Source organism: Erinaceus europaeus, chromosome 4 (genome assembly GCF_950295315.1).
Source record: "Erinaceus europaeus chromosome 4, mEriEur2.1, whole genome shotgun sequence".
Classification (NCBI taxonomy): Eukaryota; Metazoa; Chordata; class Mammalia; order Eulipotyphla; family Erinaceidae; genus Erinaceus; species Erinaceus europaeus.
In genome coordinates this window covers 47,265,554-47,553,911 of record NC_080165.1, presented here as the reverse complement: position 1 = coordinate 47,553,911, position 288,358 = coordinate 47,265,554, and positions in this window count along the sequence as shown.

Genomic DNA, 288,358 nt, shown 5'->3' with positions numbered 1-288,358 from the left:
ATCACATTATTTGTTAATTGGGTTAACTTTGAAAAGTCCCTTTGTTATGGTTTGCTGGACAGTACCCAGTATCTTGTATATAGCTGTGCTATTGGAAGCTTCTAGTCTACTTGGTCTAGGCTTTTGAGAGAGTCCGCATATCAAATACATAGCCTATATATTAGAAAGATTCAGTTTGTCTTTTGAGAAACTTTGAGACATACAATTTATTTCCCCCTCTCATATTAATTAGCTACTGATTTATATGTCTACATTTTGCTAGGAGTGTACATAAACACCATTCCCACCACCAAAGGACTGTGACCCATCCCTCCCGCCCACTCCCACCCCCCACTGGCCCAGGAAGCTACATGCCTACCCCTCACCACTGGGTTTTTACTTTGGTGCCCTACTTACAATTTGATCAGGTCCTGCTTTTAGTTTCCCTTTCAGATCTTCTTAGTCAGCTTCTGTTGATGAGTGGGATCATCCCATACTCATCTTTGTCTGAAACCTTAGGAGAACTGCTATGGTTTGCAATGGAGGGAGTGGGGACTCAGAACTCTGGTGATGAGAATGGTATGGAATTATACCCCACTTAGATATAATTTTGTAAATTAATATTAAATCACTAATAAATTTTATTTAAAGTTAAAGAGAGAAAAGGAAAGAGGAGAGAAAAAAAATGAACCTGTCTCCTGGCTAAACCATTTCCAGAGGTTGGAGACAATTCATTGAATCCATCCCCTCACAAGGCAAGAAAGGCCTAGACTACTGACAAGTAAGAAAGGAGAATGAAGACAGAATAGATGGAAAAAAAAAAAAACAAATAAAAGCCAAAGCCATAATGCAGAAGTAGATAAGAATATGGAAAAGTGAAAAAGAAAATTCACCTCTATGGAGGATGGAAATGTACCAGCACTAGAATGCACCTCATGGAACATGTGCTAGAAAGGAAAGGTGTGATAAAATTCCCCGCATAGTTTTACTAAATCCATCTTCTAAGGTAAGAGCAAATGAAAGAGGAAAGTCCTACAAAAATGGAAAAAATGGACTAGGTACTGAAGTGGGCTGTGAGGTAGAGGCTGAGGAAAGGGAGGAGTTAAAGGTGAAAGAAGTTTGAGTAAATATCCCATAACTTCTTTATCCAGCCATATGTCAATGGGCATTTAGGCTGCTTCCACTCTTTGGCTATTGAAAATAATGCAGCTGTGAACATGGAGGAAGGGGGATATGTTCTTCAAATTAGTATTTGCATGTCCTTTGGATAAAAAAAGGATGATAATGTATCTGTCCTCTATGGTACTGTGCTTACAAAAATAAGTAAAGAGATGAAAGACAGCTACTGGAATTTTCCACTTGTAAGTGGAATTTAGCTAATTGATACAAATGAACTTACAAAAAAGAAAAAAAGGGAGCAAAGTGTCTCTAAGACTTTGTGAGAACTATGATGGTTATCTTTGGGAGAGTAGGAGCACAGAAATTTGGTAACTATACTCTGCTATGACACAATATTGCAAACCACTGTTAGTCATAAATAAAAAATGACTTAGTTAAAAAGTAAAAGAATGTGGAAAGGAATTGTGCAGTGAAGGGTAAAGTTGAGGCAGAAAGACTTAAAAAAAAAAAAGCTTCATGGGGTCGGGCGGTGGCGCGCAGTGGGTTAAGCGCATGTGGTGCAAAGCCGCAGGGACCGTCATAAGGCCCGGTTCCAGCCCCTGGCTCCCCACCTGCAGGGGAGTTGCTTCACAGGCGGTGAAGCAGGTCTGCAGGTGTCTATCTGTCTCTCCCCCTTTCTGTCTTCGCCTCCTCTCTCCATTTCTCTCTGTCCTATCCAACAACGAACAACATCAACAATGGCAATAATAATGACCACAACTAGGCTACAACAAGGGCAGCAAAAAGGGGGAAAAATGGTCTCCAGGAGCGGTGGATTCATGGTGCAGGCACCGAGCCCAGCAATAACCCTGGAAGAAAAAAAAAAAAACCTTCATTTTCTATTCCTTGGCCTGGTTGGACACCTGACAAATTGGTCCCAAGGAGGACAGCATGTGGCAGTGAAAGCCATTCTGGGGAATATTATGAATTCAAGTTGTACTAAGTTCATAGTATATTCCACATTACCAATTAAGATTATGAAACAAGAATCTTGTTCAGGTAATTCAAATGAAAAGATGTTAAAGGAAGTGTGGGCTGGCTTAAACTGTTCAAGGAGCTCTAAAAATATATCTGTGTATATAGTTTTTTAAGTATCTAAGTTAACTACAACTTTAGACCAGATAGATCAAAACCCTTTGGACATGTCTATATCTAAACTACAAAGATTTCCAGACACCACTAAAGAGCACAAAGCACAGTGAGGTCAAGTATATTATTTTGGATAAAAAAGATTATTTTGTGTACTATATGGAACTGGAGATGATTGTGCTTATAAAAATAAATAAAGAGATGAAAGACAGCTATTGGATAGTTTCACTTATGAGTGGGCTTTAGAGAACTGATACAAATAAACTTACAAAAAAGAAAAAAGAAGCAGAGGGTAGATAGTATAGTGGTTATGCAAACAGACTCTCATGCCTGAGGCTCCAAAGTCCCAGGTTCAATTCCCCACACCACCATAAACCAGAGCTGAACAGTGTTCTGGTAAAAGAAAGAAAGGAAGGAAGGAAGGAAGGAAGGAAGGAAGGAAGGAAAGAAGGGAGGAAGGAAAGAAGGAAAGAAGGAAGGAAGGGAACTGTCTCTAAGGCTTTGTGAGAACTATGGTGGTTATTGTTGGAAGAGTAGGAGCACAGAAATTTGTGTTTATCTACTTCTGCATGCTAACCATGAGGTTCTCATAGAAAACAACCCCCCAAATAAACTGGTTATAATAATAATAAACTATTATAAATTTAAACTCTAAGAATACAAGAAACTCTTTGTCTTCTTCTTCTTCTTCTTCTTCTTCTTCTTCTTCTTCTTCTTCTTCTTCTTCTTCTTCTTCTTTTTTTTTTTTACCAGAGCACTGCTCAGTTCTAGTTTATGGTGGTGTGGGGATTAAGCCTAGGACTTTGAAGCTTCAAGCATAAGAGACTCTTTGCATAACCATTATGCTATGTAACCCCGCTAAGAAACCCTTTGCATTTACTTTAAGATCCTCATTTCTCCTAGTCCTGGAACCTCTAGGACTATTCCCATATTTCTTGATATTTTTTCTCTCTGATTCCTTACCACCATACTACTTCTGTTGACCTCAACCAAATCAACACTACTAGTACAGACATCTCATGTTATGCTACTACTGAATTCTTACTGCTGACTGTAGCCAAATATATTGAGCCTGAGATGTCAACTTTCCAGCTCCTCATACCTGGTGAGATCTCTTCGAACACGTAGGACTACCTCATTCCATATTAGATGGCACACTACATGACAAAGCTACAGATAGTAGATACAAACTAGGGTTTAGGGAATTGGGTACAGATGTATATGTATCCATAAATAATGTGCAATTATATAACTCAAAGTAAAAGTTTAATAATCCTCTGTGATAAGACTTAGTCCTAATAAAGCTGGAATCCTAGTAGAAGTGCCTAAAGAATGCATCATAAATTCTCTAATTGATCAAACTTAGACCAACTCAGTTTAGTAATCTAGCAGACAGACCTAAAGAAGATAGATCTCAAAAACCTAATTCTCATTGGGCACAGCAAATGACTCTCAGCACTTAAACAACTAGGAGAAAGTCTAAGGTCATCAGATAAAGAGAGGACTACAAAAGTTGGACAAGGGCAAGAGACTGGCTCACTTAATAATGTTTTATTACTATTATTTTTTGTCAATATCAAGCCACCTTATCATCTGGGGCCCTAGTCAGGGAATCCTTAGATTCCTATACACGTATGATGGGCCTAGACCTCTAATAGATTCCTCTCTCCACCATCTATGGTCATTTACAACAGGAACATCATTATAACCTCTCTTGTAGGCCTTCGCAGGACCTTGCCTTCATTATAGAACAGCAGTGGTAGGGACTGCCTCAGTCTCCAAAGAGAGGCTGGGTCATCCTGCCCTGCCACTCAAGGAAGATTGGCCTTGAAATGAGTACAGCATGCAATGTTCCCAACTGTGGAAATGAACTGCAAGCTCAAACAAATAGGGACTCAGAGGTTACACAAACTCTTGTGCTAAATATAGATATAGATATAAATATATGGGGTTCTGGGTCAGGTAAACAGTTCATTTTATTCATAGATTTTTTTTTTCAAGAATGGGAACTACTCTTTATTATTAGCTACCCTAATCCCACTTTCTAGCCCTTTTCTCTACTCTGACACCATCTTCTCAGACAATATTTTTATCCAACTCCATTTTAGCTATCAAACTCAAGCAAAAAACTACAACAGGAGTGGGCCCCTAGGAACATGCCTAAAACGGACTTCCTAGCTTCTTTCCACTCTAAGATCCCTGTTCTCATCTGCACTATTCCTTAAAAAAATAAGAAAAGGGAAGTGTGGGCAGAATTCAAGAAATCCAAGATTAGAAATTAGCAACAGCAGGAAACCCCAGCTCCTCAAGACCTTAGCAGAGGGCAATGAAAGAAGGATTATGACCTATTAGGATTGGCCCTATCATTAATACAGTGCCAGGAAGGAGAGGAAGCCTTCTGACCACATTTCTCCCACTGCAGGTATTTCTCACAGGCTGACCACAATAGGGAGTAGAAAAACAAGACAGCCCAGGTGGGATCATTCTTAGGAATCAGCCTTTCCTGGGTTCAAGAGAAAGTCAGGAAGAAAGAGAATAGGTTTGAGGATAGGACAAAGAAAACTCGCATAGCCAACAAACAAAAGACTTTGACCCTGAGACCCCAGGAGCTTAGGAGTAGGTAAAGACTGTTCTTTTAACTGTGTTAGCAAGTAACTCACTGAATTTCCTAAGGAAAGCAGCTTTGAGGCTGCAATTCACAGGCTTTATTTTCTCAAGTGGCTTATTACAAATATCTTTGAGGTCTTTCTGTGTATGTGTATGTGTGTGTGGAGGACTTTGTTCTGTGAAACCTACAACTTGAACCTTTTCATGTGATAGTAAAATGTCACCTTCTTCCACTTGTATTTTTCCCAAACTAGCAGGGGTTAGGTAATGTTACACTATTTTTTATCCTAAATCTGAGAGGAAGTGTGGAAGATGTAATTTGGCAGGTGAATTGTTGGAATTTCTGGATATTTGACTTTTGAAGATGAGAGGAAAAATGAATGCATCTTACAGCTCTGCTACAGACCTGCTTCACCAGGTAATAGACATCACTCCTAAAGCCTTCTGCCACACTAAATGTTAGAACATTTGGAGCAAGAGGAGGGATAATGGATTGAAATATAAGGTCATAGAAGATCAGAAAATATATTTACACAAGACCTGCAAATGCTGGGGGAAAGTGGGCTACTTTCACTGTAACAGAGGTGTCACCTCAGCCTGTTTTTGCCCCCAGGATATCAATAGTCTCTGACCCTTAGCAGTAACAGCCTCTGACCCTTAGCAGTTCTGATAATAACACCCCTTTCATCTGCTGGTCCTTTATCCTCGTTTGACAGGGTGCTAATATTCTAATTCACAATTGCATCATCAATTTAAAAGTGTTTTTTTTTAAATGAAATAGACACTACTGTATCAATGCCCACATCAATTTTCAAAAACATGAAAACTGGACAAACTCCTCCATCAAACTTTAAATCTTCCAACTTCCAGGGGGCTAAGCAAAAGTTGTTTTCTTGATTATAGTAATTTTCATGAAAGCTCAGGCAGGACTTTTCTCTTCAAAAGAGTAGCTGATAACCTAAACATCTCTAGAATAACTATTTTTAGCTTTTGGGCACCCTAGATTCAAATCTTAGTGCCTTCATCTCAAGAACTCAAAGACTGCCAAATCACCTATTGTTTTTCAAAAAAATATATCACTTGGAAGATAGTAAAAAAAGTGAGCACCAATCTCAATTTTCCAGTTCAGCATCAGCAAGGCCTCACTGAAGTCACCTATTTATAGGGACTACCTATGTTTTTTTGCCAAGTAGCAGTATATGCAGCTCTTTAAAAGTAAAATAAATGGGGGCTGGGCACAAAGCACAAGGACCTGTTCAAGCCTCTGGCTCCTCACCTGCAGGGGGGTCACTTCACAAGTGGTGAAACAGGTCTTGCAGGTGTCTGTCTTCCCTTTCTCTCTCAATTTCTCTCTGTCTTATCCAACAATAACAATAGCTATAACAACAATAACAACTACAACAAGGACAACAAAGGCAACAAAATGGGAAAAGTGGCCTCCATGAGTAGTGGATTAGTAGTGCAGGCACCAAGCCTCAGCAATAACCCTGGAGGTAAACAAACAAACAAACAATCAAACATGCCAAACCAGCTACCTCAAATACAGAACTAGGGGCTGGGCAGTAGCCAGGACAACATTAATAACAACAACAATAACAACTACAACAACAATGAAAAACAACAAGGGCAACAAAAGGGAAAATAAATAAATAAATATAAAAATAATTTTAAAGAATTTGAAAAAAATGCATAACAAATTTTAGGTATTTGTTATGGGCCAAGGGGCCCATAACTTTACTAATTTTTACTTGAGCCCCACAGCTAACATGCAAGTAGACTAAAAGGATTGTCTGGGAAGATGGTGTTGGAGTTGGGAATAGGATTATAAAGCTGGATAAGGGCAGAGAGTAGCTCCCAAATGTGGAAAAAGTATATAAATACCATTAACTGTAAATCTGACCTAGGGCCCATGCCTATTTATATTTAGCACAGGAGCCTCTATAACCTTTTCATCCCTGTCAGTCTGAGCTCGCATTCCATGGTCATAGTTAGGAACATTCTATGCTTCATTCATTTCAGGGTCAGACCTTCTAGAGCGGCAGAGTATATTGACCCAGCCTCCCTTTGGAGAGTGGGGTTACCATTGTTCTCCATGGAAAGCAAGGTCCTGTAGAAGCCCACAAGAGGGTTTATAATGTTGCTCCTCATGGAGATGACCAGTGATAATGGATAGGGGGATCTATTAGAGGTCCAGGCCCATCATATCTATGTGGAAATCCCAGGATTCCCTGAGTAGGGTCCAGAATGATGGGTTTGCTTGGTAGTGACCGAAAGAGCCATCATTAAAGTATGCCAGTCTCTTTCCCTAATCCAGCCATTGTAGTCTTTACTTTATCTGACAAGGCTAGGCTTAAAGTGACTGAGGGAAGTGAGATAGGAAGTAGATGAAGAGTGTATCTATGTGTAAGTATAAAATATTTGATTAAATACTCTATGGTGTCCTTTTTAAAGTCTTTCTACTTGCTTGCTGCACTTACTGAGTCACTGTAGACTACCGCACATTTTACTTTAAGGTACTTTTTCCCCCTAACTTATGGATACATGTGCACATGTGCCCTATCCCATAGGGAAGTGATAAATTTATGTGACAGTAAGTGCTGTTAAGATGACTGTGGGTTGGGGAGGATGTCCACTGGCTGATTTTGCCCTGAATACAGGAAAATGATGCATTTCACAAGGGCCAGGCAATAGTGCACTGGGTTAAGCGCACGTAGCATTGGATCGACCTTCTCGTGGTGCATCCCGTGAGTACCCATTCATTGGGGAAACTGACGATCCTTCCTAGCCGACTGAATCCACATGGATCCCAGTCACTTTCAAAGCCAGCAACAAGCAGCTCCTGACAGCTTTCAACCTGACGCTGTTGACTGGCTGCTGAAGAAGGGCAAATGCTAGAAGAAGCGCACATAGTGTGAAGCACAAGGTCACATACAAGGATCCCTGTTCAAGCCCCCAGCTCCCCACCTACGGGGGGGGGTGTCACTTCACAAGCAGTAAAGCAGGTCTTTAGGTGTTTTTCTCACCCCCTCTCTATCTTCCCTTCCTCCCTCAATTAATCTCTGTCCTATCCAACAACATCAGCAGCAACAACAACAATATTAACAGTAATAACAACAATGGAAAAAAAAAAACATGGCCACCAGGAGCAGTGGATTCATAGTGCAGGCACTGAGCTCCAGCGATAACACTGGAGGAAAAACATATTTTTTTTCACATAAATAATTAAGGAAGTTTTTAAAGTTCTTGTTTTATTACTGATTTAATATTGATTTGCTAAATTATGAGATAACAGGGGTGTAATTCCACACCATTCCCATCACCGGAGTTCTGTGGCCCTCATACCACACTGGAAACTGCAGTAGTTCTCCCAAGGTCACAGATATGGGTTGACTATCATTTCTGTAACTATATTCATATATATATATTTGCTTAAGGAGGTTTTTTCTGTGCTTCATGATTCCAGAGCTATATCTTCTTTTCAAGATGACCAAGAACTTCATTTAGCTACTATAGAAAAGTGTTGTTTCATTAATAATGACTGGGGTACATCTCATACCAAGAACTCATAAGTATTCGATGCATTTCATTTTTTTTTCACAAGATTTCAAAAAGATATTTTCATTGTGCATTTGAGAAAATTAAAGCAGAAAGAAGACATGTAACAACTGTGCCACATTTTGGCCACCCATGATCCTACTCACAAATGACACAGAATTACCTTTCAAATACAATATTTATACATTAATTGTTCATATGTACCCCCCATATTCATAGATGCATTATTCAGAATAGCCAACGAGTAGAAGCAGCCTAAATGCCCATTGGCAGATGCAGACAGCTAGATAAAGAAGTTATGACATATATACTCCATGGAATACTACTTTGCAACCACAAAAGATGATATTGTGTGTCCTCTGAGACAAAAGGGATGAAATTAGAGGTGATTATATCTAGTGAGATAGGTAAAGAGATGAAAGACAACTACCAGATGGTTTCACTTATGTGTGTACCCTAGAGAACTGATATACATGAAATTGCAAAAAACAAGCAAGCAAGCAAATAAACAAACAAGAAATAAACTGTCCCTAAAACTTTGTGAGAACTCTGGTGGTTATATCTTGTGGAGAGTGGCAACACAGAACTTTTAGTGGTGGGTGTGATGCAGAACTATACACTGTAATCTTATAACTTATAATTCACTATTAGTCACAAATTAAAAAATATCTAAAGAAATCACCTGGAGGAAATTTGAAAACTCTTCTTTCTTTTCCAGGTAACACCTCAGATCAATGTAACCAGAGTATCTTGGGAGGTAACTAGGTTTCAGTATTCTTATTTAATGAGAAAGAGATCAGAGCGCTCAGGTCATAGTTGGAATTGAACCTGGGATGTCAGACTTGCCAAGTATTTATTTTCTGTGCTGAGCTATCTGTTTAGCCCTGGTTTCAGTATTTTTCAAAGATACCCAGCTGATTTCAGTGCGCAGCAAAACTTGCAAATTACTTATTAGGTAGTATGACCTCTTGATAGTAGGTGTACAAGGCCAAGTGCTCAGCTCTTGTAAGGTAGGAGCCTCACACATCCTGGTCTCACAGGTACAGGACAAAACGTCCTAGATGGGAACTCTCCTAAGCTGAGAGTATTATACCCTTTAGGCTAATGTGGCATGTTTTTCTTTCAGTTAAAAGTTATCATATCTACTCAACAGAGTCGGGGAAGGGTAAGCTGAAACAATATAGAAGAGAAGATTAAATGGACAGGTGATATATTGCTGTCGCTATTTTTGTTCTCATTCTACAATTTCTACCAGCCAGAATAGTTGTGTTCATCTGAATGAGCTAATGAGTACTATGTGAATCTTATCCCCCAAGATTCATAGTAGGTGCTGCCTTTAATGTTAATTGCCAAAACCAGAAAGTTAAAAAAAAAAAGGACAGTATCTACACTTTTCCTGTCATCATCCCCATAGGGAAATTCCTCAACCTCAAATTGGATATTTTTTGAAAAAACAGCCAACAAACTGAGCCTTATAATTTACAGAGTCCAGGAGCAGGAGAAACCATAAATGAAGCCCCCCCCCCCTTTTAAAATCAGAACTCATAGGAAGGAATTTGAAAAATAAGACCTGTCTCAATTTTGTGGTATAACAAGGCCAGACTAAATATTACAGCCAATAAAGCAAGGCAGAAAACTCAGGGGTCCTGGGAGTCACGAGGCCGTTGGCACCATCTGTTAAGTTTTAAGGCACTGAGTGCAGAATGGCTTTGGAGTGAGCAGTGAGAGATTATGTGCTAGAGATTTGAGGCTTAAAAATAATGAATTGTGGGGGCCAGGTGGTGGCTCATCTGCTTAAGTGCATACATTACAGTGCGCAAGGACCCAGGTTCAAACCCCTGGTCCCCACCTGCAGGGGGAAAGCTTCACAAGTGGTGAAGCAGGGCTGCAGGTGTTTCTCTGTTTCTCTCCTTCTCTACTTCCTCCTCCCCTCTCAATTTCTCTCTGTCTCTATCCAATAGTAAATAAATAAAGTAAAATAAAATAAACAATGAACTGTGAACTGTAAACCCCATTGGTTTGATCTGGAGCCCATACTCAGTACAGGAGCCTATGTAACCTCTGCATCCCTGTAGGTCCGAACTCACATTCAGTGGTCATGAATAAGAACGTTCCAGGTTGCACTACTTTCAGGACCCATCTTCCTCAGGTGGTAGGTAGAGTATGTTATCCAACCTCCCTTCAACTGAAGTCTCTACCATTGTTGACCCACACTGATGGCAAGGTCATATGGGGGCCCACAAAGGGGTCCATTATGTTGTTCCTGATGGAGATGACCAGTGATAGTGGAGAGAGGGATCTGCTAGTGGTCTAGACCCATCATGTCTGTGTGGGAATCCCAGGACTCCCCAACTAGTGTCCCAGGTGATAGGGTGGCCTGGTAGCGACTAATGAGTCTTCATTAAAGTATGCCAGTCTCTTGCCCTTATTCAGCTTTTGTAGTCCTTACTTTGTCTGACAAAGTTAGCTTTGGAGTGATTGAGGGACATGCAATAGAAGGTAGGTTAGGAGTGTATCTAGGTCTAAGTAGAAACTATTTCTGAAAAGCATATAACATCCACACTCTGGGGCAAAAATATAGGGGTGACACTGCTAGAGAGCAGTCTAGCCTCTTTCTATCTTCATACCTTGTGTTTCTAACTCCTATTTTTTATTTATGTTTTTTTAAAAATATTTTTTCACTTCATTGGGTGGATACAGATAGAAATAGAGAAGGAAGGGGGAGATGGAGAGGGAGAGAACAAGGGATACATCTCATCTGTAGCATTATTTCACTGCTCATGAAGCTTTCTCTCTGCAGGTAGGAACCAGGGACTTGAACCCATATCCTTGAGCATGACAACATGTGTATTCAACCTGGCTGTCTCTATTCTATTTTAATAGTGTAGTTGTTAGATTTCTGAAAAATTTCTCTGGCAAAATATATATGGAAGTATGGTGAGTGGTAGGTGTGGAGCATACAGGGCATCTATGTGGAAGGACAGACTTACCTTTTTTTTTTTTTTGCCTGCAGGGTTGCTTTTGGGGCTTGGTGCCTTTACTACAAATCCACTGCTCCTGAAGGCTATTTTTTCTCTTTTGTTGCCCTTGTTGTTTTGTCATTGTTGTAGTTATTATTATTGTTGTTATTGATGTCATTGTTGTTGGATAGGACAGAGAGAAATGGAGAGAGGAGGGGAGGACAGAGAGGAGGAGAGAAAGGTCAAAAGTTTAGATATAGGGCAGGGAAAATAACATAACAGTTATGTGTAAAGACTGTCATGCCTAAAGCTCCAAAGTCAATCCCCCATGCTACCACAACACCACAGGCCAGAGCTGAGTAGTGCTCTGGTTAAGAAAAAAAAGTTTAGATATAACTAGTCTTAGTCTTGGTTCTTTTTTTCACGCTGAAATCTAGGTGTCATCTAGACTGTAGTCTTATCTGGAGATTTGACTAAATTTGCTTCCGACGTTTATTTCTCTTGTTTCAATTTACCTGCTCATAGTTGTTAGGTTGAGGTCCTGGTTCCTTGGTAGCTCTCAGCTGCTGGTCACTTGTACTGTTTTTGTTGAGGTCTTCTCTATCTTTAAAGCCAGGAGTGAAGGATGTCCCACACAATTTAAATCACTGTTGCCAAGCATAGTCCTGTCAAATTTTAAGTTACCATAAGTTAATTTTCCTTTCCAGAGTCAACTCATTTGATACTTTAATCTGCAAAATTCCTTCACAGCAGTGCTAAAAAGTGTGTGTGTATGTGTGTGTGTGTGTGTGTGTGAAGGGGACGGGGCATAAAAATTTTGCTTACAACAGCACCATAGGCAAAGTTCCTGAAAGCTTGTGGTGGGGGTGATCAGTGCATGCCCCAAATATGTAGAAGCTTCTATGCACACTTGAATCCCATTTCTGTGAAATGTGGATACTATAATGCTTAGTCTATCAGGATAGTCTCAGAATTGGCAATGAGCTCTCCACATAGGATATGTTTGTGTATGGCTTGTGGAAATGATAATGTCATGTCACTAAGGAGACTTTAAATTGATCTTTCCACTAATGTACTGTGGGACAACTAATGAGGAAGAGGAACTGTTGCTTTTGAGAGAGAAGAAAATACAGAAACATTTGAGTAAAAAAAAAGTTTAATTATACTTCCCATTTAGAAACTGTATCAGACATTAAACTAACAATCTAGAAAAGATATATATTGAGGAGGGCAGACTTTATGTAAATCTTTGAAAGAAGAAAGGGCTAGTCAGTTAATTCCAAGATAAATCAAAAGCAGAGTTTATTAAGAACTGGAGGAAGTGGATTTTACTGAGGGATAAAATGAAGATTAAAGGCTGCCTTGCAGAGTTTGGTGGGAAAGATACATAAAAAACAAATAACGGGTAATGGGATGAGTAAGGAGAACTGATGTTGTTTTAAGACATAACCCAGTCATTGCTTGTGGAATTTCTGAGCACAGAATGAAAAATAAAGATAAAAGTGTATTTATTCATCCTTGACCCACTCATCTATTTAATACCAGACATTTGCTGAGATGTTTGCATATGAACATGCTCTCTTGCCTCAAAGAGTTCACATTAGTGGAAGAAATCAGAATAAATATGATGATAGTGATGTTGGCCAGCAGGAGCACACACCAGACTGACTAGAAGGCTGTGTCAAGGAAGTATAAGGGAACTAGAGAGATGTCATTTATTTGTCTGCTTTCACAATTGTATGTGTTTCAGGGGAATTAAAGTGCCTATCAAAATGCAGGCTGATAGGATACACTCAGTCTCTATCAACAGTTTTTTGTTTTGGTTTGTTTTATTTTTTGTCATCATCACTGCAAAATGACGCTGTTGACTGGCTACGGAAGAAGGGCAAACGCTAGAAGAAGAACTGCAAAATGTGGTGCTCTTCCAGAATTTCAGACGTGGAAGAGATGGAGAGATGACCAAATTAAATCTTGTTTTCAGGTGCCAAGTAAAATGATCCAACCAAAGGCAGTTTTCTGACTATCAGAATGATTGTTATTCTTGTTTTCCATCCAAAGTACTTAGGCAACTGCTGTAAATCCAGGGTGTTTATCAGAAAGAGAGCACCAGAAGCACAGGAAGAGCTTGACAAAACAGATTGCTGATTCCCTTCCCCTCCCTTTCCCTATTTGTACCTTAGAGGTCCTGACAACTGAGAATTTTCATCATATTTTTCATCCTCACTGGCTTCATTGCTCCAGATTAAGTTTTCAAATACAGACACCGCACACCAAAAATTTCCCCAATCTGGTGGGGACCATATTTGAACCTGGGTCAGGTACAAGGCAAAGCAAGTATCTTCCTAGGTGATCTATCTTACCAGCCAGAGAGATTTTATTTTATTTCATTTCATACCTTTAAAAAATTTTTTCTTAAATTTATTATGGGATGGAGACAGAAATTGAGAGGGGAGAGGGAGATAGAGAGGGAAAGAGACAGAAAGACACGTGCAGTCCTACTTCACTACTCATGAAGCTTTCTCCCTGCAGGTGGGGACCAGGGACTTGAACACTGTGTACTTAACCAGGTGTGCCACCATCTGGCTGGCCCCTGAGAAATTTCACTTCTAGATTAGGCAATGCTAATACTAACTCCAACTCTGCAGAGTGCTGCCATTTACCTCTGTGGACAACGTTTGCCAAGGTTTATATCACATCCAATTGTGTGTGATTTCACAGTGCACACTGACGAATTTTGGTTTTGGAGGCAATTCACTACAGTGAAGTATGTCATCCAGAGAAAAGAGCCAGAAGTTTTTCACTAGGGTGGTGAGCAGTAAGGATTTTAGGAAGGCTGTAGTGAGGATCCTAGAGAGGCTGTAGTGGAGGAAAGAGGAAGGCATTTTCCTGGCTGTAAGCCCCAATACCCCTTCATTTCTGATAGAGCAAAAAATAAAGTACCCAGCATTACCCAAAGTGACTCAGAAGTGATTAATACTTAGAGCACTTCGAGCAGAAAAGGTGGGCATGCAAGATGCAATTAAAGTATCCCGAGAAGCAAGCTAGGGCTGCTGAGCTGACTAGGAAGAGAATTAACAAAGACCACTCATGAGGTGGTGAGATTGGGTTCGCAAGTCTGCCAAGCTTATGAGACAGATAATTGGGAAGGTTATTTTCAAGATGAGAGTGCCTTTTTGTCTCCCTTCTTGGAAGAATGGACGCTCCAGTGGCCATGGATAACAATGTTGATGAGGATTTCAGTGGGTGGTGAGTGGCAAAAGCGTTTGTGATTTGGTTTAAATTCAGACTGTCTGCCTTGGAGAGTTATTGATAAGTGAAAGTAAATGACCTGAAGGAGGTGTTCAGTGTGAACCATAAGTCTTGTGTGAAATTAAAAGGCAGCACAGGTTATGGACACAGGGCTGTCCCTGTTGAGAGGAAGTAAGATCTCTGCTAGAGTGTTTTACCTCCTTTCTGGACTCTATCTATTGTTCTGAACACTGCTTTCCAGGGTCTTGGAGAAGCTTGTATGCATCTTAAAAATTCTGAGTCCTTCAGCAATCTGTTGCATATTAAATTAACTAGATTCATGTTAAATAACCAAATGATACTCCCCCCCAAGATAGATTTTTTTATTGGAGGTATTAATGATTTACAGTACCTAGTAAAATATACTAGTTGGTACATATGTAACATTTCTCAGTTTTCCACATAACACACTGGCTCTCATACCTAGGTCCTCCTCTGCCATAATCTTCTGGGACTTGAACACCACCCCACTCCACCCCAGAGTTCTTTACTCTGGAGCAATATACTGCATCTATTTTTTTATTAAACATTTTTTATTATTTTTATTTATTTATTGGAAAGAGACAGCCAGAAATTGGGAGGAAAGGCAGTGATAGAAAGGAAGAGAGAGAGAGAGAGAGAGACAGAGAGACACCTGTAGCACTGCTTCATCACCACTCACAAAACTTTCTTCCTGCAACTGGGGAGCAGGGGCTTGAACCTGGGTCTTTGAGCGATGTAATGTGTGTGCTTAACCAGGTGCACCACCAAATGCTGACCCCTCACTGCATTTATTTTGCATTTTATTTATTTATTATTGGATAGAGACAGAGAAAAATTAAGAGGGAAGGGGAAGATAGGAAGAGACAAAGAAATACACCTGCAGCACTGCTTCACTGGTCATGAAGCAGGTAGGGACTGGGGATTTGAACACAAGTCCTTGGGCGTTGTAATGTGTATGGCTCACCTGGCTCACCACTGCCCAGCCCCTTGTGCTTGTATTTAGATGATCATCTTGATTGCAACAAATGACTCTATAGCTTCGGAAAGGAAGCAGAGAGGTGGAGAAAGTAGCATCTGACTAATAATTCAAAACCACCGATTGAATATCTACTATGTATCTCATTTTATCTGGTTAAATTTGAACTTTACTTTTGTCCATTACCCTTCTACCATATGCTTTTCTTCTAATTATCACCTTTGTGATCCTGGGGAAAACATTTTTGAGTTGGACTGCCTTTCATGGGGTTGGGCAGTGATTCACTTGGTTGTTGATATGTTATGATGTCCAACAACCCAGTTGAAGGCTTCAGCTTCTACTTGCAGGAAAGAAGTGGCACTAGTGTTCTTTCTAATTAATTTTAGAGTCTGCAAAGCAGAGAGCATTAATGAGGGCCAGAGGAGCAGGCACAAAACTGGAACAAATGGAGGAAAGTGCTATGAATTCACATAGATGAAGCACGAACACATTTGTGTATATATGCAAATGCTCATGAGTGGTGTTTGTACATACGTGAGTGTTGTCTTTCAAGAAGAAGTCAGGAAACAGAATCCACATGAGCTACTTTCATAGGGACAATTTACTGGAAGGCTTTGATTAAACAGCTGAAGGACAAAAAAAAAAAGGCAAAAAGGGTACACCAGTGTGATGGAATTAGCATGGCAGGCAGGAATGGTCAGCCACTGCAAGAAGCAGCTAGAACCTCTAGCACCGGGAGAGCAAAGCAGGAGGGTGGAGTTTCCAGAATCTAGGAACTTGGATGACTGACAGATCTCTGGTGAAAGCACTCTGTCTGACTGCTGCTGGAACCCCTGGTCCTTGCAGGATGAGTCCCTTGAACCAGAAGTCAGGTCCCTGGAGGAGGATGTGAGGTCCAGTAGGCACAGGTATCTCTATGTTTGGGATAAGAGTGGTTTTGGGAGTCAAGTTCTAGGCAAGTGAAGATAAGCTGGCAACTGGAGCCATCTGTGATCAGAACTGTGTTGCTGCAGCTTAGATGAAGGGCTGTATGAAGATGATGCAGACAGGACAAGCGGCAGCACCCTGTGCCCCCTGAGCAGCAACACTTTCCCTTTGGGAACCCACCCCCTCCCTTAGTATCCCCTGTACTACCACTGTTGTAGTCTAATAGGCAGGCAGTTAATGACAAAGAGTTTAAGTTCTGGATCCAACATTAGTGAGTTATAGGATTTTTAGCACTAAGGAAACTCTGAAAGGGGACAGGAGGTGGCACAGCTGTTTAAACACTCACATTCCAGAGCATGGCAAACACTAGAAGAAGAAGATTCCAGAGCATGAGGACCCAGGTTCAAGCTCCTAGTCCCCACCTAAACAGGGGTAACGCTTCAAGAGTTGCGAAGCAGAGCTGTGGGTGTCTGTCTTTCTCCCTTTCCATCTTCTGTCCTCTCTCAGTTTAACTTTGTCTCTACCCAATAATAAAATAAATAACTTTAACAATTGTTTAGAAAAGAAAAGAAACTTAAAAAAAAAGAATACATTGAATAAAAGATACAAGTCCCTTATTCTGAAAGTTAGCAGTTTTCTGAATTGAGTTAATATGAGTCTCACTCAGACATTTTGTGTAAGAGAATACCTTTCCCTACTTTAGGCCTCATGAAGATGTGTCTGTCCTTGATTCTCAATACTATCATAACTTATTGTTATTTAAAATTGTCCTGTTATTTTCTAGTATAAAAGTAGGGAATCCTTTGTACTTTGGCTGTGGTATCTAAGAAGATGCTGCTCAAATTGATTGGAATTTATAGTCAACAAAATTTATACACCTTTCCCATATTTGGGAGCTACTCTCTTCCCAGATCCAGCTTTCTGGTTCTTTTTCCAGCCATGATATCATCTCCCCAGACAATAACTTGGATCCACCTGCATATCAGATTTTAGGCTCAGAAAAAACAAACAAAAAAACTAGTATAGCCGCAGGCCCTTTGGAATATAACTAAAATATGCCTACTAGCTATCTACAAAACGGAGACCACCCCAACTCTTCATCTGCACTATTCCAGCCTTTAGATTCATGATTAGTCAACAACTTGTTTGCCTTTATATGTTAATTCTCTTTTCAGCCACCAGGTTCCAGATGGTACCATGATGCCAACCAGACTTCCCTGGACAGACAACCCCACCAATGTGTCTTGAGCTCCACTTCCCTAGAACCCTGCCCCACTATGGAAAGAGAGAGGCAGGCTGGGAGTATGGATTGACCAATCAACGCCCATGTTCAGGGAGGCAGCAATTACAGAAGCCAGACCTTCCACCTTCTGCATCCCACAATGACCTTGGGTCTATACTCCCAGAGGGTTAAAGAATAGGAAAGCTATCAGGGGAGGATGTGATATGGAGTTCTGATGGTGGGAATTGTGTGAAGTTGCACCCCTCTTATCCTATGGTTTTGTCAATGTTTTATTTTTATAAATAAATTAAAAAAATAAGAAAATGATGTTTGGTGTTTACTCTTTTGTTTTCGTTGGTTGTCTGCTCCTAAGTAAATTTCTAGTCAAGTTATGGGCCATTGGACAGCTTCACCCTTATAGGTTGCAGTGAGCTTGGAAGAGGTGCTAGCTAAAGTCACTCTAGAAGTAAGAATGTTTGCCTATTATTGTCCTAAGACATACTGTGATTATCTTATAGGGTCTTTTTAAGCTATTGGACTGTTGGAAAGGTCATGATGCATTTTTGCATAGAAAAAACAGAAAAATATTTCATGACTTTTCCAACAACCCAGTATTATCCTTACCTTAAAAAGCATTGAAGATTGTGCCAGGGATAAAAAGATATTGTATTCCCACAGTTATATTTTTGAGCCCTCTGATATGCCATGACCAACTTCAGGTTAAAAACAACAATCTTCCATTGAAGGATCAAGACTATAGAGAGATGTAGAAAGGAGAGGGGAAATGTGTGAAGCCATTGAAAAGAAGAGGGTTAAACCAAATATAATTGAAGTAAAAAGTGATCAGAATATGTAGCACCTGTTATTTTAAGGGAAATAAATTCATGAGATTCAGATTTCAGCATGACAGAAGAAAAAGGGAAGTTTTTTTTTTTAATATTCTCCTCAAGATGTTCAGCAAGACAAATCTGTCAAGAAATGAGGGGAAAGGTCACAAGGAAGTGAACAAAAAGTCGTGGATGCAATTCATCCTGTCACATGACAGCATCTCAATGAAAATACTACTGAGGGACTGTCATTTAGACTCTTGTCTGTTCAGAATCTTTTATATGGGACATTGACAGGACTTGTTTATTTGATAGGAGACTCTCTGAAATATCCTCATTAGTTTTCAGTCTGAGATAATTCATGTGTGAAATGCTCTATTGACTTTATTTTGACAGGAGCTGTCTCAAGTATATAGGAACTCCCTGGAGATGTCCAGGGATTGTGTTATCCTCTTGGATTATGCACATCTTGGGTTCTGCCTATGCCACATTGAGATCAGAAGGACCAGAAATCACACACACACTCTCCTGGGTACAGTTATAGATAATAGTTGCTGGGAGGACTGTGGATTATGGGGAGTGTGGCACAGACAGGTCATGCACAGAGTGAGTGGTGGGTACAAGTGCTCATAAACCAACTCTTAGTGTGTGTATTTGTGGGAGGGAGGCAATTCAGATTTATTAGTAATATTTATCATTTTTCACAATGCAAACATTCCTGCCATAGCCAATCACATGGGCAGGTAAAAGTCCTGACAAAATTATGAGTGTCTCTTCTTAGCCAGTACAAACCAGCTCCAGAAGATTATTGGCTAGGTATGTATTTCAAAAGGCAAGCATCAGGGGGAATATATAATGGGCAAGAACCACATTAGGAAATAATTGGGATAGGTATTGGGAGGTGGCTCACCTGGTAGAGCACATACACTAGCATTTGTGAGAAGTTGGGTTCAAATCTTTGGTCCCCATCTGTAGGGGGGAAGCTTCATGAGTGGTGCAGGCATATCTCCTTCCTGCTCTTTCTCTAACTCTCTCTCCCCTTTTATCTCTTTCTGTCTCTCACCCTTTATGAAAAAGTAGCAGTTAAGAAAGATGGAGTTATGTAGGTACTGCACAATAACCCTGGTGGCAAATGAACTAAAAACCCCAGAAATATGAGAATAGACTGAAGACAGACCTTATTCAGGAGACCCATAGTAGTAGATTTGCAATGCCTTACATAATATACTGTGGTTGTTAGCAGTTTTCATTCTTTCTATTTTACTACATCAGTCAAGTAAGTGGTCATATAGTTAAGAGTCTTCAGAACTAGAGACAACCAGGAAAGGATATATGAAGAGTGGATAGTAATTGTGATCATTGTGTTTTGCTTTTAGATGGGCTGCTATGTGTCAAACACTGTACTTGTAAATATGTGTTGTTTAATGTATTTGTGACAGACCATATCTACTGGTGGTCCCAGGAGGCTCTATCAAATATAGCCAAGGTGTGGGTAGGCCAAATGCCATCTAGATTTGTGTAATTATACTCTATGATGTTCTCATAAGGATGAAGTTGCCAAAATATGAATTTCTCAAAATGTATCCTTATCACGAACTGACACATGACTCTATATGACTTTTCATCCTCTTGATAACTTGAAAAATTAGTGTTGTTACTTACATTTCTTAGATAAGGCAGGGCAAGTAGTGAAGGGTTTTATACTTATCTTACATAGTACTGCTAGTAAATAGAAATTCTTTTTTTAAAAAATTTTTTAAAAATATTTTATTTTATTTATTTATTTATTCCCTTTTGTTGCCCTTGTTGTTTTATTGTTGTAGTTATTATTGTTGTCGTTGTTGGATAGGACAGAGAGAAACGGAGAGAGGACAGTGAGGGGGAGAGAAAGATAGACACCTGCAGACCTGCTTCACCGCCTGTGAAGTGACTCCCCTGCAGGTGGGGAGCCAGGTTCGAACCGGGATCCTTATGCCGGTCCTTGTGCTTTGTGCCACCTGCGCTTAACCCGCTGCGCTACAGCCTGACTCCCCAGTAAATAGAAATTCTAAGACTGGAATCTGGGTGGTCTGGGAACAAAGGTGTGTGTGTGTGTGTGTGTGTGTGTGTGTGTGTGTGTGTGTGTGTGTGTGTGTGTGTGTGTTTTGGACATAGGGCAAGGGAAAGACAGGCAAGAAGAGGTTGGAAAAATGAACTTTGGGAAAGTGTCTCAAGCTTGCTTTGAAATCCAGAGGCTGTCATAATACTGGACTTTTAGGTCACTGGGTTTGGCCTTGGGGGCAGCACCTTAGGTTGTGGGTGACACTACAAAGTTAGGTAGTACTCAGCTAAGGTTCCAGGCACTGAGCCTACTTATAGGAAAGTCAAGAGCTCCACAAGTTAATGAGGCAGAGGATTAGAAGCACTTGAAAAGAGTAGGATTCAAGACAGAGTTCCAGGCCAGGAAGGAATTGTGCTACAGAAGGGAGTCTCAGGCAAGTGAAAGCAGCATGCTTCAGATACATTAAGGTATCTTTTTCTCTAAGTGGAAAGTATTGAGTGGCTACTTGGTGGATTTTGATCACTCACTTTCTTTCCCAATTTATGAAGGAAATTATTATGGAATAAAGATGATAATCAGAGCAATAGAGATAAATACTTGCTCCAGGGTCCTCGAGAGCCCTGGAATTATAATTTAATAATGCAATTAGTTTTGGGCATTCTCTGTAATGGATCATATCACCACTACATAATAGTTACTGTGTACATGGAGTTTCCTGTGTTCTACTTGAGTCTATGCAGAGCTGAGACAGAACATTGTCTTAATAAACAGTACAAGTCTTAACCCACATGCCTTGGTGGTGTGGGGACTTGGAGATACGAAGAGATTGTCTTGATTCTGCGAAGAGGGAGGAGAGAGAGAGAGAGAGAGAGAGAATAAGGGAAGACAATCAGGACTTGGCCATGAGGCTATGCAGAAGGCCAGACAGGAGAAAGATAAGGTTGGTAAGCCATTAGGGGAAAGACCATATAGAAAGACAACAAATATGGGCTGAGGCAAGAAATGAAACAGTGAGAATTGTGTGTAAATATAATAATTTTTACTTAATACTCTAAAACTGAATTTTAAGAAACTATTAAAAACATAAATTTAGAAATTTGTTCCAGAGGCAAGGCTATGGAGCAATAGCAGCTGTGTTTCTCTCCTGTCCTCTCCCAGGTCAATTAAGAATACCAAAGGAGACCACCTGGGACTGTAACAAGATGTAGAACGACTTTAGGAACCCACCAAATCATTGGTCAATTCAAACACGTGTGGCTCGAGGACAGAGAGGAGCCTAGGGAGAGATTAAGTGGCTGGTAAGAGTCTGGCAGTTTACCAGTTGAGACACCAACTCCAGTCTGCTTCACCAACAAGAAGATGGCTGAAGGGAGGAGAGGACTCCCCTAAAACTCACCAAAGGCAACTGTGAGTCTCGATTGCTACTGCCCTCAGAATCTGCACTCTTCTTCTTCTAGCGTTTGCCCTTCTTCCGTAGCCAGTTAACAGCGTCAGGTTGAGCCTGATGTAAAGTTTCGAGACCTCCTTTGAATCTGGAGAGGTGGCAGTCATTGACTATGTGGGTCATAGTCTGTGTGTAGCCGCAGGGGCAGTTCGGGTCGTCTCTGGCTCCCCAGCGGTGGAACGTAATACTGAGAATTCTTATAGTGTTTAGAATATTTCTGGCTTTAAAATTGTCCAGTTTTGAGACTATTTCATCAATACCTCTCCAGGTCCTGAAGGATTGTGTCTCTGACTCTTTGCTGAAGACACAAAATTTAGAATCAGATAAAAGAACAGAAGGATCTCTTCTTCCAGGCTTTCTAAGTCTCTGCTTCTAAGCATCTATATTTCTACCCAGTCACTCATTTTAGAATCTCCATACTGCTGTGGTACTATTTAGGGTTTGTATTGCATGTATTCATTCCTCTTTCAGATGGCCTCCTTGTAAGACTATATCCCTTTTGGAGGGTAGCATTGCTTATTCCCACTAGCTTTTTCCTCCACTACTTTACATGAGTTTGTAGCAACCACATGCTAGAATGGAGTTAGCCTGGCTCTAGGCTCTGCCACGTTTCTATAGTAGCTAACCTTTGAACAGGTAAAAAGTGAAATTCTTCCCTTTTCCTATTTGTTATACAATGGACCAGACATTCTTATGATTTTACAATCTAGACAAATCATGATGAGAAAATAAAATACTCATACAGAGAGATCAGAAGGAAATGGAAACTGATGGTGTTTATGTAGTTTGCCTTCCACACACAGGCTCAGCGCTTAGTCTCTATAGATCACTGGAGATTTGGGAAACACTAATGACCCAAAATGACAGAAAAAAAAAAAAGCTCAATGGACTTTGGCCTTATAGTTCAGTCTGAAAATTCTGAAACTTTTGAGTGATCTATAATTAGCCAACTATAGATTCCTTTGAGACTGAAAGTGTTACAAGAAATCTTATCTGCTTAAGGCCATGTCTGAAACATCACTTCTCAGTATCAAAATGAAAGGAAAAAAGACATATATGAATCACGCTGATTTAATTTTCTATTTTCTTTAAAGCCTTGTGTGGAATCCATGGAGCATAATCTATTTGTAGTTTCTATAGCCCAGGGATGGATGTGTGTGTGTGTGTGTGTGTGTGTGTGTGTGTGTGGCGGGGGGTGACATTAAATAATCATTCAATGACTTCTGAAGGTGCTGTGTATGATTAAAGATTTTTTTGGTAAGTATTTTTGCTTCATAAAATAAACAACTCCTGGTTTCTATGAAACCCCAGGCCTATAGACCACCTTTCCAGCTAAACACCTAAGTGGGCTCTGGTGGTTCCTTCAGACAGAAAAACTGAGGGACTGGAAGTCCCTGGTAGAGAGCACACGTTACAATGTTTAAGGATCCACGTTTAAGCACCTGACCCTCACTTGCTGGGGGAAAGATTCAAAAGTGGTGAAGCAATGTTGTAGGTGTTCTTCTCTCCCTCTGTATCATTCTCTCACAGTTACTTTTTTGCCTCCAGGGTTATCTCTGGGGCTACGAATCCACTGCTCCTGGAGGCGATTTTTCCCATTTTTATTGCCCTTGTTGTGCTTGTTATTGTTGTTATAACTTCTCTGTTCCAGTCTCTTGGAAACAGAGTTGGCAGTCAGCTGAGGTAAAAAACAAACACCTCATCACAGACATCTGCAAGCGTCAACCCGGCTTTGACCTAGCACGTTATGATTGGGCTCTCCTCAACCGTTATCGAACAGGCCATGGCCGGTGCGCTGCTATGTTCCATCACTGGGGAGCCAGAGACAACCCGAATTGCCCCTGCGGCTACAGACAGACTATGACCCACATAGTCAATGACTGCCACCTCTCCAGATTCAAAGGAGGTCTCGAAACTTTATATCAGGCTCAACCTGATGCTGTTGACTGGCTACGGAAGAAGGGCAAACGCTAGAAGAAGAAGAAAAGTTGTTATAGCTGTTGTTATTAGATAGAATAGAGAGAAATGGAGAGAGGAGGGGAAGACAGAGTGGAGGAGAGAAAGATAGACACCTGCAGATCTGCTTTACCACTTGTGAAGCAACCCCCCTGCAGGTTTTAAGCTGTGGGCTCGAACCGAGATCCTTACACCAGTCCTTGCACTTTGCTTCATGTGTGCTCAACCCGCTGAGCTACTGCCCAGCCCCCTCTCTCAGTTTCTTTATCTCTATCCATATATATATACTGAACAAGGATTTGCAAGGAGAGGGACAGGCTAGATCTGGGCTTTTGCATTTTCTTCTTGTGTCTCTCCTTGTCACACACAGGCATAATGATATGGCTTCATACTGTCAGAGCTGTTACAGGCATTATTTCCTTTTCATTTATGCTCTTCTCTTCTCATCCTGTCATTTCTTAGAACTCTATAATTACCCAGTAGTGTGCATCCGAGCTGTCAACAGGATATTCTGAATAAAATATAGCTAAATAAATTTCTGTAATGAGCAAGAACCATAATCAAAGGTGAGTATAGACCAATCTCTTTTACCTCTTTGGTTTGCCTCACTTTCACCAGACTGCTTGAATATTCACTGCAGTCCTAAAAAGGCTTTGTTCCAAGGAGATGAGAGTCTCGTCCTACATTTTAAATTAAGCCCACACTCCCAGGAACCCCAAGTGTATATAAGGTGTATAAGTCCATTGAGAATATGGAAAAGACTCTTCCCCCAAAAATATTTTTATTGATTGATGAGAGGGAGAGAGCTGGAGCATGACTCTGGCATATGTGATGTTAGGTATCAAACTTGTGCTTGAAAGTCCTGTGGTAGCTCTTGACCTGATTTGGCTCTTCTAGTAAGTCTTTTCTCTTCCACACTTCACATTTTTCCTTGTCTTCTGCAAATTTTATTTTTGATTGTAGGTATCTGGATATACATATATATATATATATATATATATATATATATATATATATATATTTGTATAATTTCTTTTTTAGTTCTTTCCTCCTTATACCTCTGTTCTTCACCAGAACATTTCTACAACTCCAGGTTTCTGTTATCTGCTCCATTCTTTTAGCTTATTTCTTCTCCTGAGTAAACCTGTCGATCCACTGGACTGGGTCATGTAATAGGTTATTGATTAGCTAGTAAGTAGACTGCCCTTAGAGCACATGTCACCTCAATACTAAGCTATAGCCTGGGGCTAGTGACAGGTAAGAAAAGTGACTGCCTAGAGTTTAGTGTTTATTGGGATGTGGCTTTCTGTACAAGATAACAGTTAGTAGCAGGCCTTCTAATTATTTAAGTCAGTTTAGGGCATGAAAATTACCTAGGAAGTTGATGCCTTTTCTGACTTAAATGTAGAGACAGTGTCACATAGAATCTGCTGCAGATAAATTGTAAGAAGCCTTGGAAGGTTTCTGATTTGGCCACCCCACACTATCCTTCTCTCTTTTGGAGTCTCCAAGAAGGAATAGATAACCATTTTCCGGGCATGGGCAGTTTTCCAAGACAGATATACTGTAAGGTCATGCTAGTTACAGAGTTTGGCCAGTGGCAAAAAGGTCAGAGCATGAAGGATCAGAGTTAAGGAACAAAACAAAACTAGTAACTGTTATCTGTTAATCACCTACTATGTACTAGGAACTATTTTACACACTGAGTTTACATCAGTGAACAAAACAACTTTCCCAGGGAACTGACATTCTAGGAAGAAGAGGAAGACATAACAGAAACAATGAAATTCCCCTGGGTGAGACTGGCCATTTGTTCAATTCCCATTCACCAGCACCAGGTGGAAGTCTGGATGAGCACATGGAGTATCAGGGATACTAGGAATCATTGAGTCTCTAGGGATCCAGGCCAGTAGAGAGGCTAAGAGATGTCAAGGAGGGCTGGCATTTTCAGCTGGGGGCAATGGCACCAGAAGTGTTGATGTACCATCCTAATGCCATCAGGTCCCGGACTTTATGAAAAGGACCAAGATGGTTGAAAGACTATGGATAATGAGATCTGATAATGAGGATTAAGATTCAGAAATAAAATAGGTTCTTTCAAAGAATTGTGTATAGTACTGTAGTTCATATAGTTTGGCTGTATGGAAACAATGCAGAATTGAGGTTATACTTTGGAGTTTGATTTCCAAGGAATCAGACAAGAGTTGAACTTGGATGCCTCAGTTACACAGCAGATGTCATCGGCGTAGATGATCTTCCTTGAAGAAGTTTCTGGGAGGTCATTGATGTAAATATTAAATAGCGTAGGAGCCAGAACAGAGCCCTGGGGGAGGCCACTTGAGACAAGTCTCCATCTGCTAGACTTGTCACCCAGATGCACCCGGAATCTTCTGTTTTGGAGAAGAAACGATATAGTGTTGGCCACCCATGGAGGCAGGCATCTTGAGATCTTGACTAGGAGACCACGATGCCAAACCATGTCATAGGCTGCTGTGAGATCTGATTACTGTAAAAAATGGTGACTAATCCCTAGCACTGCAAAAACGGTATCTTTCCATCTACACCATGCCTCGGCCTCGCATGAGCTTAATGTGCAACTTGATGATACGAGAATCCGGCATGAAGCCCAGCCAGTCTATCTTGGCATTACTCTCGATCGCACTCTGTCATTTCACGAATATCTCATAAAAACTGCAGCAAAGGTGGGCCCGAGGAATAAAATCATTGCAAGACTGGCCAGCTCCTCATGGGGCACGAGTGCTTCCACACTACGATCATCATCTCTGGCATTATGCTATTCCACTGCAGAATACTGTGCCCCAGTATGGTTCCGTAGCCCCCATGTCCACTTGGTCAATTCCAAATTATATTCCTCCGTGAGGATAATTTCTGGAACCATCCATTCCACCCCGGTTCCATGGCTGCCAGTTCTTAGCAACATCGCCCCGCCAGATATTCGTCGGGATGCGGCATCATTAAGTTCATTTCCCACGTCTACGCTCCACCGGACCTGCCAATATACGCGGATATCTTCGCCCACCCTGTCCAACGCTTGATGTCTCGTCATCCAATCTGGTCCCCTACGCCTACACTGAACTTCTCTGTTCCAGACTCTTGGAAACAGAGTTGGCAGTCAGCTGAGGTAAAGAACAAACACCTCATCACAGACCCCTGCAAGCGTCAACCCGGCTTTGACCTAGCACCTTATGATTGGGCCCTCCTCAATCGCTATCAAACAGGCCATGGCCGGTGCGCTGCTATGTTCCATCGCTGGGGAGCCAGAGACGACCCGAACTGCCCCTGCGACTACAGACAGACTATGACTCACATAGTCAACGACTGCCACCTCTCCAGATTCAAAGGAGGTCTCAAAAGTTTACATCAGGCTCAACCTGACGCTGTTAACTGGCTACGGAAGAAGGGCAAATGCTAGAAGAAGAAGAAGACAAGAGTCCAACATAGGGCCAGATTGGCAGCAATAGGACTACTTAGCAACAAGTGCCTGAACTGCAGACTTCAGACCCTCTCAATCCCTCCTCTGGGTCTAGAGTGGGGTAGAGCTTGGAAATGAACTCTCTGGTCCTGTGGGACTAATCGCCCAACTGTGCCAATGTGATTATCTAGGTAGGAATTCAGGCAAGTACTAAACAATCAGGTCCAATCCTAGGTTGTCAACTTCTTTGTGTGATCTGAGATATGCCTGCCTGTATTTATAGCTCTAATTGCTAAAGCTGCAACAGCAATTCTAAAACTTTTTATTTACAATAATCATTCAATTTTTATGTAAAGACATTCTCCTCATAGTATCCCGGGTAATTTTCAAATGTACTAGTTGGAAGCATTTCCCCTACCCACCCCCCACACACTATTTCTTGATATGAATCTTAATCTAGTGCTTGGTATGAACCACAGATGAAAACAAAACTCCTTTTGAAGTGGGATTAAGGTCTGTTGTTCTAGTTACTCCCCCCCTTTTAAAATTATATTTTTATTAGTGATTTATAAGATCATAACATAATAATGGGATAATTCTACATCACTCTCACAATCAAAGTTCTGTTCTCAATCTCCCTCCAACAATAACCACCATAGTTCTCCTAAGGTCATAGATATCAGTTGAATATACATATTCAATTCTCTATATTCCACATAGGTGTAAAATCATTCTGTAGTAGTCCTTTACATCCTTACTTCACTAAGCATAATTACTGCCAGTTCCATCTATTTTGTCCCAAAAGACACAACATAGTCATTTTTAATTGCTTTTTTTTGTATTTATAAGACTCAAATGAATGATTTTTATTCCATTGCTAAAGGCTTCCCCATCCCCAATTCTATCTAAGTATTCCTCATAGGATCCTCCCTCCCCAATATTTTAACCTTTTAATCAGAAAAATGAAAAGACATGCACCAGAAATGCATGGGTGATCCCATGTGGAGGTTGAGGCTGGGACTTGGCGACTGAAAAAAAAGTATGGTATAAAGCAAACAAAATGGAGCAAGTTGAGCTGGAATTATTTTCAGGGTCACTTCATATTCCCTTCCAGTTTCTAATATGTTATTAAAAAACTTTATTAGTGATTTAATACTGATTTGCAAAATTATAAGATAATAAGGGTGTAAATCCACAGTTACCACCACCAGAGTTCTATGTTCCAATCCTCCTCCAGTGGAAACTGCAATAGCTTTCCCAAGATCACAGATATGAGTTAACCATTATCTATATCATCTATCTGACATATATATGGTGTGGAATCCATGCAGCACAAGCATGTAATCTGTGGATCAGAATTCATTAGGTGTACAGAAGGTGGAAGGTCTGACTTCTATAATTAATGCTCCACTGAACATGGACCTTGGCAGGTCTATCCATACCCGGAGCCTGTTTCTATCTTTCCCTAGTTGAGGATAGGGCTCTGGAAAAGGGAGTTTTGGGAACACCTAACATGTTATTCCACAGGTGAAAGGAAAGGTCTTTGGATCAAATATGTATTTTTCCCCAGAATTCAGCAAAATAAAATCCTCTAAATCAGTATTCATAGCTTCAGATGACCTTTGCTTTGCTGCTACTTCAGAATTGGGTTACTTGTATCTGGCTACTCATTCTGGCAATAATCCTTCTTTTATGTCTTGGAATAATTGCAGGCATTTGCTTCCAATCTGACCTAAATATCTATGCCACTCTAAAGTCTAGTTTTTTTCCCCCAAACCTTGACCAGTACATAAATTTTTGATGCAGTAGAACCTAAGAAACTATGTCATCCTAGAGTTTGTACACAATGGATTTAGAACGTGGCCCCTTTAGAAGTTGAGAACTTTCTGTAACTTTTCCATATTCTAGTTATAATATATTTCCATTTGTGCCAGATTACTAAGGTCGACTTCATGTGACAGTATTTTTAAGACTTAAAATATATATATATATATATATATATATATATATATATATATTGATGTTTTTTAAAGGAGAATTTGTTGCCTCTTTCTGTTCACCTAACCTACAGTTCATTTCTTCTTCTTGATTAAGGTTCTCTTTTTTTTTAACACTATAAATCTAAATTTTCCATCAGTTAAACATTGATAGTATTCTTTATTTTGAACATGTACTTTAAATGTTCTTCACTATTGTTAATGTCTTATGACCCTGATTTCCCTTGCCTATTGTGTTTGATGTGACTTCTATCCCTCTGGGATGCTGAAAAAGGTTCTTGAAACTTCAATTCTAGGAACCATCTTTCTGATCCAAAATTGGGGTGTGTAGGCTTTTTTTTTTCCTTTTCACATTTTACAATTTACATTCCCACCAGCAATGCAAAAGGGTTCCTCTGTCCCCACAGCCTCTCCAGCATCTGTTGCTGCTGTCCTTTTTGGTGTATGCCATTCTTACAGGAGTGAGGTGGTATCTCAATGTTGTTTTAATTGGCATTTCTCTGACAATCAGTGACCTAGAGCAGCCTTTTGGATCTCTTCTGAGGTGAATGTTTTGTTCATATCCTCTGCCCATTTTTGAATGGGGTCATTTGCTTTTTTGGTGCTAAGTTTGCTGAGCTTTTTATATATTTTGGTGATTAGTTTCTTGTCTGATGTATGGCATGTGAAGATCTTCTCCCATTCTGTGAGGGGTCTCTTGGTTTGTTTAATAGTTTCTTTGGCTGTGCAGAAGCTTTTCAATTTGATGTAGTCCCATTGGTTTATTTCTGCTTTAGTCTTTCTTGCAATTAGGTTTATTTCATCAAAGATGTCCTTGAGGTGTAGGTACGAAAGTGTTTTACCAATGTTTTCCTCTAAGTATTTGATTGTTTCTGGTCTAACATCCAGGTCTTTGATCCATTTGGAGTTGATTTTTGTTTCTGGTGAGATAAAGTGGTTCAATTTCATTCTTCTGCATGTTACAGCCCAGTTTTCCCAGCACCATTTATTGAAGAGAGCCTCCTTCTTCCATTTAATGCTTTGGGCCCCATTATCAAAGATTAGATTTCCATAGGTGTGGGGGTGTGGCATTTATTATCTACACTGAATACTTTTACGGGGGAAGGAATTCAAACTGCGTGAAGTGTTTTGTGTGCTTGACTGAGACTGAGTCTGGAGCATCTGATACATTAACTGCACAAAGGTATAGTGTTCACATTTCTGCTATCATAAAAGGGAGGGTGGTGGGTGAAGAAAGCTTGATATAAAGGAAGTTTTAGCGATGGACACTGGTACACCCAGCTGAGTGCACTTGTTATCATGCTCAAGGACATAAGTTTGAGTCTCCTAACCCTACCTGAAGGCTGAGAGCTCCCCATCTCCTCTCCATTTTTTTCTAATGAAAATATAAAAGTAAATAAGAAAAAGTAATACAGGGAGACTCCTCTCCACAGGATGTAATTTCAGATCTTAAGCAGAAAACAAGTGAATAGTCAAAACCAGAATTTTTCACTTAGAAGCCAGAGATTTATAAAACCTATGATTTGACTATATAGTCTTATTCTATAGTATTGGTACTTTCTTTTTTAAAAAGATTATATATATATATATTTTTTTTTTCCTTTTGTTGCCCTTGTTTTTCATTGTTGTTGTAGTTGTTATTGTTGTTGTTGATGATGATGTCGTCATTATTAGATAGGACAGAGAGAAATGGAGAGAGGAGGGGAAGACAGAGAGGAAGAGAGAAAGACAGACACCTGCAAACATGCTTCACCACCTGTGAAGAGACTTCCCTGCACATATTGCTACTTTCTTTGAATAAAATTAACATTGCAATATTTACTCTCCACCTTTCCTTGAGACAAACTTTCTTGCTTAGACATTCCGTGATCAAGTAAGATCTAATTTTAACCTTTTTATTTTAAGGGTCTTGGTTCATGGAAGGTTGTTTTTATCTTTCACCACAAAAGCAGCCTTTCTATCATGGCTGTATGCTTGATTCTAAACAAGCATGTGTGTATCCCTGGTTACTTATGGCCACCCCTAATACACACACACACAAACATCACAGTTTGCCTTCAGGTCATTTTAAATGCTAATTGCACTTTGTTTTCCCGCTAAACTGTAACCTCCTTGCAGGCAGATACTTCTTCTCATTGTTTTATCCTTAACACCTAGTGTAAGATCTGGCACATATACTCTTATTAATGGATATGAGCTCAATGAATCAATGCATATTCATTCTTTAGTTACATATTTTAAAGCAAAAATATTCCCTTTACTTACTGGACCAATTAGTACTGAAAATTTCTTCTTATCTGTAAAAATACTCATTAACTGTCTAGCTAGATGTAATGCCTTTTTGTGCTATTGTAAAACTTTCTTTGTACAATCCTCTTTAATCACAGTCAGTGCTTTGTAAAGCCACATTTCAATTCTGGTTCAGAAAAAGGTAATTCCTGTAATTACTATCAGAGCTATCATACACTTCTTGAATTGTCACTAAAAAGGCAGGTAAGTTTCTTCTCATGAAGACAAAAAGTAGACTCTCAAATAAAACTTTTTAAAAGACTTTTGGCATGTGACTCTTGGCTACTTTGCTATATTCAAACACAAATGTGAGGGATTAGAGATTTCAGTTTGTACTGAGACCAAGTACACAGTTGGGGTCAGGATTCTCTACTGGATGCCAAGTGATACCTTGATGGCAGCTCCTTTACACGGATGTCATTTAGTTCCTGTCCAAAAACTTAGCTGTAAAAACCATGCTGTGTACTTCATCCTAAGAAAAGTGCACTGTGACCCATCTCCTCAGGCCATAAAGAAAACATTATCAGATCATTTTTCTTTAATAAAATTTCATAACAATTTTATTTACTATTATAAAGTGAAAATATTGAGATATATATTTATTTTCTCTCTGTGTGTGTGTGTAACTGTATGAGAGAGAAAGGGAGAGGGAGAGGGAGAGGGAGAGGGAGAGGGAGAGGGAGAGGGAGAGGGAGAGGGAGAGGGAGAGGGAGAGGGAGAGGGAGAGAAGCGAGAAGCCAGAGCTCTGCCCTGTCATATGAAGTATAGGGATCGAATCTGAGGCCTCATGCATACAAGGACTGTACTCATCCTGCTGAACTTCCCCAAGCATCTACATATTTTTAAATGCAAAATAGAAATAAGACAGAAGGAGAAAGACAAACACCAGATGATATCACTCACGGGCAGAGAGGTATCCTATGAAACAAAACAAAGGAAATAAAAACCTAGAGAAAATGAATCATGGGAAGCCAATAAACCTGTGGTCTATTTCAGCAGATCTTAGGGTACTAGAGAGGAACGAGAGAGAGAGAGAGAGAAAGAGAGAGAGAGAGAGAGAGTTAAGTGGTTAAGTGTGAGCTGGAGGTCCAGTGTTCTGTGGTAAAGAGAGAAAGGAATTTGGTGGCGAGTGAAATGTATTGATAGTTATTTTGGGGAGATGTGAAATTGTACTCTTGTGAGAAATCTTATAAAACAACATTTCAATAATATGAAGTAATTGCTAATCTTAAAAAAATAAGAAACTTGAATATTTAAACTAGAATATAAAGAATACGAAAGGAAGTTAAATTACAACATGATGTATATTTCAAAAGAAAGTATTAGCTGCTCAGCACTGTCACTCTGGGAGACAAGAAAAAGCCATCAGATGAACCTGTCAGTGTAAACCTGTGACAGCTATCAGAATCAGTGTGCAGGCTGTATAGATGAATCATTCTTGGCTGAATTCCAAATATAACTGCAAAAGGGTTTCTCATAATTAACATAGTAGGTATATGCCTCAGCAACACACTGATTAAGAACTATTCTAAAAGCTATTATTAGAAAGTTGAGAAACAGTAAGAGTTAGCAAGGTGAAGAAAGAGGAGCCCTTGTGCATTGTTGTTAGGCATGGAATTGGTACAGCCACTATGGATAATAGTATGGAGGTCCCTCCAATTATTAAAAATAGAAATAACATATGGTTCAGTGAGTCTACTTCTGAGTATTTATCTCAATAATATGAAAACATTAATTTCAAAGATATATTGACTCAGTGTTTATTATAGCACTATTTATAATAGCCACGATATGAAACAATGTGAGTGCCTGCTAAAAGATTATGGACTAAAGAAGATGTGGGAGGTGTGTGTGTGTGTGTGTGTGTGTTTGTGCATGTGTATATGTGTGTGGGCATATGGTTATGTGTGTGTGTGTGTTTGTGCATGTGTATATGTGTGTGGGCATATGGTTATGTGTGTGTGTGTGTGTGTGCATGTGTATATGTGTGTGGGCATATGGTTATGTGTGTGTGTGTGTGTGTGTGCATGTGTATATGTGTGTGGGCATATGGTTATGTGTGTGTGTGTTTGTGCATGTGTATATGTGTGTGGGCATATGGTTATGTGTGTGTGTGTGTGTGCATGTGTATATGTGTGTGGGCATATGGTTATGTGTGTGTGTGTGTGTGTGTGTGTGTGCATGTGTATATGTGTGTGGGCATATGGTTATGTGTGTGTACCTTGCCTTGTTTCATTGTCTTTGTGCTCTAATTTATAAGTTCATTTACTTCAATTTGTACTCAGTTTTCATTCTTTTATTTTCCCTAGGGCATTAGGAACTCAAACATTCCAAATTTCTCCATCCCAAGTTTACTGTTTTTTATTCTTTAAAAATTTCAAATAGAGACAGACAGACACACAGAAGGAGATAGGTGGTTAGAGAGACTGGAAAAGGGAGAGACACCCTAGCACTGTTTCAATTTCCTTTTCCCAACACTGCCAATTCCACACTTTTTTTTCTTAATTTATAAAAAGGAAACATTGACAAAACCATAGGATAAGAGGGGCACAACTTCACACAATTCCCACCAAAAAAAAGTCCGTATCCTATCCCCTCCCCTGATAGCTTTCCTAATCTTTTAACCTTCTGGGAGTATGGACCCAAGGTCATTGTAGGATGCAGAAGGTGGAAGGTCTGGCTTCTGTAACTGCTTTCCCGCTGAACAGGGGTGTTGACTGGTCGATCCATACTCCCAGCCTGTCTCTCTCTTTCCCTAGTGGGGTGGGACTCTGGGGAAGCAGTGCTCCAGGACATATTGGTGGAGTTGTCTGTCTACCATGATGCCGACCAGACTTTCCTGGAAAATTCCACAGTCTTATGGTCACCTACCTTCAGTCTATCTGGCTGGTGTCCTTTTCTGATAAGTTGATTTGAGTTGCATGAAATATTTACTTGGTTTCTGAATGTGCTTTAAGGGATTTTTTTTTTTTGACATACCATATTCCTCTATGTCTTTTGGTATGTCCTTGAAAAATCCAGAGCTATGTTTGACTAAATATTTAGATACCCCATGGTTCAATAAAACTGGTATCATCATAATTAGAATCATGTCAGTCCAGAGTTCAGAAAAGATTTAGGAAGCGGTTTATTATACTTGCCCTCTTCCAAGTTTCTTTACATGAGTGTTTTTCTTTATCACTTTTCCTAGTCAGTATTTTTTCTTTCTTTTTTCTGTCTAAATGTCTTGGACCATTATGAACCCTGTTTTTTTAAAAAAAATTGGTCAATTGTATTATAACTGATATTTTCTGGGAGAGCATTCATGCACTTTCACTCTTCAGCCTGATAATTTTACCATAGAAGCAACATGACAGTATTCTGTTTTTTTATCCCCAAAATTTATGTCCAAATATAGCATTTATTATCTTGTTTCTAAGATACATTATATACTATTCAACCTCAGAAATCTGAAATTCTGGAAAATTTCTTGCAGAGAGCCCCCAGAGACATTGCTGATGTTGTCATGGAATTTTCTTCCTGATAGAAAACACTCAAAGAAATAAAATAAAATATTTCCTTTTTTAAAGGAATATAAGACTTAATTGTGGGCATTCAATAAAAGAGAACAGAGAGGAGATAGGTGGCTAGAGAGACTGGAAAAGGGAAAGATACCCCAACACTGCTTCAATCTCCTTTTCTCAACACTGCCAATTCCACAGTCTTATGGTCGCTTACCTTCAATCTCTCTGGCTGGTGTCCTTTTCTGATAAATTGATTTGCATTGCATGACATATTTACTTGGTTTCTGGATGAGATTTAAGGGATTTTTTTTCCTGACTTGGTATATTTCTCCATATCTTTTGGTATGTATGAACTGACAATGAGAGAGAGAGAGAGAGAGAGCCATATAAAGAGAGTGAGAACTCACCATAGCTCCAAAGTTTCCCTAGTGCTATAGTACTCCATTGTAATATGTTGGGGGCTTAGACCTTGGCCTCATACACGGCAAGGTAGGTACCCTACCAGGTAAGCTATATAATTTGTCCTAATTTTGAATAAGAAAACCAAAGACAAAATGGATTGAGATCTTGTATTTTCTGCTAAATATCTCTCTTCCCATATTTCTTGTAGACTTGATTTGCTTTGACAATATTGAAGGGACAGATTGACAGTAATTTTTACATATATTCAATTTCAAAAGTAGGGTTTTGGTATATTAAAAATAAATCATCATATTTTGAATTGTAAGTGTTGTATAAAGTTAGATGAATATATATATATATATATATATATATATATATATATATATATATATATGCCAATGACATACCTTGCAGCTAGAGGAATTCCTTTGAACTTTTTATTTTTATTTTTTATATTTATTTATTTTCCCTTTTGTTGCCCTTTTTTTTCATTGTTGTAGTTATTACTACTGTTATTGATGTCATCGTTGTTAGATATGACAGAGAAATGGAGAGAGGAGGGGAAAACAGAAGGGGCAGGGAAAGATATACACCTGCAGACCTGCTTCACCACTTGTGAAGCGACCCCTCTGCAGGTGGGGAGCCTGGGGCTTGAACTGGGATCCTTATGCTGGTCCTTGTGCTTTACGACACCTGCCCTTAAGCCGCTGAACTACTGCCCAACTCCCTTCCTCTGCACTTTTTCTGAAACCTAGGAAGAGGTTGAATAAATCTAAAACCATGCAATAGACTCTAGTTTTGTAAACATTTTTTTAATTGAGTAGTTTATTTCAGGGTTTGTTGTATGTTAAGTTTTAAAGTAATAGAAAAGCAAAAGACAAACATTACACAAACTATACACTAGGAAATGGGTGGTTTTTTTTTTATATAGTTGTTGCTTTAACTTGGCCCAGTAAACATTTTTTGTTTTGATAGTATTAAAAGATTATCATCAGATTGATCTTTTAAGTCTCTCCTCTTCCTTGGGCCACAGGGAATGCATAAAGAGAGGATTTGGCTTCTTATTTTATGAGAGGCAGAATTTGTAGAACACAGCACAAGTTCACAGAGTCTAGAGAGCTGAGTTTTAAAAACTGGTTTTGATTGATTAGCTTTCATGTAAGGCTGTATCCACACTTACCTGAAGACTCTGGGGTAGATATATCCCAACGATTCTTCTGTTTTTTTAATTCACTACTCCTGGTGGTCATTTTCCCTCTTTCTCACCTGTTGAAACTTTAACTTAAAGGAAGCTTGGCTGCAGCGCATGAAGTATTGACTGTGGGGCACTGTGAATGGGTTTAAACAATACAAGGTTTATTAGAGCAGTACAAAAGTATGGGACATATATTTTAGATATGCAAAATAAGCAATTATCATTAGGGGTTAAGAATATGCTAGGTCCAGGGACCAGGTGGTGGTGCACCTGGTTGAGTGCATGTGTTACAGTGCACAAGGACCCAGGTTCAAGCCTCTGGTCCTTACCTGCAAGGGGAAAGCTTGTGGTGAAGCAGTGCTGCAGGTGTGTGTGTCTCTCTCTCCCACTCTGTTACCTCCTTTCCTCTAGATTTATGGCTGTCTATTAAACACATAAAGATTACAAAAAAATTTTAAAAAGAATACGTTAGGTCTGTAAAGTCTTATGAATAGTTATTAGACGTTCAGTCCCATGAGATAAACAATTATTAGTTGAGGAATAGGTTGCTCATTGTGATAGGGGAGTCTTAAGAGTTTACCAGATAGCCGAGTCACATGTGTTCTGTTCCTAGGAGAAGTAGCCATGTCAAAGACCTGGAACAGCCTCTGCCAAGATTCGTGGCCAAAGAGACTGGATTTTTGGCTAGCTGTACTTTTAAGTCTTTTCAGTCCACCCACAATGCTTTGTACACTAGCATAGATTGGATCCACCCATAGTCCACCATGCCTGCGCAGGTCACTGCATGTTCTGTTGCCAAGGATGACGTCAGCACTGTGCGGGGACCTCCATCCGTGGTTGCTGGTATACTGCATCAACACACCCACCCCTTTATTTGATAGGACAGAGAAAATTTTGAGAGGGGTGGGGAAGATAGAGAGGGAGAGAGACATCTGCAGTACTTGATCACCACTTGGGGAGCTTTCACCTACAGGATGGGGAGCAGGGGCTTGAACCCAGGTCTTTCTGCATGGTAGCATGTGCTCTTAACCAGGCGCGACAATGTCTGGTCCCCTTCCAGAAGTTGTTTATGCCTCTCCAACTTCTTTTTTAGGTGTACTGTGGTCATTCTAGATATTGTATATACATATATGACAAAGGATAGACTTCTTTACTTTTTATTTAAGTATTTTACTTAAATAGCCAACAGGGTCATCACTGGGGCTCAGTGCCTGCATGGCAAATCTGCCACCACTCCTGGTGGTCATATATCTTTAAAAATTTTTTTCTTACATCTTGATAGCTACATAGAAAAATTTAGAGGGAAGGGGAAGACATAGAGGGAGAAAGTGAGACACCTGCAACACTGTTTCACTCCCTGCAATGAGAAAAGAAAAACAGAATGCCATATTGCATAAATTTAGTTCACTTGCAGGAACCTCTATTTCTTTTCTTTTTTTTTGCAGCTAGGATTCCATAATCATTGTATGTTTTTCCCCCACATGCTTCAAAGTAATTTATTTTCCAAGAACATGCAATTCATTTATTTTTCAAAATAATGGGAGGAACTTGCCATGCAAGCAATAAAAATGTTTTCTGAAAATGAATACTTCTGGTGCTGTTTCTAGGACAACCAGGAGAATAAAATAAAATGATAAAATGGCAGCCAGGAAAATGGAGTTTGTGTACCTCTAGAAAAATCCAGTATCTTCAAAAATTATAAGAAACTGATAGTTAGAGCCTGAGTTCTTAATAAGTCAGGCTACATTTAAATAAGTGCCATGGGCAATTTATTGTTGCCCATTCCATGTTAATAGGGTGTCATGTTAGTATAAAATAGAATGCCGTAGAAATAGAATGTAATGCCCTTTTCCAAGCTTAATTCATTGTCTCCTGATTTAATAGGTTATGTCAGAGCTTGTGTATGAGCTACTCTTTCTTTGGAAGTGTGCTGGAGAATTACCATATGGATAATATTAAAGTATTTATACTGAGGCATTTATGAAAGCAACATTATTAATGTTATTTTGCTAGTAGGACACACACACACACACACACACACACACACACACACACACTACTTAAATGAGAACAACAGAGGTTCATGGAACTAAATTTAAAAAAACCAGTTAGTTGTCTATTTATCACAACAGGTAAAAACTGAATAGTATCAAATCATCACATTGTTCATCTTTAACTCACACAACGATATAGTCAATTATATTTCAATAAATCTGGGGGTAGTGCACAGTAGTTCACTAAAAATAAGTACAATCATTATTCACATTTAGAGTGTTCATATAAAATTCTATCAACTGATCAGAATCCTTTAGCCATCCTTTTAATAAGCCCTGAAAAAGGTTGTTTTTTTTTACCCAGATTGTGAATCTATAAAACCCCATTTGACATGGTCTCCCTACATTGTCCACATACTTTATCCTTTCATCTCCTTTTACATCCCACATTCTCACTCAGTGTCCCATTTTTACAACCTTCTCTCCTATCTCCCACTTGCTTGATGTGCTACTCTTTGCACTGTCACTAGAAAATGTTAATCACACACCTCTCACGTCCTCAAGTGCCTCGGATATAATTTTCCCTTTTTTTCTTTCTTGGCATTCATTCATTCTTTGCTTGAAGACTACTTTTTTAGACAAGTTCCCTCCCTCCCCCAGGACCTCATATGCAGGAGACCTTGTTGCTCTTTGACACATTGCCTTTTCCCACCTCATCATGGCAGTTAAATTATTTATTGATTTATTTGTTACCTCGATTTACTAGATACAGTCTCATTTATTTAGTATGCATTTATACAGTACTATGAGCCTGGCACTGTTCTAAATATTTTAACAATATTAACTTATTCATCCTATACAATGACCCATCTCCCCTTTTACAAGATGAGGCACAGAATCAAGTTCATTTAACTGAAGTGACAAGACCAATATTTGAGTCCAAGAGGTTTGGTTTGAGAGTCCCTGCCCTTGAATAGGAGAGCTTCTCTAGTACTGTGTTAAACCCTGAATTTCCATCAGTTAGAACAGTATAGGCATTCAGTAAGTTTGTTGGATGAGTGAGTGAGATCATGGTGTTATGGGATTTTGGATAGTGGATCTCCATGAACTTGTCCACTGATCTCTCTGATCCTTAGACCCTTAAAATTATTTAGGAAGTGGACTGGTTAACATTTTGTGTGATAAACATAACCTCATTTTTTTTCTTTTTTTAAATTTTATTTATAAAAGGAAACACAAAAACCATAGGATAAAAGGGGTACAACTCTACACATTTCCCACCACCAGAACTCTGTATTCCATCCTCTCCCCTGATATCTTTCCTATTCTTTATCCTTCTGGGAGCATGGACCAAGGGACATTATGGGGTGCAGAAGCTAGAAGGTGTGACTTCCGTAATTGCTTCCCCACTGAACATGGGCATTGACAGGTCGATCCATACTCCCAGCCAGTCTCTCTCTTTCCCTGGTGGAGCAGCTCCTTCCCTGGGGAAGTGGGGCTCCAGGACACATTTGTGGGGTCATCTGCCCAGGGAAGTTTGGTTGGCGTCATGGTAGCATCTGGAACCTGGTGGCTGAAAACAAGTTAACATATAGACCCAAACAAATTGTTGACTAATCATGAACCCAAAGGCTGTAATAGTGCAGATGAAGAGTTGGGGGTCTCCATTTTGTAGATAGTTAGTATGCCTATTTTAGTTAGATTCCAAAGGCCCATGACTGCTGGGAAATTGTGCAGATGCATTCACATCTGCCATGTTTTCCCCTCAGGCTACTAGTTCCCATGAGAGTTGGGACATTCTGGGAGTTCCCCCATGTTATGCCCTCAGGACATTGTCTATATCCCTGCGATATTTGGAGTGCTTTGGTTACTCCTCCCCCCTCCCATTCTCACTAGAGTTATCATCCTATCCTGGAGTGCTATGGTTACTCCTCCCCCTTCCCATTCTCGTGAAAGCTACTCCTATAAAAACCCTTCGTTTTCCACACCTTGTTCTCTTCACTCCGGTGTTCAGACGCAGGAAAGGTTACTGCGTGAGGCAGCCATTTTCGCTACCTCCACGTGGCCCAACCTGCTTCTCTAGCACCCAACTCTGAGGTGCCAGAGCAAATAAAGATTTGTGTTTCCTCTTCGCTCCGGACGCCTACTCTCTCTCTTCTCCATGGCCTGTGCACAACAACACATGACTGTATTCGTTTTTTTTTTTTTCCTCTCAGCCTGACATCTGATTTGCAGGTGGACCCAAGTTGTTGTCTGGGTAGATGATGTCATGGCTGGAAAAAGGACCAGAAAGCTTTATCAAGGAAAAGAGTAGCTCTCAAATATGGGAAAAGTGTATAAATATTTGACTGTAAACCCCATCGATTTTATCTGATCTGGGGCCCATATTCATAATCTTAGGAGCCTATGTGACCTCTGCATCCCTGTAGATCTGAGCTCACATTCTGTGGTCATGAGTAGGAACATTCCAAGCTGCCCCAGTTTCAAAACTCATCTTCCTCATGTGGAGCATAAAGTATGTTGTCCTTCCTCCCTTCGGAGGATGGAACATTCTCTACCATTGTTGATCCATGTTGAGGGCAAGGTCCTATGGGGGATAACCTCATTTTTCAACTGGAGTAACACTTGAAGCTAAAGCAATTATCTGCCTGAAATTTACACAGTGACATGTAATTTCAATTGTATGTTTTTACATCCATCTTTTCATTTAACGATGGTCAAAGGAAAAATGTCATTTTAAACCCATTAAAGTTATCAGATGAGTTGGAAGCAGTAGTTCACATTAATTCAATGGGATACTGTAATAGCTTTCCACCTGCAGTTAAATCCAGATGAGTGTCAACATGTGCTATGAATTTGCAGGTGTCAGTAAGATCCCCCTGGAGAACTTACTGGAATTAGTAAGAATACTTTTGAGAGACTGGAGAACTAGTTCACCATATAGGACACTTACATGGTTAAGGCTTGGCAGCACATTGACTACTACAGGCTGGGGAACAGGTCTTTCCCTTTTCTCTATCTGAATAAAATAGAGACATAGCTATGGTAAAATTATGTACACATGAGGTCCTAACAAAGAAAAAAAAAGAATAATTTGTATTGGCAGAGTGAGATCTTACTAAGAATGTCCAATTATGAATTAAAATTTTAAAATGTAGGAAAAATAAAGTTTATAACAGGATCAGGTTGAACCAAAGTTGTCAAATAATGGTATGTTATAAATATTACCTTCTGTCAGTATATAAGCTGTAGTTATTTGTAAATAGCATTAAATGACACAAATCATGGTGAAGTCTTATATAGTACTGTAAATCTTAACTGGGATTTTCAAAGTAAATCAGGTTCCCAAATAACTTGGTTGTAATAATAATTATCCTGGAGTCCAGCTTCCCCAAAGCTCTGCCTCGTTGGGAGTATGGATCGACCTGTAAATGCCCATGTTCATCAGGGAAGCAGTTACAGAAACCAGACTTTCCACCTTCTGCATTCCATAATGACCCTGGGTCCATTTGCCCAGAGGGATAAAGAATAAGGAAGCTATCAGAGGAGGGAATAAGATACGGAGTTCTGGTGGCAGGAATTGTTTGGAATTGTACCCCTCTTATCCTATGGTCTTGTCAGTGTTTCCATTTTATTTATTTACTTATTTATACTTTTTCTTTCTTCCTTTTCTTTAACCTTTATTTATTTATTGGATAGAGACAGCCGGAAATTGAGATGGAAGGGGATGATAGGAAGGGAGAGAGACAGAAAGAAATCTGCAGCACTGCTTCACCACTTGCAAAGCTTTCCCCTTGCAGGTGGAGACCAGGGGTTCAAACCTGGGTCCTTGCGCACTATAACATGTACACTCAACCTGGTGTGCTACCAACCGACCCCTCAGTGTTTCCATTTTATAAATAAAAACTTAAAAAATATTACTTTTCCTGTGTTACCTGACTAGTAACCAGGCTGGATAAAATAGTCTTGGGTAGAGATTTTTTTTTCCATTCAAAGGTTTGGATATATTCTGCCAGTCCTTTTATATTTAAAGCTTCTGTTGAGAAATTGGTTGATAGTTTTATGCGAGTTCCCTTATATTAACAAAGCTCTGCCTCTCTCCTACTGAATTTAATGTTCTGTCCTTGTCTTTGATCTTTGCCATTTTAATTACTGTATGCCTTGACGATCTTGGGATTTGAATTTATTTTTCTTGTAATTCTTAAAGTTTTAGAGCTTTCAGGACTGAACAGTAAAACTGTTTTTCATCTTATACTATTAAAAAAAAAAAAAGAAACTTTGAGTTTGAAAAATTTAGTAAGGCTCAGACTCCAGGGAAGGACCACTCAAACTTTTAATATAAAGGATTAAAAAGATTCCCAATAGAATTTTTTTATAATGGAAAAAAGTACCCAATGGACTCATAGAAGCCTGATGTATCAAAATAACACATATCATAAGTATATTGGATGTCTTGAAAAATTGTAGTATGACTTTGTCACATGCCAAAGTCTACAATGAAATATTAAAACCTAATAAATTTTTTAGTGAGTTATTTTACCCAAAGCACCCTAAATTGATTTATAAGAGACTGTGACTTTTCAAAACATAAAAATATCTTTTGACCTCCACTTCCATCAGGAACGTCGTCATAAACCCTCTGCATGACTTCCCAGGACCTTACCTTCACTATAAAGCAGTAATGGTAGGGACTGCCCCAGTCTCCAAAAGGAGGTTGGGTTATTCTGCCCTGACACTTGAAGATGACTGGCTGGATGAAATGCGTGTAGCTTGTAATGTTCCCAGCTGTGACCATGAACTGCAAGCTCAGACTATCAGGGACTCAGAGGTTACACAGGCTCCTGTGCTAAATACAAATATATATGGGCTTTGGGCCAGGTAGATGGGGTGAACAGTTAACTTTTTTATTAGTGATTTAATAATGATCAACAAGATTGTGGGATAAGAGGGATACAATTCCATACACTTCCCATCTATGGAGTTCCACATCCCATCCCCTCCATGGTGACAGACACTTGAGATCCTAATGGAATTGGGGATCAGAGCCCTCTGGTTATCTTTCCCTATCATTTACTCCTCTGGGAGTATGGTTCAAAATTATTTTTTGGATGCAGAAGTTGGGAGTTCTGCCTCCTGAAATTGATTCTCCACTGGACATGTATGTTGACAGGTCAATCCATACCCCCAACCTTTTCCTATCTTTCTCTTGTGGGGTAGGGCTCTGGAGAGGGGAGGTTCCAGGACACATTGGTGGATCTCTAACTTGAGTGAGAAATCAGGCTGAGAAAACTGTCCAACTGCTCAGAAAAGGTAGAGTGGCCAACCCATTCCTGCTTTCCTGGGACCTCTGATATTTTGATATTGAAATTCCTGTAGTCTTTAGATTTCTATTATAGATAGAGCTATGAAACATAATACTATGGGTTAAACATCTTAGCTTCCGGAAGAATTATCTTACAGGTCCAGCTTCCTTTGGCAAAGGGGATCCTAGAAGCCATCGAGAGCAGTACATTTTAGTCATGTCCCTCCTCAGTTGAGAGATCTTGGAATAAGGAAGTGAGCATTATAGCTCCTGGCCTTTCCTGGAGCTTTTGTCATAGAACTTGGAATGATGAATTGACCGTTATAACCATTATAGCTCCAAACAAGGCAAAATGTAACAAAGTTAAACCAGCATAACCCCATTCTTGCTGAGTTAAACAACCCAACACCCACCTTCCTGTTATGTAGTCCCCTCAACTTTTCCTTCACTGGGTATAAAACCTGATGGTTTGTGGGATACAATATTATCTTGGACTCTCTTGATCACAGTCCTGGTTGGTCTGGATCTCCTTGCCCACAGGCCCTTAACAGGTTCCTCCCAATAAACTTGTCTTGAATATCAGAGATGTGTGTCTCTCTGTTTCTGTGCATTTATTCTCTGACCTTCTATCACCCACCATCTGGGGGATTAAAAATAGATGAGAGAAATACTTGTCTTGAATGAGTGAAGCCTAGGATGTTCCCAGCTATGACCATGGACTGTGAACTCAAAACTGACAAGAATTGAGAAGTTGGGAGTCGGGCTGTAGAGCAGAGGGTTAAGCGCAGGTGGTGCAAAGCACAAGGACCGGCATAAGGATCCCGGTTCGAGCCCCGGCTCCCCACCTGCAGGGGAGTTGCTTCACAGGTGGTGAAGCAGGTCTGCAGGTGTCTGTCTTTCTCTCCTTCCTCCTCTCTGTCTTCCCCTCCTCTCTCCATTTCTCTGTCCTATCCAACAATGACAACAACAATAATAACTACAACAATAAAACAACAAGGGTAACAAAGGGAATAAATAAATAAAATAAATATTAAAAAAATTAAAAAAAAAGAATTGAGAAGTTACAGGCTCCTTTGCTAAATGTGAATATATATCAGCCCTGGCTCAGATCAATTGAGTAAACAGTTAATTGTATTTATATGTTTTCTTCAAATTTGGGAGTTATTACCTGCTCTAATCCAATTTTCTGGCCCCATTCTCAACTCTGATACCATCTTCCCAGATAGTATTTTTAATCCACCTCCATGTTAGCTATCAAGCTCAAGCAAAACTATTAAAATCATGGGCCCCTTAGGGACAGACCTAAAATAGACTTCCTCGATTATTTCCACCCTAAGAACCCTATTCTTATCTGCTCTATTCCTAATTTTTGGTTCCTATTTATTAAACATTTGTCCTGCTTTATATCTTACTACCTTTCAGCCACCAAGTTGCAGATGCTACTATGATTCCATCTTGACTTCTCTGGGCAGTCGACCTCACCAGTGTGTCCCACAACCTCACCTCTCCAGAGCCCTACCCCAGTGGAGAAAGATAGAAACAAGCTGGGGGTATGGACCAATATGCTAATGTCCATGTGCCATGGAAAAGCAATTACTGAAACCAGAACTCCTACCATCTGTACCACATAAAAATTTTTGGTTCCTATTTCCAGAGGGGGAGAAATGTTAGGGGCAGATGACCAGAGGGCTTTGAATTCCAATTCCATCAAGACCCAGAAAGAGAAGAGGAAAAATGGAGGGATATTTTGAAATAGCAATAGGTGGAGGTATGACTTAAGGGGAAGAGAAACAGAACCTTAGAAAAAAAGGGCAAATATATATAAATATAGATAGTTATCCAAATAACCAAACCAAAGTCAAGCCATCTCTCTGATTTTGGAAGAAGTACTGCAGTTTCCAGTGAAGGGAGTGGATACATAGAACTCTGGTGGTGGAAAAGGTGTCAAATTATACCCCTGTTGCCAGGCTAGCGTGGGGGTCCTTCTTCCTAGGCGAGTACTCTCTGGGTTGAAGAGAACTCTACAGGAGCCAGCCTGGGTTGCTGCTTACTCAGCAACGTGGGAGAGATACCAGGAACTCGTGGCAGAGTGGAAATACAATGTGTCTTTATTGATCAGAGACAACGCTTTTATAGGATAGAACCAGAAGTGGCAAGTCGGAAAAGGAAATGGCTAGGAAAGGGGGTGGAAAAAGAGGGTTAAGGTAGAAACTTCCTTAGCAACTGTTGCGAAGGTTTTAATTGGTAGGATTAATGTTACCCTGCAGGCAGGGCGGGTCTCAAGGTAGAAAGAAGATAGATCAAAGGTATGGAATTGGGTGGGGATCTTTCAGGCAAAACAATGATTATGTAAATAGGCCATAGTATCAGGAATTCAGGGGAGCTGGTTTAATGCCCAACACCGTTACCTCATAATTTTATAAATCAATGTTAAATCATTAATTAAAAATAGATGAGATGTAAAGGGAGCAGAAAATTCTTTGAGGGGCAACCCTCATCCTTAATATTATATACTTCTACTAAATAAAAATTTTCATTTCATATGATGTTCTTTGTGGCAAACAGGTTCACAGACTTTCCTGTTCTATTTCACTAGAACTTTTGGTCACCCAGGATTTAATTGAGGACCATTTTTCATTGTTGTAGTTATTATTATTATTATTGATGTTGTCATTGTTAGATAGGACAGAGAGAATTGGAGAAAGGAGGGGAAGACAGAGAGGGAGAGAGAAAGACACCTGCAGACCTGCTTCACTACCTGTGATGTTACTTCCCTGCAAGTAGGGAGCCAGAGGACTGGAACTGGGATCCTTACACTGGTCCTTGCGCTTTGCTCCACATGTGCTTAACCTACTGCACTACTGCCCAGCCCCCCAAAGTTAATTTTTAAGGTTACATATATCAAAGTAGTTAATGTCCAACTACCTAGGGCACTGTTCTAAATTTACTCATCGCATACAGTTTGGCACTATGTAAGGTATTGCGTCTAACCTTAGGTCACCTTTTTATTTTCCATACTCTGTACGAAAGTATGCAAGATCAAGACTGTTATCTATGAGGTCTGTTGACCAGTTACTAGTTAACTCATGACCTCCACCAGACACCTGACACCCTTCATCAGAGAGTAACAACTGTAACAAAGGGGACCATGAACTGCTGCACACAGCTAGGCATAATGACTCGTAATGATTAACAAAGGAAATAGCACAGTAGAGCACATCTGTGCAGGCATAGATCAGTAAGTTACAGACATAAATCAGGAATATATAACAAGAATGGTTTCATGTCAGCTAGAAAAAATTCAAGCCTCGTATGGAGTTTTTATGGATATTTCCTATGAGCTAAAAGATAGGTCCAAATGAACTATAAAATGGGGCTTATTTTAGTGGCATACAGTTACCAAGGACCTTATTTTTTCCTTTATGACAATAGGGAAATTTGTCAAGTTTGTCTTATAAGTCAAAGCTGAGGACTTGCTTTTTTTTTTTTTTTTTTTTTTTTTGTTCTTTTTCATAGTTATGATTCACAAAAGAGAACATTAGATTAGGCTGATTTGGGACAATTTGGTTTGGTACTATGTGTCCTTTATGGAGTGTGCTACCACTTGGCCCCATGGTACCATTTAGTATGAATCATCTCTATTTGACTTGTTTTCACCAACCAGCTCTGAGGTTTCCATTTTGCCTTTTGCTAAACCTGTGTAAAGTTTCTCTTGTTTAAGCACAGCCACAGATCTCATCTGCTGTGCTAATGTGGTAAGTAATCTACTCTGTCTCTGCAACACGCTGGAACAACTGAGACATGAAAAAGTGCTGGAGTATGTTCTTCAGAAGATAACTTTCTTCATAATATGCATTTTCAGGGCCTTCCAGCCTATTATTTAACATTTTACAGAAAAGAGTAGAATACAGAAATGTTACAAAAATTTAATGTATCCAACAAAACTGCAAAGTATAGAAAGAGAAATTTTTAGGCTAACGTTAACTCTTGGCTGATCGTATTACTCATATTAAGAAACCCAGCTGAGACGTGTATTGATCATTGTATGTGGCTGCCAAATCTCATTTTACTTTCTTCCTGGGCACATGGAAATGTTTATTGATTGATTTAATTTATTTTTGCCATCAGTGCAACTGATGGGGCTAGTGCCTACACAACAAATTCACTGCTCCCAGTGGCCATTCCCCCACCCCCTTCAGTTATTTTGTGATGATAGATACACAGAAAAATAGGGTGGAGGGGGTACATGGAGAGAAAGAGAGACACCAACTGCCTATTCCACCATTCATGAAGATTCTATCCCACCCCACAAATGGAGACCAGGGAACCCAAGTCTTTGTGCATGATAATTTGTGTGCTCTATAAGTTGTGCCAGTGCCTGGCTCCCTCTTTTTTATTCTTATTTATTCATCCATTTTTTATTGATTTAATAATGATCAACAAGACTGTAGGATAAGAAGGGTACAATTCCACACAATTCCCACCACCAGAGTTCCACATTCCTTCCCCTCCATTGGAAGCTTTCCTATTCTTTATCCCTCTGGGAGCATGGACCCAGGATCACTATAGGGTGCAGAAATGGAAGGTCTGGCTTCTGTAATTGCTTCTCTGGACATGGGTGTTGGCAGGTTGATCCATACTCCCAGCCTGTTTCTAGCTTTCCGTAGTGGGGCGGGCCTCTGAAGAGTACTGTTCTAGGACGAGGTCAAAAATATTAAAAAGTATTTATCTGTGAGAATCTGAAGATAGTGACAACAACATAGGTTCTTTTACTCTTCCAGGTTTTAGAGCATTCATTCACATTCATTTTCCATTCCTGTTTCTATTCTTTGTTGGTTTCCAGAGAACCTGTTCTCAAAGAATGATTGATTTATTTATCTCTTGTTAGAAATATACATTAAACATGAAAAAGTTACTATTACCCTAATGGCGTGCTGGCAGTTTAAACAAGCACAGAAGTCTTGCTGAGGGAAATGGCTTTGAATTTGTCTTAAAGTCCTAATAAGGTCCTTAACAAGCAATGCAAATGAACCCACTCACCAAAGCAATGACCTGGAAGGTATCTTCGTTGCTTAAATTATGATTACAACTTTCCTAGTTGCATTTATCGATAAGTTCTAGATGGAAGTGTTTATCTCAGGAGGAAGTACCATTTATTCCTCTAGTCCCTGGTGACACACCAAACATACTAATTGATATGATGCTGATTTTTAGGAGATAGGGGAGCCCTGAGGTCAGGTGTGTGACTAGAGTCATTACAGGGTCTGTCAAATCGGGACTGAAAACAGCTACTCCCATTTCATGCTGTCCCTGTAGTGTTTGGTTCTGTCGTGCTTTGATGGGTCACATTTTCATGAGCCAGAGTTTTCCTCTTCTGCTCAGCCTTATTACCCACATAGAGATCTTGTGAACCTCTTGAGAAAACCCTTCTCTTTCACATTTTATGAAAAAAGAAATTCATGTCTCTTTATTACACTACCTCCTATTTCATCAATTGGACATTTGGTTAATGAGCAGCAGGTTATTTCCTCTTCAAAAAAATGGGACACATTGCAAATATAGGTGGAAGAGAAAGGGTCTGTCTTCAATGAATGCAGAGAAGCTACAAATCAAAGGGAAACAAATCCAAGTGAAGACAAACAAGGCAGGGAAATAGAAATATGAAATACTAATGGACAATAAGTATCTTTTATTAGTCAGTAAGCAAGGGAAATAAATTAAATATACTATGTGCCACAGAAGGAAATAACCTTTTACCTTTAATAAAATTGGAAAATATTTTAGATTATGCAGTATTGGAGGATTATTTGAAAATGTTTATCTATGTCTTCAAGATATGACTATGCTATTTCACTCCTGGGAATTTAGCCTAAGGGAGTAAATACGAATGCATGTGAGGATTTACCTAAGGGATATTTATTGCAGTTACTTAAAAAAATGCCATTGGAAATGTCAAAAAAAAAAGTTCAATAGTGGGGACTTAGTAAAATAAATTTTGGTGCATCCTTATGGTAGACTATAAAGGAGCCATTAAAATTATATTATAAGGTACTGAATGTTCTGAAAAAAATACTTCTGACATATGGTTAAGTGAAAATGGTAAGTCGCAAAATAATGGTACCCCAGTTAGAAAGCAATAAGGAAAATTATACTTATTTAAATAGAAAGCAGAATACACATATATTTTTTATAGTTAATTTACTATAATGGTGTTTCTTGCTCTCTTGCTTCTGTATATGTGTACCTACATGTTGGTGCATATAAGTGTTTGTGAAATTTTCTGAAGTTTTTGGTGTATCTATCAGAAAATATTAACTTCTTTAAGAATGAGATATAAAGATGAAAAAATGTTTTTATTATCACTGAGACCTCATTACTGTGGTCCAACTTCTTCAGATATAGAGTGAAAGGAGGAGGGCATAGGGAGAGGGAGAGAAAGAGAAAGAGAGACAGGAGGCTAGAGCATAGTATGGTGAAGGCCAGGCTTGAACCTGAGTTGTACACATGGTCAAGAGAAAACACTATTCAGGTGAGCTATTTTGCTATTTCAAGATAAAATTTTGGCATGAAAACCTTCCTGTGAAAGTTCATGTGGGATGTTACTTGCATAGTTGATGTACTAATTTGGATAACTTGCTTTGTGTAAACTGCTAATTGAGAACTGTTTAACAGGAAATTGATGGAAATAAGTCATTTTAAATTTTATTTTTCCAGTTTAGAGCCTTTGGAAAGGTGGCACCTGGAAGTTGCCATGGAGCCATGTGGATAAGTGACAAAAGGGTGAAAGTCTTATGGGTGGGAGAGAAACAGACAAGAATTTTAGAAAGACCAAAGAAAGCTTTGCATTCAATGCATACCAATGCACTAATTCCTAGGTCAATCTTCAAAATCTCAGTTATGTTCCCAATGTCAAACTATAAAGTGCAGGCACTATTTTAGCTGTCTTATTAAAAGGTGTTCATAAAGAATAGGGACTACTTTGGTCTACTATTGAATAGGGGAATGTGCCTTTTTATTTGTAGCAAATCTTGATTTTTGTAAGTTTTATCAGGAATCCACAGGGGGTGCAGTAAAGAACTGCATCATTAAATAATTCTAGTTGAATAAAAAATGCAAATAGTAGAAAAGGCTAATCTTTATCTGCATTATAGCAGATTGAGTTGCCAGTAAAGCAGAGTGGATGAATTGAGCTGACAATCTTTTTCAGCCCTGGGGCAATTTGATATGACTTGTTATATACTCTGACTTGTTTGGACCTAGAATTCTGACATTGTACATGGTATCTATTGAAAAACCAAAGCCTAGGGATACTTCTCACCCAGTAGGCACAAGTGTTGTGTGCCTGATGTTTCTGGTTTGAGACCTGGTGCTGCAAACATCAGGAAGGTATTATGGCCTCTTTCTGTCTCTCTTTTTCTTTTTATCTCTCTCATGTGAAACTATCTCATATTAAGTAAGTAAAGTAAATAATTTTGGAGAAAGTAAAGAAAATAAACTGTGGGGATATGGCAGGTCAAGCAGGGCTGATACTCCATCATCTCTCTGAGACCGGTAGGAGTTCACCCTAAAAAGCCTGCCTGCCCCTCCTCCCTCCCCTCAGATGGCCCTGTTACCAGTGTTCTGCACCTGGCCCGAGGGCAGGATCTCTTAACCGAAATAGCTACACAGATTATAGTTAAATTTCCATTTCCCTCAGGCAAAAGGGTGTGGAGATTCCACAAATAGATTAACCATTGAGATTACCTCAGCCTTTGCACCAGCCCATTCCTGATAAGACAGCAACTTCCCTGTCCCCAGCTTATTCCCGCTTCACAATATTGACCTTTAAAATGATTGGTCCTACAGTACTTCCTCTTTTCTACCTGTTTGCTCAAGTATAAGAATACCTCCATGTAACCCAATAAATGCACTATCACAAGCCATAGTGTCCAGAGATGTCACTCTCTGTGCTCACCCCCACCATGGCCTGTTCTTCTCCTCCTCTACCACACCTCTCTGGTGGCCAGCAGAGTGATGGACATGGGGTACATAGGGCAGGCCTTCTAGAGCTTGCCCCACAAAAAAACGTATATTTTGGGGAACACATGTAAACCTGAGTTATGTAAAACCAATATATTTTGGAAATGGTAAGTAGATATAAGTAAAAAGTGAGAGAATGATCTATAACATGGTGCTTATCTGAATGAGGGGAAGAAAGGGATAGGAAGAATGAAGAGCAAATAGGTAATACACATCAAGCTAATGTCAGTAATCTCATATTTGTTGACTAGAGATATCGTACTAGCCATACGGATAGCACAATGGACTTTCATGTCTGAGGGTTAGAAGTCTCAGGCTCAAACTCTGACAACATAAACTAGAACTGATATGTCTACTGATAAAAACATTTCTGACTAGTATTATATAGTAGATAGATGAGCATGTATATTATTATTATTATTTTAAATGACTACATAAATTATTGAATAAGTAAAAATCTAAGAGAGTCATATTTGCACCTATGATGAAGCATGTTATAAGCCAAGGACTAGGACTAATTTATTTTATTTATTATTTTTTAATTTTTTAAATTTATAAAATGGAAACACTGACAAAACCATAGGATAAGAGGGGTACAACTCTGCACAGTTCCCACCATCAGAACTCCATATCCTACCCCCTCCCCTGATAGCTTTCCTATTCTTTATTTCTCTGGGGGTATGGACCCAAGGTCATTATGGGATACAGAAGGTGGAAAGTCTGGCTTCTGTAATTGCTTCCCCTCCCCACTGAACATGGGCATTGACAGGTCGATCCATACTCCCAGCCTGTTTCTCTCTTTCCCTAGAAGAGTGGGGCTCTGGGGAACTGGGGCTCCAGGACACATTGGTGGGATTGTCTGTTAAGTGAAGTCTGGTTGGCATCATGTTAGCATCTGAAACCTGGTGGCTGAAAAGAGAGTTAACATATAAAGCCAAATTGTTGAGCAATTGTGGACCTAAGGGCTGGAATAGTGCAAATGAAGATTTGAGGTTCTTCATTTGGTAGACAGTTAGTAGGTCTATTTTAATGATATTCCAAAGGGCCCATGACTATACTAGTTCTCCCCTCCCCAAGCCTGAAACTTGATATGTAGTTGGATCCAAGTTATTGTCTGGGAAGATGATGTCATGGCTGCATAAAGGACCAGAAAGCTTGATCAGGGAAAAGAGTAGCTCCCAAATTTGGGAAATGTGTATAAATAATGTTGACTGTAAACCTCATTGATTTGATCTGGGGCTGAGATTTAGCTTAGGAGCTTATATGACCTCTGCATCCCTCTAGATCTGAGATCACATTCTGTGGTCATGAATAGGAATGTTGTAAGCTGTCCCAATTTCAGGACCTATCTTCCTCAGGTGGAGTATAAAGTATCTTGTCCATCTTCCCTTTGGAGGATGGAACATTCTCTACTGTTGTTGATACACATTGAGGGCAAGGTCCTATGGGGCCCACAAAGGGGTCTATTGTGTTGTTCCTGATAGGGGTGACTGGTAACATTGGGGAGAAGGATTTATTTGAGGTCTAGGCCCATCATGTGTGTTTGGGAATCTCAGGACTTCCCGACTAGGGCCCCAGCTGATGGGGTGGGACGAGGACTAATTTAAATTATACAACCAAGGTAAAAAAAAAATTAAAAAGGAGCAAGAAGAAGAGGAGAGTATAAAAAGCTCTAAATGACTGTCAGAGTGGTTCAATGAGAAGCATAACTTTTGTTTGTAAGGGATTTCGTGGTAGTAATTTCCTTTTAGAATCATACAAAAATGTAAGGGGCCACTTACTGAACTTTATAATTATTCCTCTGCCCTAACGAAACCGCAGGACCCCAAGGCAACTCACGGTACACATCTATTCATTCTTTAAATTAGCCCATCATCTAACAAAAATGATTGCCTGATTTTAGTCATCTTTAGATGGGGACATTTGATTATATTTAATTATTTCCAGTTATTTCACAATAGTTATGCAAAGGTTCTTTGGAGTTTTTCATTATGGCGATGTGTGCTCTGCTGCCAAGTGTTCAATTCTAGGTAATAGACCCACTAGTGGTGTGACTAAAAGTCTCAGACAGTTAGAATGTATTGAAAATGGAATAGATGCTTTGGGGGACAGGACATTTTCCTGGATATACTCATATAGAATCAAGAGAAACATAACATTCAGAGGCTGTTACTGAGATTTGTATTAGATCTTTTAGGAGACTTCTGAGAGTATAAGTCCAAGTTCAACCCTCTCCTAGAAGGCAAACTTCATTTCACTGAGTAGCCTTTTATATCCTACCTACCCTTTAGCTAGCATTTTTGCCATAAATTAATAAATTAAATATGTGACACTTAATAGATATGTGACAAATGGGTATTCATAAGCCGTGAAATCAGAAGAACAAAGTCATCTTTCTGAGCACCTCCTTTTCTTGACAAAAAACACTATATTCATAGATGAAGATAAATACAAAATATAGTTGGTATCCTTCATATATGTGTGTATATGTTTAAGTACCTTTAACAGTTCTTAAGAGAAAACTATTTTTTCAGTTATTTTTTTTTCTCATAGATTTTATTTGTCCTCTTGTTTAGATACCAGACTTCTCTACATGTGTTCGTGATTTGATTGTCTGATTGAGGAACATTGCTCATTAAAAATAGATGTACAAAAAGCTTTGTAGATTGAAGTTTCATGTTCTATTTGTTGAAAAGAAAAAGGTCATGTCAACTAATCAACTTCAGCATACATAAATGCAATTCCTAGTTCTCTGAATGCAGGGTGTTAAGAAAAGATTTACAAACTAGCTTGCTAACAAGTGCTGAGGGAATCAAATTTATTGTTCAGTTACAGTTACGTTAAAGTGAAAATAGACTCATTAGGATCATATATATATATATATATATATATATGTATTCTGGTTTTCTTATACATTCATAATTATAATAAAGTTTAGTTTATTTGGACTGGGTAGTAGCACAACTACTTGAGCATACATGTTATAATGCTCAAGGACCAGGGTTCAAGCTCCTGGTCCCCACTTGCAGAAGGAATGTTTTATGAGTGGTGAAGTAGTGATGAAGCTATCTCTCTCCCTCTCTATTTCCCCCTTCCCTCTAAATTTCTGTGTCTATCTAACAATAATAAAATAAAAAGATAAAACTAAAAAATTATTATAACAAAGTTTGGTTTGTGAAAAAAGCACAGGGAGAAATTTACAATAACTAATTATAAATATAGGAATTATAACTATGTACAGTAATAGGCTATGTAACTATGCTCTCTCTCAAAATATTGCATATGATATTTTTGGATTATGGTTGACTTGAGGTTACTGAAACAACAGATAAGGGGGGTGGATACTGTCTAGCAAAGTAAAATAAAACATGTAGAAGTTGCTTAGCATGTGTTCCTAGGTTATCTTACACAATGATAAAGTCGCTTGCACATCTGGCAGAATGAATGAGCGATGTATGCTTCTAGAAAGTCTTCCTGAACTAAACAAAATAATATAAGTCACTGAGCCTATAAATTATAGCATTTTGGGGCCCAGTGGTGACTCACTCATTGAGTACACATAGTACTATTCACAAGGACCCTAGTTCTAGCCCCTGCTCTCCACCTGTGATGAGGCAGGTCTGCAGGTGTCTAACTTTCTCTCTATTCTCCCTCCTCTCTAAATTTCTCTCTGTCCTATCCAATAAAATAGAAGGAAAAAATTAAAAAGAAAGTAAGAGAGAGAGAAAGGAAGGAAGAAAGGCCACCAGAAGCAGTGGATTCACCAGAATTGAGTCCCATCAATAACCCTGGTGATAAAACAAACAAAGAAATATTCTGGAACATGTATTGTCATCCATCTTATATTTCCAAACTCATCTGATATCTACTCCATAGTTTGTGGCTCTGATATGCTTACAATGTAACTGCATAGTTGTATCTCTGATAAAGTTAGTTCATAAAAATATTTAAATAAACAACTCTCAAAAATCCCAAGCCCCTAAAGGCCAAAAGAATGATTCTCTAATGGCAATATTTTTGCAATGACAGGAAAAGTATGAGAAAAAAAAATTTTTTTTTCCTTTGCTTTGTCATCTACATAAGCAGTCATTAATGCCACTGTGTATATACCTTCCATAAGAGTAAATTCAACAGAAAGTCTATTAAACTGAAAATTTTTTTTGGAAAATCATTTATTTTTGCAATGTGAAAAGTTTTCATTAACTTCAATTTCTGAAGTAATTGTTATTAATAGACTGGTGTTACAAACATGTGCTTAATAATACCATGGCAATTTTACCCGAAATGAATTTTACTTTGTTCCCAAGATAATTATACTTTTCAGGTTTCCTACTTTCCCTTGATTCAGTCTTGAGAGGGTGTATGATTCTAAGAGATTATCCATTTTTTCTAGGCTCACCAATTTAATGGTATAAAGCTGTTTACTGTAGTCACTTATGATACTTTGTAATTATGGGGAGTGGGTGGAGCCAACATGGCAGCTTGTAGACAACACCTGATGTGAGCTCCGAAAAGAAGCAGCTTTCAACCTGGGATTCTCAGGGAAGGGTAGGATTTCTGGGCCAAGAGTGAACAGGGAGAGCAAGGGATGGTCAGGGTGACACTAAAGAAGAGTTCGATAACCCACTCTTAGGCTGGGAAATAGAGCCATAAAGGACAAAGGAAAGGAGGAACTTTGGCTTTGCTATTTCTGAATTTACCCTACCGCCCACCCCAAAACCAGCCCCCATGGGCTGGCCAGCCACTCCTAGCAGTCTTCCTGTGGAGATAGTTTCTTTACCAAGAACCCTGGCTCAGCAGGGGTGTCAATTCTAAGACTTTTTTTTTTTTTTTTTCCTTTGTGAAGTGGGCTGGAGCTCTTGGAGCTCTATTTTAGTGACAGAATACCTGACCAATCAGGGCCTCAGCCCTGCCTGGGAAGGACTAGCTATTTACTTCTAGAGTTTTTTGTTTTTTGATATTTACTTCTTGTAACTGTTTGTCTTTGCTTGATTTAGGAAGGGGACCAAGCTGTGTGCAGCAAATAGGGAGTGGTCCAATTTGCAGAATATTAGGGTTTTTTACTTATTATTATTATTATTATATTCATGTCCCTTTTCCGTCCTATTTAGGTTGACCAAAATTAACTGTTGTTTCTTTTTCCATTAATATGTGACTGGGTGTGCTATCCATTGTGGGAGGAACTTGCTTCTCTCTCTCTCTTCCCTCCACCCTCCTTTTTCTCTCCTCCTAATTCAAAAAAATCTCTTTCCTTTCATTGCTCTTTCTTTTTTTTTTTTTCTTCTGTCTTATTTTTCTTTCTGAATTCATTATTACTCGTTGGTGAATTATCTTGTGGAAGAAGTCTGACTCAGAGTGAACTCTTTCTCTCCTCACTCTCTGTGTGTCTCTCACTTTTCTCCTTTCTTTTCCCCTCTTGCTATCTCTAGAATTTATAGTGGATAGTTGATTTGTTTAATTGTCTATTCTTGCTTTGTCTTTTCTCTTCTTTTTCTTTTGGTTTTGTCTGTTTTTGTTATTGGACTGGAGGTGTTGTTTGGCTAACTGGTTTTGGTTGAGCTGCATCAATCTTTGCTTCACTTTCTATTGATGTACTTTCTGAGGTTTTTGACTGCATTTGTGAAAAGACTTTAGCGTGGCTTGTACTCAAAACACAACTGAAGAGGGACAGAACAGAAAAATACAAGTCACATCAATTAAAAATGGTTAAATCAAAACTAAATAAAACTGCTATCACAATGAATCAGGATAGGAGCCCAGAGGAAACTCAAAATCAGTGAGAAATAACCATAGATAAGAAAAGTATGGGGAGCCATGTGGTGGTGCAGTGGGTTAAACACACATGGTAAGAAGTGCAAGGACCAGTGTAAGAATCCCAGTTTGAGCCCCTGGCTCCCCACTTGCAGGGGGTTTGCTTCACAGGTGGTGAAGCAGGTCTGCAAGTGTCTATCTTTCTCTCACCCTCTTTGTCTCCCCTCCCCATTTCTCTCTATCCTATCCAACAACAATGACAGCAATAACAACAATAATAACAATGATAAACAACAAGGGCAACAAAAGGTAAAATAAAATTTAAAAAAAGAGAAAAGTATACAAACAATAATAGACCTAGTAATCAAAGAAATGAGGACAACTCTTGAGGAAAGGGGTATCAGAAATAGGGAAACAACAGATGAGACCCTCAAGGAAAATACTACCCACCTCAAGGTAAATAGAGAACTGAAAGCTGAACTAGCTGAGCTAAAAGGCCAAGTAGCAGAACAAGCTAATACTATAACTGAACTGAAGAAGGAAGCTGAGAGAAGGGAAAGCAGGTCACGGAAGCAGAAAACATAATTAGCCAGACAGAGAATGATCTAGAGAAAACTAAGAAGGAGGTAAAAGAGCTCAAAAAAGAGATTGAGAGACACTGAAAACAACAACAGAGACATATGGGATCATCTCAAAAGAAGTAACATTAGTATAATTGGCCTACCAGAAGAAGTAAGAGAGGAAGGGGAAGTAAACATCCTAGAGGAAATAATAGAAAAAAAATCCCTAAAAAACAGAAAGGACATTAAGATTTAAGAGGCCCAGAGAGTCCCAAACAGAATCAACCTAGACCTGAAGATACCAAGACACATCAAAGTTACAATGAAAAGAAGTGAGGATAAAGAAAGGATCCAAAGGCTTCAAGAGAAAAACAAAAAGTCACATACAGGGGAAAACCCTTAAGACCATCAGCAAACTTCTTCACTCAAACTCTAAAAGCCAGAAGATAATGGGAAGATATCTACTGAGCCCTCAATAAAACAAGGTTTCAACCAAGGATAATATATTATAGACTTTCATTCAGACTTATATAGACTTTCATTCAAACTAGATAGGGAGATCAAAACCTTCTTAGACAGGCAACAGTGAAAAGAGACAACCATCACTAAGCCTTCCCTAAAAGAGGTTCTGAAGATCTCTTATAAACAAGAACATCACCATAATACAAGCCATATGTCAGAGCAAATAAAAAATTGTTGAATAATGGCACTGCAATATCTTAAATCCATTATATCAATAAATGTCAATGGCTTAAACTCACCCATTAAAAATCACAGAGTTAGAGGATAGATCAGTAAACACAACACAACCATATGCTGCTTGTAAGAATACCACCTGATCAAGGAAAACATAGACTTAAAATGAAAGGATGGAAAAGTATCATAAAGGGTAATGGATCAAAATAAGTAAATAATAAATAAATAAATAAGTAAATGGCAGGAACAGCCATTTTCATCTCTGACACAATAGACTTTAATTAAATAAAGTAATAAAGGATAGGCAAGGCCATTACATAATGATCAAAGGGTCAATCAACCAAGAAGATTCAACAATTATTAACATCTATGCACCCAATGAGCCCCCATCTAAATACATCACTTACTGAAAGGACTACAAAAACACATCAATAGTAATACAGTAGTAGTGGGAGACTTCAACACCCCACTCTCATACTTAGACAGTTCAACTAAGCAGAGAATCAACAAAGAAAGAGAATTAATCAAAGAGATGGACAGACTAGACCTCCTGGACATTTTCAGAGTTCTTTGCCCCAAGTAACTGGAATGAAAATCCACACAGCACATCCTCAAGGATAGACCACATATTAGGCCACAAAGACAGTGTCAACAAATTCAAGAGCATTGAAATTATCCCAAGCATATTCTCAGACCACAGTGGAGTAAAGCTAACACTCAACAACAAACAGAAAATTACTAAAAGTCACAAAATTTGGAAACTCAACATGTTGCTTAATAACCACTGGGTTAAAAAGACACTCAAGCAATAAATTCAAATGTTCCTAGAAACAAATGAAAATGAAGACACAAGCTATCAAAATATTTGGGACACAGCTAAAGCAGTACTGAGAGGGAAACTCATAGCCATACAAGCACACATTAGAGAACAAGAAAAAGCACTTTGTAATTATGTGGTATGTCTTATCATCTCTCCCTTTTAACTTATTTTTTCTTTTTTAGTTTCCCAAATTAATTTTATTAAAACAATTCACACTGACTTTAACCTGCAAATTATTAGCAGATCTTCTCACCACTACTAATGCATAATTTTATTAGTAATTTAATAATAATCAACAATATTGTAGGATAACAGGGGTATAATTCTATACAACTCCCACCACCAGAGTGCTGTGTCCCATTCCCTCCATTGGAAACTTCCCTGTACTTTATCCCTCTGGGATTATGAACCAAAATTACTTCTGGGGTGCAGAAAGTGGAAGGTAGGCTTCTGTAATGCTTCTCAACTGGACATGAACATTAGCAGGTTGATCCATACCCCCAGTCTGTTTCCATCTTTCTCTAGTGGGGTAGGGCTCTGGAGAGGTGAGATGTCAAGACATATTGGTGAGGTCCTTTTAATTTCTTATTAGAGAAAATTTTTCTCTTAGTGAGTATGGTTAAGGGTTTACCAATTTTGCTTACCCTTTCATAGGAGCAGTTCTTAGGCTTTTGTTTTCTTAAAAAATAAAACATTGATTATGCAAATTAATAATGGGAAAGTGGAGAAACCAGAGTACTACTCAGCTCTGACATATGGTGGTATCTGGCAACTAGAAGACTACTGTTTATTATTCATCTTGGAAGAGTCATGGAAAGGTGGTTACTAGGCCCAGGAAAGACTGCAACATCATGGAGGACTATTTAGGCTGTTTGTTTACAACTGAGGTTGAATACCAACAAACATCTATGTCTACATGCCCTACCAACAGATCATGTTCTAGAAACAACAAAAGCAAAATGCAAAAATAAGAAAAAGGAAAGAGATTGCTCTCCTGTTGCAGCCTCTACTGCACAAAGTTATATCATGTTCATTATAAAGGAGAACTACTTACAAGGTTCTAATTTATGGTAGAACAGGAAAAAATTGAATTTGGAGCTGAGAGATAATGAATTGGGTAATGACTCATTTATGGTGATAGAAATATCTTCCAAAAACAGTAAGAAGGAATGGAGGAGCAACGAGCATTTCCACCTGCCTCATATATCAAAGGAACAGAGCTTTATGCTCATGTTCAAATGATGAACTTTGTATAAGTTCGACTATATGTATGAGATGAAAAATAATGATGCTCCACTGGGATAAAGTTATGCAGCTATGGCTGGAAAAAGGACCAGAAAGCTGGATCAGGGAAGAGAGTAGCTCCCAAATATGGGAAAGGTGTATAAATAATGTTGACTGCAAACCTTATCGATTTGATCTCATCTGGGGCCCATATTCAGCTTAGAAGCCTATATAACCTCTGCATCCCTGTAGATCTGAGCTCACATTCTGTAGTTATGAGTAGGAACATTCCAAGATGCCCCAATTTCAGGACCCATCTTCCTCAGGCGGAGCATAGAGTATGTTGTTCAGCCTTCCTTTGGAAGATGGAACATTTTCTACCATTGTTGATTCACGTTGAGGGCAAGGTCCTATAGGGGCCCACAAAGAGGTCTCTTGTGTTTTTCCTGATAGATATGACTCGTAACAATGGAGAGAGGGATTTATTCAAGATCTAGGCCCATCATGTCTGTTTGGGTATCTCAGGAATCTCCATTCTTTGGAATATAACTATAGGCCTACTAACTATCTACAAAACAGAGACCCCAAATCTTCATCTGCACTATTCTAGCCTTTAGGTTCACGATTAGTCAACAATTTATTTGGCTTTATATGTTAACTCTTCTTTCAACCACTAGGTTCCAGATGCTACCATGATGCCGACGACCCCAACAATGTGTCCTGGAACCCTGCTTCCCCAGTCCCCTGCCCCACTAGGGAAAGAGAGAGACAGGCTGGGAGTATGGGTCAATCTGTCAATGCCCAGGTTCAATGGAGAAGAAATTACAGAAGCCAGACCTTCCACCTTCTGTACTCCATAATGCCCTCGGGTCCATGCTCCCAGAGGGTTAAAGAATAGGAAAGCTCTCAGGGCAGGGATGGGATACAGCGGTCTGGTAGTGGGAATTGTATGGAGTTTTACTCCTCTTATCCTGTGGTTTTTGTCAGTTTCCTTTTTATAAATAAAAAAAATTGTTCAGCCAATCGATACATTTAACTGATTACATACCAAACAGTTTTGTTCCTGATAAAATACCTGGGCAGGTTCTACTCTGTACACTGCCAATGCTAAAAAAAATAATAAAATAAAATAAAATAAAATCATCTCCGTCAGGTTGGTTGCTAGAAGTCAGGCAGAAGGAATAATGGGCTGTCATTTGTTTTTTTTAGACAGCTAATTAGGAATCATCTTGGCAACATGTAGTAACAGTTAAATAGATCTCTGCACACTGAGAAAGCTGTAAGAGAAGTAGAGAGGATATAAAGATGGTGTTGCCAGTTGCTTTACTTAAAAGTCTGAGAGTAAAAAAATGGTAATTTGTATCACCCTATCCTTGCCTTCTTATTACCATGACAACTGAGACCACTCCATATGTAGTTCTGTTGTAGACTTTTTGTAACCCAATTTCATCTGGACTGCAGTTTTTAAGGGGAAGGCGAAGGTAGGTTCAGCCTCAGGCTCTGGATCCTCACTTTTCTTAGGAAACGAGGAACCCTCATACTTTTATGTTTGGATTCAGAATCTTGGTCTCCAGAGGTTGGCTTGTCTTCCTCAGGGACACTTGGAAATACATTACTACTGAGCCATCACTTTGTAGGACTGGTAGAGCACAGGCTTGATCCTTGGTATCACACATGCGAAAACGGAGTTGTACTCTGATCTCTAACTATTTTTGAAGATTAAAATAAAAAAAAAGAAAACAAGAACACCAACTCTTTTTTAAAAATTAAAAAGAAAATGATATGATCTAAATTGAAACATAATAAAATTTAAATTAAAATAATTAGAAAAAACACAGTGGGAGGCAAGTAATGAGAAGACTGTAGATTAATGTAGTTGCTTAGATAGCAGTTTAACTGCCTTTGGTTGTGAGCAGTCAAATAGTAACATCACTATACAAGGTTATAGCAGATTTGTTGGAGATTAGCATATATCATGAATGTGGGCATGTTTATTCTCACAGACAGGAAAATTCACACTTAATTTTAGAAAGGTAACATAGGCCACAGTGATTTAAATTAGTTCTGTGGGTCACAAAGCTATGGAAACTGTGGTAATCATTCCTTCACCATAAACAACATAAATAAATCATTTTAAATTCCCAAGTTGTTTGTGTACACATACATCCCCACCCCATCTATCATTATTCAAATTATTGAAGTAATTTGATTCTTCAGGAAGTTTTGCAATGCAAAGAACACATGATCTGAAAGTGTAGAATGTTATGAAAAAATGGTTTTACTTCAGGTTATTGACAAATAGTTATGAATTTTTTTTTAATTTATTTTTATTTTTATTTTTATTTTTTTTATTTAAGAAAGGATTAGTGAACAAAAGCATAAGGTAGGAGGGGTACAACTCCACACAATTCCCACCACCCAATCCCCATAACCCACCCCCTCCCATGATAGCCTTCCCATTCTCTAGCCCTCTGGGAGCATGGACCCAGGGTCGTTGAGGGTTGCAGAAGGTAGAGGGTCTGGCTTCTGTAATTGCTTCCCCGCTGAACATGGGCATTGACTGGTCGGTCCATACTCCCAGTCTGCCTCTCTCTTTCCCTAGTAAGGTGTGTCTCTGGGGAAGCTGAGCTCCAGGACACATTGGTGGGGTCTTCAATCCAGGGAAGCCTATCCAGCATCCTGGTGGCATCTGGAACCTGGTGATTGAAAAGAGAGTTAACATACGAAGCCAAACAATTTGTTGAGCAATCATGGATCCCAAGCTTGGAATAGTGGAGAGGAAGTGTTAGGGAGGTACTCACTGCAAACTCTAGTGTAATCCTGCTTTCAGGTATATATTTTGCAGTAGTTTATGGATACGTGTGCACATACGCTCTCTCTCACAGAAACTGGTGTATGTCTAGGTTATGGGACTTTGTTAGAAAGTGAACTACCTGAGATGAAATTAGAGTGTACTATAAAAGGAAAGGTCTCACCCGAGTAATGAAGCTGAAGGGTTGTCATTCCACACGTGAAGTCTCTGGATACACTCTGAGGTGAAGCATGTTGAGATGGCAATCGTTGCTTTGGTTAGGTTGTGATCGGCGGATGCAATATTATTTGGTTTGGATTGGGAGATGCATACGGGAAAGTGAGCCCTATCCAAGGGTGCCAGGACTGGGGGAAGTAGGGGCTCTATAGTGGAGATGTGAGGTTCCTGCTGTCTTAGGGTTCAAAAAGACAATCAATAGTTAATATTATCATCACATTATTTGTTAATTGGGTTAACTTTGAAAAGTCCCTTTGTTATGGTTTGCTGTACAGTACCCAGTATCTTGTATATAGCTGTGCTATTGGAAGCTTCTAATCTACTTGGTGGTCTAGGCTTTTGAGAGAGTCCGCATATCAAATACGTAGCCTATCTATTAAAAAGATTCAGTTTGTCTTTTGAGAACCTTTGAGACATACAATTGATTTCCCCCTCTCATATTAATTAGCTACTGATTTATATGTCTACATTTTGCTAGGAGTGTACATAAACACCATTCCCATCACCAAAGGACCGTGACCCATCCCTCCTGCCCACTCCCACCCCCCACTGGCCCAGGAAGCTACATGTCTACCCCTCACCACTGGGTTTTTACTTTGGTGCCCTACTTACAATTTGATCAGGTCCTGCTTTTAGTTTCCCTTTCAGATCTTCTAAGTCAGCTTCTGTTGATGAGTGGGATCATCCCATACTCATCTTTAACTTTCTGACTTAGTTCACTTAACATAATTCCTTCTAGCTCTGTCCAAGATGGGTCAGAGAAGGTGGGTTCATTGTTCTTGATAGCTGCATAGTATTCCATTGTGTATATATACCACAGCTTTCTCAGCCATTCATCTGTTGTTGGGCACCTGGGTTGCTTCCAGGTTTTAGCTATTATGAATTGTGCTGCTATGAACATAGGAGTACACACCTCTTTTTGGTTGGGTGTTATGGAGTCCTTGGGGTATAACCCCAGGAGAGGAATTATTGGGTCATATGGAAGGTCTATGTCTAGCCTTCTGAGAGTTTTCCAGACTGCTCTCCACAGAGGCTGTACCAATTTACATTCCCACCAGCAATGTAAAAGGGTTCCTCTTTCCCCACATCCTCTCCAGCATTTGTTGCTGCTGTCCTTTTTGATGTATGCCATTCTTACAGGAGTGAGGTGGTATCTTAGTGTTGTCTTAATTTGCATTTCTCTGACAATCAGTGACCTGGAGCAGTTTTTCATATGTTTGTTAGCCTTTTGGATCTCCTCTGTAGTGAATGTTTTGTTCATATCCTCTGCCCATTTTTGGATGGGGTCATTTGCTTTTTTGCGGCTAAGTTTGCTGAGCTCTTTATATATTTTGGTGATTAGTTTCTTGTCTTATGTCTGGCTTTTAATGGTTTTACTTCAGGTTATTGACAAATAGTTACGAATTTTTAAAAATTATTTTATTTATTTTCCCTTTTGTTGCCCTTTTTATTGTTGTTGTAGTTATTGATGTCTTTGTTGTTAGATAGGACAGAGAGAAATGGAGAGAGGAAGGGAAGATAGAGAGGGGGAGAGAAAGATAGACACCTGCAGACCTGCTTCACAGCCTGTGAAGAGACGCCCTTGCAGGTGGGGTGGCTGGGGCTTGAACTGGGATCCTTCCGCCGGTCCTTGCGCTTTATGCCACGGTGCGCTTAACCCTCTGCGCTACCACCCAACTCTCCAAGAATTTTTAAAGAAGCTCATTATTCACCCATTATCAGCTATCAACAGGATGATGGAAGTTGTGTGAATGTGTTTGTGACTGACTGTATGTGTGATCCTATGACTTCTGCAGTGACTTTCTGTTGAATGACAAGAGTAACCTGATTGATACTGGGACTAAGTGGGGCTGTAGGGGTCCTTTATAAGTGATTTACATTTAGAAGGTAATTGTGCTTGGAAGCTTTATCTGTTTTCAGATTTTATTAAGCCCTGTGGATTCTCTCAGAATTACTTGTCTGAAATCATCATTGAGTAAAATAAACTATAATTCCATAAAAGTTCTGGGCATCTGTCTCCTCAGACAGCTGTCACCTCAGTTAGGCTGTACTGTTGAACTTCTGAGTGTGCTGGGAGACAGTGAAGACCCAGAAGACTCTGAAAGAATTGAGACAGGCCTGTTAGGCAAGTCTGATTGCCAAACTATTTCTACATACCACATCATGTTTCAGCCTCACAATGACCTTGTGAGGGAGTGAAAAAGAAGGAATTGTTGTTTCCACTTAATGGAGTAAGAAAAACCACAGAAAGGCCAAAGGATTTATATTCCCAAATTCATGCAGCTGGCATATAACATAATTGGGACTGGAGACCAAGTCATCTAACTACAAATGCTATATTCTCTCTAATTTTCACACTGACTTTATCTGCCAACTTCATTCTCAAGTTTCCACTTTTATTTAGGGTTATAAGCATGGGAATAAATAATGAATGGAGAATGTACTTCATTTTATAAATGTCTTCATTGCTAAATAGGTTGTAGACATTTCCATTAAAAGTATTTAATAAAAAGGCCTAAAGAATTCTTTATGAGTCAGACTTAAATGAAATAGCGGAAGTAACAATAAGCAGAGCATTTTACCAGGCCTCATAGTCAACGAAGGCTTGGCAATATTTCTAAGGAAACATTAAGTATATAAAAGAGAGTGTTGCTCTAGTAAATTAACATGCAATCTCAAAGCCTAACCAAAATTGTTTCTGGAAAATAGCTTCAATGCAGCACTACTTGTGAAGCTTTCCCTCTGCAGGTGGGGCTTCCTTGTGTATTGTAGCAGGTGCACTCTACTAGGTGTGCCACTACCTGGTCCCGGTCCATTCATATCATGTATTTTTTTTTTCTCCAGGGTTATTGCTGGGGCTCGGTGCCAGCACTATGAATCCACTGCTCCTGGAGGCCAATTCCCCCCACCCCATTTTGTTGCCCTTGTTGTGGTTGTTATTGTTATTGTTGTTATAGCTGTTGTTGTTGTTGGGTAGAACAGAGAAATAGAGAAAGGATGGAAAACAGAGAGGAGGAGAGAAAGATAGACTCCTGCAGACCTACTTCACCTCTTGTGAAGCAACCCCCCTGCAGGTGGGGAACTGGGGGCTCACACTGGAATCTTATTCCCGTCCATGTGCTTTGCATCACGTGTGCTTAACCTGCTGTGCTACCGCCCAGCCCTCCATATTATGTATTTGTAATTTATTTTGCCTGTGCTCTCATGGGATGGAAAGTGAAGAAATAAATAGAAAAAACAAGCAAGCAAGCAAACAAACAAACACTTTACTATTCTCATTAATTTATTTCTTTGTAGAAGAACCACTGGCTTTAGAAATGGTGAGATAAGGGATCATATGAAATCATCACATCTTATTCATGTGAAAGCTCCTCTTTTCTTGAAATCCCAGGTCTCTTAGCATAGGATAGCATAGGTATCTTGTTTGTCTCATTTGCCTTAGAATTTATAGCCATGAAAATTCCCTAAATTATATCTTGAAATTTAGTTTTTTGTCCATTAACCCAAATGTTAATTTCTTTGTTTAGCCTAAGAAGAACTGAGAGGGGTGGGGAAATTTTCTCCTGTTCCTCAACTCCTCTTAAAATAGCAGAACTTCATGATTTAAAAAATATATATATGTTGAAATGATTACGTGTTTTTTTTTTTGGGGGGGACATGTGTGTCAGAGAATTTCAATGGACCTTATTAAATATCAATGGGGTTTACAGTCAACAGTATTTATACCCCTTTCCCATATTAAGGAGCTACTCTCTTCCCTGATCCAGCTTTTTGGTCCTTTTTCCCAGCCATGTCATCATCTCCCCAGACAATAACTCGGATCCACCTGAATATCAGATTTCAGCCTCAGGGGGGAAAAAAACTAGTATAGCCACAGGCCCTTTGGAATATAATTAAAATATGCCTACTAGCTATCTACAAAATGGAGGGCCCCCAACTCTTCATCTGCTCTATTCCAGCCTTTAGGTTCATGATTGGTCAACAATTTGTTTGGCTTTATATGTTAACTCTCCTTTCAGCCACCAGGTTCCAGGTGTTAGCATGATGCCAAACAGACTTCCCTAGACAGACAACCTCACCAATATGTCGTGGAGCTTCGATTCCCCAGAGCCCCACCCTACTAGGGAAAGAGAGAGGCAGGCTGGGAGTATGGATCGACCTGTCAACGCCCATGTTCGGCAGGGAAGCAATTACAGAAGCCCGACCTTCTACCTTCTGCATCCCACAATGACCTTGGGTCCATACTCCCAGAGGATTAAAGAATAGGAAACCTATCAGGGGAGGGGTTGGGATATGGAGTTCTAGTGGTGGGAATTTTGTGAAGCTGTACCCCTCTTATCCTATGGTTTAGTCAATGTTTCCTTTTTATAAATAAAAAAATAAATAAAATAAACAAAGTACTTTTCAAGGAAAAAAAGAAACTATAAGTAACACTGAAGTGATAGTTTTTGGATAATGTTTTGCTCTTGATAAATATTAACCAAAATTTATGAATGATATCAACATCTGAAAGACTTTCACTGCTTTGTATGATGTGAGTTGAAGTGCTGAATATATGTAGTATGTATTCCTTTACCCCCATACTTTGCTGATGCCCATGGAATACTTACTACCTAGGGACCCTAAGAACTTTGGGGAGAAAAATTTGAAGATAATTTCTTCCTTCCTTCCTTCCTTCCTTCCTTCCTTCCTTCCTTCCTTCCTTCCTTCCTTCCTTCCCTCCCTCCCTCCCTCCCTCCCTCCCTCCCTCCTTCCTTCCTTGCTTCCTTCCTTCCCCTCTTTCTTCTTTTTCTTCCTCCTTCTCCTCCTCATCCTGTTCTTTTTCTTCTTCTTCTTCTTCTTCTTCATTTTTACCCCCTTTTTATTGGGTAGGACAGAGAAAAATTGAGAGAGGAATGGAAGATGGAAGGGAGGCAAGAAAGACATCTGCAGACCTGTTTCACTGCTTGTGAAGCAAGCCCACTGCAGGTGGGGAGCGGCAACTCAAACCGAGATCCTTCAGGGGGTCCCTATGCTTCATACTATGTGTGCTTAAGCCTGGCCTCCTGAAGATAATTTCTTTGAAGGAAGAAGATAAATTTGTTGTCAGCTACTGATAAAAAATATTTGAAAAGTTGTCTGTTACCCTGCCTCTAGAAGTTGTAGAAAACTGTCTCATATTTCAGATGCCCAAAGGTAAAGTTCATACATATTTGTGGATGAACTATCATTGCACAAAATTTAAACTCTTAAGCAGTTAATGAATAATGACTAGATTAGTGAATACGCTCAGTCTCTTCTGGAAATTCAAGCCCATCAGCCTCTCCTCAACTCAGTTTATCTAAAGAACATTGATGAAGGCTTAACGGAGAGGACTGTTAGAAGGAAGTATCTCTGGTGTCAGTGATCCTATTGTAAGTTGAGATGTGTGACATTAACTGGCTGATTTAAAATGAAAAAAAGTAGGAGTTAAATATTTATGTTTATATCAGGACATAAAAAGGAGAACATCTAAGAAATGGCTTATCTTATACCTATGTTCATAGCAGCACAATTTGTAATAGCCAAAACCTGGAAGCAACCCAGGTATCCAACAACAGATGAGTGGCTGAGTAAGTTGTGGTACATATACATAATGGAATACTACTCAGCTATTAAAAATGGTGATTTCACCGTTTTCAGCCTATCTTGGATGGAACTTGAAGAAATAAAGTTAAGTGAAATAAGTCAGAAACAGAAGAATGACTATGGGATGATCTCATTCTCAGGCAGAAGTTGAAAAACAACAACTGCACTGTGAACCATTAATCCCCCCAAAAATGATAAAAAAAACCCTGATCTGAATTTGACTAGGCATGCTTGGTATACAACTTTGATATGTGTAAATAATCCTATCTATGTAGCCTGTGTGTGAACAGTGTGTGTTAGAATTCAGACTACTTAATTCAGTAGTCCATTGACAAAAAGTTAAAATGCTTCAAAATGTCTATGCATATTTGAAATCATCTGCAGATTGACCACAGATGCAAATGCCAACATACTTTCTTGTATCAAAGTCAAATTATAGTCATATTTAAGCATAACTAGAAACACTAGCTCTTTTACTTAGTGATTGGTGTTTCACTCTGGAATTTTCTCTTTAAGATCTTGTTATTCCAGCAACATCACAGCTTGGCCATACTTACAAAGTTTATCTATATGGATACATCAGAAGTGATTTTTTTTCTTATTTTGAATTCCTGCTTTCTTTTCCTTATTATAAGCAATTTAATGATATAGTTAAATGGTTATTAATCATCCATCAGTGGTCTATTATTTTATTCAGCAGCATTTAAAGTCTCTAATCATATCATCACCGCAATCACAAAATAAGTTTTTAAAATTATATCTAGAAAGACTGGTCAGAGGTTGATTTTGCTGTGAATATCTTATTAACTCTCTGAGCTGCAGTCTCTTCAAATCTATAAACTTATGGTTAATAATATATACCATATTTATGATGAAGATTAAATAAAATAAAATACATAAAATGCCATAAATGCAAAGTACTATAAAAATGAATGGTGGGACTATAAAAGCATAAGCACAAGAGATAGATAGATTACAGCTACATGAAAATCTCCTTTAAGTTTTACTGCAAAAATCCTTTTTATGTTGTACTGCCCTTTCACAATTCAAAATTAGATACCTTACTGGAAAGTATGAAAGAGCTATGACTTTCACATTTTTAATGCAACTTTTATGTCTTCTGTAGGTCTTATGAGCTGTTTAGAGAAGTGCTACAAATACCTGGAAACTAAAATGAAAGTCTAAACAAAATGTCAAAAGGTTTACAAGTTTTATAGAATAACTGTGTTCTGTTTTGACACAAATAGAACAAGCATGATCCAATTTCACCTGAGTCTTCCCAGGGAAACACAGTAAGTCATCTCATGAGATTTATATAAGTTGTCTGTCAACTTTATTGTCTCTTCTTCCATTGCCTGGAAGTAACAATATATTAGTTCATGGAACAAAAGCCTATTATTGAATTAATACTGCAGATTCTATCTTTTAATGTTTAAGGTGCTTTTGATAGTAAGTTCTTCCTAGAATACAAAATGGTAGAAACAAAATGAATTCAGTGGAATATTATAGATGAACTCAGTATAAGAAATTAAAAAGAAAAATCTAGGTTTTCATCTGGGATGACCATGGTGACTTTCAAAAGGAATATATGGCTAATTTGATGTTACTGTCATCAACAAAAAGCCTATCTCTAAGAACTTTCTCCTGCCCTCTCTACCTGACTAAATCCTTCTCATAATGCAAAACTCAATTTTAGTTTCATTTACTAGGGTCTCATGAATCTAACATGACCTATTCCTTAGAATGTTTATCACAACTAATCTAAATCACCCACATGACTAACCCTTAGTTGTAATTATAAAGGCTGGAGCGATAGCTAAGTAAGGCTCATTTCTTGCCATGAACTTGGTTTATGCTCTTACACTACCTACTGGTGCCATAGCATCTAGGAAAGCTTTGGTGCTGTCCTTTCTCTCTCTCTCTCCCCCTCTCCCTCACCCCCACCCCCTCCCTCACCCCCTCCCCCTCCCCTCCCCTTCCCCCTCCCCCTCCCCCTCCCTCTCCCTCTCCCTCTCCTATTGTTAAAATTCAGAGCTTCAGCAGGCTGGGCGAGCTTCACGGGTGGGTAACAGAGATGACCAGAGACATAAGGCTGGGCAGGGAAGCTGTATTTCTTTATTCAAGAACAATGATTCATAAACTAACCCAAACTAATCACCAAACAGAACTCTGTTGCCTCTTTCCCCCGTGGCAGCGCCAAGCACTCTCGAACTCTGAAACTCTGGAACTCTCTTGGGGTTCCTTGGGGCGGGGACAAGCGGGTTGGTGAAACTAGCAGGACTAAACCAATTTTCTTGGCAGGGGGAGAGCTAGAACAACCCAATGTAAAGCATACAACAATTCCTCCTTTTCTTTTTTTTTTTTTTCCTTGCGCTTCCCTTTTTTTTTTTTTTTTTCCCTCCAGGGTTATTGCTGGGCTCAGTGCCTGCACCATGAATCCACCACTCCTGGAGGCCATTTCCCCCCGTTTTTATTTATTTAAGAAAGGATTAATTAACAAAACCATAGGGTAGGAGGGGTACAACTCCACACAATTCCCACCACCCAATCTCAATATCCCACCCCTCCCCTGATAGCTTTCCCATTCTCTATCCCTCTGGGAGCATGGACCCAGGGTCATTGTGGGTTGCAGAAGGTAGAAGGTCTGGCTTCTGTAATTGCTTCCCCGCTGAACATGGGCGTTGACTGGTCGGTCCATACTCCCAGTCTGCCCCTCTCTTTCCCTAGTAGGGTGGGTCTCTGGGGAAGCTGAGCTCCAGGACATATTGGTGGGGTCTTCAATCCAGGGAAATCTGGCCGGCATCCTGATGACACCTGGAACCTGGTGACTGAAAAGAGAGTTAACATACAAAGCCAAACAAATTGTTGAGCAATCATGGACCCAAAGCTTGGAAAACTGGAGAGGAAGTATTAGGGAGGTACTCACTGCAAACTCTAGTGTACTTCTGCTTTCTTACTTTGGTGCCATACTCCAAACTCAGTCAATTTCTGCTTTGCGTTTCTACTTCTTCTTTTTTTTTTACATGCATAACATTCCCCAGATTCCCATTTAACAATACAACCCCCACTATTTCATTCATCATTTTTCATGGACCTGTATTCTCCCCACCCACCCACCCACCCCAGAGTCTTTTACTTTGGTGTAATCCTCCTTTTCTTTTTAACTAAATGACCACAGTATCAGGGGTGTGGGGTGAACAGAAACCTCTATCATACAGGCATTTTTTAAAAAGAAACTGGCACAAACATGGAGAAACATGTAAGCAAGTAACAAGAACCAGTGTGCTGCCAAGGGAAGGCCTGAGGGGGCCATCTTTTTGCCTCTGTGGGAAAAACTTTATCAGCTTAAAAAAAAACATTTCTTGCCTCTGGGGGGTGTACTTGCCTCGACAGGCATTTGCATGGGGGTGGGGAATGGCCTAGAGTCCCAAAGGCAGCTGACTGCAATTTACTTACTATGAAACAAAACTTGTTATTAGCATAACCACAGCACAATCTAAAATTTCTAATAGAGAAGGAATTTGAGACTTTTACATATCAACAACGTCTTTTTAACCTTTTGTTACACCCATTCAAGATGACACACCCTAGGTATGCGCAGGAAAGGAAACCTCAGGCATGAGAATAATTAGCATAGCCATTGTGTAATCTACCATTTCTAATAGAGAAGGTAACCGAGAGTTTTACATATCAACAAGTCTATTTAACCTTTTGTTACACCCACTTAAGATGGAGACACACCTTAGGTGTGCACAGGTCTTTAGACCAACTTAGTTAAAATATATTGATTGTTAACTAATTTTTACCTCAGACTTTAAATGTAAGTTAATTTTATCTTTATGAGAATTACGTTGAAAACCTTTTTCATTTAACTTTGCCTAGTAAGAATTTAGCCTTAGTTACTGTTTACCAAACTTTAAACACACACATAAACATGGTCATTAATACACAAGGAGAGAAACCTTTGTTACGAAGACATGTCATTTTAAACACGAATTTAGATGTGTACTGTCTTAGTTGTTGGGGGGGGGGTTCACCATCGGGAGGTGGCCTCCCGCACAGCTCCACTTCAAGGAATTGCAGGTTGCGATCTCTGCATGAATCTCTGCATACTCCAGCTTGTCTGCCTTCAGACCGGAGCTGAGGATCTCGGCCAGTGTGCCCAGTTTCAGCAGGGAGCCCGGGGGTCTGGGAGGTCAGGGATCGTTCCAGAATTCATAGCACGAGGACGGGCGGGCCAGCCTTGTAGAAGGCGCAGGCCGAGGTGCCCAGGGGTGGCGGCCATGATAGGCTGCCGCGGCCCCACCCCATGGCCCTGTCATGTCTGCTTCCCTGCTCGCAGTGGCCGAGCAGCATGGAGGGATCAAGCGTCCAGTGCCCTGCGCCATGCGGTGGAGAGCCGGCTCTTGTGGGCTGGCCTCGGGCTCTTGCATGTTGGCATTGGGCTCCTGTGTGGTGGCATTGGGCTCCTGCGTGCTGGTGTCGGCCTCCTGCGGGCTGCGGGGCTGCGGGGCTGCGGGAGCGGTGCGTGGGGTTGTCTGGGCGCAGCCGGCTGGCTGGCTGTTTAACCAGGTGGAAACAGCAGCTCCGCACCTTGCCTCCCGCCCGCTGGCTCCTCCCAACTCCGCTGGCTGTTCTGAGTTCGCCCGAGCGAGTGGAAACCACAGAGTGGTCCAGAGATAAATATTCCAGAAACAGTGAAACAGTCTCGTGAAGAAAGGGCAGAGGCCTTTGGAGATCTCTTCACGAGCAGAAGAGAAGGCCATAGTGCATAGGTAGCCAAATTGTCTTCACTTATCTGAGAGATGCACAGGTCAGGTCCACGTGGGTGCCATTTGTTGTTAAAATTCAGAGCTTCAGCAGGCTGGGCTAGCTTCACTGGCGGGTAACAGACGACCAGAGACATACGGCTGGGCAGGGAAGCTGTATTTCTTTATTCAAGAACAACAATTCATAAACTAACCCAAACTAATCACCAAACAGAACTCTGTTGCCTCTTTCCCCTGCGGCGGTGCCAAGCACTCTCGAACTTTGAAACTCTGGAACTCTTTCGGGGTTCCTTGGGGCGGGGACAAGTGGGCCCGCCAAACTAGCAGGACTGAACCAATTTTCTTGGCGGGGGAGAGCTAGAACAACCCAATGTAAAGCATACAACACTCTCCCTCTCCCTCTCCCTTTCCCTCTCCCTCTCTCTCTCTCTCTCTCTCTCCTCCCTCTCCCTCTCTCCTTCTCCCTCTCCTCCCACTCCCCTCTCTCTTTCCCTCTCCCTCTCTCTCCCTCTCTCTCCTTCTCTCTCCCTCTCTCTACCTCTCTCTTTTTCTGTATCTCTATCTGAACAAATGAAAAAATGTCATTCTGGGAGAGACAAAAGCATGAATGTGTGAGACCCCTGCTCTGCAGAAAGAAAAAAATTACATTTATATATTTTTGTGTAAGCTTCTAGCTCCTCAATTAGGTCACAATTGTATTGGAGAATGGAATAGAGTGCCTTCTCCAAAGCTTCACAGGATACTAAATAGCTTTTATTTGAATTTCATAGTATATAAAGTATACAGTGCTATAGAAATATAGTAATTAGTAAAAGTACAGTAAGTAAAAATTTTTAAAAAGGATTGATTTGACAGAAATTTCAAAAGTGGTTAAATGTGGCCAGGCGGTGGCGCACCTCGTTAAGTGCACGCATTACAGTGCACAAGGACCTGGGTTCAAGCCCCTTGTCCCCACCTACAGGGGGGGAGGCTTCACAAGTGGTGAAGCAGGGCTGCAGGTGTCTCCCTCTCTATCTCCTCTTCCCCTCTCAATTTCTGGCTGTCTCTATCCAATTATAAAATCAATAAAAAATATATATAGTGGTTAGATAACATTTCTTACCAATTAAACATAAAATCTAATGATAATTTTGGTATTTTAAATGTCAGGATATGATCTAAATGCTTGCTGCTAAATGAATGCTAGTACTATAAAAGCAGAAGCACCAGAGAGAGTTTGACTGTAATAGAGTTACCCTTTCATGATTCAAAATTAGATACTTTATAGAAAAGTGTGAGAGTATTACAGCTTGTATGGTCATTTGAATACAAGTCTCCCAAAGAGGATAGAGCTTATATTAAGGTATTAGAAGGCCTAAGATGAACTTGGTTTCAAAAACAAGAATTGCAAAACCAGCCTGTTTTGGTCAATGTTGGGAGAGACTGCATTTCTACTCCATGTGAGTAACGATTTTCACCCTGGAATTGGACATAATTTAGATTTGGAAGTCTAAAAGGCAGGGCCTGGAAGAACTCAGCAGGTGAAACACATGTGTTATCCTATATTGGGCCCTGAATTATTTTTTTTCCTCTCTCAAAATACACAAAGAAAATTGAGATGGGGAGGCAGCTAAGAGGTATGACACACATATATTTCACACATATATTTACTCAGGTTCATTTCTTGGCACTACATTGGAAAATAAGAATTTATAAGCCACATATTTTATTATCTGCAGTCTGGTTCACAGGTAAGAAGGATTAGGGGTTTAGACATTAAGCCTTAAATTTATTTTTTTCAAAAAGAAGTTTAACAAACATTGATTTTATGGAAGAGTTTTGAAAGAATTTCTTTTTTTTTCAGTATTTTTCTTTAAATTTATTTTTATATTACAGAATTGCATGTTGACAGGGGTTTGAATCCACACCATTCCCACCACCAGAGTTCTGAATCTTCACTCTCCTCACTGCAATCCACCACAGTTCCCCTAAATTTGTAGACATGGGCCAACCATCTTCTCTACAACTATCTGTCCACATTTATACATAGTTGCCACTTGAAATAACTTCTAAATATCCATTAGAATGTAGAAAGATTTGCAGGTGGAGGAGAGAGTGGTTTAATTGGGAGATCCAAGTAGTATGTATGTTTCAGTGCTATTACTCTTCCTACTACCATCTACATTTTCTCTTTTTGTCCCCAGACACTTTTTATCTCCTGTTTCAATCTTTTTTATTTCATTTTTGGTTAACCATGGGGATTTAGTCAATTTTTAAGAGTGAAGCTTGAGTTTAAATTGAGGTATAACATTAATTACAGGTTAAAATATAATGATTCATTATTTGCATATTATTACAACATGCTTACCACCATAAGTCTACTTAAATTGATTTCTAAATTTGTATCTATAGAGGTGTGATCATAAAGTTTATCCTTTAATATGTTTTCCTCATTTAGTCTATAATCTAATTAGTGGAGGGGCTTGTAACCAACCCTGTATTGACTGAAACAACCCTATGTCTGTCAGGGATACTGTGAGCCTTAAGCTTGGGAGATGGGGGGAACAGTAATTGTATTTAGAATTACAAATCTTGCCAAGCCCAGAAAAGTGTCTAGCAGACAGATAATATGCCATGTAGAACAAGAGTTGTGGAAGGAATAGAAGTTCTTCAAGTATTATTATTATTATTTTTGTAAATATTTTCTCCTAAGTCACTCCTAAAATTTGATGCTCAGCTTTATTCTTAAAACTTTCCAGGGAAGAAAAATGTATGATGCACTATGGCTTGGTTTTAACGCTTGACAGCCCTTGGAATCAGAAAATTATGTGAAGCTAAAACTCTTGTGGTATGTGCCTGACCTCACTTGTTTTAGTTTAACTGGCACCTGGAATATCAATTACTTATGCAGTAGAGAAAGCCCATTTGGAGAGTGTTCAGTGGTTTAGAAACAGAGTGGGCCATTTCATTTGACACTTCTCTGGGACTGAAGACGACTTTCTATTCTTTCTCCTGAGCTGCTCTATAAGGCCTACTTGCTCTACTCTGCTTTGTTCTTTCCTGTTCCTTGAACACTTGCTTCTTGTTGGTTTTGGTGCTTTGTGTAGTGAACCCTCCCCCCTTTCCAATGCTTTGTTTCTTTATTTCAACTCCAGGACTGTAATTACCAAAGTTCATAGTCATGACACTCTCATTTGCTCACATTAGTACTATCAAATGTGTCTTACTCATGTCACTCACCCTTTATGGTGAGATAAATAGTTTAAAGTTAATAACTATTATCTTTAAACTTTTTTTCCTTCCCTTCCCTTCCCTTAGTTTAAAGATAATAGTTTAAAGCACTGTATACACATTGACTGAATGACTTTTAATAATTAATATTCAAATTCTATCTCAAAAAAGTCAAACAGCATAACTTTTCACTTATTTTTGTCTTGATTTTTAAAAAAAATTTATTTATAAAAAGGATTGACAAAAAACATAGGATAAGAGGGGTACAACTCCACACAATTCCTACCACCAGAACACCATATCCCATCCCGTCCTCTCTGATAGCTTTCCTATTCTTTATCCCTGTCTTTATTTTTACATAGTTTAATTAATTAATTAATTAATTTTTAACACAGTCCTGCTTAGCTGTGGTTCATAGTGGTGCCAGTTACTTAACAGTGTGTCAGGCACTATGACTTTATTAATTTAACTTACTCAATTCTCTTAAGGGTTGTGTGAGGGAAATACAATCATCAACTATACTAGGTTCCCACTTTCTGTTCCTGGGGTGGGGGCCATCTTTCATGCTCTGGAGTGCAAAGTTTTTATACCAAAATACTTCTGTTAACATTCAAAAACTCAGAGTTGGCTCTTTCCACTCCTTACCCATATCTGACTTGCATTCTTCACTTCTTTATGTTAATTAAAAACACACATGCCTTCTCAGTTAGACTGGAAACAACTGTGAGGGTACCAAATATTGGCTACTCATCACCTTTCCCTTCTCTCTATGATCCAGAACACAGTACAGTGAACATAACCAGCATCTCATAAATATTTACTAAATAAGTGAACAGACATAGTTGTTTTCATTTTATTTATGTATTTATTTTGGTAAGAGATGGAGAGAAACTGAAAGAGATGGGGAGACAAAGAGGGAGGGGCAGAGATACTCACAGCACTGCGTCACCACTTGTGAATTCCCCCTACACACACACACACACACACACACACACACACACTTCTCTGCTGGTGGAGCCCAGGAACTTGATTCTGGGTCCTTGTGCATGGTAACTTATGCATCCAACTTAGAGTGTCACTGCCTGGCCCCTATTCTTTTTATTTAAAGCCAAACTGCTCATAAGCATTAAATATTCTAAAGCTTGGGGTCTGGGTGGTAGCACACTCAATTGAGCGCACATGTTACACTGCACAGGGACCTTGGTTCAAGCACCTGGTCCCCACCTGCAGGAGGAAAACTTCATGAGCAGTGAAACAGTGCTGAAGATGTCCCTATTTCTGCCCCCCCCCCACAATTTGTCATTATCCTATCACATATAAGAGCAATAAAAGAAAAATAAGTATTTTTTAAATGCTGCAGCTCATTTGTCATCTTTGAATGATTATAGGAGAAGCAAATAAGCATTCTACTTCAGCTGTGGAAACATGAACCTTTATGAGCACACAAAGAACCCTTGAACTTGAAGACTGAGCCGTTTTTAACATATGAAACCATTTTTCAGTGATACAGTAGCCAATATTTGAAAAGTTGCATTTATGAAGAAGGATAAAATGTAGCGTTGAAAAGTAGTCTCTAACATAGTAAGCAGTATCTATGGCCTTTTATGATAGTTTTTATCTGAAAATGTCTATGGTAGACTATAGATGGCCACAAGTGTTTCATTACTCTCTCATTCAGTAGTGAAATCTATTTCCTTCTTCTTGAATCTAGGTGGGACTCAGTGACTTCTCTGACTAGCAGAATTCATCAGAAGTGATTTCACATAACTCCTATGCCTAGGTCAGAAGGAATCTTTTTAGTTTCCACTTTAATCTTTGGGAACATTCATTCTTGGAATCCAGCCACCATACTGTGAGGAAGACTAACTTGCCTTGGGCAAAGGCCAACATGGACAGGAGCCAAGGCCTCTGGCTGAGAGTTGCAGCTGAGGTCAGCCTGCAGCCAGCACTGATTGCCAGTTATGTGATTAAGTCATCTTGAAATGGACCCTTCCCTCTACTGAGCCCCTGCCTGCTCCCACTCTTTCTCAGATAAACGTAGAGCACAGATTCAAAAATATTGCGAGCAAACTCAAATTGCTGTTTTAAAACACAGCAATAGAAATCAGCAACAATATCCTAACTGGTACAGTAAGACACAGCTACAAATATAGATCATCAAGGGGCTCTTCATGTCATATGTAATTTTCTGCAAAACATACCCACTAGCACTACATATTTGACCTACCCCCAGTCTTTGAGTCATGTGATGCTCTGAGAAGAAATTATTCACTTCATAGGTCATAATATCAAAATCTGCCAAAGGAAAAAAAAAAACATTTGGGGCTCAGTTATTCTGGGCTCAAATTGTCAAGAATTAAAATGTGAGAGTCTGCACTTGAAAGTTTTAACACATAATCCCACGGTTGCTTCTCTCCCAAATCTGTCAAATGAAGAAAAAAATGTAGGCTTTTCAACTAGATAAAAATATTTACTAGAACAATTATTTCAGAGGTATGTTACATGTTACATAACTGATGTAGGACCATTCCCTGACATAATAGACAGGATAGAAGTATCTTCCTAACTGACTTTCAAAGCCCACTATTATTTTCCAATTTTCATTTTTTTCAGAATAATTTTTTTACCAATGTACTGCTATGGTGGTACTGAGGATTAAACCTGGGACCTGTGGTGCCTTAGGCATGAAAGGCCATTTTACATAATCATTATGCTATCTCCTCAACCCCAAAACACCTTTCAACTAGTTTACATTGGTTTATAATATCATAAAATTGTAGGAGTCTGGTTTAACACACACAGACAACTCCCACACTCACCACCAAAATTCCAGTGCCATTAAACCACAGAGAATGCTCTTTTTGAACCTATTTTACTTAACAAAATCACCTTTAGGTCGATCCACTTTGTCATGAAGGACGCAATGTTATTTCTACTAATGACTGAGTAGTATTCTATTGAGCATATATTATATACCTTTAAAAAAAATTTTTTTTGGCTCCAGGGTCATTGTTAGGACTTGGTGCTTGCATTATGAATCCACTGCTCTTGATGAAAATTTTTCTTCTTTTTGTTGTATAGGACAGAGATAAATTGAGAGAGGAAAGGAAGATGGAGGGGGGAGAGGAAAATAGATACCTGCAGACCTGATTCACCACTTGTGAAGCGACCCTCCCCTGTAGGTAGGGAGCCAGAGAGTTCGAACTCGGATCCTTGTGCAGGTTCTTACACTTTGTACTATGTGAGCTCAACCTGGTGCACCACTGCCCACCCCACCCTCCCTTTTAAATTTTTTTATTTGTTATTAATAGTATGTTATAAGATGGTAAGATTAGGGATTGGGCAGTAGCCAATTAAGTGCACATATCACCAAGCACAAGGGCCAAGGACCTGGGTTCAAGCTTCCACTCCCCACCTGTAGGGGGACACTTCAGTCTTAAAATTGGTCTGCAGGTGTCAGGGGTCTTCCTCTTTCCCTATCTATCTCCCTCCCCTTTCAATTTCTCTCTGTCCTATCAAGTATAATAGAAAGGGGGAAATGGCTGCTGGGAATGATGAATTCATAGTGCAGGCACTGAGCCCCAGCTATAGCCCTAGAGGCAAAAAAAAAAAAAAAAAGAATAGAAAAAGAAAACAATGATAAGATTCTAGTCTATAGTTCCATACCACACCCACAGAGTTCTGTGTCACCACTTTCCCACCTCACAAAGATAATCACCATAGATCTCACAAGTCTTAGAAATAGTTTGCTTGCTTTTTTATTTTGCAGGGTATATTCTCTTTTTTATTATTTTATTTGTGATTATTACTAGGTTATAAGATTTACCATTACTGTATACAGTTCTACACCACCTAGGTTCTGTATTCCCACACTCCCACCTCCCAAAAATAACCACTCTAATTTGCACAAGTCATAGAAATAGTTTGTTTGCTATATTTTTTCACAAGTTCATGTGTATCAGATTTCTAGATTCCACATATGAGTAAAACCAACTGTTAGTTGTCTTTCATCTCCTTGTTCCACTAAGCATAATCACTTCCAGTTCCATCCATTTTTTTCACAAAAGACAAAATATTATTTTTTATTGCAGAGTAATATTCCATGGGATATATATTCAGTAACTTCTTTAGCCAGTCATCTGTTGATAAGCATTTAGGCTGCTTCCACTCTTTGGCTACTGTGAATAACTCAGCTATGAACATTGGGGTGCATATGTTCCTTCAGATTAGTGAGTGTTTTTTAGATAAATGCCTAAAAGTAATATCAGTGGATCATAAGGTAATTCCATTTTTATTCATTTAATGACTCTCCATATAGTCTCCCAAAGATGCTGCACCAGTTTGCATTCTTAACATCAGTGTAGCAGAGTTCTTGATTCTCCACAACCTTGCTGACACCTGTCATTTCCTGGTCTGTTGATGTAAGCCATTGTCTCAGATATGAGGTAGTATCTCAATGTAGTTTTAATTAGTATTTCTCTAATGATAAGTGAAGTGTATCATTTTTTCACATGTCTGTGGGCCATGTGTATTCTTTAGAAAACTGTCTCTTTAGTCCTTTGACCCACTTCTTGAGGTTATTTTTACTTGTTTTGTAAATCTGTACCAATTCTGTATGGATGTTTGATATCAGTCACTTGTCAAATGTGTGATGTACAAATATCTCCAATTTATGGGGTTGCCTAGTTATTCTTGTGTAGTTTGCTTGCTGGGAAATTGTGCAGATGCATTCACATCTGCCATGTTTTCCCCTCAGGCTACTGCTAGTTCCCGCGAGAGTTGGGACATTCTCAGAGTGCCTGTTCCGCCATGTTATGCCCTCAGGACATTGTCTACATCCCCGCGATATTTAGAATGCTTTGGTTACTCCTCCCCCCTCCCATTCTCACGAGAGTTATCATCCTATCCTGGAGTGTTATGGTTACTCCTCCCCCTTCCCATTCTCGTGAAAGCTACTCCTATAAAAACCCTTCGTTTTCCGCACCTCGCTCTCTTGCCAGCGCTTCACTCCAGTGTTCAGACACAGGAAAGGTTACTGCGTGAGGCAGCCATTTTCGCTACCTCCATGTGGCCCAACCTGCTTCTCTAGCACCCAACTCTGAGGTGCCAGCGCAAATAAAGATTTGTGTTTCCTCTTTGCTCCGGACCCCTCCTCTCTCTCTTCTCTGCAGCCCGGCTCAACAACATTTGCTCTTGATGTATGGAGGCTCTTTGCTTTCATGTAATCCCATTTATTTACTCTTTTTTTTTTCATTTTCCATGCTCAGTGGGTTAAGTCTCCAAATATGTAACTCCAAGTATATAATGTGTAGGTCCTGCAAAGTTTCACCAATATTTTTTTCTATGAGTTTTAGAGTTTCTGGTCTAATATTTAGATCTTAATTCATTTTGATGTGACCTTGGTGTATGGTGTTAGGTGGTTGTCTAGTTTCTCTTTTCTACATGTGGTTGTCCAATTTTCCCAGAACCATTTGTTGAAGAAATCTTTGAATGATTTTGGCCCCTTTGTCATGCATTAAGTGATTCTATTATGTGTGGGCTCATTTATGGACTTTTGATTCTGCTCCATTGATCCAAGTGACTGTTTTTATTCTAGTACCATATTGTCTTATCATTCTTTTGCTGTGTTAACCAAAGTTAGGCAGTATGATACCACCTTATCACCCCCCCCCCTTATTTTGTTCTCAGAAGTGCTTTAACATTTGTGATTCTTAGGGGAAACAAAGGTGATGGAGGTGGAGTGCCTGGGTTAAGCATACGTATCACCAAACACAAGATCTAGGGTTTGAGCCCCTAATCCCCACCTGCAGAAGGTTCTGCTTTATGAGTGGTGAAGCAGGTCTGCAGGTGTTTATATTTATATTTTTCTCCCTCTCTCTATCTTCTTGTCCTCTCTCAATTTCTTTCTGTCCTATTTGATAAAAATTAGAAAAGGAAGAAAGGAAGCATAGAAGGAAGAAAGGAAAGAAGGAAGAGAGATAAAAGAAAGAAAGAATAGCATCTGGGAGGGATGCATTTGTAGTGCAGGTACCAAGCCCCAGCTATAACTCTGGTGGCAATAAAACAACAACAAACTGATGGTATCTCTTGTCTGATTGTGGTGGTGACTTGCACTATTTATTCCCTAGACGTGCTTTATCCTTCCCTTGTTATTCCATCACTCTTGTATCTGCATCTCCATGGTGCAGTGTAAGTCATTATTCATTTGTCTTCTCAATTGACAGTCAAAGTTCTTGGGGTGGGGGGAGAAATATTTCCTTACATCTCGCATCTCCCTAGTTAATGGGACACTGTCAGGAAGATGTTATCTTCAATATATGTTTGCTCAATAGCTGTGTGAAGGGAATGGATGGATACATTAATTGCAATTTGTTCCAGAGTTATAATTTCTTTGTAGTATATTTTCTCACCCCTGGTACTTAGAACTGTTTCTTCAACAAACTTCAGACTCAGTAGATGTTCTCACAGCATGATGATTGCTGGAACTGATGCTTAGGGATTATCTGTTCTTTCTCTATTTCCTTATTTGTTGTGCCCAAGTTACCACTCTCCTCCAAGGAAAGTAAAGTTAGTAAATATTAGAACTAGAATTTTTCCTTAACTATCTTACAGGTTGCAGAATAATTCTCAGTTCTTTTTTAAAAGTAATTTTATTTATCTATTTAATAGAGACAGAAACTGAGAGGGAGAAGGGGAGATAAAAAGAAAGAGAGATAACTGCAGCACTACTTTCACTGCTAGTGAAGCTTTCCCTTGCAGGTGGGGACCAGGGGCTTGAACCTAGGTCCTTGCACATTGTAATATATGTGTACAAGCAGTTGTACCACCGCCCAGCCCAGCCCTCAAGTTCTCTTGAATCCTTATATTTGGTAGAGCCAGAAACCATTGACCCTTGAGTTAAGCAGAATCTTGAGTGTGGCATTTTTATGTTGAGCTTATGTCTCTTCTCCATCATTAGTGGGACAACCACTTACAGGCAGGAGGAATCAAATGGTGTTTTTTTTTTTTAACATTCTGTCAAAACTATATATTTAATTGGATCCTAAGTCACTCATCAGCTTTGGGTGCATTCCTGGCAGTACTTTGAACTTTCTTTCAAACATCACACATCCCTTGAAAGCAGAATTTATGCTTTTAAGCTATGTGTGCAATGAATATCTGTAATCACTTTTAAGTTTATGGGATTACAGGACCAGGTTTTCCTTTACTCTAAATGTTAGAGACCAGTTTAAATCAAAATGACTTAAATCTGAAGAACTCTGACTGCCAAGCTCATAAGTTCTTCTCTTTACACTCACTGAAATGCTTTTTACTTTAATCTTACCCTTCACTCACCCTCCTCTTTATTCTCACCTCAACAAAATCACCAAATTGACAAATAACTGCTGTGGAAACATCATTAGAACTGCTGTATTTTATTTTAGATATTACCTAGCAAGCATATCTGCTGAGAACCAGCAGATGTGTTTTTGCTGGCTGATGTCCAGACTACCAAGCCATTGCTCCTAAGAGGACATTTCCATCTCTATGAGTTTATCATATGAAGAAGAGCTCTTTCCAGAGAATTTCTTAAATGACTGAAAAAAAAAAAAACTACCTAGCTTTGTGATTTAAATTGTCTCTCCCATATGCTGGAGTCACATCTGCACGGTAGTATAAAGGTAGCAATGGGGCTATTTAGAGTTTGATGCAGTGTAGAAAGTAATGTTTTTTTTTTTAAGTCCAACAGAATGGATACAGGCACCTCAGCAACACAATAAAGCAGATTCTGATTAGATTGGACAGTCTTAGGGCTATCCCTTCTCCTTTTTCACTCAGGGTTCTTCTTATCCACTCTTGTTATAAATTGTATCCTCAAATAAATAAATATTGAGGTCCTAACAGCTGGTGCATCAGCTCGCTATCTTATTTGAACACAATTTACACAGAAGCTATCAAATCAAAATGGAATGTTTATCTGGGTCTTATTTCAGTAGTGGAGGTGTTTTTATGAAAAGGGGAAATTTGGTCACCTAGGCTGACTCAAACAGAGAGAAGGTGATGTGCAAACTTGAAATGGCAGCCAAGTCCAACAATGCCAAGGATACCTTTACACTAGAAGCTAGAAGAGGTAAGAAAGGATCTTTCTTGGAGATATTAGAGAGAGCAGATCCTGCTGAAACCTTGATTGTCAAATTTCTAACCTCCAGAGCTGTGAGACAACATATTTTTTGCTTTAAAAAGTGATTTATTAATGAGCAAATAAGGGGTAAATAAGGAGGGTGAGAGACACCTGCAGCACTGCTTCATGAAGTGTCCTTTTTATAGGTGGGGACCTGGGGCTTGAACGCTGGTTCTTAAGCACAGTAACATGTGCATCACTTCTGGGCCTTTATATTTTATTTATGTATGAGAAAGACTGAGGGAGGCACATATAATGCTAAAGATTGAACTCAGGACCCCATGCTTTAGAGTTCAATATTTATCCACTGTACCATCTCCTAGCCCATTATCTTATGTCTTTATCTATCAGACAGTAGAAAACTTGTTTTATTTTGCTGGGCTATTGTGGGGGTGGCTCTTCCCGGGCACGTACTATGGGTTGGAGAGAACTCGACCGGAGCCAGCCTGGGCTGCTACTCACTCAGTGACACGGAATATGATTCAGGAACCAAACACGTGGTGTGAGGTAATGCAGTGTCTTTATTGACCAGAGAAACAACGCTTTTATAGGATAGAACTGGAAGTGGCAAGTTGGAAATGGAAATGGCTAGGAAAGGGGGTGGAGAAAGGCAAAAGTGGGCTGGGAAGGTATAAAGTTCCTTAGCAACTGTTTCGATGGTTTTAACTGGTGGGATTAATGTTACCCTGCAGGCAGGGTGGGTCTCAAAGAAGATAGATCAAAGGAATGGAATGGGTGGGGATCTTTCAGGCAAAAAAAATGATTATGCAAATAGGCCATAGTATCAGCAATGCAGGGTGGAGCAGGGGGAGCTGGCTTAATGCCCAACATTATTTATTTTTACTGGTTTTGATACACACACACAGAGAAAGAGAGAGAGATGAAAGAGACAACAGCACCAAAATTTCTTTCAATGTGGTGAGGGTCAGACTTGAACCTGAGTTTCATGAATGCCAAAAATAAAAACAAACAAAAAGCTAACATAGTTTTAAATCCTAAAATCAAGACTCCCACTTACTTTCCTATAGTTATTATAATTACCTGCCAATTTTATAGGAGATTTAAAAAATTTATTTGTTTTTTTCGCTGGGCTGGCTTCACGGGCGGGTAACAGATGACCCGGGACTCATGGCTGGGTTGTAGGCAGTATCTCTTTATTCATGCAGGACGCAGCACAATCTAAGACGAGCTAAGCTAAACTAAAGGTACCGTAAAACTCACAATGCTATCTTTATATATACTTGCCAAGTAGGGTGGAAACAGGATGTGACATAGAGAGGGTGGAAAGAAAAGTGACTGGTGAAAATCAGAGTGTGACAAGGAGGGGGCGGAGCAGGCGAGAATCCTATCACTGAACCACCAATGCCCTGGAGGGAGGCTGGTGCTTGTTAACAGTGGTTATGTAAATAGAATGAAGTGGTTATGTAAATAGAATAGTGTTAAGCAGGGGGGATTTAAACCAAATGAAACAGAAGGGGTCTCATGCATACCAACAATTCCCCCTTTCTTTTTAACTAATGGCCATAGTATTAGGAGTGTGGGGTGAACAGAAACCTATATCGTACAGGTGTTTTAAAATAAAATAGGCGAGCAGCAATAACCAGTGTGATGCCAAGGGGAATGTTTCTTGCCTCAAAGGGCAAGGTCTAGCAGGCGAAAGGGCATTTCTTGCCTCTGGGAGTACTTCATGCCTCTGTGGGCATCTCTTGCCTCTTGGGGCGCTTCATGTCTCTGTGGGCATAACCTAATAAGGAGGGGGAGTTTTCTGCCTCTGGGGAAGAGCCTGAATGTGAGCTCAGTGGAAAGAGAGACTAACAGGATTGACACACCCCTCAAGCTCAAGCCCTTCCAAGCTCAACCACATCCTCACAATTCCCCAACATCTCTCTCTTACTTTATGGCCATATATAACTGGGTCAATGTCTGTAAAAGGCTTCATCTCTGTCAGGGGAATAGCAGTGTAGGGGTTTTTAAAAGCAGAATTAGAAGATACCAACAATTCCCCCTTTCTTTTTAACTAATGGCCATAGTATCGGGATTGCGGGGCACTTTGTGAGGCAGGGAGACTGATAAGAGGCACACCTTTTTGGGGTTCTACTGTCCCTCCTTGCTCAACCTCTCCTCTTATCCAATGGACTTGTTGATCATAATTCAATTCACAGACTTTACACACTGTTGCCCTGGGCATTAGATAAAAGGAAAGGGGGAGATGCTGGGAAATAATGCCCTGGGCATTAGATAAAAGGAAAGGGGGAGATGCTGGGAAATCACATCTGCCATGTTGTCTCCTCAGGTTACTGCTAGTTCCCAAGAGAGTTGGGACATTCTCAGAGTGCCTGTTCCACCATGTTATGCCCTCAGGACATTGTCTACATCCCCGCGATATCTGGAGAGCTTTGGTCACTCCTCCTCCCTCCCATTCTCACGAGAGTTATCATCCTATCCTGGAGTGTTATGGTTACTCCTCCCCCTTCCCATTCTCGCGAAAGCTACTCCTATAAAAGCCCTTCGTTTTCCGCACCTCGCTCTCTTGCCAGCGCTTCACTCCAGTGTTCAGACACAGGAAAGGTTACTGCGTGAGGCAGCCATTTTTGCTACCTCCATGTGGCCCAACCTGCTTCTCTAGCACCCAACTCTGAGGTGCCAGCGCAAATAAAGATTTGTATTTCCTCTTCGCTCCGGACCCCCTCTCTCTTCTCCGAGGCCCGCGTGCACAACAACATCTGGCTCAACAACATTTATTTGTCCAGCTGTCCTGAGGCATAACTGATAGAAGCTTGCATATATTTAAGGTGTACATGTGATATTTTCACAGAGCTCAGTGTTGTGAAATAATTGCTACCCTTGACCTAACTGATGCATCCATTACTTTACAAATTTAACTCCCCCCCCAGACATATTAAATCAAATTTTCTCAAGTTAATGTTTGCAAGGAACTTGCTGTTATTTTTTGAAAAAGGACTATTTCTCAAAATTAAGAAGCACTATTGGAAGAAGCAGCTGCATTGGGACATCTTAATGCTCCATTCAATCTCACCATTTGCCTTTTCACAGTGGGCTGCATCTCTCATTTAATACTGACCCAAATTTTCTAGTTCATCATTAGTCATTACATGAACAAATATTTATGTAAGGATTTTAGAACTTAAAAAAAGATTGTTCACCTATCTTTCTGTTTGCTTAAACTGCCCATTTTTTTTTACTGAATTATGATCGACAAGTCCATTGGATAAGAGGGGTATAATTCCACACAATTCCCACCACCAGAGTTCTGCATTCAATCCCCTCCATTGGAAGCTTTCCTATTCTTTATCCCTCTGGGAGTATGGACCTAAGATTATTATGGGGTGCAGAAGGTGAAACTGCCCTTCTAAATGCCATTCTTTTCCTAACCTCCTCTCATAGGGCAAATATGCCTGTTATGAGCGACTTTCAAAATAAATTATTAAGAGTCCTAGAGGCTGGAATACGGAACAAAAGTCCCCTGGAGTATTTTGGTGTAACCATCAAATTATAAATGAGAAACTTATAAATAAGCTGAAGGGGTAGAAACAGGGGCTGAAGTGAATGAGCTGGATCCCAGCCTCTACCCAACCTTCAGGAAATTGACTTTCCTTTTTTAAGAAATTTTTTATTTATAAAAAGGAAACATTGACTAAACCATAGGATAAGAGGGGGTACAACTCCACACAATTCCCACCACCAGAACTATGTATCCCATCCCATCCCCTGATAGCTTTCCTATTCTTTAACCCTCTGGTAGTATGGACCCAAGGTCATTGTGGGATGTAGAAGGTTGAAAGTCTGGCTTCTGTAATTGCTTCCCTGCTGAACATGGGCATTGACAGGTTGATCCATACTCCCAGCCTGCCTCTCTTTTTCCCTAGTGGGGAAGTGCTCTGGGGAAGTGGAGCTCCAGGACATACTGGTGGGGTTGTCTGTCCAGGGAAGTCTGGTCGGCATCATGCTAGCATCTGGAAACTGGAGGTTGAAGGTTGAAAAGAGAGTTAACATACAAAGCCAAACAAATTGTTGACCATGGAAACTGATTTCCTTAGCACCAGTCTCAGTTTACCTGGTGGGAAAGCTCTTGGGAACCCCTGAGAATAATGCCCTTGTCTCTGAATCTGGTGAAAAGTTTCTCTAATGTGCAGTTTCTCTGTATGCACATGTTGTATGTGTTGGGAAAAAAATCCCAGTCTCTGTGGCTGGTTTCCACTCCCTGAGCATCATCATGCACTAATGAGAGATTTTTCAGCCCCTGCTGAGGTTACAAGAAGGGCAGTATAGCTGAGAGCAAGAGAGCAAAGGTTTGTGGAGTGGCTTTTGGCTCACAGGATGCCTTGTCCAAGCTGCCTCCTAGAGCCTGATTTCCAGCTCTTCTCTGGCTGCTCCAGGGCAGAGAGGCCTCAGCAGATGGCTGGAGCAAAGTTTAATGAGCAGGAGGCAGTAAAACAGTGTGTAGAAACTTGACCTGAGATGTGTGTGTGTCTGTGTGTGTGTGTGTGTGTGTGGAGGATGGAACAATGAACACTACAAGATGTATAATTATATATTTTTATTGTTCTAAATGTTCAAAGTAGAACAGGCACTTCCTCTAAATTAGGTCTCCAGAAGGACTTTCTATGAAGCATAGAGCATTTTTGCTTTCTTTTCTCTTCACCATAGAAAGTACTGAAGTGGGGTTGGCTGGTGGCACATCTAGTAGAACACACATGTTATAACGCATAAGGGCCCAGATTAGGTCTCTGGTCCCCATCTACAGGTTGTGGGGGGTGGAGGAGGGAAGCTTTAAGAGTAGTAAAGCAGAGATGCAGGTGTCTCTCTCTTTTTCCCTATGTCCCCCTTCTCTCTCAATTTCTCTGTTTCTGTTCAAAATAATTAAGTAAAAATAAGAAAAAATAAGAACAAAAGAAAGTACTAAATTATACAGGCCACCTTGGAGACCCCTTAATAGTGGACCTTCATATGAAATTATATCTTAAAATGTTTTTTTTTTCTAGAGACAGAGAGGAAGAGAGAGAGAGAGACCAGAGGACTGAAACATATTTCAATGTGGTGGATGCCAGACTTGAACTTGGTTGCACACATAGGTAGATTTTTACAATATTCTAAACCAATGTTAAATCGATAAAAATCAAAGTATACTACACATACATATTTTCATACATTTTATGTCATTTTCTCTTTAGACACAAATAAATTATTTTTAATTACACACTAATCAGTGGGCATGACATTTCAGGTAAGCAAGATGAATGCATTTTAGAGATTTACTGTACAAAGAAACACCTCTAGTCAACAAGAACATATAACACTCAAGAATCTGCTAAGAAAGTAGACCTCAAGTCAGTGTTCTTAAAACAAAATACTCATAGTGAAAATTCAACTTTTTCTTCTCCCAGATCTTCAAGCCTATTCTTTAGAAGAAACCAGTCTTTCCTCCCAAATATATTTGTGTGCATCAAAAATGTATCAGTGAACATATACCTGTCTTTATACACCATGGTGACTATCATATCCAGTATTTGGGCTTTCCTTTGATCACTCAACTTTTGTAAGAGTTATTTTCATGCATACACAGGGTGATCTAACTCACTTAAAATTTTTATGCTGTGGTTAATGCAGTGAGTATTTTATGGATTCATTTCTTCTGGGTATGCAGGTTCATTTGCTAGATGTATTTGTGCCAGTAGAACTGCCATATCAAAGATATATGAAATTTTTATTTTGAGATATATTGACAAATTGCCTTCTAAAAAGGACGTCAATGCACACTCCCTGCCTCTCTGCATTCTTACCAATGCTGTGCATTTTAAAACTTTCTGATCTTTTCAAAATGCATAGGCTAACAAAGGTGTTTCAAGTGGTTTTCTTGCTTTTAGTCTTGCCCCCTTCAATTCACTATTTACCCTGCAGCTAGGGTGATCTTTCTCAAAAATCAGTTCAATCCCATAATTCAGCTATGTGAAACTCTTATGGCTACTCGTTGTCATTGAAATAAAGTTCCATTTCCTTAATTGACTTATCAAGGTTCCTAGTTTTCAGGAAAGATCTGGAGGTCTTTCTTAGGTCTGCTTCACCATCCATCACCTTTCCCCATATTGAACTCCACATTTGCACATGTTAGAGTTTCTATTTTCATCATATAAGGCTTGCTACCCTTCATCGTCCTCTAGGTCTCTCTTCAGTGTTCCCTCTTACCTGAGTGCATGTCCTCTGCCTGTTTGATCCTACTCTGGAACACACCTACACATCATTCTGGCCTCTGCTTAGATGTGGCACCCTACTAGGTTATTATAACATGGAGCCCACTGGCTAACTTCACAGTCTCCTGTATGTCACTTTTAAAATTATGTAGTGTAAAATATACAGAGAATAATGTATGAGAGATATATGTAAGTTATGAAGCATACTCATAAAAGTAAATAGATATGTACCTACCAACCCACTAAGAGTCATGTTTTTAATTTATTTTTATTGGGGTAATTAATGGCTTTCACTATATCCATTACTTTCTTATTCATAACTGTGCTTATAGTACTGTTGCCCACTAGGGAAAAAGAGAGACAGACTGGGTATGGATCAACCTGTCAATGCCCATGTTCAGCGGGGAAGCAATTACAGAAGCCAGATCGTCCACCTTCTTCCCCCCATAATGACCCTGGGTCCATATTCCCAGAGGAATAAAGAACAGGAAAGCTATCAGGGGAGAGGATGGGAAATGGAGTTCTGGTGGTGGGAATTGTTTGGAGTTGTGCTCCTCTTATCCTATGTTTTTTGTAAGTTTTATTTTCTTTTATTTTTTTATTTATTTAAGAAAGGATAAATTAACAAAACCATAGGGTAGGAGGGGTACAACTCCACACAATTCCCACCACCCAATCTCCATATCCCACCCCCTCCCCTGATAGTTTTCCCATTTTCTATCCCTCTGGGAGCATGGACCCAGGGTCATTATGGGTTGCAGAAGGTGGAAGGTCTGGCTTCTGTAATTGCTTCCCCGCTGAACATGGGCGTTGACTGGTCGGTCCATACTCCCAGTCTGCCTCTCTCTTTCCCTAGTAGGGTGTGTCTCTGGGGAAGCGGAGCTCCAGGACACATTGGTGGGGTCTTCAGTTTTATTTTTATAAATAAATTTTTTTTTAAGTGGCAGACTTCCTTATGGGTCCAGGTAAATTGTATACCCATCTCGTTCCCATCTGTGAAGAATGGTTTCTGTGCTTGTCTTTATTTTCTACCGTAGTTTTGACCCGAGGAGCAGACATCTGGGCTTGATTTGTGCACATAGATTCCTGAAGGTCAGGCACAGGTCTAACAAGTTACAATCATTTCATAGTATTTTTTTAATTGAGCCAATAGTATCTGCAAATGGAGGTATTTAAAAAAATGTAGTCAAATCCCAGAGAATGGATCAATTATTAAAAACCTACTATTAGTCAGTCTCCTCTGGATTTTGAGTCACATTTCAAAGGGTACACATTCAGATATTGTTCAAACCAGATAAACAGATTCAGTTACTGTTTAAAGCTAGAAATCTTCTTGAGGGGGCTGAGCACTGGCATATCCAGTTAAGCGTACGTAATACTAAGTGCAAGAACTCAAACTCAGGAATTGGGGTTTGAGACTCTGTTTCCCCATCAGTAGGGGGTCACTTCACAAGCAGTGAAGCTGGTCTGCAGGCGGCTATCTTTCTCCCTCTTTCCCTCCCCCTCCTCTCTTAATTTCTCTCTGTCCTATCTAGTAAAATGGAAAAAATTGCTGCCAGGAGCCGTAGATTTGTAGTGCTGGCAATAAACCCCAGCAACAATCCTAGAGCAAAAAAAGAAATCTTCTTGATTCTAATTGTACACATTAAATGCTATCAGCTACCTGAATTAAATATGAAAACACATCACTCATGGAATTTATATCATGGTAATAGTAGTAACTCTGATTTAATGAGGACTGACCAAGTGTCAGACCCACTGCAGATTTTACTTATGGTCTTCAATATCTTGCAAAGGGAGGAATGGTTATTTCAATTTGCAGATAAGTCCATGGAGATTCCTGGGCTTGTATATAACAAAGGCAGAATTTAGATCTAAGTCTATGTCTCCATCAAACCCAACTTAACCCATCCCAACCCAGCCCAACTCTTTCTTTTATATCTCACTTTGTCTCACATGACAGCATAACCAAAGAAATAGCACACAGATGTTTTAATGTATTTTCTTTATGTCACTTTTAAACTTGCCCTGATAAGTTATTATAAAATAACTTTTGGGAATCAGGCAGTAGTGCAGCGGGTTAAGTGCATATGGTGCCAAGTGCAAAGACCAACATAAGGACCCTGGTTCCACCCCCTGGATCCCCACCTGCAGAGGAGTCGCTTCACAGACAGTGAAGCAGCTCTGCAGGTGTCTTTCTCTCTGTCTTCCCCTCCTCTCTCCAATTCTCTCTGTCCTATCTAGCAACGATGACATCAACAGCAACAATAACTACAACAATGAAAAAATAACAACAAAAAAAACAACTAAAGGGAAAATAAATAAATTAATTAAAAAATAATTTCTATTGTTTTCAAAATTGTAATGTAGACATAAAAATCTTTGTCCTTGTAAAACTCACATTATAAATAAAGGACATTGGTTAAAAAAGGACAAGTAGTGTGGTGGTGAGAGTGGTGTATAGGCCTATCACAAAGGTATAAAAAAATCTGTACTCGTGTATCAATAATTGTCCTGTAAATCACTATTTCCCAATGGAAGTGATTTGAAGAAAAAAAGGCATGCAGTAACAAATGCTTTTAAAGAGAAAAGTATGATAAGCAAATCAGAGGGAATAAGTCTAGATATTTCTTTTTAAGAGGCCTTCTGAAGAAGCCTGTCTGCTAAGATGGTATTTGAGCCAAGAGGTCAATGAGAAAAAGGGATAATGAGCTGATATGCTGGAACTGAAGAAGTGGCGTAGAGATTTCCCCTGGCAGCAAGTATCAGACTCTGTGTTTATTTGTAGATAATTCTAAGCTACAATGTTGTTGATTACATTTTATCATATATTCCTTATATTTTAATAGGGCTTATGGATTGAAAATATTATTTTAAGTACTCAAAGCAAGTAATTTCCCTTATTATTCCATGATTACTTCTTGAAAATGAAGCTTCACTTTTGCCTGCTTTATGCTGATTTTGGGTGAGAAGATTGTTTAGCCAATACTTCTTGCTTACCAAGGTATATGAGATGATACATATGAAGACTGAATTATGCATACTTGTATGGAAATTTATGTGCTTTGGTTAATATAAGCTTGGAAGTCATGAGTATTCAGCAAGATGCAATTCTCTTGTGTATTTGGAGTAAATTCATTCGAAGTACATGTATATTTCTAGCCCTCCAAGCAAGTTGGGGAAATTTAAATTAACTACTATATTGGATGGATAGACAGAAAAAAAAATTAAAGGAGTACCTCTATAGAAGTAACCCATCAAAACCAGAAGATTTTCCAGGGTGGCCTGCAAGTAGTATGGGAACATTTCCACACAGGCTTGATGGAGTGCAAAAGAAGGAAGATACTCTGCAAAATAAAAGAAAGTTGAGAAAGTTTAAAGTGTCAGTTAGAAAGAGTATGTCTAGTGTGTATACTGACAAACTGGCAAATAAGCCGAGAAGAATTTCTAATGGAAATACATCATGACTTAGTGTTCCTAGAGTATAGCTTTGTAGTAGCAAAGACTGCAGAAGTTTGCTTAAGGAGGGTGGGAACTAGCTCCCAGCTATGTTCAAAGTTATGTAAAAAAAGAGTTGGAATGATGAGAAAAACCTGAAGGCAAATAAGCTGCTGACCGTTTCTGTCAACTCATCTGTGCTGCTTTAATTTAAACAAGCACAGACCTGTAGACCTATGAGTAGTGTTTTGTACTTAGTTATTAACGTGCTCTCCCAAAGGATTCATATGTCAATAAGATACATTTAAAATGATGGCATAGGGACTTCCAGAGGCAGGACTAGATAGCGGCAGCAACTGTGTTTCTCTCCTCTCCTCTCCTCTCCTCTCCTCTCCTCTCCTCTCCTCTCCTCTCCTCTCCTCTCCTCTCCTCTCCTCTCCTCTCCTCTCCTCTCCTCTCCTCTCCTCTCCTCTCCTCTCCTCTCCCAGGTCAACTAGGAATACCAAAGAAGACCACCTGGGACCGCAACAAGACAGAACTAGAACTTCAGAAATCCACCAAATCACCGGTGAGTGCGAACATGTGTGGCTCATGGACAGAGAGGAGCCTAGGGAGAAATTAAGTGCCTGGAAATAATCCGGCAGTTTACCCATTGAGACACCACCTCCAGTCTGTTTTGCCAGCAATGAGATGGTTGAAGGGAGGAGATGACTCCCCTAGGACTCACCAAATGCAACTGTGAGTCTCCATTGCTGCTACCCTCAGAATCTGGAGCAGTGGCAGGGAGGCCCTGTGCTGACACCAGGGGACAGAAAACTAACTAGGAAACTCAGGAGAAGATCTATACCTTGGTGGCCTAGCAGTGGGGCTGTGAGAGTCTCTTTGCATAACTACTGTATTATCTCTGCCCCACACTGCTTTATCTCTTGTTCAGGAGTCAGTGATTAAGCTAAGAAGCCTACTTATAGTTTAGAAGCCTTCAGGCTCCCATAGCCTACAGGGAAGAAAAAGACAAAAGAGGCTTTTAAGCCACTGAGCTCCAACACAGGGATTAAAATAATATTGAAACAACTGTCATTTACCACAACTGTGAACCCTTTACTTACCTGATTTAGACACAAGTCAATCCAGGCAAGAGTGTGCAGTAATTTGAAAAGTATTGAGAGAGTGATCTCATAACATACTATATGGAATGATTAAGCCAACAAGAAGAAATATTGGAGAAATGAACCAGGGCAAGAATCCAGCTAAAAGCCCCCCAAAGGTTGAAGCACAAAATAATGGAGCCAACATCCAAACACTAGTTAAGGAAATAATCACAGGAGTGAGTAAGGAGTTTGAAAGAATTGTCATTAGAAATGCAGAAACAACAATGGAACCCTGGAAGAAAATACCAATTATCTCAAGGTTATTAGAGAGCTGAAAGCTGAAATAGCTGAGGTAAGAATACAACTAGCTGATATAGTAGGGGACTTCAACACCCCACTCTCTAAACTTGAAAGATCGATCAACCAGGCAGAAAATCAATAAAAACATGAGGGGGCTAAATGAGGAGATAGATTAACTAGAACTACTGGACATTTTCAAAGTCATTCACCCCAAGAAACTGGAATACACATTTTACTCAAGACTACATGGGACAGAATATTCACCACAGAAGAGATCCAAAAGGCCAAGAAACACATGAAAAAATGCTCCAAGTCTTTGATTGTCAGAGAAATGCAAATAAAGATAACAATAAGATACCACTTCACTCCTGTGAGAATGTCCTACATCAGAAAAGGTAACAGCAGCAAATGCTGGAGAGGTTGTGGGGTCAAAGGAACCCTCCTGCACTGCTAGTGGGAATGTCAATTGGTCCAACCTCTGTGAAGAGCAGTCTGGAGAACTCTCAGAGGCTAGAAATGGACCTACCTATAATCCTGCAACTCCTCTCCTGGGGATATATCCTAAGGAACTCAACACACCCAACCAAAAAGATCTGTGTACACATATGTTCTTAGCAGCACAATTTATAATAGCCAAAATCTTGAAGCAACCCAGGTGTCCAATAGCAGATAAGCGGCTGAGCAAGTTGTGGTATATATACACAATGGAATACTACTCAGCTATAAAAAATGGTGACTTACCGTTTTCAGCTAATCTTGGATGGACCTTGAAAAATTCATGCTAAGTGAAATAAATAAGAAACAGAAGGATGAATATGGGATGACCTCACTCTCCGGCAGAAGTTGAAAAACAAGATCAGAAGAGAAAACACAAATAGAACCTGAATTGGAATTGGCGTATTGCACCAAAGTAAAGCACTCCGGGATGGGGAGGTCGTCAATACAGGTCCAAAAAGGATGACAGAGGACCTAGTGGGGGTTGTATTGTTATATGGAAAACTGGGAAATGTTATGCATGTGCAAACTATTGTATTTACTGTTGAATGTAAAACATTAATTCCCCACTAAAGAAATTTAAAAAGGGGGGTTATATACACAAATATAGACAAATGGCTGTGGAAATAATAATCAACCCATGTCTGCAACCTTGGGAGAACTGCTGTAGTTTTCAGTGGATTGCAAATAGAGAACTCTGATGGTGAGGGTGGTGGGGAGCTCTGCTCCTCTTATATTCTAATTTTGTAAATCGACATTAACTCACTCTGAATTAAAAAAAGGAAAAAAAATAAAAATGATGGCATAAATAGTGGAATGATGTGAACTCTTAGCTTTTTTCAAGATCTCAAAGAACAATGAAGACAGAATGCTTCTCTTTTAAAAAAATTTAGAAAGTCCCATGGTGTTGAATCAATTTCTCTCTCCCCCCTCAGTTGTAATTAAAATAAACTTAAGTGAAAAATCTTGTTGATGGTAATTTTAGAGGAAACAAAGGTAGTGGTTATATTGGTCATTGTGGTTCATGCAACTCTGTTGCTCATGTATTCATATTTGATCTCCATAAAAGTATTTGGATATGGGCTGGGGAGATAGATCAGCATGTTAAACCATAGGAAATAATCTTGAAATTTTATACATACTTTAGTGTGTTTGACTTACCACAGTAAAGAATAATTTAATTTTATTTATTTATGTAGCTCTGAGTCTTGTTCCTATAGCTCCAGTTAAAATCTAGAAGAATATTTCTAGGGAGTCGGTGGTAGCGCAGTGGGTTAAGCGCAGATGGTGCAAAACGCAAGGACCTGCGTAAGGATCCTGGTTCGAGCCCCCGGCTCCCAACCTGTAGGGGAGTCACTTCACAGGTGGTGAAGCAGGTCTGCAGGTGTCTATCTTTCTCTCCCCCTCTCTGTCTTCCTCTCCTCTCTCCATTTCTCTCTGTCCTATCCAACAACGACAACATCAACAACTATAAAACTACTACAACAATAAAACAAGGGCAATAAAAGGAAATAAATAAATTAATTAATAGCTTTAAAAAATAAAAAATCTAGAAGAACATTTCTTTATTGCTGAGAAGTATAAAAATGCAAGAGCTTTAAAATATATCAGAGCATAGGATGTTCTAGATATTCTGAGCTTCATGTACATGATTTCCATATATAGTAGAGCCTACTTGTTGAAAATTTAAAGGTATTTTGCATAAATATAGGTAGAAAATCACTCTATCCTAAAGAATATAATTATGATTCACTAAACAAATGTGCTTATTTGAATATGATGTCTACAGATCAATGGTTCTCAAATTTAATTGCAATTAAAATCAGAAAGGAGACTTTAAGATGTTCAGACTGAACTCAGACCCCATTAAATCAGAAACTGGGTGGGTATGACTTAGGCATTAATAATTTGAAAGTTCTCCGGATGATTTAAGTGTGTAGCTAAAGTTAAGAACATAAAGGTTGCTAAAGTATTACACTAAGGTAAAGGTTCACTGTAAGATTGGGAAGATTTTCTGGGGACTCATTTGATACACTTGAAAGTTGCCTGTAGCTGGGAATATGAATTAACCTGCTAATGTCTGTGTTCGTCCAGGCCACCTTCCGCACCCCATAATGATCCTGGGTCCATACTTTCAGAGGGATAAAGGATAGGAAAGCTTTCAAGGGAGGGGATAGGATACAAGAGTTCTGGTGGTGGGAACTGTGTGGAGTTGTACCCCTCTTATCCTATGGTCTTGTCAAAATTTCCATTTTATAAATTTAAAAAAGTTGCCTGTAAATTTATGAAGTATCACTCCTACTTCCATGAACAAGACAAAATGCAAGGTCTGGCAAACACGTATTTCTAATATGCTCATGATTACCAAAATTATTAACAAATTGGTTTAGTTTATGTGTATTGCTGAAGAATGCAGATGTGAGGTTTTAATTATTTTATCATATGACAATCAGTTACCAACAGTTATATGACAATCAGTTAACAAACAGGTTATAATGGAAGACTAAAGAATTGACTTATGAAATGGGTTTTTGATGACCTACAACACAATTGACTGATGAAGCTACTACTGAATTCAGAATGCTCAATACACTGGAAAATATTCCTCTTCAAATTACATATATGGAGACAGAGATATCTTGGATACATATTAATAGTGGTAGAAAGATAAAACTCAGGTAATGGGGCTCAAAAACTAGTTCCCTTGAATAGTGTCTGCCCTGACTTTTATGCAACTGAGATTCAACTGTATTAAAGACAATCTTCGTATTTTGATATATTTCCTGATCTCTTCCTGTCTACTTCTGTCAGTCTATCTGAAAACCTCAGCTAGAAGTAGTAAAGCTCTGGTAATGACAAAAAAATAAAAATAATACAAAAAGCAGATTATTTTTGATAATCCAGGAGTACCATTAAGAGGAAATATATAAGATGTTAACAGGGTCAGACAATTTATGGTGCTTAAAACTCTCAAGGATTGATAGATCTTAGTGAGACTGTATCTGTACTAAATTCTTAGAGATAGATGTGCCAAATCAGATCACCCAAAGCACTTCAAAATTGGTTCCTTGGTGAGGTCTTCTATCAAGGGCGGTCAGGATGGAGTCATAATAGTAGCATCTGCAACTTGATGGCTGAAATGCAGGAAGATATGAAGCAGGGCAAAATGTGTAATAAACACGAACCAGAAAGTTGAAATAGAGCCTATGAGAATAGGGATCTTACGGTGGATAGAAGCTAGGAAGTCTATTTTAGGTATGTTTTGAGGGGCCCATGACTTTAGTAAATTTTGCTTGAGCTTGATATCTGACATGCAGGTGATCTAAAAATACTGTCTGAGAAGATGTTGTCAGAGTTGAGAATGGGACTAGAAAGCTGGACTAGGGCAGAGAGTAGCTAAAAAACTCAAATACAATGTTTGAATACAATTAACTGCTTACCCATCAGTCTGACCCAGGGTCCATATATATTCATATTTAGCACAAGAGCCTGTGTAACCTGAGTCTCTGTCAGTCTGAACTTGTAGTTCATGGTCATAGCTGGAAACATTCTAGGCTGCACTCATTTCGAGACCAGTCTTCATCCAATGACGGTAAAATGACGCAACCTTTAGTTGCGTCAGAGTGGGAGAGTGGGGCAGTCTCTACCATTGCTACTTTATAGTGAGGGTAAGGTCCTGGAGAGGCCCACAAGAGGGCTTGTGATGACTTCATTAATGCCCTGAGACCCCACCTCTTCAGAACCTTACTCCACTAGGGTAAGATAAAAACAGGGTGAGAGGAGTCGGGCAGTAGCGCAGCGAGTTAAGCGCACTTGGTGCAAAGCATAAGAATCCCAGTTCGAGCCCCCGGCTCCCCACCTGCGGGGAGTCACTTCACAGGTGGCGTAGCAGGTCTGCAGGTGTCTATCTTTCTCTCCCCCACCCCGTCTTCCTCTCCTCTCTCCATTTCTCTCTGTCCTAGCCAACAACGATGATGTCAATAACAACAACAATAATGACTACAACAATAAAAAGAAAACAAGGGCAACAAAAGGAAATAAATAAATATTAAAAACATGGTGGAGAGATGGGTTTGTTTCCAGGGTACATTGGAAAGATAAAAATAGGCTGGGAGTATGGATTGACCTGCCAATGCCCATGTTCAGCAGAGAAGCAATTACAGAAGCCAGACCTCCCACCTTCTGCATTCCATAGTGATCCTGGGTCCATGCTCCCAGAGGGATAACTAACATGACTATTTAAATTTCAATGGCCGGGCTAGTTGAGAACTTCTGCATACTGAAAACTGTTGGAATTTGTAACAGAGCTAATAATATTACAAATGCACATGTAATGAAAACATAAAATATGGTATAATATATGTATTAAAGTATTATGTAAAATAATTACAGTCTAAATTAAAAAAACTTTATGGTGGTGTTCCTGGTTCAATGGGAATGTTACAATGCCCCAAAACCTGGGTTCAAACCCTAGGTCTCCACTTGCAACAGGAAAGCTTTGCAAGTGGTGAAGCAGGGCTGCAGGTGTCTCCCTGTCTCTTCCTCTCTATCTTCCCTTTCCCTCTCAATTTCTTTGTCTCTGTCTAATAAATAAATAAAATGTTTTTTTAAAAACTTCATAACAACAGAAATGTTGATCCATTTGATTTTTATATTTTGTCAATGACTGTGATATAGAAACAAACTGATTTTCTTTTGAATGCTTTTAATTTGATGATGAAGAAAAAAGTCATTCAAGGTAAAATGAGGGAAAAGTCATTTTATTTGTTGCTCTAGGAAAAGGATGTACATAGTTGATAACAGATTTTGATAACATCTGTTTTTAAAAATGGTGTCATAGAGATTATACAGTCTAATCTTGGTCTTGTTTAAGATCCATTCTAAAAATTCAGACACTGCCATTAGGATTAGGTAAGGAATTAAAGTCACTTATATTAAGCTGCTATATATTTCTTTTTCTCTTTGATTCAAGATACTGACTCTGATGCAAACTTTGTGTAAAGAATAATGATATGTTTTAAACTTTTGAATCAACTATATGTTTCTTAAAGTACAAAAAGAAACTATTTAACCAAACTTTTTAATGAGAGGTAAAAATATGATCTGCAAACTTTTTCTGTAAAGGGTCAGAGAGAAAATAGTTTCAGTGTTGTGAGTCATGAGTTCTTTGTTGCCATTAGTCAACTCTGCTCTGTGAAGCAGTCACAGGCAATACATAATCAAATGGGTGTACCTATAGTCCAATAAACTATGTACAAACATAGCAGGGGACTAGCTTTGATCTATATAACATGGTTTGTTAAGCCCTGACTTCAAAAATAAGTACTAGAAATCCATTGTCTACAGTGGAACAGGTTGGGCATGGTTCATGACAATCCAGGGAGCACATATGATGTGCCCTGACTCTATTCTAGCTGAAGGGGAAACATGCAGAAAATGAGCCCAGTATATTCTCATCCTCCCACTTTTCAAAAAACAGCTGGAAATACAGGTCTTGGTGGATAGCTTCCAATTAAAAAGAATTGACAGTTAATTTAGACTACAACCGCTTTGGGTACCCACAGAACAATTTGGCAGACTGCATTTGGCCCTGTTGTGCAGCCTCTGCAGCAGAACAATCTTAAAAATTAACTAATATATGCAGGATAGAGATGTGAATTTTTTTACCATTACCCTTAATATGAGTAGATACTATGCAGATTATAAATAGCATATGATTCTGACTACCCTAAAAGTTAGCTACTAATAGGCTACAGTTAATCAGAAGTCTTACAGAAAGTAACAGTAATAAATGGTTTCATTAATTAGCACTTTTTTTTTTAGTGATTTAACATTGATTTACAAAATTTCAAGATAACAAGGGTACAACTCTGCACCATTCCCACCACTAGAGTTCTGAATCCCCAAGATAGAATCAGAGTCAGGGTCCCTCACTAGTTAATATGTATTTCCATCCTAATGGTGTAATTCTAATAATTACAAAAATATATTAGTAAGAGTACTATAATGGCCCAAGCCTTTGAAATGGTATTTTTTGGGAAAGCTTCATGATTGTTGAAGCAAGTCTGCAAGTGTCTATCTTTCTCTCCCTCTTTATCTTTCCACCCCTCTCAATTTCTCTTTGTCTTGTCAAAAAAGAAAAAAAAGAAGGAAGAGGAAGAGGAGGAGGAGGAGGAAGAAGAGGAGGAGGAGGAGGAGGAGAAGGAGAGGAAGCAGGAGAAGGAGGAGGAGAAGGAGGAGAAGGAGGAGGAGGAGGAGGAGGAGGAGGAGGAGGAGGAGGAGGAGGAGAAGAAGAAGAAGAAGAAGAAGAAGAAGAAGAAGAAGAAGAAGAAGAAGAAGAAGAAGAAGAAGAAGAAGAAGAAGAAGAAGGAGAAGAAATGACCGTGGAGACCCAGTGGAGTGATTCACCATACATGACCTAATATGTACTATTTTATTAGACAAGGTGTCCTTATTTTTGGATAGGACAGAGAGAAATTGAGAGGGTAGGGGAAGATAGAGAGAGACAGAGAGACATTTGCAGATCTGCTTCACTGTTTGTGAAGCAACCCCCCTGCAGGTGGGGAGCCAGGGGCTCAAACTGGTATTCTTGTGTGGGTCCTTGTGCTTCACATGTGTGCTTTATCCAGTGCACTACCTCTTGCCTCCCCAAGATGTTCCTTCTAAAACCCAGTGAAACTGGATTCAGCTTGGAAAGGAAAACAGATATCTTTGAGTTCTGAGGTCATGTCAGGCATATGGCAAGAATGGAGGTAGTTTCATAACAGAAATGGATTTTCCTGAAACTGATAGTTTCTAAAAACTAAAGGTTTTAAAGTTCTCAAACTAAGGTCTTGTGTCTAAAGAATAAATAGTCCCAGGAAAACTGGGAGATTTGGAGACCATAAAATTTGTGGACAATATTCCTGATTTCCTATTGAGCTTCTTATTCTCACAGTTCTGTTCTCTTCACAGTTAAGCATTCTTAAACTTATAGGTGTGGTCCCAGGTCTGAATCACCCACTAGGGCATTTCCAAAGTTTCTTCCATTGCCATGTAATTTGAGTCAGTATAAAGACATAAATTTCCAAGTTATATGCCTGGACATCTACAGAGGCCTTGTGTTGGTCCTGGAGACCTATAAATTTATCTAGAGTATAAGGGAAAAGTTTGAAATCACTGACAAGCCCACATTTAGGGACAATTATTCAAGGACTCAGAAGTGAAACTGAAGGTCATGCTTTGATCTTCACTGACTATAGGCACTGGGTTGCTGAATTCCTTGGCATTCACAGATGTCAGAAATTTAGAATCTTTGTCCAGATGCCGACCTTTCTTGTTTGCTAGGAGGCATTTCTATGCTTCCTGTCTTCCTGAATCTCTGAAGTAGTTTCCTCAAAGAGTTGTCATGTCTTGATTCTGTACTGTAACAACTGCCTGCTCAGAATGCCCCCTCTTGGCTACTTTTCTCTATTCAGTGAACCATCATCCCACCTCTCCCTGCAGATGAAAGACTCTCTGTAAGTCTCCACAGCTCTTTGTTCCTCAGTTTCTCAAATACTTTTACTTTTTAATTTATATTTTAATTGAAACATTATTGCATTATAACATTATAAAAGCTTTAGATATTAATCATTGACAATAAACAAGTATTCCTTTGTTTCCTGATTTACACCCCCCTCTTCAGCTCCCTAGTCTTCTTCTTTTCCTCCTCATAACCATTAATTAGCCTTACAATTCAGATGTTATTATTGTCTTATTTAGCTCATCTGCTTGTTTTCTCTATATACTCCATGAGTTTTCTCTATATGTGTTATATACTTTTATAAAGTATTTGTCTTTCTCCACCTGGCTTATTTCACTAAGTACCAAGCCTGTTCATATTGTTTCAAATGGCAAGATTTTATCATTCTTAAATCTGAATAGTATGCTATTGTGTATAGGTGTGCCATATATATATGTTTGCCTCTAGAGTTATCACTAGGGCTTGGAGCTGGCACTATGACTCCATTGCTCCTAGTGTTTTTTTTTTTTTTTTTTCTATTTTGTTAGGTAGGACAGAGACAAGTTGAGAAAGGAAAGGAAGATAGAGAGGGGGAGAGAAAGATAGATTCCTGCTGACCTGCTTCACCACCTGTGAAGTGACTCCCCTGCAGGTAGGGAGCAGGGGGCTTGAACTGGTATCTTTGCACAGGTTCTTGTGCTTAACCCAGTGCTCTACCACCCTGCCTCCCACCACATCTTCTTTATCCACTTATCAGTCAATGGGCTTTTAGGTTGTTTATAGTTCTTGACTATTATAAATAATACAGCTTTAAACATGAAACCACATGCATCTCTTTGAGTTATCATTTGTGCATTTTTAAGGTAAAGATCAACAATTTGAACCTTACTTCATAAGTGATTAAACTATTTCTGTAAAGATGTCTTGAGGAATTTAGTAGTCTGTATAGAATGTAAAAAGCCATAGTTATTGCAATGTATGAGACCTTAAATTGACTGCTAAGACTAAATACCAGCATGTGACCTTTCACTTTAGTTCTTAGCCCATAAAATGTGGGATATAACAGAACTAACACCATAACTTTGTTGGCAGAGTTAAGTGAAGAATTCTGGGAAGATTTAGTGTAATGCCTAACATGCATCAAATTCTGTGAATCTTAGTTATTATCCTTTTTATTATTTATTTTTTTTATTTAAAAAATGAGACGTTAACAAAACCGTAGGATAGGAGGGGTACAACTCCACACAATTCCCACCACCCAATCTCCATATCCCAACCCCTCCCCTGATAGCTTTCCCATTCTCTATCCCTCTGGGAGCATGGACCCAGGGTCTTTGTGGGTTGCCGAAGGTGGAAGGTCTGGCTTCTGTAATTGCTTCCCTGCTGAACATGGACGTTGACTGGTCGGTCCATACTCCCAGTCTGCCTCTCTCTTTCCCTAGTAGGGTGGGTCTCTGGGGAAGCAGAGCTCCAGGACATATTGGTGGGGTCGTCAGTCCAGGGAAGTCTGGTATTGTGCTGGCATCTGGAACCTGGTGGCTGAAAAGAGAGTTAACATACAAAGCCAAACAAATGTTGAACAATCATGGACCTAAAGGCTGGAATAGTGCAGTTGAAGTGTTGGGGGGGGGGGGGCTACTTACTGCAGACTTTTGTGTACTTCTACTTTCAGGTATATATTTTCCCCTGGTTTATGGACACGTGTGAACATATGCTCTACCTCAGGGGACCTGGTCTATATCTAGGTTTGGGGACTTTATTGGGGGAGTGAACCACCTGGAATGGAATTAGAGAATACTATGAAAGGAAAGGTCTCACCTTAGTGATGAAGCTGAAGGGTTGTCGTTCCACACCTGAAGTCTCTGGACACAGTCTTAAGTGAAGCAATCTGGGGTGGCACGCGTTGCATTGATTAGGTTGTGATCCGCAGATGCAATATTATTTGATATGGATTGAGAGAAGCATGCAGGAAAGTGGGACCCACCCTAAGGTTCCAGGACTGGGGGAAATATAGGCTCTATAGTGGAAATGTGAGGTTCCTGCTGTCTTAGGATTCAAGAAGACAATGTATAGTTATTGTTATCGTCACATTATTTGGTAATTGGGTTAACTTTGAAAAGTCCCTTTGTTAGGGTTTGCTGTATAATACCCAGCATCTTGTATATAGCTGTGCCACCAGTTGCTTCTGTTCTACATGGTCTAGACTTTTGAGAGAGTCAATATATCTAAGACTCAGCCTATGTATTAAAAAGCCTCAGTCTGTGTTTTAAAAAGTTCTAGACATATGATCAATTTTTCCCCTCTCATATTAATTAAATAGTGGTTTATATGACTACAATTTAATAGAAGTGTACATAAACACCATTCCCACCACCAAAAGACTGTGATTCATTCCACCCCCCACCCCCCCCGCTCCCCCCACGCCCCCCACCGCCACCCCAGGAAGCCAAATGTCCACCCTACCCCTCACCACAGGGGGATTTAATCAGATCCTGCTTTAGTTTCCCTTTCTGTTCTTCTTTCTCAACTTCTGTTGATGAATGGGATCATCCCATACTCATTTTTGTCTTTCTGACTTAGTTCACTTAACATAATTCCTTCTAGCTCCATCCAAGATGGGTCAGATAAGGTGAGTTCATTGTTCTTAATAACTGCATAATAGTCCATTGTGTATATATACCACAGCTTTCTCAGCCACTCATCTGTTGTTGGGCACCTGGGTTCCTTCCAGGTTTTAGCTATTATGAATTGTGCTGCTATGAACATAGGTGTACACATATCTTTTTGATTGGGCATTATGGAATTCTTGGGGTATATCCTTAGGAGAGGAATTACTGGGTCATATGGAAGGTCTATTTCTAGCCTTGTGAGAGTTCTCCAGACTGCTCTCCACAGAGGCTGGACCAATTTACATTCCCACCAACAGTGAAAAAGGGTTCCTTTATCCCCACAGCCTCTTCAACATTTGTTGTTGCTGTCCTTTATGATGTATGCTATTCTCAAAGGAGTGACGTACTATCTCAATATTGTCTTTATTTTCATTTCTCTGACAATCAGCGACCTGGAACAGTTTTTCATATGTTTGTTAGCCTTTTGGATCACCTCTGAAGTGAATGTCTTGTTCATATCCTCTGCCCATTTTTGGATGGGGTCATTTGCTTTTTTGGTGCTAAGTTTGGTGAGCTCTTTGTATATTTTGGTGATTAGTCTCTTGTCTGATGTATGGCATGTGAAGATCTTCTCCCATTCTGTGAGGAGTCTGTTTGTGTGATATTTCTTTGGCTGTGCAGAAGATTTTCAATTTGATGTAGTCCCATTGGTTTGTTTCTGCTTTAGTTTTCCTTGCAATTGGGTTTGTTTCATCAAAGATGCCCTTGAGACCCTAACCCTAAATCTTTTTATTATTTTTACAAGTGTTTTTATTTTCTTTAGCTTTGAAGTTACTACTACAAAAGAGAAGGGCACAGAAGGTAAGGTGTCCGTTATCTGTTTATTTATATATATTTTATTATTGCCACTAGGGTTTTATTTATTTATATTTTTATTGCCATTACAGTTATTGCTGGGGCTTGGTGCCAGAACTAGGAATTTGCTCCCAATGGCCATTCCCCCACCCCATTTTATTTTTATTTTCTAGGACAGAGGGAAATTGAGAGGGCAGGGGGAGATAAAGAGAGAAAGGGAAAGATATACACTGGCAGACTTGCTTTCCCACTCATAAAATATCCTCTCTGCAGATGAAGAGCAGTGTCTTAAACCCAGGTCCTGGTGCTTGGTAGTGTGTGCACTCAACTGAATATGCCACCATCCAGCCTCTTCTTAATTTGATTAAATAATTGTCAAGAACTTCTTCTGTACCTTGAAACTTTAAAGAAACATTCTCTTTAAAGAATGTTTTCTTGAATATTTCATTCAAGAAAAGAGGAAACTCTTTTCTTGTCATATCTAAACATAACAGCAGTCATTCTTTTTTTTTTTTAAATTTTTTATTTAAGAAAGGATTAATGAACAAAAACATAAGCTAGGAGGAGTACAACTCCACACAATTCCCACCACTCAATCTCCATGACCCACCCCCTCCCATGATAGCTTTCCCATTCTCTAGCCCTCTGGGAGCATGGACCCAGGGTCGTTGAGGGTTGCAGAAGGTAGAAGGTCTGGCTTCTGTAATTGCTTCCCCGCTGAACATGGGCGTTGACTGGTCGGTCCATACTCCCAGTCTGCCTCTCTCTTTCCCTAGTAAGGTGTGTCTCTGGGGAAGCTGAGCTCCAGGACACATTGGTGGGGTCTTCAATCCAGGGAAGCCTGGCCAGCATCCTGGTGGCATCTGAGCAGTCATTCTTTTATAATGAACTCAAGGGGCCAGGTGGTGGTGCATCCAGTTGAGGCCATGTGCTACAATGTGCAAAGACCTGGGTTCAAGCCCCTAGTTTCCATTTGCAGAGGGTAAGTTTCACAAATGGTGAAGCAGTGCTGCAGGTGGCTTTCTTTCTCTTTCATTTCCTCCTCCATCCTCTTTGTGTCTACAAAACAACAATAAACTCAAGATTCATTATATGTCCACTCAGTGGAAAGGTTAATATCTAAATACTTCTGTTAACTCAGGCTCTGTAATCATTGCATCATTGTAAATTCAACTTGTTTGGAGGTCCAGGAATTTGGGTTAAGATTATTAGGTACAGTAAACACATATGGATATATAAAAGGTTTGGTAGGCTTTTCTATGAACAGAGAATCACCTACTCTCCCCTTGCCCACACACCCTCCTCAGTCAATTCAGGTCTTAATTTCAGGATATATTCCACTATAAGACAGTGACTGACTGTATCATATTTTTCCCTAACACAGTGCATTGGAATAATCTTCAAAGGGAAAAACATTTCCAAGCTTCAATTTATCTTTCATTTAATATCAAAGAAATCCAATCAGATGATTTTGCCAGGAGAACCCATTACTAGAGGAGCAATTTTGCCTTTTAACCCTTCATCATTGATGAACAGAATTCATTTTGTTTATATTGCTGACATGAAAGGCATGGCTCTCTGCAGATGAAAGAAAGTCAATTGCCTCAGCAGAACACTTCAGAATTATACAAGCATGGGCTGGCATGTGTACAACCATATTGCTGGTTTTGCAAGTTCTATCTGATGTAAGGGCTGGAGCTAGGCAAATGCCAATTGCACTATTAATCCAAGAATCACGTGCATTCCTAAGTGTGATTTAGAAATATGTTTTCTTGACCTTGGTATCATGCACTGCTAAGATCAAACAGGAACATGCATGCTTCCAAGGATCTGAGCTCATAGATAGGTCTATTTATTGCAAGCTCGCTCCACTGGGAGCAGAAATGCCTGGACCAGTTAAATGGGTTTGAGTGTAGCATTACTTGAATTTATTGTGCTTAGGACACCTGTCTGCTCCAGATAAGACCCAGGAAAGTGGAAGAATCAGAATTTTGCCTGCCTGGTTAGACCAGATACTGGGATTGACTTTTTCTAATGAGACTGTGTGGCTTTACTTCCCCTGTGTAATGATAAAACTATTTGCTTAGTACTTACACATAGGAGTGGATATATGTAAAACCTCATTAAACCTTCTTGATCAGTTAGGAACTAGTTACCATTGCCATATTCACTTTAAAGATCAGTAAATTAGTTTAGAGATGTTTATTTAGCATCATAATGATTAATATTTAGACCCAGGTAGTCTGGAAGCAGAGTAGACCATGCTGCCTTACTAATTCAGTGGGTTTTACTCATAGAAATAGCAAGAGTCATTGTTTCCCCTAGAATAGTTTCCTAAGATTCTGTTGAGTACTGTGCCCAAGAAGGGTAGTGAGATGGTAAGGGATACAAGTGCCAAAGTATAGAGCCTCTGATCACTGGGAATCTACACTTTGCAGAAGACAAAGACAGTGATGGGGTGATATGGAGGGAGGGAGAGTAGGTGCTAATCTCAGTTAGCCTGAAGGAAGTGGTAGCAGGAGGCAATTTCTGAAGGAGATGGATTTCTATGGATGAAGGTATGTATTGGGCTAGGTGGATAAGGTGAGTGAGATGGGTTTGCATATGTAGTATATGAGGTGCTGATGTGGAATGAATGTGGCGGGAAGTGTATACTGACTTGCAAAGTGGCTATGTCTGTGTGAATAGATGCTAAACCTATATGTGTTTTGATGATCATGACTTTGAGACATATGTAAAGGAAAATCAGTTTATATCATCCAAAAATGTGTATTTTGGTACAGGATTATTTTAAACTTAATAAACAGGAGGAAGTTGCCACAAGAAAAATTCTCTTCCCTGCTCACCTCTACCTGAGAGCAGGGCATAAATTCTTCTGTGAAGGTGTTGCCCCTCCTCTCTCCATTACCAGGGAGAATGAATCTTATCACAGGAGACAGCACCGAGATGAGACTGCCTAAACTGAACCTTACTAGATAGCATTTATCTTCCATGTGTTTCTCAATTATTTACCTTTCTATAATCTACCACTCCTAAAAGCCTAGATCTTTTTCTTTGTCTTGCCATTTCTATATAAATGTATTGCTTTGGTAATATTACATACACATTATATTTATACACTATATATGTGTGTGTGTGTGTGTGTGTGTGTGTGTGTGTATGTGTGGCTTAACTATTGCTGTGGTTCTTTACTATTTTTCAGTGAGGGTTTCTCTATGCATATGTAATAAGCTGCTTCTCTTGTGAGCCTGTCTCTTGTCAGCTTAGTTCATAAATCTCATCTATAGAGCTTAAGAGAGTATAGAAATATTTTTTCTCTTATATATACATGTTAAACATGTGTTGTGTGTAGTACGTGAAGTGTGTATACATGTATTTACATGTGTATCAAGTTGTATACATGGAGGCAAATGTATAAAGTATAGATAAGCGTGTATGGAGGGTAGATAGCATAGTGGTTATGCAAAGACTCATGCCTGAGGCTCCAAAGTCCCAGGTTCAATCCCCCGCACCACCATAAGCCAGAGCTGAACAGTGCTCTGGTAAAAAGAAAAAAAAATAGATAAGCATGTGTGTGTGGTGTGAAGTGAGTATTATTTGTGTGAGGCTACGTGTGTGTAGCATATGTTAATGTACGTCACTTTGAGGTGTATATATGGTGCATGTGTATTAGCTGTAGGCAGTGTGTGCTGGTGTATGGTGAAAGATGAGATGTGTATGAGCTGTGTGTATGTGTGTATGGTTCTGGAACAAGTGAGGTACATGTGTGTCATAGAGGTGCAAATGCATGTGTACACATGCTGCAGTGACGGAAATCTACGCAGAGAGCCAGTGTGAAGCAGAAGTCAGGAGCCCATGTAGCAGCAGGCAGTGCTGGGATGCCAATTTTTGCCAAAGAATACACGGATGAGCTAAACAATGCTATTTTCCATCTCTGATAATTAGTTCTCTGCATATCTTGGGAAAGTAAGTTCACAAAGTGCTATAAAAACAAGTCAGAGGTTGGGTAATCTGGGTTCAAATCTTAGAACTACATGGGAGCAGCATGGATGGCACAGGGGAGCTCTAAGGACAGCAGAAGGGTGCTGAGGTGTCTCCTTTGCCTTTCTTCCTCTCTTCCTCCCTTCCTTTCTTTCTTCTTCCCTTTCTTTCTCCATCCCTTTCTTTGTTCATCCTTTTTTATTTTCTTTGTCTCTCTTTCTCTCTACCTTCCTTCCTTCCTTCCTTTCTCTTTCTTTCTTTCTTTCTTTCTTTCTTTCTTTCTTTCTTTCTTTCTTTCTTTCTTTCTTTCTTTCTTTCTTTCTTTCTGTCCCAATCATAGTTTCTCTCTCTTTCCAGGTACCTAAAATAAAAAAAAGGAATTGGGGGGCCAGGTAGTGGCGCACCTGATTGAGCACATGTTACAGTATGCAAGGACCCAGGTTCCAGCTTCTATTCCCCACCTGTAGGGGGAAAGCTTTGTGAGTGGTGAAGCAGGGCTGCAGATACCTCTCTGTCTCTCTTCCTCTCTATCACTCCCTTCCCTCTAGATTTCTGGCTATCTCTATCTAATAAGTAAAGTTGATAAAAAAATAAAGTAATTGGGTCTAAGAGCATGCTCAATTGTTTTACACATATATGAAGGCCTCTGTTCGCTGCCTGGTGCTGCATTAACATTCAAAAGAAAAAGAAGAAGAAGGAGGAGGAGGAGGAAGAAGAGGAGGAGGGGGAGGAGGAGGAAGAAGAGGAGGAGGGTGAGGAGGAGGAGGAGGAGGAGGAGGAGGAGGAGGAGAAAAGAGGACTGAATTGAGCTGAGAGTATGTTAGGCTTTTGTAGGCACCCTGTTCCAAAGGATACATCAGGACAACACACTGAGTTATATTTGGTCTAGGGGCCCTAGAAATGTAGGTGCAAGGTGACTCTTATTGTGGTAGAATTTAGTTTAAATTTTTTTTACTTCACTTACTCATTGTGCAATTTGGGTTGTGTATTTTAACATTTTTGAGTCTCACTTTCCTCACCTGTGAAATGAAGATAAAAACAGGGACAACTTTGGGAGGGTGACAAAGCTAACAAAGTGTGGGCCTAGTACCTCATGAGTACTCAGTGCTGTGAGCTTGCTTTCCTTCTCTTCTTCCTCTTCTTCTTCTTCTTCTTCTTCTTCTTCTTCTTCTTCTTCTTCTTCTTCTTCTTCTCCTTCTCCTTCTCCTTCTCCTTCTCCTTCTCCTTCTTCCTTCTCCTCCTCCTCCTCCTCCTCCTTCTTCTTCTTCTCTTTCTTCTACTTCTTCTTCTTCTCCTTCTCCTTCTTCCTTCTCCTTCTCCTCCTCCTCCTCCTCCTCCTCCTCCTTCTTCTTCTCCTTCTTCTACTTCTTCTTCTCCTTCTTCTTCTTCCTCTTCTTCTTCTTCTACTTCTTTTATTTTTTAGATTTTATTTATTAATGAGAAAGATAGGAGGAGAGAAAAAAAGGACCTGACCTCACTCTGGTACTTGTGCTTCTCAGGATTGAACTCAGAACATCATGCTTGAGAGTCCAGGGCTTTATCCATCCATTGTACCACCACCTAGACCACCTGTGAGCTTTCTTTAAGCATTTACATTAGGACCAAATTGTATCAGGGTAATTAATTTCCCCCTGATACAATTTGTTTTTAGAATATAATTTTGGAGAACAAACTCTCAATTCTAGAGATACCACAGGTGATTACTAGTAATCTCAGTTGGAGTTATGAAATACTCAGAAGCAGTGGATTTTAATTAATTGTAACTTAAATACTGGAGCAAGTTTTAAGGGACAGATATGAATACAGTGGCACATTCTACATTTTAATATATTTTAAATAGTAATCAAGACCAACCGTCTTCTCATTTCTGAAATTTCAAAAATGTTAGCTTCAGAATCAATATTCTGTAGTTTAAAAATAATCCAAAGCATTCTATGTAGAACATTAGTGATACTATTCATTTAGCTAAAAGACAGTACAAATTTCCCTAAGAGAAGTGGCATTTTTTTTCCCCCAGCCTCTTCTCTGGAGGCTTTGAAGAAAGCCAAGGATAGGGATTTGAAATTGAAAAATACTTTGGGGATTTTGACATGGTTTTAAAAGTCCAGTTTTAAAATGAAAGCTTTTTATTCCCAGAAAACGAATAGTTTGTAGCATCTAAGATGAGGAGTCGATAGGACTAGAATAGTTGCTGGTGCCATATTCACTGAAGATGAACTGCATTGCTGAAGGAGAGAATGTTCATGACTGTCACCTTAATCAGGAGTCAAACTAAGTAAATGATCGAAAACAGTTCAGCATTTCAATCTGGTCATCAAACTCCATGCCTCAGATGGAACTATGTATTTGGCTAACAAGATCAGGAGTCAGTATTTATCATCTGCTGCTTCGTAATAGACCATTCCCAAACATCAGCAGCTTATAATCACCAACACTTACTATTGCCTGTAATTTCTGATGTACATTAATTTGAGTGGCTCTTATTCAAGGTTTATTAAAAGACTTTTGTGGAGATATTGGCATAAGCCATGGCTACAATCATCTGAAAGCTTGCTGAGGGCTGAAGAGTCCCTTCAAGACCTGTTCAGGTAGCTACTGACCGGAGGATTCACTGCCTCAACACTTGATCCTATCCATTAGCCTGCTGGTGGCCTGACAGCCATATTCTCTACAGGAAGTGGTCTGAGAGGGACATCAAGACAGAAGCCACAATATCCTTTATAGTTTAATCTTGTAAATGACACACAAATCACTTCTGTGCACTTTATTGGTTTTACAGACCAACCCAAGTATAACATGGTCAGACACTGCACATAGCATGAATTTTAGGAAGTTGGGATCATCTATGACTTGGTAATATAATAATCACAGTTATTGTTATTAGATTCCTTTGAAGGCTAACTCAGCCACTACTTACTTGTGTGATCCTAGGTAAATCATTTAAACTCCTTCTGACTCTATTTTCTCTCTTATAGAAATACCCTCCTCAACTTTGTACATATAAGACTCCCAGAATAATTCCTGGATTACTGCAAATGTCATATATGTATGATTTCATTTATTTATTTTATTATTTATTTCTTTTTTGTTGCCCTTGTTTTTTATCATTGTTATAGTTATTATTATTGTTGTTGTTGATGATGTCATTGTTGCTGGATAGGACAGAGAGAAATGGAGAAAGGAGGGAAAGACAAAGAGGGAGAGAGAAAGATAGACACCTGCAGACCTGCTTCACTGCTTGTGAAGCTATTCCCCTGCAGGTAAGGAGTAGGTAGGTCTTTCAACCACAAATTATCAGTTATTATAATTAATTCTGCAAAAAAAATAAGTACAATAACATGCATAATGCTTTCAAAGAAGAAATTTCAGGGAAAAGTTTAACTAACTCTCTAAAGGGATTTTGTTTCATTGCAGTGACTATAATTACTTTGACATGCCTATTGAAGTGCAACTTCTTGAACAAGCCTTTCCAGGGAGGATAGTGGCTATTACTTCCATGGCTATTTCAGGAGGCTTACAGAGCAGACTGGGTTGTTGCTTTTATGACACTGTGTTTCCATTTACTAAATCCCAGACCTTGTTGTACTGGGCTTCCTCTAGGAAAAGTCAGATTACTAAAGTGTGGAACTTTCAGTTTTAAACAGGCAAACTGTCCCTACCACAACCTTTCTATCAAACACAAAACAGAGAAACTTCTGGTAATCACAAAGGGCCAATAATGACAACATTACCTTATATCCCATGCTGTGCTTGTCTATACAATATAACAGTCATATTATTTACAACATCATATACAATCTCATTTGATATCAATACAATGCAGCTTCCATAGGGTCAATGTGATTCCCTTTGTGTGTGTGTGTGGGGGGGGGTAGTGAGGGGTAAAGATTATAAAAAGAAGTAAAAAAAACACCTCAAAAAAGAGCCAGAAAATTTCAGTAATATCTCAAAGTCTGCTCATCAAGTGTGTTACAGAGTAGGGCTTGGAATTCTGCTCTCTTACTTTACTTCAAGCTAACCAGAAATAGGAGTCTAGAGAATTTTGTAGCATTTCCCTTCCCATCACTAAATGAGAGTGGCATTGGGAGACCACAAGTTTCCAAGAGGGCTACTAAAATGAAAAATTCATAGGCAAAACAATGAGAAAAAGACCCGATGCTGGTGGACTCTCATTTCTGTTGGGAACATGTGTAAGCCTGATAGAGCTTAGGGAGAACCATCCCTGTCCCTAGATGGAGGTCTGAGAAGATAACCTCTTGGTAAGTCTCTCTCAACCGAGGTGAGCATAAGGGGGGAAACTCAGACTTGGTTCTTTCCTTCTTGACTCTCTGGCCCACAGAAACCCCAATACTTCCCTCCATTAACTGCAGGCCACATGGCTGCAGATTCACTTATTCAAAGTCACCTTCTGATCACAGAAGAACACACCTTATCACACACTTCATCACACACCTCAGACCCCAGACAAGAGAAATTCCAAACTATATGGCCTTTTGATATCCATCTTCTTTCTGTCTCACCCTATGGGTTTAACCCCTATGCTTCTCTCAAATACCTTTGGATAATTAAGTTGCTTGTGTCATGGAGAATAACTGTCTTGTATCTCATCAATTCCTGTCATACCAGCCCCCTACCTTAGAGGCATGCTGACCATTAAGAAACCTGTAATTTCTGTCATATTTCAACAAAAGTTAACTTCATTGCTTTTCTATTTAACTCCTGTCCACTTTGCTAATAAACGGACTCTAGGATTCTGGGATTCTAGGACTCAGATTCTAGGCACGCTAAGAGTCCCCTGGTGTCTTTTACTTTGTGTCACCCCTGTCGTGGGCGAGAAAGAACCAGCCCATTACCTTTCCCCTGGAGACCACCCCACCGGAAAGGGAGAGAGATACCCCGAAACATTTCCATATTGTAGTATCCAAGTGGCAGGCTCTGATTGTAGCCAACTTGCTCTCACCTTTATTGTCAGCACCTTGATGAACTCTGTAATCAATCAGCTTGTGCTGCCTCCAACTTGAAACAGGTAAAAGGTGGGTATTGCAGCACAAGGTTGTTTAGGTCTGGTAGGCATTGACCTGTAACCTGTTAACATAAAATAAATGCAACTCCCTGCCCTCCATGTGATTCCTTTTGAGCTATAACACTGGATAACAATATTATGGAATTTTTAACAACACTACCATAACTGCTAGCAAGACTTAAGCAGGACTAGTTCTTCATTCTTGTCCTGTGTTACATTACTATTAATAAAACTTAAACAGAAGGACCCTTTGATAGAAAAGATTACATCTATTCATTCCCACATATGTCCTGCTCCCCTCTCAATTTCTGTTCTATCAAATAACATGGAGAAAGAGAGGGAGAGAGAGAGGGAGAGAGGGAGAGAGAGAAAGAGAGGGAGAGAGAGGAGGGTATTTCATATCATGAAAAGAACCACTTGTCATGAACTTCAGTCTCTTTCCCTTTTTCCCATCCTGATAGAACTCCATCTAGGAATTTTAGTTGCTACACCAAGTTTTAAGGGTTATATATTGTGCTGAGGAACCTATACGCAAGATCTGAATCGGATCTTCTATTATTATTATTATTTCACTTTATTTTTCCTCCAGGGTTATTGCTGGGGCTCGGTGCCTGCTCTATGAATCCACTGCTCCTGGAGGCCATTTTTCCCATTTTATTGCCCTTATTGCTACTTTTGTTGTTGCCATTATTATTGTTGTCATTGCTGTTGTTGGATAGGACAGAAAAATCAAGAGAGGAGGGAAGGCAAGAGAGGGGGAGAGAAAGAAAGAAACCTATAGACTTGCTTCACCACTTGTGAAGTGACTCCCCTGCAGGTGGGGAGCCGGGGACTTGAAGCTGGGTCTTCATGCCAGTCCCTGTGCTTTGTGCCAGGTGCACAACCCTCTGTGCTACCGCCTGACCCCCATGAACTGGATCTTCTTATTTTTGAGCAGATCCAGTGATTCCTGGGTGGTATATCTCCTTTTTCTCCTAATAGAGACAACTTAGTTTTATCCTAGTACTAGGGAAAATTTGACTGTCACATTTACCAGGTAGAAATACAAAATAGCCAGTTAAATATTTTTTTAAGAGTTAATTGTTTTGGTTTTTTGGTTGTTCTTTTTAATTTATTATATTTATTTATTAATTAAATAGATATAGCTAGAAATTGAGAGGGAAGGGGTTATAGAAAGGGAGACAGACAGAGAGAGACTTGCAACAATCCTTCAGCACTTTCAAAGCTTTCCCCCTGCAGGTGGGGACCAGGGGCTTGAACCTGGGTCCTTATGCATTATAGCATGTGCACTCAACCAGTTGTGCTACCACCCAGTCCTTCCAGTTAAATATTAATTTCAGATAAACTACAGATATTTTTTTAGTAGGAGTGTGTTCTTAGTATTGAATTTTATCTGACAATTATATTAAAAATAAATAAGATGTTTGATGTTATTTGACTGCATTTAAGAATTTTATGACAGACACATAACACCTTCTAATTTCTCTATCTAGAGAATGCTTCTTATTTGAAAGAAATTTTTATCTTAAATATTGATACCTTAACTCTAATAAGTTTCAGATAATTACATTGAAATTGAAATTCTGATCCTGTGCATTCTGTGCAAGTTCTAGCTTGTTAAAGCTGGTCTCTCCTACATCTGAATTAAATGAATATTGAATTAGGAAGAATCTAGCTGATTCACCAAGAGAAATTTAATTTTGTTGTTGACTTGAAACATCTGATTCCTTAAGCATGGCTCTCTAGCATAAAACATAAAACTTAATAGTAGAAAAAGGAAAAAATGAAATGGCTTCTTGGTGAGATTAAAATGGACAGAATTGTATACTGTTTACACAATTAAATGAGGTGTATGTGATCATCTCCATGGTAACAAGTCGTATGGAGACTTTCAGAGTAGGGGAGATCAAAGGTTTGATTTAATAGAAGATTTGCGTAGAGTGATTTAAGAAAATTGAACAAAATTGCCAAGTCTGTAATAGAAGTCATGAAGGCTAATACATATCTAGAGAGTACAGTATATGCTTAACATTGCTGATAATTGAAACCTACATTTTTCTTGAAATCTAGGGTCAAGAAAAGTACAAAATAATCCTGAAAGAACATAAGAAGTGCCTGGAAGATTGCAGGATGGTGTTAAAACCCAGTGTTTTATGTCAAATGTGATTGCCAACTCTGCTTTAGTTGTTTCCTCACTACACTGTGATTCATATGGACAACTATATTTTATTACTTTGTACCCAGTTCTAACCTTCTACAATACTAGAAATTCAAATTTGATTCCACTTCATTCCAAACGAGGAAATCTTGGTAGATATTTATTAATCTCACTAATCGAGTTCTGGGCTGTGAATCAATAAAGTACTGTTTCCATGGAGATGATGCTACAATTGAGCCATCTCCATGACCACAGGGATTCATTGATCACCGAGTCAACAATGATTCAGTGAGGGTCACCTAGGTGTCTAACACTATTCTAGACAGTGGTATTTGATAGTTAAAAAAGTTAAAAATCATCATTCTAATGGGAGGATTATAGTCTAGTGAAGTAAGAATAGTATCAAGATTGCTTATTTCATAAATAAATATGCATTGAGTCCCTGTATGCCAAACACTGTTATATATATGGAGAGAGAGAGAGAGAGAGAGAGAGAGATTTAGTAATAGATAAAACAAGCAATAATCTCTGCCTAATGGGATTTATAATATAGCATGTGGATCCAAACACAACAAGTTCATAAATTATGTATTAGGAGATAATAAGTATCATGGTAAAACAGAACAAGATAAGAAATGGGAACTGAGTGGGGATGAGGGGTACATTTTTATATGGGGTGGACTGACAAGGGTACATTTAATCTCAGGGTAAAGAAATTAGCTCCACAAGAAGCCTGCTAGGAGTGGTTGGTCAGCCAATAGGTGCTGGTTTTGGGGGTGGAGGGGAGGGTGAGTTCAGAAATAGCCAAGCCAAAGATTCTCATTTCCTTTGTCCTTTATGGCTTCTGTTTGCCAGCCCAAGAGTGGGTTATAGGACTCTTCTCTGGTGTCACCCTGACCACCACTTGCTCTCACCCTCCACCACTGCCCCCAAAATTCTACCCTCTTTGAGAATCCCAGGTTGAAGCAGTTTTCTTGTGGAGCTCACACTAGGTGTTGTCTTCAAACCACCCTCTTGGCTCTGCCCCCCCGCACCCTTTTTCTTCTCCTTATTCTTCTTCTTCATCATCTTCTTTCTCATAGATCTTTTTCTACAGAAGTATTTATTTATGTATTTGCTTTTTGTTTATTTATAAAAAAGTGGGAAGAAGAGCAATAGAGAGGGGTCCAGAAAGTTGCTCACTGTTCCACCTCCCAGGTCACACCATTCCATGTTCTGTATGAACTAATAGTGGTATTCAAAGAAGAGACCAGAAAAAAAAAATGGATAAATTGGTTCTATGTAGAGTAGGAGGAGAGGTGGACATCTTTGTTCATTTGTATCCAAGACACTGGGATTTTGGGAAATCACTTCACTGGCTAATGCCTCTGCAGGAAAGCTACTTGTATTCACAGTCATTGTAATATCTTCTAAGTGTATAATATTTAAGAGTTGTAAGTTTTCAGGGAAAAAAGTGACTATCAACTTTTTACTTGGTCCAATAAGGGCAAGAAAAAATAACAAACTGGTAATCATCCAGTTTTACCCATGTTACCTGCAAGATGTTAACATTTTCAACCCCCAAAAGGGTGGATGGAGGCCAGAAAAAGGATAATTTTATGAAATGAATAAAATAGTGTTACAATGGAACTAATTTTTTTCCTAGCTTCACAAAACACTGGGGGAAGCTCCTCAGAGATGAGTCTCAATCAACAGATCAATCTTCAGAGCCACTGCCTCAAGTACATGGTACTTAGACCTCTAAGGATGAAACCAAGGCAAAAAGACTAGGTTACTGTTTCTAAGCAGGTGACTTATTTCATTAAACCTGATGTGGGGAGCCATTTCTGTATAAAGGGCCACTTAAGTATTTATGACATCATTTACAGGTCATAGGATGTTATCAACTTGAAAACTAGTACTTAACTGTTGCTACGAAAGAAGCTTTTAGATTTATTTATTGAATTTCAAGTTCCACCTGTTATTGCCTTGGCACAGCCAGTCTAAATGATTTCATGGGCTATATACAGCCCACAGTCCATCGACTGAGAGCAGGATATACCCCCCCCACACACCTATGTATTAGATCCTAAATTCTGTGATTCAAAGGTCTGTGGCTGGCCAAGAATCACTTTGACCTAATAAAATGATACTGACCTTCTATTATTTGGGAGAGAAGGGAAATATAGTGTTTTATAGACCTAAGATCCTTGTTCCTAAAAGGATTATCTTTTGAGGGTTTGTATAGCTTGACTGAAGAAAGTACTCCAGTTTAATAAACTTTATATCCTTTCCTGTAGGTCACCTCAGATAAACTCTGAAAAATTATGCTATTTCATTGCAACTTTTCTTTTATCTGGGACTGTTTTTTTGTTTGTTTGTTTGTTTCTGAGCACTGCTTTGTACAACCTAAATGCTGGCAAAGTTTTCTGTAGAGTCTAATAGTTAATGTTTTGAGCTTCAGGGATAATGTAGTCTTCCCTGCAACTACTCAGTTCTGTTGATATTATTATTAAGGAAAAAAAAAAGCAGCCAAGGCTGTGTACCAATAAAACTTTATTTACATAATCAGATAGAAGACCAGATTTGTCCCACAGGCCATAGTTTGCCGAGTCTTAGACCCAATTTCAAAGCATGTAACTTAACCCGTCTCTTTTTGTTAAAGACACTGATCATTTTTATTTTACCTTGGTTCAGGGCTGAAGGGAATGACTAAATTATTTCATTTTTTGTTCATATTTTGAATCTAGAACTTGCCTTGACTCTTAATACTAGAACTTTTTGTCCTTTTTACTCTTTTATAAAACAGAATATCCCATCTTAATGTTATGGTTCATTTATTTAGTAAACTTTAAAAGGTATCTTAAACCAGGAAATAAATTTGATGTTCTTGTTATGTATTGAATTTTTGTCTCCCTTCCCCCCACACCTCAAATTTATATGTTGAAGTTGTAACTTCCAATACCTTAGAATGAGACCTTATTTGGAATGAAGCCTATTGGAGGTGCAATTAAGTTAAGATGAGGTGACCAGGAGTAGATTAGGCCCAATACAACATGGCAGGGGTCCATATAAAAAGGGAAAATTAAACACAGAAGAGTAGCATGTGAAGATTGAAATTATGCTGTCACAGACCAGGACTAGAAACTCAGAGAGAAGTCTGGAATTAATTCTTCCCTTACAGCTTTCAGAATGAGCATAGCCCTCTCATACCTTGATCTTGGACTTCTGGCTTCCAGAAATATAAGAGAATACATATCTATGGTTTAAGGTACTCAGTGTATAGCACTTCGTTATGATAACCCTGCACAATGAAAGTAATTCTGCTACAAAAAAGGCTGATATTATATTTTTCAATTGGTATACTTGTAACAGGATGGAAGACTGGGCATTCTCTATAGGGAGTATGTATGGGAGGGCATGTGGTGCTGATAAGATAGCTCACTAGACAGAACTTAGGTACAATATGGAAATAACCACCTATAGCACTGAGGCAGCTTCCTGACCAGTGGAATGATTCTGCAGTGTCTATATTCTGTGTCTGTCTTCTTTCTCAAAAGACTGAGGAACAGAAAATTGGGAGTTCTCTTAGCTATGTTGAACATGCCTGAGACTGTGTGTTCATTCTCTCTCACACAACATAAATAAAAGAGTATGATTTGGTTTTGTAGATTGAAAAGGATGTATTGATATGTTCCTGGCTTCTTTGAGTTTTATGAGATGGGCCTTATTAACAAGGTTTTAATTTCTGAGCATAAAGCTAGAGGTCACAGTATATGGAATGATTACACAGACACACCTACCATACAACTAAGTCTGCCTAACAGGTAAGCCTTACACAGTAGGTGAGCCTGGTTAAAGTCTCCTTGTAAAATCCTTTGTGGCAGCTGTGCTGGTGCCCCTTCTTCATGTCTTCTGATTCCTTTGTCAGGCTAAGTTAGGCTTTTTTCTTTAATCCTTAATGTATTCTTTTTGGTATCATTTACAAATTTCTATTTCTTGAAGACACCAAGATACACAGAAACATTACAAAATGTAGAGGAGTGAACTTAAATGTAAGCCAGAGTCAGCTCTACTTTTAAATTTTAATAGATTCATGGTCTCTCTCAGCTATAAACATGTGCTCATTGGATGAGACTTCTGCCAAGACTAGGGGATTGGGCAGGTAGGGGAGAGGGGCAAAGAAAGATCCTCTAGATTCATCCTTATCTTAAAATATGTAACCGTAGGGTTGGGCAGTGGTATACCCAGTTGAGTGCTGACCTTACTGTGCTCAAGAATTTGGGTTTGAGCCCCTACCCCCACCTCTAAGTGGGGGAGGCTTCACAAGTGGTGAAACAGAGCTACAAGTGCCTCTCTTTTTCTTCCTTCCCTCTCAATTTTCTTTGTACTATCAAGCAATAAATAAATGTAAATTTAAAATGTAGCTCTGAAGGGACGTATTCTTCAGGTTAAAATTTTGTCCTTTTTTTAAGGACAATTTCACAGTAGCCAACAAAATTTTAACCACCAACAACTATTCCTAAATAAGTATGTAAATGGCCCTAGAGATATATAGCTGGTAGAACTGGTATACCATGGTTATTCTTCCTTCCTTCCTCCCTTCCTGCCTTCCTTCCTTTTTTTTTTAACTAGAAAAAAGGAAATTTATTTATTTATTTTACTATTAGTGATTTAATAATGATCAGTAAGATCATGGGATAAGAAGGGTACAATTCAATACAATTCCCACCACCAGAGTTGCATATCCTACCCCCTCTATTGGAAGCTTCCCTATTCTTTATCACTCTGGGAGTATGGACCCAGGATCATTATGGGTGCAGAAGGTGGGAGATCTGGCTTCTGTAATTGCTTCTCTGATAAGACATGAGTGTTGGCAGATCCATCCATATCCCCAACCTGTTTCTGTGTTTTCCTAGTAAGGTAGGGCTCTGAGGAGCTGGGGTTCCTGGATACATTGGTGAGGCTGTCTGGCCAGGGATGTCCGGATGTCATGGTAGCACTTGTAACTTGGTGGCTGAAAAGCATTAAGATATAAAGCAGAAGAATTTGTTGAATAATCAGGAACTTAAAGGTAAAAGTGTGGCAGATGAAATTTGGGGTCTTCATGTTGGAAGAATCTAGGAAGTCTATTTTAAATATCTTCCAAGGGGCCCATGACTTTACTAATTTTTGCCTGATCCTGACAGCTAACATTCTGGTGGGTTAAAGGTGGGGAGATGGTGTCAAAGTTGGAAATAGGACCAGCAAGCTGAATCAGGGAACAGAGTAGCCCCGCAATATGGAAAAGCTTATAAATATTTGCTTCATTTCTTAGAGCCCACCTGTGAGTGAGATAATGAGGTATTTGTCTACTTCTTCCTAGCTTATCTTGTTCAATATGATTTGAAATAGCTAAGTTTTAAAGCTGGCTGCTATGGTTGATATTTATATATAGATAAATACATAGATTTTTAAATATAGATATTTATAGGATTGACTGCAAGCACCAAGGAAGTGAGTGTAGATAGAGAAGTCCAAACCCAAATCATAGAGGTTCAAATGTCTAAGGTTTAGAGAGAAGAGGAGAAATCAACTTATGTTTCTGAGGAGTGCTTACCGACGAATTAAAAAAAAAAATCAGCAGAGTATGGTATCCTAGGAGTCAGGTGTAGAATTTATTCCCAGGAATCTATAATTATGGTGCACAAAATAGTTTAAAGAAAGCATGTGGAGGGTTGAGACATAGAACTTGGATGGTAAATGCAATGTAGAACTGTAACATGTAATCTTAAAATACTATTTAACCCACTATTAATCTGTGGGGAAAAGGCCCACTGTCTAGGAAGTCCAAACCATTATTTCCATGAGAATCTGAGTGGGTTGCCCCCGAGTTCTCTCCCTCCTAAGAGGAAGAGATGGTAGGCTGGTCCCCCCTGACCTCATGAACTTATGATGGATGGTCTTTTTGGGAACTTTCCTGTACATGCTTCCCCATTCCCTTTGAACAAGGCCATAAATTACTGTGTATGGCCAACCTGAAACCCACTGTAAATATCCTGGCTTTGCTCAAACTGCCTCCTTCCCCCCTGCCTGGAGGTGCTCTGTTTAACTGCCCCTTCCCACCTCTTCCCAGAGGTGCTTGTAATCCACCCTTAGAAAAAAAGGCTTACCTATACATTGTAAGCTCATGACTGGATCCTATATGGTAACTTCCCAGCTAAGATCAAACACTGGACAGGTCAAGATTTAACTCTGCATTGAGTGTATGACTTAATTCTTACCTCTACCTTCTTTCTGAACTTTGGGTATATCTGCCTGCTTGTACCCCGCCCCCATAAATGAGTCATCCTAGAGGCTTATTCCAGAGCTGGTAGGTCCTGTGCTTCCTTCTTCTCCACACAAATTTAAAGAAAGTAGTTGGACATCATACATTCATGCACAAGAAGTCAGAATCTATTGTTGCCTGATGTTCCTGAATGTTTAGGTTGGGCCTAGTATTAGTCTTAGATACAAAGGAAAATCTAAGTAGAAATTGTTTATGGATTTATCCTTCAGCCTTTTTTTTAGAAAAAAATTTTATATTTTATTTATTTACTTTCCCTGTTGTTGCCCTTGTTGTTTTTGATTGTTGTTGTAGTTATAATTATTGTTGTTGTTGATGATGTCATCATTGTTAGATAGGACAGAGAGAAATGGAGAGAGGAGGGGAAACAGAGAGGGGAAGAGAAAGATAGACACCTGCAGACCAGCTTCACCGCTTATGAAGTGACCCCCCTGCAGGTGGGGCGCTGGGGGCTCCAACTGGGATCCTTACATTGGTCCTTGCAATTCACACCATGTGCGCTTACCCCACTGCGCTACCACCTGACTCCCCCTTCAGTCTTTTTTTTCACACATATTTTTCTTTATTATCTATTTATTATTGGATAGAGACAGCCAGAAATTGAGAATGGAGGGGGAAATAGAGAAGAAGAGACAGAGAGACACCTGGAGTCCTGCTTCACCGCTCATGAAGTTTTCCCCCTGCAGCTGGTGACCGGGGGCTTGAACCTGGGACTTTGCATATTGTAACATGTGTGCTCAACCAGGTGTGCCACAACACGGGCCCTCTTCAGCCTTTTCATGACAGGTATACCTGAGACTGACAGACTGTGGTCCTTCAAGAACGTATGAGCCAGAGATGAGAATAGAATTTGCTGATAGAAAAAAGAAAAAAAAAAAAAACATGCTGTATTAAAATTCATCTTAGCAACAAGCTACTATTTTTTTATTCCTGTGCATTTCTACACACACTATTAATCATTTCTTGATGAAAAACATGCTGCTGGATAATGCTAGAAGGGTTCCCCAATTTTTTTAAAACAGAGCCTCTAAGATTTGAAAGATATATTTCTAGAAGTGCATCTCAAGAAGAAAGTCAGCTTCTCCCCCTCTCAGCAATGAGGGATGTTGGCCTCTCTTACTAATCTCTCATTTTAAAGAAATGGAAACCCTTTCACAATATTTAATGGGTTCTTCACATGTTATTTCATGTACCATTAACATAAATGGATAATAAAATTGATGTTTAAAACACTCTACTTATTCCTTGTAAGATATGAATATGCAGTGACTGTGATTAACCCAAGACAGGTAAAAGGGCAGGAGCAAAATCATTTGGTGCAAAACATGAAGAGTTATGAACCAGAGGAAGTTGGTACTGTTTCTGCCTGCTTAAGAGTAAAGGGTATGATAATAACTTCCCTGTGGGTTAGGTCAGGGGGACAACTGGTTATATCAGAACACAGATTTGCATCCCTTTAAGTTTCTGATTATAAAACAGGAACTGTTTGTCCTGCTTTATATCTTAATGCTTTTCAGCCACCAAGTTGCAGATGCTACCATGATGCCAACATAACTTCCCTGGGCAGATGACTTCACCAATGTGTCCTAGAACCCCACCTCTCCAGAGTGCTACCCCGCTATGGAAAGATAGAAAGAGTCTGGGAGTATGAATTGACCTGTCAAAGCCCATATCCAGCAAAGAAACAATTACAGAAGCCAGACCTCCCACCTTCTGCATCCCATAAAGACTTTTGGTCCATACTTCCAGAGGGATAAAAAATAGGAAAGCTTCCAGTGGAGGGAATGGTATATGGAAGAATGGTGGTGGGAATTGTACCCCTCTTATCCCACAATCTTGTTGATAATCACTAATAAAATAACAAATAAATGGTAGAAACTTGGGCACAATTCCAGCCTTACTGGGTCATATTGACATTTTAACAAGATCTTAATTCTATTTATATAATATACACACCTTAAAGTTTAAGGAAGATATCCAGCAGAGTTTATTTATGAGCCCAATTTTAAAAAATGGGAGAGATTTGTAGAAGCTTAGTATTTCTTGACGTGAGTTCTATGTTTGTTTGTTTGTTTGCTTGTCTTGTGTTTCCATTTCAGACAAAACAGATAAAATCTTCTCTGTAGTCCTGACATCAAATGTCCTCTCATTACTCTAAGGAAGCTTGGATAAAGGGGAGAGAGGCTATTTATAAAGAAGGAACATGGAGTTACAAAGAGTAGGGCCTTATGGAGAAACTAGATAAATATGAAGGCTGAAATATAAAACTAAAATTCTACCTGTTCTTCACAATTTAGACCTTAGCAGGGAAACTTGTATCTGCAACCATCTTGTTCTGAATTTGGCAATAACAAAACTATTTTTGCAGTAATATGTAAAAGGAACTTTTTATTTTATTTTTATGAACATCAACACCATTCCCATCACCAAAGGACTGTGTCCCTATCTCCCCACCCCCCTCCAAGTGAAGCTGAACATATACTCTCACCCTCCATGCAGAGATTTTTACTTTGGTGCTGTACTCCAAACTCTCTTAAAAGCATCTAGACTTCTTCAGCTTCATCTTTCTCCTTTAAAGAATGTAGCAATTCTTCTCATAGACTTGTATGAGAAGTGCCTCTCACATAATTGACCTCTCTAACCCCAGGTGTCTTACTGGGTATGGCTTATTTTATATGGTAGAAAATTTTATCATGTTATTTGTCTTAACCAAAAGGAAATGAAAATATTGATGATTCTCATAGATACTTGAAGGTTTAAATAGGTTTTTCTCTTATTGTCAGGTTTGTATTCTGCTATCTCCCTGCACACACAGCTTGACTCAACCCATCACTTTCCTCCTCTTTCCTATTTTTCTTCTTCTCCTACTCTATCTCCACCTTCACTCACTTCTTATCATGAGTTTTTAAATCATCTACTGTATAGAATGTTATGCCACACACATGTGTGAAATAGTTTTCAATTCTGAAGTATTTCTTTCTACTAGATTGTAATTTCTTTTTCTTCTCTAAAGCTTAATTGTCATTCTGTCAGGAGGCCAGAAGAAAATGGCAAGATATATTTCAAGCACTCAACGAGAAAGATTTTCAACCAAGATTATTGTATCCTGCTAAACTGTCATTCAGACTAGGTGGAGGTGTAAAAACCTTCTCAGACAAACAATAGTTGAAGGAATCAACTTTCACCAAGCCTGCCCAAGAAATTCTGAGAGGTTTCCTATAAACAATCACAATATCACCAAAAACATGTCACATATTAGAACACTATAAAAATTTAGAATACTGGCATTAAAATATCTTAAATCTACAATATAATAAATATAAATGGCCTGAATATACCTATTAAAAGGCACAAAATAGTAAGATGGATCATAAAACAAAACTCAACCATATGTTGTCTGCAGAAAACCCACCTAACTCAATATGACAAACACAGACTCAAAGTGAAAGGATGGAAAACTACCATTCAAGCCAATGGACCACAAAAGGGGCAGGAACAACTATTTTTATATCTGATACAATAGACTTTAAAATAAACATCATTCTGTCAGAAATTGCCCCACATTTTATGCTCATGAAATTCTTCTGTGCATTTTAAATGCTTCACAGGACTTTCAAACTTGCAATATTTCTTCATGTGACTCTGTCTGGAATGTCTCAATAGGCTTCAAATTCCTTGAAGCAAGAATTTTATTGTTTTCATCTTTATATCCTCACAGTGTTTTCTCAGACAATGTACTTAGCAAAATACTAAACTGAGTAAACTGATAATGATAATTAAATACAAGGAATACATGACAGTGTAAATGAAAGTGAATATAAACATGAATGCTGAGGGGATAAAGAGAGGTGACTTGATAAGTATTTATTTCTTTTTCTTTTTTTCTTTCTTCCCTCCCCCCTTTTTACATGCATTTAGAACAAGAATCTAGGGGACTAGGTGGTGCACATTTTATCATGTGCATGGACCTAGGCTTGAGCCCTGACTCTCCACATTTAAAAGGTATGCTTCATGAACAGTGAAGCAGGCCTGTAAATATCTATTGCTCTCTCTCCCTCTTTATTTCCCCCCTGTCTTTTCAAATAAAATCTCTGTCTTATCAAATAAAATAGAAATAAATATAGAAAAAAAGAGAGGAAAAAATGACCACTGGTGAATGGTAGATTTGTAGTACTCCAGCAATAAACCAACTTCTCAGATAGTATTTCTCCCCAACTCCATGTTAGCTATCAAACTCAAGCAAAAACTGTAATAGTTGTGGACACCTAAAAAACATGCCTAGAATGGACTTTGTAAATTCTTTTCACCCTGAGATCCCTATTCTAATATTCTCTGTTCCTACTTTTTCATTCCTGTTCATTAACCATTTTGTCCTACTTTATATCTTGCCACTGTTCAGCCACCAAATTGATGACATTATCATGGTCCCATGACTTCCCTGGGCAAATGACCTCAACAATGTGTTCCAGAAATTCACCATTTCAGAGCCCTGCCCCACTAGGGAAAAATAGAAACAGGATAGGGGTATGAATCAACTTGCCAATGCTCATGTCCTTCAGAGAAGCAATTAAAGAACCCAGAACTTCCCCCACTTGCACCCCCAAAACAACCTTGATCCATACTCAGTGGGGGAGAAATGATAGTGAAAACATGACCAGAGGGCTCTGAACTCCAACTCCATCAGGAACTGGAGCGAGAGGAGGAAAACAGGAGAGACATTTGAATGTAATAATAAACTTATGTGTGACTTGGAAAGGAAGAGAGGATTGGGCCCCCTCCCCAAAGAAAAAGGCCAAGTATATACAAATATAGACAGATGGTTGTAGAAATAATAGTTGACTCATATCTGCAACCTTAAGAGAACTGCTGTGTCTTACAATGGAGGGACTGGGATCCAGATCTCTGGTGGAGAGAATGGTGCAGGGTTGTACCCCTGTTATCTTGTAATTTTGCATATCAGTATTAAACCACTAATAAAAAAAGAAACAACAGAGGTCCATTAATATTTTTGTTAAAGGTCAGGTAATAAATACTTCAAGCTTTGCAGAACATGCAGTCTGTCTCAACTATTTAGCTCTCTCATTGTGTTGTGAAAGCAGCCAGGGGGGACAATATGTAAATAAATGGTGTGACTGTATTATAGCAAATTTTCATTGATACTGATTTTTAAATTTTATGTTATTCCCACGTGTCATGAAATACTGTTCTTTATAAATATTTTCCAGCTCATTTAAAACTTTAACAACTACCATCATCCTTCAGGCAGTGGAAAAATGGGGTGGGTAGGTTTGGCTCTCAGATCACAATTTACTGATACTTGATTTAGGCGAACAATTAAAGTGTTGCAATTAAAGAAGATTAACATTAAAGTTTTCATGCTGGTCAAAAGGACATTGATTGAGTAAATTATAGTATAATCACTTATGAAATTCTTTGCAGCCAATTATGCCAATATAAAGACTATGTAGCAACACAGAAAATGCTATGACAAATTGCAAGTGAACAAAGCAGACTCAAAAATTATGTCTACACTGATTAAAACTGTGTTGAGTGAATCTTGAATAAACTGTGCAAATTATGTATGCAGAAGGATTGAAAGGGAAGATGAAAACTGTTTAATTTGAATGAAGTTGGGAACTATAAGTAATTTGTTTTTGCCTCTATGTGAGTATCAATTTTCCTCCCAATTCTCAGGTTTTGTGATGCGATTACCAAGATATTTAGCTCAAATTAGTTTGCCAGGAGAGTGTCCTCTGCAGAGAAATAAAGAAAGGGCTGTAATTTAGATTGGTCAGAGGACAGGAAAAATTTAAACAGTATTTCACTTAAGCATCACTACATACAAATTACCTTAAATTTAAGTAGTGTAAAACAACAACCACCTTTTTTAATGCTTGCAGATTCTATATGCCAGAAACTCAACCAAAGCACAATGGTAATAGTGTGTCTTTTCTTAATAATTCCCCTGGTACCCACCAAGAAATCAAAATATTTGCAGGTAACTCAGTAGCGAAGGACTAGCAGACCCACTTCTAAAATGACCTCTTTAGTTCCTACCTGGAGCTGAGGGGTAGGGTGAAGAAGACTTCAAGGAAACTATATTAGTTTCTTCAGGATTACATAACAACAAACCACAAATTGAGTGATGGAAACAAGATCACCTCACAGTCCTAGAAATAGAAATCTGAGACTGAAGTATCAGCAAGGCTAGTTGAGGAGTATGATGGAGAATGCTTCATGTTTCTCTCGCAGCTTTGGCTTACCTTAGCTTGGAGAATATCACAGCTATATCTTTGATATTCTGGTATTCTTTCTACTATGTGTCTTTCAATGTGTCTGAATCCCACCTTTTCATGAGAATGTCAGCCATATTGGATTAGGATTCACTGTATGAAGAGCTCATCTTAATAGAGTCATCAACAAAGACCCTATTTCTAAATCAAGTCATAGTCAGCATTATGGGATTGAAGACTTCATTATCTTTTTTGAACACATGGTTCCACCCTTTACAACTAATTAAGCTGAAACTGCCCATCAGAATTCTACATGTGCTTATCCTTATGACATGGGGCTAAGCTCTGAGAGCATCCAAGTAGAAAAGGTAGAAGCTGCATGACCTTTTATGAACTTGTTCTAGTCATACTTTATTGGTAGAAACAGTCATAAGCTTCCCCAGTCTCAAGAAGAGCATAGACCTTACCTTAAGTGGGATGAGGGTGCGGAGGGGGTGGCCACGAAAAAAAACCTTGCAGTCATTTTTAAAAGCAATTGCAGGTAAGGATTGTTATCCTAGACTTTATAGACCCAAGGGGAACCCACAAACAGTTTCTAAAGCATCTGAGAAACCACAGAAGTTCTGTAACATGCTGTCTGAGTGCCATTTCTTTTTCCCATGGCTTGGCTCCACAGTGTTCATTCTCTGTTCAAAGGGTCTGTGACCTACAAAATGATTAGAAAATACCAGAATATGGAACCCATCTGCTGTTTCTGAACAGAAAAGAACATTCCTTCCTTTCTCTAACTCACAGAAAGTGTTTTTCTTTCTCTGGCTTGGCATTAGAGTAAGCCTTTTTCCTTCCCTGAGGCAGCTTCTTCCATCTGTCAAATGGTCCTGTGCTGTGACCTTAGTGTTCTTGAAGCTGTTCAGAAGCTTTAGAGGAAGGTCTCAGAGTCTTCTGAGTATAGGGATTCATTGAGAAGAAGTCTGACCCCTGGTCTCTGGCCTGAGAGGATTTGTGAAACCTTTCACTGGAATACCAGACCACCTAGGTAGATCCCACCCATAACAATAGTTTCTTCCTCTTCTGCTTTCAGCTATGTTCATACTTTCTTACTCTTTTTGTACCTGGCTTCTTGAATTTGAAACCAAGTTATTTGGGAACCAGCACCTCTTTTATTTCTCATTATATTAAAGTTTAATATTATCTTTGCATATGATAATGTTCAAATGGTTAGCAACTTGAAAAAACATCAAAGCATAGCTGCAGAAAGTTAGAACGGGTCCCCAGGTTATTGAGTCTCAAGAAATATACCCTGCTTCGGGGGGAAGGGAGTTGATTTGAGGAAATATTTTAGTTATTAATATAAGCTCCAAAGGGCCAAGATGAGAAGGTGACTTTCTGGGTGGATGAAAGTTGGAACTAGCTAGAGTTCTAATCCTACTTCTGTTACCAGCATTATGTGGGGCACTGACCAAAATATATTCACTCAGCATAGTGGAACCTGGTGTGAATCTCAACCCCTATGTATAATTAGGAGAGAAGCATCTGGTGCACTTTAAAAATTGGATTGCCTGGGTTTGTTTCCTAGTGTAGCTTGGCCCTCCCAAAAAATATTCAGACAAGCTCTTCTAGGCTGTCCAGAGTAGGGTCTCTAATATGCACTACCTTGGTCTTTGACAGTAAGGTCAAGTGAGGTCTTGTTAGCCTTAGAAGAAACTGTCACCATACCTTAAGGAATAAAAATTACTTAGGTATTGAGCCATCTCCAGAAATAAGTGTTATATTGGAGAAATTTATTATAAAGCAAGATAGACATCTAGAGGCAAGGTTTTTTTATATGAAGTGATCCCTCTCTTACTATTCAAGAACCCCACCACTTTCATTGGGGCCCCAGGCCTTGTTACCATTCCTTATCTTAGGAAATAAATCTTCAGCATGTCTCATTTACTCTAGGATTTACTGTCATGTAAAATATCCATACATATGTTATTAAATTTGGTATTTTTCTCCTAATAATCTGCCTGGATTAACATGTCTGTTTTTATAGTCCAGAAAGAAGCCAGAGATGCAGGAGAATAGTCTCTGAACCTGGACACTAGCTTATTCTTGAACTTCTTGGGACTTTTTTTTTTCTTCTTTTGAAATTTTATTAGTGATTTAATATCAATTTACAAAATGATATGCAAACAGGGGTATAACTCCACACCATTCCCACCACCAGATTTCTGGAATCCTAGTCCCTACATTGCAAGCCACCACAGTTCTCTCAAGGTTGCAAACATAGCTTAACTACCATCTCTACAACTATCTGTCTACATTTGTATATAATTGCCCTTCTTGTTCTTCCAGGTCCAGTCCTCTCTTCTCCTCCAAGCCATATATAACCCTGTTATTACATCTAAATGTCCTTCCCTTTTTCCTACTCTCTCTCTGGAGTTCATAGTCTTTTTATCCTCTTCCTCTTATCACTTCTCCCCCACTGGAAGTATGTATCAAAATTGTTTTTGAGGTGCAGAAGGTAGGAGTTCTGTCTTCTGTGATTGCTTTTCTGCTGGACATGGGCATTGGTAGGTCAATCCATACCCCCAGCTTGTTTCTATCTTTCGCTAGTGGTGTAGAGCTCTGGAGAGGTGAGGTTCTAAGACACATTGGTGAGGTCCGTCTACCCGAGAAGTCAGGCTGTAATCATGATAGCATCTGTAACTTGGTGTCTGGAAGGTGGCAGGATATAAAGTAAGACAAAATGGTTAATGAACAGGAACCAAAACGTAGGAACAGAGAACATGAGATTAAGAATCATTGGGTGGAAGAAAGCTAGGAAGTCCATTGTAGGCATGTTTCTAGGGGCTCATGACTATAGTAGTTTGTGCTTGAGTTTGATAGCTAACATAAAGTTGAATAAAACTATTGTCTAGTAAACAATGTTAGAGTATAGAAAAGGGCTAAAAAGTTGGGTTAGAGTAGAAAGTAGGTCCCATTCTTAAAAAATTCTATGGATAAAATTAACTATTTACCTCCATCTACCTGACCTAGACCCATATACATATTTATATTTAGCATCAGAGCTGTGTACTCTGAATTCCTATTGATCTGAGCTTGTTGCTGATGGTCACAGCTGGAAAAAAAGCAGGCTGCATTCATTTCAAGACCAGTATTCCTCAAGTGGCAGGGCAGAATACCATAGCTTCCCTTCAGGGACTAGGACAACACCTATCATCAGCTTTATGGTGAGGGCAAGGTTCTGGGAAGGCTTATGATGACATTCCTGTTGGAAGTGACCATTGGTGGTGTAGAGAGAGAGATCCATTAGAGGTTTTGGCCCATCATATTTATGTGGGAATCCAAGAATTCCCTGATTAGGGCCCCAGATGATGAGGTGGTATGATATTGACCAAAAGGGAAATTACAAAAATACGTATCTGTTAATTTATTTATTCCCTTTTGTAGCCCTTGTTGTTTTATTGTTGTAGTTATTATTGTTGTCATCGTTGTTCAATAGGACAGAAAGAAATGGAGAGAGGAGGAGAAGACAGAGGGGGAGAGAAAGATAGACACCTGCAGACCTGCTTCACCACTTGTGAAGTAACTCCCCTGCAGGTGGGGAGCCAGGATGCTTGAGCTGGTCCTTGTGCTTTGTGCTACCTGTGCTTGACCCAGTGCGCTACCGCCCGACTCCCTCAAAAGGTCAATTATTAAGTAAACCTGACTCTTGCCCTTATGTAACTGTTGTAGTCCTCTCTTTATCTGACAACCTTAGACTTTCTCCCAGTTGTTTAAGTAGTGAGTGTCACTTGTTGAACCCAACCAGCATTAGGTGTTTGGTGATCTTTCTTCTTTGGGCCTGTTAGGTTGCCAAGCTAATTTGGTCTGAGTCTAATTGATTATGGAAATTATAATGCATTCTTTAGGCACTTCAACTATGTTTACTAAGTCTATGTCTAATCATCAAGGACTACTGAGCACTTTTGCCTTGAGTTATATAATTGCTTCTTGCCTATAGCTACATGCATGCCTGTACTCAGTACCCTAACCCTAGCCTATATCTAGTATTTGTAACTTTGTTAGACGATGTGCTATCTAATGTAGACATAGGTTATCCCATATGTTAGGAAAGATCTTACCAGTTTGAGAAGACGTGAGGTTGACATCTCGGGTTCGGTATCCCTGGTTGCAGTCCTTAGTAAGAATTCAGTAGCAGCATAACGGGGGATGGCAGCACTCGTAGTGATTTGTTTGAGGCCAACAGAGGTGGCATGGTGTTAATCAGGAGAAATGAGGATCTTAAAGAGAATGCAAAGGGTTTCTTGTAGTCTTAGAGTTTAAAACAGCAGTAACTAATTATTATTATAACCGGGTTAGGTAGGAATTTTTTTTTCTATGCTAATCCAATGGTTAGCATCTACAGTTATATACTTGGCCTCACTGTGCTTTGTGCCCTTTAGTGGTATCTGCAAATCTTTGTATTTTAGATACTGACAGGCCAAATAGTCTTGATCTGTCTGGCCTAAAGTTGTAGTTGACCTAGATGTTTAAAATGCTATATATGCAGGTATATTTTTCGTCTCCTAAATTTAAATTTAAATTTAAATCCAGTGTCAGAGTTTGATCATCTTACTAATCTGAAACATTAAATACTTAGGCTAAAGTGAATATTTATACTTAGAGTGTATGGTCTAGGCAGTTAGAGAATTTGCCCATTAAATCTATTTCTCCCTGACATGTTACATTAATAGTGATTTATGAGATTATAAATTAATAGGATAATAATTTTATACCTTTCCTGCCACTGAAGATCTCTACCTACCCTCCACCCCCTAGATAACCAATATAGTTTTCCACTATTTGAATATTTAAATAGGTTCTGCCTGTGACTTTGTACATGCATAAACCTTCTGAAATCTCAGTTGCCCTTTCCACGAAATATTTCAAGAGCTCAGTAGCCTCTACCAAGTGCCCTCAGTTGATGGACATTTGTCTAAGTGATTCCCATGTTTCACTTCTTTCATTCTCATACATCCCAACTAATCAGTTAGTGTTATCACTCCATTTATCAGCACAGCAAAGAGAGTAACTAACCATATACCCAATACTATTGTGGGGGCCTCACTGTTGCTTGAATGAAGGAATCTGACTTCCTGAGTTTTTGCCACACAATCCACTAACCTGATGTGCCTCATTGCATAGATCTAGTAAGAGGTCAGCTACTATTAATTGTTAATAATGATCATTCCAAATCTTAACAGTCTCATCTTTAAAGTAGGAATTCTTCTGCCTGATTCATGGGTAGAGATGACATTGAGAAAGGACCAGGATGCACACAGAGGGGACTGGCTGTTTTTGTTGCCACCAGGGATGTTCACATGACAGGTGTATAGGCCAGTGACCCTGATGACATAAACCTGTGAACCAAGGTCTCTCAGTAAGAGATAAACTCATATTTCTTGATGCTTTGTAGCTTCCATGGCTCTTTGTTCATAGCAGATGCTCAAAAATATGGTTTTTATTAATTTCTGCAAGAGCCAGAGAATCGCTGCCAAGTTGGTATAAATTATTCTGGAAGAAAGGACACTTGAGTTCTCAGGCAAATGTAATAATTGATTCCACTCCTGATTTTAGTCCTTATTTCGTGAAGAAAATTACTTCTTGTGTAATATATTAGCTCCTGAGAAACCCACTAATGTCAATTGCTATTTAATCTGTGCTTGGGTATTGCTGTACCACTCTCCCCTTGCTGCCACTCCCACATACTATCCCCAGCCTCCATGAAGGCATGGCAGCTATTTCCCTGCTCTTATACAGTGCCTGTGCAAATCAATAGATGTTTTGCTGTTACAGGCTGAGGAAGTAAATATTTACTTACTGTCAGTAGTATGATCCCAAATATCAGGCTCACCAACATTTCTTGGCTGATTCAGTAGTTGTCAATCTTGTTGGCTCAGAAGTCTAGACTGGGTTATTTACTCCTTTGATTTATGATTTTGTCACAAGACACTCATATATCATCATGTTTTGTGCCTTTTCAGCTGTACTTTTGCTGGTCAGAGCATATAAGCAGAAAAGGGATATGATTGATAGTATGGTGAAGAAAGTAATCTGGTTAGAGTAGATTCTATAGAAAGGGCTTATCAGGAAAAGGAGGGAACTACTACTAAATTAACACCCACCATGGTCAGTTAGCAGGTTAAGAGTTTTCCCAATGGAAAGTGTGAATGGACAGAGACCTGCTAGTGTGCCATTGATATATGGGAGGTGTTGGGGGAAGCATTCTTTTCTAGTTCCTCTTGTTTTCAGAGAACACCACTACTAGATCAGCAAGTAACAGCACTGGCCTCTCTCCTTATTTATTCCTTCCCTTTAGAAGACAAATGCATTATCTGATTTCCAGGTCAACCATAGGTCATGGTTGTGATTAGAAGTTGAATAATAGCAACCCAAAGATGTCAAGTCAGAATCTCTGGACCTTTTCAATGCTATCTTATTTGGGAAAGACAATTCCCAAATCACATTTTGCTGATGTAATCATTAGAAATTCTGAGACAAAAGATGGTGGCAGGGGTTGGGTGGGGGGAAGTGTATTAGTCTGCCTGAGCTGCCAAAACAAAATTCCATAGTGACTTAAACTATGGCAATTTATTATTTCATATTCAATGATATTCTATTCTGTATCAGTCTAAAATCCAGGTACTGATAGAACTGGTTTATCCTTAGGCTTTTCTCTTTGGTTTATAGACAGTTGTCTTTCTTAGTCCTGTGTCCTCATAGCCCCTTCCATCATTGTGCACATCATTCTTGGTATCTTTTCCTCTACCTGAAAGGACACAAATCCTGTTGGATGAGGAGCCCACTCTTATCATATCATTAAGCCTTAGTGTATCCTCTAAAGGTCTAATCTTCAAATAAAATCATACTGGGAACTAGGATTTCAACATGTGAATTCTGGGAGACACAGTTCAGTCTACAACAGGAAGCTATTCTGTATTTCCCAAGAGGATCCTATCACCACAAAGGTTCATTGTACATGAAAGACACACAGGTTGATTCCAGACAGACACAGAGACTAGCAGGCTTAACACAGTCATAGAGGCAGAGGTGAAACAATGAGACCACAAGTCAAGAAAGGTACAAAGTCATCAGAAGTTGGAAGAAGTAAAAAATAGATTCTCTCATAAACCTCCATGAATGTATATGACATCTTGATATTGGACTTCCAGATTCCATAACGGTGAGACAATAAATTTTTGTTGCTTTGTGTCACCTGGATTTATTTCAGAAGTCTGGAATAAGTAGCCTCATAGTAAGTCCTCAGGAGTATTTTTTTTTTTACTAAAAAAATACAGAAATATATTGCTATCAGACTTAAGTTATCTTTCTCTAAATTATGTTTAAATGAGTGGCATTTCCATACTCCCTGAGGGGTAAATGTTATCTGAACATAACCAGATGGTTCTGAACTCCAATTCCATCAGGTCCCAAGAGAGAAAAGGGGGGGGGGGAAGGAAGGACATTCAGAAGTAGTAGGTGTAACTTAGGACGAGAAAAGGGGTCAGGCGATAACACAGTGGGTTAAGCGCACATGGTGCAAAGAAACAAGGACCAGTTTAAGGATCCTGGTTTGAGTCCCCAGCTCCCCACCTGCAGGGGTGTCACTTCACAAGCTGTGAAGCAGGTCTGCTTCCCCTCCTCTCTAGATTTCTCTCTGTTTTATCTGGCAATAATAACAATAAAAAAATGACAAGGGCAATAAAATGGAAAAAAAAATGGCCTCCAGGAGCAGTGGATTCATAGTGCAGGCACCAAGCCCCAGCAATAACCCTGGAGGTAAAAAAAAAAAAAAATGAGAAAGCAAGACCCAAAAAAAAAAAAAAGAGGGATCGAGTTATAGAAATAACAGTCAGCTCATGTCTGTGATCTCGGGAGAACTAATGCAATTTAATAGGGAATGGGAACACAAAACTCTGGTTGTATGCAATTATACCCCAGAATTATCTTGTAATTCTGTAGATATATATTAAATAACTAATAAAAATGTTAAAAAATAAGTGATATTTAATATCTGGTCTGACATCCTAGTACTACCAGTTATTCTGCTACCACTGGGTGGTTTTGTTAAAAAACTGATGTCTGGTGCTTGGGTTTTTTGTTTGTTTGTTTGTTTGTTTGTTTTCCCTTTAGCTCTATCCAGAGCAAGGCAGTGATTCTGGATAAATGTGTCTTCCCTATAGACAAAAATGTTCTCTCATGCTGGCCATCCCAAAGTCTAGACTGGGGAGTGATATGATAGGGTGTTCACATGTTTGTTTGTTCACTTAATATCACCACATGCTCCAATCTGATTTCATCAGATAAAATTCACATTTTGATCTCCATCTTTTGATGCTCCTTATCTCAGTTGGTACTGAATTGGTATATTAACGTGATTGATGTTATATTTAATTTCTCTTATAGTTGCCAAAATAAGGCATCAGAAGGAGGCCGGGCGGTAGCAGCAGGTTAAGCACGCATAGCCTAAAGTTCACGGACCCAAGTAAAGATCCTGGTTCCAGACCCAGCTCCCCACCTGCAGGAGGGTCATTTCACAAGCACTGAAGCACGTCTGCAGGTGTCTTTCTCCCTCTCTGTCTTCCCCTCCTCTCTCGGTTTCTCTCTGTCCTATCCAACAACAACAGTGATGATGACAATAACAACAAAATACAACAATAAGGGTTAAAAAAAAAGGGGAAATAATGGACTCCAGGAGCAGTGGATTCATAGTGTAGGCACCAAGCCCCAACAATAACTCTGGAAGAAAATTTTTTAAAAAATTACACATGAAAGTTTGCTTCCTTGCAACCCAAGAAGCAGTACAGTGAATGAAGTGTTGGACTTGTAAATGTGGGGGTCCTGGGCTTGATCCCTGGCATCACACATGTCAGAGAGATGATCTTGTTCTCTTGTTCATTAATAAATAAATCTTAAAAAAATAAAGGCATCAGAAATGGGTCTGTGTATTGGCAGAGACAAAAAAATCTCCTTTGTAGATGGAATACAGTCTCACTGAGGATAAGGCAGAAATTGACACTGAAAAGGGTAACTGGGTTTGGGTCTGAGCTCTGGCCCATCTCAACTGCGCAACTGTGAACAAATTAGCTTCTCAGTGTAGAATTTTCCCATATGTAAAATAGGGAAAAATAAAAGCCCCCGTCCTCATAGATGTGAAAATAAACCAAATTTATTTCTGAACCCTAACCACTAGACCACCACGGGACTCTCAAATTTATTTCTGTAAGGTACTTTGGGCAGCTAAAGCACCATATCTTCTCTTGTCCACTTTAATATTTAGTCTCTTTTTATCTTTTCTTTCTTACTCTTTTCTCTCCATTCAGTTTTTCCTTTTTTTCCCTCCATCCAACCCAGTCACTTCTTATTTAATATCCACTGACTTACAAAACTAGCAGAAACCAAGAGGATCCTCTGATGAACACAGATCTCCTATTTCTGTGTCACGACTTGCTTTTTTTTTTTTTTTCTTTTCCCCTTGCTACCAAGGTTGGTATTGCTGGAGCTCATGCCTGCACTGTAAGCCCACTGCTCCTGGTGTGCATTTTTTTCTTTTCTCTCTATTCTTTTTATTTATTAAAATAAAAAAAGACCATAGGATAAGAGGGGTACAATTCCACAGAATTCCCACCACCTCAGTTCTGTATCCCATTCCTTCCCTTGAAATCTTTCCTATTCTTTATCCCTCTGGGAGTATAGGCCCAGGGCCATTATGGGGTACAGAAGGTGGAAAGTCTGGCTTCTGTAATTGCTTCTTCTCTGAACAAGGGCATTGGCAGGTCAATACATACTCCCAGCCTGTCCCTATCCTTCCCTAGTGGGATAGGGCTCTGGAGAGGTGGAGTCACAGGACACATTGGTGAGGTCATCTGCCTAGGGAAGTCAGGTTGGCATTATAGTTGCGTCTGCAACTTGGTGGCTGAAAAAGCATTAAGAGATAGAGCAGAAAAAATTGTTTAATAATCAGGAACTAAAGGCAAGAATATAGCAGATGAGATTTGGGGGTTCTCCATTTTGGAAAAAGCTAGTAGGTCTGTTTTAGGTATATTCCCAGAGGCCCATAACTTTACTAATTTTTGCCAAACATGCAGGTGGACTAGAAAGCTGGGTCATGGAAGAGAGTAGTCCCCAAATATGGGGAAAATATACAGATATCGTTAACTATAAACCCCATCAATTTAATCTGGGGCCCATATTAAGTGCAGGAACCTGTGTAACCTCTGCATCCCTGTAGGTCTGAGCTCACATTTTGTGGTCATAGCTAGGAACATTCTAGGCTGCACTCATTGCTGGACCCATCTTCCTTGAGGGGTAGTATATTTTGGCCCAACTTCCCTTCAGAGAATAGGGAAGTTCCTAGCATTGTTAATCCACATTGAGGACAAGGTCCTATAGGGGCCCACCAAGGGGTCTATTACATTGTTCCTGATGGAGATGACCAGTGACAGTGGAGAGAAAGATCTTTAGGGCTAGGCCCATCAAGTCTATGTCAGAATCCAGGACTCCCTGACTAGGGCCTGGAAAAGTATGGCAGGGGACCTAGTGGGGTTGTGTTGTTATGTGGAAAACTGAGAAATGTTATACATGTGTATTGTATTTACTGTGAATGTAAAACATTAATCCTCCAATAAAGGAAAAAAGAAAGAAGTACATTAACAACTTAAGCCCACTGTTAAGATTCAACCAAGTTACTAATTTGAAGCTTTGAGTGCTTAGATTAAAGGAATATATACTCAGAACTAGGGTATATGCATCAAAAAGTCTGAGACATTCAATCTATTATTCCCCCTTTCATATTGATTAAACAGTGGTTTATAAGACCATAGGTTAACAGAAGTGTATATTAACACCGTTCCTACTACCAAAGGTCTGTGTCTCTACCCTCAACCCCCTATAGTGAAGCTGAAAATCTACCATTACCCTCCACCAAGAGTTTTTTAGTTTGGTGCAGTACTTCCAACTCGGTCAAATTCTGTTTTGTGTTTCCCTTTCTGTTCTTCTTTCTTAACTTCTGTTTATCAGTGGGATCATCTTTGTCTTTGTGACTTATCTCACTTAACATAATTCCTTCTAGCTCCATCCAAGATGGGTCAGAGAAGGTGGTTTCATTATTTTTAATAGCTGAGTAGTATTCCATGGTGTATATATTCCACAACTTTCTCAGCCATTCATCAGGTTGTTGGGTACCTGTGTTGCTTCCAGGTTTGGGTTATTATAAATTGTGCTGCTATGAACATAGGTGTACATATATCTTTTTGGATGGGTGTGATTGAGTTCTTAGGATATATTTTTAGGAGAGGTATTACTGGGTCACATAGAAGGTCCATTTCTAGACTTCTGAGAGGTCTCCAGACTGCTCTCCAAAGGGGTTGAACCAATTTACATTCCCACCAGCAATGCAAGAGGGTTCCTTTGTCTCTACAACCTCTCCAGCATTTGTTACTGCTATCATTTTTAAATGTAAGACATTCTCACAGGGTAGAGGTGGTATCTCACTGTTATCTTTCTCTATTTTTTTTTTTTTCATTTAACAGGAAAGAGAGTAATTGAGACAGGCGGGGAGATAAGAGTGGGAGAGAGAAAGACACTTGCAGACCTACTTCACCACTTGTGAAGCTTTCTTCCTTGAACCCAAGTACTTGGTCTTGGTGATATGTGCTCTTAACCAGGTGTGCCACTGCCCAGTCAAAACTTGCATTTTGCAAGTGAGGACTTACTACTTCCTCTACAAAATGTTCTATACTGAGAAATTGTTTTCCTCTGGAAACTTTGCCCTGTGCCACAACGTGCACTTAGAGTTAAGCTCTTGCCAGCAACACACATTCGTGTGCTATTGTGGCAGTTCCTCTTCGCAGTCTTTGGAAAGTCTTAACAACTTCCAAGCATATTCCTGGAATCAGACTCAGAATATCCTCTGGGGGTGAGAGGTGGGAGTGGGGAGAGGGCAATAAGCAGGCTATAAGAGGAAACAACAACTTTATTCAAGACATTCTTTTAACTGCAACAATCCACAGCAGCAGCATGAAAGGAAGTGTAGCTATGTGTTCTATAGGCTACCTGAATGGGGAGGAGAGTGTGCTGAGACCCAATTGTGGTGCGCTCTTCTTGGCAAATCATATTCATCACTTTCTTAGATAGAATGTTTCCTGTTGATGGGAATATGGATCGACCTGTCAACACCCATGTTCAGTGGGGAAGCAATTACAGAAGCCAGACCTTCAACCTTCTGCATCCCACAATGATCTTGGGTCCATACTCCCAGAGGGTTAAAGGGTAGGAAAGCTATCAGGGGAGGGGTTGGTATAAGGAGGTCTGGTGGTGGGAACTGTGCGAAGCTGTACCCCTCTTATCCTATGGTTTTGTCAATGTTTCCTTTTTATAAATAAAACATCTTTAAAAAAGAATTTTTCCTGTTGTTTCTTCTTATTGTTTCTTGGGCTTTGTGTAGAATATTGTTTCAAGAGGAGGTGAGACTGAGAACCAACGCTAGACGATGGCAAAGATTCTTGAAGTTTCTGCTATCTGTATGATCTCTTTGGAAGGTGGATAGCCCTCATTGCTGAGAGAGATATATTCTGCTGCTTGAAACAGATGCCATATCCCTTAAGTACTCCCTCCATTTCCTTCAGCAGGAAACTGTGTGTCATGAACAGAGATATGTACACATTACTTGTAATGTCCTATGTCTCCTTTAAATGATAACCTGTTATGTGCGCTTTGGTTCTTTATGTATTTGGAACACATCTATTAATTCGTTGGAGTAGCTTTTTCATTTGCTCACAATTTAAATGACTCCTTTAGAGGCTGGGATGTGGTACACTAGGTAGAGCAAACACATGATGCTAGATGAGTCACTGAAGTTTTCAAGCAGAAAGTGTCGTATATATGTGCGTATGTACATGCTTTCATATTGTGTCATATATGTGACTTCATACATATATAGATTGTTATTATCTACAGTTGCTCTGGGTATGTTGTGGAATATGCATTAGAAAAGGGAAGGAATGGGTGTAGAGATGAGTTCAGGTGAGAAATAATAGATACAAGGGAGAGAGATTAGTCAAATGCATTATAACACTAAAATAAAAGAAATGAATTCTTTTCCCTTCTAATTAAAAAACAATAAAGGATAGAGCTGGTATTAATTGAGTAAGGTTTAAGAAGAGAACATTAAGGGGCATTAATTCCATTTGGGTAGTCAAAATGCAATTTATAAGCATATAAGACGTTAGGAGAGAAACTGTTGGAAGAACTGTTGAGTTCTTTAAGATATCAGGATACACTAATATAAGCCTTTAATTCCAAAAAGAAACAGTGAAGACTGAAAAATCCATTCTGTTAATGTAAATGTAGCAGGTATATGTGCTTCTGAATCCAGAGATTCTGGCCACAACTGTCTGACAGCTGCATAAGTGCTAACTCTGTATTTGTATTTGTGACAACAGGCTTCTAATTCCTCAGCTTCCAGCTGTAGTAAAGATAACATTTCTCTAAGAAGTTTAGTTCTGTGATGCTATTGTGAATATTATTCCGGGACACCTCACAAAGGGACTTCTCCAGTCCTTCAGTAATTTTTTTATTTTCATTTTTTACCAGAACACTATTCAGCTCCAGGTTATAGTCATACAGAGAACTGAGCCTGAAAACGCAGAGTTTTGGGTACAAAAAGTCTGTTATGTAGATAACTGTGATATCTCCCTCATCCTCAACATCATTTTAAGTATGGAATTCCAAGTAGAAGCTCTTTTGTCTTTAACATGGTAAGCATGACTAATTTATATAGAGAGCTGAAACTTACCAGATATAGAAGTAGCGAGTTTGTCAAATGTGAAAGACATTTGGATATAAGTATGTGGATGACAGGTAGATATGTGGGTCTGGAATTTAGGAGAGAGGACTATACCGACAATTGTTCAAGTGCTAGCATACAGAAGATAATGGATGAGATCATCCTGGGAGATATTTGAAGGGAAGAATTTAAAGGGTGAGTGTTGTTTTGCGCGGGCTATGTTGTTTTCGCCGGGCTGGCTTCACGGGCAGGTAACAGATGAGTAACATGGTTGAGCTGTAGGCAGTATCTCTTTATTCATGCAGGACGCAGCACAATCTAAGACGAGCTAAGCTAAACTCAAGGTACTGTAAAACTCACAATGCTGTCTTTATATATACTTGCCAAGTAGGGTGGAAACAGGATGTGATATAGAGAGGGTGGAGAGAAAAGTGACTGGTGAAAATCAGAGTGTGACAAGGAGGGGGCAGAGCAGGCGAGAATCCTATCACTGAACCACAAATGCCCTGGAGGGAGGGTGGTGCTTGTTAATAGCGGTTATGTAAATAGAATGAAGTGGTTATGTAAATAGAATAGTGTTAAGCAGGGGGGATTTAAACCAAATGAAACAGAAGGGGTCTCACGCATACCAACAGGTGAGAAGAAAGGAGGGTCCAAGACAGAAACTTTGAAAACACAGAAACTTTGAAAATTTTGAAAAATGTAAGAGATGCTTGGAAATATAAGTTTGTCACCAGAGGAAGCTGACCAAAAAGAGGAAAGCTGGGAGCAAGTGTGGGTGTTGTTGCAACCAGAAGTCCAAGTAGATCTACTAAAATGGATCAGTATTGCAGGTGCTGCCAGGTCTGAAGTCCAGAGCTGAGCATGACCACTGAAGCTAATCTTGGAACCTTGGCATGAATGGCTTTGATTGTAGTGTTCAAAATGAAAAGGACCCAGAAAAGAGACAGTCAAGGAAATAGATATCAAATAAGACAGGAAAGTCTTCTAAAAAGGGTTAGCTATACTTACGAAATGATGTATGTTCAAGATAGAAGAGTTTCTTTTTTAGTCCTAAATCAAGGTAAGTCATTCCACCTTGGAGAAGCATGGTATGGTGTTATGAAAAAGAAAGTATCTGCTTGACGGTGATGTAATGAGGATAGGAGACTTGAGGGTAAGAGAAAATAAATGACAGAGAATATTTATGAACTCCAGTTCATATATATATAAAGAAAGCAAAGTTCTTTTTTAAAAGATGGTAGAGGCTGAGGATCAGAGATTTCTGGAGAGTGAAGATCATAGTGATATTCCTATAATAAAAAAACTCATTATCGTGTAATCAACGTCAAGACCCTGCTTGGGATTAATGGCAAGAAAATGACAGCAGTTTCAATCGAAATATGAGACCTCTCTCTCTCTCTCTCTTGTTGTTAAAATTCGTAGGCTCTTGCCGGGCGGGTCTAGCTTCACGGCGGGTAACAGAGACGCGGAGACAACGACTGGGCAGGGAAGCTGTATTTCTTTATTCAGGAACAACGATTCATAAACTAAGACAAACTAATCACCAAACGGAACTCTGCTGTCTCTTTGCGGCGGCACCAGCACTCTTTCTTTTTCTCTCGAACTCAGGAACCCTCTCTTACTCTGGAACTCTGGAACTCTCGTATTGGGGAACCCTCTGAAACTCTCGAACTCTGGCGGGGTCCCTAGGGGCGGGGCCAAGCGGGCCCGCGAAATTAACAGGACTGATGCAATTCTCTTGGCGGGGGAGAACTACCTAATGTAAAGCATACAACACTCTCTCTCTCTCTCTCTCTCTTTCTCTCTCTCTCTCTTCCCCTGCCACCAGGGCTATTGCTAGAGCTCAGTGCCTCTGCAGGCGAGGCATGGGGGCTTGAACCTGGGCCACTGCACTTGGTCATATGTGTGCTTAACTGTGGATACCACTGCCCAGCTCCTTAGGACGTTTTTTTATTAGTGACTTAATGATGATTGACAAGATTGTGGCATAAGAGGGGTAAAATTTCACACAATTCCCACCACCAGGGTTCCATATACCATTCCCTCCACTGGAAGCTTCCTTATTCTTTATCCCTCTGGGATCATGAACCAAAGATTTTTATGGGGTGCAGAAGGTGAGAGATGTAGCTTCTGTAATTGCTTCTTTGTTGGACATGGGCTTTGACAGGTCAGTCCACACTCCCAGACTGTTTCTAACTTTCCCTGCTGGGTTAGAGCTCTGGGGATTCGGGGCTCCAGAAAGTCAGGTTGGCATCATGATAGCATCTGTAACTTGGTGGCTGAAAAGCATTAAGATACAAAGCAGGAAAAATTGTGTAATAATCAGAAACCTAAAAGCTTGGAACATTTTCAGGTAGGCAAGATAGAAGCACATAGCAAATGAAACTGACAAGAAAACAGGCTAGAAATTCTCAGTGGTAGAAGGGCAGTACTGCTGCTTTGATGTGGAGAAGAAAAGGAGGTATATTTGGTTGTCACAATAATAGGGAGTTTTATGGGAATCAAGTGGACAGATCCCCATAAATCAGAGATCCTAATGTGTGGTGGGAGGTATCTTACACAAAGTCTTCCCCCAATTACAGTGTACTTATTGATAAACTCAGAGGAACTATGGTCTTCTACCACACCAAACATATTGGGTGGTAAAGACAGAGAAAAAAGCAGCAGATTAATGAACAGGAAGACTTGAGCAAGTAAAAATCAAACCTAAGGAGGGAAAGACTGAACTGGCACACCTAAAGGATTAGAGGCTATGTTTAGAGAAAGTATTGTAAACTACTGATTTTATTTTTTATTTTAACTTTTATTAATGATTTAATATTGTTTTACAAAATTACATATCAACAGGGGTATAAATTCACTCAATTCCCACCACTAGGGTTCTGAATCTTCAGTCTCCCCACTACAAAACACCACCATTCCCCTAAGGTTGTAGACGGGTCAACCATCATCTCTACAACTATCTGTCTACACTTACACAAAATTGCCCCCTTTTTCTCCTTGATCCTATCCTTTCTTCCCCTCCAAACCACTCATGACAACATAACTCCCTCTCCTTTTTCTCCTTTCTCTCTGGGTGCTGATGGAGCTGGAGTTCAGAACCTTATTATTCTCTTCCTCCTATCACTTCTTCCCCTCTTAGAGTATGGATCAAGGTTATCTGGGGGCTCAGAAGGTAGGAGTTCTAGCTTCTGCAATTGCTTCTCTATTGGATGTGGGTGTTGGAAGATCAACCCATATCCCAGCCTGTTTCTATCTTTCCCTAGTGGGTCAGAGCTCTGGAGAGGCGAGTGAACCACTGATTATTTAGAGGTGAGACAGTTCCCAGCAATGCCATATAAAGATACATTAATCTGAGTCCTCTGAAAATTGTTTCTCCATTTGCTTGTAAGATAGGATTTGATGTGTAAGAGATTTATTGGTGAGGAGATCCTTTAAACTACAATGCAGATATGACATCTGGGGAAGGAGAAGGGTAGGATGGGAAGTGGATGTGAGAATATTTGAAGACAGCGTTCCTCTATAGAATACGTCAGCTATATAAGTGGGTGATGCTCAAAGGCTGCCCAAGATAGGAGCCCCCAAAAAGGCATGAATAAAGAAATGGTTTCCCGTACAACTATGATGTTGGTCATGACTTTGACATGTTATTGAGATAAAGATGCAGCAGATGGAGATCGTTTGACAACTACCCTTCACCAAGCAGTTTCAGCAGAGAACCTCTGGGACCATCATATAAGAGTAGCTGAGAGAACGTGCTAATGCACTCTTCAAGAGGCAAATGATGTAGATGCAGATGCAGATGCAGATGTAGGGGCCATGTGATGGCACACCCTGCTAAGTACATATGGTACTAAGAACAAGGACACACTCAAGGATCTGGGTTCTAGCCATCCCTCAACCCCCGTTCCCTACTTGCAGGGGAAAAGCTTCACAAGTGGTGAAGCAGGTCTGCTGGTGTCTATCTTTCTCCCTCTCTATCTCCCCCTCCTCTCACAATATCTCTCTGTTTTATACAATAAAGTGGAAAAAATAGCTACTTAGAGCTGCCACTGTGCCCCAGCAATAAGCCTGAAGGCAAAAAAAAAAAATTTAATAAAAGCTGTACGTGTAGCCGTGCGTGCTTGTATCTTATATACATCCTACAGGATATGCATTTTATGTGCATATTGCATATGCATGTATTTACTTTTTCTAGTATTTTATCTGTATATATGTACATTTTTATTGATGAAAATGGGTTTAAATAATATAAAAATTTAAGGTTATAGTTTTAGACCTATGTATGCATACAAGACTCATCACATCCACTACCAAAGTTCAAGTGCCATTATACCAAAGACACCCTTTTATCTATACCCTCATTTCCCATGCCAAATTCCTTTGGTAATCTCTTTAATAATAATTTTGTTTGTATTATTATTTGTATATATACATGTGTGTGTGTGTTGTTTACATCCCCCACATGAATGAAATGATCTGGTAATAGTCATTTCATTATTTATTCCACTTAGCGTGGTCATCTCAAGTTACATTAATTTGCAACAAAAGGTCTGATGTCATATTTTTGACATGGATAAGTAGTACTCCATGTAATAAATATCCCACGGGTTCTTTAGCCAGTCATTTGTTAATAGATATGTAAGTTGATTCCATATGTTGACTATTGTAGCTAATGCTGCTGAGAACATAGGAGTGCACATATCCTTTCCAATTCGTGCTTTTGTATCTCTCAGATATACATTTACAGTTTCTAACATCCTATCCTTAGTGCCTTGGCATAGTCAAATGCTCCATCAAGAGTTTTCCAAGTCAGCCAAATGAATTAATGTCAACTGCCATACTTCTTTTGGGGAGAACTCTGTTGGATACAGACTCTCTGGCATGGCCGCCTCTGTTGTGCACCAGAGGCAGCAGGAATGAGTCTTACAGGATCTTTCTCAGTGTCCATGGCTAGTGATGCGACAAGAGATCATCCGGGGACTGTGTTGGTGAACAAATCCTTTTATTGAACAGTAAAGCAGGGTTTTTAAAGGGTCGCAGGAGGAAGTGACATGTGTATACCATATATGGTAGGGAGGCAAAGGGCCTGAGGAGGGTTATGACTTTTCCAGTAATTGTTGAGCAAGAGGTTTAATTGGTTAAAGGAATGAGGAAGCAAGGTTATCAGTAACCAGTAGCCAGAGGGGGGGTCCTGAGGGTAGAGAAGATAGATCAGATATGATCAAAGGAATGGAATGGGTGGGGAAGTAGGGAGGGGACCTTCAGGCAAAACAATGATTATGTAGATAATAAGGGAGTGGGCTATTGTGTCAGGGGATGCAGGGTACTTGTGAGACAGGGAAGCTAATAGGTGGGGCAGATCTGGAGGTCGTGTCCTTCCTTGCTCAACCTCTTAGGAAAGAGAGGCTAACTGGATGACCATGCCCCTCAGGCACCTATGTTTCAATGGGGTGGGGGGTCTCACCTAGCTCTACCGTACACTCACAATTCCCTACAGTCAACAAAATGAAACAGTAGATCAGTGGGATTAAGTCTCACTGTGAGGGCTAGATTTCAATTCCATCATTTACCTAGTAATCTTACAAAATTTAATGATAAATAGTTCCTACCTTATAGGTCCCTGTAAGGGTCAGAAGGATCACTTCAGGAAAATGAACTAGAGAGTGTCTGACAAGGGATATCTAGTAAATTTTAATGATTTTATTTATTTATTTATTTATTTATTTACCACCAGCAATATTGCTGCGTCTCAGTGCCTGCATAATTATTCCACCCCTCCTGTTTGCCATTTTTAGTTTGTCTTTCTTCATTCATAAACACAGGGAGAAATTGAGAGAGAAGGGAAATTAGAAAGGGAGAGAAGAAGAGAGACACCTGTAGTACTGCTTTACAGATCACGACTTTCCCTCCTGCAAGTGGGAACTGGATATTTGAGCCAGGGTCCTTGTGCACTATGATATATGTACTCTATTGGGTGTACCACTGCCCAGTCCTCTTAAATATTAATTATTAGCAGTATGATCATCCCTTTTACCCTTTAGCATGAAAATATTGTGTTGTAGTAACAAACAAATAATTTTAGGATAGTTGGACTATAAAGACTTCTTTATCTTCCATAGTAGATTTATTGATTCCCACAAGTGATGAAAATGTTTTTCTCTTGCATTAAAAATCTTATTTCTTAGAATCATATTCTAAATATTCATACAGACAGAATAAAGTCAAAGCAAAGGAACAGTCTCTTAATAGACATGGTCAGAGACTCAGCTAAATAGGCTCTTGGGTATGAGAGCAAGACTGTATATATATCATGGCTGCAGCAGAGTGGATTTCAACTATCAGAGATAAATATCACCCTGAAGTCACATCTTCCTTGCCAGGAAGGGGAAACAGCTTGCTTTTCCTACTGAACAAAGACTGTACTTGAGTGAATGTCTCTAGAGAGAAATGTGTTTGTACATTAAGCTGGTAATTAAAGGATCCCAATAAACCAAGTCTCATTACTTAGCTTAAGGAGCTGCCTAGATAGTATCTGGCATGGTGTCAAGTGTCTGCTTGGCACAGAGCTAAGACTGGAGTCCTTAATTCCCTGGAGAAAGTCATGAGCCTAAGGCTGATGGAGACCTGCCTTCAAGGGCTTTTGCCTGCAAATCTAAAACAAGCAGGTCTTCACACTTCTCAGGCTTTGTTATTTTCTTTTCCAAATATTTATCAGGGCACTTTAATTGCTGAGATCTCATCAACTTCATGAACTCCACACCCACCAGTTAAAAATCTCTCAGCCTTGGAAATGTTGTTGCCTCTAGTCTGCAAGAGAGTCTGCTAGAAACAAAGTTCAGGCAAGGTCGCACCATCAGCTCCTTCTGTGCAAAATAGAGCTTGTGGTTTGCACCCCACAAATATTTATCTCACTAATCACTTTCACTGGGGCAGGGGGACAATATTTTAGTTATGTAAAATGCTTTCTAGTTTACTATCCACTTCCTCCCATTTATAAAATTAACACTTCATTGTCAGGTATTATTTCTTGTCCAGATTAGAATGGTATTGACATTAAAAACAACCACCACCACAATAATAGCTTTCGATTTTTGTTATCAGTTTTGTACATACAATGGCTTGTTTTAAGTGTATTACAAGTAGGGCTCTCAGTAGAAATAGGAAAACCAAAAGGATTAAAAAGAATTGTGGGTTCTTTGTACATTAAATGATGCATTATAAATAATAGTGAGTAAAGGGGTGTAGGGGGAGCCCCCCCAGTCTCTTACTAAGGAAAAATTTACTTCCTACAACCAATTTCACATTTTTTCATTGTTCTTTCTATGCTCTTCAAGACTGCCCATGATTTAGGTCTTTTTCTACATTATTGTGAAGAAGATAAATTAATTAATAGATAACATATACAAACATGTTTGTTTTCTGAGCTCAGTTTCTAAGCATTCTCTCATTTGATTATTATAACTACCTCATGAGGTATTTATTATAAGTCTCAGCCATATGCTCCTAAGTGGGAATCTAAACTCAGTGGTTTAGCTCTCAGTCACCAACTAGGGCAAATTGGCCGTTTCAGTCAATTTGGACCCAGTTTGGGAAACACAGTTTATGAGTCAGTCTGAAACCTTTTCTTTTTTTTTTTTTACTATTTTCTCATATTTTATTGTTATGTTTAGTCATGAAATACAGAGAGAGTGAAATGGGAGGGTTAGAGATCACAATGATGACGCAGAGAGAGTCTCATACCTGGAGCTCTGAGGTTCCCACTACCTCACCATGATGCAGTGCTAAGACTCTGGTAAAAATACATACATACATACATACATACATACATCATAAGTGAGAGGAGAGCACTGCTCAGCTCAGACTGATGCTGGAGAGCTGGGGATTCCACCTGAAGCCTTGGAACCTCTGGCATGAAAGCACTGGACAGAACCATTAAGTTTTCTCCCTGCCCCCAAGGGCTTCTTTCAACAGGAGCCCACATACTGTTGGTTCAGGCCCTGAATGGAACAGCCTGCCACACGGCTCAATGCAGAACAGTGATGCTGACACCTGAGAGCCCCAGTTCCATTCCCTGCCCTTCCCAGGTCTAACTGCTGTGACCCCCTGTCTTGACTTACTTGGCTAAATACACAAACCTGTTTCCCACTGTAGAAAAGAGCGACATCCTGTGCAGCACGGCAAATGCAAACTCTCCGCATGCCTGGCCAAAGAGGAGACTCTCCCTCCCCACCCCTTGCAGTGGGCAAAGCTCTGCTCCTGCACTTTGAAGCCTCCACTTTCCTAGCAATGAGCAAGCCAACACAATTTCCATATGTCTCTCTCTATTTCTCTCTCTCCCTCTCTGATAATTTTTTTATTATTATTATTTTTTATTTAAGAAAGGATTAATTAACAAAACCATAGGGTAGGAGGGGTACAACTCCACATAATTCCCACCACCCAATCTCCATATCCCACCCCCTCCCCCGAAACCTTTTCTTTAGGTCTGGTCATAAGATTTTCTGAGGAAAGCACTTCATATATTCTATATTCCACATCTGAGCAAAACATCTCATAATTGTCCTTCACCTAATATTACTATTGAGAACAATCACATACAGTTTTGTTCATTTAGTCCCCACAGATACAGTGTCAGAATATATGAAGTGTTTAACTTCATTGCTGTTTTCATTACAGCTTATAGTATCAAGGATGTAGGATTTTCAGTATGAAGCTGAGCAAAGTCCAGAAATACCAGAGTAGCTAGACACCCTGGGTGGAGCTGGGTTTTGATGTTGTTGTTTAGTTTGAATTTTTTTTTTAGCTTTTTACAAAATATTTCACAAAATTATAAGATTTTGGGGGCACAATTTCATACCTACGCATGGTGTATGCAAATCACTATAGTCTCCATCAAAGTTCTGTGCCTTCCTGCCTCCCTTCCAATGGGTCCACATACATGAGTGTCCCTAGTAATTTTCATGTTTTGTATTCTGTTAGTATTATATACCATTGAAAACTATGATCCTAATTTTGAAGACAGAAACTTAAAACAAGAAAATATTGTTCTTTTATAGTGGATTTTCTTGAATCATTACCAATAGAAGTTGTTTGTTGATATATGCACCTTTATGTTTATAGTTATTCTCTTCAAAATAGCTAAAATGTGAAATAAATGTAAGCGCCCATTAACAGATGACTAGATGAGAAAATTGTGGAATATATATTCGGTAGAACACTACTCTGCAATTAGAAAAAGTGACACTGTATCTGTGGGGACTAAATGAACAAAACTGTATGTGATTGTTCTCAATAGTAATATTAGGTGAAGGACAATTATGACATGTTTTGCTCAGATGTGGAATATAGATAACTAAAGCAAATGAATTCACACACACAGAGTAACTGGGGCAGTCTAGCTAGACATATGGTAGACATAAGAGGGTTGTGTTAGTCAACATACATTCAAGAATAAATTATTTTAAGGCAACAGTCAAGATCATATATTTGAAATCTCACTTTTTCACTCTCACTCCTTATTCAAAAGAGCTCCTTGACAGACAGTGATGGCTATAGCAGCAACAGGGAAACCTGATAGAATATACAAGAAGAAAATTCAAGCAGGCCCATCTCCTAAAACAGCAGGACAATTACGTTTTCAAAAAGCCTGTGAAGCTAAAACGATTAGGTGTCTTCTAGCTCAGAACTGACTTTTTTGCATCGGATGTAATATGCCTATGTTAACATGGGAACTGGGAAAGAAGGGTTGCTAGCTATTTTTCATTCCTTCCAATGAATACATTCCTTATATCTTACATTTGGAAATTTTTATTCCAGTTTCACAGGAACAACTCACAGCTAGGTAACTCAACTACATAGCCAAACTATCTTTGTGAGAACTATGGAGGCTATCAGAGGGAGGGGACCCATGACCTTGGGTAATAGGTACAGTGAGCTGCACATACACACGTATGAGTGCAAAACAATACCCCTGAGATCTTATAATTTTATAAATAACTGTTAGATCACCAGTAATATAAAAAGACGAGGTCCTTTGTACATGAGAAGTCTTGCTTAAATGAAGCCCTATCCCCATAAGGGCCCCTAGAGGGATGCCTGTCTGCCTTCTCCTTCCATTGGACTGAGATCTACACACAGAGCCCCTTTGTGGAAGTGGGAAGTGACCACTGAATTGAGGCTGCTGTTAAAGAAGACTCTGGGAGAGATGTTTCTGCTCTGGGGTCCAGCATTCTAAACTGGGTCACTGTAAGCTGGAGCCTTTATTAATTCTGGCCAGCAGGCAATACCAAGCCCATCAGATGTTCATCTTCCTTGAGTTTCCAGTTGGCTCTCAAATCACTTGTTTACATCCAACAAGGCTTGTAATGACTTGTTTATACCCATCCATCTCCCTCCAAACTGCTGGGCTGGAAGTAAGAAAAGAGTATAGATGAATTGAAAACTGCTCCAAGTGCAATGTTTCTCTGCATTGGTATTGTATATCCACCACTTGGGAAGTGGTTAAAAATCCAAATAAAATAAATAATATGGCTCTAATACAGTTCTAACTCCTTACTTGCTAGTTCAGTCCAGAAAAATATTAACTAGACTATAGGGCTGCGCAGCCAGTTAGCCATTCTCCATCCACTTATAATACCTAGAGATTAAACAGTAATGTCATTTCTACAGGGAGATATTATTGAGGGCAATTCTCTATGGTGTTCCTACACATCTGTGAAGTCAAAGGTGTTTATTTACAATGATAAAGTCTCTCCAGAGCAAGAACGTATTTGTTTCCTGACTGGAATAAAACAAACAAACAAAAAACAGGTAAAATCTGTCAAGGGCAAGTGTAGGACCAGTATGCTAGCATCTACTGTATAAGATTAGAAGATTCAGCTTAAGCTTTTCTGACTGCAATAGAGACCCACAGTGTACATCCACCTGGCATTTGTTTTGGGCATCAAGGAGAATCTGTCTGGCTATGGGTAATCAAGTCCTTTGTCTCTGGCCTAGGAATTCCTCATCTCTTCTCTCTTCATTTATATAAATTGTCTTTGACTAATTTGTTTGGTCAAATGAGGGTAAATCCTTAGATCCTGGATAGCACTTGACATTGACTCTTACACGATGTATATACTAGCACAGCATGCTCCTTCCATCCTCTTGGTGGTGTCTGTATTCAACCAACATTCTATTCTAACAGCTTACCTGTAAGACCTTTCCTACTACCACTTCCTACTACCCTTCTCACTATGATTACTGAGTATGAGCAGTGCCTAGCATTGACAGATGGGAATCAGGAAAACAGTGTTGGTGGTTATTAACTTCAAAGAACCTCAAGACTCATGTTATACCAAACTGAATCTCCATCATCACTGAATCACAGATTAAAAGTGACTTTGTTGCAACTATCAAGAACAATGAACCCACCTTCTCTGACCCATCTTGGACAGAGCTAGAAGGAATTATGTTAAGTGAGCTAAGTCAGAAAGATAAAGATGAGTATGGGATGATCCCACTCATCAACAGAAGTTGAGGAAGAAGATCTGAAAGGGAAACTAAAAGCAGGACCCGATCAAATTGTAAGTAGGGCACCAAAGTAAAAACCCAGTGGTGAGGGGTAAACATGCAGCTTCCTGGGCCAGTGGGGGGTGGGAGTGGGTGGGAGGGATGGGTCACAGTCTTTTGGTGGTGGGAATGGTGTTTATGTACACTCCTAGTAAAAAGTAGACATATAAATCAGTAGTTAATTAATACGAGAGGGGGAAAATTAATTGTATGTCTCGAAGTTTTTCAAAACACAAACTGAATCTTTTCAATATATAGGCTGTGTAATTGATATGCAGACTCTCTCAAAAGCCTAGACCAAGTAGATCAGAAGCAACCAATAGCACAGCTATATACAAGATACTGGGTACTGTACAGCAAACCCTAACAAAAGGACTTTTCAAAGTTAACCCAATTACCAAATAATGTGATGATAACATTAACTATCGATTGTCTTTTTGAACCCTAAGACAGCAGGAACCTCACATCTCCACTATAGAGCCTCTACTTCCCCCAGTCCGGGAACCATTGGATAGGGCCCACTTTCCCGTATGCCTCTCCCAATCCATATCAAATAATATTGCATCTGTTGATCACAACCTAAACAACACAACGATTGCCACCTCAACATGCTTCACCTCAGACTGTGTCCAGAGACTTCACGTGTGGAATGACAACCCTTCAGCTTCATTACTCGGGTGAGACCTTTCCTTTCATAGTATACTCTAATTTCATCTCAGGTGGTTCACTTTCTAACAAAGTCCCAAAACCTAGATATACACCAGTTTCTGTGAGAGAGAGCTTATGTTCACATGTATCCGTAAACTACTGCAAAATATATACCTGAAAGCAGAAGTACACTAGAGTTTGCAGTGAGTACCTCCCTAACACTTCCTCTCCACTGTTCCAAGCTTTGGGTCCATGATTGCTCAACAATTTGTTTGGCTTTATATGTTGACTCTCTTTTCAGTCACCAGGTTCCAGATGTCATCAGGATGCCGGCCAGGCTTCCCTAGACTGAAGACCCCACCAGTGTGTCCTGGAGCTCAGCTTCCCCAGAGACCCACCCTACTAGGGAAAGAGAGAGGCAGACTGGGAGTATGGACCGACCAGTCAACGCCCATGTTCAGCGGGGAAGCAATTACAGAAGCCAGACCTTCTACCTTCTGCAACCCTCAATGACCCTGGGTCCATGCTCCCTGAGGGATAGAGAATGGGAAAGCTATCAGGGGAGGGGGTGGGATATGGAGATTGGGTGGTGGGAATTGTGTGGAATTGTACCCCTCCTACCCTATGGTTTTGTTAATTAATACTTTCTTAAATAAAAATAAAAACAATATATAAATAAAACAAACAAACAAAAAGTGACTTTGTTTTCTTAGGTCACTTTTCATTCAACACGACAAACTATTTTGGAACCTCATACTAACAAGAAAAAATCTCTTAAGTAAAAGAAAACTAAAAGTGAGTGATATTATCCTACTTGTGATTTCTTCTCTTCAGTTCCAGTCTTGTCCACTAAAAATGCACAGACTGACACTACGCCTTCTCTCATAGGTATGTTCAGACTGACAAATGAGCACAGGGAGAACAAGCCAAAACATGCATTTGCAACTCTGCTCACTGCAGCAAGGTCTAGGGAGGGAAGTAATAAACACAAGTGTTCAAATTATTACTTAGAACCAATAATGACCTTTTGAAAGTGTAATATCCAGGGCTGTTAATGTAACATCAGTGTAGAGGAGCATGAAACTCTATACTAACAATTACTATCTTGAGATTTACAATTATCAGTCAGGTTCCCTCAATTTACATGTAAACTGATCATTTTTTAGCATAAAGCTAGTCTATGTTTATTTTCATTAAATTTCACTTTAAATTTTAACCATTGTGTTCTGTTCTTAATGTCATTTTTGATACTTTATTGTTACTCAGTATATACATTCTACCCTTCTAACATTCTTCATCTATAAAAATAATAGGAGCATTACAAATTGATTCGGTAATTGAATGAAATATTGACTAGATACAGAACCATAAAGCATCTTTTTCTGGATTAACATGTAGTCACTTAAAATAAATTGCACTCAGGGTGGGGCAGTAGTGCAGCAGGTTAAGCATACATGGCAGGAAGAGCAAGGTCTGGCATAGGATCCCAGTTCCAGGCCCAGGCTTCCCACCTGCAGAAGGGTTGCTTCACGGGTGGTGAAGCAGGTCTGCAGGTGTCTGCCTTTCTCTCTCCCTGCTGTCTCCCCTCCTCTCTCAGTTTCTCTCTGTCCCATCCACAACAACATTAGCAATGACAACAATAATAATGACAACAACAAGGGTAACAACAAGGGCAACAAAAGGGAAAATAAATAAATATAAAAAAAATTTTATAAAGGTATTAGAGGTATTTAAACCTTAAGCCACCTTTAATGGTTCAAATTCATTGTTGGAATTCCAGGCATTACACCCCGAATAGAACAAAGTGGTAAGGATAAAGGATAGAGTTAAAAGGGATCAGTTCTTCTTAAGGAATACACTAAGGGGTTGGGGGTGGTGAACCCTTTAGAACTTAGAGGTTACCATACATACGATCCAAGTTTAAGCCCCAACTCCCCACTTTTAGGGGGGAAAGTTTCATTTCACTTTTGGTGGGGGGGGTATGGATTGACCTGTCAACACCCATGTCCAGTGGAGAAGTATTTTCAGAAGCCAGACCTTCCACCTTCTGCACCTCATAAAGAATTTCTCTTTTAAGATCTTTAGTTTATACTTCCAGGGGGATAAAGATCAGGGAAACTTTCAATGGAGAGAATGAGATATGGAACTCTGCTGGTAGGATTTGTATTGACTTGTACCCTTCTTATGCCACAATCTTGTCAATCATCATTAAATCACTAATAAAAATTTAAAAATAAATAAGCTTCCAAATGAACAAAGGTCTACTTGAAAAAATAAAATAAAACTTCCTCTTTGTTAGGAAGGCTGGAAATAGTAAAGGGAGAATAAAATTAAAGGGAATGCAATAATAAATAAATAAGTAAATAAATAAGTAAATAAATTGAAAGGGAAAGCAAAAAAGTTTCCTGTGTTCTGGACCTGGCATATGACCACTCTAAGCCTACACCCGTTGGCCACTCTCTGGTACTTTACTATACTGGTATTATGCTTCATATCACTCTTCCATTCAGTCAGTGAAACTCAACGTTATCCAAATATTGGAATACTGTGAGAACTTCAAAAATACCTACACCTAGTCAGATAACCAAAGACAACAACTGATTATGAGTGTGGCTAGGGCATCAGGATTTTTAATTGTTCTCATTAAAAAAAAATTTTTTTTTTCCTCCACTAGGAAAGATAGAAACAGGCTGGGGGTATGGATCTACTTACCAACACCCATGTTCAGCAGAGAAGCAATTACAGAAGCCAGACCTTCCACCTTCTGCACCTCATAAAGAATTTTTGCCCATACTCTGAAAGGTGAAGATGCTATGGGAAGATAATCAGAGGACTCTGAATCCCAATCCATCAGGACTAGAGGGAGAAGAGGGAAAAAGAGAGAGAGAAAGGAAGGAAGGAAGGAAGGAAGGAAGAAAGGAAGACACTCAGAAGTAGTAGATGTGACTTAGAAAGGAAGAGAAGGCAGGACCATAGGAATAAATGAGCATATATAGAGATAGATAGATAGATAGATAGATAGATAGATAGATAGATAGATAGATAGACAGATAGGTATAGAAATAATAATCAACCCACATTTGTGATCTTGGGAGAAGTAATGCAGTTACCAATGGAGAAAATGGGGACAATGAATCGGCAGTGGGAAATGTGTGAAGTTACACCCCTGCTATCTTATAATTTTGCAAATCAATATTAAATCATTAATAGAAAAATTTGGGGAGTTAGGCGGTAGCGCAGCAGGTTAAACACACGTGGCGCAAAGCGCAAGAACTGGCATAAGGATCCGGGTTCGAGCCCCAGGCTCCCCACCTGCAGGGGAGTCACTTTACAGGCAGTGAAGCAGGACTGCTGGTGTCTCTCTTTCTCTCCCCCCTCTGTCTTCCCTTCCTCTCTCCATTTGTCTCTGTCCTATCCAACAATGACGACATCAATAACAACAGCAGTAATAAAAAAGGGCAACAACAGGGAATATAAACAAATATTAAAAAATTTAAATGTTAATATCTTCGACATGATATTAAATGATAGTTTTTGCAGTGTTTACCATCTGAGGAAACTCAATAAAGGGAAAGTAGAGTGTCTTTTATTATTTCTTAAAAATCATTTGCATCTATAATTATCTTAAAGTTTAGAAAAGAATTTTCCAACTGATTCTACAGGTGAGAAGTCCTGCTCTAAACATTTAGGGACAAAAAGAGGGGGGAACTATGATCAACCTCTACTTATGTTGTCAGGGAGAATACAGCCATCTCTCTGTGAGTGAAGTGCATGGAGAGGATGACGACAGAAGAGAAGTGTGTGGAAACAAAAATCTTCACTTCAGAGTCACAGAAGAAACAGGTGTCAGCTTCATTTCCTGTAAATATTCTGACCTGGTTTTAGGGCCCTGCCTCCCTTTGTGATTAAAAATTAGAGAATCTGCACAGCCAGTCTATGGGATGGACCTTGCTATTATAAGAGAAGGCAAATGACCCCATCCAAAAATGGGCAGAGGATATGAACAAAACATTCACCTCAGAGGAGATCCAAAAGGCTAACAAACATATGAAAAACTGCTCTAGGTCACTGATTGTCAGAGAAATGCAAATTAAGACAACACTAAGATACCACCTCACTCCTGGAAGAATGGCATACATCAAAAAGGACAGCAGCAACAAATGCTGGAGAGGATGTGGGGACAGAGGAACCCTTTTACATTGCTGGTGGGAATGTAAATTGGTACAGCCTCTGTGGAGAGCAGTCTGGAAAACTCTCAGAAGGCTAGACATGGAACTTCCATATGATCCAGTAATTCCTCTCCTGGGGTTATACCCCAAGGACTCCATAACACCCAACCAAAAAGAGGTGTGTACTCCTATGTTCATAGCAGCACAATTCATAATAGCTAAAACCTGGAAGCAACCCAGGTGCCCAACAACAGATGAGTGGCTGAGGAAGCTGTGGTATATATACACAATGGAATACTATGCAGCTATCAAAAACAATGAACCCACCTTCTCTGACCCATCTTGGACAGAGCTAGAAGGAATTATGTTAAGTGAACTAAGTCAGAAAGATAAAGATGAGTATGGGATGATCCCACTCATCAACAGAAGTTGATTAAGAAGATCTGAAAGGGAAACTAAAAGCAGGACCTGATCAAATTGTAAGTAGGGCACCAAAGTAAAAACCCAGTGGTGAGGGGTAGACATGTAGCTTCCTGGGCCAGTGGGGGGTGGGAGTGGGCGGGAGGGATGGGTCACAGTCCTTTGGTGGTGGGAATGGTGTTTATGTACACTCCTAGCAAAATGTAGACATATAAATCAGTAGTTAATTAATATGAGAGGGGGAAAATCAATTGTATGTCTCAAAGTTTCTCAAAACACAAACTGAATCCTTTTAATATATAGGCTGTGTATTTGATATGCGGACTCTCTCAAAAGCCTAGACCAAGTAGATTAGAAGCATCCAATAGCACAGCTATATACAAGATACTGGATACTGTACAGCAAACCATAACAAAAGGACTTTTCAAAGTTAACCCAATTACCAAATAATGTGATGATAACATTAACTATCGATTGTCTTTTTGAACCCTAAGACAGCAGGAACCTCACATCTCCACTATAGAGCCCCTATTTCCCCCAGTCCTGGCACCCTTGGATAGGGCCCACTTTCCCGTATGCCTCTCCCAATCCAAACCAAATAATATTGCATCCGCCAATCACAACCTAACCAATGCAACGATTGCCACCTCAACATGCTTCACCTCAGACTGTGTCCAGAGACTTCACGTGTGGAATGACAACCCTTCAGCTTCATTACTCAGGTGAGACCTTTCCTTTTATAGTACACTCTAATTTCATCTCAGGTAGTTCACTTTCTAACAAAGTCCCATAACCTAGATATACACCAGTTTCTGTGAGAGAGAGCTTATGTGCACACGTATCCATAAACTACTGCAAAATATATACCTGAAAGCAGAAGTACACTAGAGTTTGCAGTGAGTACCTCCCTAACACTTCCTCTCCACTATTCCAAGCTTGGGATCCATTATTGCTCAACAAATTGTTTGGCTTTGTATGTTAACTCTCTTTTCAATCACCAGGTTCCAGATGCCACCAGGATGCTGGCCAGGCTTCCCTGGATTGAAGACCCCACCAATGTGTCCTGGAGCTCAGCTTCCCCAGAGACACACCTTACTAGGGAAAGAGAGAGGCAGACTGGGAGTATGGACCAACCAGTCAACGCCCATGTTCAGCGGGGAAGCAATTACAGAAGCCAGACCTTCTACCTTCTGCAACCCTCAATGACCCTGGGTCCATGCTCCCAGAGGGATAGAGAGTGGGAAAGCTATCAGGGGAGGGGGTGGGTTATGGAGATTGGGTGGTGGGAATTGTGTGGAGTTGTACCCCTCCTACCTTATGTTTTTATTCATTAATCCTTTCTTTAATAAAGAATTAAAAAAAATAAGAGAAGGAAGACACTGTTGAGTAGTTCCATGCCTTCATAACTAAAGAAGAGTCCCTGAACTCTTGGTACCAGTTACTGAGCAATACCAACTGCTCTTCTGCTTAGTTCTGGAATAACCTCAGATGTCCCCTAAAAGTGCCTAGTTGCAGTTATTATGTTGGTAAGCAGTGCCTCATGAGGCATAAAGTTACTTATTCTATTTCTCCTTGGAGACCTCTGAGTTCCCTCTCCTACCCCAAGTCATCAGAATCAGATGAACTTCAAAGAAAAAGAAAAAAAAAAAGACAAATGAGTAGATATTGAGGGCAGAGTGTGATCTCCTCATCCTTCATTTATCAGTTTAATTTGTATTTTCACTTACCTATATTATTGTTCCTACCATGTTACATTAAAATTCATTGACTTCTAGAGTAGGGTTAAATGCTCCCTACTGGGGTACATGTAATCCATATTGCAACACCCACAGATAATTCAGACTCCATTGATTTAAAACTTAACTGATCCCACTCAGCTACACAGTGTCCGGACTTATTGTGATGGAAGTAGTAGTACATCTAGGTAATAGGTAAGTTGATGAGCTGGAAGAAAGGTCCAACAATGCAAGCATTTCTTTTTTTTAATTTTTTTATGCAAGCATTTCTAAGGTAGAAGTGCTTTATCATGCACATGGGGGGACTAGGAAATTGCATATTCTACACCTGGCATAGAACAAACATTTAACATTTTATACCTCATTTAATTCTTACAGTAATTCTAAAATAGTAAATATCATTATAATTTCTTTTTATGGGTGAGGGAACTGAGGTTCTGAGATGGTAAGCGATTTCTTTGCTCAAGGCTCTGGCAGCATTAGGACTATATTTATGGTCTGGCCTTTATAGTTCACTGTTCCGAAGAAAATTCAGATCATCTTTCTTTTATGGAAGAAGGAATTAGCCTATGAGTCTAGTTAATCTGAAGACAGTCTCTGAACAGAAGCAGTTTATAGCTTGCTTAGATAGATAGATCTTCACGAAGCCATTTATGGGATCTGAGAGAGCTTGTGGGCTGGTTCCTGAGCTTCACGATAATGTACTTTGTTTTTGCCTCAAAGATCTTTTAAGGAATTAAATACAGAATACTTTTTAAAAATCTCATGTTTTTCCTCTTCCCCAGAAACAAGATATAAATTTGAGTCCTCTTTCCTTTCATGAAATTTATAGTACTGTCTCATCAGCTTCTGCTGTCAGCTTCCCAGAGGTTCGTATTAACACATGGATGGCTGGAGTCTGTATAAGCTCATCATCATTTCTATTTAAGAACATAATGAAGATGCACAGTCTTAAAGTCATATAGCTCAGAATAGAATGAGATCCTTTATCAACATAGAGACCTCTGTTACTCAGTATCATAAGAATTTTTTGATATGTATTATTTAGAGGCTAGACAGGTTTTACACTGACATAACTAGAAGTATTAAATTTACAGTTTGGAGATAACAGTTCTGGAACTAGATAAAATCTAGTAATATAATAACTTTCCATTAATGGAAGTAATTAATGGAGTTTTCCCAAGAGCGGGTGAAGTTGGTATCTTCTATATTGTTTGAGAGATTAAGGCTCCAGAAGCCTCAAAAATATCTTTCATTTGATTTACTCTGACTCATTTTGTATCTCTTACTGGGGTTGAAATTATACTGGTAACCTCCTTATATAATAGGTTTCAACTATAAGATTTCAATTTTTTCCAAAATATGAATTGAGAGATATTATATTAAGAGATTCTAAAGGAACCAAGGTCTCCCCCATACATGTTAAATAATTAGAATAGGCATCACAGCCTTAGCTGGTGTTATGGTGTGAATTGTGTCCCCCACCCCCCACCCCCAAAACATTTTGAAGTCCTAATTCCTTAGACCTGTGAATATGACCTTATTTGAGAATGTATATATAATCAATTTAAGATGAAGTCATATATGAGCTTCTAGGACTTAATCTAATATGACAGGCATCCTTATAAAAGGAGACATATAGAACACTATGTGCCAACAGAAGTAGAGACTGGGATAATAGATCTACTTGCCAGAGAGATCTGGGAACACTGGAAGCTGAAAGAAAGGCCTGGAACAAATGCTCTCTGAGACTCTTCATGTCCCTGCTGGCACTTTTATTTCAGGTTTTCCCTGGAACTGAGAAAATAGATTTCTGTTTTGTGCAGCTACCAAGTTGTAATCTGTTAAGGAAGTGCTAGGAAATCCATAGAGACAGAAAAGCAAACTTAGCTTTACTGTTTTTCCATGGAACTAAAATGCAGAGCATTGTCTGTCTCCTCCAATGATTCTAGGTCCAATGAAGAACCAGTTCGTCTGTCCAAGTATGTCTTAAGGCCTGGTGGTCATGTCACATGGCAGAATCTGTTGCAAAGTCAATCACAGTTCTTCTAAGGCTCTAAAGCCTTGCTTTTTTGAATATATGAGATTACTGACTAGACTTACACAATTGAAAAAGTATTGGATGTTTGAACAGGCACCTAGAGATATAGGAAATGACTCAACTTTGCTGCACAAATGCAGCAGGCAATTTCCCTACCTGGAGACAGAAAAGGCTAACTCTTCTGGGAAAGAGAGAAAGAGAGAAAGGGGAAAGAAAAAAAAAAAAGGAGTTGACCTCCTGCCCCCTTTCTATTTGATCTGTACTACCTGCTTTATGGTTAACTTAAATTCTCCATTCTGTATTTTCCATTTCAAACATCAGCTAACTCTGTTTAAGACCTTCTAGGAAGCTAGCTCAATCAATTTAGTCACCTTTTACCTACTACTTCCACAGTTGCCCAATAAGTGTTGGCTAAGAGATTTTTATTTCTCTATCCAGAAGTGACTTTCCTTTGAAGTGAAAACTGGAGAGCAATGTCCAGAATTCCCTTAAGACTAAGACATTTAAGATATTTAACTTCAGCTGCTGAGAATGTTGACTGCTGAGAGCTCACTGGCAATTTGCCCCTCTGGGACTGCCTTTGCCTGAAGCAAGCTACCTTGCCTACATTTAATGAGGAAAACAAGTCTGTCCCTTAGCACCACATAGGATATCCCTGAAGTGTCATTTGACTTTCAGAATTCAGATCTTCCTTTGAAAGTCTAACTTGCAGCTGTATTGCCCTTTGAACTCAACCCTGCTTTCCTCACTTGTTTACAAATCTATTTCTGCAAATGAGGACCCCTACCTCCACCTCCAGCCACACATCTTACTTTACTAGCCCCCCAGCAAACTCCTTTATACAATCTACCCATGAGTTCAAGTTTGTTCTCTAGGGAATCTGATTTAATATATTCTTCAACTTGATAATCTGTGGAAGAGAAGAAAGTAATAATCACACTTAACAGCTGCAGATACTGAATCTCAGCTACATAGGCTATAGGCAGTTAAGAAAATCATCATACCTCTGCATTGATCTGTCCTCAAGCTCAGTCTTTGTGTCTTTAAAGTTCTTTATCCAAATTAAGAAGTACAAAGAAGAAAACTTCTGGATAGCATTTAACAAAATTATCTTGAGTCAACAGACACATTCAAGTAGTGAATGGGCTCCTCAAGGGGCCCATGAGCTCTGAGCATAGCTCAACAACTCAGTAAATATCATTCAAATATGATAGTAAAATAGTGTTGAAGGATTCATCTTGGTCCAGGAATGAGCCAAATGGGCATTTGTAAAGTTATTATTTTCCTCTTTGTAATGGAGAGAGGGTCTTTGTATTAGTTTCCTAGGGCTGCTATAATAAAGTTCTATGGGGGGGTGGGGAGGCAAATGGTGGCCCACCTGGTTCAGTGCATACATTATGGCTCACAAGGACTCAGGTTCATGCCCTGAGGCATGAACATACATTATGGCTCACAAAGACTCGGGTTTATGCCTGCAGGTCCCCACCTGCAGGAGGAAAGCTTCACAAGTGGTAAAGCAGGGATGTAGGTGTCGCTCTATCTCTTTCCTTCTCTATCTGCCCCTCCTCTCTCAATTTCTCTTTGTCTTTATCAAATAAATAAATTAATAAAATACTACAGGCAGGGCAGCTAAAATATAGAAATGTATCATTTTATAGTTCTGGAATTCATAAATAAAATTTTTAGTAGGGTCAAGCTCCCTGTGATACCTCTAAGATATGCGTCTCTTCTAATTTCTAATTGTTCAATAAAAAAAAATCCATATTCTTCAACTTGTAGACTCATGAACCTGAGTTTTTCCTTCATGTTCACATGGCATTCAGCTATGTGTGTCTATATGTCCAATTTCTCTCTTTTTTCAGGAACTTTAGATAATGGGTTAGGGGTTCATCCTATGCTAGTATGATCTCACCTTAATTATATCTTCAGTGACCCAATTTCCAAATAAGCTTATATTCTAATGTAGGAGGAAATTAACATATGAACTTGGAGGAGACACAATTCAACCTATAATACAATTTCTTTATAACCATTTTTATAGAGGTTATATTATTTGGTTCTGGAGTCCCAGATTTTCCTCTACGAAACATAATAGAAATGCTGGGTCTTGTGGTCTGGGAGGTGGCACAGTGGATAAAGTACTCTACTCTCAAGCATGAGCTCCTAAATTCAATCCCCAGCAGCACATGTACCAGAGTGATGTCTGGTTCCTTCTCTCTCTCCTCCTAGTAAATAAATAAATCTCTCTTCTCATTAGTAAATAAATAAAATCTTTAAAAAAAAAGAAAGAAAGAAATGCTGGGTCTGCAGAGGGTTCATGGCAGAGAAAGTACGACTTGTAGCAGGATTAGAATACATGAATGAAAATCTATCTGACTAGTGGGATAAATTCCAAACACATTGGCAATGCTAATTTAAACATATTGACAAAGGTAAGGGTACTTTTAAATATGAGATCAGAGATGTTCAGTTTGGTCTGACTACAGATGTGGATTCTTTTTCAACAGTTATACTCTAGTATGCTATAAAGAGTATGATCAAATGAGGCAGAAGAAACTCAGCAAGAGCAAAGTTAAGTCCTTTCAACAGAGGATTAAACTGTCAGTATTTAGAGAAAGTCATCAAAGGGTAGTATTTTTTTAAACTTAAAAATTTTTATTTTTGATTTTCAGCGACATAGAGATAGAATTTGTATAGATCCCATATTTACTATTGACATTTCTTAGTAATCAGTGTGACTATATTTGGGGTTGCTATAACCACTCTTCCAAATACCTCTGTAAAGTAGCTCTTGATTGCATATGAAGTCACTCAGGAAGGTTTTGCAAGATGTATTGCCCAACTCTCAAGGTGATTCAATGTAGCTCAGTTGAAGAACCACCACTGTGTACTATTCTTCCATTAACCCCATCTATACTATAGGTAATTCTACCTGTCACATTGACTTACACACAGCGATCAAAAATGATGAAGTAGTCACTTCTTTTGCATCATCTTTTTTTTTTATTTTTATTTTTTTTTTATTAAAGAAAGGATTAATTAACAAAACCATAGGGTAGGAGGGGTACAACTCCACATAATTCCCACCGCCCAATCTCCATATCCCACCCCCTCCCCCGATAGCTTTCCCATTCTCTATCCCTCTGGGAGCATGGACCCAGGGTCATTGAGGGTTGCAGAAGGTAGAAGGTCTGGCTTCTGTAATTGCTTCCTCGCTGAACATGGGCGTTGACTGGTCGGTCCATACTCCCAGTCTGCCTCTCTCTTTCCCTAGTAGGATGGGTCTCTGGGGAAGCTGAGCTCCAGGACACACTGGTGATGTCTTCAATCCAGGGAAGTCTGGCAGGCATCCTGATGACACCTGGAACCTGGTGACTGAAAAGAGAGTCAACATACAAAGCCAAACAAATTGTTGAGCAATCATGGACCCAAAGCTTGGAAAAGTGGAGAGGAAGTATTAGGGAGATACTCACTGCAAACTCTAGTATACTTCTGCTTTCTTACTTTGGTGCCATACTCCAAACTCAGTCAATTTCTGCTTTGCGTTTCTACTTCTTTTTTTTTTTTTTTACATGCATAACATTCCCCAGATTCCCATTTAGCAATACAACCCCCACTATTTCATTCATCATTTTTCATGGACCTGTATTCTCCCCACCCACCCACCCACCCCAGAGTCTTTTACTTTGGTGTAATACTCCAATTCCATTTCAGGTTCGACTTGTGTTTTCTTTTCTAATCTTGTTTTTCAACTTCGGCCTGAGAGTGAGATCATCCCATATTCATCCTTCTGTTTCTGACTTATTTCACTCAACATGATTTTTTCAAGGTCCATCCAAGATCGGCTGAAAACGGTGAAGTCACCATTTTTTACAGCTGAGTAGTATTCCATTGTGTATCATCTTGAAGGGAACTTGAAGATATCGTGTGAAGTAAGGCAAGCCAGAAAAAGAACAAACATCAAATGATCTCACTTATATGGAGCACTTAATAAATAGGGGCAGGGAGGGCAAACACAAAGTAAAACTTGGACTAGGTAAAGTGTATTGTATCAAAGAAAAGGATTCTAGGGAAGGAGGGAAGGGAGGGGTGAAGAAAACCTTCCAGTTCTGGTACATAATGATGCAAAAGGACCTAAGTTGTAGGTGAGAATATTCTCTAGAGAACTTTCACAGAGAGATGAGAATTTATACCCAAGTGCCAATGACTACATTGTAAACTATCCCCATAAAAATTATAAAAGAAGAAAAAAAAAAGCTAGGGATTACTTATATATTTTGCTAGCAAACAGTTGTATCTCATGGTTAATCAAGAACCCAAGGCAGAGGGGAGTGGCTTTTGTAAAAGGTGTTTATTTCTGGGAGGAAAAATATTTAAGAAGAGGCACTGGCTAAATCATGTGATTGATAGAGATAATAAGTCAGGGGCTCATTTATTGGTCAGTTATTAACCCCTTCTGCCCCTCCTCTATCTCTGTTTGCCAGAGAACCAAAAGGAGTGAACTATGAACAAAAGAAAGGAAAACTGAAATGTAAGGTGCTCATCATTCTTAATGGTCTTGGCTTGTTTAGAGTAATGGGAAGAGGGAAGAGGCCTCCAGGAGGTGAAACAAGAGGTCTGAGCAAGTGTTTTGTCCCCACAGCAGAAGGTGATAACAGGTGTCCTAGAATTATGAGAAGGAAGTAAGGTAGAAAATAATTATTGCTAAATTATTGCTCAAATTTCTCTCATGAGATCATGATTTGTAGCCCACTCAAGCTTTTGCGAGTTGTTGCCTCTGAAAAACATGTCCCTGATTGACCTTTACCCTGTAACAGAAACAAGGTTAAATCCAGGGAGGATCCACTCACTCAGTTCTCTTCTTCAGCGTGACATACAAACAAAGGGGCTTAAAGTCCAGGTCTTTTATTTTTTTAACCTGGACCCTAGGAGGCAAAGAACAAGCCAGCCCAGGATTATCCTCCTTCATTTCTGGTCAATTGCTTTGACCTCTTGACTCCACATCTGACCAAGAATTTCATTACTCTGCCAGCTGCATAGGATTGCACCACTGAACAAATGTTGATTTAACCTTTTGGGTCTCCTGATATTATTATAAAGTTCATTCCATCAAAGATTAAGTTGTTAAAAGAAAGAAAACTTTATTTTTTACTTATTGTTTGTTGTTCAAAGTATTTGCAGAAATGGCAATGTTAATAATTTTATATTGCCACTTTCAAAAGCTAGGAGAAAAAAATGTCCTTTATTTTGGAAAATAAATTCTATTAACTGAATCTTGCTTGCCAATTTTTGTGGTATTTTTTTATTTATAAAATGGAAACACTGATAAGACCATAGGATAAGAGGGGTATGTTTCCACACATTGTCCAGCCCCAGAGTTCCATATCCAATCCCCTCCCTTGAAAGCTTCCCTATTCTTTATTCCTCTGGGAGTATAAGAATTCTTGCTACCCATTCATTTTGCTGCCGATATTACTTACATTAAATAAATTTTAAAAAAATAAAATTTTGTCTCGATCATATATTTCCTCGTGTTTTCAAATGCTTTTAAAATAAATATACATACACAGACTTGTTTTGTTCACTTTTTTGCCTCCAAGTTTAAAAAAAACACATTTTTATGAAATAAATATTTCAATATGAAATAACCTAAACACTTTAAAGTCCAAAACAAAAATAACATAATATAAATAAAAATAATACTTGATCCAAATAAACATATCCTTCCTTATACCCATCTGAGTGGTTACTTTATTTTCCATTTCTACTACTTGAATGTGTCTGCTGACTCAAATTATTTTCTTAAATGTTATCCAAAAGTTTTTTCTTTATACTTTTTAATTTGGATAAAGAACATTCACTGTAGATAGAGTGGCAATAAAAGAGCATATTTTAGTAAAACTTGTAGACATGCCACTCTGTTTTATAATACATGCTTCAGTAAATTCCCAGATACTTGTAATTTTTTTCTATCACTTCTTAATGAGTTTATGCAAAATAGCAATACTTTGATACGTGATTCTTTATTCACTTGAAAATGTTTGATCCCTCTGAGTTTTTAGCATGGTGAATCATTTAAATGAGTGTCTTATTAAGGATAAATTCATGAAAATAGTCTTGCTTATTTTGAAGTATATATCAGTATGGCTATCATAGTGACATGATAAAGCGTTGCCTTTTTACATTAGGAAAGTAATATTTGTCTGTGGGTTTTTTTTGTGAATCATATAGCTCCCTAACCACTCCCTTTTAAAATGTTCTTGTAATAACCCATATATAAAACATACAGATTACAAGCCTACAACTCAATGAATTATGAGACAGTGAACATTCAAATGAAGAACTATAAAAATCAAGTAAAACCACTACAAGCACAGCAGACACTCTTTATGTGCCCCTTCTCTATCATTATTTTCTCCCCAACACAATCATATTCAAATTTTTTCTAACACTATAGATTAGTTTCATTTTGTTCTGTACTTGAAAATGGAATCCTATTGTGTTATTCACTAGTTCGTGGTATATAAACTTCTAATGCTCTTCAATCAGCACAATGTTTATAACATACATTTGTATTATTATATGCAGCTAATTTTATCTGCTGTCATTGCTTGAGTTTAGTGAATATATTAAAATTAAGCTATCTATTCTACTGTTGATAAATATTGTTTCCAAGTTTGGAAATGTGGCCTGGTTAATTTTATATCAACTTGACTAGCCTGTAGATCTTGGCAAGACATGCCAACCTCCATAACTGCATGAGTCATTTATTAATAATAAACTTCAATAGATAGATAGATAGATACTGGGGATCCCTATTACAGAAATTTCATTAATAATATAATTGTAAATTCCTTTGAATATGTCTTTTGGTGTACATGTGCATATCATTTTTATTAGCTAGATCTCTAAGAGGAGGATTGCTAAGTAAAAAGGCAAGTATATACCTAACTTCAGTAGATATTGGCCAACAATTTCCAAAGTAACTAATGTAAACTTTTCACCATCTCCATCTTCACCCTACCCATGAACAGGTTATGAGTTTTTCCTTTGCTCCACATCCAGGTTAACTTGGTGCTGATGTTGTCAGCCTTCCAAGTTTTACCATTTCTCTTAGATATGCAGTGGCATTTCATTTTCGTACAAGTACTCCCTTCATAATGAAGTCAGTGGCACTCCAGTTGAAAATAAATACTGTTCCATGGGCCAGGTAGTTACTTGGCTAGTAGAGCAAACATATTATCATGGGGGAGGACCTGGGTTTAAGCCCCTGGACCTTACCTGTTTGGAGGAATCAGTGCTGAAGATACTTCTCCTCTTCTCAACTTCTTTTTGCCCCTCACCTTTTATCAAGATGAAAGAAAAAGGAAAAAGTGGTCACCAGAAACTTACTGTTGTTTTTTTTTTATTTTGTTTTGTTTTGTTTTGTATTGTTTTGAGGTTGACTAACTTGATCACTACTTGCCCATGTTTGCTTTTTGTACTCACTGGGTTCAATCAAGTTTGAAGCTTCTCTAAGGCTTATGACTGAAGCTTCCTCATATGTATTGTCTTCTGTGTCACCTGATTTGGTACATGATATGGTCTTATCTGCTTTCTGATTTCCCAAAACATATGCAAGTAATAAAATTTCTGCTGATGAAATTCCATTATTTTGCTTTATTTAGTCAATAAAGCATTTCTACATTTCCCTGAGACATTAAAAGACCATACAACTATAGTGATTGCTTTAAAGCAGACACACACACACATACACACACACACACACACACACACACACACACACACACACACACACAACTATAGGTCTAAAATGTCTGAAGGATTATTTTGTCCATTATTACCTTCCTAATAATTACAGTAGCATAGTTATTAAATACTTGGTTTTAGAGTTAAGAATAAAGAATAGACTTTCCGTGGTGCAAAGCGCGAGAACCAGGATTAAGGATCCCGGTTCCAGCCCCCGGCCCCCCACCTGCAGGGAAGTCACTTCACAAGCGGTGAAGCAGGTCTGCAGCTGTCTATCTTTCTCTCCCCTTCTCTTTCTTACCCTCCTCTCTCCATTTCTGTCTGTCCTATCCAACAACAATGACATCAATAACAACGATAACAACTATAACAACAATGGCAACAAAAGGGAAAATAAATATTAATAATAAAGAATAGACTTTCATTTGCTCCAAGTACTAGACAAATGACAATGGGCAATTACTTTAACTTGCTGGACCTTTTTCTCCCCATCTACAAAATAGGGATGATGGTATATTTTACACAATCATTTGCAAAGATCATCAAATATTTGAACACTTTTCATAACACCTAGTAGCTGTGTTAATGTCACTGTTTTCCAAATCATGAGCTGTTTTCCTTGCTATTCTTCCTTATTCTCAACACTGATGACCTGGTTATGAAATCTTTATGGGTTTGTTTTGTTTGGATGAACTTCAATCCCTACCTTTCATTTAATCTGCAGGGAGCATGATAAAGATTTAAAAAAAGTAGAAATTAAATATAGATGATGGAGCAGTATGAGCATAATAATGATAATGTCCCATATCTTCATGGCAAAGATTTGCTGGGGCTTATCTCATTTGATCTTTCAAAATATTATGATGTAGTACAAGGGTGATGACATAATGATTATGCAAACAGACTTTGCCTGAGGCTTCTAGGTCCCAGGTTAAATCCCTTGCACCATCACAAACCAGAGCTCAGCAGTTCTCTGGTAAAAAAAATAATAATAATAATAGTAAATAAACAAAATAAGAATATTATGATGTATATAATATAGTGTAGGTATAAAATACAACAACAACAACAAAGAAAAAAGAAAGTTAATTGTTGTGTATACCAATGACTGGGAAACCTAGTGAAATAAAAAGTATTTCTCCTACTAATGGAGCCTATGTTCTAAATAACAGGAATATGTTGTTTTAATAGAAAGACATATGTACTTGTTAAACACAGAGTGAAAAGCACTGTCCTACATCAAGTATTTAAATGTGGAACGCCTGTCTCATTAAATGGGACAGCCCTACACAAAACTTCAATATATGCACCAAGTGCAAATGGGACCACCCTGGTTAAGGAAGAGTTAGAGATCTGGGACTTTGCCCAAAGCAGAATTTTTCAAATTTATTTATTTATTTTGCCACCAGAGTTATTGTTGGGGCTCAGTACCAGCATTATAAATGCACCAATCCCGGTGGCTATTTTTCCCATTTTTTTCTTCTTTCTATTTTGTTTAATAGGGCAGAGGGAAATTGAGAAAGGCAGGGGAGGGGAGATAAATAGGGAAAGAGAAAGAAATACCTGCAGGCCAGATCCACTGCTTGTGATGTGTCCCTCCCCCACCCCCGAAGGTGGGAAGTAAGGACTGAACCCAAGTCCTTGCACAGAATAATGTGTTTATTCAATCAGGAGCACTACTATCTGACCCCTCAACCAAATGTATAAGAAAAATTCAGATTAAAATTATGATATATTTCATACCTATCAGATTGCTAAAAACACCTCAAATTGTACAATAAGTTCTATTGACAAGACTTGGAGGATCTGGCATTTCACTTACTGAAAATGGGAATGTCTATATGAAGAAGAGTTTAACACCATCTGACAAAATTATATGTCCATTTATATTTGACCCAATTTCTTTTTTATTTTATTTATTTTTATTATTATTAGTGATTTAATATTGATTTACAAAAGTATAAGATAACAAGGTACAATTCCACATTGTTCCTGCCACCAAAATTCTGTGACCCTATTCCCCATTTTTTCTATGGTCTTACCTTCTCTACCTTTCTAAGTCAAACCTATACCTACTACTGGGTCTGGATGGAATTGGGATTCAGAGCCCTCTAGTAATCTTCCCCTAACATTTCTCCTCCTCTGGGAGTATGGACCAACATTTATGGGGTACAGAAGGTGAGGGATCTGGCCTCCGTAATTACTTTTCTGCTGGACATGGACATTGGCAGATTGATTAATACCCTATTTATCTTTTCCTAGGGGGAAAGGACTCTGGAAAGGTAAGGTTCAAGTACACATTGTTGTCTTCTGCCCCGGTAGTTCAGGATAAAATCATAGTAGCTCATGAACCTTGGTGGCAGAAAGGCAGTAATATATGAGGCAGGAGGGGAAAAAAATGCTTAATAAATAGGAACCAGAAAGTAGGAATAGAGCAGGTGAGAATAGGGATTATAGGGTGGAAAAAAGCTAGGAAATTTGTTTTTTGTATGTTTCTAGACAAGTGACTTTAGTAATATTTGCCTGAGCTTGATAGTTAACATGGAAGTGGACTAAAAATATTTTCTGGGAAGATGTAGTCAAAATTAAAAATTTGAATAAAATATATAAATGTATTAACTGTTTACCCCATCAATCTGACCCAGGGCCCATGTATATTCATATTTAGCACAGAAGCCTGTATGACCTCCGAGTCCTTGTTAGTCACAGCTCATAGTTTATGGTCACAGCTGGGAGCATTCTAGGCTGCACTCATTTCAGGACCAGTCTTCCTCAGGTGGAAGACTTGGATGACTCAGCCTCCTTTTGGAATGTGGGGCAGTCCCTACTATTTATTGCTACTTAATAGTGAAAGTAAGGTCCTGGAGCGGCCCTTAAAGGGCTTATGATGATGGAAATGACCACAGATGGTGGAGAGAGGTGTCTATAAGAGTTCTAGGCTCCTTGTATCTAGGGGGAATCCTGGGATACCCTGACTAGGGCCCCAGGTGATGGGATGGCTTGGTAATGGCCAAAAAACTCACCATTAAGTAAACCATTTGATCCAGCCCCAAACAAAAACACCACTAATACAAAACAAGGTGTTTTCAAATAAATTTTATTTATTTCATTTTGGATAGAGACAGAAAGAAGTTGAGAGTAAAGGGGGAAATAATAGAGAGAGAGAGACTTGCAACACTGCTTCATCACTTAGGAAGCTTCCCCCTGCAGGTAGTGACTGGGGGCTTGAATCTAGGTCCCTGAGCACTGTAATGTATGTGCTCAACAAGGTACATCACCACTCAGTTCCTATAAAACAAACTTGTATAAAGTCATAAATTAACAAACTATATATAAGAGCATAGAATTGGAAATACTGTCAATGAAAATTTGATTAATAAATTAATACAAATGGATTATTACTAAATAAAGCATTCTGAATCCCTGTAAAAAGAATGAATAGATTAGGTATGTACTCTAAATACATTGCCAAGTGAAGAAACTATAGTATCTGTGTTAAAATTGTATATAAATCTACTTCTGAGGAAGCAGAACTATAAATTAAACATCACAAAAATGTCACTTATACAGGTATATATGTTTGTATGTTTGGATATTTTTTTAGAGAAAGAAACACTAGAAGAATAAACTGAATAAACATTTACCATTAGCTGGTATGGTGACTGAGGTAGAAGGGAAAGCCAATAGTGTAAGACATCTCTGAGAAAACCTTTTTTATAGGGTTTTGATTTTGAAACATAAAAAACGTATTATACTGGGAGTCGGGCTGTAGAACAGCAGGTTAAGCACAGGTGGCGCAAAGCACAAGGACCAGCATAAGAATCCCGGTTCGAGCCCTGGCTCCCCACCTGCAGGGGAGTCACTTCACAAGTGGTGAAGCAGGTCTGCAGGTGTCTGTCTTTCTCTTCCCCTCTCTGTCTTCCCCCTCCTTTCCCCATTTATCTCTGTCCTTTCCAACAGCAACAACAACAATAATAACTACAACAATAAAACAACAAGGGCAACAAAATGGAATAAATAAATAAAATAAATATTTTAAAAAAACGTATTATACTGTAAAAAAAAAAAAAGAGGATCATGTTAACTATATCATTATGCTACTATCAGAAACCAGAGACTCTTAGGTTGTAATTTTCTTCCTAAAATGATAACAACTGCACAACACACCTGGAATGTTAATAAATATGAAGAGCAAGTGCTCAGCCCAGGTGCCCAGGGGCAGGTTCATAGACAGTTTTGAAAGTACCAGAAAAGGATAATAAAAACTACTAACTCCAAAGGCAGGCTGACTTGGGTTGCAAAGTACTCCTAGGATGTGTGTTCAAGAAAATAACTTTTACATGCTGGAGAGATGGCAATGATTATGCAAAAGACTTTCATACCTGAGGCCCAAGGTCCCAGGTTCAAACCCTAGCACCACCATAAGTCAGAACTGAGCAGTACTCAGTACCTGGTTTCTATCTCTCTCCCTCTCCACATCTTTCATTAAAAATAAATAAAATAAAATTTTAAAAAGAAATCCTGTTTATAAAGAAAGAAAATAACTTGAATAGATAAATGGATAAAGTCACTATGTATGTATATTTTTATCTTTCTCTCCCCACAGGTAATGGAATATTCTTCAGTCATTAATATGATGGAAGTCTTACAATTTGTAACAAGATGGATGGACTTTAAGGACACTATTCTAAGTGTGTAAATCAGACGGGGAAAGACAAATGCTGTATTTCACACTGTGTATGGGATCTAACAAAAACAGCCAAACTAGTATTTTTAAAAAAGAGTAGAATAGTGACTATCAGAGGTCAAGATATGTGTGTTTGTGTGAAAGAATTTAGGAAATGTTGTTTAAGACTACAAACTTACAAATAGTAGACAAATAAGTCCTGGAAATCTAAGACACAACGTAGTGATTATAGTCAATGCTACTGTATTATAAATTTCAAAGTTGCTTAGAGACTAGATCTTAATTGTTCCCACACGAAACAAGATAATTATGTGACATGATAGAGATAGCAGCTAACATTACCACTACATTAATCACCACAGTGTACTATGTAAATATATCATGTCAACACATACAAATAGTCTCCTGGAAGGCATTTGCAGGGGTGTATGCTATGTAGAGTGGGATCTTCTGAGACTGCAATGCCTGAGGACCTAGATTTTCCTACCTAGATTCTTTCATTTCTTGCCTGTGTTGTTTGCTTCTCTCTTTTTGTTGCAGTGTAGTTTCCCTTCCTTTCTGAATTCTCCTGAAAGAGCTCAAGAATTTCAGTTCCTCTGTTTTCTTTTGAACTTTGGTCAAGAAAAGCAGTTCAGGGTTCAGTAAATGAGGCAGGGCATGCAGTAATATTTGCAGTGTTTCTGGGAGATTTTAAGCCTTTGAACTCAATTTGGGTGCTATTAGGGTGCAGACCTGGGATTATTATTTCATTCATATAATTTATTATCAATAAGGTAGAAAGGGGGCCAGAAAGAGGTTCATCTGGTAGAGCATACACACAAATATGCATGAAGACCACATGAGAGTACCTACAGATGTAAGCTTCATGATCTGTGGACTAGTGCTGCAATGTCTCCCCTTATCTTTCATTCTCTCACTCTCTAGTTCTCTCTGCCTCTCACCACTGTCTAGAGGAGGAGAAAAATCCACCATGGGTGGCAGAGTCATGCATACATAGAGTCCCAATGACAACCTTGGTAGAAAAACAAAAGGACATAAGAGCACCTTCCAGCTCCTAGGACTATGAATGAGAACAAAAAGTGTCTGGGGATGCCAGCAGAAAGCAGAGGAGGCCTTGGTCTTGATCTCAGAACTGCTACTGGTAAATATTGATGTAACAATATATTTTTGAGCTTGCCTAATTAATAAAAAGGAGATTGTTACCGTTCTAAAGCCACGTTATTTAATTCACTCTGTTCATCAAATAAACTTGCATTGAGTTACACTATCCTGCATAGTGACTGGGGGAAACAGGAACTAAAAAAATTGATTAAGGAACTTGCTATGGCTGAAAGGAGAATTAAAAGCAGAAGAGATTTTTGATTTGGGGAGTTTTGAAGAAATTTTAGTGGTCAACTTTTTTTACTCTTCAATGTTTAGATGATGAAACTAAGATCCAGAATATTTCTACCCCAAGTGTTATAACTAATCAAGAGCAGAACAAAGAATAACTCCAAATTCAGTGCTAATTCCCGCACAACCTGCTGGTTCAATTAAAACGTACCACTGAGTGGCCTCTCTGGCACAAATATCTATTCTTTGTTAGAGAGAGAAAAAGAGAGAGGAGAGACATAGCAATATTGTTCCATCACCTATGGTGCTCCCATATAATATCAGGGCTTGAACACAGGGCCCTGAGCATGGGTAGTCATATGCTCTACTATAGGTGTTAGTTCCCTATCCCAGAGAGCAACATTTCAAGTGTATGGGAAAGAGGGAAATGAGTAGACGGCATAGTACAGCATCACTTAATAACAGGGAAATGTTCTGAGAAATGCACTGTTTGTTGACTTTCTCATAGTATGAATATCGAAGTGTACTTATACAAGCCTAGATGGTACAGCATACTATATACCAAGGCTATATATAAAGATCATCATTGTTATGTGCCATAAGTCATTGACCAGATGATGGGAACATTGTGACTGTATATATATATTTTTATTCCTGACAGCCCCATGTGCTTTTAAAAAGCAGGGATTTAAGATCAGCAAGATAGCTCACCTGGGCAAATGTGTGTGGTCCAGGTCCCCAGCGCAATAGGGAAAGAAGTTTCAGTGTTGTCTCCCTCACATTCCAGTATTACTGGAGAAATTACCTTCTAGTGGAAAAGCAGGGGGTATACTGGCATTATTGGGCAAAGGAGCCCAGGGTCCTTGATGTGGCACCAGCTGCTACTCATGGCCAGATGTGTCCCCAGATGGAGGTGGGCTCTTATTTACTCATTGTTTTAGTGAATATTTGGGTCAGACAAGGGAATAACTGGACTCAACATGAAACAAAGGGTTGCCATACTTCCAGCACTATAACACTGACTTGTGAAGCTAAAGTCTGAGCTTGGGAGTCAGCTGTTGAGGGGAGGCTGGAAAAGATGGGTATTCTAATACCTAGATCTCCAGAGGTTCAGGTGCATGAAGGTTGAGTTCAAGTACAGCATTTTCTGCTGGGTTATTTATGAGATAGTCCTGAGTATCCTACCCCAGGATTAGAGAAAATTATATTTTTAGGTGGCTCAGACTTAGAGCATCAAGGAAAAAGCTCTTATCAGAAAAACTTAGAATCAAAATATCATTTTCAGCTTTTGAGGTTCAAAATAGACTGTCAAAATCCCAGCAGATAGAATGGTTATCTGAATGGGATTTGTGTCTCTATGTCAAGCTCCTAGGTATTAAAAGCGAAAGTTTCTGCTATCAGCAACTGATTTTGGGAAAATGACCATAACAGAGTCAATAATTTCAGCCCTTAAGTTTTGATTCTGTTTGGGGACCGAAAGGAGAGTCAGGAAGGAGGAAGAGGAGAGAAGCCTGCAACCTTAGATTCAGTCTGGTAGACACGGTTTCATAGACCTTCCAATGGCTATGGAGATTTGGTGCTCTGAATTTCTCTTGAAGGGCTGAGCAGCAGGAAGTACCTACCTGCTTGGCTATGACATAAAAGGGAAGTGACAGCATGGGGCACAGAAGTGACAGCACAGGACACAGCATGAGACACCAGACGGTGTCACATATGCCCCCTGATGACCATGCATGGGGACACATGGATGACAGTGTTTTCTCAAGTGTCTTGAAGTAAAGGATGAAGTTGAATGGTCGAGGAATCCAGGGTAATACTGAAAGGAGGAGGGAAGACTGGCAGACTTATCTAGGTCAGCAGACAAGTTCATCTGACCCTCTCAGTATTTCCTTTTTAATCAACTCCCAGAATTTAGATGATAATACATCATCTAAAGAAAGGAGCAGAAAGAGGCAGATTCTGAACTCTGAGTGTTCAAGTCCAACATGACTAAGGGAACTCTGAATTACCAAGACAAAGTTATTTCTGTCACCAGGAAATATGAGGCTCAAGACAAACTCCAAGTTCAGTAATGATAAAATCCAAAAAACTCTATACTTAGCACTCCCAAGTTTATGGTATGAAAAAAAATGGAATTTGCTGCAAAATTATCAGCCAACTTATTTGAAACCCTACAAATATACTGAACTATATCTCCTATCTCCTGAATGGGACAGTAGGAGAAAGATGTTGTTTGGGAGAAGTGAATAAAATTACTGGAAATGTTCTTAGCAATCTTTATGGATGTGTGTGTGTGTGCGTGCACGCTGGTAGACATATTTAATCCAACACTATTTTTAATCAGCTTTATTCCTATTTATGAGAGAAAAAATTGGACAGCAACCTAATCAAACAAGAATATTCTCAGGTGGAAACAACCAATTTGCTAAGGATTCCCAGAGAAGACACCCCCACCTGGTCCTCCCCCCCCCCCAACACACACACATACCTTTATGATTTTCCTATTGTCCTTAACTCTGAATAGCTGATCTCAAAGACAGGCCCTGAAGTTCTGCCAGTGACTTCTGGTCTCACGCATTTTTATTCTACCCCCCCACACACACACTTTTCACCATTCTTATAAAATCTTAGCGAAGAGAGGATAATTATGGACATAGTGTGACAGAGTGCCACAGCAAGTTCTTGATTGCCACCAGGGTTATCACTGGGACTCAGTGGCTTCACCACTCTCAGTGGTCATTTCTTTTCTTTTCTTTTCTTTTCTTTTCTTTTCTTTTCTTCTGTTCTGTTCTCTTCTTTTCTCCTTTATTATGTGATAGCGGCAGAGAGAAATAGAGAAGGGGGTCAGTGAGAGAAAGAGTGACTTTCAGCACTGCTTCACCACTCATGAAGCTTTCCCTGCAGGTAGTGGGTCCTTGGATATAGTAATGTGAGTGCTTTATTGAGTGCATCACTGCCTGGCCCCACAGCGGTATTTTTTTTCTTTTTTAAATTATATTTTTATTCATTATTGGATACAGACAGAGAGAAATTGAGAAGGAAAGGGGAGATAGAGAGGGAAAGTGACAGAGAGACACCAGCAGCTCTACTTCACCATTCATGAAGCTTTCCTCCTGAAGGTGGAGACCAGGGGCTTGAACCCGAGTCCTTGTATACTGTAATGTGTGTGCTTAACCAGGTGTGCCACCACCTGACCCCCCACACACACACACCATGATTTTCTTATGCTATATCCCCTTCCTCTGTCAACTTTTCTCTGTCCTATCCAATAAAATAGAAAAAAAAAAAAAAAAGGCCATCAGGAGCAGTGGATTCACAGTGCCAGCACTAAGCCCCAGCGATAACCCTTGAGGTAAAAAAAGAAAAGAAGAGAAAAATATGTTTGGATTGTTCCTGAGTCTATAGACTCATGTCACTTAACTAGACATGATTCCCTTTACCTGCTATCTCTGATGCTGGCTTTGAACTATCATTAACCTCTGTTTTCTCATGTACAAAACTGGAATGTTCATCATTTCTATATGGAAATTTTTTGAAAATATAAATCTCAATACCTGACACACAGCCATTAGTGCTGGATTCTTTCTTGATGGTTCTTTTGGAGTGGAGAAGGATAAGTGAGTCTTCTTCAGTTCCAGATCTTTTTTTAATTCTTTTTTTTAAGTTTTATTTTTATTTATTTATTTATTTATTATTGGATAGAGAGAGAAATTGAGAGGAGTGGGGCAGATAGAGAGGGAGAGGAAGACAGAGAGACACCTGCAGCCCTACTTCACCACCTGTGAAGCTTTCCCTCTATAGGCGGGGGCCAGGGACTTGAACCTGGGACTCTATGTGCTGTAATGTGTGCACTTAACCAGGTGCACCACCACCTGGCCCCCAGTTCCAGCTCTTTTTAGAGCCTTCAAGTAGAATTTGCTGAAGGCCTATCCTGACCATTAAACTATTTTGAGGTCATCCACAAAATTATATATTCAGACATCATTACTTTGAAGAGATCTGAACATCTGGGCTCTCTTTAGTAGAGCTACTGAGGAGACTTTTCTATTTTGACTTTTCTCAAAGGGAAAAAATTGATTTATCAGTTGGTTAAGTGTGTCCAAATTATAAGAACTCTAATTGACATCCATTGTTACTATGGCAAGTATTGAATTATGTTAGACAAAGATCAGAGCACAGCTTCTAACTTCCCAAATGGATGCTAAAAATAACTGGGATACTGTAATTTCATTATCTAGAGCAGAGGTGAGAATATTTAAAAAATATTCAGCTAGAGGCCACTCAAAGTCAATCAAAGACTATAAAAATAACCAAATGTAATAGATTTTTCCACATAAAGAGAAAATTTATTTTAAAATTTGTATTAGCTACTAAAAGGACACAGAACATAGAACTCTATTAATTAATTAATTTTTGCTTCCAGTAGCTGGGGCTCAATGCTAGCACAATGATTCCACTACTCGTGCTGGCCAATTTTTTTCCTTCCCCACACCACCCTCCCATCATTTAATTCAATAGGACAGAGGTAAATTGAGAGGGAAAAAAAGTTAAGGAGAGACCTGTTTCACCACTTGTGAAGTGCCCCAGCTGCAGGTGGGGAGTAGGAACTCTATCTGGTCCTAGTGTATGGTGACATTTGCATCTAACTGGGTGCGCCATCACCTGGCCTCCAATCTAACTTTGTTAAAAGTATTGATAAATGAAAAGTAGTAGACTCTGAATAAATGTTTGAGGGTTTTAGAGGAAAATATACAAGTCTCTAGTGTCTGAAATTTATTTTTTAATATTTATTTATTTCCTTTTTGTTGCACTTATTTTTATTGTTGTTGTAGTTATTATTGTTATTCATATCATCATTGTTGGGTAGGACAGAAAGAAATGGAGAGATGAGGGGAAGACAGAAAGGGGGAAAGAAACATAGACACCTGCAGACTTCCTTCACTGCATGTGAAATGACTCCCCTGAAGGTGGGGAGCCGGGGGGCTTAAACCATGTCTGAAATTTCTAAGATATGTTTTATCTAAAATTTTTTTGCTTGTTTATTGTTTTTGCTCTGTTTGCAAAACTATAGTAAACCTTATTATCAGTTGATGTACAGTATGTTACAGCTTTTCCTAAATTATACAGTGATGTGAGTAGTACAGATATCTACAGGGAATTTAGTACAACATGTATTTAGGCTTCTGCCAGTCAGACATGGAAAGTCCTATTTGCTCCTGAACAAATCATACTTGTCCACATATGGACATATTATCATTATTATATTACTGGACAAATATAATCAGGTGACACTGTATGTGTAGGAAGAAATTGTACATGAATTATGGAATTATACTTATGAATCATAGTTAGCTGAAGATTATTTTCTGTAACAAGTACTGCATGACACCCTAACCACCAAATTGTCCCAAACACTATGTTCGTCAAGGCAGACTGAGAAGTGCTCCTGAGCAGAACTCTGCCATCTTCCTAAAGACCTGCTAATGGGACCTGGGGCACATGGAGATTTTAGGTCAGGCTCTTTTTTGCCTTAAGCAGTCTGAATGGGTTTTTCCAGTTTGCTGTACAAGTATTACCCATTCTGTGTTGTGTCTTGGTGTGAAAAAAAGTGCTGAGAAGTACTGGAGCTGGTAGCTATATAAGACCACAAAGAACCATGGTCAGGAGTATGCATGGCTTGTGGTTTCTCTAATTCACTCTCTCTTGGCATGCTTTTCTGAGAATACAGTCATAATTGATCCTGACATGTGAGTTTTTTTTAACAACACTCTTCTATTTTGTTTTACTGAGTGTAGATATTATGAGAAACTGTGGAAACCCAAAAATACATATCACAGAATACTGTACCAATACCACCCCAGTGAACATAAGAAGGAAGTGGATGAACACATGAATAATCCTAGTTCAGTTTCATGAAAGTAAGTAACCCAACTCTGACATTCATAAAGAGATAACTCAATGAAAAGAAGAACCCTAAAAGGGAACAAGAATCTTAATCTCACTAAATATCTCAATGCATATGTGGATTCCTGCGTCATAGCTCTATGTAACTTAAGAGTCTCTAGTGTAATTGAGGAGAAATTATAGGTTTATCAAGTTGCTAATCTTGACATCCTACTAGCAGTCTCCTACTCCAAATATCCTGAGGTCCTCGAAGTATCTGACACATTTTTTTAATTCTATAAAACATCTTAGTTGTTCTTTTTAAAAAATTTTTATTAGAGGATTAATGGCTTACAGTCAACAGTAAAATACAATAGTTTGTACATGCATAGCATTTCTACATAACAATACAACCCCTACTAGGTCCTCCTCTGCCATCATGTTTCAGGATCTGAACCTTCACTTCCTACCCCGGAGTCTTTTACTTTGGTGCAATTAAGCAACCAGTCCAAGTTCTGCTTAGAGTTTCCCCTTTGATCCTGTTTTTCAACTTTTGTCTATGAGAGAGATCATCCCATATTCATCCTTTCGTTTCTGATTTATCTCATTTAACTTGATATCTTTGAGCTCCATTCAAGATGGGGTAAAGAAAATGAGTTGACCATGAACCTGAGACTTTCCAGCCTCATGAATAAGAGTCTCTTTGCATAACCATTATGCCGTCACATTTCTCAGTTTTCCACATAACAATTCAATGCTCCTATAGGTCCTCCTTTGCCAACATGTTGCAGAACCTGAACTGTCTTTCCCTACCCCAGAGTCCTTTACTTTGGTCCAGTACACCAGACTCAGTCCAAGTTCTGCTTTGTGGTTATTGTTCAACTTTTTTTTTTTTAAATGGATTCATTTCATTGAGGGTGCCTTTAAAATTTAGATGGAAAAGAGTTCTGCCAATATTTTCCTCTAAGTATTTGATAGTTTCTGGTCTAAAATCCAAGGGATGTTGAAATCCCCTACTATTACTGTGTTGCTGTTAATTTATTGCTATATCCTTTTCAGTAGATGTTTGATATATTTAGATGGTCTTTCCTTGGGTGCATAGATGTTAATAATCATTAAGGTCCCTTGATTGACTGATCCTCTCAGCATTAAGTAATGTCCATCCCTATCTTTTAAAATTTTACTTGTTTTAAGGTCTATCGTGTCAGATTGAGAATAGTTGTTCCTGCCCTTTTTTGTGGTGTATTGGCTTGTATGGTAGTTTTCCATCCTTCCCCTATGAGTCTGTGTTTGTCTTGTTGAGTTAGGTGGGATTTTTGAAGACAACATATTGTGTGTTGTGTTTTCTGATTCATTTTCCTACTCTGTGCCTTTTAATAGGTGAATTCGGGCCATTGACATTTATTGATATTACAGAATGAAGATATTTAATGCCATTATTCTAAAAGATTAAAGTGTTCTGATATATGGCATATTTATGATTGTTTATAAGATACCTTTCAGAATTTCTTTCAGGGAAGGCTTGGTGATAGTTGGTTTCTTCAACAGTTGCTTGTCTGAGAAGGTTTTTATGCCTCCATCTAGTCTGAATGACAGTCTAGTAGGATACAGTAGTCTTTATTGAAAGCCTTTCTCATTGAGCACTCAATTTAGGTCTTCCTATTCTCTTCTGGCTGTTAGTGTTTGTGTGAGGTGTTGCTGTTAATCTTATGGGTTTTCCTCTGTAGGTGACTCTGTTTTTCTCTTGCAGCATTCAAGATCCTTTCTTTATTCTTATTTGTTTTCATTCTAAATATGATGTGTCTTGGCATCTTAAGTCTGGGTTAATTCTTTTTGGCACTCTCTGACCTTCTTGAACCTTTATGTCTTTTTTGCTGTCTCCAGTAGGAAGTTCTTAGCTATTATGTCCTATAGAATGCTTTCTTCCCCTCCCTGTCTTTCTTCCTCTTGTAAGCCAATAATGCATATATTACTTCTTTTGAAGTCATCCCATATGTCTCTGTTGTTGTTGTTTTCAGTGTCACTTAATTTCTTTTTGAGGTCTTTTACTTCTTTCTTAGTTTTCTCTAATTTGTCCTTAATCTTGTTAATTCTGTCATCTGACTCATTTATTATATTCTCTCTCCCCTCTATTGTTTTCTAGCTCAGCTATTTTGTTACCCTGTTCTGATACTGTATTAGCTTGTCAGCTAGTTGTGCTCTTAGCTCAGCTATTTCAGCTTTCAGCTTTCTAATTACCTCCAGATAGTTAGTGTTTTCTTTCAGAATCTCATTTGCTATTTCCCCATTTCTGATGATATTATTTTCAAACTCTTTCATCACTCCTATGACTAATAGCTCAATTAGTGTTTGTGTCTTGTCCTCAAAACCATTGGGAAGGGGGTTATCTGGGCCTTTGTCCTGGTTTATTTCTCCAGTGTTTCTTCTTGGTTTAATCATTGTATATGGTGTGTTATGAGATCCCTGTCTCCGTACTATTCAATCCACTAATCACACTTGCCTGGATTGACTTGTGTCTAACTAGGGAGAGGAGATGCAGCTGCTGTTACTTTGTGCTGGTTATTGATGGCCAGCATGTAGTGCTGTTATAATTTCTAAGTTCCTCTTGTTTGTATGATCTGGGGCAGGTGGGATGGGGTAAGGGGGTGGTTGCTTTGTGTTGTCTTGTGGTTACAAATGCTCTGTTTTATGTTGTGTCCTTGCATTAAATTCAGAAGGCTAAATACCCCCTAAGTCAAAGATTGAGAAGTTATAAGCCCCTTTCTCTTTTCTTCTGGCACTAGAAACAACACTCAATGCTTGTTGCACTTAAAGTGAAATTGTCAAAACGGTGCAGCTCAGTGTCATGCCACCTGCAGCTCTGATTTAACTTTGCTGTTTTTTGACATGTGACCCTCTTTTCCCCAAATGCATGTGAGCACCCACCTGAGGCTGAAGAATTTTTGTAGATCATGACTTCAGTTGGGTCTCTTGTTGTACTTATGTGATGTTTTGGGAGGAGGTATTATTTGATTCCTGTTATTCCATGGCCATGCCTCCCAGAAATCTGTCTGACACATTTTAATACAGAAAGAAAGCATGGTGCCACAGAGCAGTTTTTCTCTAAGTCAAGGACCAAGACTGGGCTTGTTTTCTGTGTTTTTCTTTCCACTAAATTTTGAGAAAGTGGAAAAAGTTCTATTCCAAATTAAGTTGGGATTTGTTGAGAAGTTTCCAGAATGGGACATATTGACCCAACTGGACTTCCAGAATTCTTTTTTCTTACTTAGCCATGTAGATAATGACTTTTGACCTAAAAAGTAGAGGAAACCACAGAAGTAAACAGGCCAAGTCCAAATTCAAGTAACAGTGGCATCTTAACAGTTTTGTTTTGAAAATCCAAGAACATTTTGAAATTAGAGGAGATGTATTTACATGCAACTTGAAGGTTCTGGTCTCTTGTTTCAACAAACTGACTTGAAATTTTGTCCAACTGAAACCTAAGAAGGGTTTATTACTTTAATACCTAAAATCTTTTGAATTAAACTGGGATTTATTTTTTCAGTGCAACTGAACTTGAGCATTTAATAAGGACTGTGCCTATTATATGATAATCTCTCTCACTCTACTCTCTTTCTCTTTCTTTTGTTACTGTTGCAGTATTTTACCAATCTGGGCCCCTTTTTCAGACAGAAAGAGAGAGAGAGAGAAAGGCAGAGAGAGAGAGAGAGGGGGAGAGAGAGAGAGAGAGAGAGGAGAGAGAACAAATGGTCACGGGAAGGGAGAGAAAAACCCTAAAGATTCTCCCAGTGTGGCGGAGGCCAGGTTCCAACCTCAGTCAGCTGTATTATAAAGCAGGAAACCTCCCAGAAGAGCTCACTCATAGAATTCATGAATAATCTCTTATTATTTTAGAAGTTCCATAGGACCTTGCCCTCCATGTAGATAAACAATTGTAGAAACTGTTCCATCCTCCTAAAGGAGGTTGGATAACATAGTCAATCTACCACCTCAGGAATATGGGTCCTGAAATTGGTGCAACTTGGAATGTTCCTGCTCATGACCACAGGATGTGAACTCAGACCTACAGGGATGCATACATAGACTCCTATGCTGAATATGGGCCGCAGATCAAATCAATAGGCTTAAAGTCAACAATATTTATACATTTTCCCATATTTGACTTTCTTCCCTGATCCAGCTTTCTAGCCCTTTTTCCAGCCATGACATCATCTCCCCAGACAATAACTTGGGTCCACCTGCATATCAGATGTCAGGTACAGGCAAAAACTATTAAAGTCATGGGACCTTTGGAATATACCTAAAATAGACCTACTATCTATTTCCAAAACGGAGATCCCAAATCTTCATCTGCAATATTCCGGCCTTTATGTTCATGATTAGTCAGTAATTTGTTTGGCTCTATATGTTAACTCTTTTTCAGCCACCAGGTTCCAGATGCTACCATGATGCCAACCAGACTTCCCTGGGCAGATGACCTCACCAATGTGTCCTGGAATCCTGCTTCCCCAGAGGTCTGCCCCACTAGGGAGAGAGACAGGCTGGGGGTATGGATTGACCTGTCAATGCCCATGTTCAGTGCAGAAACAATTAAAGAAGCCAGACCTCCCACCTTCTGCAACCCATAATGACCCTGGGTCCATACTCCCAGAAGGTTAAAGAAAAGGAAAGCTATCAAGGCAGGGGATATAATATGGAGTTCTGGTGGTGGGAATTTTGTGGAAATATACCCCTCTTATGGTCTGATCAGTGTTTCCATTTTATTAAAAAAAAAAAAAGAAAGAAAGAAAGTTAAATATAACAAAATAAAAAAAAAGTCCAGGGTAATTTTGGTGAATCAAAAAAAATGGTCTTAGTGTTTCTCACATGCATTTTGTTGTTTGACCAAAAATTTACGAGAGACAAAATAGAAAAAATAAGCTATATCTTATTGCAGAGATACTAATGTTGTTGTCTTGATGACTAGCTGAAAAGGCAAGATCCTTTTTGTAACTAGCATCATTATTCTACCCAGTTGCACATAGAGTTTATATTATGACCCAAGGATTGCAACTGTATTTACTATATATTAAATTTTAATTTTGGTTTAATGAGACAAAGATTTTGAAACAATCTGAGCAAAAATCTTGTGGCTTTGTCAAGAGAGATTCATATTGATGTTTGGAACATCTGAAAATGAGAATTCCTGTGCTGATGAATAGCCTATGCATTCAGTGAATTCAAGGAAGTTATTCTGAAAGCAAGCTGACACTTAGAGATTAGAAACCAAAGAGCATTTTTCAGTGTCTATTTTCCCCTTTACCATCAACTGCCTTACCATAACCTAGACACAAAGACCTCCACCTCTTTTTTTGTCATTCAAACACTATTAGTCTTATCTTGTCTCAGGACCTTTGCATCTGCTATACCCTCTCCCTTAAACAGGTACATTCTCTTCATTGAACTCTTTTTTTTTTTTTTTGGATAGGACAAAAAGAAATAGAGAGAGGAGGGGAAGACAGAGAAGAGAGAAAGATAGACACCTGCAGACCTGCTTCATCACTTATAAAACAATTCCCCTGCAGGTGGGGAGTTAGGGGCTAGAACCGGGATCTTGATGCTTGTCCTTGTGAGTTACAATGTGTGCTCTTTTTTTTTTTATTATTTAAGAAAGGAGACATTAACAAAACCATAGAATGAGAGGGGTACAATTCTGCACAATTCCCATAACCCGATCTCCACATCCCACCCCCTCCCCTGATAGCCTTCCCATTCTCTATCTCTCTGGGAGTATGGATCCAGGGTCATTGTGGGTTGCAGGGGGTGGAAGGTCTGGCTTCTGTAATTGCTTCCCCGCTGAACATGGGCGTTGACTGGTCAATCCATACTCCCAGTGGGCCTCTCTCTTTCCCTAGTAGGGTGGGGCTCTGAGGAAGTGGCTCTCCAGTACACATTGATGGGGTCATCTGTCCATGGAAGTCTGGTCAGCATCCGGAACCTGGTGGCTGAAAAGAGAGTTAACATACAAAGCCAAACAAATTGTTGAACAATCTTTTTTGTTTTGATCCACGGATGCAATATTATTTGATTTGAATTGAGAGCAGCATGCAGAAAAGTGGGCCCCACCCTAAGGTTCCAGGACTGGGGGAAATATAGGCTCTATCGTGGAAATGTGAGGTTTCTGTTGTCTTAGGGTTCAAGAAGACAATGGATAGTTATTGTTATCATCACATTATTTGGTGATAGGGTTAACTAGTCAGAAAGATAAAGATGAGTAGGGGATGTCCCCACTCATCAACAGAAGTTGAGAAAGAAGGACAGAAAGGGAAACTAAAAGCAGGATCTGTTTAAGTAGAGAGCAGGGAAACAATGTAAAAACACTGTGGCGAAGGGGAGGGTGGCCATTGGGCTTCTTCTTCTTTTTTTTTTTTTAAGAAACTTCTTTTATTTATTTATTGGCGGAAGAACAATAATAGAATAGAACTAAGAACACAACAGAAAAATAGGAAAGGGCATGGAATTAATGCACAGAGCAATACTATCAAATATTTGTCAATCAAGACCAACTTAAGAGGACTTTTTTTAGATCTAATATGTTAGTTATTACACTTATGGCAACAACAATACAAAACAAAGAACAGAGACCTACAGAATACACAAGCAAAATCAGTAGGGAGCTCATCACAGAAACGCATCCATACAAAATGAAAGATAGAAGCAAATGGATGAATGATCAACAATTTAAAACAACCTCAAAACAAAAGCCAGAATGGACATCAGTAAACCACATATAACAATAGTTGCCCTGGATGTGAATGTCCTAAGCTTGTTAAAAGACTCAGAGTAGCTAGATGAAGAACAAAATCCATCAATTATATATCTTCAGGAAACACACATTCAGAGAAAAGACAAAAAAAAGCTTAATGTAAGAGGCTGGAGCAAGATGTTCCAAGACAATAATACAGGAAAAAGGGCAAGAACAGCTATTCTGTTCTTAGATAAAATATACTTCCAGGTAAATAAAGTAAGCAAAGATAGAGAGGGACACTACATAATGGTCAAAGGATCAGTCCAACAAGAAGGCATAACTATTATAAATATATATTTCCAAACTCAAGTGCACCAAATACATATAAAAAATACTTAACTGAACTTAATGGATACATTGGCAGTAGCACAATAAAAGGAGCAAGAGACAGATCATCTATACAAAAAAAAATCAATAAGGAAATAGTATTATATGAAACCACAGACAAGATGGATCTACAGAACTTTTCATCCCCAAAGAACTGAATATGCATTCTTTTTTTTTAATTTTCCTTTTTGTTGCCCTTGTTTTTTTATTGTTGTAGTTATTATTGTTGTTGTTATTAATGTCATTGTTGTTAGATAGGACAGAGAGAAATGGAGAGAGGCGGGGAGGACAGAGAGGGGGAGAGGAAGACAGACACCTGCAAACCTACTTCACCACCTGTGAAGTGACTACCCTGCAGGTGTCGAGCCGGGGGCTCGAACAGGGATCCTTATGCCAGTCCTTGTGCTTTGCATGACCTGCACTTAACCCACTGTGTCACTGCCTGACTCCCTGTACGCATTCTTCTTAAACACCCATGGAACATTTACAAAGATTGATCATATGTTGGGCTACAAAGAGAGCCTAAACACATATGTGAACATTAAAATCATAAAATACATCCTTTAAGACCAGAGCATTACAAAATTAGAAATCAACCACAAAAAGAAAAAAAAAAATCATTCAAATTCTAGAGACTAAACAACATGCTTCTGAAGAACATATGGGTCATTGAAGAAATCAAAAAAAGAAATTAATAACTACCTCCATATCAGTGAAACTGAAGAAACCTACTATCCAACCCTACTTGCCTAGATCATTTTTTGTCTTCACCAGGCTTCATCATTTTTGGCAGACTTTCAGATAGAAATATAGATACAAAGAGAGATGAAAGCAGGCGTCTTCCCAGGTGAGCTATCTCACCAGCTCCTGACTTCAGTTTTAAAGTTGCAAGTGAGATATATTATTAGCTGTTATTAGTAAATTTTTAAAAATCTTTTTCCATTTTTTTCCATTTTAGATACAATTATGAGGCTGCTGAAATAACTCACTTGGATAGTGCACTACTTTGCCATTTGTGTAACTCTTCAAGCCTGGCCCCTACCACATGGAAGAAAACTTCTGTGCTATGGTCTTCTTCATGATCTCTCTGCCTCTCTGCTTCTCTATCTCTATCTAAAATGTAGGTATTATTTTGCACTAAGTTGTTCTCTCCTCAAAGTTCTAATATTGAAATCCCAAATCCCAATGTGTCCCAATGACAATGGATATCATTAAGGTTAAATGAGAGAATAAGGGAAGGGACCTAATCCAGAAGGACTCATGACATAAAAAACAGGGAGAGAATTCTAAGATTCCCTCCATGTGCATAGAGGCTTTGTGAAGACATAGTGAGAAGCTTAGCATTTGCTAAGCAAGAAGAGAGACCTCAGAAGAAACCAATCTCTTAATCTTAGGTATTTAACTTTCAAAATTGTAAGAAAAAAATATAGTTTATTGTTTAGGCCCCTCTTTCCAAATCAGCATCAATTCTTTATCTAGCTTACTACTATCTAAGTAGACCGTCCTCCAAGTTATCACACTCTCATCAGCAATTATTTTGTATATTTATCATTGACTTCCTTAACCTCTGTAAGATCTATGATAGCAATATCAGAGTCCCTGGTGCTCATCACGGCAACCCAAGAATCCAACACAGTGCTCAGCACATAGTCATTACTCAGCACATATTTATTGAATGAATGGATGTATGAGTCAGTGGATGAATGACATTCAATTTATATATTAACAAGAGAAAATGTTATGAGATAACACATTAAGACTTATATTTACATATAATATGCATATACATATAGATTTTTATATTAACATTTGTACTTCCTATACATATGATTTACATTTATTTATATTTGCATTTTCATTGCTATTTTAGGCAGGGGGTAGGGAATAAGCCCTCTGAGAGTATAGTTTGCATGCAGGAGACTGCATAAAGAACAAAAAGGGTGAGGGCATGAAAAAAATGACAATAATAATATGGACATAATATTAAGGAAGTACAAAGAAAGCTTGTTTGTCTTGACTAATATCTAAGTCTGAAAATATTTCATCCATCAAAATCTTGTCACTCATCTTTGTTTCCCACTCCCAATATGACTTCTTTTGAGAAAATAGAAATGTCCACCCACATTACTGATTTCTTCATACTTCTCATAAAATTGGTAGACAAGCAGGAGGGTATATGGGGAGGTATTTAAAATCTCCTTTTAGTGACTTTTCATCCCACGTGTCTGTCGTAAGAAGTCAAATTCTGTCTTGAGTCATAGCCTTTTGATTCTCTAGAAATTTGCAGGTTAAACTGTAAGCTACTGACTTCCTTGAAGTGAAGTGTATAAATAGAATGCTAATTTGATGAATAGGGGATATTTGTTATGAGCAGCCTGGAGTTGCCTACAAGCTGTGAGAGATTGCCAGAACATGTGCTTCTGGAGGAGGGTGAGATGGTTAACATCAAAAAGAATAAAATTAACATCCTCTGGTCTGCAGATAAGCTCTGAGATGGAGGTCATAGTTGGGAGAAGAGACAGATGCTGCAATTTGTGGAAGTTCTGTGACCTGTGCTACTAACTCCATTTATACAAGCCATTGTGATTCTCCAAACTTTAAGAAATACAGCCTGCATGTGCCTGACCCAGATACAAAGTTCAAACACTGCAGTCCTGGGTTCAAAGTGACTTCAAGTGTATAGAAAGAAAGATGTTAACAACAGATGAGTGGCTGAGCAAGTTGTGGTCTATATACACAATGGAATACTACTCAGCTGTAAAAAATGGTGACTTCAACGTTTTCAGCCGATCTTGGATGGACATTGAAAAAATCATGTTGAGTGAAATAAGTCAGAAACAGAAGGATGAATATGGGATGATCTCACTCTCAGGCAGAAGTTGAAAAACAAAATCAGAAAAGAAAACAGAAGTAGAACCTGAAATGGAATTGCCGTATTGCACCAAAGTAAAAGACTCTGGGGTGGGTGGGTGGAGAGAATACAAGTCCAGGAAGGATTCAGAGGACCTAGTGGGGGTTGTATTGTTATATGGGAAACTGGGGAATGTTATGCATGTACAAACTATTATACTTACTGTTGAATGTAAAACATTAATTCCCCAATTAAAAAAAATGAGAAAAAAATAAAGATGTTAGTGATGTTAACATTTTACTTATTTGTTTGTTCATTTGCTTATTTTAGAGACAAAGAGAAAGAGAGAAAGAGAGAGATATCACAGCTCTGAAGCTTCTTTCAATATAGTGGGGGCCAGGCTTGAGCCTGGGTTGTGTGCATGACAAGGCAGCACACTACCCAAATGAGCAATTTTGCTAGTCTGAAGTTAATATTTGTCTTAGCCTAAGATCAAACTAGAAGCTTATGCTTGGCTCTGAGACCTTTTTCAGATCTTGGGGAGCACATCCTTGGATTTTAGTCTCATTGATATAGTCTCCAAAGACCAGGTCATCTCTTCTAACACATCCAAAGTTTCACTTGAGAGGTACTAAGTCTTATGGAAATCCAGTAAAAGAAAAATATACTTGTTGATGAAGGCAAAAAGCATAAGCTGTCTTTGAGGGCTAAGTCAGACTTCAGAGGGCAGAGAAATCAAGGAAATGGGGTTGGAGTGCTAAAAATTAAAGCAAAAATATAGAAGAAGAAAAAAGATGGGTGGTTATTAAAGGCTAATATGGAACTGTATTTAATTGAGGAAGACCAAAAAGTCGACAGGTCCAGCAAGTAAATATAAAGGAATTCTTATTTGTTTACTAACACTATGCATGACAATGCAGACCAGGGGTGTGAGTATATTTTCAGACACAGAAGACCAACCCTAAAGCTTGGTCTGATGTGCTGGTGGGTATCATAGCTTTCATAGTGAGAAAATCAAGACTCAAGTGGATGGAAGGATTTTCTCAGGATTATAAAATTTGTGGTTCAGTGCAGGGGGTTGATAAGGACTTGGGTCTGATTTTTATGATACATAAAATAACTGTCAAAAGAGAAAGCGGAAGGATTCTACACTATCCAAAGACAGCCTTGTTTCAAAGCATTGCACAGGGTGGTGGCTTTTCTCCTTTGCTGTACCTTAGAGTTATCCAAGGAGCTTTTAAAACACTCAGTGTCCAAGACTAATAAAAAAAGAAAAGTAGAATCCCTGGATATAAGTCTAGATATCAGTATTTTCTTTTCCTTTTAAAAATTTTATTAGTAATTTAATAATGATTTACAAAATTACATGTCAACAGGGGTATAATTCCACACCATTCCCATCACCAGAGTTCTGAATCCCTAATCCCTCTATTGTAAGCTACAACAGTTTTCCTAAGGTTACAGATATGGGTTAACTATTATTTCTACAACTATCTGTCTATATTTACATGTAATTGCCCCTCCCTTTTTCAAAGGTTCTGTCATCTCTCTCTCTTCTTTTTTTTATTTTACCATTTTTTAACCTTTATTTTTATTTATTGGGTAGAGACAGTCAGAAATCAAGAGGGAAGGGGGAGATAGAAAGGGAGAGAGACAGAGAGACACCTGCAGCCCTGCTTCACCACTCGTGAAGCTTTCCCCCTGCATGTGGGGACTGGGGCCTCAAACCTGGGTCCTTGTGGATTGCTACATAGGCACTCAACCAAGTGAGCCACCACCCATCCCCCTGTCTTCTCTTTCTTTCCAAGCTTCATAAAACCTTATTACTATATCCAAATCTCTCTCTCTTTTTCCTCTTCTCTCTCTGGGTCCTGATGGAGTTGGAGTTCAAAGTCCTCTTATGCTCTCCCTCCTATCACTTCTCCAACATCAGTATTTTTCTAAAACTCCTATATGGTACTAATATACCAACAGGGAATAACCACTGTCTAATTACAAAATCAACTGCAGTCAGTGAAAATGAAAACATAATAATTTAGGAAATATTTCTTTACTAAGACCGATAAATTGTTTTCTTCCTTTTCTGGTCACTCCAAAGCAGTAATATTTCAAGAGAAGCACTTGGGTTAAGTAGGTATAAATGCATGAATAAAATTTTAAATAAATTACTAAGTGAAAAGTAAAAGTTATGAATAATGTAAAGAAAGGAAGAGCTAGAAGAACTTGGACAGAAAGCATAGCCAAAAATATATAATGGAAAGAGGGTCATTTGGGGAAGACTCTGAATACAAATAGAAGAAGAAAAGCCGGTGTATAAACTCTGCCTCTTTTCTTCTTTTTTTTTTCTTAATCTCAGAGCAATAAGTACTTTTAATACTTGAGAGATATCAGCTCTTCCAAATGATTCACAAGTTCATTTACAGGCTCCTGAGAAGATCAGTCACAGTCCAGTCTATTCAGTAAGTTCAGGTTTGAGCAGGGATGCTATAAAAAGCAGTAGAAATACAGAAACACCAGTCATTTAGACCTGGCTCAGCTTGGAGGTGAGATGTGAGCAAAAGTGTATCAGAATCTTGTAGGGACAGAGCGGAGACAGAGCCTTGCTTGATCTGAAAGTCCTGGTGATCTGTCTCCCCTTCCTTTAACTTGCTTGACGCCACACTTACACTGAGAATTACTATCCCAACAAGGATTCAGCTATGTGTCTAATTCAACTATGTGGACCCTTATATGTCCCAAATGATCAGAAAACTTTTATTAGTGATTTAATATTAATTTACAAAATTACATGTTAACAGGGTACAGTTCCACACTGTTCCCAACACCAGAGTTCTGAATCTCTGATCCCTCCATAGGAAACCACAGTGGTTCTCCCAAGGTTGCAGACATGGGTTAACCACCACCTGTACAGCTATCTGTCTACATTTGTCCCCCTTTTCTTCCAGGTCCAGTCCTCTCTTTCATTCCAAGCCACACATGATCCTATTACTTCATCAAAATATCTCTCTTCTTTTCGTCCTCTCTCTAGGACCTGATAGAGACAGAGCTCAGAGCTCTCTTATCCTCTTCCTCCTATCACTTCTCCACCACTGGAATTACGGATCAAAATTATTTTGGGGGGTGCAGAAGGTAGGATTTCTGACTTCTATAATTGCTTCTCCACTGGAATTGGGTATTGCAGGACAATCCATACTTCCAGCTTGTTTCCGTACTTCCTTAGTAGAGTAGAGCTCTGGAGAGGCAAGCTTCCAGAACACATAGGTGAGGTTGTCTTCCCAGAGAAGTCAGAATGGAATCATGGTAGTGTCCTCAACTTGGTATCTGGAAAATGGCAGGACATAAAGTGAGACAAAATTGTTAATGAACAGGAACTAAAAAGTAGGAACAGAGCAGATGAGATCAGGAATCCTAGGATGGAAGGAAGCTAGGAAGTCCATTTTAAACATGTTTCCAGGGGTCCACATCTATGGTCCCTGCCTGAGTTTGATAGCTAACATCAAGTTGGATTAAAACAATATCTGAGAAAATGGTGTCAGAGTAGAGAAAAGGGCTAGAAAGTTGGATTAGGGTAAAGAGTAGCTACCATTCTTGAAAATATTCTGTGGATAACATTAACTATTTAGTTCTATCCACCCAACCCAGGATATATATCTATATAGTTATATAGTTATCCCCTTGCTTATGGATACAATACACCTGTACCCTGTACACTAAACTCTACCCCAAATCTAATATCTATAACTTTGTTAGATGATGTGCCATCTAATGTGGATGTTGTTAACAACATCCAGGTGTTAACAAAGATCTTGTCAGGTTTGAACAGTCGCAAGGTTGACATCTCAGGCTCCATATCTCTGATTACAGTCTACAGTAAGAGTTCAGTAGCAGCATAATGTGGAATGGCAGCACTAGTAGCGATTTGGTTGATGTCATCATAGGTGGTATGGTGTTAAGAAATCAAAGAGAATAAATATAAAAAAGTATTGGCATGGTCCTATAAGTTTCAGGACTAGGAGAAGTGAAGATCTTAAAGAGAATTCAAGGGGTTTCTCATCATCTTAGTAAGAGCTTGGAATAACAATAATTAATTATTGATAAAACCAGGTTAGTGGAGGGTTTGTTTTTTCTGCTGATCCAATGGTTAGCATCTATAGCAATATACTTGACCTCATTGTGCTTTATGCCCTTTAGTGGTATCTGAACATTTTTGTATTTTAGATATTGACAGGGCCTAATGGTCTTGATTTGTGTGGTCTAAAACTGAATTTGACTTAGATGTTTAAAAATCTATATATGCAGGTATATTTCTAGAGCTACTTAAACAGTTTAAGCCCAGTGTCAGAATTTGATCATCTTACAAATTTGAGATATTAAATACTTAGGCTAATGCAAATATTTGTAATTAGGATCATGGTCTATGCAGTTAGAGAACTTGAAGTATTAAATCTATTCCCCCTCTGACATGTCACATTAATAGTGATTTGTGAGAATATAAATCAATAGGATTATAATTCCACATCTTTCTTGCCATTGAAAGTCTGTGCTCACCCCACCCCAACCCCCTAGGTAACTATAGTTTTCTACAACTCAATATGGGTTGTATTTAGTTTGTTTGTTTTAAGCATGTGTGTTCAGTTCTCTAAATTCCACATATGAGTGGAACCGTCCTGTCATTTTCCTTTACTTCCTTGCTTACTTCAGTAAGCATAATGTTCTCTAGTTTTATTCAAAAGGATGTAAAAAATCATCGTTTTTTTATCGCTGAGTATTATTCCATTGAGTATATGTCCCATAACTTTTTTAGCCATTCATCTGTCAAAGGGCATTTTAGTTGATTCCAAATTTTGACTATTATGAATAGGGCAGCTATGAACATGGGGATACATATACCCTTTGAGTTAGTGCTAGCTTTTTTGGATAAATGCCTAGGAATGGAATTGAGGGATCATAAGATATTTCCCTCTATACTTGTTTAAGGATTCTCCATACTGTTCTCCATAGTGGTTGTACCAAATTGCATTCCCACTAGCAGTGTATTAGAGTTCTTTTTTCTCCACATCCTTTCCTACATTTATTTTCTCCTGCTCTGCTGATGAAGACCATTCTCACAGATGTGAGGTGGTATCTCAATGTAGTTTTGATTTGTATTTCTCTAGTGATAAGTGAATTGGAGCATTTCCACATATGTCTGTGGGCCATGTGTATTTCTTCTTTAAAGAACTGTCTATTCATATCTTCTGCCAACTTTTTATTGGGTTGTTCTTTTTCTTTTTGTTGAGTTATATGAGTTCTTTATAGATGTTTGATATCAAGTGCTTGTCTGTAGTATGTTGTTCAAACATGTTCTCCCAGTCGCCAGGTTTCCTATTTAACTCTATGGAGTTTTCTTTTGATGTATAGAAGTTTTTTTTTAATTTGATATAGTCCTATTTGTTTAATCTTGTTTTTGTTTCCATTGCCCATGGGGTAAAGTGTTCAAATATGTCTTTAGTGTTAATGCCATTAAATGCGTCACTGATGTGTTCTTCTATGTATTTTCTACTTTCAGGTCTGATATCCAGATCTCTGATCCATTTTGAGTTAATTTTGGTGTTTGGTTTTAGTTGGTAGTCTAGTTTCATTTTTCTACATGTGACTGTCCAGTTCTGCCAACACTACTTGTTAAAGAGACCTTCTATTCCCCATTGGGCAGATTTAACCCTTTTGTCATATATGACATGACTATATATGTACAGATTAAGTTCTGGATTCTCTATCCAATCTGATTTATTTTTTTAATTGATCTTAATTAACAAACATTTGATAGAACTGCTTTGTTCTTAAATTCCCTCCCCCATTTTGCTTTGCTGTTCTTTCTTATTAATATTCTGTTCTTAGTTCTAGTCACTGCTGTTTACCTCTCTTAGAACATGTATTCCTGTGCTTCCTCTTTTCTTGTGGGACTCTGTTCAGTAGTTCTTGTAAGATGAGGTTGACTGTGGTAAATTCCTTTAGTTTTTGAATATTTGAGAAAACCTTTACTTCTCCCTCATATCTGAAGGATAATTTTTCAGGACACAGATTCATGGCTGGAATTCCCTCTCCTTTAGAACTTTGAATATGTCATTCTACTCTCTCCTTACCTCTAGGGTTTGTGAAGGAAAATCTGATGAAAACCTGATAGCTCTGCCCTTATATATAACTTCTCTCCTTTCCCTAGTGGCCCACAAACCTTTTTTCCTTGTTGTTGAATTTTGATAGTTTTATAATAATATGCTTTGGTGTTGGTCTTTTTGTTTTTATAAATCTAGGTGAACAGTCTATCTCTTGACTGAGAATATTCTGAAGACTTTGTAAGTGAGGGAAACTCTCAGCTAAAATTGCTCTGAAAATGGACTCTGGTACTTTGGCCTTGTCCTCCTTCTCAGGTATACCTGTCATTATTATATTTGACCTTTTGATGGAGGCTATAATTTCATAGAGTGTCACTTCATTCTTTCTAATCTTTTCCTCTCCCTCATCTTTAAATTGAAATATTGAAGTAACTGTATCTTCTAGACTGGAAATTCTTACTTCTGCATGTGTGAGTCTAGTTCCTAAGCCTTCTACCTGAGTTTGAATTGTACTCAGAGTGTCTTTTACTCCCTGAGTTCTGTTTGAAGTTTTTCTTTCATGCTTCCTAACTGCTTAATGAATTCTGATTGAAGTTCTTCTCTCAAGCTTTGTAGTTTCTCAGAAAACTCAATTCTGGGGTCCTCTTTTGTGTGTCTTCCATAGTAAAATGCTGTTTCAAGTCTTGTTTAGATTCTTGGAGAGTCTTCATAATGAGCTTTCTGTAATTTGTCTCTGATAGTCTCTCTAAACTTGTAATTCCTTGGAGTTCCTCTGTTTTGTTTCTGATTGATGTTCCATGCTTAATTGCTTATTCCTACTTCTCTGCTCATGCAGAGAAGTAGGAATATTATTCTGGTTATTACTGGCCAGCAGGTGGTGCTATTGTAGTTTCTAGGCTTCTCTTGTTTGTATGATCCCAGACAGGTGAGGGTGAGGTGGAGGTTGGTTTGGGCTATCTTGTGGTGGCAAATGCTCTCTGTTTTCAGTTGTGTCCTTGCCTTAAATTCAGAAGGATAAAAAAAACCCTGAGTCAAAGACTGACAGGTTTTAAAAGTTCACTTCTCTTTTCTACCTGTGCTAGGAACTACACTCACTGCTTGCTGCGCATAAAATTGAGATAGCCAAAATGGCACAGGTTGGCACTGTGCTTCCCAGATCTCTGGTTTGACTGTGTTGATTTTTCAACCCTCGCCCCTTTTTTGCTCCAACTGTGTGTGAACACCCACCTGAGGCAGTAGATCTTTCAGCTATAGATTATGGGTTTAATAGGGTCTTTTGTATTTATTTGTTGTTTCAGAGGGAGAGCAAATTCCATTCCTGCTAATTCACAGCCATGCCTCCAGAAATTTTGTGATTAACACATCATTTGCACTTTTCAAGCATCTACTTAAATAAACAAACTGGTAATGTTAATGTAGGTAAACAGGAGACAAAAGCCAAAATGGCAGCAATCATGTGACAGGGACCACTATATTTGAAGCCATGAATAGAAACCAATAAAGTGAAGAGCACACACAATAACTCATTAAAGGGATCTACTTGGCCCAATACCGATGTCCTATGTGCTGATGCAGTGAATGTTCACCTTCATCTGTATGAACCACAAGGGCTGAGCCAGTCTGTGAAAATATGAATTAAGTCAATCATGGATGATGAAGGTAGGGGCTAAGAATACTATAAAACCCCCAAAATACTTGACCTTAATCTCTCTCTCTCTCTCTCATTATAGTCCTCTTCAGAAACAGCCCCCTAGGAATCCTATTGTCTCAATTAAATCCTAATAAATTTTATTTTAATACACTAATGGTTCCTGTACTTAGGAAATCTTTCTGTTGCATGGGAAGTAAGTTGGATTTCCCAAGAAAGGTTCTTGAACTGTTACACAGTAGCAGTCAGAGCAATAAGTAATGATTTCAAATCATTGTCACTTGGTACTGATTAGTCTCAATCATGGTTACCACAGAAACCTCTAAAAGGATGTGCATCAGTGTCTTTGATTGACAGGCAATATATTTTCTGAGATTTGCTTCTGATGGAGTCTCAGAAAGCTCAGGCTGTGAATGAAGTTTTGTAAACCTGAGATATCTAATGGTAACCATTTGATTTGTTACTTTAGAATAACACACTGTCTCTTAGACATGGTGCATTAGAGAGAAGATCTCACTATGAAAGTTTCATTTTTTGAAATGACACTTTATCATCAATTAATTATGGCAAAAATTTAAGAAAGTATATGTGATTGTCAAGTGTTTGAGGTAAATGGGATAGCATGAGTTTCATAAATGAACTCTAAAATTACAGTTAAACTATGGTAAAACAAGTGCATATATGGATTAATTTTCTTCTCAGACATTGTAAGAGTTATATATGTACAGTTATCTGCTTCTACATATATGACCTGTAAAAGGTTATTTAAAAAGACAGAGTTAAGTAGTACTGATTATAATATCTGAAGACTTTGTACATTATATAAGAAGTTACTACATGAATCTGGCTAAAAAGAAAAAGGGAACTTGAAATATCCATTTATCTACTTGGTACACATCTTTTCACTAGAAAGTGGTCTTTTCTCCTGCTTTATAAAATGGTACTATTATGAATTAAATATGCTTTCTTGTCTGGTGCAAAAGCACCCCCTACTATTCATGTGTTAAAACAGAGCCCTTTAAGAGTTGATTATGTTTGGAGAAGATTTTAGGCTAGAGATCACATGAATGGGATTAGCACTTCTTAAAGATTCATGAAAATGATTATTTCCTTTTTCTGTTCTCTATCAGGTGAGAGCATAAAGGGAAAGTGACCATTTGCAACCCAGAAGAGAGCCTTCAACAGATACTGATTGTGATGTCACCCTGATCTCAGATGCTAGCTGCTATTACTATTAGAAGAAATATGTTTACTTTTCTAATGAACCATTTATTTATAGTTAGAGCTTCATAAGAGAGAGATCAAGCCAGATCACTTTGGCACATATAGCACTGAGGTTAGAACTGGGTGTCTCAATCATGTAAATCTGGCTATTTCCCCAGTCATTTACATATATCTGTGTGTGTGTATGTGTGTGTGTGTATGTGTGTGTGTGTGTGTGTGTGTGTGTGTTATTAATAAACTACAGATTCTATGCTTCTTTCTTATAGCAGCTGAACAGAGACAGATACATTCCAAAAAAGCACGGGCTAAAAAAGCAGTTATTATTATTAAACTATGACTAAATTATACCCCTTAGATTATTTGCAGTGTTTCTAAGGTTTTTTGAAAGAAGAAAAACTGTTCTAAATTAGAAGATTGACATAAATGGTGTATAATGAGATTTTTTTTTTGATTGCCTACAATAGTAAATGGGTGCCTCTGATGAAGAAGTCTTAAATGTGCTTTCAACACCTGCATATAAATACATAAAGGAAATATTGTGGTTCCAAGCCCAGAAGAAATTACATAGACACAGAAATTCCCAAACAATCATGTTCCCATTGAATCATCTAAAATAAGACAAGATCTGTCTTGCCTGTACTGAACTACTTTAACTCTTCTGCATGACTATGTCTCTGGAAGAAGCTTTCTTTGGGCCTAACCCACTTGTTTAAGTATGGTTGATGCTGCATACTCATTAATAGGAAAAATATACTTTTTATCTAATTTTTTATTTATAAAAAGGAAACATTGACTAAACCATAGGATAAGAGGGGTGCAACTTCACACAATTCCCACCACCAGAACTCCGTATCCCATCCCCTCCCTTGATAGCTTTCCTATTCTTTAATTCTCTGGGGGTATGGACCCAAGGTCACTGATGCAGAAAGTTGAAGGCCTGGCTTCTGTAATTGCTTCCCCACTGAATATGGGCATTGACAGGTCGATCCATACTCCCAGCCTGTCTTTCTGGAAAGGTATACTTTTATATCTATTGAAAACATGGCTGGTTGGGAAAGGGAAAAAATAGCCATAAGACTTTTTGTTTTTGTCTTTGCCTTTGTATGTATGTATGTATGTATGTATGTATTTAAAGGAAACACTGACAAAGCCATAGGATAAGAGGGGTACAACTCCACACAATTCCCACTACCAGAATTCTATATCTCATCCCCTCTCTTGATAGCTTTTGGAATATTCTTTAGCCCTCTGGAAGTATGGACCCATGGTCACTGTGGAATACAGAAGGTGGAAGGTCTGGCTTCTGTAATTGCTTCCCTGCTGAAAAAGAGAGACAGGCTGGGAGTATGGGTTGATTAGCCATAAGTCTTTTGATTAGAATCTGGGAAAAGAGCAAGGCACACACTCAGCATTTGTGTACATACCCAGTTGCCTGTATTTGTCCAGAGATGCATGCTCACTGACTAGATACTCAACTTCTTTCAAGCTACTTTATTTATTTATTTATTTATTTATTTATTTATTGTCTCCAGAGTTATTGCTGGAGCTCAGTGCCAGCACTATGAATTTACTGTCACTAGCGGCCATTTTTTATTCGATGGGACAGAGAAAAGTGAGAGAGGAGGGGAAACACAGAATGAGGGAGAAAATGAGATATCTACAACACTCTTTCACTGCTTGTGAATCTTCTCCCTTGCAGGTGGAGGACCAAGGTCTTGAAACCTAGTTCTTGCTCATGATAATATGTGATCTCTACCAGGTATGCTAAATCTGGCCCCACCATTCTCAATCTTGATAATAGAGGATTTATGCAAATCTAATGACTGGACCTCAACCTATACCTGTCCCTTAAACTTGAGTTACTACTTCTTTTCTGCATTTTTGGTTGTAATTTCTCCACTCCTTTCTCTCAACCATCCCTAATCACTGTCAATATGACACTTTCTTCTTTATCTTTAACCATATAATGGCCTACAGATCACTATGGTGTTTGCTTTTGGTTGAAGAAGCTATTTCTTCTTATACCTTGTTTTCTTAAGTTTAAATTTCTTGATTTTTATATTATCTCCTCTTTCAAGATCCAAAATACTCACTATTCTATTTTTGCCCAACCACCACCTTACCTATTATAATACACATTAGCCTATGTGTCCACAAATACATAGGTCCCTGACTTTCAGAAAGTGCTTGCAGAAGCTTACCAGGTAGTAACCCTTCTACAGCTGATCCTACTTTGTGTCCAGGCAAGCAGATGTTGGTATTTATACAATTTAAAAGGACTTACAAAGTTTATAGAGAAAATCTATACTCAAATTCAAATTGTATCCTTAATTCACCTCTCTATACAAAAGTATTACAGACTATTTGGTGAAGTTAATTCCCATTTGGCTAGCTCCACAATACCAAGCCACAGCAGGAAAAATTAGAGAAATGAATTCCAGGCATGCCTTGTGATTTATTTGTTCTGTGGCTTAAGCAAAAGCCTTAACTTTCTGTAGATATTTGATTTTCAAATAGGTTACAGAAAAACAGCTTGACAGACTGTCTATTGTCTATTGCAGCTTGACAGACTGTCTTGGTCTTCTCAGATTCTGCTGTTGTTTGTTGATTCATGAGTCTGGATTATACTTTGTTAACTTCCTTTAATGCTATGCACATGCATTGCAAATATAAGTTCTTCCTTATTCCATTGTAGAGATTACAGTGTAAAATGTGGATGTGTATTTTCAATGTACATGTTTTCTGTTGTAGAACCAAGGAGAACAAACTGATCAGAGATGGAGTGTTAGAGCATATTTAAGGGCATGAGTTTATGAGAACATTTAGTGCCAGTCCTTAAGAGACTAATTACAGATAAGACTTTGAAGCTACTTAAGAACTGGCAGCATCACAGACTTTTATAATCACTCTAGTAGCTGCCATAGATTAGTCTAATACAGTTCTGGGCACATAGAAGACATATAATTACCAATTATTGAATTTATCTGAAGTTCAAAAAGACTGAAGCTTTGTATATATAAAAGGGGTGGAGCTTCTAACCCTTTTTCAGAAATTAATTAAATTTCGGTGGTGTGTCATCTGTCCTATTTGGAAGTCTATTTTTTCTCTCTCTCTTTTTATTTCTTTATTGGAGGATTAATAGTTTAGAGTTAATAATAAAATACAATAATTTGTACATGCATAACATTTTCCAGTTTTCCATATAACAAATCAACCCCCACTATGTCCTCCTCTGCCATCATTTTCTGGGACCCAAACATCCCCCCCAGCCCTAGAGTCCTTTACTGAGGTGCAATACACTAACTGAGTCCAAGTTTTGCTTAGTGTTTTCCCTTCTGATTTTATTTTTCAACTTCTGTCTGTGAGTGAGATTATCCCATATTCATCCTTCTCTTTCTGACTTATCTCACTTAACATGCTTCCTTCAAGTTTCAAGCTTCATCCAGGATGGGATGAAGAAGGTGAATTCACTATTTTTTAATAGCTGGGTATTATTCAATTATGTATATATACCACATCTTGCTCAGCCACTCATCTGTTGTTGGACACCTGGGTTGCTTCCAGAGTTTGGCTATTATAAATTGTGCTGGTAGAAACATATGTGTACACAGATTTTTTTGGATGGGTGTGTTGGGTTCCTTAGGATATAGCCCTAGGAGAGGAATTGTAGGGTCATAGGGTAGGTCCATTTCTAGCCTTTTGAGAATGCTCCAAACTGCTCTCCACAGGGGTTGGATCAATTTACATTCCCACTAGCAGGGTAGGAGGGTTCCTTTGTTCCCACAGCCTCTCCAGAATTTGTTGTTGCTTCCTTTTCTGATGTACAATGTTCTCATAGGAGTGAAGTGATATCTTATTGTTGTCTTTATTTACATTTCTCTGACAATGAATGACTTGGAACTTTTTTTTTTTCATATGTTTGTTGGCCTTTTGGAGGAAGCCTATTCTCTTAAGATCAGTTCTTTAAAGAAAAAGAGTAGGTGGGGAAGAAGATTTAGGAAAAATTTTTGAAGATGACAATGCATATTTCCTGGCAATTATAGAGCAAATATTATAATAATGCTTCTGCTATTTTTAAATAACTAAGTTTTTTATTCTGTCTTTAAACTTAAAAACTTATAATGAAACCATAGTGAAGGATTTCTATATGCCAATAAAATAAACACTGTGAATATAGTCAAACTGATGTTGTTTATAAAGGAAGAAACAGTGTAATCAGCCAATTTTAGCATGATCTTTGACATAAATCATAGTAGCCTTGCTTGAAAACAACAGATTTCAATCATCCTGCTATTATTCTCTTTTGTGGCAGGAAAAAGCAACGTGCTTTGTGCTGAACAGGAGAGAAGGACTTGCTCACACACTTATTTAAGTATATGTTTACTGGGTCTTACTAAGTGTCTTGCACTCTACTCAGTAAGGAGGATACAACAATGAGTAGAAGTGATTCTTTCCTCTGAAAGAGTTCATGTCCAGATTTCTACTACTTTTGAGAATGACTGGTTGGCTTTATCCCATCTTCCTATGCCAACAGCAGTGCTTTAACTAAGTTAACATTTTCACTTCAGTTGCATTGGTGATCCTGTACTTAGAAATCTGAATAATGGGGGTTTAATTTAGCTGGGAAAGTAGCCTCCTGCCATAGTCACAAGTAATAATTCAGCAGATCTGAGGCAAAAACAAAAACAACAACAAAACAAAACATAAAAAGCTAGAATACTTATTCCTGGGTCCCTAGAGAAAGCTAGAATTAGACATAATTTTGGAATATGCATTGAATCTTATTAAGTATATCTGATTAGATAAAAAGAAAGTTATGGGACATATTCTCAATGTAATATTCCTCAGTAACAAAAAAGATGATATTGTATCATTTGGGATACAGTGGATGGAATTGGACAAGATTATGCTTAATGAAGCAAGTAAGGAGGTAAAGGATGGTTTCTGTAGAATGGTTTCACTCATATGTGGAATATAGAGAATTGAACATATGATTGTAAAAAAATGTCAATCTATATCTTAAACTGTGGGAGAACTACAGTAGTTATCTATGGGGGTGAAGATGGGGATACAGACCTTTGGTAATAGGAGTGGTGAGAGAAAAAGACTATACTGTAAACCATTAACCCTGCAATAAAAATTAAAAATAAATAATAAAAGTATGATTACATAAGTGAAGTTAACACATCCATTCATCTTGCAGAGTTACCATCTCTGTGTGAGATAAGAATTTTTTAGATATATCACCTTAGCAAGTTTCAAGTATACTTACAGTATTAGTAATTATTGTTACCATGCTATACATCCAATACCCAAGATTTTTCTCATCTTATAACTGGAAGTTTGTAATCTACCACATTTTATGACTTTACAAGGCATACAATTTTTCATTGTGTTAAAAAAAAAAATCTCTACTTGATTCCCTTATGATTTTTATGTGCAAAACATTCATTTCATATATGAGCATTGAAAGGTTCTTGAAATAATGAAAAACTGGAAATTAAGTGATAAAATATGTCTTTGGTATATTTATGGTGCTGTTGTGTTTTGCACTTTAATGGGATGTAATGTAGGTGGCAGCAAGATGGTTGTTACTTGAAGAGATTTCAAAAATCATTTCATTATGGTTGTTTGACAGATGAGAAACTGAGGCCTACAGAATACTCAGACTTCCAGAATCACAGCCAATTTTCCTAACAGTTCGATAATTTTACATGGCATGATTCAGTCATATAATAATCAATACTATAAGTGTTATTTTAACAAATTTATTTATTTATTTAACCTCTAGGGTTATTACTAGGGCTTTCCTGCTCTATGGATCCACTGTTCCTGGAGGCCTTTTTTTTCATTTTGTTGTTGTTTTTGTTATTGTTGTTATTATTACTATTGGATAGGATGGAGAGAAATAAAGAAAGGAGGAGAAGACACAGAGGGGGAGAAAAATAAACATCTGCAGACCTGCTTCTCTGCTTATAAAGCCACCCCCACTGCAGGTGGATGGCCTGGGGCTTGAACTGGGATTCTTACGCCAATTCTTGTGCTTCTTCCCATATGTACTTACCCCAATGCACCACTGCCTAGTCCCCTATTTTAATAATTTTAAGTAGGATGATTCTATTTAAATTATTTGAGAAGGATAAAAGTAGAAAAAATATACTGCTTAGATCTTTTCTTTCTTCCTTCTTCCTTTCTTTTTCTTTTTTTCTTTCTTCCTTTCTTTTTCTTTTTTTCTTTCTTTCTTTCTTTCTTTCTTTCTTTCTTTCTTTCTTTCTTTCTTTTCTTGCCCAAGCATCAGACTTGACTTAATGTGACCTGAATTATTGGCTTCCTCTCATAGTTGAAGCAATAGCAAATGTCCTGCTTCTTGGAATACAAGCATTTTGGTTTTTTGTGGAAAAACTAAGAATTTAAGCAGCTTACTAAACATCTTCTCAAAACTGCAAAACTAACATTTTACCTGTGTGGATATATATTTTAAAAGAGATGACTGTGAATTTCTGGTAACCATTGCTGAATAGTTCTCAGAAATCTGGGAGAAATAAAATCTATGCCTCCCTTCCCAAATGGGGAGATAAAATTTCCCTTGCCCATTTCATGAAGGAAAATTCACGAAAACAGAAATTTGCATAACCATTACAATCCAAACCCTATAGATTCTGTTTGATCTTCTTGTCTTTTGCAATAGAACAAGCAGACTCTTCTAAAATTATACTTGTAAATACTGAAAGTCATAAGAAGTCAAAAAAGTCTAAAGATCAAGGTGGGAGAGGTTTACATTGCTGGATATCACAACTTATAAAATACAAAATTCAGTCTGAAATGATTGCAATGGTAGAAAACTTCATGGAAGAAAATAAAATCCTAGGACATTTCAAATGTTTATGATCATTTAATTGTCTAACAAAGTTGATATCACATAAGAGCGGAGGAAGGGATGACCACTTCAATAAATAGGCTTGGGTCAGAGGGAAATGAAATACTACTCCTTATCTAATGTTACGTAGAAAAAAAAATCAATTCTAGATAGAGTACCTTAAGTGAAAACACAGTAATAAAGTTCTGGAAGATGTATTTAGATTTAAAACAATTTTTTTTTTTTTTACAGAATGAACATAGTGCAACTAAGAAAAAGATAAGTTGAATTAAATTAAAAATAGAAACAAGGTAATCCAAAAACACAATTAAGAGAGTGAAAAAGTAAGTTTCAAAGTGGAATGTATGGGCTATGCTCAAAGTAAATGCAGAATTTTTATAATTCAATCAGGAAGACATAGACATTTATGCATGCATATTTAGCTACATGCGTTACATTTTTTTATTTGTAAAAAGTAAACTTTGACAAAACCATAGGATAAGAGGGGTACAGCTCCACACAATAAGCATCACTAGATCTCCATATCCCCTCCACTCCCCTGACAGGTTTCCTATTCTTGAACCCTCTGGGAGTATGGACCCAAGGTTATTGTGGAATGCAGAAGATGGAAGGTCTGGCTTCTGTGATTGCTTCCCCACTGAACATGAGTGTTGACAGGTTGATCCATACTCCCAGCCTGCTTCTCTCTTTCCCTAGTTGGGTGGGATTCTGGGGAAGCAGAGCTCTAGGACACATTGGTCGGGTTGTCTGTCCAGGGAAGTCTGGTTGGCATCATGCTACCATCTGGAACCTGATGGCTAAAAAGAGGGTTAACATACAAAGCCAAACAAATTGTTGAACCTAAAGGCTGGAATAAATTATGAACCTAAAGGCTGGAATAGTGCAGATGAAGAGTTGAGGGGTCCTCCATTTGTAGATAGCTAGTAGGAATATTTTAATTATATTCCAAAGGGCCTGTGGCTATACTAGTTTTTTTTTTTTTCTTCTTCTTCTTTTTTCCCCTGAGCCTGAAATCTGATATGCAGGTGTATGCAAGTTATTGTCCGGGGAGATGATGTCATGGTTAGAAAAGGAACAGAAAGCTGGATCAGGGAAGAGAGTAGCTCTCTAATATGGGAAAGTGGTATAAACATTGACTGTAAACACCATCACTTTGATTTGGTCTGGGGCCCATATTCAGCTTAGGAGCTTATGTGACCTCTACATCCCTCTAGAACTGAGCTCACATTCTGTGGTCATGAGTAGGAACATTCCAAGCTGCCCCAATATTGACCCATCTTCCTCAGGTGTAGCATAGAGTATGTTATCCAGCCTCCCTTTGGGGGATGGAACATTCTCTACCATTGTTGATCCAAGTTGAGGGCAAGGTCCTATGGAGGGTCTACAAAGGGGTCTATTGTGTTGTTACTGATAGGAATGACCAGTAACAATGGAGAGAGGGATTTATTTGAGGTCTAGGCCCATCATGTCTGTTTGGGAATCTCAGGACTCCCAGAATAGGGACCCAGCTGGTGGAATGGCCTGATAGTGACTAAAGAGTCATCATTTAAGTATGCCAGTCTCTTTCCCTTATTCAGCTTTTTCAGTCCTTGCTTTGATAAGGTTAACTTTGGAGTGAGTAAGAGAATTGTAATAGGAAGAAGGTGAGGAGGGCATCTCAGCCTAATTAGATACTATTTCATTAGGAACTTTATACTGACTCACTGAGGACTATTGTGTACTTTTGCTTTCAGGTATATATTTTGCTCTAATTTATGGATACATGTGAACATATGCTCTATCTCATGGGACCAGGTCTATATGTAGGTTTTGGGACTTTGCTAGGAAGTGAACCCCCTGGAATGGAATTAGAGAATTCTATGGGAGGAAAGGTCTCACTCAAGTGATGAGGCTGAAGGGCTGACATTCCATGCTTGACATCACTGGACGCAGTCTGAAGTGAAGCATGCTGAGGTGGTACTCATTGCATTGATTAAGTTGGGATAGGAGGATGCAATATCATTTGGTATGATGGAAAAGTGAACCCCACCCTATAGTTTCCAGGACTGGGGAAAGAGGTTCCTGCTGTTTTAAGGATAAGAAGACAATGGATAGTTATTGCTGTAATCACATTATTTGGCAATTGGGTTAACTTTGAAATGTCCCTTTGTTAAGATTTGCTGTATCATACACAGCATCACCATAATTTAGGTCCTTTGATATTATTTGTATATAGCTGTACCACCACTTGCTTCTGTTCTCCCTGGTCTAGGCTTTTAAGAGAGTCAACATATCAAAGACTCAGCATATGTATTAAAAAGACTCAGTCTGTGCTTTAAAAAGTTGGAGACTTACAATCAATTTTCCCCCTCTCATATTAATTAAATTGTGATTTATATGACTACAAATTAATAGGAGTGTACATAAACACCATTCCCACCACCAAAAGACTGTATCCCATCCCACCCCCCCACTCTTCCACCGCCCCCACCCCCACCACCCCAAGAAGCTGAACATCCACCCTCACCCTCACCGAGCATTCCATTTTTAAGGGTTTTTGTTTTTTCTTTTTCAGAATTGTTTCAACTCATTTTGAGCACAGTTTATGCTTCGTGCCCTTAAGATAATACTATTTCTTAATCCATATTGTAGATATAAAACAAAGAATTGCATATCCCAAATAAACAGAACTCAAGTTATTCCTACATCATACTGTATGTGTTGACTTGGAATATTTTTCCAGATAGGGTGAGAGAGACAAAGAGAGAGAGAGAGAGAGAGGAGAGACACGACAGCATAGCTCTACTGCATGTGAAGCTTGTCCTTTGCAGTTGAAGTGCCTATGTGAAGGCTTGGGACTTGAACCAGGGTCCATATGCATGATTGTTAACTAATCATAAACCTAAAGGCTGAAATAGTGCAGATGAAGATTTGGGGGGCCCTCCATTTTGTAGATAGCTAGTAAGAATACTTTAGTTATAGTCCAAAGGGCCTGTGGCTATAGTAGTTTTTTTTTGTTTGTTTGTTTTTTCACTGAGTCTGAAATCTGATTTGCAGGTGGATTCAAGTTGTTGTCTGGGAAGATGATGTCATGGCTGGAAAAAGGACCAGAAAGCTGGATCAGGGAAGAGAGTAACTCCCAAATATGGGAAAGGTATATAAATATTGTTGACTGTAAACCCCATTGATTTGATGTGATCTGGGACCCATATTCAGCTTAGGAGCCTATGTGACCTCTGCATCCCTGTAGATCTGAGCTCATATTCTATGGTCATGAGTAGGAACTTTCCAAGCTGCCTCAGGTGTAGCATAGAGTATGATGTCCAGCCTCCCTTTTGGTGGTGGAAATGGTGTTTATGTACACTCCTACTAATTTGTAGTCATATAAATCACTATTTAATTAATATGATAGGGGAAAAATTATCTGTCTCAAACTTTCCCCCCCCTTTTGTTGCCCTTGCTGTTGTAGCCTTATTGTGGTTATTATTGTTGTTGTTGATGTCACTCGTTGTTGGATAGGACAGAGAAAAATTGAGAGAAGAAGAAGACAGAGAGGGGGAGAGAAAGACACCTGCAGACCTGCTTCACCACCTGTGAATCTACTCCCCTGCAGGTGGGGAGCCAGGGGCTCAAACCTGGGTCCTTGTGCTTTGTGCTTGCTTAACCTGCTGCACCACCGCCGGACCCCCTGTCTCAAACTTTGTAATGCACAGACCATAGGCTGAGTCTTTGATCTGTTGACTCTCTTAAAAGGTTACACCAGGGAGAACAGAAGCAATCGGTGGCACATTTATATACAAGTAATGTCAAAGAACATAAATTATGGCAATATTGTGTATGATACAGCAAATTTTAACAAAGGGACATTTCAAAATTAACCCAATTGCTGAATAATGTGATTATAGCAATAACTATCTATTGTCTTCTTAAACGCTAAGATAGCATTAACTGCCCGCTTCCTCTATAGAACCTATATTTTCCCCAGTCCTGGAACCTCTAGCATGGGGCTCACTTTCCTGCATACTTCTCTCAATTCATACCAAATGATATTGCATTCGCCTATCCCAATCTAGTCAACACAACGAGTACCACCTCAGCATGCTTCACTTCAGACTTTCCAGAAACAAAAATATTTTTAAAAATAATTTTGTCTGTCAAAACACTCTAGATATTCCACTACTTTAGACTCAAAGATGTGTAAAATATTCTTCCAAAGAAACTAAAAAATTTGGGGCTAATGTGGTGGTGCACCTGGTTGAGCGTACATGTTACAGTGCACAAGGATCCAGGTTCTAGCCCCCCAGTTCCCACCCATAGGGGGAAAGCTTTGCAAGTTATGAAACATGTTGCAGATGTCTCTCTTTCTATTTTCCTCTCTATCTCTCCTACCCTTTCAATTTCTGACTGCTTCTATCCAATAAGTAAATAAAGATAATAATAATAAAAATGAAACTAATAAAATGTTATTGGGAGATACTGAGACATAGATAGGTGGAGATATATATTCTGTTGAAGGACTGCAAGACAATTATTGTATATATACTAATTCTCCCCAATCATTTCATAAAGTCAAATTTCCAATTTTCAATTGAGTCAAATAATTCAAATAAATTTTAATTATTTTGGATTAAAATTTAAATCTTAGTTTTAAATTTTTCAAATTAAAGTAATGATGAAAATGTCACTATTAGAAGAGTAGAAAAGCAAATCATAGAGAGAAGCATTTCAAAATCACTTAATTGGCAACTAACTCATAACCAGAAAATACACATACTCCATAACCTCTTGAAGCCGTTTAGGTTAAATAGATAGGCTGAATATGTAGCAATTGTCCCAGTAAGTTCTGCCATATAACCTAGGTTTATAGATGGTTGTATCATGTAGTTCTCAGCTGAACTAGAGATTAACAGTGGTATCCTGGAGTAGAATCATGTTTTGAAAGAGGATCCACAGTTAAAAACTCTGAGTTCTGGGTAGACAGTTCAAAAGTATTACCTAGGGGCTAGTGAGGAAAAAGTATTACCCAGGGGCTAGTAAGGAAAAAGACCTGTGACCATGCTACTAGGCAGGTGAAACTAAGAGCTGAAAAGTAAGGAATAGAAAGAGAACAGGAACCTAACCTATAGAAATTCTCTGTTGATAAGGTGATATTCAAAGGGCTGTTGCATGATCTGCGACTTATCTTAGAAATCCTATTATTTGTACACTATGGTGGTACTGATGTTTTCAAAAAGGAATAATATACAACCCAGAGCACTGGCTCAACTTTGTGTAGTCTGGCTGACTCATTAAGGGGTCCAGGCAGTACTTTCCACCAAAAGATAGGCTCACTTTCCCTGTCATTTTTTCATAACCTTTAAAACATTTATTGTAAACTAAAACAACATAAAGGAGTGTATGCAAATGTACACTTCCATAAATTACCATGAAACATATACCCATGCAAATATCATGTAGGTACAGGAATGGAATGTTGCTGGCCTCAGCTTATATACCAGAATAGAGGCTCACTGTCTTGACTTTATGGTAGCTTTCTTCATACTTTTCCTTATCATTTTAGTAATTAAAATGACATTTTTAATAAAAATAAAGTTTTTAAACCAGTTTTATTGATATAGTTGAGTAATCTAGGAGGTTTGCAGCTATAGAATGCTGGAATTGCACTCACAGGGTTCTAACTTTGTGTATAGCATAGAATCTGCCAACATGATGCTCTGGTTCTCTCTCTCTCTCTCTCTCTCTCTCTCTCACACACACACACACACACACACACACACACACACACATAAATGAAAGGGAAGGGAAGAAATAGTTTCTTATTCCATTAGGACTTAAGAAAATCAGAAATGCTTTCAATGCACAAGCACTAACAGCACATATGGATCCCTCTCAGGATGTAAGCACCCATGGTCTACAGCACTGATTTCATTGGGAGTTCTTTATGCCTTATCAGTTCACAAAGTTTGTCTTAAATGCCTCAAAGCGCAAGGGCCAGTGTAAGAATCACGATTTGAGCCCCCCCTCCCTTCTCCCCACCTGCGGCGGTGGGGTGGGGGTGGGGTGTCCCTTCACAAGTGGTGAAGCAGGTCTGCGGGTGTCTATCTTTCTCTCCCCTTCTCTGTCTTCCCCTCCTTTCTTGATTTCTTTCTGTCCTATCCAACAACAAGGACAGCAATAACAACAACAATAAGAAGAACAACAAACAATAACAAGGGCAGCAAAAGGGGGAAAATGGCCTCCAGGAGCAGTGGATTTGTAGTACAGGCATTAACCCTGGAGGCAAAAAAAGATTTTATTTAAATAAAGTGTATAATAAAATCAATCACTTTGAGCATTCTGGAGATGGACACCTATTTTCAGTAGTTGGATATAAAATCTTCTGTCTATTAAACACACAGTCTAGTGATGTTATTTATGCCCTAACAGAGCCAAGAAGAGGGCAAGTCAGCAATAATTTCAACTAAAATGTGTATGCTATAATTAAAAACTTACATAAATCATTGTAAATACTATGGACCAGATTTTAGTTTATTTTATTGAAAGTCTTTGCTTTTTCTTATACACACAAAAAAGATGTCATTTCATTTTTCCACATCCAAATGCACTTCATCTGTATGGACAGAAAGATTTATTCCAGAGCAGGTCCTTTAAAATTCTGAGGCAGTTAATGTTGATGTTTTAATAAATGACAAATGACCACAATGTTTTTGGCAGGTATAATTCATTGTTTAATGTTTCATTTGAATCCAGTTTTCTGTTGACACAAACTCTTTTCATTTAGTGCAAGCACAAAACAAAACAGACAAACAAAAAACCCGAAAAACTCTCTCTAGAAAACTCAGTATTTCACGCAGGTTTTTCAAGTATGTGCATCAGCCACAGAACAGCAGTAGTGAATGATAAAGGCCATTCTCTGAGGATTTGGTAAAACAGGATCATTTTTCATCTCTATTATTTTTCTGTCATGTTTTTTAACACCCAGTCATTGCCTTTTCATGTTATTATCTGTGACTTTTTCCTCAAGATTTCCAGGCTGTTGCTAGAGCAAAAACAATTATAAAATTTTACCTAATGTTCTTTTGTTCTTGGATTTCAAATGAGGAGTTATGTGGCATTGTCTATACCTCTACTTTCACTACCACTGACCTGGCCTGTGCCAGAAACAAAGGTTCCTTAGTACTTAGCCAATCCATTTAGTTTGAAAAACAACAATTTCACTAATGAGCACCACTTTTATCACTTATATAAACCATTTCCACTGGACTGAAGAACTGGGCTTTTTTTTTTTTTCCACATTCTCTTCCTGTGTCTGATGCACTTTGTATTCAAAGTGCAATTTATATGGCAACAGTTCAATATTTTTTCTCCTAAATCTAGTCAGTGATGCCTGTAGAGTATTTATGAATGTGTTAATATGCCAGTACTTACTGTGTGTTGTATTAATTTATTTTCCTTATAGTTGTTATTGTCTGCTATCAACTAGATGGTAGGTTAGGAACTATTAATAGAAAGTGGAAATGACAGATCTTATCCTTACCCTCATGGGAGACACAAGCCATGTTAAACACAAAAAAGGTTCAGTGTGGTGTTCCACTTGTCACAAAGTTACAAGAAGATCCTATTAGTGCACCAGGAAGGTGAATGGACGAAGTCTTAGAGAATCAGAGAAATCTTTTTGAAGGAACTATTATAATAGGTAGAGATGGAACAAATAAATAGAAGATTGGGGAGCAAAAATAAGTCAAAGAGAATATTAAGTACTTTACCTGAAGAGTAGAATTCAAGTGAGGGAGGGTGTAGACAATACACTAAAATTAAGTGAGAGAACTATGTAGGAGCTACAAATTATAAAGGACTTTGTAAACTGAGACCAAAAATAAAAATAGGTTTGATTATCTGTACAGTATAAAATAATTGAAATGCTTTTAACATGAATATGCAAACTATCTTTAGTACTGTAACTGACTTCAGAGGGACAGAATCTTAGGGATGAATTCTCTATTAAGGACTATTCCATTTCAACTCCACTGGACTCATCTGAAACGATGAAGAGCTGGTAGAGGAAGTTAGTGCTTGTCGCATTCCATGTCACTCTCTGGGCTTACTTATTTTTGCTTCTGCATAGGAATCTTCTCCCCCAACTCAGTTCTTGCACAGTCGCCCAGGACACACAGCCATTTGCACAGTAGGTAGTTTATTTAGTGTTATTGAATGAAAAGATAGACAATAATAAATTTTAAGCCTTTAAAATCAATTAGAGCAGTTTTGCACAAGTATCAGGACAGAATATGCATACCTGGCTTTAGTGTTCAGATCCTGAGTTTTATGGCCTGACTGGAATCAGATTAGTAGTTGCTTTGCCCTCTCTCAGACTCACAAAGACACTATACAAATGCTTATATTACCCAAGATGAAAATGACATAGCAGTCTATAGCTGGGCTCTCTTCTTGCATGTAACTATGCAAAGATACTGAATGCATATTTTCCTTCTGCTTTTACGCTGTAGTATTGCTATAATAAACTTTAGCCATGGGTATAAATGTTTTAATGATTTAGCACATAAGTGAATTGAACAATGAAATGAGATGGCCAGAATGCACTCTAGCATTATAAGCTCTGCTTCAGAAAATATTTAATGTGTAATTAGAGTAGAAGTTAATGAATTCCTGAGTGTTTTGAATCTTTGATATTTATTTTCTTACTAAGCTTCTAAGACAGTACTTAGAGACACATTCTTCTCATCAGATTGTTTGTCAACAGCCCCACTTACCTATTACTTATTCTACCTATCTGGCATGGTTTATCCAGAATATTTTCCTGCTCAGGAAAAAAGGATGCCACTGTTTCATGTTGAATTTTCCACTATACGGCAAAACAGATAAACGCTGGTATGTGTGTTATCTGACTCCATAAGTATATATGATGGGGCATGGTTTAAATATGGAAGGATGGGAACAAATTTGACAAAATCTATTGATGACAACTAATGAAAATGGTAGTAAGTCAAAGTATCTTTATTTTTTAAATCTAGTTAACCGTTTCTGGATTCTGTTTAGAACATCTACTATTTTTAAAATATGTATTATTGAGTTATTGGATACAGAAAAATAATTATAGGAAAGGGGAGATAGAAAGGAAGAGAGAATGAAAGACATAGCACTGCTTCTCCATGCTTCCCCACTGCAGTTTGAGACTGGAGGTTTGAATCCTGGTTCTTGTGTGCTCTGCCAAGCATATCACTGCCCTGCCCCCAAATACTTACCCTTTTGATAGAGTAGAGCAAATGTTACATACATTCTTAGCAGTTGGAAAAATCTTTATTGATGCTCACAATCAATTATCTTAATTTAGATTTTTAGAAAAAAATTTCTTAATTCCTATGTCTTCTGCATTTCAAGAAGCAGTGGCAGTTGTTTCTCTTCAAGGATGGCATTTTCATCAAAAGGTAAAGCCTGGGAACTTTTATGATAGCTGATCACAGGAAACCTGGATATCCAGCATGAACCTTTTCCTGTTGGTATTACTCTAATTAGGTGATCACAGCCATCTCTTTTGACAAGTCTGCAAGGGGCTGGAGATACTTGGCAAGGAAGATGTTAGTCATGCAGAGCTCACAATAGGGCTGGGTCAAACAGGTAACCTTGTTTCTGTTTCACATAATTTATTTGGAAAATTGCTCCACAGGCTTGAAAAGGAGTGTATAATAAATTGTAAATATATAGTACAAAAGAACCTTGCTAATTTTTATTCTAGGTTTAAAGATTAAAACTTTACCCAACAGTAACAAAAATGATAAAAAATTTGACATAATTCTAGAAATGCTAGGGAAATTTTAGGCTTATTTGATACTGAATAATAAATTTAGACAGTTACATGGTTCAGTGGTAGAATTCTCACCTGCCACATGAAGAGCCCTGGTTAGATACCAGGTCTATGCACTTTTGACACCTATCATGGGGAGATGAGAAATTGTACCCATGTGTCATCTGTACTATAACCCATTAAACCTCCTCTCCCAATAAAATGCTATTTTAAAGCAAAGAAAGATGGGTGAAGGGGGTGGGACACAGACTTTGGTGGTGATAGTGATGTTAACATACACTCCTATTAACTTATAGTCTCACAAATCACTAATTCATATGAGAGGAGAAAAACAGATTGAATGTCTCAAACTTTTTGATGCATAGACTTATGTCTTAAATCTAAGCACTTGAGACATCAAATAAGTAATCAGATTGAATTTTAACAGTGGGCTCAAATTGTTAATACATTTCTAATAATGACTTGTTCTTTGAAATATTAAATCTCCTAAAAGCTTAGATCAGGAAGAACAGAAACAACTGGTGGTGCTACTTTATAAGATACTACTATATGTAAATAGCATTAAAGGACATAAATTATGGTGAGGTCTTATATGATACAGCAAATCCTAACAATGGGATTTTCAAAGTTAACCCAATTATTAAATAATTCAGTTATAGAAATAACTCTCTATTGCCTTCTTAAACCCTAAGAAAACAGGAAACCTCCCCGTTCTCTATAAAACCTGTATTTCTCCCAGCCCTGGAAGCTCTGGGCTGGGGCTCACTTTCCTGCATGTTTCTCTCAATTCACACCAATTGATATTGCCTCTGCTGATCCCAACCTAATCAATGCAACCAGTACCACCTTGGCATGCTTCACTTTGGACTGTGTCCAGAGACATTAGGCATGGAATGTCAACCTTCCAGCTTCATTACTCTGGTGAGACTTTTCCTTTTTCGTAGGATTCTCTAATTCCATTTCTGCTGGTTCACTTCCTAACAAAGCCCCAAAGCCTAGCTATAGACCAGGGCCCATGAGGTAGGGCATATATGTACACATGTATCCATAAATTAGGGGAAAATATATACCTTAAAGCAAAAATGCATAGTAGTTTGCAGTGAGTCAAAAAATGAAGCAAACAAGCAAGTAGAAAGACCTAAAAAGACATCATAAAGCACCTAATCAAATAGTTTCTACTTAGACCTAGACACTCTCCCCACCTATTTCCTATGACATTTCCTTCAATCACTCCAAAGATAACCTTGTCTGACAAAGTAAGGACTACAAAAGTTGAATAAGAGTTAGAGAGAGACTAGCATACTTTAATGATGGCTCTTTGGTCACTACCAGACGACCCCATCACCTGGGGCCCTAGTAAGGGAGCCCTTGGATTCCCACACAGACATGATGGGCCTAGATCTCTAAAATATCCCTCTTGCCACTGACACTGGTCACCTCCATCAGGAACAACATAATGAACCCCTTTGTGGGCCCCTGTAGCACCTTGCCCTCAGTGTGAATCAACAATGGTAGGGAATGTTCCATTCTCAGAAGGGAGGCTGGACAACATACTCTACCTACTATCCAAGGAAGATGAGTCCTGAAATTAGTGCAGCCTTGGAATGTTCCTAGCCATAACCACAGAATGCAAGCTCAGACCTACAGGGATGCAGAGGTTACATATGACCCTGTGCTAAATATGGGCTCCAAATCAAATCTATGGGGTTTATAGTTAACATTATTTATATACTTCTTTCATATTTTGGGAGCTACTCTCTTCCCTGATCCAGCTTTCTAGTCTTTTTTACAACAAGGACACCATCTCCCCAGACAATACTTTGGGTCCACCTGCATCTTAGCTGTCAGACTCAGGCAAAAACTAGTAAAGTCCCGTGGGCCCTTTGGAATATAACTAAAATAAACCTATTAGATTTTTAAAAAATGGAGACCCCAAATCTTCATCTGCAATAGTCTTGCTTTTAGGTTCATGATTAGTCGACAATTTGTTCTGCTTTATATCTTAATTCTTTTTCAGCCACCAGGATCCAGATGATACCATGATGCCAGTCTGACTTCCCATGGCAGATGACACCACCAATATGATCCCTGCCCCACTAGGGAAAGAGAGGGACAGGCTGGGAGTATAGATCGACCTGCCAATGTCCATGTTCAGTGGGGAAGCAATTACAGAAGCCAGACCTTCCACCTTCTGCACCCCATAATGACCCTGGGTCCATACTCCCAGAGGGATAAAGAATAGGAAAGCTTTCAAGGGATGGGATGGGTGGGAATTGTGTGGAGTTGTACCCCTATTATCCTATGGTTTTGTCAATATTTCCATTTTATACATAAAAAAGAAAGAAAAAAATTTATACAAGTCAATATTTTTATGTGTCAGAGAAATTTGTTGTTTAAGGAAATTCAATGGTGACCATTTTATAGTACAAAGCAGTATTCTCTTTCTCTGTATTTCAAATTATTTCAAGATTTCTAATTTTTTAAAAAGTTGTGCACAGTAAATTTACTGTGAGATAAAGGAACCTGAAAAGCTAGGTTTTGGGTGTTTGCTCTTTGTGTGACTTCTTCAAGATACTTAAGGCATGATAGCATGCCTGAATAACTGTGAATTGGGGAATTATTTTTGTACCTAGCTATGATGGTATGGGGCTCAATTACCTCACAGCAGTTTCTTGAGCAGGTAAAACACAAATCAAAAGTCATCTGAGCATGCATGTTCATAGCTGTGGGATATGGATAGCAGTTAGCAGCCCCTGCTGAGCAAGCATAAATGCTCCCTTCCTCTTGTGTCCCACTTAGCATATGTTTTAAGGAGTGTTCAGTCCAGAGTCCCAGGTCAGGGTCCCACAAAAAGGTTTCTTCATTGAGATTTATATTGTGGAGGTGATTTCTTTGACAGTCAGGGCTACTCTGTTTATAAAACAACCATTCTGTAATTAGATCAATTCTCAACAGTGTTCCAGGAACAAAACACACAGATGCAAATCCTATCCTTGCACAGCTTGAATATTTCAAAGCAAACAGTAGGAAATGATGGTGAAGAAATCAACATGGTGCTAAATGTGTGACCTGCACTATTTCCCTTAGTCCACAGACAACGGAGAAAATTGAGGGCCTTCAAGTTTAATCACTTGCCATAATTAGGAAGCAACAAGTGGGCAAAATAAGAATTTTAATCCAGAGAGGATTTGGTTCCAGAGTTAGTGCTCCAAGATATTATAACTACATTAGAGTTGCCACATTAATTTTGGCTTAACAATGTCATTTCCCATTATATTATCTTTCAGTTTTCTGGATCCTTTCCACATAAGGACACTAAAACACTAAATGACTAGACTTGCAGTATGTGTGTGTGCTTTTTTACTCAGTATTTCTTAAGTTAGGTGACTATGACATTATGAATTACAATACTAAATCCCCTAACAGACTATACAGTATATCCTTTCCTCATACCACCTTTGTGAGGAATAATTATAGCCAGTTACATCTGCTTATGTCAAACAGACTTAAAATCATTCATTGTATACTCTACTATCAACTACATAGCACTAGTACTTATTATAACAATTTTATCCACACAAGAAATTTTAAAAATATATATTTATTTTTTTATTTCCTTTTGTTGCCCTAGTTGTTTTATTGTTGTAGTTATTACTGTTGTTATTGACGTCATCGTTGTTGGATAGGACAGAGAGAAATGGAGAGAGGAGCGGAAGACAAGGGGAGAGAAAGATAGACACTTACAGACCTGCTTCACCACCTGTGAAGTGACTCCCCTTTAGGTGGGGAGCTGGGGACCAGGTTCCTTAGCCGGTCCTTGCGCTTTGCGGCACGTGCACTTAACCCACTGGGCTATCGCCAGACTCCCCAAACAAGAAGTTTTATAGGAGCTACAGCCCTAATAATTGCTTAGGTCTTGCATCATCAATTTATTTTTATTTATCAGGCTCAGACTGTGAATGAATTCATAGTCAAACAGCAACTTGGTTATGCAGGCTACAGATAAATAAATTATATATATATATATATATGTAATACAGAGTAGGGATATCCTTTCTGAAACGTATTGCAAAGGAATAGAAGTGCATGCCATATATTTATTTGTTTATTTATTACTGTGATGTAAGAGACTGTTTTTAGTCCTGACACACTCTTCATATTTACCTGTATTGAGGCAATGAGATAGAGCAAGAGAAATCCAATGATCCCCGTCATAACTGATATGCTCCCCAGTGACAGAAAACTCACTAGCTTCTCAAACCGCTGACTTAGGCTTTATAAAGGGCACCGAGTCCCAACAACAAACAGAAAATCTTGTTAATTCCATTTTCAAACTAAACAGCTGAGTATTTACAGAGCATAGCTATGACCAAATCTAAAGTGCTTTCTTAATTTTGATGAATTCCAGTGTCATTGTTTCAGTCACAGAGAACTGAGTTGAACATTGTTAGTACATGGTAATACAGAATGGGCATAGGCAAAATGTCATATGAAAATAAACAGTAAAAAGAGTCAGAATATCTAAAATGTGTCTTCCACTGAAGGTGGGATCCTGACCATCACTATGTAGCAGAGGAATTAAATAACTATAAAATACAAGTATAGGGAGTCGGGTGGTAGCTCAGTGGGTTAAGTGCACATGGCGCAAAGTTCAAGGACTGGCTCAAGGATCCTGGTTTGAGCCCCCAGCTCCCCACCTGCAAGGGAATAGCTTCACAAGTGGTGAAGCAGGTCTGCAGGTGTCTATCTTTCTCTTCCCCTCTCTGTCTTCCCCTCCTTTGTCCATTTCTCTCAAACTTATCTAACAACGACCACATCAGTTATAGCAACAATAATTACAACAATAAAAACCAACAAAGGCAACAAAAGGGAAAATAAATATTAAAAAAACACATGTATACAACACACTTGTGATAAAGAGCTAATAACCAAATATGTAAAGATATCAGTAAAAATATCAGTTTACTATCAAAAAAGTAGACGCCATTAGAAAATGGAACAAGGACATGGGCATAAACTTCACTGAGAAAGAGATCCACAAGGCTATGGACACATGAGAAAGTGCTCAATGTCACTAATTATCAAAGAAATGCAAATAAAAACAACAGTGAGATACCACTTTACACCTGTGAGAATGTCATATGTTATAAAGGACAGTAACAATGTTGGAGAGGATATAGGGGAAATGAATGTTTTTGCACTGCTAGTTCTTCTTCTAGCGTTTGCCCTTCTTCCGTAGCCAGTCAACAGCGTCAGATTGAGCCTGATGTAAAGTTTCAAGACCTCCTTTGAATCTGGAGAGGTGGCAGTCATTGACTATGTGGGTCATAGTCTGTCTGTAGCCGCAGGGGCAATTCGGGTCGTCTCTGGCTCCCCAGCAATGGAACATAGCGGCGTACCAGCCATGGCCTGTTCGATAGCGATTGAGGAGGGCCCAATCATAACGTGCTAGGTCAAAGCCGGGTTGACGCCTGCAGGGGTCTGTGATGAGGTGTTTGTTCTTTACCTCAGCTGACTGCTAACTCTGTTTCCAAGAGACTGGAACTGCTAGTACAAGTGCAGATTGGTCCAACCCTGGTGGAAACAGTCAGGAGATTTCTCAGAACACTTGAAATGGATCTATAACCCAGCAATTGCTTTACTGGGTATTTAATCAATGGAAACAGAAATACCCATCAGAAGAGACCTATGTACACCTATACTCATGGTCACATAAGGTTTTTTTTAAAATTTTTATTTATAAAAAGGAAACACTGACCAAACCATAGGATAAGAGGGGCACAACTCCACATAATTCCTACCACCAGAACTCCATATCTCATCCCCTCCCCTGATAGCTTTCCTATTCTTTATCCCTCTGGGAGTATGGACCCAGGGTCATTATGGGGTGCAGAAAGTGGAAGGTCTATAATTGTAAAGGCTTCTGTAATTGCTTCCCTGCTGAACATGGGCATTGACAGGTCAATCCATACACCCAGCCTGTCTCTCTCTTTCCCTAGTGGGGTGGGGTTCTGGGGAGGCGGGGCTCCAGGACACATTGGTGGGGTTGTCTGTCCAGGGAAGACTGGTTGGTATCATGGTAGCATCTGGAACCTGGTGGCTGAAAAAAGAGTTAACATATAATGCCAAACAAATTATTGAGTAATCATGAACCTAAAGGCTAGAATATTGCAGATGAAGATTTGGGGCCTACGTTTTGAACATAGTAGGCCTATTTTAGTTATATTCCAAAGGGCCAAAGGCTATAGTAGTATTTTCCTGAACCTGAAATCTGATATGGAGGTGGACCCAAATTATTGTCTGGGGAGATGATGTCATGGCTGAAAAAGGGCTAGAAAGCTGGATCAAGGGAGAAAGTAGCTCCCAAATATGGGAAATGTGTATAAATATTGTTGATTGTAGACATCAATTTGATCTGGGGCCTATATTCAGCTTGGGAGCCTATGTAATCTCTGCATCCCTGTAGGTCTAAGCCCACATTCTGTGGTCATAAGTAGGAATGTTCCAAGCTGCCCCAATTTCAGAACCAATCTTCTTCAGTTGGTAGATAGAATATGTTATCCAGCCTCCCTTTGAAGAATGGAATATTCTCTACTGTTGTTGATCCACATTGAGGGCAACAACGTCCTATGGGAGCTCACAAAGGGGTCCATTGTGTTGTTTCTGAGGGATATGACCAGTAACAATGGAGAGAAGGATCTACTCAAGGTCTAGGCCCATCATGTCTGTTTGGGAATCTCAAGACTCCCTGACTAGGGCCCCAGCTGATGGGGTGGCCTGGTAGTGACTAAAGATTAATCGTTAAAGTATGTCTGTCTCTTGCCCTTATTCAACTTTTGTAGTCCTTACTTTGATAAGATTAGCTTTGGAGTGACTGAGGGAAGTGTAATAGGAAGTCGGTGAGAAGGGTATCTAGGACTAAGTCAAAACTATTTCATTAGGAACTTTAGTTTTTTAAAAAATAATAATTTTATTTTGTAGTTAATGGGTTTTTTGCCTATATATATTTTAAATATTAGTGACTTAATATTGATTTAAAAATTACATGCCAACAAAGGTATAATTCCATAATGTTCCCACCACAAAAGTTCTGAATCCCAACTCCCTCCATTGTAAGCCACAGCAGTTCTCCTAAGGTTGAAGAAATGGACTATCATGTCTACAGCTATCTGTCTACACTTGTACATAAATTCCCCCTTTTTCTTCCAGGTCCAGTCCTTTCTTCTCCTCCAAGCCACACATAATCCTATTACTACATCCAAATGTCCCTCCCTCTCTCTCCAGGTCCCGATGGAGCTAGAGTTCAGAGACCTCTTATCCTCTTCCTCCTATCACTTCTCCCCCACTGGGAATATGAATCAAAATAGTTTGGGGGGTACAGAAGGTAGGAGTTCTGGATTCCGTGATTGCTTCTCCACTGGACATGAGTGTTGGCAGGTCAATCCCTACCCCTAGCCTATTTCTATGTTTTCCTAGTGGGGTAAAGCTCTGGAGAGGTGAGGTTCCAGGACATATTGGTGAGGTTGTCTGCCCAGAGAATTCAGGATGTAATCATGATAGCATCTGCAACTTGGCTACATGGTTTATAATATCCAAAACCTGGAAGTAGCCCAGAGATCCAATGACAAATGAGTGGCTAAAAAAAAAAAAAATATGATATATATACAATGGAATACTACTTTGTGTAAAAATGATGAGGTCATCTTTTTTGCATCATCTTGGGTGGAACTTGAAGACATCATGGTAAGTGAGAGAAGCCAGACAAGTACAAATACTAAATGATCTCACTAATAGGAGAACACAAAGTGAAACTTGGACTGGCATGGTTTATTGCATAAAAGCAGAGGACCCTGGGCGAGAAGGAGAAGGAGGGACTGAAGAGAACCTTGGGGTCCTGATGAATAATGTTGGAAAAGGACCTAGTTTGTGGGTGAGAGTGTTCTGGAGAGAACTTTCACAGGGAGGTGAGAAACTGTACCCATGTGTCAAAGACTACATTGTAAGTCCCCCCAATAAAAATGATAAAAAATTAAAAGCATCAAGAAACAAAGAACACAAGTATAAAGACAAAATAAATTCTCAGACACTGGGTGGTGGTGCACTGGTTAAGTACACATATTACAATGCACAAGGACCCAGGTTCAAGCCCCCAGACCTCACCTATAGGGGGAAAGCTACACACAAATTATAAAGCAGTGTTGCAGTTGTCTCTCTACTTTTTTCTCCCTCTCTATCTCTCCCTCCCAGTTAATTTCTTTATGTTAATTTCTTTATGTTCTGTCAGGTAAAATAAATTAATAAAGTCATTAAAAATATCAAAGATTTTGATATTTTTTGATGTGCTTACATTGTCTTTCCCTTTTTTCTTTTTTTTTAAATTTTTTTTTTTTTTAAAAAGGAGACATTAACAAAACCATTAACAAAACCATAGGATAGGAGGGGTACAACTTCACACAATTCGCACCACCAGATCTCTATATCCTATCCCCTCCCCTGAAAGATTTCCCATTCTTTATCCCTCTGGGAGTATGGACCCAAGGTCATTGTGGGTTGCAGAAGGTGGAAGGTCTGGCTTCTGTTATTGCTTTCCCGCTGAACATGGGCGTTGACTGGTCAGTCCATACTCCCAGTCTGCCTGTCTCTTTTCCTAGTAGGGTGGGTCTCTGGGGAAGCTGAGCTCCAGGACACATTGGTGGGGTCGTCTGACCAAGGAAGTCTGGTCGCCATCATGCTGGCATTTGGAACCTGGTAGCTGAAAAGAGAGTTAACATACAAAATCAAACAAATTGTTGAACAATTATGGACCTAAAGGCTGGAATAGTGGAGATGAAGTGTTGGGAGGTACTCACTGCAGACTATTGTGTACTTTTGCTTTCAGGTATATATTTTGCCCTAGTTTATGGATATATATGAACACACGCTCTATCTCAGGGGACCTGGCCTATATGTAGGTTTTGGGACTTTGTTAGGAAGTGAACCACCTGGAATGGAATTAGAGAACACTGTGAAAGGAAAGGTCTCACCCGAGTAATGAAGCTGAAGTCTCTGGACACACGTGAAGTCTCTGGACACAGTCTGAAGTGAAGCATGCTGAGGTGGCACTCCTTGCGTTGATTAGGTTGTGATCTGTGGATGCAATATCATTTGATATGAAGTGAGAGAAGCATGCAGGAAAGTTCACCCCACCCTAAGGTTCCAGGGCTGGGGGAAATATAGGTTCTATAGTGGAAATGTGAGGTTCCTGCTGTCTTAGGGCTCAAGAAGTCAATGTATAGTTATTGTTATCATCACATTATTTGGTAATTGGGTTAACTTTGAAAAGTCCCTTGTTAGGGTTTGCTGTATAATACCCAGCATCTTGTATATAGTGGTGCCACCGGTTCCTTCTGTCCTTCCTGGTCTAGGCTTTTGAGAGAGTCAACATATCACAGACTTTTTAATACAGCCTATGTATTAAAAAGACTCACTCTGTGTTTTAAAAAGTTCTAGACATATGATCAATATTTCCCCTCTCATATTAATTAAATAGTGATTTATATTACTACAATTTAATAGGAATGTACATAAACACCATTCCCACCACCAAAAAACTCTGTCCCACTCCACTCACCCACCTCTATCACCCCCAACCCACCCCTGCCACCCTGGGAAGCCGAATGTCCACTCTCCCCCTCACCACAGAGTTTTTACTTTGGTGCGCTACTCCAGATTTAGTCAAATCCTGCTTTTAGTTTCCCTTTCTGTTCTTCTTTCTCAACTTCTGTTGATAAGTGGGATCATCCCATACTCATCTTTATCTTTCTGATTTAGCTCACTAAACATAATTCCTTCTAGCTCCATCCAAAATGGGTCAGTTTCGGGGTGTCTCTCTCCTTCTCTGGCAGGATGTCCTCCAGGGGAAAGGTAACGGGCTGGTTCTTTCTCGCTCACGACAGGGGTGACACGAAGTAAAAGACACCAGGGGACTCTTAGCGTGAATCTAGAATCTGAGTCCTTGAGTCCCAGAATCCTAGAGTCCGTTTATTAGCAAAATTGACATGAGTTAAATAGAAAAGCAATGGAGGTAATTATTGTTGCAATATGACAGAAATTACAGGTTTCTTAACAGTCAGCATGCCCCTAAGGTAGGGGGTTGGTATGACAGGAATTGATGAGATACAAGACAGTTATTTTCCATAACACAAGCAACTTAATTATCCAAAGGTATTTGAGAGAAGCATAGGGGTTAAACCCGTAGGGTGAGACAGAGAGAAGATGGATATCAAAAGGCCATATAGTTTGGCATTTCTCTTGTCTGGGGTCTGAGGTGTGTGATGAAGTGTGTGATAAGGTGTGTTCTTCTGTAATCAGAAGGTGACTTTGAATGAGTGAATCTGCGGCCATGTGGCCTGCAGTTAATGGAGGGAAGTACTGGGGTATCTGTGGGCCTGAAAGTCAAGAAGGAAAGAACCAAGTCTGAGTTTCCCCCCTTATGCTCACCTCGGTTGAGAGAGTCTTACCAAGAGGTTATCTTCTCAGACCTCCATCCAAAGATGGGGGTGGTTCTCCCTAAGCTCTATCAGGCTCACACATGTTCCCAACAGGTCAGAGAAGGTGGGTTTATTGTTCTTGATAGCTGTGTAGTATTCCATTGTATATATATATATATACCACAACTTTCTCAGCCACTCATCTGTTGTTGGGCACCTGGGATGCTTCCAGGTTTTAGCTATTATGAATTGTGCTTCCATGAACATAGGTGTACACATATCTTTTTGGCTGGGCATTATGGAATCCTTGGGGTATATCCCCAGGAGAGGAATTACTGGGTCATATGGAAGTCCATGTCTAGCCTTGTGAGAGTTTTCCAGACTGCTTTCCACAGAGATTGGACCAATTTACATTCCCACCAGCAGTGCAAAAGGGTTCCTCTGTCCCCACAGCCTCTCCAGCATTTGTTGCTGCTGTCCTTTTTGATGTCTGCCATTCTCACAGGGGTGAGGTGGTAGTGCTTACATTTTCTGTCCCTTTCACCCTGTCCTCTTTTAAAAATATATTCATCCTCTACCTTCAGACTTCTCAAAGGCTTTCCTGTGTTACACAGTGTGATTTCCTTTGAAAACATGATTTTTCCATTGCAACATTTTTTTTTTACTTGTTCTAATTTATCTCACATGGCAAAACTTAATGTTTTTTCTCACTTTATTGGGAGTTAATAGTTTATAATATAGATGTTGAAACATAAAATTTAATCTTCTGTGTTCTACTTCCTGAAAACAATTGATGGGCTTATCTGAATATATCAGTTGTTAATGAAGGCTTAACATCATTTACATATTGTTGTAACATATAAATTATAACACAAACTATATCTTTTTCCTAGAAGCCAAGACTTTGATTAGCAGTTGACAAAGACAATACATACTGAGAAATGAGAACATATAAATAAGTACTTGAAATTTGTACAACTGTCAACTTGGGCTTCATAATTTGAATCTTTCACTCACATCAGTTTCCACTTTGAAAAATTCACTTTGTCTGGGATTTCTGGAATCTTCTCTGAAATGCATATAGTTTAAGAGGAAAATTTCATTTTTCTCCATAAACACTGATTTTGTAGTCAGTTATCAGCAGCCAGTTTAAATTAGCTCATTTAATAACTTAAAATATCTATGATAAAGGATTTCACAAACAATGTAATGAGACAAATATATTGGAAGAAAATATTTTCGACATATATCAGTAAAGGTTAGCTCCTAGAATTAAATAAACTAAGGCCAAAAGAAAACTAACTTATATGGAAAAAAAATAAAGATTACACAGAGAAGTACACATCATTACAAACACATGAGGAAAAATTTAACCTAACTAATCAAATGTGTATTTTCTGCTTATCACACTGGTAAGATTAACAAGGTTAATGCTTAGTGTTAACTATTACAAACAGCCACATAGGCTATCAGTGTCAAGCAGGAGAATCAGCTGGTATCAATTCTCTGTAGAGTGGATTGATATTTTTTAACCCAGCAATTATTATTATTTATTTTATTTTATAAAATTACATGTCAATCCACACCATTCCCTCCACCAGAGTTCTGAATCTTCAGTCTCCCCACTGAAACTCACCTACTGTTGGAGGTGAGTTTGGGCCCATTGTCTTGGAAAGTCCAGGTCATTGTTTCCATGAGGTCTGAGCAGGTTGACCTCCAGCTCTCCCTTCAGGTAGAGACCAGGAATGGTTCCCCCGGTCTCTGGAATTTATGATAGCTGGACCCCCGGACATGGGCGCCTTTCTATACATGCCACCTCCCACCCCTTTCCTTCTTTAATTAAAAGCCATGGATTACTATGTTAACTTTAAAACCACCTACGAACATTCTGACTGCTCAGCTTTTCCTCTCTCCTGCTGCCCTAAAGTGCCTGCAATTTACCTCCGGGAAAATGTACACTGGAAAGCTTATGATCAAACTGTCTGTTGGTCAAAATGTAACTATACATTGTGTTGCTCTGTGTTTGGGTTAATGGATACCCCAAACCTTCTTCCCCCACCCTGAGTTATGGCCTATATCGAACTGCTTTTTCTTTCAATAAACGAATTGTCCCACTGAGGCTTTCCCAGGGCTGACAGCTTCTCCCTGTGCACTTTGCCCCCTACACATTGAGCTACCCCAGGACCCCCGGGGGCTGCTTTTGACCTCTGTCTCCCAATGGCTGGGGAGACAGGTGAACCCAGAGCGAGCCTGCAGACCCTACGGTTGTAGACATGGGCCAACCATCATCTCTACAACTGTCTGTCTATTTTTATATGTAATTGTCCCGCCTTTTATCCCTGATGCAATCTTCTCTTCTCCTCCAAGCCACTCATGACATTACTACCTCCACATGTCCCTCTCCTTTTCCTTCTCTCTCTCTGGATGACTCAGCAATTATTCAAAGTGTTTATCTGACATAAATATTTGCAGGAATGGGCATATCTATTCAGAAATCTTTATTGTAAAATGTTAGTCATGAAATCTTGGGATTTTATGTTTTCATTTTATTTTATGTTTTCATTTTTTAGTTATTTAATAAAATTTTAAAAAGTGTTAAGATTATAGGGATAGGGCTGGGAAGACAATATAATGGTTATCCAGAAAAGACTTTCATGCCTGAGACTGAAGTCCCAGGTTCCATCCTTAACACTATCATAAGCCAGAGCTGTGCAGTGCTCTGATATCTCTCTCATTCTCTCTCTATCTCTCTCATTCATTGAAAAATGATACATAAAACATTTTTAAAAGATTTTCAGGGATATAATTTCATACCCGCACCAACCAGATATATGTGAGTCACCACATCCTTCATTAAAGTTTGCCTTCTCCACCCCCACAGCCACCATAGTTCTCATGAAATTCAGGAGACAATTTGGCTATCATTGTTTTTTCCAGTTTATTTTTTTTAGTTGTATATACTTCATATATGAGAGTAACCACCCTGTGACTGTCCTTCACCTCTTCACTTATTTCACTTTGCAAAATCACCTCCATTTCCACCCATTTTTATCCCAAAGGATACAATATCACCTTCTTTGGATTGCAGAGTACGTTCTGTTGAAGGTACATCTCATAACTTCTTTATCCAGTCATCTGTCATTAGGCATTGAGGTTGTTTTTTTACACTTATATTGATATCAACATTTATGTTGATATAAGTGTGTGTATAAGTTCACAGAAAAACGTCTGAAATATTCAACTGCTAGCAGTGATCTCCCAGGAAAAGCATGGAATTTAAACAAAGAAATATTTAAAATTTTATTTTATTAATTTCCCTTTATATTTATTTATTTATTTATTGGAAAATGATAGGCAGAAATTTAGAGAGATGTTGGAGAGACAGAGAGACAGAAGGACACCTGCAGTACTGCATCACCACTTGAAAAGCTTTCCTCCTGCAGGTGGGAACATTTTATGATTTCCAAGTTTCATTTTCTAAATATTGCTTTCACTTTAACATACTAAAAATGAAATTAGTTTTTTCAAAGGGTGTGTCAAATCACACAGGTTCCATGATAAGGCAAGTCTAAAGTAATTCATGTATCTCCATTGTCAGTGCACATTTACACATATTTTGCATCAATTTTTAGAAATTGTGTATTGAGTGTACGACTTTAAATGTCAGGATATGTAAGTTCTTGCTTCTGTTCTATTATGAGCTAAATATCTGTTTGAAAACCATCATTTTACACCTCTGAATCACTTTACTTTCCTGGTACATGATGGTAGAAAATGACATAATAAGTTAGGGGTGAGAGTATTTTGCAGACACCATCATGAAGACATGGGAAATTGTACTCATGTGTCAACAACTGCACTGTAAACCATTAAGCCCCTAAAAAAATTAATTTGAGAAAAAATAAATTATAAAAGAAAAAAGCTAAGCAATACCAGTTATTCTTTTAAAATTTTTATTAGTGACTTAATATTGATTTACAAGAGTATGGGATAACAGTGGTATAATTCTAAACTGTTCCCACCACCAGAGTGCTGTGTCCTCATTCCCTCCATTGGAAATTGCAGTTCTCCCAAGGTCACAGCTGTGGGTTGACTACTACTTCTACAGATGTCTTAAGAGTAGTTGTCTTAACTATTCCCAACTGCCCCAAGAGTCACATCATTCTACTTTTCAGCTAGAAATGTCTTGCTTGGAGAGAGAGGAAGATGGCGGCCTGAGAAGTTGCTGACAGCGAGCGCTCTGACCGCATCGTCGGCAACGGTAGGATTTTCTGCCTTTAGCAGGCCAGTTAAGAAGGGGTGACACCAAAGAGTGGGTACAATTTAATTTGGGTTAAGAATTAGAGTAAAGGTGACACGGACTAGCGGGGCTCCAGAATTCCCAGGGCGCCGGGCAAGGCGAGTGCGCCGGGCATTGTCCTCCGCCCGCCTAGGAAGGCGGCTCCTCCGCCGGTTGCAGAGCGCGGCGGGCAGAGGACCGGGAGAGAGCACTTTAGCTCGGGGGCTTCCTCTTGGGAGAATCCAGGGTCCACTGCGACCCTGAGAGCAGATCCAAAGACTTCTTGAGTATAGCTCTCATTGGATCAAAGGATTTGGAGCTAGTTTTCATTTTTGAGAAATCCTTTAAAAAAGTCTGGAGGGGGGGGTTTCCCGGAAGATGGCGCCCGGAGAAGCGGCCAGCCTTTGAGCTCCGGACACATCTCGTGTAAACAATAGGATTTTCTGCCTTTAGCAGGCCAGCCAATAAGGGGCCACAGCGGTCATACCAAGGATGTGTCTATAACTTAATTTGGGTTAAGAATTAGAGTAGGGGAAAAAAATTCTTTTTTCTTCCTTTTAATTTTCAAGCATACATCCTTCCCGCCGCTCCCCCCCCCCCCCCCCCACCATAAGCAGTGCCTGGGACCAGCTACTAGCAGGATACCCCATACCACCAAACAGGGTTTTTTTTTTTTTTTTTTTTCTCTTTTTTTTTTTTTTAAACTCACTGATACACATTTGGGAAGTTCCTCGCACTGCTCTTTAATTACAACCCTTCTTCTTATATTCTCCCTTTTCTCTCTCTTATCTCTCTCTATCTCTTTTTTTTTATTTTTTATTATTATTATTTTTTTTTTTATCTTGTCATACACTTCTTTCTTATTTGCCTTTCTGAATTTGTGAATTACTTTGGGGAAGAAATCTGACCCAGAGTGGACTTTCTATGTGTGTATCTCTGCTCTAGTTCCCTTTACACTCTTGTTACCCCTAGAATATACACTGGATAGTAGATTTGCATAACTGTCTATTCTTGCTATCCTCTCTTTGTTTTCTCTTTCTTCACTGGGATTTGGTTACTATTTTTTCACGGACTGGAGAAATTTTTTGGCTAACTGGTAACGATTAAACTCCTTCAATACTTACTTCAGTTGCTACTGTAATTCCGGAGGTTGGTGAGTGCAATTGTCATAAAGGTATTTAGTACAGTGCTACTTGTGCTCAAAACACAACAACTGAGGAACAACAGAGCATTAAAAAAAAAAGAGAGAGAGAAACACATAAATAAAAAAAAAATGGGTAGATTAAAAACAAATAAAACTGCTACCCCAATGAATGAAGACAAGAGCCCAGAAGAAACCATAAATCAATCAGAAGTAACCATAGATAAGAAAAGTATGCAAGCAATAATAAACTTATTAATCACAGAAATGAAAACAACATTGGAGGAAAGGAATGGCAGTATTAGGGAAACAACAGTTGAGACACCCAAGGAAAATACTGATTATCTTGAGACAATTAGAGAATTGAAAGCTGAAATAGCTGTAATGAAGAAAGAAGCTGAGGCAAGGGAAAGCAGACTAACAGAAGCAGAAAACAGAATTAGTCAGATAGAGGATGAGTTAGAGAAAACTAAGAAAGAGGTGAAAGAGCTTAAAAAGAGATTGAGAGACACTGAAAACAACAACAGAGACATATGGGATGATCTCAAAAGAAGTAACATTCGTATAATTGGCCTGCCAGAGGAAGAAAGAGAGGAAGGGGAAGCAAACATTCTAGAGGAAATAATACAAGAAAATTTCCCAGACCTGAATAACAGAAAGGATATCAAGGTGCAAGAGGCCCAGAGAGTACCAAACAGAATCAACCCAGACCTGAAAACACCAAGACACATCATAGTCACAATGAGAAGAAGTAAGGATAAAGAAAGGATCCTAAAGGCTGCAAGAGAGAAACAAAAAGTCACATACAGGGGAAAACCCATAAGACTTTCTGCAGATTTCTCCACTCAAACTCTAAAAGCCAGAAGGGAGTGGCAAGATATCTATCGAGCCCTGAATGAAAAAGGGTTTCAACCAAGGATAATATATCCTGCTAGACTTTCATTCAAGCTAGATGGAGGGATCAAAATCTTCTTAGACAAACAACAGTTAAAGGAGGCAACTATCACCAAGCCGGCCCTGAAAGAGGTACTAAAAGACCTCTTATAAACAAGAACATCACTATAATACTTGTAATATATCAGAGTAAACAAATCGTTTTTTACAACAATGGCACTACAATACATTAAATCCATAATATCAATAAATGTCAATGGCTTAAACTCACCCATCAAAAGGCACAGGGTGGGGGGATGGATCAGAAAACATAACCCAACCATATGCTGCTTGCAAGAATCCCATCTGTCACAACAAGATAAACACAGACTTAAAGTGAAAGGATGGAAAACTATCATACAGGCTAACGGTCCACAAAAAAGGGCAGGAACAGCCATTCTTATCTCAGACACAATAGATTTTAAATTAAATAAAGTAATAAAAGATAGGCAAGGACATTACATAATGATTAGAGGATCACTCAGCCAATAAGACTTAACAATTATTAACATCTATGCACCCAACGAGGGACCATCTAAATACATTAAACACCTACTGAAAGAATTTCAAAAATACATCAATAGTAATACAATAATAGTGGGAGACTTCAATACCCCACTCTCACACTTAGACAGATCAACAAAGCTTTCAGGTCTATATTTTGCAGTAGTTTATGGATACGTGTGCACATAAGCTCTCTCTCACAGAAACTGGTGTATATCTAGGTTATGGGACTTTGTTAGAGAGTGAACCACCTGAGATGAAATTAAAGTGTACCATAAAAGGAAAGGTCTCACCCGAGTAATGAAGCTGAAGGGTTGTCATTCCACACATGAAGTCTCTGGACACAGTCTGAGGTGAAGCATGTTGAGGTGGCAATCATTGCATTGGTTAGGTTGTGATCGGCAGATGCAATATTATTTGGTTTGGATTGGGAGATGCATACGGGAAAGTGGGCCCTATACAAGGGTTCCAGGACTGGGGGAAGTAGGGGATCTATAGTGGAGATGTGAGGTTCCTGCTGTATTAGGGTTCAAAAAGACAATCGATAGTTAATGTTATCATCACATTATTTGGTAATTGGGTTAACTTTGAAAAGTCTTTTTGTTATGGTTTGCTGTACAGTATCCAGTATCTTGTATATAGCTGTGCTATTGGATGCTTCTAATCTACTTGGTCTAGGCTTTTGAGAGAGTCCACATATCAAATACACAGCCTATATATTAAAAGGATTCAGTTTGTGTTTTGAGAAACTTTGAGACATACAATTGATTTTCCCCCTCTCATATTAATTAACTAATGATTTATATGTCTACATTTTGCTAGGAGTGTACATAAACACCGTTCCCACCACCAAAAGACTGTGACCCATCCCTCCCACCCACTCCCACCCCCCACTGGCCCAGGAAGCTGCATGTCTACCCCTCACCACTGGGTTTTTACTTTGGTGCCCTACTTACAATTTGATCAGGTCCTGCTTTTAGTTACCCTTTCAGATCTTCTTAATCAACTTCTGTTGATGAGTGGGATCATCCCATACTCATCTTTATCTTTCTGACTTAGTTCACTTAACATAATTCCTTCTAGCTCTGTCCAAGATGGGTCAGAGAAGGTGGGTTCATTGTTTTTGATAGCTGCATAGTATTCCATTGTGTATATATACCACAGCTTCCTCAGCCACTCATCTGTTGTTGGGCACCTGGGTTGCTTCCAGGTTTTAGCTATTATGAATTGTGCTGCTATGAACATAGGAGTACACACCTCTTTTTGGTTGGGTGTTATGGAGTCCTTGGGGTATAACCCCAGGAGAGGAATTACTGGATCATATGGAAGGTCCATGTCTAGCCTTCTGAGAGTTTTCCAGACTGCTCTCCACAGAGGCTGTACCAATTTACATTCCCACCAGCAATGTAAAAGGGTTCCTCTGTCCCCACATCCTCTCCAGCATTTGTTGCTGCTGTCCTTTTTGATGTATGCCATTCTTCCAGGAGTGAGGTGGTATCTTAGTGTTGTCTTAATTAGCATTTCTCTGACAATCAGTGACCTAGAGCAGTTTTTCATATGTTTGTTAGCCTTTTGGATCTCCTCTGAGGTGAATGTTTTGTTCATATCCTCTGCCCATTTTTGGATGGGGTCATTTGCTTTTTTGGTGCTAAGTTTGCTGAGCTCTTTATATATTTTGGTGATTAGTTTCTTGTCTGATGTCTGGCATGTGAAGATCTTCTTCCATTCTGTGAGGGGTCTCTCTGTTTGTTTAATAGTTTCTTTGGATGTGCAGAAGCTTTTCAATTTGATGTAGTCCCATTGGTTTGTTTCTGCTTTAGTCTTCCTTGCAATTGGGTTTGATTCATCAAAGATGTCCTTGAGGTGTATGTGGGAAAGTGTTTTACCAATGTTTTCCTCTAAGTATTTGATTGTTTCTGGTCTGACATCTAGTTCTTTAATCCATTTGGAGTTGATTTTTGTTTCTGGTGAGATAAAGTGGTTCAATTTCATTCTTCTGCATGTTTCAACCCAGTTTTCCCAGCACCATTTATTGAAGACAGCCTCCTTTTTCCATTTAATCCTTTGGGCCCCCTTATCAAAGATTAGATGCCCATAGGTGTTGGGATTTACTTCTGGGCTTTCAATTCTGTTCCACTGGTCTGTGTGCATATTTTTGTTCCAGTACCATGCTGTTTTGATGATGATGGCTTTATAATATAGTTATATAAGGTCTGGGAGTGTGATGCCTCCATTTCTGTTTCTTTTCCTCAAGATGGTTTTGGCAATTCTAGGTGTTTTCAGGTTCCAGATAAATGATTGTAGTGTTTGTTCTATTCTCTTAAAGAAGCTTGGTGGAACTTTGATGGGTATTGCATTAAATTTGTATATGGCTCTGGGGAGAATATTCATTTTGATGATATTTATTCTTCCAATCCATGAGCATGGGATATCTTTCCATTTCTTGGTATCAGTTTCTATTTCCTTGAGTAGCAACTCATAGTTCTCAGCATACAAGTCTTTCACTTCTTTGGTCAACTTTATTCCTAGGTATTTGATTGATTTTGCTGAAACAGTAAATGGGAGTGATTTCTGGATGTCTTCTTCTTCAGATTTAGTGTTTGCATAAAGAAATGGCACTGATTTTTGTACATTGATTTTGTAGCCTGATACCTTGCTATATTGCCTAATAACTTCCAGTAATTTTCTACTGGATTCTTTAGGTCTTTCTATGTATACTATCATATCATCTGCAAATAGTGAGAGCTTGACTTCTTCCCTTCCAATCTGTATTCCTTTGATTTCTTTCTCTTGTCTGATTGCTATGGCAAGAACTTCCAATACTATGTTGAAGAGTAACGGTGACAGTGGACAGCCCTGTCTAGTCCCCGATCTGAGGGGGAATGTTTTCAGCTTCTGTCTATTGAGTATGATGTTGGCTGTAGATTTGCTATATATAGACTCCACTATCTTGAGGAATTTCCCGTCTATTCCCATTTTTTGTAGAGTTTTGAGCATGAATGGGTGTTGGATTTTGTCAAAGGCTTTCTCTGCATCTATAGAGATAATCATGTGGTTTTTGGCTTTGCTTTTATTGATGTGGTGAATGACATTGATTGACTTACGGATGTTGAACCAGCCTTGCATTCCTGGGATGAATCCCACTTGGCCGTGATGAACACTCTTTTTGATGTGTTGCTGTATCCGGTTGGCCAAGATCTTGTTTAATATTTTGGCATCTATGTTCATCAGAGATATTGGTCTGTAGTTTTCCTTTTTTGTTCTGTCCCTATCAGCTTTTGGTATCAGGGTGATGTTGGCTTCATAGAAGGTGGAAGGGAGTATTCCTGTTTCTTCAATCTTATGGAAAAATGTAAGAAGTATGGGTACTAACTGTTTCCTGAAAGTTTTGTAGAATTCGTTTGTGAAGCCATCTGGTCCAGGACTTTTGTTGTTGGGGAGATTCTTAATAACGGTTTCAATTTCTTTGTCTGTGATTGGTGCTTTTATATTTTGTAGTTCTTATTGGTTCAGTTTTGGAAGTGCATAGGTTTCTAGGAATTGTTCCATTTCTTCCAGATTCTCTAGCTTGGTGGCATATAGTTCTTTATAGAAGTTTCGCTGGATTCTCTGGATTTCTGTGGTGTCAGTTGTGATATCTCCTGCATCGTTTACAATTCTATTAATTTGAGTCTTCTCTCTTTTTTGTTTGGTGAGTCTGGCTAGGGGTTTGTTAATTTTGTTTAATATTTCAAAGAACCAACATTTGGCTTCATTGATCTTTTGTATGGTTCTTTGATTTTCGATGTTGTTTATTTCTGCTCGAACTTTAGTGATTTCTGTCCTTCTGGTTGCTTTAGGGTTCCTTTGTTCCTCTTCCTCTAAGTCCTTGAGGTGTGCAGTAAGGTCGTTCATTTGAGCTTCTTCTTGGTGTTTAATATGTGATTGTATGGCTATAAGTTTCCCTCTCAGTACTGCTTTAGCTGTGTCCCAAATATTTTGATAGGTTGTGTCTTCATTTTCATTAGTTTCCAGGAACATTTGAATTTCCTGTTTGAGTGAGTCTCTGACCCAGTGGTTCTTAAGGAGCATGTTGTTTAGTTTACAAATTCTGTGTCTTTTAATAAATTTCCGTTTGTTGTTAAATGTTAGTTTTACTCCACTGTGGTCTGAGAAGATACTTGGGATTATTTCAGTGCTCTTGAATTTATTGATGCTGTCTTTGTGGCCTAACATGTGGTCTATCCTTGAGTATGTGTTATGTGGATTTGAAAAGAAGGTGTATTCCAGTTTTTTGGGGTGGAGGAGTCTGAAAATGTCCAAGAGGTCTAGTGTGTTGATCACTTCATTCAATTCTCTTGTATCTTTATTGGTTCTCTGTTTTGTTGATCTGTCTAAGTGTGAGAGTGGGGTATTGAAGTCTCCCACTATTATTGTATTGCTATTGATGTATTTTTGAAATTCTTTCAGTAGATGCTTAATGTATTTAGATGGTCCCTCGTTGGGTGCATAGATGTTAATAATTGTTAAGTCTTCTTGGCTGAGTGATCCTCTAATCATTATGTAATGTCCTTGCCTATCTTTTATTACTTTATTTAATTTAAAATCTATTGTGTCTGAGATGAGAATGGCTGTTCCTGCCCTTTTTTGTGGTCCGTTAGCCTGTATGATAGTTTTCCATCCTTTCACTTTAAGTCTGTGTTTATCTTGTTGTGACAGATGGGATTCTTGCAAGCAGCATATGGTTGGGTTATGTTTTCTGATCCATCCCCCCACCCTGTGCCTTTTGATGGGTGAGTTTAAGCCATTGACATTTATTGATATTATGGATTTAATGTATTGTAGTGCCATTGTTCTAAAAAAAAATTTGTTTGCTCTGATATATTGCAAGTATTATAGTGATGTTCTTGTTTATAAGAGGTCTTTTAGTACCTCTTTCAGGGCCGGCTTGGTGATGGTTGCCTCCTTTAACTGTTGTTTATCTAAGAAGGTTTTGATCCCTCCATCTAGTTTGAATGAAAGTCTAGCAGGATATATTATCCTTGGTTGAAACCCTTTTTCATTCAGGGCTCGATAGATATCTTGCCACTCCCTTCTGGCTTTTAGAGTTTGAGTGGAGAAGCCTGCAGATAATCTTAAGGGTTTTCCCTTGTATGTGACTTTTTGTTTCTCTCTTGCAGCCTTTAGGATCCTTTCTTTATCCTTACTTCTTCTCATTGTGACTATGATGTGTCTTGGTGTCTTCAGGTCTGGGTTTATTCTGTTTGGTACTCTCTGGGCCTCTTGAACCTTGATATCCTTTCTGTTATTCAGGTCTGGGAAGTTTTCTTATATTATTTCCTCTAGAATGTTTGCTTTCCCTTCCTCTCTTTCTTCCTCTGGCAGGCCAATTATACAAATCTTACTTCTTTTGAGATCATCCCATATGTCTCTGTTGTTGTTTTCAGTGTCTCTCAATCTCTTTTTTAAGCTCTTTCACCTCTTTCTTTGTTTTCTCTAACTCATCCTCTGTCTGACTAATTCTGTTTTCTGCTTCTGTTAGTCTGCTTTCCCTTGCCTCAGCTTCTTTCTTCATTACAGCTATTTCAGCTTTCAGTTCTCTAATTGCCTCAAGATAATCAGTATTTTCCTTGGGTGTCTCAACTGTTGTTTCCCTAATACTGCCATTCCTTTCCTCCAATGTTGTTTTCATTTCTGTGATTAATAAGTTTATTATTGCTTGCATACATTTCCTATCTATGGTTACTTCTGGCTGATTTGTAGTTTCTTCTGGGCTCTTGTCTTCATTCATTGGAGTAGCAGTTTTATTTGTTTTTGATCTACCCATTTTTTTTATTTATGTGTTTCTTTCTTCTTTTTTTTATGCTCTGTTGTTCCTCAGTTGTTGTGTCTTGAGTACAAGTAACACTGTACTAAATACCTTTATGACAATTGCACTCACCAACTTCCGGAATTACAGTAGCAACTGAAGTAAGTATTGAAGTAGTTTAATTGTTACCAGTTAGCCAAACAATTTCTCCAGTCCGTGAAAAAATAGTAACCAAATCCCAGTGAAGAAAGAGAAAAGAAAGAGACGATAGCAAGTATAGACAGTTATGCAAATCTACTATCCAGTGTATATTCTAGGGGTAACAAGAGGGGAAAGGGAACTAGAACAGAGATACACACATAGAGAGTCCACTCTGAGTCAGATTTCTTCCCCAAAGTAATTCACAAATTCAGAAAGGCAAAGAAGAAGGAAGAAGTGTATGACAAGATTTTAAAAAAAAGAGAGAGAGAGAGACAAGAGATAGAAAAGGGAGAAGATAAGAAAAAGAGTTGTAATTAAAGAGCAGTGCAAGGAACTTCCCAAATGTGTATCAGTGAATTCAAAAAAGCACCCTGTTTGGTGGTGTGGGGTATCCTGCTAGGAGCTGGTCCCCAGGGACTGCTTATGGCGGGGGGGTGTGGGGGAGGAAGTATGCTTGAAAATTAAAAGGGAGAAAAAAGAATTTTTTTCCCCTACTCTAATTCTTAACCCAAATTAAGTTATAGTCATCTCCTTGTCACCGTTATGACACCTTATTGGCTGGCCTGCTAAAGGCAGAAAATCCTATTGTTTCCGGGGGATGTGTTCGCAGCTCAGCGGCTAGCAGCTTCTCAGTCCGCCATCTTCCGGGAAACCCCCCCCTCCAGACTTTTTTTAAAGGATTTCTCGAAAATGAAAACTGGCTCCAAGTCCTTTGATCCAATGAGAGCTATACTTAAGAAGTCTTTGGATCCGCCCTCAGGATCGTGGTGGTCCCTGGAGACTCCCAAGAGAAAGCCCCCGAGCTACAGTGCTCCCTTCGGGTCCTCTGCCGGCCGCCCTGCAGCGCTCTGCAACCGGTGGAGGAGCCGCCTTCCCGGGCGGAGGACAATGCCCAGAGCGCCCTCCTTGCCCACCGCTACCTGGGAAGTCTGGAGCAGCCCGCCCGCTAGTCCATGCCACCTTTACTCTAATTCTTAACCCAAATTAAATTATAGTCACCTCTTTGGTGACTATAATTATTGACTGGCCTGCTAAAGGCAGAAAATCCTACCGTTTCCAGATGTGATCAGAGCACACGCTGCTACAGCTTCTCAGTCCACCATCTTCCCCCCACTGTTTATTTTTAAAGGGGCTTTCACACCAAATAATTAAATATAATAGTGAAAAGTCATTCAGTATTTGTTGATATTTTATTTTCTTTAATCAAACTCAAGGTGATGCAGGGCCAGAGTTCAAGAAAAGTACAGCACATGAAACAAACGAGAGGAGGAAATGACCACATGGGAGACATTATTACTTTGGAAATCTCATTTTAACATTTTCCATTTGCATATATGCTCTGTCTCTTCACATTTTAGAGTTTTTGAATCTTTACTATTTACTCCAAAAAATACGAAAATTTTGGCACAGAGTGAAAGAGAAAGATTTCAAATCGAGAATGAATAGGTAGGAGCCAAAGTACCTAGACTCTTTATGTTACTTAACTTGTGTCACAAATTCCTTCCAAAAGGAATGAATTCATTATAATTAAGTTAAACATAAACAACAGACAAAAGGGAAGGAATCTTACTAAGTTAGTCTGCAATCACTGAAAATATCAGCTGGATTTTGGGAAGGGAACTAACCAAAATGACTCTTATAAACATGAAAAAACTAAAACATAATAATAGGCAAAAATATTCTGAAAACATCAGAGCATTGGAAAGTCACTTGTCTTTCTAGATATTGTACATGTATTATAACAGATGATAAAGTTACTAGAAATTTAAAGCTGATAATAGCCTGGTGAATATTTAGGCTGATGAGCAGATAGCTAGAAACTACAGGCAACCAGAATCCACATAAAGATTTAGTTATTTCTAAAATTATAATTTAAATCAGTAAGAAAATCATGTAGTATACAATACACTCTGAAGGACTGGTATACTATAATGGTTATAGAAAGAGTTTTTTGTCTGAGGTTCCTTGGTATTGGGTTAAATCCCAGGCACCACCATATTTCAGAGATGTTTGTGCAATATTCTGATTTAAAAAAGTAAATGAGGGTCCAGGTGATGGCACACCTGGTTGAGCACACATATTGCAGTACACAAGGACCTGGGTTCAAGCCCTCAGTCATCACCTACAGGAGGGAAGCTTCACAAGCAGCGAAGGAAGCAGTGTTATAAGTCTCTATCTCTCTCTCTCTCTCTGCCTTCCCCCTCAATTTTTCTCTGTCTCTATCCAATAAATAAGTAAATAAGTAAAATTTTAAAAGTATATAAATAATAAATGAAACATACATTAAATATATAATAAACTGTAACAATTGGATAATCATCTGAAAATTTTGTCTTGTATTGGCAGCTTAAGCTAAAAACTTCTAGATATGTCAAAGATAAAAGAGAAATAAAGTAAGAATATCATGAGAACTAATCATGAAAGTATTTTTTAAATATAATTTCCAATTGAGGGAAGATGTTTTAGGTTTGATGTAAAACCCAAATCCCATTGCATTTTTTCCTTAAAAAAAAAAAAGCCTACCCACTGTTCTTAAAATAACATTTACTTTGTCTCCCAACACCATATTATTACCTGAGTCTTTTGAAATTGCTTTAATATTAGCCGATCCGATCACTGTACTATTCCTTTATTCCTTCCTCTCGTGAGGCAGTTGAGCAAGTCAGCTATACTCAAGTGCTAGCTGTACTCAAAAGCTAGCATGACTCAAGTGGTAGCAGCTATTCTCAAGTACTAGTACTAGCTATTCTCAAGGACTATGCTAGCAAGTGCTAGCAAGTCAGCTATACTCAAGTGCTAGCATAGTCTGTTCAGTTCTCATAAGGATAGTTAGCTTTGTGCTGACCTCATGGTAGTTCTTCTTTCAGCTAGTTCTTTTACTAGTTGATGTTGTTTATTACAAAGAAGGTGTGTGTGTGGGGGGGGGGGTAGTGAAGGATAAAGAAAAACAGGAAATAGAGAAGTCTCCTTATCTGTATCCCTGAAATATGTATTGAATAAGTCACTGAAAACGCATTCCATCTTTAAGTAAGAGCTCTGGTTAGTGGGTTTTGTGATAATTTTCAGTGCCTTGGGGGCTCACTGGTAAAATTAGATTGGTTCCTTATGAAGCCTCTTCTTAAACAAAGATGCAGGCTCTATTTGTTCTTGGCACTTCCTAAATTATATGTTCAATTAAATTCAGAAACTGAGACCTTACCTGTCATAAATGAATGCATCAAAGGCAGAATAGAGGGTATTTGCTTCAACCAGAAATATGAGCATGCCTATTTTCTAAGGGAAAATGCTTTCTAAAATCATTTCACAATAATCTACTCATGAGTAGTAGTATATAAAGCTGATAGTATAATGACTAGATTGTCAAAAATGAACTAATTACAGAAAAAAAATGTTATTGATATATCTCCTAAAGTCATTGTAAAGAGATTTACAAATTTTAGGAATTTAGGTATGTAAAGCAAGTAGAGAGTCTGCAACATAATATTTTTATATATTATGATATGAGGTCCCTCTCTTAGTACTTTTCAAATTACTGATCATTATTGCCTGGATTGACTTGTGTCTAAGTAAGGTAATTAAAGGGTTCACAGTGGTGGAAGTTAACGGTTGTTTCAATAGTATTTCAATCCCTGGTTTGGAGCTCAGTGGCTTAAAAGCCTCTTTTGTGCTTTTTCTTCCCTGTAGGGTATGGGAGCCTGAGGGCTTTTAAACTATAAGTAGGCTTCTTAGCTTAATCACTGACTCCTGACCAAGAGATAAAGCAGGGTGTGGCAGAGATAATCCAGTGGTTATGCAAAGAGACTTTCACAGCCCCACTGCTAACCGAGGTATAGGTCTTCTGAGTTTCCTGGTTAGTTCTCTGTCCCCTGGTGTCAGCACAGGGTCTCCCTGCCACTGCTCCAGATTCTGAGGGGAGTAGCAATGGAGACTCACAATTGCACTTGGTGAGTCTCAGGGGAGTCCTCTCCTCCCTTCAGCTGTCCCCTTGTTGGTGGGACAGACTGGAGGTTGTTAGGAACATGTGTAAGCCTGGTAGAGCTTAGGGAGAACCACCCCCATCTTTGGATGGAGGTCTGAGAAGATAACCTCTTGGTAAGTTTCTCTCAACTGAGGTGAGCATAAGGGGGAAAACTCAGACTTGATTCTTTCCTTCTTGACTCGCACACCCACAGATACCCCAGTACTTCCCTCCATTAACCACAGGCCACATGGCTGCAGATTCACTTATTTAAAGTCACCTTCTGATCAAAGAAGAACATACCTTATCACACACTTCATCACACACCTCAGACCCCAGACAAGAGAAATTCCAAACTATATGGCCTTTTGATATCCATCTTCTCTCTGTCTCACCCTACGGGTTTAACCCCTATGCTTCTCTCAAATACCTTTGGATAATTAAGTTGCTTGTGTCATGGAAAATAACTGTCTTGTATCTCATCAATTCCTGTCATACCAACCCCCTACCTTAGGGGCATGCTGACTGTTAAGAAACCTGTAATTTCTGTCATATTTCAACAATAATTAACTTCATTGTTTTTCTATTTAACTCATGTCCACTTTGATAATAAATGGACTCTAGGATTCTGGGATTCAGGCACTCAGATTCTAGACATGCTAAGAGTCCCCTGGTATCTTTTACTTGTGTCACCCCTGTCATGAGCGAGAAAGAACCAGCCTGTTACCTTTCCCCTGTAGACCAACCCGCCGGAGAAGCAGAGAGAGACCCTGAAAGGAGGTGATGTCTCAACTGATAAACTGCCAGACTGTTACCAGCCACTTAATCTTTCCCTAGGCTCCTCTCTGTCCACCAGCCACACGCATTTGCACTCACTGGTGATTTGGTGGGTTCCTGAAGTCATTCTAGTCCTGTCTTGTTTCAGTCCCAGGTGGTCTCCTTTGGTATTCCTAGTTGATCTGGGAGAGAAGAGGAGAGGAAAGAAACACCTCTGCTGCAGCTTGTAGCCCTGCCTCCCGATTCAATCCTCTATTATTTTATTTTTCTAACATAATATTTTTAATGTAGCCAGCAATACTATTTGTAATGATAATTAATGTTAACAAACAATATTACTATTAAACAGCAATTGTTAGTTTTGTTGATGGTATCAATACAAGAATAACTGTAACATATATTTTATAAAGATTTCCTTAGCTCAGAGTTATCTGGTGATTTTTAGGAACAAAATTATTGAGTAGAGTCCTTGTCTTCAACTTATGTTAAGCAAGGAAATTAATATTTTTAGTTTTTTTCATTTCTAATAATCAATGACTCCTTTGATCCTTTCTCCTGAATTTTTTTTTTATCAGATTAGTAGTACAACCTGCTCCAATTAATGGCACCTACATATTCACACCTTAGTAGTATCAGTGCATTGGGCCCATTCAAAATTGTTCTACTTCCATTATTTTTTAAGCAGCAAATTTTTCATTTTGGATTGTGGGTCTTTTTTATAAGCTAATGAAAGGTATAAAACTGTTTCAGACTCAGAGGGAAAAAAAGCTAGTATAGCTACAGGCCCTTTGAAATAAAACTAAAATATGCCTACTAGCTATCTACAAAATGGAGGACCCCCAACACTTCATCTGCACTTTTCCAGTCGTTAGGTCCATGATTGTTCAACAATTTGTTTTGCTTTGTATGTTAACTCTCTTTTCAGCCACCAGGTTCCAGATGCTAGCATGATGCTAACCAGACTTCCCTGGACAGATGACCCCACTAATGTGTCCTGGAGCTCTGCTTCCCCAGAGCCCCACCCTACTAGGGAAAAAGAGAGGCAGGCTTGGAGTATGGATCGACCAGTCAATGCCCATGTTCAGTGGGGAAGCAGTTAGGGAAGTAAGACCTTCCACCTTCTGCATCCTATAGTCTTGTCAATATTTCCATTTTATCAAAAAAGTTAAAAAAGCAAAAGGATTCCTGTGAGGCAGAGAAAGATTAATCTTTAGCAAAAAGAACTTTGGGGGAAAATTAAGATATTTAAAAAGAAAAATAATATTTAAGAATTTTTGCTATTAGATGCTCAGTAGAAAATCTTTGTTACTTTTAACTAGTACTTAAAACTCACATAGTACAGATTGGTATAAGCCATACTGTAAAGTCATGGTTTTCAATCTTGCCTGTGCATAGTAGTCAGTTGAGGAACTTAGAATAAATTTCCAGTATGTTGGACTCATCCCATATATTATAATATACTTGGTCTCAAGTGGCTCCTTGGCATCAGTATTCCTAAAAGTTTTCCAGGTGATCTTATATAATTTTATAAGTATTATTCTCAGATCTAAAATTGTTTTCAACCCTCTCATTTCAATCATCAGAAGTATCTAGGGGACTGTTAAACAATATATACATTGCCCCTATCTCAGACCTATCAAGTCAGAATCTCTGGACTTGTTCATCTTTTTCTTGTTTTCCAGGTGGTTTTTATACAATGTGCAGCTGTAAAACCATGAACTCTAGAAAAATATATATATACCAAGTCTAAAAGGGTAAATTCATCAAGAAAATGTACATTCTTTTCCTCCTCCTTCTCTCCTTTTTCCTTATTCTTCATGTTACTGCCTTTTAATAGTATTAAATAATTAATTTCCTTGGAATCCCATTCTCCAAAGATATTAGCAACATTTTATCTCTATGCCTAGTAAATGAAGAAAAATAATAAGAATTTACCCAATGCCAACCTCCCAGACAAAAAAATAAAATAAGCTAAAAGTTCTGAATAAAAGCAAATATGGCATGTAGCTCTTTTTCTTAAATAACTGATGTTTTAAAATTGCTTCCTTTTTATGAGAATCTAAAGTGTAAATGACTGGAACTTTGATGTAAGGTAACGTGGGGGTAAAAAGCTAAAGATCATGTACAAAAGAACTGTTGTATGTTTCACATTGGTTTGGTCTCGCTCTCCCCCCATGAGGAGAATTGGTTTGGCCCTTGCTAGTTTCGCGCCTCTCTTTCTCCCCGCCCCCTATGCTACATAGTTCCAGAGTCCTTGGTGCGGTGGCGAGAGGAGAAGGATGCAGGACAGAAGGATGTGTGGTGATTTGTTTGGGTTAGTTAATGAATCGTTGTGCGTGAATAAAGAAATACAGCTTCACTGCCCAGCCGTGTGTGCTCGAGTCTCTGTTTACTGCACGAAGCTAGCCTGGCCTGCTGGAGCCCCGAACCCTAACAACAAATGGCGCCCACGTGGACCTGACCCGCGCATCTCTCAGATAAGTGAAGACAATTTGGCTGCCTATGCACTATGGCCTTCTCTTCTGCTTGTGAAGAGATCTCCAAAGGCCTCTGCCCTTTCTTCACAAGACTGTTTCGCTGTTTCTGGAACATTTATCTCTGGACCACTCTGTGGTTTCCGCCCAATACCAGCCCGCAGGAGCCCAACACCAGCCTGCAGGAGCCCAACGCCAGCCCGCATGAACCAGCTTTCCGCCGCATGGCCCAGGGCTTTGGGTGTGGGCTCTCTCCATGCTGCTCGACCCTGGGGCACCTCGGCCTGCACCTTCTGCACGGCTGGCCCACCCATCCTCCTGCTATGAAGTCTGGACAGATCCTGGACCACCTGGAGACCGCGGGCCCCCTGGCAGAGATCCCAAACTTGGGTCTGAAGGCAGACGAGCTAAAATACACAGAGATTCGTCCAGAGATCACAACCTACAATTCCTAGAAGTGGAGCTGCACGGGAGGCCACCTCCAGATGGTGACCCCCCCTAAGACAGTATAGATCTAAATTTGTGTTTAAAATGACATGTCTTCATAACAAAGGTTTCTCTCCTTGTGTATTAAAGACCATGTTTACGTGTGTGTGTTTAAAGTTTGGTAAACATTAACTTTAAGGTTAAAAATATAACTTTAAGGCTATATTCTTACCAGACAGAGTTAAATGCAAAAGGTTTTCAACGTAATTCTCATAAAGGTAAAATTAACTTACATTCAAAGTCTGAGTTAAAAATCAATATATTTTAACTAAGTTAGTCTAAAAAAAAAAAAACCCTGCACACACCTAGGGTGTGTCTCCATCTTGAACGGGTGTAACAAAAGGTTAAAAAGACACTGTTGATATGTAAAACTCTCAAATTCCTTCTCAATTAGAAACGTTAGATAGAGCTATGGTTATGCTAACGATTCTCATACATGAGGCTTTTTTTTCCCCATGGTTCTTAAGTTTACCTTTCCACATTCTATTGTTTAAACTTTAAACAACCTTAAAATCATACTAAAAAAGACTTCCAATTGTAATAGAGTTATCAACTGTGATAAACTTCTAACCTGCTACAAGTTTTGTTTCATAGTAAGTAAATTGCAGCTCTCAAGTTCTCCACAGAAAAGCGAAATTCCAGCAGCTGACCTTCCTCATACAATGTTCCACCCCCTGGCAATTCTTCGGTGGACATCTGCTTTGGACTGCACTTCTATCGGACTCACTGGTACACCTCTTGGAGACTTTGCAGCTTCCCTTTATGCTGCTGGGTTTCTCATAGATTGACTGCAGCCAGGTGCCTTGGGACTCTAGGCTGTTCCCTGCCCCCATGCTAAAAAATGCCCATCGAGGCAAGTAACACCCCCCAGAGGCAAAAAAAGGTTCCCCTCAGGCCTTCCCTTGGCAACACACTGGTTTTTGTTACTCACTTACATGTTCCTCCATGTTTGTGCCAGTTTCTTTTTTTAAAAAAAAATGCCTGTACAATATAGGTTTCTGTTCACCTCACACCCCTGATACTATGGTCATTTAGTTAAAAAGAAAAGGGGGAATTGTTGTATGCTTCAAGTTGGTTTGGTCTTGCTCTCCCCCCACCAGGAGAATTGGTTTGGCCCTTGCTAGTTTCACACCTCTCTTTCTCCCCGCCCCCTATGCTACATAGTTCCAGAGTTCTTGGCGCGGCGGCGGGAGGAGAAGGATGCAGGACAGATCTGTGTGGTGATTGGTTTGGGTTAGTTTATGAATCGTTGTTCGTGAATAAAGAAATACAGCTTCACTGCCCAGCCGTGTGTGCGCGAGTCTCTGTTTACCGCCGCGAAGCTAGCCCGGCCTGCTGGAGCCCCGAACCTTAACAACAAAAAACCTTTTTATGTAGGAGCCTGGCAAAATGCAGATACTGTTACTCTATAACAAGCAAACTGTCATAACGTAACATCATTTTTCACTACTGAAATATTTGGAACTCAAAAATATTTAGGGGGGCAGTAGTGGTGGTGGTGAGGGTGTAGTAGTAGTATTGCTATCACTGGAACTTTACCAAATAGGATGAATTTTTTTTATGTAGAAAGAGAGAGCAAAAGGGAAAGGCACTACAGTGCAGATGCTTACCCTACAGTGCTGTGGGGCTAGTCTTGAGGCTAGACTTGAATTTGTGTTGTGAGCATGGCAGATATATATTATGTCTTAGATATAGTCACAGCAAATACACACACTTATATGCTTTCCTTCAGTTAATTCTTCAGATTTTACTCTTACTGTTGAAAATATATGAGGGCTGTTGACTGTAACTACAGTGACCTTTTCAATTATTAGGGAAATAAAGCAGTTAGTCAGAAAGCTATAAAAGACTCTTTAACTTAAAAAAATCAGCATTTTAGATTTTTGTGTGTATGTGAAAATTATTCCTTACTTACAAAGGACAGAACTGTAATTACACAATAAATGTGAATTTTGTCACTCTGAAAGCTGCTGGCATACCATGTGTTTTAAAAAAAAACACTATGATTATCCTCATAGCACCTAAATTTGAATCAAGAATTTTTAGTACTATGGTTTCAGTATGAACAAGAAAACTGATAGCAAGAGGTCAACTCAAAAGTCTAACCTGGGGAACTAAGCAGAATTAATAAGAAGTCATTATTCTAGACTAACTCGGACTTAACTCAAAACCCAAGAGACCAATGACATTCAGCTAAGTTTGAACTGATTGTTAAAATACTCACGCAGCAGGAAGTGTTCCAATATGAAAAAAAGCCTTTCTACTGACACATGTAAGATAATTCAGGCAGGATTTGATTTGTTTTGTTTTACTACAGCTAAGTAATAAATAAAATGAAAATCTTAATCAAGATACCAACTTGCTTTTATGGAATTTTTTTAGTTGAATATGAATACGATGGCAGAGCTTTTCATGCTGCCTCTTAAAAGCATTGTCTATGCCGATTCACTGGTTACAATGATTATGTTTTCAGGACTGTGATTACTTTATCTATGCTTCCGTGGGCCAGGGCAAAAAGATGATATAATCAGTATATATTTACTGAATGGGCTGAAAAGAGATGAGGAAATAACCCAGCTAGAGAAGGATAGGTAGAAATTGTGGAGATAGAAATGAACAGACCAAAATAAGTCAAGTGACAGTGGATTTTAGTGAGATGTGGGTTAAAATTCTGACTTCCCTAACAATTTATGCATCTTGGAAGAAGGGATCTAATGTCTGATCTTCAGCTTACTAACTTGTAAATGGGGATATCAATATCGTCTACCTTATCAAGGTATTAGAAAGAGCAGGTAAACTAAGTGCTTAGCACATCCCCAATGATAGGGAGCCTCTCTTTTCCTTTCTTTTTTTTTTTTTAACTTTTTAATTATCTTTATTTACTTATTGGATAGAGAGAATCATAAACTGAGAGGGAAGAGGGAGATAGAGAAGAGAGACAAAAAACACCTGCGTCACTGCTTCACCACTCGCGATGCTTTCCCCATGCAGATGGGGGATGGGGGCTTGAACCGGTGTCCTTGTGCATTGTAACATGTACTCTTAACCAGGTGCATTATCACCCAGACCACTTCCCCCCCTTTTTTTTTAACCAGAGCACAGCTCAGCTCTGGCTTACGGTGGTGGGGTGTGTTGAACTTGGGACTTTGGAGCTTTGGGCATGAGAGTCTCTTTGCATAATTATTATGCTATCTACTCCACCCCACGCCTCTCATCTCCCACCTTCTCCACCTAGCTCATTACCAAGATTAAAAGATCTTCACAATCTCTCTTACTGTCAATGCCCTAGTTCACACAGAACCTCATTATTCCTGACCTCATATCCTGTAACAACCTTCACATTGACCCTTTATCTTCTTTCTCTCTGGTACACTCTACACCTTGGGACCAAATAAATCTTTAGAGACTTTAAGTCACAGATCCCCAGTCCAAACATCTGAGTGATCAATGCCCACACATGAACCTTTTTAGTGATAAAAATGTTCACTCTTTGTTTCTAACACATCTTCCAACTCTGTCTTCCATTAATCTCTCAAATGTTCTCTATAATTTAAGTCTAAGCATGTGACAAATATCTAAATAAAATGTTGAGTGAACCTCCACACTTTCTTCCATCTTCAGCACAGGTCCTCTCCCAACTCCTCCCACCCCCATTTCCTTCCTAACACTCCATCTGAATACTTCTGCTGGTTAAAATTATATAATTTCTTTATATATGAGCATATATGGCACTTCATCTATGAATCATTCTCCCTCTACCTTAGCAAATATATTCTGTGTTTCATCCATGAAATCCCATAGCACTCTCTAAATATTTCTCTAACCTTTTATCTTTGTGGTTCAAGTATGTATAATTATGCCATCCTCTTTTTGTTATTGTGAATTTTTTCAGGATCTGGTCCTATGCCATATTCATCTTTGTTTTCTCTGTAATAGATAACCTCTATTGTAGCACCTAACCTATATTGAAAGTTCAATATGTTATTGAATGAAAGATGTTCATTGAAATTCAAGTGGTTGATTTTGCAATGACTAGTATAAGCACACACACACACACACACTTGGAATAACTAACATTGAAAGGACAGCACTAAAAGTTTGAGAATTGTTTGGTAGCTGGGTGGTAGCACAACGGGTTAAGCACAGATGGCGCAAAGTGCAAGGACTGGCGTTAAGGATCCCAGTTCGAGCCCCCGGCTCCTCACCTGTAGGGGAGATGCTTCACAAGCGGTGAAGCAGGTCTGCAGGTATCTCTCTTTCTCTCCCCCCTCTGTCTTTCCCTCCTCTCTCCATTTCTCTCTGTCCTATCCAACAACGACAACATCAATAACAACAACAATAATAACTACAACAATAAAAAAATTGAGAATTGTTGAAGAAGTTTTCTGACCTCAGACTTCCTGATACTTGTTATTAGAATTCTTACTGAATTGTAATCTTCCTTTATGCATACAAAATATATGTTTTGCTTATTATTTTTTTCAAGGTACATTCTTTTGAGTAATAAAAAATGAGGCCTGTATATCAGGCTCTGTCACATTATCACAAAATCCTGCACTAGGGTGAAATCTAGCTATTTCAAAGATTCTTGCACAGAGGCAGTAGAGGGTTGGATTACCATAGTAATCACCCATAAATCTGAATGTCTGGCTGCTGCCCTAAGGGTCTGGAGACTGTACATGGGATGACTGGAATAAACTCAATATTTTATGGTATCAAAATAATGTACTTGCATTATGATATTTGTATAATGACAGTTTTAAGCACCTTTGCCTTGATGTTTTCTCCCTTAGAAATATAGAATTATCTTTGTCTTCATAATATATAGCCACCTCTTGTTTTGTCTAAACAATGTATGTAATGCATAAATTTTACAAATAAATACCCCTTGAAGCTTGGGATGAATGGGGCACACACTTAACACTGTCCTAAGGATGTCATAGGTGTGTGTTCCCACTTGACCTCTCTGGTCAACTGTATGGTGGTTACTTCCTCTCTACCATAGGACACATCCAATCTTAGGGCCCTGGAAACTGGCTAATGTTCTCCAACCAATATTCTCTACAGAGAATGTATTCTCAGCACTGAGCTGTGCCCACTTGGCAACTGTAGTTATTATGAAAGTAGGGCCAACTTCTTGAAGAATAAGAGTTAATTTCCCTAGAGTTTTTTGTTTGTTTGTTTTTATTGCCACCAGTGTTATTGCTGAGGCTTGGTGACAGCACTATGTATCCACTGCTCTCAGCAGTCATATTTTTCCTCTCTTGTTTTTATTTGACAGGGCAGAAATAAATTGAGAGGGGGAGGGTAAAAGGGGGGAGAAGGAGAGAGAGAGAGAGAGAGAGAAAGACCTTTAGGCCCACTTCACCACTTGTGAAGTGGCCTCCTTGTAGGTCCTTGTGCATGGTAGTATTTGTACTTAACCAAGTGGTGCCACTGCCCACCTCCCCCACCCACATTGTTTATTATTATTATTATTATTATTATTATTATTTTATTGCCACCATAGTTATTACTGGGGCTCCATGCATGCACAATAAGTTCATTGCTCCCAGCAGTCATTTTTTCTCCTTTCTTTTTATTCAATTGTAAGGAGAGAAATTGGGGAGAGATAGAGAGAAAAAGATACCTGCAGCACTGCTTTGTAGCTTGTGAAGCTTCTCCTCACAGGTGGGGACCAGAGGTTTAAACACTATAATGTGTGTGTTCAACCCGATGAACCACCACCTGAACACCCATTGTTCTAAAAATTATGATTAATGTAGATATCCAGGTACCTAAATTCCTAGCAGAGAACAAACTATTCAAGACTTAATATGTAGTCAGGTTGCAAATCAATTCAGTGTGGAATCTTAACTACAGGGCTGAGCATTATTGGCAACAGGGCCCAAAGTTCTAGTTTTATAGACAACTAATGTTTGGTCTTGCCCTTGAATGCCCTATTCAAGGTCATAGAAGAAAGAACTTAAGATAAAAACAAACAAATGATGCACCTGGTGAAGTAAATAAAGTATTTGAACTACCTCTCCCTATATTTAAACAAGTCTAAATGTTACTTTGGGCCTCATACTATTTCTTGAGCTTCTGAGTCTCTCCAAGTTTTCCTAAGTTATCTCTACCATGATGGTCAAATACAAAGATAGAAGTAGAATGTAAGAAGTCTAAAGAGAGAAGTTAGAGTACCCTGAGGTGGGCAGACTTCTCACAGTAATTTGTTGCCATGAGTGACAATCGGTGTGTATCCTCTATCTTCCTAGTCTTCACTTTTCCTTTAGAACTCTATGTTCCTTCCAATATGCCTTACTGTCTTTGTACCATCCCCACTCCTTTCTTGGGCTTAGTGTTTCTCTAGTTAGTAGTCTCTGAATGTCAGTGTGTGTGTGTGTGTGTGTGTGTGCGTGCATATGTCTCTGCTAATCTGTAATGCTAGTAAAATTATTGGGATTTTATATATCAATATGCAAATTTATGCAACAACTAATGTGTAACTTAGCATTTTACTTTTGAGCCAAAAGATTACACATGCCTATTTACAATGATTTCATTTCCTCCAGAAACATGTGGCTATGAAAAAAAAAATCTCTATTGCTTGTCTGGTTACCTTAATTTTTATTGCTGTTTTAGTTACCAAGCGAAGGCAGTCAAAAGGAATATTACAGGTCAAACATCTTGGAATTGGTCTTAAAAAATAAAATATAAAAGGAAGGTATATAAAACTGTTAGCATATGGAAGCCAAGAAGGGAAACTTTAAACTGAAAACGCAAGTATAATCATTTTTAAATGGCACTGTGTAAGCTAAGAAATGTTTTGCTAACCAGTCCTTAGAAAATTGAGTTATACCTACAGAAAGAGAATCAATAATCTCATATTACCTGAAAAGAAAGCAAATGCATGGCAACACTCATGCATACCATAGAATTAATGTGCAAAGCAGTTAAAATTTTCTACATAGATCTAAGTTTCTGTAATAGATTTTGCATGAAAGTTCCATTATTCCCTATTTATTTTAATTCACAATAAATCAAGACATTTAAAAAATTAGATATTTTGAAGACCTCATTGTTCAAAAAAGCATGAGGAATATATATATTTTGTATTACCAATCTTATTCCTTTACACTCCAAGGACATTCAAGGTAATTTGTCACTGTCAGCATCACTGTGCATGGGGAGCACTAGGTTAATGATTCAGGGGTTGTTTCTTTGTCAACTAGCTTCACATTCATGATGCTTCATACTGTATCAAAGGAAATCTCAGGCTCTAAACAGGATGCTTTAAGTTTCTAGAAGAGGTGAAGTGCCGGTAGTATTTGCATGACTCTGACAGGAACTGAGACAGGATGTGCAAAATAGTCTTTGCCCTTCCTTTTACCTACAGAAATAGTCACCCTTGTTGTCTCTGTGGCATAATTCTCTTTTCTGTTTAAGTACTTTTGGTTCTAGATCCCCATCTACTTGGACTTTTTGTGACTTCTATACCATGCCAGGTAGGTTCAATCTTCCAGTCCCCACCTGCTAGCAGAGAAGCTTCACCAGCAGTAAGTAGTGCTACAGGTCTCTCTCTCACTCTCTAACTCTCACTTGCTTTGCATTTTTTTCCCTGTTCTATCAAATACAAAAATTTAAAAAGGAAAAATTAGTCACCAGGGCTAGTGGATTCCTTATGCAGCCAATGAGTCCCAGGGATAACTGTGTTGACAAAAAAAAAAAAAAACATATTTTAAATCCCTTTAGAATCACTTCATCCCAATGAATTCTTCTTTACTAAGGTGTTTCTCATTTCTTATAAGGACTGTTACAATAGCATCCTAACTGGTTCTAACTATAAAAACAGTGTTTCCACATAGCACCCTAAGTAGTCTTTTCAGAAGGATAATATGCTCAAGAATTCCCTTGTTTTATCCCTGGTTTCCTTTTGATTCTAGGGTAAGATGTATTCTTCTATTTATTTAATTTTTTATTAGTGGTTTGATATTGATTTGCAAAGTTATGTGGCAACAGCAGTATAATACTATTCCATTCCCTCCACTAGCATTCTGAATCCTCAATCCCTCTATTGTAAGCTACAGAAGGTTGCAAAAATGGGTTTACTATTACTTCCACAACTATCTGTCTTTATTCATATATAATTGCCCCACCCTCTTTTTAAGGTCCCTCTTGTCTTCCTTTCAAAGCTACACATAACCTTATTACTACATCCAAATGTCCCTATCTTTTTCCTCTTCTCTGTAGGTCTTGATGGAGTTGGAGTTCAGAGCCCTTCCTTCTATCACTTCTCCCCCACTGAAAGTATGAATGAAAATTACTTTTGGGGTTCAGAAAGTAGAAGTTCTGGTTTCTGTAATTGCTTCTCCACTAGACATGGGCACTGGCAGTTTGATCCATACACCCAGCATGTTCCTATCTTTCCCTAGTTGGGTAGAGCTCTGGAGAGGCGAGGTTCCAGGACATACTGGTGAAGTCGTCTGCCCAGAGAAGTCAGGACGGAACCATGACAGAGTCAGCAACCTGGTGGATGAAAGCAGTACACCAAAACGTGGGAATAGAACAGATGAGTTTACGGATCTTAGTGTGGAAGGAAGTTCATTTTAGGCATGTTTCTAGGGGCCCACAACTGTCGTAGTTTTTGCTTGAGTTTGATAGCTAACATGAAGTTGGATATAACTATTGTCTGAGAAAATGGTGTCAGAGTAGAGAAAAGAGCTAGAAAGTTGGATTAGGTCAGAGAGGATAAGATACATTCTTTGATATGAGAAGTAAGTCTATTCCCAATTCTTTCACTATATTCTTCTTACCACCAACTTTGCCTCTGATCCTTGTTCCCTATGTATGCACAAATCCCTCTTTCCCCAGACCCTCTACATCTCTATGACTTTGCCATATTTTCTCCTCTGTTATGAGTGCTCCTATTAATTCTTTCCCTCTATACCACTTTCAAGACCCAAGTTATTATCAGCTTGTCCAAAGTGTGAATAATCTTTATGCATTGCTGTGGGAAAGGAGGTATAGGTAAAGCCACTGTGAAAACAGTTTGATGGCTTCTCAAAATATTAAGCATACAAATAACAGTCCAACATTATTTTTTTTTCAATGTTTTCACTCCTAGGCCTAAAGTTCAAAGAACTGAAAATTGGAACTCAAGTAGATACTTTCATGTCAATATTTATAGCAGCAAAGGTAAAAAAGGTAAAAAGGTAAAAACAACGCAAGTATCTATCACCAAAAGGTAAAAACAACACAAATATCTATCAACAGATGGGTAGCAATAATGTCATATATGTGCAATAAGATACTATTCTTCCATAAAAAGGAATAAATTTCCAATACATGAATGTAGCTTGAAAACAATATGCTAGGTTATATAGGCCAGACATTCAAGAACAAATATTGTCTCATTCCATATATGTAAAATATCTAGACTAGGAAATTTTATAGTATTTGAAAGTAGATTAAAGCTTTTAAGAAACTGCTGGAATGGGGAGTGGGTCTTTATTACCTGACTGTAACAGAGATACTGTTTGGGTTGATAAAAATTGTGAAAATTGGAAGTTGGGCAGTAGTGCAAAGGGTTAAGTGCACATGGCGCTAAGCGCACATGGTGCTAAGAGCAAGGACTGGTATAAGGGTCCTGGTTCGAGTCCCCAGCTCCCCACCTGCAGGGGAGTTGCTTCACAGGCAGTGAAGCAGGTCTGCAAGTGTCTATCTTTCTCTCCCTCTCTCTATCTTCCCCTCCTATCTCCATTTCTCTCTGTCCTATCTAACAATGAAATATCAATAACAACAACAATAACTACAACAATAAAAAGGGCAACAAAAAGGAAATAAATTGATATTGTGAAAATAGGTAGTGGTAATCATTGTATAGTATTGTGAATGTAATTAATGTCACTTAACTATGCACTCTAAAATTGTTAAAATGACAACTTTCTCATATGAATTTTACATAATGTAAGTATAGAAAAGATATTTTGTAAGACTGCTGAAATAACATGTCTCTTACTCAAATTCTCTACTGTGTGCACAGTAACATTTGCTAGGAGTTATATGATGAATGATAGTGTCATTTCTCTAACAGCTAATAAAATATATTTCTATAGTGCTATGTTTTAAAAGTGTTCTCAGTTTTAATTTCAAAAAAATAAAATAAAAATTGATCTATCCCACATAAAGAAAGTATTTTGGGAGGTTCCCACAGTATTGCACCGGGTCAAGTGCACATAATGCGAAGCAAAGGGACCCTGTTTTTTAGTAATAAAGAGCCTAAAGGTAAGAGGATAGCAGATAATATTTGGGGGTCTTCATGTTGGAATAAGCTAAGAAATCTATTTTAAATCTATTTTAAGTATATTCCAAGAGATCCATGATTTTTACTAAATTTTGCCTGTGCCCGTTAACTAACATGCAGGTGGGTTGAAAATATTGTCTGGGAAGATGGTGTCAGAGTTGGGAACAGAGCTAGAAAGTTGGATCAGGGCAGAAAGTAGCTCCTAAAAGTATATAAATGGGAAAACTATATAAATACCATTAATTGTAGACCCCATCGTTCTGACCTAGGACCCATGTCTATTAACATTTCTCACAGGCTTCCTCCTTTTTAATGGTGAAACTTCAACATTGTAAACAACTCAGAAAATTCTATGTGGCTTTAGAGTTAAAATCTGTTCTGCTATCAGTATAATTAAAATCTGAACCAGTTGACCAACACTAGTAATTACTATCATGATTCTAGTAGAATAAGCAAGCTACACTCTTTATAGAATAAACACTAAAAATTTGGTCTTATTAAGAGTGTCAAAAGGGAGGGGGGAAGGGAAGGCAGGGAAAAAGAAAGGATGGAAGGGAGAAAAAAATGGGGAAAGGGAGAAAAATTAAGAGAGGAAGGGAGAGAGGAAGAAAAGAAAGAAAGAAAAGGGGGCGGGGAAGAGACATAAAGATGGACCATGGACAAATTATTAATCTATGTATTGTTAAAAATGTAATTGCAAAATCAGCTCTACTGGAGCTGATTCTGAGTCTCCTAGAGAACAAAAGCAAAAGGAAGTATGAAGTGAGTATTACTTAACATTCAAAAGGCAATATCCTTGTAAGTGAGATAATTAGACGTTCACAAAAGAAATTTCAGCTCAGCATGGTGATTCAGCCACCACAGTAAAATTTCAATAATTTAAGTCCCATTAATGCATGAAAGAACAGAGCTAAACTTATCTTAATGTCATCTATAAAGAAACAGGTTGCCTAGCAAATTAAATATGAACAGAGATCTAGATGGGCAACTTATCTAAAAAGCAAAATATTGGGCAGGAGAGATAGCATGACAGTTACTCAAAAAGCAAAATATTCAGTCGCAGTAATATTTACCTTTAATGTACCAATTGTAGTGCAGTTTGAAATTATGTTATCATATATTACTGAGTACAACTTCACTTACTTTAAAATAAGGTACTGAGTAATTCAGATTTTGCTTTATTTTAAATAGGTAGACTTTATATTTTTTTAGGTAGATTCTATGGATAGATAAAGCTCAAAGGAAAAAGAATCCAATTATGTAGTGAGAGTTGTGTTTGACTTAATACTTATTTAAAAAAAAAAAGACAACTGGGGCTGGGTGGTGACGCACCTTGTTGAGCGGACATGTTGCATGTTCCAGTCCCCACCTGCAGGGGAAAGCTTTGCAAGTGGTAAAGCAGTGTTGCAGGTGTCTCTCTGTTTCTCTCCTTGTCTACTGTCCCCTCCCCCCTTGATTTCTGGCTGTCTATATCCAATAAGTAAATAAAGATAATAATTTTTTTTTTTAAAAGACAACATGCCCACAATGGAGTCACCTAACCACCACTTTACCACCAGACTAAATTTAATTTTATTGCAGTTCCATCTTTCATTGGGAGTGCAATCTTAAACTGTCAGTTTAAAAAGTCTGTTCAGCATAAATTAAATGACTAGTCTCTCTGCTTGAGAGACCCCTGTGGTCCCTAAAGAAAGGTGACTTTGCCAATATTACAACCTTTGTCAATAATGATTTCCATTTAGCTATATGTCTTTTGCTTTATACAGCTCTTCAAAACTCCTTTATGTCTACTGAATGAGATACTACTCAACTAATGCTCATTGAATAAAACCAATAAAATCTTTGAATTTCATTTAATTTATTTTTAATAATAGAAATAATAGGTCTGACTCATAATTTCTCCTCAAGCTAACACACTATAGGACAGAAATATTTGTTCTCTAACACATCTTTGAAAACAACTTCTGAAAGACTAAACTGTGGCAACTGTCAGGCTCCTACCTGAATCCTAGTTCCATGGATAACTACTTTTAACCAGCTTTGCATAGCTTTCACAAATAAACTATTTCTCCAGCTCCACTGTGTTACTGCAGCTCACCAGTTTTCCTCAGCACATTCCATGCATAGACATCTGTTCCTGTCATAAATCTGCTGTGTGGGTTTGGTCTCCTCTGTTTAGTATTGCCTATAGCACATTAAGTCTTCTTTCCTCTAGTGATGCATATATGTGCTCCACTTGGTCACCTGGTTGAGTTGAGCTCAGAAGTTAATTGCCTGCCAGTCCTCAGTAACTGGAACATGAGTCTTCTACGCTGCTATCAAAGGTGGAGGTCACTCTAGTGGCAGAGAGAGAAAAGCAACAGGGAATTTTAATTTGGGAAATGAAGGCATGTGAAATATGACTGCCAGTTTATTTGCCTTCTCAAAACTGTCACAGCTTAATTGAGATGCATTAAATCCTCCTAAAGAGGGGAGGGAGAGCGTTGAACTTTACTTGCTCCCCAAATCAAAAGTCCTCCTTGGCAAGTGAATGTCTTTTAAGACAAACAGATGCATAGAAATCTATAGTAAACAAAGCATAAATAGCAGCATCACTAATCATTTGGAAAATGCAACTGCAAATTACAGTGAGATGCTACCTCACACTTATAAAGATGAGAATTATACATATTAGGAAAAACAGCCAACTTTAGTGGGAATGTAAAGGAATTGATATTTTTGTGTATTGCTGGTTGGAATGCTAAATGGTGCAGCTATGGAAAACAGTATAGTGATAACGCAAAAAATTAAAGAATTACCAAGTGATACAATAATTCTATTTCTGAATACACCTCAAAAAATAATGTGGCAATGACTCAAACAGATATTTGTATAACACATGCTCATAAAAGCATCACAATAGTCCAGGGGGAAATCAAGCAAATGTTCAACCATTGATAAATGAATAAGAAAATGGGTGTGTAAACAATGAAATACTAATCAGTAACAAAACAGAATGAAATTCTGACACACGCTATAACATGGATAAAGTTAGAATAGATCAAGGTAACAAAAGAAAGAACATATCGAAGGACAACTTATTATATATTTTGATCCATAGTGGTACCTAGAATCATTAGATTCAGAGAATCAGAATATAAGGTCATGGTTGCCAGGAACTTGGAGAAAATATTCTTTAATGAGTACAGGGTTTCAGCTTGGGATGATTAAGGAATTCTGTATATGCATAGTGGTGACAGTTGCATTTAATAGACTTAATGTCACTGCATTGTACAATTAAAATGATGAAAATGGAAATTTTTATATTTATTTTACCACAATTAAAAAATAAGACATAATTAAGAGCAAATGGGAGTAAGGTGGTAGAGTAGGTTTCAGTAAGACTCAGTCTTTTTTACAAATGGGGGGAAAACATCAAAAATTAACTTTGCCTGTTCCTTGAAGTCAAAACTTCATGTGCCTTTCATTTTCACTGGATGAAAAGTTTTTCAAATTATGTATTGATAGTATAAATCTTATAAATTAGGTAAGAATGTTTAGGGATTTATAACTTCAGACTACTCTAGATGATTTTTGCTTATGTTAGTGGTATAGCCTACCTAATTGTTTCCCCAGAAAAGGACAATACAGCAATTCAATGCCTGGGTGAAGCAACCAGTTATATAGGCTACATGCAGATAAGAACCACTTCCAGACACACCAGTCAAGTGGGTGAGCTAACATGGAACATGCCATCACAGATGCCAATACTAGGCCAAGGGAATGCAGCCATGGTGGCACAAAGTACATCTGGGTCACATTCCAAGCTGGTTAGCTGAACACCCCTGAGGTGGGCTTATTATTTTTTATGAACTGTGACCTGCGTGTGTGTGTGCGTGCGTGCGTGCGTGTGCGTGTGCGTGTGTGTATGTGATCGCTATTTTTTTTCTTTTTGCTTCCAGGGTTAGTGCTGGAGCTCGGTGCCTGCACTACGAATCCACTGCTCCTGGTGGCAATTTTTTCATGTTGTTGCAGCTGGACAAAACAGAGAGGGGGAGGGGGAGAGACAGAGAGGGGGAGAGAAAGATAGACATCTACAGACCCACTTGACAAGCAGTAGAGCAGTGGATTAATAGTACAGGTGGGGAGCCGGGGGCTCAAACTGGGGACTGGAACAGGGATCCTTGTACCAGTCCCTGTGCTTCCTACCATGTGCGCTTAACCCCGTGTGCCAACAGCTGGCCCCTCTTAATTGGTCTTTATCAAATCAGACTGAAAGTACATTTATCTCTTACTTTCTAAATACAACACTTGGTTTTATTAAGCACTAAGGAAACCGTTTTGCTAAAAAAAAAAAAATAGATGTACTTTATTACATATATTGTATTAGAATTATATATATACATTTTAAAATTCAGATCCCTAAGTGCTTTTCTGCTCTCAAATCTCAGTGAGTCTTACTCTTTATTCTTTTTCTACTTTTTTACTAGTTATTTAACAGAGTTTTACAAAGTTATATGATTTCAGTGATATAATTTTACAGGCACATGTGGTCAGTATAGGTCACTACACCCTCCACCAAAGTTCTGTGGCTCCCCATATCTCCTTCCCCATAATAACCATAGTTCTCACAAAGTCCAAGAGACAACTTGGTTATTTTTTTTGCAAGCTCATTTCTGTTAGTCATTTATATTCACTATTGTTCATATGTGGAATATGAGTAACTATGAAAAAAATTTTAATTTAACCTGGGTAATAGTTCATATATATATATATATATATATATATATATATAGTCCATTCATTGAAACCCTCCACAGCAGCAGGAATCAAAAAGAGAAAACTTTCAACTAATACAATTCATATATTCTATGCTACACCTCTAGCAGGCTATATAACACTGATTGAGAATATGATTTACCTTGTTTGAAGAACCAGTATGCCTAATTTGTTGATACAGAAACATGGACCTTTTCATACACAGTCACCTGTGTATGACTCATTCAGTAATTGAGTTAGAAAGTCTTAAAATTGTCATGTTTGGATCCAACAAATTTAGAAATGCACTGACAAGACAATCATCTAATAAAACGATCCCTATTGAAGACAATATTTTTTATGAGTTATGTTTCTGTCCCCTGTTAGATAGGCTTTCAAATTTCTAATATGGGCCTCAGTAACATTAAATGATTTTTCTTCTTTGTTATATGCAATGGAACTTCATACTCAGCTTTCTGCTAACATCTAAATCAGCATCCAGATAAGATTATTGCTTCTACTTCATCTGACCCTCTGGCTTTAGAAGATTTATAAGAAGATTTTTGCTGTTTTTTTTGCAGAAATTTAAATAACCAACATCCTTCGAAAATGAAAGAACTTCACAAAAATTTGTTTTGTCTATTTCATTCCTGTCAAACAACCCTTTTAATAATGGTGATGGGGATCATATGTTGAATGGATGATTCTCTGAACAAGATTGACTGTTAAAATCCCAGATCAAACTGATAGGGTTTATAGTCAACAGTATTTATATACTTTCCCCATATTTGGGAGCTACTCTCTTCCCTGATCCAGCTTTCTAGTCCTTTTTACAACTATGACATCATCTCCCCAGACAGTAACCTGGGTCCATATTAGATGTCAGGCTCAGGCAAAAACTAGTAAAGTCATGGGCCCTTTGGAATATAACTAAAATAGATCTATTAGCTTTTTCCAAAATGGAGACCCCCAGATCTTCATCTGCAATATTCTTGCCTTTAGGTTCATGATTAGTCAATAATCTGTTCTGTATTATATCTTAACTCTTTCTCAATCACCAGATTCCAGATGATACCATGATGTCAACCCAGCTCCTTCGGGCAGAGGACCCTACCATGTGTCTTAGAGCCCTGCCTCCCCAGATCCCTGTCCCAGTAGGGAAGGAGACAGACAGGCTGGGAGTATGGATTGACCCGCCAACGCCCATTTTCAGTGGTGAAGCAATTACAGAAGCCAGATCTTCCACTATCTGTACCCCACAATGATCCTGGGTCCATACTCCCAGAGGGATAAAGAATAGGAAAGTTATAAAGGGAGGGGATTGAATATGGAGCTCTAGGGGTGGGCACTATGTGGAAATGTCTCCCTCTTATCCTATAGTCCTGTCAATATTTCCATTTTATAAATAAAAATTTTAAAAAAATCATCCCAGATAGAGTGTAGGTGTGGGTGACATCATGCCCTGTGATGGAAGAGGATCCTTGCTGGGGTTAGTTCTTGCTTTGTATCCTGCGTTGCAGGGATAGGCACTAGTGACTCTGAACTGGAGTAAGTGGGATAGAAAATAATGTACGAATAAATGAAAATCATTATTAGAAGTAGTCTTGGAGCTTATTTTAAAGTTTATTGATGTTTTAAAACCAGAAATATTACAGCAGGAACTTAACTTTTGATTATATCAATTAGCCTTTGGTAAAATTGTTTTCTCTAGCTTATTTTTGCTTAAAGCTACAGCTGCCAAAACCTATCAATGAAGTGAAGTGCATTTAGTTCAGAAAGTTCTTGTAGGGTAACCAAACATTTATATTATACTTGAAGGAAAGAACTGGGACACTGGAATGTTTTTTTTTGTTTGTTTGTTTTTTGCTGCTGCGATGATAACAATGTGATTATCTGAAACTTCATTGCAAATATATTTAGATCACTACTCTGAAATGTAAAGCATAAAATATTTTTAAGCAAATTTTATTCTCTCTGTGTTAAAACCATTATGAAATCAACACATAAGATTTTTTTGTGCTTTATAAAATGGGTAATGAAAAAAATGTATGCATTTTGCACCTCTCTGAAACAATTAAACATGCAGAACATGGTTTTTTAAATCATTGAAAACACATCACTAACCTGGCAATAAAAATAGGTATCTCCAGAGGCAGAAGGTAAAGTGAAATAGGAATGCTGAATTGTAAGTAGACACTTAAACTAACTTTATCCTCAAGTAGGGGCTGAGTTTAGCAACCTAAGGTTTTTGCTTTGACAACTGTGTGAGATATTGGAACAAAAAAAATTTAAAGACAGTGTGCTTGTTCACTGAAGGCAATATTCTAATACAGACAACTGGTATAATGCTAGAATTGCTAAAGAACTGCTCTTATTGTACAGATCTACCAGAAGTAAACCTGCCTCACAGAAACAGCAAAGAAAAATACTACTTCCAGCTTGATTCTGATGGAGGAGGGCAAAATTCAACTCTAAACACTTACTGCCAAAAGCTTTGTTCTTTTACTCTACTCATATTGTCCTACAAATATCATGGGGGTAAGTTACTTTAAAGTATTGTACCTACAGTGGCCTAGAAAAAAAAAAAAACACAAATACTTGTTGGATAAGACTAAGGCAATTATTTGTCAATTCTCAAACAAGTTCTATAGGTAAATCATGAACTTACAGTCAAAACACACACACAAATACATACACCTATTTGTCAAAGAAATAAGCCACTATCTATAAGTCACCAGAAACAACAGCACTCCAAAACCCTCTGGGTCAGAAAGATAGCTCAGAACAGCATCTGTTTTGCTATGCATACACCTCAGGCAGGAGTCTGACCCCTGCCTCACTGGAGGAAGCTTGTGCTATCTTTCTTTTTTTTTATTTTTATTTTTTTATTTAAGAAAGGATTAATTAACAAAACCATAAGGTAGGAGGAGTACAACTCCACACAATTCCCACCACCCAATCTCCATAACCCACCCCCTCCCCTGATAGCTTTCCCATTCTCTAGCCCTCTGGGAGCATGGACCCAGGGTCATTGAGGGTTGCAGAAGGTAGAAGGTCTGGCTTCTGTAATTGCTTCCCCGCTGAACATGGGTATTGACTGGTCGGTCCATACTCCCAGTCTGCCTCTCTCTTTCCCTAGTAGGGTGTGTCTCTGGGGAAGCTGAGCTCCAGGACACATTGGTGGGGTCTTCAATCCAGGGAAGCCTGGCCAGCATCCTAGTGGCATCTGGAACCTGGTGATTGAAAAGAGAGTTAACATACGAAGCCAAACAATTTGTTGAGCAATCATGGACCCAAAGCTTGGAATAGTGGAGAGGAAGTGTTAGGGAGGTACTCACTGCAAACTCTAGTGTACTTCTGCTTTCAGGTATATATTTTGCAGTAGTTTATGGATGTGTGTGAACATAAGCTCTCTCTCACAGAAACTGGTGTATATCTAGGTTATGGGACTTTGTTAGAAAGTGAACCACCTGAGATGAAATTAGAGTGTACTATAAAAGGAAAGGTCTCACCTGAGTAATGAAGCTGAAGGGTTGTCATTCCACACGTGAAGTCTCTGGACACAGTCTGAGGTGAAGCATGTTGAGGTGGCAATCGTTGCATTGGTTAGGTTGTGATTGGCGGATGCAATATTATTTGGTATGGATTGGGAGATGCATACAGGAAAGTGGGCCCTATCCAAGGGTTCCAGAACTGGGGGAAGTATGGGCTCTATAGTGGAGATGTGAGGTTCCTGCTGTCTTAGGGTTCAAAAAGACAATCGATAGTTAATGTTATCATCACATTATTTGGTAATTGATAGTTAATGTTATCATCACATTATTTGGTAATTGGGTTAACCTTCTGCATGTGTCTCCCTCTTTTTATCTGAAAATGTCAGCCCAAAGAGGTAGCCCTAGCAGCAACAACAGACCTACATTAGCTTTAAATACTGGGAAAACACTAAATACTAAGTATGATTTTATTGCTTGATGATAGATATTAGAAATATAAATTAAAAAACAATTGTGACAGGAAAATGGAAAATATTAATTTTATTAAATATGAAATAATTAAGTTATGAAGTTTAAATGACTTAATAGTTTAACAATGAGTTAGTGAACTGTAAAATAAATGTGAAGAAATTACTTAAATTGCAGCATGGAAAGACAGAGATGACAATTACAAAAGATTATAAGGATAATAGAGAATAGATTGAAATAAGTTACATTTATGATTGTGATTTATTGATAGAATGAAGATGAAGGTGAGTGGACGCACAAAGAGATAAAGTTTCTAAAATGGTTGCAAGATTTAGTTTTGAAAGTCCAAAGGAAGTTTAATGACTGTACATTAGCTACTTGAAAATAAAAATTGAATTATTATTAATTGAATGAGTATTCTGTGCTAGACACAGTATAACATCTTACATATGGAGTTGTCTCACAGTGAGAGATTCAGCCTTCTGAATTTCTAAAAGTCTAATTTTATATTTGCAAAACTTGATGCAATTTTTCATCTCCAAGTCTTACTCTGTCTGAGGCAGAGACTAAATCTGGCTATTTCCACATGACCCTCTTACTTTTCATGATGTTTAAGTCAATTCTGTTTTTCCTTTCTCTGACTACTAGTCCAATTATCTCTTGTAACTCTGTCACTTTCAATGAAATACCCTTTCCCACTTGTTCCTAACCCATCTTTCCTACATCTTTCCTATATAAAATGATATTAAATAAATAAGTTGAGTGTTTATAGTAAATCATTTCTTCAGATATAAACGTGTCATAATTCAGGTTTTTTTTTCCCAGCTATGTAACCTTTGGAAGCACTTTGAGCTACTATGACCCACATAGTCAATGACTGCCACCTCTCCAGATTAAAAGGAGGTCTCGAAACTTTACATCAGGCTCAACCTGACGCTGTTGACTGGCTACGGAAGAAGGGCAAACGCTAGAAGAAGAACTTTGAGCTACACATAGAGAAATTAGTTTAAAATCACTAAATTCCACTTTAGGAGACAAAGGTTATCTATGGGGTTGGGAAAGGTTATCTATGGAGTTGGGAAGGTAGTGTGACAATATCGAATATGGTGGTCATGAGTATGAGTTACCCAGGTAATCTGCTGATGCTGACTCTTCCCCATTGGTTCTCTGGTGCTAAGGATCTGCTCAGATGATAGCCATCTACCTCAGTTCATTCTGCTTCCTACAAAATCCCCTACAGATGAAGTGATCCCTCAGTGTTATTTTCTATCACTTTCCCACTCAGGTAATGTTTTCTTCCCTCTTAGGGACTTTGAGATGTGCCTTAGTCCCCACTCCTTCATTTGGAAGATTCTGGAATCTCAGGTGATGAGTAGTCACTCTCCTGTCCTTCACCACCCTTCTGCTCTTGGGCTTCTCAGTGGACCTGCAGGTGGAGAACAGGAGGCTCAGAACTGGGATCTTTATGCTGGTCCTTGTGCTTTGCACCATGTGCACTTAACCCGCTGAGTTATTGCCCCGCCCCCTAGAGTATCTTTTATGTGTGGGATGATTTAGAATTATTAGCAAGTGCAGTTGAAAAACAAGCACTCTCAAGGGCTGGCCAGTGGCATACTGGGTTAAACGCACATAGTATGAAGCACAAGGACCTATGCAAGGATCCTATTTTGAGCCCCAGCTCCCATTAGTGGGGAGGGGGGCGGTGTTGCTTCACAAGTGGTGAAGCAGGTCTTCAGGTGTCTTTCTCTCCCCCTCTACTTCCTCTGCTCTTTCAATTTCTCTCTGCCTTATCCAATAAAAAAAAATTTTTTTTAAAGGACAACAAATGGCCACCAGGAGCAGTGGATTTATAGTACATGCACAGAGCCCCAGCAATAACCCTGGAGGCAAAAAAAAAAAAAAAAAGGAGGAAGAAAGAAAGAAAGGAAGAAAGACAATAATTCTTTATGTCTATGAAGCTCTTTGGAAGTTCAAAACAGGATTTTTCTATCTGCACATGACTCCCTGATTTACATGTTGTACTTAGACGTTTTCTCATCAGGAGCTAAGGAATCTCAATGTCAAATGAGAATACACTTATGAGAATTGACTAGTATTTGGATTGTTACTGCAGTTGAATTAAATGTGTGACTCAGGAGATAGTAATGAGTCAGTATGAATTTAGAGACGGCATACATAGACTGAAATTCCAGCAGGTCTTCCGTTGACCGCTACTTTCTCCCTACTTCGCAATAACTAGGAAAAAGATGAGCATTGATTGCTTTGTGGTTATTATAACTTTCCTAGGTATCATTGTGAGAAGAATAAATAATTTTGATACTTCTCAGTTCCAGTATATTCTCAATTCCTCAATTTAAGGTCTATGCTTAATACAAAGTTCAGCCATAGTCAGCATGCTCTTTTTAAATGTTTTATTTATTTTAATAAGTTGACACACACACAGAGACACAGAGAGAGAGAGAGAGAGACAGGGAGACGGGGAGCGCTAGCTCAGGTCTATGATTATGTTGGGATTTAACCTGGGACCTAAGAGATCTCAGGCATCAACACCACTTGAGTAACTATTATGCTAGTACCCTAGCCCCAACATGCTTTTCCTTGTATCCTCTTATAGATTTTTCCACTAGATTGCAATTATCTATTTGTATCTTTAGTCTATTCAACTAAGACATGAGCACAGACATTACTTGATCTCAGAATTGTCTAATTTATCACTGTGGCTTTAATACTTAGAATTGAGCCAGGTTCACAATATATGTTCTGAATAGCTTTGCAAATTAATGACTCGATTTTCATAATGGAAAAAAAATGGATGTGATGGATGAGGGAATTTTACCCCCCAAGTTACTGTCTTTAAATTTATCTATTATATTTATTTGACAGAGACAGCCAGAAATCAAGAGGAAAAGGGGAGATAGGGAGATAGAGAGACACCTGCAGCACTGCTTCACCACTCAGGAAACTTTCTCCCTGCAGGTGGGGACTGAGGGACTCGAACCCAGGTCCTTGTGCACTGTAACATGTGCACTCAACCAGGTATGTCACCACCTACCCCCGCCCCCACCCCCGCCCCCACCCCCCACCCCAAGTTACTTTCAACTGCAGGTAGCATAGTACAATTCAAAGTAGCTCCAGAGTTCATCAACCCAATATTTCCATGATAACATCAAGGTGTTTCATCACTCTTGTGCCCTCTATAATAGCTTCATCCTATGTTTCTCCAAGGCTGTAAAGTATCCTTAAGAATATAAGGTACAGGGGGTCGGGCGATAGCGCAGTGGGTTAAGCGCATGTGGCGCAAAGCGCAGGGACCGGCGTAAGGATCCTGGTTCGAGCCCCCGGCTCCCCACCTGCAGGGAAGTCGCTTCACAGGGGGTGAAGCAGGTCTGCAGGTGTCTATCTTTCTCTCCCCTTCTCTGTCTTCCCCTCCCCTCTCCATTTCTCTCTGTCCTATCCAACAACGAATTGCGTCAACAAGGGCAATAATAATAACCAAAAACGAAGCTACAAGGGCAACAAAATGGGGAAAAAAATGGCCTCCAGGAGCGGTGGATTCATGGTGCAGGCACCAAACCCAGCAATAACCCTGGAGGAGGAAAAAAAAAAAGAATATAAGGTACATAATTAATGATTTGAACTTGATCAATTGCTTTTTCTTTCTATTTGATTGGGCCTGACCAAGACCACATGACCATGCCCAACCACTATCTGACAATGGTGTCTAAATTTCTGGATGAATACCTAACCAGGAGAGTTTTTGACAAATTAAACTGGTCAGATCCTACTCTGAAACAGACCAGTTCTCCAAAGCTCATTTCTCTCCTATTAAGATAATTATCGAGATAGAGTTGAGGGGTCAGTCACAAAGCCTACCATAGAAATGAAAATGCCATGATAAATTCAAATGACAAATTTTTAAAGTAATAGTGGTTGCATTTTTCTCAAAGCTATTCTTTTAACAATTTTTTTTAAGAAAAAAAACTACATTAAATGTCTATGATGTTTCCTCATGTTGCCACACAACTACTAAGTTGCTGGTTTGAAACTTTCTTACTATTATTACTATGATAGGAGACTCAGAACTTAAATTGTACATTAGTAAAAGGTGCCTAAGTGTTTGCTGTGCAGATCTGAGGGTCCAGGGTTCATGTCCCTGTTCAGGCGCAGATGTCGTGCTGCGATGCAGAGGAGAGATGGAGATCCGGAGCAAAGAGAGAACACAAATCTTTATTCGCATGGGCACCTCAGAGTTGGGTGAGAGCACAGTGGTTCGGGCCACATGGAGGTAGCAAAATGGCCACCTCCCACAACACCCTCCCTTGCGTCTAATCACCAATGTGAAAAGCCGGCAAGAGAGAGAGAGGGGCGGCAAAAGAAGGGCTTTATAGGGCAAAAACCGGGAGTGACAGGTTTTTGCCAGGACAAGATTGGTTGGGAAAAGTACTTCAAGAATTTCATATTAACTCTAGTGGGAACTGGCACTAGCCTGAGGGGACAACATGGCAGAACAGGCACTCGGAGAATGTCCCAACTCTCGCGGGAACTGGCACTAGCCTGAGAGGACATCCGCACAGCACGTGTTCAAACTCAAGATTTCTTGGAAAATGGGAATCTCCTCCACCACCTACTTGCCAACTCCCTTTAGATTAAGCAAAGTATGCTTGAATAGATCAGTGAACAAGTTCAAGACCACGACAGGGAATCAGGACAGTGGCACACCTGGTTAAGAGCACATATCACCGTGCACAAGGACCCAGGTTTGAACCCTTGTTCCCCACCTGTAGGGGGAACAGTTCATGAGTGGTAAAGCAGGTCTGCAAGTGTCTATCTTTTTCTCCTCCTCACTGTCTCCCTCTCAATTTCTCTGTCCTATCAAATAAAAATAGAAAAGAAAGAAAAAATATGGGAAAAAGTGGCCACCAGAGCAGTGGATCCATAGTGCTGGCAAGAGCTCAGTGATAATCCTGGTGGCAACAAAGAAAGAGTAAAAAGAAAAAGATTGAGACAGCATATGAATTTTCCAGAGACATTTATTACTTACAGCTACATGCCAGGAGAAAAAAAAGAATAAGTAGAATGAATAGGACTAGACATCCTTGAGGATTCAGATTTTTTCCAGATCTAAGATAAGAAAAAAGAATGATTAAGAAGTAGGAGATTGGGTGGTGGGAATTGTGTGGAGTTGTACCACTCCTACACTATGGTTTTGTTAATTAATCCTTTCTTAAATTTAAAAAAAAAGAAATTAAAAAAAAAAAGAAAACTATTCTGAGGGGCTGGGTGGTGGTGCACCTGGTTGAGTTATAATGCTCAAGGACCAGAGTTTGAGCCTCTGGTCCCCACCTGCAGGGGGAAAGAGCCTTGCAAGTGATGAAGCAGTGTTCTAGGTCTCTCTCTCTCTCTCTCTCTCCCCCTTTATTACCCCTTCCCTATTAATTTTTGGCTTTCTATCCAATAAACAAATAAAGATAGTAATAAAAAAGAAAAAAAAAAGAAGTAGTTTGAACACCTACCTAACTTTGGGACAAAAATCACTCCCACCCATTGGTAAATTACAGAACAAATATGAGCCAACTACAGCTATAAACAGAAATAGCAATATCTGAGCAACTGAGATTCTAGTGTTAGGATGACCTTCCTTCACTATTCCTGGAAGATATTACAAGTGAATATTTACTGTGCACTTGCTAATCTTAAATACTTTCTCCCCCTAACTCTGTGGATAGGGACTACTACTGTCTGTTTTACAGAAGACAAGATCGAGATATAGGATTAACCCAAACCTATTGGTTCCACAATACATGTTCTCATATCTCTGGGCTTTGAAAAAGGAAAACAAGTTATCAAGTGTAGGGTAAGTGTTTGCTATTTGTAAAGGGAGGATATTGAACAGGGTCATTAATCTATGGACTTGCTTCTCAAAATGTGTTTCACAGCCTAACAGCATCAGTGGCAGCTGAGATCTTGTTTGGAATAAGTTCCATAGGCTGACACAACTAGCTGACACGTGTTGCTATATGGAAGAACAAAAGTTCAAAGTCCTCTCTCCCGTCTGTAGGGTGGAAGCTGTGCTATAGGTCTCTCTCTCTCTCTCTGGCCCCTTTCCCTCTCAATTTCACTCTGTGAATTTCTATCCAAAATAAATAAATAAATAAAATATTTTTTAAGGAAATTAATTTCAGCTCTCACTTAGACTTAATTGGTTTGAGCCTAAATTCTAACCAGTTCCCTATGGAGTTTGGAAAGCATAATAAAGTGTGAAAAGTCTGTCTAAATAGCTTGGCTAACCACCTGGGACATTTGAAATATTGGAAAACGGGAAGAAAACAGAACATTATGCAAAGAAAATGTGTGGTCAGATTAGGGGAGCGGGCAACAAACATCGAGATGCTTCCCAGAGTGGTCAGTGATGGGAGCTAGAGAATTTCACAACCAGTTATGGCCTTATACATTAGCATTCTGCCCAGGAAACATCTATGCTGTCTAGACTAGTAAAGCACTCCATGGAAGGAAGATGGCACTTGACATATTTTTGTTGGTGCAGGGTTGACAAGTCAATTATTCAGGACTACTCTGGCCTATACCTTGACTCAGGCAGTCTTTTTACTGTGATTAGAAAAGAAACCTTGCAGACAGCAGATGAAACTCCAGGCAACAGCTGAAGTGAATATTATCCTACCCTCTCATATATAAAAGGAGAGGCAAGAGTACTTCTCTAAAAGTGACGATTAAGACCTAACTTCATTATTTACTAAAACAAGTTGAGTATATTTATATCCCTTGAGAAAACAAAAAGCTATACCAATGTAAAAAAATAGGAAAAGAACGCAAAGACTCAGTCCTAACCTAGAAAAAAAAAAGACTTCAAAAAAAGGATTTTAATTATTGCTCTATAATGCTGGCAATGCATTCTGTTTTATGAGTGGTAGGGAAGTCCCACTGGATAACTGAAAACCACAAAGCTACAGGGTCACCGTTTCTACTCACTGCCCTTTGTGAGTTCACACAAGAAATTATATTTCATTTTTGTGCCTCACAAAACTGCCCTGTAAAGAAAGATTTATTTTTTAAAAATACCCTTCCTGTTTAAGAAGCCCTTTCATATAAGCAAGGCTTTTTTTTCAGTTTTCACAATACTCTATTCCCTCTTGTGCTTTGGCCAGAATTTTTATAAAACCAAGATTTGAGCCTTTTTTAATTCATAGTGTTTTGTATTTGAGTATTCTTTAGAGAAATAAAGTGGTTATACAGTTCAGTTCATTACATGGGGCAGAATTTGTATTTCTGTGGAATCTGAGAGCCTAGACCTTTCTTGATAAGTCAAGTAGATATAGCCCCAGAGAAGAATCTAACAAAATCTCACTTGTCACATTTTTAAAAACAAACTAGGCGAGAGACCAGATTAAAACTAAAAAAGCTTGAGTTATAGACTCCACTTTAAAGAAATACAATGTATTGTTTTCAAGCATATATATAAATTCAGTCACATGGTGTTTGACAAAAGTTTTTCAAGGACTCACTTTAGGAAAAGGGAAGAAAGAAAAAGATAAAGTACAATATCACAGTTTACTAGCTAATTAGTATAGTCTAGCATCACAAGTTTATTATTTATTATTCCACTAATATCAGTGGTTAATTATTAGCTAACCAATATCCCCATCTATTTTTTTCACTGTCAATATGAAGACCTTTTTGCATTTTTAAATTTATTTGGTTATTTATTTTTTATTTCAATTAGGGATATTAATGGCTTACAGTAAAAACAGTTGTTGCTACATGTGTAAAACAATTGTGTTTGTCCACACTGCTCTAATAAAATAGCAGAGACCCAAAGACTGTACAACATATATTCATTTTCTCCCAGTTCTGGGAGTTAGAAAGTCCAAAATTAAGATGCTAGTAGATTAGGTTCTTGTTGAGTGCCTTTTTCCTGGCTTACAGATAGCTGCATTCTCAACACATCCTCACATAACCTTCCTCCGGCAGATATGCTTGGAAAGAGACCCAGAATGCTTATAGAAAGATTCAGAGCTGCTGTTTCATTGTCTCCTCCTCCTTCTCTACATACTAATCCCATCAAGGAATTTCCAAACTAATCTTAGTAACTTTTACAAAACCCTACCTCCAAATACCATCACACTGGACATGTGGACTTCCCATGTATTGGCTGGGGGCAGGGGAATACAAACATTTGTTCATAACAATAATGTGTGTATTAAAGTCAAGTTTTTGCAAATAGCAGGGGTGTTACTGGTTCTGCACTTAAGGAACAGTGAGGGCCAAAGTCTTTGAAACAGGAGTAAAGGATAAACTTCCAGAAAGTAAAACTCAAGGTAATATATATCAGCCATGATATTGAAATAGCATCTACAAAAATGCAAAAACTCTTACAGGCATCTTAGTTCACCTGGCTGCCATCAGTTACAGACTAAACTATTCCTGGTGCTAACAAAGAAAGACTTTGATATTCAGAACACACACACACACACACACACACACACACACACACATACACACACCATTTCTGTTCCACAGATAGCTCAGCTATACTCTTTTTCCTCTGACAATTCCTTCTTCCTTAAAATGTAGAGGTGCAAATTAAAGTCTTCCTTCCTAACAACTTTTTTTCTTTTTCTAATGTTACATTAATTTTTCTAACTAGATGCTGTATTAGCTTTCCTAGAGCTATTGTAACAAATCATAGCAACTATGGTGACATAAAACAATAGAATCAGGTCATCTATGTTTTTGGAGTCTATAACTCTGAAATTGGTAATAAAGGTCTAGAAATAGGGCCATATTCCTTCCAGATACTCTAGGCAGGAGTGAATTTCTTCTCTTACTGTTTTTTCAGAGTTTGATGTCTCTGGTATCCCTTGACTTATTTAAATCTTTGAGACAAAAATCCTTAAATCCCTCTTTGCTTTGTCTTCATATCTCCTTTTAACCTGTGTCACTTTTCTATTTGTTATGAGGACACATGTGATTACAATTAGGGCCTACCTAATAATCTGAGATTATCTTGTATCTCAAGATCTTTAATCGCATCTAAGGTAACATTCACAGGTTCAGTGGATTAAAACATAGGCATCTTTTAGGAGCCACTTTTCAGCCTACCAGGGAGGGGTTCTTAGGACCAAACACAGAGGCCCGTCTGTTATAGTTATTAATCCCATAATTATCCAACAAATAGACCAATTATGTTTTTACTTTTACTCCCTATTTTTATCTATACCTTTTATTTGATACACTACTCGAGTGTTGGTATACATGAGACCCTTTCTGTTTCATTTGGTTTAAATCCCCCCTGCTTAACACTATTCTATTTACATAACCACTTCATTCTATTTACTGTTAACAAGTTCCACCCTCCCTCCAGGGCATTTGTAGTTCAGTGATAGGATTCTCACCTAATCTGCCCCCTCCTTGTCACACTCTGATTTTTACCAGTCACTTTTCTCTCCACCCTCTCTATGTCACATCCTGTTTCCACCCTACTTGGCAAGTATATATAAAGACAGCATTGTGAGTTTTACTGTACCTTGAGTTTAGCTTAGCTCGTATTAGATTGTGCTGCGTCCTGCATGAATAAAGAGATACTGCGTACAACCCAACCATGAGTCCCTGGTCGTCTGTTACCCGCCCGTGAAGCCAGCCCTGCGAAAACAACCTAACCCGGAGAAAACAACATAGCCCATCGAAAACGACACTCGAGGCTTTGTATTTGCCACATTACCTTAAGAATCAGTAGATAAAACTCAAAGAAGTCAGTTTCATAATTAAGATTGATGAGATGTTTCACTAATTGACTTAAATGAAAATAATATTACCTGGAATTTGTTCACTCTATGCTCAATTTAGCTCAGATAATCAAGAATCAATAACAGAGAACTCATGAGTAGAATAAATAAACTCTTCATTTTATTTTCTGTTTTCTTTAGATTTTCATATTGCTAGTGTAGTAAATTGCAAATTAATGAGCCATAGAGAAGTAGATTGTGAAATACTGACCTAATGGGATGGGTTCCGTTTCTGACTGTGCACTCTGGGCACTCACTCAAATACTCTATGGGAAGGCTGAAAAATGGAAAGAATGATTACACTTATTTTTAATTAGTTGATTAATTTTGCCTCCAGGGTTATTGCTGGGGCTAGGTGCCTGCACTACAAATCCATTGCTTCTGTGGCTCTTTCTTTCTTTCTTTTTTTTTTTTTTTTGGATAGGACAAAGAGAAATTGATAGGGGAAGGGACCACAGAGAGGGAGAGAGAGAGAATCTGCAGACTTTCTTCACCACTTGTGAAGCAACCCCTCTGTAGGTGGGTAGCCAGAGGCTTGAACTTTGATCCTTGCGTGGGTCCCTATGCTTTGTACTATGTGCACTTAACCCAATGTATCACCGCCCAGCCCCGCATTTATTCATTTTTAATGATAGAAAGACACACACAGCTACCAGAGCACTGCTCAACTCTGACTTATAATGGTGCTGTGGCTTGAATCTGGGGCTTTGGAGCCCCAGGCATAGAAGTCTTTTTGCATAGCCACTATACTTCCCTAGCCATACAGTTATTTTCTTCCTATTGAATTTAAAAGTTTTAAAAATAAAAGTGTGATTGATTCAGATATTTTATGCAATACTCTGGGAGATAACATATACAATAACTTTTCTGTTTCTAATGAAGTATTAAGTACAGTGGACTTAAATATTTCTAAATTAATTCATTAATTTGCCTATTTATACAGCAACTATTTAGTAAGTGCCCACCCCTTGACTTTTGATTCTCAGGTAGCTGAAATCAGGGGATATAAAATGGTAAAGCTCACATGTGCCTTCAGGAAAAACACATTTAAAACGAAATGAAACAAGATAAGGACTAGCAAATATACCTGAGCCAAAGAAAACAAATTGATCTCTCCACCAATAAAAACTTGTAACAGCATTTATGTGCTGAGATCAGTATTGCATCACACACATTACAATGCTCAAGGACCTAGGTCAAGCCCCAGATCCCCACCAGCAGGGAGCTGTGAAGGGGGAGGCTTCACAAACAGTGAAGCAATGCTGCCTGCACCTTTCTTTTTTCCTGACTCCCCCATTCCTCGCAATTATCTCTGTCTCTATCCAATAAATTAAAAAATAATAAATTATTTTTCACATCTAACCTTGAGAATTTTTGTTTATTGTTTCAAAGAGTATGAACAAGAAATGCCCCAAATTTATTTAGTTTCATAAAACAGAATGAATTAAACTTTATTTGGCTAAACTGGTTATCTGTGCTCAATGAGTTTTCTTTTTTAAAATATTTTATTTTTTATTTGTTTTTATATTACATAATCACATGTCACCAGGGGTTTGAATCCACACCATTCCCACCACTAGAATTCTGAATCTTCACTGTCCCCACTGCAATCCACAGTTCCCCTAAAGTTGTAGACATGGGCCAACCATCTCTACATCTATCTGTCCACATTTATACATAGTTGCCCCTTCTTTTTCTGATTCAATCCTCTCTTTGCCTTTAATCCACTCATGACATCATAGCTACCTCCATATGTCCCTCTCCTTTTCCTTCTCTCTCTGGGTGCTGATGGAGCTGGAGTGCAGAGTCCTCTTATCTTCATCCTGTCACTTCTCCCCCGCTGGGAGTATAGATCAAGGTTGTTTATGGGGAGCAGAAGGTAGGAGTTCTGGCTTTGTAGCTGCTTCTCCACTGAGCATAGGTGTTGACAGGTCAATCCATACCCCCAGCCTATTTCTATCTTTCCCTAGTAGACCAGAGCTCTGGAGATTCGAGGGTCCAGGACACATTGGTGAGATCATCTACCCAGAGAAGTTGGGATGGAGTCATGGTAGCTTCTGTAACTTGGTGTCCGGAAGGTGGTGGCATGGCCTAAGTTAAAACAAAATGGTTAAGAACAGGAACCAAAAAGTAGGATTATGCTCAGAGTTCTCAAAGCATTTTCTTTATTCTAGAAGACTCTAATAGAACTCTACACTGTATTTACTCCATGTCCATAAAAACTGACTATCCCAAATATTCAGTGGACTCATATCGGTTTGCTACAAATTACATGCCATGAATTGCAGTCCCTCTATTAATCCCGAATGAACTCAGCTTTTTGATAAATTTGAGTTCAACTCAATGTACTGTTCTGCTGAAGTGGATTTATAAATCCTGAATGTTCCTTGCAATATTCTTAGAGGATAGCTTTAAGTATTAGGAAAATTTAATTTAATTGATGTAAGTTGGTTTAAACTCTTAAGAAGAAGGATGTTAAAGAAATCTGAATCAACAATGACCTTCAACACTCTCCTGTTAAGTCTTAAACAACATAGACCTGCAATGGAATGTTGAGGACAGAGTTAACTCCCACCTTTGCTGAGTGAGAAAAATAATGAAATGAAAAATCCATATGCAAAAGAGAAAACTGTTGCTGGTGGACTCTCTCTTCTGCATTCCAGTATCCTGAGTGGGGAACTCTGATTGTAGCCAACCTACTCTCATGTTCATTGTCAGCATCTTGATGCACTCTGTTTCTAACCAATCAGTTTGTACCGAACCCTGCTTGAAAACAGATAAGGGCTGGGTGCTGAGGTTGAAAGGTTATTCAGGCCTGGTAGGAATCTACCTGAAGTCTCTTTAATAAATCTAACTCCCTGCCCTCCATGTGGCCTCAGTCTCATTCTTTGGTTGGAGAGCAATTTTATGGAATTATTTTTGTAACAATAGCTGTAGATCAGCCAATCCTTTTGTTATGGAAAAATTAGTGTTACAGCCCTGAAGGGTTTAATTTCTCCAGTGTCACAGCTCAAATGTAGCCAAGAATGAGGCCTTGTGGAGGGCAGGGAATTACTGTTTACTTCCTGCCAGCAGAATCAGTTCAGCTCCTACCACATCTGATTGCCTCTTCTGTTTATCCTTTTTAAACTGGGCACAGCACAAGCTGATTGGTTACAGACAGAATTGAAAAGGGTGTGGGCTGATTGGTTACAGAGTCCACCAAGGTTTGGACTATTACAGAATCTGCCAAGATGGGTAGACTGTTCACAGACAGAATCCGCCAAAGTGTGTGGATTCTTCATTTCACTTTGAGTGCTTAAATCTACATTGTAGCATCTTTATATGAAATGAATTTCTGGCCAACTAACCAATAAATCAACGAAGGCAGGCCAATCAAAATTATCCTCATTCTATAAATGACTTTTTACCCCCAAAATAATCCATTTTGGCAGTCTAATACATTAATCAAGTAGACAGTTGTCAGTATCAAATTATCAGTTTAAAACCCCTGTTCTTAGCAAAAGAAACCACTACCCAAACCAAGAGACCCCTCACAGAATGAGAGAAGATCTTTACATGCCATACATCATGACAAGAGGCTAATAACCAAAATACATAAAAAGCTTGCCAAACTCACCAACAAGAAAACAAATAACCCCATCCAAAACTGGGGAAAGGACATGGACAGAATATTCACCACAGAAGTGATCCAAAAGGCCAAGAAACACATGAAAAAATGCTCCAAGTCTTTGATTGTCAGAGAAATACAAATAAAGACAACAATGAGATACCACTTCACTCCTGTGAGAATGTCATACATCAGAAAAGGTGACAGCAGCAAATGTTGGAGAGGTTGTGGGGTTAAAGGAACCCTCCTGCACTGCTAGTGGGAATGTCAATTGGTCCAACCTCTGTGGAGAACAGTCTGAAGAACTCTCAGAGGCTAGAAATGGACCTACCCTATGATCCTACAATTCCTCTCCTGGGGATATATCCTAAAGAACCGAACACACCCATCCAAAAAGATCTGTGTACACATATGTACTTAGTAGCACAATTTGTAATAGCCAAAATCTGGAAGCAACCCAGGTGTCCAACAGCAGATGAGTGGCTGAACAAGTTGTGGTATATATACACAATGGAATAGTACTCAGCTATTAAAAATGGTGACTTTACCATTTTCAGTCGATCTTGGATGGACCTTGAAAAATTGATGTTAAGTGAAATAAGTCAGAAACAGAAGGATGAATATGGGATGATCTCACTCTCTGGCAGAAGTTGAAAAACAAGATCAGAAGATAAAACACAAGTAGAACCTGAACTGGAATTGGCATGTTGCACCAAAGTAAAAGACTCTGGGGCCTGAGGAGAATACAGGTCCAAAAAGGATGACAGAGGACCTAGTGGGGGTTGTATTGTTATTTGGAAAACTGAGGAATGCTATGCATGTACAAACTATTGTATTTACTGTTGAATGTAAAACATTAATTCCCCAATAAAGAAATTTAAAAAAAAACCCTGTGCTTTAGTGCGATGCAGACACATAGATTTATCTAGGTACAGACTTTTTTTTCTACTATAACTACAGTATAACTGAAATTTCAATGCACATATATATATATGTATATTTATATATGATAGAGACAGAGACACAGGTAAAGAAAGGAAGTAAAAATGACCACAACACTTCAACCTGGTGGGGGCCTGGCTCGAACCTGGGTCAAACACTGGGCAAAGCAATGCCCTATCCAAGTGAGCTATTTCATCATGTTGATAATTTTTATCATAAGCAAATCAGTATTCTGGTGGTAGACTTTTTTATTTATTAAAACATTTATATTTACATTTGGATTTGTATAAGGATGGTTGACTTCCTTAATTGCTTTGGTATGCACTAATAATGAGAAGTCAACAACTGTAACTTTAAAAACAGAGCTAGAAATTGATAGGAAAATTGGGAATGACATTCTACTGTCCTGGTATTGAGAGGGTGTCCAACTCTGAAAACAAAATTCTTTATTTAGAATGACTGACTAGATTTTTACAGGCAATATTTCTACTCACTCGTTCATTTCTTCTCTTTCATTAAAAAATCTAAATATTATGTTCTACACAGCATTATTTTAAAGTATCAGAAAAAATACAAAGCATCACTTTGACATGTACACAATTCAGACATCCTTTCTACATTTTGTCAAGAATATTACAGTGTGAAAATTGCATGGTGGATTTTATCTAACTTGTTCACATGTATTTTAAGAAAATCACTGAGTAGAAATCAGTATTTATTGGGAAAGAGCAATCAGTTTCTTATTTTTCATCTTCTTTTCTTTCACCCAGATGTTTTTTCTTTTTTTTTTTAAATTTTTTATTTAAGAAAGGATTAATGAACAAAAACATAAGGTAGGAGGGGTACAACTCCACACAATTCCCACCACCAAATCTCCACAACCCACCCCCTCCCATGATAGCTTTCCCATTCTCTAGCCCTCTGGGAGCATGGACCCAGGGTCGTTGTGGGTTGCAGAAGGTAGAAGGTCTGGCTTCTGTAATTGCTTCCCCGCTGAACATGGGCGTTGACTGGTCGGTCCATACTCCCAGTCTGTCTCTCTCTTTCCCTAGTAAGGTGTGTCTCTGGGGAAGCTGAGCTCCAGGACACATTGGTGGGGTCTTCAATCCAGGGAAGCCTGGCCAGCATCCTGGTGGCATCTGGAACCTGGTGATTGAAAAGAGAGTTAACATAAGAAGCCAAACAAATTGTTGAGCAATCATGGACCCAAAGCTTGGAATAGTGGAGAGGAAGTGTTAGGGAGGTACTCAATGCAAACTCTAGTGTACTTCTGCTTTCAGGTATATATTTTGCAGTAGTTTATGGATACGTGTGCACATAAGCTCTCTCTCACAGAAACTGGTGTATATCTAGGTTATGGGACTTTGTTAGAAAGTGAACCACCTGAGATGAAATTAGAGTGTACTATAAAAGGAAAGGTCTCACCTGAGTAATGAAGCTGAAGGGTTGTCATTCCACACGTGAAGTCTCTGGACACAGTCTGAGGTGAAGCATGTTGAGGTGGCAATCGTTGCGTTGGTTAGGTTGTGATCGGCGGATGCAATATTATTTGGTTTGGATTGGGAGACACATCTGGGAAAGTGTGCCCTATCCAAGGGTTCCAGGACTGGGGGAAGTAGGGGCTCTATAGTGGAGATGTGAGGTTCCTGCTGTCTTAGGGTTCAAAAAGACAATCGATAGTTAATGTTATCATCACATTATTTGGTAATTGGGTTAACTTTGAAAAGTCCTTTTGTTATGAATTTCAAGTGTATTTTCATACCCACTCAGGATACATGCAAGTCACCACCAACGTTCTTTCCTTCTCAACCCCCAGAACCATCTTAATTCTCATGATGTACAAGAGATAGTCTGGTTATCCATTTTATTTTGTGTTATTTTTTGACATGACCTTTTGTTTTCGTCATCTATATTCCACATATGAGTGAGACCATCCAGTAGTTGTCTTTTCACCTCTTTACTTATTTCACTCAGCATAATTATCTTCAGTTCCATCCATTTTATTCCAAATGTTACAATCTCATCCTTTTTGATTGCAGAATAATTGTGTTGCATTGCACATGTATCCCACAACTTCTTTATCTAGTCATCTGTCATTGGGCATTTAGAGTGCATCCACTTTTTAGCTATTGTAAGGCAGCTATGAACATGGGAGTGCACATACATCTTTTCAGAGTTGTGCTCCTCTGCCTATTGAGCATATGCCTAGGAATGATATTGCTT